This window comes from Ochlerotatus camptorhynchus, unplaced genomic scaffold (assembly GCF_037179485.1).
Source record: "Ochlerotatus camptorhynchus isolate MF236.1 unplaced genomic scaffold, CSIRO-AGI_Acam_v1.1 ptg000434l, whole genome shotgun sequence".
Taxonomy (NCBI): Eukaryota; Metazoa; Arthropoda; class Insecta; order Diptera; family Culicidae; genus Ochlerotatus; species Ochlerotatus camptorhynchus.
The window spans coordinates 1478164-1766521 of record NW_027040920.1 but is presented as its reverse complement, the minus strand read 5'-3'; the positions used below and the strand labels follow the sequence as shown (position 1 = coordinate 1766521).

At 39.6% G+C, this 288358-nt stretch overlaps 6 protein-coding genes, 1 non-coding gene and 1 pseudogene across 12 annotated transcripts in view; 5 read left to right on the top strand and 3 right to left on the bottom strand.

Moving 5' to 3' along the window:
* The window catches only part of LOC135711732 (cytochrome c oxidase subunit 6B1-like), a 19305-nt gene extending 17029 nt beyond the window's left edge, over positions 1 to 2276 (bottom strand). Inside the window, exon 1 of the mRNA XM_065234700.1 lies at positions 2138 to 2276. The gene's annotated coding sequence lies outside the window, so the exon portion shown is untranslated. The remainder of the gene's footprint in view (positions 1 to 2137) is intronic.
* Positions 2277 to 2395: 119 nt separating this feature from the next.
* On the top strand, positions 2396 to 3154 carry Alr (Evr1_Alr domain-containing protein Alr). The gene is made up of 2 exons (XM_065234406.1): positions 2396 to 2854; positions 2930 to 3154. Exons 1-2 carry the CDS (start codon positions 2487 to 2489, stop codon positions 3090 to 3092), a joined length of 531 nt encoding a protein of 176 aa, XP_065090478.1. The 5' UTR covers positions 2396 to 2486; the 3' UTR covers positions 3093 to 3154.
* Positions 3155 to 8786: 5632 nt separating this feature from the next.
* cmet (CENP-meta) lies at positions 8787 to 78351 on the top strand. 2 transcript variants are annotated; one of them, XM_065234545.1, is made up of 9 exons: positions 8787 to 9056; positions 9119 to 9347; positions 9448 to 10936; positions 47413 to 47568; positions 72245 to 76067; positions 76238 to 76638; positions 76701 to 76981; positions 77040 to 77680; positions 77747 to 78351. In XM_065234545.1, the coding sequence occupies exons 2-9, from the start codon at positions 9209 to 9211 to the stop codon at positions 77849 to 77851; spliced, it is 7035 nt and encodes a 2344-aa protein (XP_065090617.1). In that variant the 5' UTR covers positions 8787 to 9056; positions 9119 to 9208; the 3' UTR covers positions 77852 to 78351. The 2 variants fall into 2 exon arrangements, with proteins under 2 accessions (XP_065090617.1, XP_065090616.1); XM_065234544.1 differs by having other exon boundaries at positions 8787 to 9347.
* Positions 17399 to 18191, top strand: LOC135711601 (protein quick-to-court-like; annotated as a pseudogene).
* On the bottom strand, positions 64577 to 69894 carry LOC135711600 (uncharacterized). Its single transcript, XM_065234475.1, has 8 exons — positions 69837 to 69894; positions 66983 to 67221; positions 66655 to 66800; positions 66512 to 66602; positions 65589 to 65774; positions 65365 to 65526; positions 65059 to 65304; positions 64577 to 64852 (listed from the first exon to the last, which is right to left on the bottom strand). The coding sequence occupies exons 1-8, from the start codon at positions 69892 to 69894 to the stop codon at positions 64577 to 64579; spliced, it is 1404 nt and encodes a 467-aa protein (XP_065090547.1).
* On the bottom strand, positions 76115 to 76186 carry TRNAP-UGG (transfer RNA proline (anticodon UGG)). Its single transcript has one exon. It is a non-coding gene; the product is annotated as a tRNA-Pro (tRNA).
* Positions 78352 to 84270: 5919 nt separating the features above from the next.
* On the top strand, positions 84271 to 114440 carry casp (Fas associated factor casp). Of its 2 annotated transcripts, XM_065234609.1 has the most exons (14): positions 84271 to 84426; positions 84519 to 84784; positions 95402 to 95470; positions 95547 to 95802; positions 95890 to 95928; positions 96091 to 96317; positions 96385 to 96488; positions 96555 to 96884; positions 112748 to 112872; positions 112942 to 113087; positions 113160 to 113314; positions 113387 to 113523; positions 113606 to 114081; positions 114151 to 114440. In XM_065234609.1, exons 2-14 carry the CDS (start codon positions 84746 to 84748, stop codon positions 114229 to 114231), a joined length of 2184 nt encoding a protein of 727 aa, XP_065090681.1. In that variant the 5' UTR covers positions 84271 to 84426; positions 84519 to 84745; the 3' UTR covers positions 114232 to 114440. The 2 variants fall into 2 exon arrangements, with proteins under 2 accessions (XP_065090681.1, XP_065090682.1); XM_065234610.1 differs by lacking the exon at positions 95890 to 95928 and having other exon boundaries at positions 84272 to 84426.
* Positions 114441 to 130525: 16085 nt separating this feature from the next.
* On the top strand, positions 130526 to 286845 carry RhoBTB (Rho-related BTB domain containing). 4 transcript variants are annotated; one of them, XM_065234602.1, is made up of 16 exons: positions 130526 to 131208; positions 185900 to 185916; positions 235274 to 235616; positions 246725 to 246828; positions 262930 to 263335; positions 263407 to 263588; positions 263673 to 263822; positions 263898 to 264015; positions 264074 to 264211; positions 267438 to 267461; positions 268143 to 268256; positions 268320 to 268490; positions 268559 to 268801; positions 268867 to 269131; positions 269716 to 269899; positions 285009 to 286845. In XM_065234602.1, exons 3-15 carry the CDS (start codon positions 235437 to 235439, stop codon positions 269874 to 269876), a joined length of 2256 nt encoding a protein of 751 aa, XP_065090674.1. In that variant the 5' UTR covers positions 130526 to 131208; positions 185900 to 185916; positions 235274 to 235436; the 3' UTR covers positions 269877 to 269899; positions 285009 to 286845. The 4 variants fall into 4 exon arrangements, with proteins under 4 accessions (XP_065090674.1, XP_065090673.1, XP_065090677.1 ...); XM_065234601.1 differs by having other exon boundaries at positions 269698 to 269899; XM_065234605.1 differs by lacking the exon at positions 267438 to 267461.
* The last annotated feature ends 1513 nt before the right edge of the window (positions 286846 to 288358 follow it).

The window sequence follows — 288358 nt, the reverse complement described above, 5'->3', positions numbered from 1 at the left end:
ACTCTGAACTCACACAATTATTAACTTGGAATTCTAATCAAAACTTTTTAAGAGTTCTTCCCAAAACTTCCTTGGAATTTTTCGCTGAAATACCTTCTTGTTATCCCTAGAATTTATTCTAAAATCTTAATAGTTCTTCAAAGTGACTGTATCCTGAAAATCAAAATTCACGGGCTTTTCCCGGTTTTTGCTGGTGATTTCTAATTCTTATAATAACTTGTAAACTAACGGAATTTTACACTGAGCACTAAAAGTTACATGCTTTGTTCAGGAAATATCGTGAAAAATTAGGTTGTCGCATCCAGAGCCTACGAACACCTACGAATTTTCAACAGCGTTTTTCTCAGCTTGCTGTTTTTTTTCCAGATGGAACTGATAAGCTTTTATGGGCAGTGAACTTCATATTAAAATTATTTATATTTCATCTGAAAATTCACATTTCCCCTGGAAGTCTTCATGTGTGTGCACTTTTGAAAGCCTTTAGTACTTAGAACTGGCTCTTGAAACATTCACAGCGCTTCTGAGCTATATAATCGCCTGGTTACTCCAAACTGTTCCTAGAATATTGAAGAATAGTGTCTCGTGACCCTCGTCTGCATTTTTCATTTTCTCGAAAGCTACTTTGGTGTCCAATAAACTATTTTGTTGCTATTAGATAGTATTTCCCCATTTTGATTAGATATGATGAGACGATCGTATTACTATAATGCAGTTATTGTTCGTTCACCGATCAAATCTTCGATCGTATCAAGCCGTAGATTGGCATAAGAAAAGACAAAAGGAAATGAAAACCTCCACAAACTAACCAAACCGATCAAATGTTTCTCCTAGCTAATACCGAAACTCATTCACTTCCTGAAAAACCCCCCCTAAACTGCCCAAACTTTCTTTTCGCACAGAACACTGCTATGAATCCAGAGAGCCATCGACTGGCATGGCATGTAACGTCCTAGGCAAAAAGATAAATATTTTCCAAAAATCATTCCCAGCACCGTAGGATCAAACTGTGAAACCGACACACACGAATAGTAAACCAAAGAGTAGAAAAGTGTAACTGTAAAACAACAACAAATAGGAAACTTTCGCTAGAACAGTGTGTAGTAGCAGTGATGAGAGTATATATATGAAAATAAGCATAAAATGGTACATTACTCTGAGTGGGACGGTTCTCCTGCGTTCTTCTGCGCTCAATCCGGATCCGAACCTTCTCGCAACTTCCGTGATAATACAGGCAACAGCAACAGCAACAGCAGCAGTAGTAGCAATCAGGTTCCTCGCCGGCTGCACTCCACTCCGCTGGCTTCTTGCGAGCGCTTGACTGAATCTGAGTTTTCTGTGTGAGTCTCTGTCTCTGTTTAGATCTCGGTATTTTCGATCCTGAAAAAATGTGCACTCCAACGTGAATTTTTCTTCGAATTATGCGAAACTTACGCGGAATATAATTACTTTCGTTTGGTTTTGGCTTGTGGTTATATGCATTCCCAGATTAAGCTTTTTTTTCTGGAAATGTGTTTGTTTTAAAGCCCGATTTTTGTTTTTCGGCAAAAAGCCATTTTGAAGGGGTTCTTGGTAATCCTCGGTAGAGTGGAGAGAGACAGTCCATTTTCTGAACGGCTCCAGTCCTGGAACAACTCTCGTGCTGGAACACTCCCTTTTCTTTGGTATCAAATAAACATTTGCGGGAAAGGATACTCTTTTCGTTGCGTTAGCAAGTGACAGACGACCGAAAGGCGAAACGCTTATATAACAACAAAGAAATGGAGTGTGATTCGATGGAAAAGTCTCTTGATGTTCCGTGCAAGTTTTTCCTTCCGAAAAGGTTGCCGCTTCCGGTGGAGCCGGACAGTTGGCAACCGAAAGGCAAAACTCACATCTCTATGAGAACAACTTCCAGACATTACATAATTTTCGGCTTCAGCAGCCCCAACCAATTTTCTTCGTTCGCACACGGCCCAGCCCGAGTAGAATCCCATCATCCCTTTTCTACCCTCTTTTTTCCATCTCGCGTGAAACGCTCCCATTTCCCCGTTACCCATGAAAAACCTATCGTTCGACGTAAAAAATGCATTTTCTTACAGCGGAGAACATTGCGAGGGATGTCTGGCATCCGCTCCGGGGTGGAAAATTGCAAAATTACCTGATTCGGGATACGAATTGAAAATTTTTCGCACGCACTTGACACACACTGCTCTTACGACTGTGACCTGGACGAGCTAAGATGGCTGCTTGCTACGATTTTTCTAACTTGCGAGGAAAAAAGAACCCAGAGCTGACAGCGCTGTCACCCCCGTCGGTATAGCAGAACAATGTCTTAACGCCCCGCATCACCCCTCGCCAGGTAAACAGTGAAACATTTCATCACAGCTGTTGCAAATTACATCACCCATCCCGGTCCCAATCGGTGTTTCTTTGTTGTGACCCAAACATTCCGCACGCCCGGCTTTTACTGTCCGCGAAATTAGTCAAAATTTTCCAAATTTATCAGCATGCCTGCAGCTGAGGGACACCAACCGGGACTCACGAAAGAATCGGCACCATGCCGGACGTGTACGGACTTCAAATCCTGGTCAAAACAACAACGCCAAGCTCTATCCACAAGTGCGAAACCACCCTCGTCGGAACTGACAACCACCCACAAACCTCCTGCTGCCGAACCGAAACCGAGTGATCCCCCAAAGCACTGCCCCCTGGATAAGGAACGGCTGGGGCGGCACACCTGGGGTCTACTGCACACCATAGCTGCCTACTTCCCGGATAATCCCACCACAGAAGAACAGAGCAATGTTCGCCTATTCTTCAATGCATTCTCCAAGGTGTACCCATGCGAGTACTGTGCGAAGGATTTCCAGCAAGAGTAGAGTATCCCCTGAACCCCAACCCCACCGCTTGTAACTTTAAAAGTGATTTCAAACTTCATATTCCATTGCAGATTGAAGGAATCGCCACCGGAAATCAAGTCCCAGTACACGCTGTCGCAGTGGCTCTGCCGGATGCACAATAAAGTGAACGTCAAACTGGGGAAGCCCGAATTCGACTGCTCGAAGGTGAACGAACGCTGGAGGGATGGACCGGCCGATGGGTCTTGTGATTGAGATAACATATAAATTTAATGTGAGAGAAAATTTTAACGATGGAAAAAAATATGTTCACTAATGCGATGCAGTCAATCCTGATGGTATTAAAAATACAAATCCTTTGATGGTTATTTTCACTGATAATTTATCAGTATGAAAAGAATTATTGACATTTATGACATATTTTTTAGATAAAGAAAATCTTCAACGTCTCCTTGGTGCTGTGTGCAATAGCATATTTTTAATCTAACTTTTAAACCAAATTCACACTTAAGGGATTCTATTCTTTGACCCCGTTCAACTATTACGTAACGCAAAAAATGCCATTTTCGCAATTAAAAATAAAACACTGCGCCTGCTTTAAACAGTATTTTCAACATGTCAACTGATCTTTAGTTAATGAGCTTAATTATTCAAATAACTATTTTATTAAGTGTTTATCATTGTTACGCGTAAGAATATTATAACAATTTGTAGCAAAAACTGAGCAACCCCTCTCTGCGTTACGTAATATTTGAATGGATCCCTTTATGGCTTGCAATGTATATTCGACAGTGAGCATGCATAAGGGCGTATACGCGATGATCGATTCTCTTAGTCGATTTTCTCTTTTGTTAATAACTCGCTAGATTTAACGTTTCTCTGTGCGTTTGCTGTTGTTTTTGATAGCCAATACAACCTGTTACAACTCTGCATTGAACAAAAATTCTAGAAAATTGTTTCACGCTTAGCTGTAGCAATGCAAAGAGAAAATCGTTGAAGAGAATTGGCGTCTTGCAGTGAAACCGAGGGGGACGACTATCTACGATGCAGAAAAGATTGTGTTTTACTGTGGCTAGCTGCACGCACGCTGAGTAGATAGAAGGAAGATTTATGTCGATTTTGAAGATTTCCTGTAAAAAGATGAAGCACGATGCAAGTAGATGGGAAAAATGAAAGATGATTTTTCGAAGATTGATTCGCTAGTATAAGAATTTTTGAGCATCTAGAATTGAGATTTAGATGTGTCGCCCCCCTCGAGTGAAACCACAGAGAACAGACATGGAGGCTCGAACAAAATTTCACTAAAAACTTGTGTAAAGATTCCTATTCGACTTAAGCGCCACTAACGGCGACTTCCCCACTTAAAAACCCTCTTTGACAACATGATGGCGCTGGCGTTGCACAAATTACACTAGACACTAAGTTCTAGTAGCGCCAAGTGGCAATTTTCAACAGAAAATGTATCAATACTAGCGTCAAATTGGTCGAAAGTGGAAAATTTATAGAGACAATCAGGAGATGCTAACACCACGTAACGGCGACGTTCCCACTTATTTTACACAAGTTTCTGACCGAGCTTGAACGTCTGTTCTCTGTGTTGCAGTGCAGTGATGCCTCCTATGCATAGTTTTGTGACATATTCAATTGCAAATAAAATTGAACTCTTTAGAAGAGTGGAGACGCTAATAAAAGTGCACTTAGACCACAGAGAACAGACGTTCAAGTTCGGTCAGAAACTTGTGTAAAATAAGTGGGAACGTCGCCGTTACGTGGTGTTAGCATCTCCTGTTTTTCTCCATAAATTTTCCACTTTCGACCAATTTGGCGCTAGTATCGATAAATTTTCTGTTGAAAATTTCCACTTGGCGCTACTAGCACTTAGTGTCTAGTGTAATTTATGCAACGCCAGCGCCATCATGTTGTCAAAGAGGGTTTTTAAGTGCGGAAGTCGCCGTTAGTGGCACTTAAGCCGAATAGGAATCTTTACACCAGTTTTTAGAGAAATTTTGTTCGAGCATCCATGTCTGTTCTCTGTGTTTCAATTGAAACGATAATAATCAATTAAAACACTAATTAACTCTTGCACTGTAACGTCACCAGGGCACCCGTGGCGGTGACGTCACCCGTGGCGGTGCTCAATACGAAACTAACGATTTTAAATTGGCTCACCATTTTAGTAGCCTATTGGTCCCAAGCAAACGATTAACGTACCCTATTCTTGTCGAAATTCTAGTACTACGCAATGTTTGTTTTGATTCACTATGAAAGTTTGACAGACAAAATGAGGGGTTATTGGTTTTTCCTATGTTTCGAGGGGTGAATCGATTAGCTTGGGACCGAAGAGAGTACCAGAGCTGAGCCAAAAAGTTGAGCTCGTTTCTTCGGGACCTTCTGGTCTTAGATTTACCTCTATGATTGTACCAACAATCAATACGAAACTAACGATTTTAAATTGGCTCACCACTTTAGTAGCCTATTGGTCCCAAGCAAACGATTAACGTACCCTATTCTAGTTGAAATTCTATTACTACACTATGTTTGTTTTGATTCGCTATGAAAGTTTGACAGATAACATCAGGGGTGTGTGGATTCATGCAGAACATGCAGGGGTGAGTGAAATAGCTTGGGACTGCTTGGGACCGTTGTTCTGGTACTGAGTGAGCCAAAAATAATAATGTGGTGTTAGAGTTACCTCTATGGTATTACCTCTATGGAATAAGTGCGTTGAAGACACAACAACAATTTGACGTAAAACCGCACTTTTATTAGTGTTTCCGCATTCATAATCTCATAAATGTGCCCAATGCGCAATTCTCGGCGCAATCATATAAAATAGCACATTGCGATTACAAGGTAGAGCTTACCATCATTAACTCTTGCACGACTGACATAGCCTCAAATGAAGGAAATTTTGGCATGCCCTGTGGGCAATGTTTATTTGTATGTAAAACAAATGCCCTGGTAACGTTACAGTACAAGAGTTAATTAGTGTTTTAATTGATTATTATAGTTTCAATTAAAACACAGAGAACAGACATGGAGGCTCGAACAAAATTTCTCTAAAAACTTGTGTAAAGATTCCTATTCGGCTTAAGCGCCACTAACGGCGACTTCCCCACTTAAGGTTCAATTTACTTTGTTGCATTTTTTAAAATTTCAAGAGCAGTTTTTTTCGACGCATTATTTTAGATTGCAAAAAGCTCGCGTCATTTTGTGTAAAAAATCAAAAGGAATCGAATAGTGCGAGCTTTTTGCAATCTGAAATATCGCGTCGGAAAAAAACTGCTTTTGAAATTTTCCAAAAAGCATCAAAGTAAATTGGAACATTGCCGCAAAAGCTCAACGCAGATGTCGCCACTGCATGATGATGATAATGTTGACAGACTGTATATAAAATTCGTGAAAATTAGCATTAAATCATAATTTTCATCAAGCCTGCGTGAAATCCTTCCAATATAACATTCGAATTGAAGAAGAAAACGTTTTTACGATCAGACTGATGCGCATCTTTGACTTTTCTAGGTGAACTTTTCAAGATATATTCATTTCATTTCACGGCTCCATCAATGCTGCATCGTAAATATGATGGTAAACAGAAGTAAATTGCTCAATTAATCAAAATAAAGAGTATTTGTCATCTTGTTATCACTTTGAAGACCATCTAGCACCATTTTATAGCATGGTGCGTGTTGAGTAAATCAAGTTCCGGTGCGTTTTCCGTCGAAAATTGTGAGTATCAATATGTTTGCTTAAAAAAGGCCAAAATGAACATTTATTGAATATTGGCGTCCTATACAACCAATTCTCTATTACCACCAGCATGATACAACCTTTCCTAAGTAAATTCACTTAATTTCCACTTTCATATTAGTGAAAATCACACATATTTACCATTTTCTGAAAAATGCAGCTGCGCAGGAGGTAACCTCTCCCTGTGGGTGCAAACTTGTTATGCATAATTTGTCATGAAAACATCTCCGATCCATACCGAAATAATAACAAATAGTTTTCAAACACGTTTTCTTACACGATTCAAGCAAAAGTTTCCACGGGAAATTATTAGTTTTTCTTTATGGACCGATTTGCCCCAAAAAGCGTCTGTTTTACTTGGAAAATTTGGAAACTATCCTCCTTCTAGTAGTTCTCACTTCGAAATGTAGGTGGCGAAAGCTTGGAAAAGGTTCACTGCAAGATGCCAATTGAACCTTAAAAACCCTCTTTGACAACATGATGTAGCGCCAAGTGGCAATTTTCAAAATTTATCGATACTAGCGCCAAATTGGTCGAAAGTGGAAAATTTATGGAGAAAATCAGGAGATGCTAACACCACGTAACGGCGACGTTCCCACTTATTTTACACAAGTTTCTGACCGAACTTGAACGTCTGTTCTCTGTGGTAGAAGTAATTTGTTTTTCCTCTGTTCGGGACATAACACCACTGCGACCAGTAATTTGATCTATTGAGAAATGATGAAGTATTCGGTTTTGATACAGTTGTCATTCTTGCCTTCATCGCAAGGAATCGATTCTAACTGAAAGGTTCCGCTATTTATACCCTTCGGAGTTGGAACACCCTCCAAAGGCGCGCCCCTTTGTCAGTCAAAATTGGATTCCTTCACAACAAAAACAAGCTATGACACCGATAATGACCATGCATCAGAACCCTAGTCTTAACCACTTCAAACTAGGGAACAACGATTAGAAGATTAGGAATCACATAGGGTAAATTATGGCTTCGGCACCCATTGACTGTTTTCGGCAACCGAAATTGAAACGTTTATTTCACTGTATTTTCCCATCAAAACTCTTCGCTGAATGTATTAAGCCGATTCCTTACCTTTTCAGTTTCAATCTGATTACATTTTTACGACTGTGAATTCCTGTTATACCATATTTTTCTTTAAATGAAATATACATACTACAAAATACGGCTGATTTCGAGTTGCCGATAATAGAACAGCTGGTTAACACGCATTTCAAATGGAAAGGGTGCCGAAGAAAAAGAGACTGCCGACAATAGTCACTCTCAATTGAGAAGTTTGGAGCGTTGTAAAAACATGTTCAACCCGTTTTGATCAATTCTGTAGATTGGAATTGGTAGCACAGCAAGCAGCAGATAAATGTCAACAAACAAACCTGTCATGTATGTGTGTGACGCTGAGAAATCGCTAATAGAAGTTCGGACGCTGCTTAGATTGACGAGAATACGTAAATTCCCCTAGGTGAAGACTAACTAACTCATGTTTTCCTTGTTTCAAGATCATCCTCGGTCCAGGCAACCCGAGGACTTATCACTATCAACAAGGCATAAAAAGTAACAAGGACTAAGATGTGTTCCTTTGATTACTGAAAAATCCTGTTCCCCTAGTTTGAAGGAGTTAGGACTAGGAATCGGTGGTAGATCTTACATCCCGTAACGTACCACAAAAAGGTGATCTACCCACGTTACGGGGTAGAAGTAATACTAAAACATATAGTCAAAGTGAATTTACATATAAATTTACCCTCGAATTTACCTGAAATATTTTAATTCCATGATAGATTTTTCTGCGTGATTACGGAAATTCAGTAGTTAAAATGGTAAAATAATACATGGCATCCGGTAAAAATGATATTTTTCCGAACAAATCCAGTAATCCAGCAAATTACCGAACAAGATTTAGGAAATTACGCTTGAAGGAATAAAGTGAAAAGAAACAAGGGACTCATTTAGCAGAGTGTCGGATTTCTTGTTAACGAAGCTGAAATATTTCCCAAGCTCCCCACTGGAATATTTCCCACTGACCGTTTATCCGTCACCATCCCGCGGTTGCTTTTGCGCATTCAAAAAGTTCTTTCCCTTTCGCTTTTATGCATCATCTTCGCCGATAAAAAAAACTGTCGCGCGAACTGAACGTTTTTCAGTTGCTCAGTTTAAAAATATCACACAAACTAGGCGGAGGTTATTGTTTTTCATGTTTCGTCGCGAGTTTTTTTTTTCAGTGAAAATATTATTAAAATACCAAAAATCGCATTATTTTCGTCGTAGTTTCCGTACGTTTGTTATATTGTTCGTAAACGTTTGTCGGCTGATGTGTGGAGATCGAAATTCAAATGCGTCGCGACGGTTTCGCTAGGATAGAAGTGCGAAAAATGTGCGTTACCGGCGGAAAACGGTGCATCAGAAGTAGTGTTCAGTTTGCATGAGACAACAAAGGCATATTCGTATTGTTCGAACAGGTGATTGTGCGTTGTGTTGAAAAGGAGTAATTCTTGATAAAACGAAGAATTATCCAATCTAGAACCAGTTAGCAAGTGTGGAAGGAAGTGATTTTTAGTAGTTATTCATTACCAAGCGAGAATTTCTGGGTGTTGGGAAAGGGACCAGGGCAATGAACGATAACATAACGGTGTCGTGCAAGGTCCGCCCTTTGATCAAAAGGGAAAAGGACAACAAGCAAACTTCACAATGGCGGATCCGGGACAACACGATCAGCACGGTCGAGGGAAATGGGGAACCGTTTGTTTTCGGTAAGTAACTAGCTACCCACCTATGAAGAGACGATATATACATTTTCTATTTATGGAATATTAAAACTATTTTTGGGTTGTTTTCTGTCGCTGTTCGTAGATCACATCTTTGACGAAACGGTGCCAACGCGAGAGCTGTTCGAGAAGGTGTGTCGTCCCATCGTGCTGTCGACGTTAAATGGAATCAACGGGTCGATCTTTGCCTACGGACAGACTTCGTCCGGTAAGACCTACACGATGATGGGTAACGATGATGAGCTGGGCGTTGTTCCTTTGGCGGCAAGGGAGATTTTTAAGGGAATTGAAAACAACAAAGACCGTCAGTTCCTGATCCGGGTTGGTTACATCGAAATCTACAACGAGAAGATTTACGATCTGCTTGATAAGAGCAATTCAATCTTGAAGATATTTGAAACAACGTGTGGAGATGTCTCGTTGAATTATAAAGAGTTTATTACGAACTGTCCGGATCAAATCATGCAGTATTTGGAAGAGGGGAACAAAATTAAGCGGATCGGCGACACGAATATGAATGAACGGTCCAGTCGATCGCACACGATCTTCCGTATAACGATCGAATCGAGCTTGATCGACCGGATGGAGGGAGCCGAGAATGATGCGGTGCAAAGTAGTACGCTCAATTTGGTGGATCTGGCTGGAAGCGAAAGAGCAGACCAAACGGGAGCAAGCGGATCGCGGCTGAAGGAAGGAGCCCACATTAACAAAAGTCTTCTCTCGCTAAGCTGCGTCATCCAGAAGCTGAGCGAGAATGCTGATAATTTCAAGTACATCAACTACAGGGACTCGAAGCTGACGCGAATACTGCAGGCTTCCCTGGGAGGCAACGCAGTAACGACCATGATCTGTAACATCACTCCAGCTGCGCTGGAAGAGAGCTACTACACTATGGGCTTTGCTATGCGAGCTAAAACCATCAAAAACAAGCCCAAGGTGAACGAGGTGCTCTCGGAAACGGCGATGATGAAGCGATTGGAACGCGAGATAAAACGGCTCCAGGAGGAGCTGAAATCCGAGCAGAACAAAAACAGCAAAATCAAAACCCTCGAAATCCAGAATGCCATCACGATGCGAGCGAATCAGATTATCAACTCCCAGACCTACATCAAGTTCGACAAAGGTCGTCGCCGAACGTGGTGCCCATCGGGAACGTCCGGAATTCCCAAACCCATTGCGTTCATCGAGGTCACCCAGGATGCTCGCCTGATGCCACCACCACCGCCCTTCCTCGCCAAACCGTCCACCCCCTATCTGGGCAACCAGTCCAGCTCTTCCACTGATACGGACGAGAGGTCTCCCACGTTGCGACCGGAACTGGCCAACCACACCAATGCGGACTTGCTCGCCCGCAAGGTCCGCTCGACAACGCCCAGACGCGGCAACTGCTTCTCGCTTGGTGCCCTCAGCAATAGTGACGAATTCATTCCCGGTGAGCTGGCCGACTTTGACGAACGGTCGCCGGAGAGTCTGGCTCGGGAAATCCACACTCCCAGTGCGCTCAAGGGCAAACGACGGTCCCGGCGGTCGTCTACCGGGGAAACGCCAACCGATTTCTTCGACCACGAGAAAAGGTAGGTGTATGGGATTCGATTTGCTGACAATATTAATAATATGGTTAAGTCACGAATGACCCAAGAGTGTTAAAGTGACAAAAAAAAAATATATATGGTCGAGTAGTTTTGGGACAAACAAGTACCAACGGTATTAAGAAACTGAAGCAATTAACTCCAGATTTTGCAAGCTGAGCATCAATTCAAGCTGATTTTTTTTTTCATCTTTATTAGGGAGACTTTCAGCCCTGGGCTGGTTCGTCTCCAAAGGCTGAGCATTGCATTAGGTCCCAAGTAACATTGTACCTCTTTGTACCTCCACGGCCATGTATAACCATGCTCAGGTATTTTCAGCACATAGATCGATAAAAAAAAAACTTTTATCTAGAATCCAATACGACAAACACAACAAGAAACTGTTATATATCATCATCAGCATCAGTCAGGCTAAGGCCTTGTTGTCCTCTGCTGTCCGAAGAAGTCGTCTCCACTCTACTCGATCCATGGCCACAGTTCGCCAGCCTCGTAGTCTGCGAAGGGTCCGCAGGTCACCTTCTACTTGGTCGATCCACCTTGCCCGCTGCGCGCCTTTTCTTCTTGTTCCTGTTGGGTCGCTTTCTAGAACCATTTTCACTGGGTCGTCGTGCGGCATTCTTACGACGTGCCCAGCCCACCGTAGTCGCCCAATTTTTGCAATGTGGACGATGGATGGTTCTCCCAGCAGCTGGTGCAATTCGTGGTTCATTCGCCTCCTCCACGTTCCGTCATCCATCTGCACTCTACCGTAGATGGTACGCAACACCTTCCGTTCGAAAACACCAAGGGCGCGTTGGTCCTCCACGAGCATAGTCGAGGTCTCGTGGGCGTAGAGGACCACCGGTCTAATCAGCGTCTTGTAGACAGTCAACTTCGTGCGGCGGCGAATTTTATTCGACCGGAGCGTCCTCCGGAGTCCAAAGTAGGCACGACATAATGCGTCTTTGAATTTCTCTGCTGGTATCATTTTCGGCGGTCACCAGTGAGCCCAAATACACGAACTCATCGACCACCTCGATTTCGTCACCATCAATCTGAACTCGGGGTTGGAGGCTAACATTGTCTTCCCTAGAACCTCTTCCTTTCATGTATTTTGTCTTTGATGCGTTGATGGCAAGTCCAATCCAAATAGCATCAGCCTTCAGTCTGATGTACGTTTCCGCCATCATCTCAAAGTTCCGTGCCATAATGTCAATGTCATCGGGGAAGCCAAGGAGCTGGATGGACTTCCTGAATATCGTGCCACTTGTGTCTATCCCAGCTCTTCTGATCACACCTTCTAACGCGATGTTGAACAGCAGACACGAAAGTCCATCACCTGGCCGTAACCCCCTTCGAGATTCAAAGGGACTCGAGAGTGTCCTTACTTACCTTACCAATCAGGCTAAGGCCTTGTTGTCCTCTGCTGTCCGAAGAAGTCGTCTCCACTCTACTCGATCCATGGCCACAGTTCGCCAGCCTCGTAGTCTGCGAAGGGTCCGCAGGTCGCCTTCTACTTGGTCGATCCACCTTGCCCGCTGCGCGCCTCTTCTTCTTGTTCCTGTTGGGTCGCTTTCTAGAACCATTTTCACTGGGTCGTCGTGCGGCATTCTTACGACGTGCCCAGCCCACCGTAGTCGCCCAATTTTTGCAATGTGGACGATGGATGGTTCTCCCAGCAGCTGGTGCAATTCGTGGTTCATTCGCCTCCTCCACGTTCCGTCATCCATCTGCACTCCACCGTAGATGGTACGCAACACCTTCCGTTCGAAAACACCAAGGGCGCGTTGGTCCTCCACGAGCATAGTCCAGGTCTCGTGGCCGTAAAGGACCACCGGTCTAATCAGCGTCTTGTAGACAGTCAACTTCGTGCGGCGGCGAATTTTATTCGACCGGAGCGTCCTCCGGAGTCCAAAGTAGGCACGATTCCCTGCCATAATGCGTCTTTGAATTTCTCTGCTGGTATCATTTTCGGCGGTCACCAGTGAGCCCAAATACACGAACTCATCGACCACCTCGATTTCGTCACCGTCAATCTGAACTCGGGGTGGGAGGCTAACATTGTCTTCCCTAGAACCTCTTGCTTTCATATATTTTGTCTTTGATGCGTTGATGGCAAGTCCAATCCGTCTAGCTTCAGCCTTCAGTCTGATGTACGTTTCCGCCATCATCTCAAAGTTCCGTGCCATAATGTCAATGTCATCGGTGAAACCAAGGAGCTGGATGGACTTCCTGAATATCGTGCCACTCGTGTCTATCCCAGCTCTTCTGATCACACCTTCTAACGCGATGTTGAACAGCAGACACGAAAGTCCATCACCCTGCCGTAACCCCCTTCGAGATTCAAAGGGACTCGAGAGTGTCCCCGATACTCGAACAACGCACGTCACTCGATCCATCGTCGCCTTGACCAATCGCGTCAGTTTATCCGGAAATCCGTACTCGTGCATAATCTGCCATAGCTGATCTCGATCGATTGTGTCGTATGCGGATTTGAAATCGATGAACAAATGATGTGTGGGCACGTTGTATTCGCGGCATTTCTGCAGAACCTGCCGAATCGCGAAAATTTGGTCCGTGGTAGCGCGGGCACCCATGAATCCCGCCTGGTATTGCCCCACGAACTCTCTTGCATATGGTGACAGACGGCGGCATAGAATTTGGGAGAGTACCTTGTAGGCGGTGCTCAGCAGTGTGATCGCGCGGTAGTTGCAGCAATCCAACTTGTCGCCCTTTTTGTAGATTGGGCATACGACACCTTCCATCCACTCCTCCGGTAATATCTCCTCCTCCCAAATCTTGGCAATTACCCAGTGCAGCGCTCTAGCCAGTGCTTCACCACCGTATTTCAATAGCTCACTTGGTAGTTGATCTACACCAGTTGCTTTGTTGTTCTTCAGCCGACCGATCTCCTCCTCAACTTCTTGAAGATCAGGGGCCGGTAGCCTGTCGTCTTCTGCGCGTGCTCCAAGGTCTGTTGCCGTGCCACCTTCGTTTTCTGCTGCTTCACCGTTGAGGTGCTCGTCATAGTACTGCTTCCACCTCTCAATCACCTCACACTCGTTCGTGAGAAGGTTACCGTCCAAGTCCTTGCACATATCGGCTTGCGGCACGTAGCCTTTGCGCGAACTATTTAGCTTCTCGTAGAACTTCCGTGTGTCATTTACGCGGTACAGATTTTCCATCGCCTCGCGATCTCGATCTTCCTGCTGACGCTTCTTCCTTCGGAAAACCGAGTTTTGTCTGTTCCGCGCTTGTCTGTATCGCTCCACATTCAATCTCGTGCGGTGTTGCAGCATTCTCGCCCGTGCTGCATTCTTCTCCTCTACTAACAGTTTGCATTCGCCGTCAAACCAGTCATTTCTTCGGTCCGGGATTGCAGTACCTAGTGCCGCTACAGCAGTACTACCTATGGCTGAACGGATGTCCCTCCAGCCATCTTCAAGAGAAGCTGCGCCAAGCTGCTCTTCCGTGGGTAGTGCAACTTCCAGCTGCTGCGCGTAGTCCTGGGCAACTCCGGTGTCCCGTAGTTGCTCAATGTTGGGTCGTGGCGTTCGACTTCGACGTGTGTTATGCACCGTCGAGAGTTTTGAGCGCATGCATACTGCAACTAGGTAGTGGTCCGAATCTATGTTCGCACTGCGGTACGTGCGGACGTTGATAATGTCGGAGAAGAATTTCCCGTCGATTAGAACGTGATCGATTTGGTTTTCTGTGTGTTGGTCAGGTGATCTCCAGGTTGCTTTGTGGATATCCTTGCGGGGGAAAAAGGTACTTCGAACTACCATACCCCAGGAGGCTGCAAAGTTCACGCATCGTTGGCCGTTGTCGTTCGATACGGCATGCAGGCTGTTTGGCCCGATTGCCGGTCTATACATTGCCTCCCGTCCTACCTGAGCGTTCATGTCGCCGATGACGATTTTGACGTCCCGTTGCGAACAGCCGTCGTACACCTGCTCCAGCTGCGCATAGAACGCTTCTTTCTCGTCGTCGGGTCTCCCTTCGTGTGGGCAGTGCACGTTGATGATGCTGTAGTTGAAGAAACGGCCCTTAATCCTCAACTTGCACATCCTCGCGTTGATCGGCTGCCAACCAATCACGCGTTGGCGCATCTTACCCAGCACTACAAAGCCGGTTCCCAGCTCGTTGGTGGTGCCACAGCTCTGGTAGAAAGTAGCCGCTCGATGCCCGCTTTTCCATACCTTTTGTCCCGTCCAGCAAAGTTCCTGCAGTGCTACGACTTCGAAGTTGCGTGGTTGAAGTTCGTCATAGATTAACCTATCGCAACCCGGGAAGCCGAGCGATTTGCAGTTCCATGTTCCGAGTTTCCAATCGTAGTCCTTATTTCGTCGCGTAGGTCTGTGCCGATTGTTCCGATCCGTATTTCTTTCTTCGGTATTTGCAACTTTGTTTTTTTCCAGGGCGGCTTGTTGGGCCTGCCCCAACCCCCTGTCTCGCCGGGGGACCATCGTGCACAGCTCTGTTTAGAGTCCCACGCTGGCACTAGGACGGTGATCAGCCGCTCCTAACATGGAGAACAGACGCCGTTTTGAGCCGCACCTCCATGGTGAGCAGACGCTCAGGTTTGGTGAAGGATTTCCTCTATCACCGTACTATGGTTACCGCGCCAGTGTTCGCGTCGCACCTCTTCACTTTGCTATTGCCGGACTGGCAACATTGCCCAGGCTACGCCAACCAGCTGTGTCCATGTTTCAGCTGGTAGTCTTTTGTTATCATATGACTCGAGGAGGCGTGAAGTAGGAACTTGTGAGGACCAGGGCTAGGTATTCCGCTCCTTCCAGGTTGTCAACTCACCATTTTGTAGCTCGAGAGTGTCCCCGATACTCGAACAACGCACATCACTCGATCCATCGTCGCCTTGACCAATCGCGTCAGTTTATCCGGAAGTCCGTACTCGTGCATAATCTGCCATAGCTGATCTCGATCGATTTTGTCGTATGCGGATTTGAAATCGATGAACAAATGATGTGTGGGCACGTTGTATTTGCGGCATTTCTGCAGAACCTGCCGAATCGCGAAAATTTGGTCCGTGGTAGCGAGGGCACCCATGAATCCCGCCTGCCCCCACGAACTCTCTTGCAAATGGTGACAGACGGCGCTCAAGTTATTAACGAAAGAGAAAGTCGACGAAGAGAATCGATTAGTGTTACTTAGAATGCAATGTTCAGCTTGAAATAAGACCCTATTTCCTCGAGGTTCTAGAAGAATAAATCAAACTGAACAATCTGCATTAGGTCCTAAGTAACATTGATCGATTCTCGTCGTCGACTTTCTCTCGTTAATAACTTGGGTACAGAACCGTTTCTTGTCGTATTAGAAGCTAGATAATGGCTTCTTTCATCGATATCTGTGCTGAAAATAGCTGGGAATGTCTTAACCTGTCATGGCCGTGAGGATGCAAAGAGCAAGTCGACGATGAGAAGCTGTCAATGTTACTTAGGACCTGTAACATTGTTCAGCATAAAATCTGTCGTCACTTTTCAAATAGACCAATCTACGTATATTTGTATATTTGTTATGTTTGCATCAACAGACTAGAAATATAGTCCCAATGATGTGTTGTAAAAAGAAGTACATGTTATACAGACTACATATACTACAGTTACAAACGAAAAGAACTAGGAAAGCATTGTCAAGTTATTTAAAATGTATAAGTCTTAAATTTTACACTTAGTTGTTGGCGCCTTCGGTAAGCAAAAAAGGCAGAGAATCTTCGGCGAAGCATATTCCGTGTCAAGTGGAAATCGAACATCGACGCTACTCGGTTGAACACTCGCTGCAAGCCGTAAATAGCGCTCTCAGCATAAGACTGTTGCATTGTGATCGAGGTTGAACATTAATGTTCACTTGTTGCAGAATTGCTTCGCAGTCGATTCTTCCTTGCGACGGTTAAGGCTCTGAAAACATCTCTTCGGATACGACATTCGACATTGATCAATTGGCAGCGATTCTCGTAGCTTGGAAGACGAAGTGGGTATCTCCAAGGCAGCTTACTATGAGATGGATAATAACTAGGTAGGTCATGACTTTTCATACACATTTCCTGACAGTTGGTGAAAGGTCATTTTGGATTCAAGCTGCTGCACGGGTAAGTTAAACATTGATTAGCTGCGTCGTGGGTGATTTGCCCATAAATTAATATCAGCGGATTTTCACATTTCTGGTGACCCTGCCAGGAGACGAACCTGAAATCTTGGAGACCCCCGATAGGTAATAAATGGCAAATCGCCCACTTGCAAGGAAAACTTAAAATTTGAACGTGACCGGGACGGCCGTTCTGACTGCGAGTGAGGACGGATTTACAAAAATCGTCTCCTCGCCGTGGCAAAGTCACAGGAGAGAACGCGACCGGGACGGCCGTTCTGAGAAAACGAATGAGGCCGGAATCGCAATAAAAAATATCGTCTCCTCGTGGTGGATCGGCCACAGGATAAGAACGCGACCGGGATGGCCGTTCTGAATGCGAGTGAGGACGAAATTGCAAAAAATCGTATCCTCGCAGTGGCAAGGCCACATAAATAGAACGCGACCATCCGTAAGATGAAATACGTAGTACATTGCCCGAGCCATACCTTACCTCGACACAGCGGGTTCAGCGCCAGATCAGACGACTGAAGGAGCTGCTCTCGCAGGCTCGCATAGACCTGAAACAGCGTGATACTGAAATTCTAAGACTTACCAAAGAGGTTGTTGAGCTGCGGCTCTTCAAGGCATCGCTCAGTTCCCCGGAGGAACGTTCAAACTCCAGTGACGCCGTAACGGTGCGGGAAAAAACCACCAACGATGCAAACACGCCCAGCAGGGCATTTCACCGATTGTGGATAAAACGGACAAGTGTAGCAAAGCCAGTCCCCGGCATTATCTGCACAATCATGGCATCCACCCGGTGCAGTTCATGGAAAAGATGTCCACCTCAGAGGTGCAGACCTCGTTTGCCGATTCGGGACATTTCGAGGACATTACGACCAAGTCGATCCATTCCAAGGATTCGTACGTACACACGCAGGATCGTGCTTGCGGAAGCGACGATGACATTGATGCCGAGAAGCAGCGGCTTGTCGAAATGTACGAAGCTCGCATTGAGGAGCTAGTTAAACAGCAACAGGTAGACGAACAGCAGAATCGCATGTCCAACAATGATCGCGTTGAGGCTTTGCTGCCGAAATTGTCCGAGTCGAACAGTGTGATCTGGTTCCAGACTACTGTGAAAATCACCAGTCGATTAACGTTGTCAAAGTGAGTTTTAATTCTAGACGCAGTCGATTGACACTGGTGGTTCAGCAAGATTCGGATCGCGAAGCGAAGACTCCAGACTGCAGATCAGTATTCCAACGTAGATCGTACGAGAGAGCAATTTCAAGCGATTTCAAGCAGTAAATGTCGGTGAAGTTCTTAGTAATACTGAAGAAAAAGTCAAGAGTTCTGGACGCTTTGTCGACGACATACGATATATGGTGTGAGTATGTCAGCTTTGAGTCTAGAAAAACGCCTAAGTCACGCAATGCACCCGTTCGATAGTCGGCCTAGTAGTTTGTAGTTGAAAATAATCGCTTGTTTCTTGCGTGAGAAAGTAATAACTGTACACTTAGCTGGGTTGACCACCAGTCGGTTTAGACTACACCAGTCAGCAAAAACGTTAATCTGATTTTGGAGAGAACGGCAGTCGGCGAGTGAGCGGATGCGCAGAACAACTTTCAGATCGTCTGCAAACGATAATCGTGGCCCTGTGATAACATGATGATAGTCGTCGAAGTAAAGGAGAAATACCAATGATCCCAGATGGCTACCCTGAGGTATACCGGACTTTGCGCAGAAGCTTGCTGAGTAACAAGTACCCAAACTTACTGTCAATTGGCGCTCCGTGAACGAAACCATCTCAAAAGATTTCCACCGATCCCTAGCGTATCAAGCTTAGCGATCGCAATTTCGTGGTTCAGCTTATCGAAGGCTGCCGTAAGATCTATGTGAATAACGTCCGTTTGGGTCCGAGCAATCAAACTGTCTGTGATGTAAGACGTTAGGTACAGTTGTAGTTGTGGAACGCCCAGTTATGAATCCGTGTGCTTGCAATTCGCATTTAGGAACTCTATGACAACCAATTCAAAAAGTTTCGATACAACACTCAGCGACGTGATTCCCCGGTAGTTGTTTACGTCGCGTTTGCTTCCCTTTTTATGAACAGGAATAATATCCGCAGTCTTCCAGCAAGACGGAAAGAGAGAGCTGGAATATGCGGCGTAGTGATGTTCTTTTTAAGAATAATCGACGGAACACCATCGGGTCCAGCCTGAAGTCTTAAGTTTAGATGCTGCTCTAGAAATCGTATCTGTAGTGGCTTCGACCATGCTGAGCGTTTGGTTGACCAAAGGAACATAACTGGCCGCGGAAGTAATGAGATTAGTGGAGAGTTGCTTGTCCTCAAACACACTAGCAAATTTGGCTGAGAACAGGTTGCAAATGTCTTCTTGATTGCCAGCAGTTTCACATTTAAAAATCATGGAAGAGGGTAAGCCAACGTCAATGCGTTGCTCATTTACGAAGTTCTAGAAGGATTTCGGGTGTGATTTTTGCCGCCGTTGAATCCTTCTTTGATAGCGTTGAAAACCGAGACGACTTAACCGCTTATTCTCGTGGTTGAGTCTGACATAGTAGCATTTCAGCGGCAGTGTGCGGAGTTTAGTAAATATTCTGAGAGCAGCCTTCTTAGTTCTTTTCAACGAGCGAAGATCTTTCGTCATCCACGGGACGCGAGAGTCGATATGGATGATGAGAAAAGGTTTGTGCAGCAATGTTGACGTCCACAGGATCTAGAATATGCTCCCAATCTAGGTTAGACAGCACATGGACAATACTGCGATGGTCAGCTCTACGGAATACATATATGGACAGTATTATTTTCGATCACGATAACTAAACCAGGGTGATGATGCACTTCCTTGACTAAAGGTTCGGGTGCCGCGGAGAGAAAAGGAGCTGTATCACGAGCACTCACAAAGCAGAGATCCATAGTGCGGTTGTTTTCATTCAACAGGCCATTGATTTGCGACAGAATTGCGGTACTATAACTGTCCAGGAGCTGAATGGTTCCTACGAGGAAAGATGAACGCTCGTGATCAGGACAAAAGAAACCACTATGGGTTGGAGTCCATGCAATGTCCGATAGGTTAAAATCGCCAAGAACAATAACTTCGTCAGAAGGGCCTGCTTTGTCTGAAGCGCGACCAAGACGGATCGACAATGTGCGTCAATAAGCTCCAAGTCACGGGTTCGATCTGGAGGGATGTACACTGAACAGAGAAGCAATTGCGAACACCAAGTTGAATAGCCACCCACACTTGTTCAACCGTGTTCCAAGAATCGTCCTCGATAACTTCTGCTTTCAGCTTGGAATTAACTGCGATAAGGACGCCTCCCCCAGTAGTTATCCTACTATTATGGTTTGAAATGGTTCGATAATTGAGCCATGTTTCGGTCAAATCTAAAATGTCGTAACAGTGATCCATGACGGCCAGATGATAATCTTCCACGAGGCCGTTCATACTGCCATCGTTCTGATAGTAAATCGTTATGTCCGACCTCCGCTGTTCGGGAACAATGGAAGGTTCAGCGTATAGTTGCATTTGGGAACTGGTAGATGTCTTGACGGAGGAAGGATGTTCGAGTAGGGCCGCTGGAAACCAAGATACGTTCAGGCGATAATATATTCGTCGGTTGATCATACTTCCCACTAACACGAATGTGGAAGACCCCTTCTCCCATCTCAAACGCAGGGCCGGGACGACTGCTGTTCGCTGGCAGGAGGGGCTCGACTGCGATGAGCGGAATAGAGGCTTCCTCAGGGCAAACGGCAATAATGCGTCCCGGAGAGTCCCGTTGTTCGATTATCTTCATCAACTCTCTCTCTTTCGCTAATAATTCGGCTGCATAAATATTTCGGGCTAATTTTTCTACATAGTCTGTTAAAAGAAAGCATTATTAAGCGTATTAGACGATAAGAACAGCTGAACATGTTTTTGGAGCTGAGTTATTAACGAAAGAAAGAGCTAATGAAGAGAATCGAGCAATGTAGAGATTGGTCTATTTGAAAAGCGACACGAGAAATATCAAAATTTTGTTCCACGGCAAAGTGGTAGGAAACGTCATTTTAAACTGCTCGAATCTTGACCAACAATTGAAATAGGCAGAACATTGATTGATTTCTTTAGTATAGACACTTTCAGCCATTCAGTACGCACACGCAAACCAATACAATTATCGGAAAGGGCAAAATTTCCCCCATCCGATGATGTTGTACTCAGTGCGTCCCTAACGCAGTGGCAGATTATGTGTTCGACTGAACAGTTGGTGCGGCAGAGCTCGCAAAATTTCCGGAACGGCCCGGGAAAAGTTATGCGAAACTCTAGTATGGCCTGTTCTGAGTCTTGTCAGGACAACCTGAGTTCGCTGGTCAAGGGGGAGGGGGGGGGGGGGTCTTCCCATATACGTGTGTCAGCCATCACTTTTCTAAGGAATATGCTTGTTGATTGATACCATGTATGTGACCATAAGTCCCAGATTTTGATGACAACCATTCTTTTTTCAGGTCTCCCGTTGGAACCTCCCTGGTAAAAAGTTGGGCTTGTCTTCCAGTAGCCGCTAGATGATCCACCTGTCGTATTGCTTGGAACGATAGGTGCTCGATAGAGTCTGAGTTGAGGGATAGAACTACACTTGCGGAGTCCGTATAACTATGACAATCGGCTTGTTTTAGGGAGTGGTAGCAGCGACCGCTTCTGCCGACAATATAGTGTACTGGTCTGGAAGTCGAATTGAATCATGCTCGGAGTCCGAGATGCAGGAAACTCCTCTATCGTAGAACTCGTTCAGGTGCATAGATTTCGAATTCAGCCAGGAGAGTCGATTTCGCTTATCAGCACTTTTGCTGCAAAAACTGCCTGGTTAATCTTCCACTTACGTTCAAGAATTTCAATACCCAGAAGTTGGCAACGATCTTCGTAGAGTGGACGGCTCGTTCGATCATTCCAAGGAAGGTAGCGAAGAGCGTAACGAACGAATTTTCTTTGAACAGATTCGATTCTCGCTATCCAAACAGTTGAACCAACAATCAATACGAAACTAACGATTTTAAATTGGCTCTCTATTTGACTAGCCTATTGGTTCCAAGCAAACGATTAACGTACCCCATTCTAGTCGAAATTCTACTACTACACAATGTTTGTTTTGATTCGCTATGAAAGTTTGACAGATAAAATGAGGGGTTAGTGGATTTCCGAGGGGTGAGCTGAGCCAAAAAGTTGAGCACGTTCTTTCGGGACCTTCTAGTCTTAGAGTTACCTCTATGCCAAAGGATAATCGAATAATGATTCTAGCAATGCTGTCGATGGAAGAGAAAAGGAATCCAATTCCAGAACTTTCTGGGAGGGCAGCTCCGACAAAATTGGTCAACAAAAACAAAGCAGCCGACTGAGAGGAGCGAAGTGAATGCGGTTTTCGAAGCATTGATGGGAATACACAGCATATTGTCAATGGCAGTCTTCTTCAGAAATAACGTTGAGGTGTGATCCGAATAGCATCAGTGCCAAACTGGGACTGCGAAAAACTGCTTACAGGAAACTTCAGAAGCTGTCCGTCAGCTGGAAATCGGCTGCCTTCCGAGCCATAGCAACGATTTCATTCGGCGAAAGGGTTAACTGTTCCTGGAAGCTTAATCGTTACCGAAAAGTTTTCCTTCTTCCGGATGATGCGATGAAGTTTATGTGCGCTTATCAAGGATGACACGCAAATTGTTGATCCAACGCTGGAATAGAACATCGTTGCAATGATCGCACAACAAAACTATCGAAACATAAACAAATTTTGACGTTTAACTTTTTCCAGGCAACTTTGCCACCATTAATGCCGTCATAAAATTGAACGGAATAGGATCAAGCAAAATGGCTTCAGATAAAAACAATTCAGTCTGCAAATTGTTTTCATAAAAGCCGCATTAAAATGTTTTGCATTTGTTAGCGATTTCATCAAAGCAAAACAGCTTTTTCACAAATGGCTTATGGAAAATTAATGTTTATGCTATCGCCATATTGTTATTATTGCATTTGCTTTTTTATAATCTTCGTTTTTCAAGATGTTTTTCCTTTAAAATAATGTTATTCTCATCAATGAAATAATAGAGATTACGAAAATCATCAATTTGTTTCGGCTGGGAGCAATGATTAACATAACATATAACTATATTTTATTTCCTAAATTAAAAAATAATTAGTCATATCATCGTTTTCCGAAGGCGGACTTATTTTTTTCGATCTTCCGAAGCACACCTGTCACCTAAAAATAGACTACAATATGAGTTTCGATAATTTTAGTAATTCTTTCACTTTAATGGTGAGGAAATTTATGAGGATTTTTGACAGATTCATTTTTGAACAATGAATTTGGCAAGATCGGACGATATTTATGTATCCCTTTTTATCTTGATTGATGCTTTATTTTTAGCGCGCTTAGCAAGCATCAAAGGTAAATGGCACAAGTTTTGATGCCAAATGGCTTTTATTGTACTTTTAATAAGGATTTCAAATGGCTCTCAATGCATTCGTCATATAACCTTTTTGCAGCAAGTCATTCTTGAAATGTCTCGATAATGCACTCTTTAGAACCTTCTTCAGGGTGGGCCAACTAGACAGATTCTAGCCTTAATAAGGTTTTGGTGGATGTAATATAGACAAAGCTATCATGACCAGGGTTTTATGAATGTTGTTTTATAGAAGCCTTGTAGTACTTCATAAAACGTTAAATGTTACTTGGGCATGATACTACTACACCAAATTCCAAGATCGATCGTACTACAGAACAGTATAGAGCTGTCCGCCGGGTAGAATCCCGAGACTCATAAGAGATCTTAAAGATGAATCCGAGTTCCCTGTTAGCTTTGGCTATGATATCCGTATAATGTATCTTAAATGTCAAAGCTGCATCAAGTGTAATTCCTAGATAACGAACGTTGTCCACACGCTGCAGAGATTGGTTAGCGATCGTATAATTGAATGCAATAGGTTTTAGCTAGCGATGGAAAGTGATGATATTGCATTTTTGAACACTCAACACACCACTCTTCGAAACTATCGATCAGGTGCTGCAACCGCAAGCAATCAGTGAAACATCGCACAACCACGTACATTTGACATCGTCTGCATGGAATGACCGGCAGCCAGTTGGAAGTATCAAACCGATTTCATTAATGAATATCGAGAATAGCAGCGGTCCCAAATTGCTGCCTTGAATTGTTTGAAAAATATTCCGATTGATCAGAGTCGATTTTCACACAATTGGTGAGATACGATTGGTAAGATACGAATCAAACCAACGAGTGAGTCGTTGAGATACACCGAGCTTCTCGAGTTTAGCAAGTAGAATGGCATGATCAACCCGGTCGAAAGCAGCCTCGACGTCCACCTGTACTCACGTGCCTCCATAATCCATAGGCATAGGGAAATGAAAGGAGCAAGGTTTGTTGAGACCAGAGTTGCGACCTATCACAATCACGATCGTCAAACAGCTGATAGTAGTAACGCTTTGTACATTCCAACCAATGTGCTCGTCGAAGCTCTCTCCATGACTTACTTACTTAAGGGTCCTGTGCACCACCAGCGGTGCAAAGGGCCAACGTGAAAGACTTCCATCCTGGGCGGCTGCTCGCTTTTGCCTTGACCTGGGCCCAGGTCAGATTCCTATCGACTTGCTGTTGTGCCAGTTTACCCTGCTGGGCTAACGTCAATACATTCCATGATCCAATTCGTGTCCGTTGTTTTGCGCTAAAAGTCGTTGCCGTTATATCAGTTCGATGTCTTTCTCTGTTGGTTTCTGTAACAATTGTAAAGGTTTCAGAGACAGTAGGTGGTTGGCCTAAGGTCTCCTATCCGCCGTGATGGGGCTGCCATCTTAGGTGTAGCTTCCGGGGAAGAGCATTTCTTATTCAGCCGATGGATGCCAGTCAGACGCTGTTTGAGCCGCACCTCCATGGTGAACAGACGCTCTTGTTGGCGAACCATTTCCTCTATCACCGTGCTATGGTTACCGCGCCAGTGTTCGCGTCGCACCTCCTCACTCTGCTATTGTCGGATTGACAACATTGCCCAGGCTACGCCAACCAGCTGTGTCCATGTTTCAGCTAGCAGTCTTTTGTGATCATATGACTCGTGGAGGCGTGAGGTAGGAACTTGTCAGGACCGGAGCTAGGTATATCGCTCCTTCCAGATTGTCACTCACCATTTTGTAGCCCCTCTCCATGACCATCCATCAAATTGTCGAAAGAAGTAAAAAGCAACTGGTGAATGTCGTCTTCGGTTGTGATCCATCACCGATCTGGTCGTTCCCGACAATCACGACACTCGTTTGTGGTTGTTTTGAAGCAGTTGCTGCTTTGCTTGCTTATGTGAGTGTGTTGGTGAGTGAGCCCAACAGCTTCCGTTTAAGTTGCCTACTTTGTTTGGAACTCACACAGTCGCGCCTGCCGAGACCAACTTGGAATGCGTAGGCATTGTATTCATTTTCTTCTGACGTTTCGCTTTTTCTCATGATCGTACTGCAGAAGTTTTCGTTGTTTTCGTTGTGCTTTTCATCATCAGCAGCGAGTGTAACGTTTTGCTTGTAAGCAGCGACCATTACTGGTGATTGTTGTTTGCCATGGCTCTACCTCTCACTACTTGACAAAACGTTCTGTCATCGAAAGTCGGTTGATGCGTAGACGAGTTTCACGTGAGTGTCATGATATTTTGCATCACTGGTTGAGACCGATCGTTTGAGGTGGAAACCATGTCGATCAGGAGAAATTTAGTTACTACAGATGGCAATCCCGAGTAAAGTCGGTTAACAAAATGAAAGCAAATCGATATTAAAAACTGAAAACTCATTTTGATTTCAATTGTCGCGACATAAGTCTGATATCATATTGTGTTCTGCTTTTAACGTCTTTTTTAAATTTAATTTAAGTTCATCTGGTGTTGAGCTAACCGTTTATGTCAGGCCCGTATTCAGTTAAACATGAATGCAAGATGAGTAATCAAATTGATTTAATTAAAAGCAGGATTAGTTTTCCGTTTGCTTCAACAGTGTAAAATTTTGCTCTCATTTTTGCTGTGTTAACCGTTAAGTCAACCATAATGAGATCAACTAGAGTATTCAAAAATAAGTTACATCATAACAGTAATGATTTCAATTTGATTTTCAGCTTTGCTCGGGTCGTTAATGATTCTCTCGAATACTTTCGAGCAGGCACAAAATGAAGTAATTCATTGGCAATTCTACACATTTCGCTTTTATCCTTTCTTGAAAATCGGGAACATGAACGCAGATTTCCAACGGGAAGAAAATACACCTTGTTGTAACGAAATACTGAACAAATTTGAAACTCTGTTGAGCATCTTTTGGGTATGCACGATAAAATGCCATCAGTCCCAACAGCGTTCGAGAATTTCAGCTTCTGGATGGCAGAATCGACGAGGCCCAAAGTAACCGCGAAAATATCAAACCTGAACGCCTCTCTGGGAGTATCTCTGATTCCTCCAGCAACTTACCTTAACGATGCCGATGAGTCGTTGAAAACACTTTTGAAATTGGCTTTTTATCGCTTACATGAATCTCAACCGGTAGCCCATCCTCTTTCCTTTTTGCCTTCACAAACGTCCAGAATAACTTAGGATTACGCCGGAGATTGCATACGTATTGAGTACTTCTTGCATAGAAAACGGTTGTACTTGCTAACGAAAATAATCGCTGTTATGCGTATTGAGGTCTGTAATATTTACACGCAATTTGCAAACCTTTCCTAAGTATAAGAAGGGTAAAACCTTCACCATAAACTTGGGAACGATAAAAACGTAAAACAATAACAAATCGTCTTCGGCCTTCGTCATTGAATCCGTTGAATCCACAGCGAACCAACATGTATTCAAATGTAATGTAAACATGCATAAGTCACATCAGTGACCACCAGAGTAACTTGGTCGGTTCTATAAATAATGGCTTTTGGGGCATCCATCCCGTATTTATCCATGTGGGCATGTCGATGTCCTACCCGGCAGGGTTTTAATTTTAGAACCAATCCCTCAATTCACGACCAGCAACAACAGATGTTTCCGGTTAGCAGGGCCATTTACAGCTGTCTTATGTCAACAAAATTAGAGCGCACTGTTTATCATAAACTCTCATCTTCTTATGTGTATGGAAAATGAATATGTACCGCAAAAGTACCTGCCAATGTGTGCTATTATGAGCTGAAGATGATCGTGATCGTGGCAGCTATTTTCCGCACGTAATCGACTTGTGTTCTGCCACTTCTCTTTTCTTCGAGTCACTTGATCGCGTTTTTCATTTCACACCATGAGCAACTCCCAATAAACAACAACCGGAGTGTTTGTGCTAAGTCCCTTTTAATCGACTGCGACGCAACTCTCTGAACTTACAAGGTTGTGTGCGAAGTGGAACCACAGATGGAGGAAGAAAAACTTCCGTTGCTGCCGAGTGAGACGATCCATCGGCGTCTGGATCAAGGGACGAACGAGTAGGATCGGATTGTGCTACGTTTCTTTTACCAAGTTCTAAGCGAAGTATTATGTTCTGTAAACTTGCAGATTTTCTCAATGTTGAAACGTAATGCGTGACCTAAGTTTGGTATCCAAGCTCACAAATACGGTAGAATCAATTTCACGAATTGTTAATAATTACTTTACTAAAATAGCACCAAGTTATTGATCCGAGCCGTCTTCACTGTTAGACGTTAAACGTTGGGAAGTACGTGATCTTTATAAGGTTTACGTGAAATTCTCAAGTAATTCACGTAAGATCCCTTAATCTTTTCGATAAATACAGTCAAAACCTTAAGTTAAATTTTGCTGAAAAAAATTCCAACTGTTGTAACTTATTTCGTACTGAACGGATTTTAGTAAAATTAGAGCGACATGAAAGATCTATATCGCCATGGGCTTCGCCGATTTGCCAATTTTGTTAAATAATCACTGGATGCGAATCCCGTTGACATGGTACAACCAACAATCAATACGAAACTAACGATTTTAAATTGGCTCACTACTTGACTAGCCTATTGGTCCCAAGCAAACGATTAACGTATCCCATTCTAGTCGAAATTCTAGTACTACGCAGTGTTTGTTTTGATTCGCTATGAAAGTTTGACAGATAAAATGAGGGATTAGTGGATTTTCCTATGTTTCGAGGGGTGAATCGATTAGCTTGGGTCCGAAGAGAGTACCAGAGCTGAGCCAAGAAGTTGAGCACGTTATTTCGGGACCTTCTAGTCTTAGAGTTCCCTCTATGGTACAACGTACTGGATTACGGAGGAGAATACGATCTCCATCATAATCATGATTTATGCCCTGACCCGGAGCAATTAATGTGCCATAATGCTGATGGAAAGGCAGTGGAGATACGGATGTTACTTGCGTACGTTCAATACGTACGAGTGTGAGATTTACCATCGGAGTTTCCAGATAATGATCTAACGTTGGTGCTGATGGTGATGGTCCCACCTCTTATCCCTCTCAGAGGTTTGAGCTGGACGATTTATCTTAAAGTTAATTAAATATGACATTTTAACCACATTAGCATATACAATCTCACTGGTTACAGTTACAGATATAAATTCCCTCTAGCGTTTACAGTTGCCTCACAGCTCTATAAATGTGAAAAAGCTTAGGAGTCCGCCTCATAGTTTGCCTTTTTATCCACCTAAAATATTCACGTATTACAAGCGATCAAGAGTTAATGAACAATCAACAACGCATCATAATCTAATCCAATACAAACGCAGTCATCCACTCCACTGCGTCCTAGCAAGAAGTACGGTCGACTTAGTTCGCGCTCCGCTATTTTGGAAGTTTTCTCGATATTCACTTGATTTAAATTATCAGTTTTTCTCGCTTAGTGTTTCCTGACATAGTTCCCAGTTAAACAATTAACTAAAAGTGAGTTTTTTTCTGAGAAGAAAGTGTGTTTTCGGCATCATCGGAAGGAAAATTGTTTTGGCGATTGCCAATTCGCCAACCATTTTGCGCACCATCGGTGCGTGGTAACGCATACCTGCACACGGATCATCGTCATCGAGTGTCAGCATCTGCCTCCGCATTTACACCGCTCATCTATCATCGTGTGTTCAGCTGAGTGCCGACCCTCATACAAGCACACACCAACGAAGACCGCCCGCACACGCTGATCGAAGATCATCCACGCTGCGCGTCGCTCCGCTGCTGCTGTTTAAACGCTCGGTGGTAGTAGTATAGGAGTATCAGATAAGTTTTTGTTCTTGTTTCTCTCTTTCGCCCATCTGTTAAATTTTAAGTTTGTGTTCTGTGTTTGTAGTTTTTTTTTGTGTATTGTGTCCGAGTGATTATCGTTTCAGTGGTAGAGCGTTTTTCGCTCCCACTAGTACGGCAAAATGGACATTTTGTCGCAAGACGAAATGGACGTTTTGTCGGAAGATGACACCACTTTGCCACGCGATGGCAAGAAGGGTCGAAAACGTACGTCATCTCAGAAGAAAGATGATGTCATCCCTGGTTCATCGTCTCAGTCTGGCAAAGGACAGGCTCAGATAAACCCCCGATCGCGAGCCTATCCAGATGACTCGACTGGCCCATGGGTTGTCTACTTTCAGCCCAGAAACAAACCTTTGAATGTAATGCAAATTTCGAATGATCTGACGAAGCGATACTCGGCCGTGACTGAAATCACGAAGGTTAGGCACAATAAACTTCGTGTCTCCGTCTCTAACCTGAAGCAGGCTAACGAGATTGCTGCCTCCCAGCTCTTCACGCTCGAGTATAGAGTTTACATCCCAGCTCGTGATGTGGAGATCGAAGGTGTGGTCACCGAAGCGAGTCTGACCCCCGAGATCTTGGAGAAGCAGGCGGTTGGCCGTTTCAAGAACCGTTTGCTTCCTCCGGTGAAGATACTGGATGTCCAAAAACTGGGCTCAGTATCTGTCAGCGAGGGTAAAAAGAGTTTTACCCCCACAGACTCGTTCCGTGTGACCTTTTCTGGTTCAGCCCTTCCTCACTACATCGAGCTGGGAAAACTTCGACTACCTGTGCGCTTGTTCGTTCCCCGGGTCATGAACTGCCAAAACTGTAAGCAGTTGGGACATACGGCGTCCCACTGTGGCAGCAAGGCACGCTGTTCCAAATGCGGGGAGAAGCACGAGGATGGCGCCTGCACAGTCACTGCACCAAAATGCGTGTACTGTAAGGGAACTCCTCATGGTATCTCGTCATGCCCGGTGTACAAACAACGCGGGGAGAAATTACAACGCTCACTTAAGGAACGTTCCCGGCAGTCTTTTGCAGAAATGCTTAAGACGGCCACGCCATCGACCAACGACAAAAATCCCTTTTCTCTTTTGTCAGATGACGAGACTGACTCTGACTTGGCTGAGGAGGGAACTTCTTTCCTTTTTTCAGCACGGAAACGAAAACGCATCCGTTCGCGGAAAGTTGAGAATGAAGAATGGTGGAAAAAAGGAAGTTTCTACTCCTCCTGGATTCAGAAGAACTGACTATACCCAGGATTTTCCACCTCTCCCGGGGACATCAAAAACCCCTGATGTCCCATTTTTAAGAACAGAAGCCCCTTCTTCATCTGGGTTGTTCTCATTTGATAAAATTGTGGACGATATCCTCAAGTACCTGAATATTTCTGATCCTCTGAAAAGCATTGTTCTGGCAATGCTTCCTACTGTGAAGACCCTCTTAAAGCAATTGACATTGAAATGGCCCCTCCTTGCAGCAATCATTTCCTTCGATGGATAATTTTCCAAACGAGGTCGGGGATTTGATCACTATTCTACAGTGGAATTGTCGAAGTCTTATTCCTAAATTAGACTCTTTTAAGTTTTTAGTTCACAATAATGATTGTGATGCATTTGCTCTTTGTGAAACTTGGCTCTCTTCAGATATTGATTTTCCTTTTTATGATTTTAACATTATTCGACTGGATCGTGAGGATTCGCGTGGAGGAGGGGTACTTTTGGGGATCAAAAAGTGCCATTCCTTCTATAGAGTGAATCTTCCACAATTTCCAGGTATTGAAGTTATCGCATGTCAGGCTATTTTTAAAGGTAAGAGCCTTTGTATTGCTTCTGTTTATATTCCTCCTAGAGCCGTTGTTAATCGAAAACAACTTTCAGATATATGTTCGGTACTTCCTGCTCCACGGTTGATCATGGGAGATTTCAATTCCCACGGTACAGGCTGGGGGGAACTGTATGATGACAACCGTTCTACTTTTATATATGACCTCTGTGATAACTTCAATATGACAATACTTAACAATGGAGAAGTAAAACGTTTGGCTGGACCATCCTCGAATGGAAGTAAATTAGACCTCACACTTTGCTCTAACTCATTATCGTTGGATTGCACGTGGAATGTGATCCAAGATCCCCACGGTAGTGATCACTTGCCGATCAAAATTTCGATTGCCAGTGGGTTCAATCCGTCGGAATCCGTTAACGTCGCGTACGACCTCACCCGTAATATCGATTGGACAACGTTCAAGACCGCGATAGAGGAAGCCGTGTCGTCGGTAGAAGGGCTTCCACCGTTGGAGGAATATAACTTCCTCTCCAATCTGATCTTGGACAGCGCGCTTCGAGCTCAAACTCGGTCGGTTCCTGGAACGTCTTTGCGTAGGAAACCTCCTTCCCCTTGGTGGGACCACCAATGCACAGAGGTTTATCGTAAAAAGTCCGACGCGTTTAAGCTTTTCCGGAAACGTGGAACACCCGTGTATTTCGAAGCGTACTCGACTCTTGAACGCGAACTCAAAAGCCTCATCAAAGCCAAGAAACGCGGATACTGGCGGCAATTCGTGGACGGATTATCGCGCGAAACGTCGATGAATACGCTGTGGAATGCGGCGCGAAGGATGCGTAACCGGTCTTCAAACAACGAGAGCGAGGAGTACTCAGATCGTTGGATTCTTAAGTTCGCACGAAAAGTATGTCCTGATTCCGTGCCGGCACGGATGATTCCTCGCGAAACGACGAATTCGGTAGACGAGATCAGCCAGCCTTTTTCAATGCTGGAGCTCTCACTCGCGCTCCTTTCGTGTGGCAATTCGGCTCCGGGGGCTGATAGAATCAAGTTCAACTTGTTGAAGAACCTCCCAGACGTCGCTAAGAGGCGCATGTTGAACTTGTTTTGTCAGTTCCTAGAGCTCAATATTGTTCCGGATGATTGGAGGCAAGTGAGAGTTATAGCCATTAAAAAGCCTGGAAAACCGGCTTCAGATCATAACTCGTATCGTCCCATCGCGATGTTATCGTGCATTCGAAAATTGTTGGAGAAAATGATCCTTTTTCGCTTGGACAAATGGGTTGAGACGAACCACCTACTCTCAGATACTCAATTTGGTTTCCGTAGGGGCAAGGGAACGAACGACTGTCTCGCGTTGCTTTCCACCGAAATTCAGTTGGCTTTTGCTAAAAAAGAGCAAATGGCTTCTGTGTTCTTGGATATTAAGGGGGCTTTTGATTCAGTATCGGTTGAGGTCCTTTCAGACAAACTCCACGCATGTGGCCTTTCTTCATTAATTAATAACTTTTTGTACAATTTGCTGTCAGAGAAACATATGAGCTTTTCTCATGGAAACTCTACAGCTTCTCGATTTAGTTACATGGGCCTCCCCCAGGGCTCATGTTTAAGCCCCCTTTTGTATAATTTCTACGTCAGAGAAATTGACAATTGTCTAAGTGACAACTGCACGCTGAGACAACTTGCAGATGACGGAGTTGTGTCTATGACAGGGCCCAGAGAGGCCGACCTGCAAGGACCCTTACAGGATACCTTAGACAATTTGTCTACTTGGGCTATTCAGCTAGGTATCGAATTCTCCACGGAGAAAACTGAGTTGGTCGTTTTTTCTAGGAAGCATAGCCCAGCACAACCGAAGCTTCAACTTTTGGGTAAGCCAATCACTCATTCCATGTCTTTCAAATATCTTGGGGTCTGGTTCGATTCCAAATGCACCTGGAGATCCCACATTGAGTATCTGAGACGAAAATGCCAACAAAGGATCAATTTTCTTCGAACAATTACCGGAATGTGGTGGGGAGCCCATCCGCAAGATCTTCTAACGTTGTACAGGACAACGATTTTATCGGTTTTAGAGTACGGTAGTTTTTGCTTCCAGTCGGCGGCTAAAACGCACATCATCAAACTGGAACGGATCCAGTATCGCTGTCTTCGTATCGCGTTAGGATGCATGCACTCGACTCATACGATGAGTCTCGAAGTGTTAGCGGGCATGTTGCCACTATCTGATCGGTTTTCGGAATTATCCCTCAGGCTCCTCACCCGTTGTGAAATTATGAACCCACTGGTGATTGCAAACTTTGAGAAGCTTCTTGAGCTAAACCCCCAAACTCGTTTTATGACATTGTACTACGTGTACATAACACAGGATGTCAGCCCTTCACAGCATAATCCTCATCGTGTATGCTTCTCTGACTTCGGCAATTCAGTTAGTTTTGATTTATCTATGACGCGGGAGATTCGTGGGATCCCAGAACATCATCGTTCCATGATTGTTCCGTCAATTTACGCTGCAAAGTTTGGCCAAGTTGATTCCGCAAGATCGTTCTTCACAGATGGATCACTAATAGAGTCGTCCGCTGGTTTTGGTATTTATAACGAATTTCATAGTGTCTCCCGAATGCTTCATGCTCCTTGTTCCGTATATGTTGCTGAACTGGCGGCAATACACTATACGCTAGAAACGATTGCCTCACTTGCACCAGATCACTATTTTATTTTTACGGATAGTCTCAGTTCTGTCGAGGCTATTCGATCCATGAGGCCGGTAAAGCACTCCTCGTATTTTCTCATGAAAATACGAGAGCTTTTAAGTGCTTTATCTTTAAGATCTTTTGTCATCACCTTTGCATGGGTCCCATCTCATTGCTCGATTCCGGGCAATGAGATGGCGGACTCACTTGCTAAGGTGGGCGCTATGGAAGGCGATATTTACGATCGACAAATCGCCTACAACGAATTTTTCTTCATTTATCGTCAACAGTCACTCGTCAGCTGGCAGAATAAGTGGAGTGAAGGGAGTTTGGGACGATGGCTATATTCGATCATCCCTAAGGTGTCGAAGAGTCCTTGGTTCAAGGGGTTGGATGTGGGTCGAGACTTCATTCGTATGATGTCTCGCCTCATGTCCAATCACTATTCGTTAAACGCTCACTTGTTCCGTGTTGGGCTGGGAGACAGCAATCTCTGTGAATGTGGACAAGGTTACCAAGACGCCGATCACATCCTTTGGTCTTGTGCTGAGCATCGTGGAGTCAGATCTGAGCTGTGCGATTCCCTTCGGGCTCGAGGTAGACAACCTAATGTTCCAGTTCGGGATATTTTGGCTAGACGTGATCTGGAGTTTATGAAACTCATATATGTTTACTTTAAGAATACTAACCTTAGATTGTAAGTTTTATTAACCTTGTGTTTAGTTTGTGTATTGTGCGTGTAGTTTTTTTTAATGTTTGTTTTCAAGATGAATAGAAATTAGTTCATGTTTTAGGATTAATTAAATATTTGTATCGAAAACCACATTTCAAACCTCCCTCTCCCTTTTCCCATCCAAAAAAAATTGTAAATCTCCACTAACCTCGAGACAACCGCGAGTATCCGGTCCAGCTCCTTTAACTTATATATAATATAAGACATCAATAATGTATAACGAAAATGATAATTCGGCTCTGTAAAGTTTATTCGATTGAGCCTGTACAAATAAAGTAATTAATAAAAAAAAACAAACGCAGTCAGTACGAGAAAGCATCCTGGGAAATTATTATGTTAGATAACGCCTAATCATTTTTCTTGTCAACAGTGGTGTTTGCAGCATATCTGAGATATGACACAAACATCAAAACGGCCAGGCTTACTGCGTTGCATTTGCCGCAAAGATGATTCTGTGAATTAATTTGAGTTTAAATAAATATAATCAAACAACGATGTATTTCGTGAATCTACACAAAGATGAATACTAAGATGAAACTGTCGGAAGAAAAACTTTCTATTTTAGTGTCCTCTTTCACGGTCCCTTTCATCCAATGAATACCCCCCGTATGCAAGGTAATTTTGTGGTTTTGCTGCCCCCTCGGTAGAGATGAAATTTTGCGCACTTTTTTATCAAAACAATCACACCAAAATCAGAGATGTCCCATTTTTTAAATACTCGATTAACAACCCTAATAAACAAATACCATAAACGAACTGCATCCCAGATGGGTAAACTATCCCACAAATGGTTTGGATAATACCCCGAACACGTCGTTAAGCTCTCTTTTATGGTTATTTTTATTAAGGAACTAATAGAGATCTCCAAGCGCAATCTCACGAACACTAAAATCCAACATCCATACATAAAAATAAAGAAGAAGAAGAAACAAAAAGGTATCGCGATATCACAACTACTTAAAAAGGTAGCGCGCGGTCTCACGCACACTTGTGTGCATCTGGAGAACTCTATAGATTATTTTTTGTTCGCTGTGCTGCCATTTCTCCACCAATGAGAGTGCAACACATGTTTGAAACGATCGGTGATGATCCTCTGGAGAAGCTAATGCTTATATCGGCATGATATAACCGATTACAAATATTTTACTTTTCGGTTCGTTAATCGATTATTCGAATGAAAATCGGCCATCACTAGATGAATGTGAAACGTCATTTCAAATATAAGGACCGTACATAAATAATGATACATTTTGAAAGGGACCGGGGCTAATCACAAATTACGTCCCCACGGTAACTGAAATAAACACGAGTGTTCACCGGTTGATCTACAGGGCTATTATCATCCTAGACGCTTAAACGGCCTCAAAACAGAAATTCAATCCGGATTAACCTTGGAACTTAGGGAAAATAGCACTTCCAGCAAGGGGTAAGTCACTCAGCACATTGTGCCGAAATTAGATTCGACACAGGTTTTGCACATCTTCGGTACAACCTCGTAGGCATTGGATTGTTGTAAATAAAATGCGAGCACTGCTGGATAACTGTCATTGAAGTTGTTCACAACATTACGTGATGTTTGGCTGTATATTCAGGAACATGCTCTAATTGAATATACCAGAGGAACTCAGACCAGCAGTTCCCTTATAGATCTAAACACGAAATGTAGTTTCTAGAGTGAGCTCAAGAGGAAACAAACTGAAGAAGTCTATTCATCATCCTCTATAGTCGGTCTCCAACAATGCTTCACTCTAACGCAGGGTACGCACTCGTGGATGACTTTCCGGACAAGATTCCGGAAGCTTGTTGGCCAGAATCGTTCTCGAATAGACGAAATCATGAGGTGCTGTCCACCATGCAGCATCTTACGATGGTAGTGGACGAAGACGATGTGTGTGAACGGATCATGTTGGTCGTGAATGTACGGGTGTTTGCGACGGGTCGCAATCGATGCGTGGCAAAGCCGGCCGCCAACGGAGATTATTCCGTCTTGCAGTTGCGGGTTCAGAGACAGAATCTTCAATGATTCGCGAACTTCTCTACCATTCTTCAGATCTTTAAGCTCCTGGGAGAATCTTTCTCGTACCAATACCTTCAGAGCTTCATAAAGTTCGAGCGTTGTGAGGAATCCAAGACGTCGAATGTTGCGATTCGTTGGTTGTTTATTGTAGCGCTGAATATGTCTCTTGGAGCTGTCACTGGAAGTGTTGCCTTTGGCTTCGAGATCCGCGGGATCGAATTCCTTTTCACGGATTTGTGGGACTGAAGGCCAGTCGACGACACAGTCTGTACTTAGCCAAAACGGACCGTTAAACCAAAGCGATTCGTATTGCAGCTTAGCTGTAATCATCCCACGGGAAATTATGTCTACAGGATTGTCCCAGCCTGCTACTTGGTTCCAAGCACCATTCTTGGTAATTTGCTGAATCTCCGAAATCCTATTCGCAAAAAACTGCTTCCATCTGAACGGCGACGAAGAAATCCAACTTTTGACGATGGTTGAATCTGTCCAAAAGAAACATTTCAATTCGATGCCAATACTGTGCATGACCTTTTCGAACAGGTGAGCTAACAACAAGGCTGACGACAGTTCTAGGCGTGGAGTGGAGAGCTGCTGTTAACAAACCCACAAACACAAAACACCAGAAATACCGGGTTGCCGGGATGGGTATTTTACAAACATACGCAGCTTGCTCTATGACCGGCACAATCGGCACAGTTGCAGGACACTGACAAAAAAGATGACCCAAGATTGGTGTGCGGAGTGACCTACCTCTTGACTTCCAGACTGAATGGATCCATCACCATGATTTCCGTGTAGTTTCTATGAACCTGAACCATCTTGATACTCTCGGCACACTTGCCAGGTGCACATTTCCCCGTTTTCCGACGATCTTACCAATAATTTATTATCCTGTCATTATTATGCTGTATGATGGATGCTCGAGTCAAGCACAAAACTGATATTTGTCCTCTGTCGCACGATGATGAGATTGGTCAAGATGGCCAGTAAAGGGTGTCCCACATCAAATTGCATCACGGAAAAACGCTGTGGAAAATTACCCATTGGGTATTTTCTCTTGAAAATTTGAGCAGAAGTAGTTTAGAGTGTATTGTTTACACTGTATTTTTTATCGCTGTCAGTTTTTCGAAAGTTGGGAAAAAATGGCGTCACCTGAAAAGCAACGTCCCGAATTGCCGTCGGAAAATAACTCGGAATCGCGCAGTCAACTGAGTCGTATGATATTAAACGTTGCTACGAAACTCTGAGCATCGAACGGAAGGAGAAATGCCGTCAGAATGGATGTTCTATTAGTGATCAATCAGGATCACAAGCGTGTCGTGAAAGCGTTTTAGCGGAATCCCAATGCTTGCTCGAAAAGTTGAATCTGTCCAAGTCTTTCGTTCAGAGAGCCAAGGACCGGGACGGACTGCATACGTACAAAGTGCAGAAGGCTCCAAATCGTGACGAACGGCAAAATACGGTGGGAAAGTCACGGGCCGGGAAACTGTACACCCAGATGCTGACGAAGCCTCATTGTATCATCATGGATGATGAGACTTACGTCAAGGCGGACTTCCGGCAGCTTCCGGGGCTACTGTTCTTCACCGCTCAGCACAAGTTTGATGTTCCGGAGGAAGTGAGGAAGCAGAAACTTTCAAAGTTTGCCAAGAAATACATGATTTGGCAAGCGATTGCTCATGTGGCAAACGGAGTGTGCCATTCGTGACTACCGGGACTGTAAACGGGGAGATCTAACTCAAGGAGTGTCTACAGAAGCGTCTGCTTCCTCTGTTGAATCAACACGAGGGCCCCACGATCTACTGACCGGATCTAGCTTCGTGCCACTATTCAAATGTTGTCCTGGGGTGGTCGAAGCCAACGGGGTCACTTTCGTAACCAAGGACGCACAGGAACTAAAGCCCATCGAAAAATACTGGGCTATTATGAAGCAGACACTACGGAAGCATCCCAAAGAGGTCAAATCTGAGGAAGACATGAAGAAAAAGTGGGTTTCCGTACAGAAGAAGCTGCAACCAGATGTTGTACAGAACCTAATGAGTGGAGTTAAGTGTAAGGTGCGAGCGCACGGTTATGGTATTGAAGTTGAATGAAATAAATATGCCAAAAGCTTACTAATGTGTTATATTTTATTGTCTGAAAGTTTGAAAAGGATCGGTCTACTAGGTTATTTTCTACAGCGTTTTCTTTTCGTGATGCAATTTGATGTGGGACACCCTTTAATTAAAAGGAAGCGGCCAAATACTAACTGGAGCAGACTTTAGAAGACAATTGTGATACAGAAGATAGCGCTGGTGGTGTTGGATGGTGATGCTGACCATAAGGATGAGGATGGCGATGGTGGTGGTGCTGCTGCTGACGACCGGGGGATGTAACGACCGGAAGGGACACTTCAGCACGATCTGTCCAGTAGCACGGGGGGCGCCACCGAGCAAAAGTAATCGTCAGAGGCGGCAGCAGCAGCAACAACAACAGCGAGGAAATCGTGCTTGGGAAACGAACCACCTTCGCCGTGGTGATGTCAGCATCTTCCGTTGCTCCGGTTGCGGACCATGCCAGTAAGAGTAAGTTGAAGGCTACAGCGAAATTGTATGTTGCGGATACCAACAATTGTTTGGGGCAGTCGCAGAAATACTGCAGTGATGCCAGTTACATTAGAGATCATAAATATGTACCATGGGTGCCAAACAGTGCCAATGCGTGTGCTCAGGTGTTCCCATATTTGTTTTTGGCACACTGTGTTGAGTGACCTACCCCTTGGCCAAATGTAACAAATATATAAAATGTTTGTATCCTCTTATAAACAGAAAATCCAAACTTATCCAACCCAATTTAAACAAGTTTTTAGACCGGCCATGCTTTATGCTGTGCCAATTTGGTCTAGCTGTTGTACTACCAAGAAAAAAGCACTCCATGGCACAGTACTACCAAGGTGCATAGAATTTCGAATGTTGAGACTTTAGAACAAATGTCCAACAACATAATTAATAATTTCAGGCAAAATTTACATTTAGATAAGATTTAGTTTTAGTTTTTAGTTTTAAGATGGCAATTGTTATACTGATATGCAGGTTTAGAAAACCTGTTTAAAATATCTGAATTGCCAAAGCAGGAACAAAGTAAAAAAAACACTTAGATATATCATAAAAATTAAGGCTGGTATGTTACTGTAGTAGCTGGAGCACCTTGGTTAAAATGAAATGTGATTTAATTTAAATTTGGAACAAACCAAGAGTTAAAAAAAGGATATCGGGAACGTTATTCTTGTGAAACTGCGTTGAATTTAGTGTTAGCAAAGTGGAAAGATTACTTGGAGCGTAAAGATGCGATTGTTGCGGTTTTTTTTTATCTGAAACGCGCTTTTGAAACAATTTCTAGGCCCTTATTGTTAAGTACAATCAAGCGTTTTGGAATTACGAGTACTGCATAAATATGAAAGCTACTTATCTGACAGAACTCTATTTCCAGTCCCGGGGAAAAAAACACTGGAGTGCCCCACAGAAGTGTATTGGGGCCCCTTTTATTTATTATGTATATTAATGACATGCGACGTGTTTTACGATTTTGCGACATGAATCTTTTTGTAAATGATACTTAAATGGAGATTTGCATTCTCTAAATAGATGGTTGAAGAATAAGCAATTGAGATTGAATATAAGTAAAACCAAATTCATGTTAACTTTGCGGCATGGAGTAAATGAGAACAAGCAGACATAACACTAGCAAGTTGTTCATCGAACACCGTTAAATCAATTTAAATGTTTTTAAGTTGACATTGCCAGGGCTGTTACAACAGGCGCGGATTTCGCGATTTACGCGGATTTCGCGATTTTCGCGGATTTGTCGCAGATTTAAACTTCCAGTCGCGAAAATCGCGGAAACATTAAATGATGTCGCGAAAATCGCGAAGGGATTATTTTGCTGTCATCAATTTTGTTGTTCATTTGGCTCTCAATTTTTTACCGGTGCAAACCAAACACTCCCTATGTCCAAACAGATTCAAAGTGTCTATGTGGATCGTGCCCGACCTATTGCTACGTATACAAGATCTTATAGGTTCTGAAATCATTCTGGAGATCAGATTATTTTTCTACTAGATCACTCAAGACTAATTCAATATCTGTAGTATCGAAATATGCCCAAACAAATTTGCAGTGTCTATGTGAATCATGCCAACCTATCTCCGTGTATGCCAAATGTTCTAGGATCTCCAAATTGATATTTCGATGCTACCAATATTATCCCAGTCTTTGTTGATCTAGTAAAACAAATCATCTGAACTGCAGGACGATTTGGAGAACCTAGATCGTCTGGTATACGCGGAAATAATTAAACATTATCCATATAGACACTATGAATCTGTTTGGACATATTTCGATACTACAGACTTTATCCCAGTCATGGTTGATCTAGTAGAATAAATCATCTGAACTCCAGAACGATTTGGAGAACTTAAAACATCTGGTATACATGGCAATAGTTCATGCATGATCCACATAGACACTGTGCATCTGTCAGGAAATATTTCGATACTAAAGACATTGTCCCAATCTCGGTAGTAGATCAAATTATCTGAACTCCAGGATGATTTGAAGATCCTTGAACATCTGGATCACTCGGAAATAGATCTTGTATGATCCACAGACTACTCGATACTACAGACATTATTGCAGTCTTGGTTGATCTAGTAGAACAAATAACTAATGTTCGGGACGATTTGGAAAACCTATAATTTCCGGCATACATAGTTATAAGTCGTGCATGAGCTACAAAGTCACATATATACGATTCGGTTATGATTTGACAACGAAAAGTGCTAGGTTCATATTAGAAATAAAAAAATCATGAAAATGTCTCACCATTGACCAGACCCCAAGGAATATCCGTCTAAATACACAACCGCGACGTGACCAACAAGTGTGACTTATGAAACTCGATTGTAATTTCTCGATTATATGCAGGGTGTTTGGTTTGAATCGGTAAAAAATTGAGAAAACTAGAGTCAAATTAACATTTTGAACAGCAAAATACGTCAGAGACGCAAAGGTTAATTTTCAAGAAAATATGTATTCAAAAGAATATCATAATGTATATATGTTGTATGTATTATGTTCACTAATTACTCAGAATTTATACTATACATAAATAACTGAAGATGAAACATTGTATGTCATTCAGAATCATGAGATCAAAGCGAATTTAACATGGAATAGATATTTTGGAATTTTGTGGCCATATCCTGGTTCACCGGATAATCTGGATTGACCGATGAAACTGGCTTTCGTGAAAATGAACCCCACATGTGAAAAAGGCATACAAAATTTGTGTAAACAACCCTTTCCCATACAAATTATAAAGCTCTCCCGCAAATCTAGATCGTAACCAAATTCGTTCAAATTTGACACAGTTGTTGGGGACCTCGATGCGAATCGAAAGAGCTGTGTGGAGATCAGTCCGCATCGTGCTCTCTTGCCGTGCGGATCTATTTGCTTTTTGCTTAAGGAAGTGTTACTACTACCTAAAGCTACAACAAATTTAAACAGCACTTTTCAGTGCTCAACCTGTAAAAATTTTCTACCTTGTTCAACTCCTCTTATTCCTCTTCGATCCTTGTTTGGACCCTACCCGAGGTAATACTTCTTGGATATCGATTTGGAAAATTCCTCTTCGATCCTTCAGATTCTTATAGTAATCTGCTTGGAAGTCGATTAGGATAAAAAATTTACTGCCGCCATGGCGCCCAAACGCAAAAGAAAGGGGCAAACTCTTGACCCCCCTTCTGAAGAAATTAATTTGAGTATTCAATTTGATTTGCTCACGGATGATGAGAATGATCCATCATCCAAGAAAAATTCTAGTAAACTTTCCCGGCTTAATGCCAAGAAGGAAAAGATTCCCCCTATTGTGGTAACCACTACCGATTTCCATGCTCTTCGCATGGAACTTTTGAATTTCGTGAAAGTTAAGTTTTCACTACAAATTGGACGTCGGGGTGAATGCCGTGTATTGGCTGAAACCTTGGACGGATTTAAATGTCTTCTCAAGTATCTTACTGAGAAGAAGCACAAATTTTTTACTTACGACACCAAAACTGAACGTGTGTTCAAGGTTGTCATGAAAGGACTGTCCAGTGGTAAATCTCTGGATCAGATCAAAGATGAACTGGCAAAATTACTTGGAGTTGTGCCACTCCAAGTAATCAAAATGAAAATGAAATCCCGTCCTGGCGATTCGCGCAACGGGATTTCTAATGATTTTTATTTAGTTCACTTCAAGTCTAGTGAACTAAACAACCTTAAGGCCTTAGAAAAAGCTAGCCTTATGCTCCATGTCCGAGTGAAGTGGGAACACTTCAGGAAGACTGGAGGAAATTTCCAAAACCTCACTCAGTGCCGTAAGTGCCAGGGATGGGGTCACGGAACTAAAAATTGCTACATGCCAGCTAAATGCATGAATTGTGGTGATTCCTCTCACGCAAAGGACGACTGTCCTGTGAAGGAAGATCCTAAGAAATTTAAATGTTCAAATTGTGGTGAAAACCACAAATCCAATTTTTGGGAATGTAAGACTCGCAAAGCGATCCTACAATCTCGTTCTAACCGACAGGTAGGAAACGCTCCACGTTTCCGACCAGGTACAAATTCCTCTGCTGTTAACAACGGTCAGCGAGGAACAAATTCTACATTCGTACCCGTAGGTACAAATATCTCCCCTGCTTCAAATGTTTCATCTGTACCTACTCCCCTCGCTGCTAACAATGTTCAGCGAGTTAATGGAGCTACCTATGCTGCTATTGCAGCGGGTAGAAATCAAAATACTAACCAACGTTCTAACGGAAATTTTGACAATTTTGACTTAGGAAGCATTACTGCTCCTAAAATGGAATTTTTACAGAATTCATTAATTGACATGATTTCTGATATGCTTAAATCTAACTCCATGTTTGATGCTATTCAAACTGGAGTAAAATTTGCTAATAATATTGTCATGACTTTAAAATTCAGTAATGGATTTTAAAGCATTAAACATTTTAAATTGGAATGCTCGATCTCTTAAAGATAATGAAGACGAGCTATTTAATTTTTTGAGAGTTCATAACGTGCATATTGCCGTTATAACTGAAACGTTCCTTAAACCTGACCATAAGGTTAAGAAGGACGCAAATTACTTGATTTATAGAAATGATCGTCTTGATGGACCCTGTGGTGGCGTTGCCATCATTATTCATAGACGAATCAAGCATAAAATTCTTTCTTCATTTGAAACCAAAGTTTTTGAAACTTTGGGAGTTTCTGTTGAAACAAAATTTGGACAACTTACGTTTATAGCTGCCTATTTGCCATTCCAATGCGTAGGCCAGCAAAAGAATTTTCTCAAGGGTGACCTTCAGAAACTTACCCGTCATAGGTCTAAATTCTTCATTATTGGTGATTTTAATGCAAAACACCGCTCATGGAATAATGCTCAAAGCAATTCCAATGGTAATATTCTGTTTGATGATTGTTCTGCAGGTTATTACACTATTCAATATCCAAACAGCCCAACATGCTTTTCTTCTGCAAGAAATCCCTCAACTATTGATTTGGTCTTAACTGATTCATGTCATCTTTGTAGCCAATTGGTTACCCATGCTGACTTCGGTTCTGATCACCTTCCAGTAACTTTTGAAATATCCCAAGAAATAATTTCTAATCCCAACAGCTTTACTTTCAATTACCATAGGGCTGATTGGGAGCAATATCGAACATTTATGGAATATAACTTCGATCCAAACATTCCTTTGCAAACCAAAGATGAAATTAATTATGCTCTAGAATCTCTGACTACTTCTATAGTTGAAGCAAGAGCTGCCTCAGTACCAAAATGCGAGGTTAAATTCGATTCAATTATAATAGACGATGATCTTCAGCTCTTGATCCGTCTTAAAAATGTCCGTAGGAGACAATTTCAAAGAACACGCGATCCTGCCATGAAAGTTATCTGGCGGGATTTGCAAAAACAAATTAAAAAGCGATTCTCTGCCCTGAGGAACAAAACTTTTGAAAATAATGTTTCTAAATTAGACCCGAGTTCCAAACCCTTTTGGAAACTCACAAAAATTTTGAAAAAACCTCAAAAGCCAATTCCAGCGCTTAAAGAAGGTGGTAAAATTTTGATCACAAATTTGGAAAAAGCTCAGAAACTTGCTAAGCAATTCGAGAGTTCCCATAATTTCAGTTTGGGTCTTACTAGTCCTATTGAGAATCAGGTTGCTCGGGATTTTCGGAATATTTTCTCTCGGGAAAATATTTTTGTAGATTCCTGGGGGACTGATTTGGACGAAGTAAGGTCTATAACTAAAAAATTTCAAAATATGAAAGCTCCAGGTGATGATGGAATTTTCTATATCCTCATCAAAAAACTCCCAGAGAGTACCTTGTCTTTCCTGGTAAAATTATTTAACAGATGTTTCCATTTGGCATACTTTCCTGATAAATGGAAAAATGCAAAAGTTGTTCCAATTTTGAAGCCGGATAAAAATCCAGCTGAAGCTTCTAGCTACCGTCCAATAAGTTTGCTTTCTTCAATAAGTAAACTTTTTGAAAAGATAATTTAGAATAGAATGATGCTTCACATCAATACGAACTCAATTTTTGCAGATAAGCAGTTTGGATTTCGCCATGGGCATTCTACTACTCATCAACTCTTAAGAGTTACCAATTTAATTCGTTCAAACAAATCTGAAGGCCACTCAACTGGAGTTGCTCTTCTAGACATAGAAAAAGCATTCGACAGTGTTTGGCATGAAGGTTTGATAGCTAAATTGAAAAAGTTTAATTTTCCACTTTACATTATGAAATTAGTTCAAAATTATTTAACTGACAGAACTCTGCAGGTAAATTATCAAAATTCCAAATCTAATCGACTACCTGTTAGAGCAGGAGTTCCTCAGGGTAGTATTCTTGGGCCTATATTGTATAACATTTTCACTTCGGACCTCCCTGATTTGCCTCAGGGTTGCCACAAATCTTTGTTCGCTGATGACACAGGCATTTCCGCTAAAGGAAGAAGTCTTCGTGTTATTTGCAGCAGACTGCAGAAAAGTTTAGATATTTTCTCTTCTTATTTACAAAAATGGAAGATTTCTCCCAACGCTTCCAAAACTCAACTTATAATATTTCCACATAAGCCCAGGGCTTCCTTTTTGAAACCTAGTAGTAGTCACATAGTCACTATGAACGGAGTTCCAATTTCCTGGTCAAACCAAGTGAAATATCTTGGATTAATACTTGACCATAAATTAACTTTTAAAGATCACATTGAGGGCATTCAAGTCAAATGTAACAAATATATAAAATGTTTGTATCCTCTTATAAACAGGAAATCCAAACTTTGCCTGACGAATAAACTTCTAATATTTAAACAAGTTTTTAGACCGGCCATGCTTTACGCTGTGCCAATATGGTCTAGTTGTTGCACTACCAGGAAAAAAGCACTTCAAAGGATTCAGAACAAAATTCTGAAGATGATTTTGAAGTTACCTCCCTGGTACAGTACTACCGAAGTACATAGAATTTCGAATGTTGAGACTTTAGCACAAATGTCCAACAAAATAATTAATAATTTCCGGCAAAAATCGTTACAATCCTCAATTGCAACGATTAATTCCCTTTATACTTAGATAAGATTTAGTTTTAGTTATTTAGTTTTAAGCTATCAATTGTTATACTGACATGCAGGTTTAAAAAACCTGTTTAAAATACTGAATTGTCAAGACACGAACAATGTAAAACACTTAGATATATATCATAACAATTAAGGCTGGTAAGTTACTGTAGTAACTGGAGCACCTAGGTTAAAAATGAAATGTAATTTATTTTGAATTTGGAACAAATAAAGAGTTAAAAAAACAAAAAAAAAAAAAAAAAGCTGTGTGGAGCAGGTAGTTGTAAAATTGACCCACCCTAATCGACATACATATTCAGCTCATTATTTTGGGATTTTGTGTAATCTAGATGTAATTCTCTCGTTCAATTTAGGAAGCCACTTTTCGTTGTTGTTTTGTTAACCATAAGTTTATGTTTGTTAAAATCATCATTCCCTTGAACATCAACCTCTACCCCAAAAGGTAGTTTTGAAACATCGATTGCCTTTACTTCTCCCATAAACGACAACTGCTGGAGTACTAGGTGATCCTATCAGCAGTTTTTGTTTATTTTTGCATTTCTTTGCATTTCATTCACCTACACTCTTGACTGGCGTCGTCGTCGTCGTCGTCGTCGTCGTCGATCGACGTCTCCAACTCTCGATTATTATTTTCAATGGGACGTATCTGCTTTTGTAAACAAAGATTCAAACGTCAATTTGTCGAAATTCTAAGCACTCCCACGCAAACAACAACACCATCTAATTGGGAAAACATTACCCTTTCTGAAGGTGTTGTTTGCTTGCGTGGGACGAGCTTAGAGTTTCAACCAATTGACGTTTGAATCTTTGTTTACAAAAGCAGATACGTCCTTTTTGAAAAAGTATTCGAGAACAAACTGTTGTCGAGGCACCACACAGCTGAGAACCAAACCGAATACTAACAGCTGAGTGTGCGCCACAGAGAAGACATGCAAGTGTTGAGTTGCGCATTTTGCCCTGCTGTGGTGTACGAAATTCTGCGCCATGATCCATGAAAGGTATGGGATGTGTAGAGCGCGGCGGCAGCACAGTCGCACTTGGTCTTTCGTTCATATCACTAGGGCCATTGCGTGCACCCGCCGATTCACTACGATCTACGTTCGTTTGCATTGCACCGGTTTGTAAGTCGCGTTTCTGCATCGTTTTCTCTCCGCTCTCTTGCCTATTTTCGTTACATCGATCTATTTTAAGTCCGTTCCTAAGTCACCGTAACATGCTGTAATGTTCTTTTTATATCTCGTTCCCTTTCACAGATGCAGGGAACTGGAACAGGAGCTGCTTGAACTGCAGGAGTTCACCAATCTGGAAAAGAATCTGGACTTGGCCGTCATAAAGCGGAAACTGCATTCCGGTGAAGATATTCGGGGCGAACTGCGCTACAGAGAGGAACGGGACAGCTTCGAAGAAAGGTAAGTTGGGCCTCACTTTGTTTAGATATACCTGCGTGGATAATGGCTATACTAGTTATCTTTCCGGAATTGTGTGGGTGGGAAAAATATTTTACCGGTTCACGGCTATCACGCTGCTTGGGTCGTCGAGAGAGAAAAAGACCCACCAAGAAGCAGCAGCGGTAAATAAATCAGTCAGATAAGGAAACATTAGCTTGTGAGCCACTCGAGCAACAAATGCAAGGTGTAATATAATTGATTGAAATTTGATGGCAATTGTGTCGGATGTCGGAGTGGATTGAATGCGAAATTGGAGCCCCCCAGTAAGTTGGGGTGAGAGGTGCTATTAAACTATCTGTCCAATGAATGCATTGGAAATCGTTTTCTACCTACTACTGGACTGGTGGCGGCAGTGTGTGTGTGTGTGTTTGATCAGTCATTAAAGCAGTGTTAATTGATTATGAAGAAACGGTAGCTGATTGATGTGGTCGTATTTAATAGGTAGTGGGATCATGTGTGAATGGAACTCCTTTCCTCGGATGACCGTTTTGCAACCTTACACACTACTTTCAACTAGTAGTTTCATGTTACATCCGAGGTGTTGAGCAGATTTACGATGATGTTTCGAATGTAGATCATCCCATTTTCAATTCATAGTTAGAATAAGGAGCGTAAGATTGGGATATATGAAACATGAGACACGATCAAGTGGCTTCAGCGTAGGTTCTTGAAAAGCAACGAATCTTAACGACGTGCAGTAGCATTGAAAATAATCACTTAATTTCTCTTGATCATTGTTTCTGCTTCCCGAAGCATAACGGAGCAATTGTTTGCCGAGGAAATCTGGCCAGGTTTCTCGTTACTTGCCTGTTCTTTTTGTTGATCAAGATGTTGTATTCACGAGGGTTAGGCATGTAAGACTTGCTTGGAGTGATAAATATCTTGACATTTGCTATGTTTCAGTGCATTTTGTTTCAAATTTTGCCATGGTACTTACAATGCTGCTGTAGTGGAGTAGTCTGGCTGATCAACAACATTATGAAAAATGTTGCTCTTCCAACTTATCAATGTTATTTACTATTACATTGGTGGTTGAAATCTGGGTTTTGATGTTTCAATGGAAATGTCTTCTTCTTCTTCGCATTTCAAGCTTATTGCATATCGCATATTAGCTTATTGCGTGCTCTCAACTTAGTGTTCTAGATGCACTTCCACAGTTATTAATTGAGAGCTTTCGATGCCTGTACCATTTTTGCATTGGTATAATTGTGTGGCAAGTCCAATCATACTTCTATGTCCAGGGAAGTAGAGAAATTTTCCTACCCGAAAAATTCCTAGACCGGACCGGGAATCGAACCCAGCCACCTCCAGCATGGTCTTGCTTTGTAGCTGCGCCTTTACCGACTGAGCTAAGGGAGACCCCCAATGGAAATGTGTTTGATGTATTTATTAACTCTTTCAGCACCAGACCAAAATCATATTTTTTACTCTTTTTACAAGGTGTCAATTTCTTGGAAAAACCTGGTCAATCGGGGAATCTCAGGGAATTCTATTTATGACCTGGAAATTCAATCCCGTAGCATGTTGATCAACAATGTAACACTTAAGAAACGAAGAGAAATTGCTATGACCTCTTTTGTTAATGATGTAATCTCACAGCGCGTAAATTTAGAAATTAGCATGTTTTAATTGTGAAAATTCAGAATTTATTCCAAGTATCACCTCATATAACAACTTATGGAAAAAGTGGACCAATCAATAGAATGATGAATGTCTATAATAAAAACTGTGAATTTTATCTCGTGGAGCTTTGCTGTTTTACATATTTATCAATTATTAGGGAATTAGGCATAACGACATATTGAAGGATGTTTTTTAGCAATGTTATGTCACAGCCATAATATTATTGGTTTGGTTTATAAGGTTTTCCAAAATTTCTAGACATCAGATGTATGAACTCATGATTTTCGCCTTAGAGGTATGGATTCAGATCTTTATGTTTTACAGACTAACCTCGGTATTCAAAGATGTCCTAATCTTGGTACCTGTAATTTGCATGCCAAGCCTGATCGGGCATGCAAGGAGTTTGAGATAGCATAAATCCTCTATCTTCAAGTAGCTTCGTAACAGGATATGTCTCGCTCAGCCTTATACTAGAACTACTTCACTCGGAAAACTGTAGCAAAAGAATTCAATCACTTTTCTTCCAAGGACACCAAATCAAATTCTAAAAAATTACTCTGTAAGCTATCGTAATAGGAACAACAACAAAATCGCTGCTTGTCACGGGCGCGAACGGAATGCGAGTGAGAGAAAAGAATAGAGATTTTGTAATTTTTTTACACTTTACCTCATAATATGAAAGTTGTAAGCATATATTGCATATATATGTAAACAAGAGAATATAATAGTGTATGTTATATAAAGTTGATTGATTCTAAGAATCATTGCAAGTTTAAAGGTTTAAAGGATTCTTCAAGACCAAATTATGGCCTACAAAACTATGATACAATCAAAATTGTTACTTGGGATGAGTATATATGATCCCTCTGATTGAGGTCACTTTTGGCTCAATTTCAGACTCCAACCTCTCCGATTTGAATAAAACTTTGCATAATTGTTTGTTATGGTCAATTATTCATATTTAAACGAAACTTCGTTCATTTTGTGTCTCGAAAAATTCTTCAAAATGACGTATTAGAAATTGTTCAGCAAATCATAACTCGAAACAGTCACTTCCCTACGAACTGACGCCTGAGACAAAGTTGTGGGAAAAAATATTTGATTTTCTAGAAAAAATATAACACTTTGAAAAATTTCAAGCAATTTTGGGTAATCATCATCGCTCATAGTAGAGCGTTGGAGACGGTTGGTTTAGGTCCGGCATCGTTGACTCATGCCGTGGCAAAATAGCGTCATGAGCATGCGATGAGGATTACTGAGCTTCCCCTCTCTGATGAACCATTGCACGAGAGAACCAAAGTTCTAGCCTGAAGTGATAGTAGGGGAAATGTACGTAATGTCGGCCTAAGTGTCCCTAATTTGGGTCCATACATAAGTTCAGCAATCGACTAAATTTTCAATAGCAACCAGGCATATCCATTATTACCGTCCCAATGACGCGTTCATCTAGATAAAATTGATAAATAGTAGATTTTTAGTGATGGGCCCAGTCTTAGATCCATGGGCCAACAGAGCCGCGTTGTAGAACGCTTACGTGTAGGCACTGACGTTGGGTTTATCGCAAATCACTGTTATTTTATTTATTTTTACACAGATAGATTTATTTGGGTTTACACGGGAATTGTACTATTGAAATATTTCAGAAAACGCCCAACAATGCTCCTTCTATTTGCGTGACAAGCTTTCATTGTTGTTTTCATTGAAGTAGGGTTAACTACCCCATTTCCGGCCTATTAAGCACAATCCGCACTTAGTCTTTCTTAATCTACACGCTTATTCAGATCAACTCAAAATTGAGTCGAATGTGCTCATATCAGCTGCAGGTATGGCTACTCAAAAGTGAGTAGCCTTATGTTGACTCACTTTTGAGTAAACGGTGATTACACGGAGATCTGAGTTACATTTACTCACTGTCAAATGAATGAGCTTTTGAGTCAGTTTTACTCAATTTTATCAATGTGATTAAATTAGTGCAGCATGATTTTAAATACTTTCAATTAATGTTATAGAGAAAACAAAATATCTTAAGTTATTTATTTATTCATGTTATAGCATAAATGACATGTGTTCATAACAAGTATGTAATCTAGTTAATCTAGTTCAGCTTGTATTGCCTCGGCAATGAATCCGCACACGTCATTAACTGCTTTTCGACCGCTATGTTCCATGGTTTTGTAAACCAGGATGTTAAACACATCGTGCAACATCTGAATTCGGGTTGGCACCTTGATCCCAAACACACTGAAGCATTTGAGATACAGATCAAAAATGCGACGAATTGACGGATCCTTTACAATTTCCACTCCTTCGAAAGCAATTGTATACGAACCACATTTGAATCCTTCTGCCTCACAAATAATGGACGGTAGGCAATCATCTTCACCAGTACGTGCGATATTCTCTAAGATATTCTGAAAACAATATGAATGATGTTGAAAAATAACTAACTTTAAATTAAATATTACAATGTATACCGTTGACCACTGCATCAATGGGGCTGCCAGTACATGCTCAGCATTGGAAAAACCATTGCCTTGAGGTGCGTATCGGCTACCTGTTCCTTTTCGGTGCAATCTTGCGAAGATCCTCAAAATTCCTCGAAGATGAACTACAATTAAAGAACATTTTATAATCAGAACAAGTGAAACATATAGTAATATAAGAGGTCTTGACGTAGGAATCAATTAATATTGGTATATTGGTTTAAGCTCTACTGCTCCAAATCCAATTCTGTGTGCTTTTAAGATTCAAGTTGCGTATGCTATTAAAGCAGTAGAGCTAAAATCTGACACATCAACTATACTAATAAGAAATACATCGAATTCAATAACGTACTATCTTCCACTCCATTGAAAAGGTGTGAGGTGAGCAGCAGCCCTTTGGAGATCACCGGAGTGAAATCGAGATTTTGTCCTACATTAGGGTTGAGACGATAGAACGCTTGATGAATCTAAAAATTGAGAAGAAAAAGTTTTGTGATAAGTCTTGTCACTGAACTTGATTTAAAGTATACAATTACCATTTCACCTCCATAAGATCGAAGATGTGGCAGTGTTTCTAGAATTCCGATGACGCAAGTGCTTTCCTTATGGAGCAGCGCGAGGATTGGGTGGCACTCAAGCATAACTCGCTCAATTCTTACTTTGTTAGCCAGATCTGGAATAAGATCAATCACGCTTTGGGATAACTCAATGAGCGATGTTTGGATTGAACTGGCGGGCTTTCTTGTAATTGGAGGGCGAATAAATTTTTTTTTGTCTTTCGGCAACGATTTGATAACATTTCTAACTCGGTGATAGATGTATCCGGAATGTTTTCCAGTATCATAACCACTGTGCAGCCAGAAAAATGCAGACTGAAATTTAAAAAAAATCTATAAGAACTTATTGGCTATAGAATTATTTTTTATGGTGTTAGTATACCTCTACAGGTGCCTGATTATTTATACGGGTTTGTTGAAGTTGGGGAAATGTGTGAACCACTGATTTAGCCAGATTCCATTGTTTGGCTGTAGTAGGATATCTAGGATAAATAAATAAATATAAATAAAGATAAATAAATAAATTCTAATAAAAATCATACATATTGCAGCGTTGACAACGTGTAGCACATCACAATGCGTAGTATTTAGTATAGGGTAACGATTTCTATTTTTTTAAAGAAAAAAGCACTTACCCGCGTCCATTGTAGATCATGTCTTCAAACTGTTTACAAATTATGCGTACCATACCACGGAGGTCGTTTTCCTTTGGGATATGCCCACGATCCAGAACATCATAGACTATCTGTCGAAATTTTGAATCCTGGATAAGCATGGTTCGTACATTCTAAAAATTAGAGGCATTTACAATGGTGTTTATAATGGATCTGTTTTAGCTACTCACGTCTTGCGAATTCAGCTGGGCACTTTCATTCAAACTTCCTTCGGCTTGACGTTCGTTCTCGTTAGTACGCATTTTTTCTGCAACTGATAGAATAATCTTTCTCGGCCCTTTTGCGGTGATACCCATCTCTTCGAGATCAGCGTCGTCCAACAATAACAACGAATCGTTGTTGATTTTTTGAGCTTTAATTAAACAAATATATTTTTACAAATTGCAGTGATAATTGTATTAATGCATGTATTATATACTATTTTATGCAATATTATGAACAGTTTAGTTATATGTAAATTAGAAGATGAGTTTTTTCTGTAATTGGTGCGATAGTCATGCAGTTCTTTGAACATTATTAGTTACGTTTAAACATTCAAGATTTGTTTATAGAAATGAGGAGATATGATTATTTAAATTTAACGCAATTTCTACCACTGGTTATGGCAGCACCTTCTAAGATTCCATCAAAAATGTGTAGAAATTTAAAAAAATAAGCTATTGATAACATTTGTAGAAAAAAACCTGGCCAATCATTGGAAGGGGTTTAATATTTAATAATTTTTTATAATTAAAAAAAATTAAAGAAATCCAAGAGTTGAAACTTCGCATTATGGTTCGCTAGGGACCAATTTTGTGCCAAAATTCGGCCGGTAGAATTTTTGAACTTTTTTTTTCACGAAATATGTATATGATCTGTGCACTGGAAACGATATTCCGGATTAAATAATATGATTTCGGCATTAAAGTTATTTGTGGATAAAAAGTTCAAAATGTTTACTAAAAGCTGATTTTGACCGATTTTTAAGTGTCTATTTCAGAAAATCATAAATTAAGAATTTGGAAAATATGTTTTTGTTGTTGAATTTTCTAATATTTGTTTTGAGGAATTTTGGTACAAACTTAGTTCATTGTCCCTAGAGAACAATTTTGCGGTTTCAAGGAGAGAAGAGGAAAAAATAAAATATATTCGTCAGTTGGGGTCGAAATGCTGATATTTGTTTGTAAATTTACAAAAACACACAAATTATATTCAACATTTAACGAGCGTTTATGGCCGCCACAATCTGACTGAGTTTCTAATAGGGAACATATAAGTTGACGTTTGGCTTGTCATTTCAGTGTCAACATTTCAAACGGGCGTAATTGCATTTGAAAACAATGGCTTTAGCCATCGATTTCTCGCGAATAAAAGCATACTCATGAAGATTAATGACACCAGCAGGTAGAATAATGTTTCCTTCACCAGCTAGCATTGTTAATTTGAAGGGATGGGCTTTTATTTGCGAGAAATCGATAGCTCAAGCCATTATTTACAAAAGCAATTACGCTCCTTTGAAATGTTGGCACTGATTTGACGAGTAACTCAGAAACTCAGCCAGATTGTAACACACCTAAGGGCTCGTAAAATGCTGGATAAAAATCCAAACGAAATTCAATGCTTTTTTAACAGTGGTGCTGATAATTCAAGTCTTTTTACACCCATAAAGTTTCATTAAAATCTAACAAGGTGATGTCAACCTCATGGGAGCATTGAGACAAAATTCAACGTTTAATGAATGTGGCTTATTAAGTTTCATGCTATATTAGGTTCAGTCTAAATGGAGTTTAAATGTCTGTTCATGTTGAAAATTATTGAAATATTTGATTAGATGAGTATTAGTGCTTTAAAACAATTATTGTCAGTACTAACCGTTAAATTTTCAGGAAATCCGATGCGTTAAAAACTATTATGATCGTACTTATATAGGCAAGGAAATTACTGTTGTTTAAACAATTTTCTTCGTATTTTTGATGATAATTCTAGTGATGATGATTATGATTATTTATCCTTAATTATTCTAGTTGGTTTATCGTTAATCATACACCGATTCTAATGGTCTGTAAATTTTAAACTTATATAGTAAAATGGATCATCAATATCATAGTACTTCCATAGATTGTATGTTTTTCTGGTACATATTTTTTTACTACAGACTCTAACAAAATCATTTGTGTGTTGCACTTGGAAGCTGTTAGAATTATAATTGTACCTCAACATCTTAAGTTTGTTAATGAGGAACACAAATTTTTCATCCTGTGCTACAATCAACTCGATAACTCCATAGTGCATTTCATCACATGTCTCGTACTTAACTACAATAGAGGATTTAAACTTAGTTCCATTTATGCTTAAAGTGTCCACAATAGTCACTTGTTCCGGAAAATCAAATAACAATAATGAAAGATCCAAACATGTTTTTGGTACTTCTCTGTAGGATTCTGCAATATGTACATTGAGAGCATATTCATGATTGACTATGGAGTTAATCTGCTTGAAATTTGATCTCTTGGCTATGCTATAGGTAATAGTTTTAAAGTTGTGGCATGTCTTAGCTTGTCCCTTGCTTTCTTTGAATTTAGCTTCAAAAATAAAACAACTAGTAATAGGACCATTTGAACGTAGGATTTCTGGATAATGAGCCAGATGGTGAACCTTGTTTATAGCATTTATGTCTGGGAAGCAAATTGTATATAATTCATGAAAACTTCTTACGGCTGATTCCAACTCGTCGATTTGAGAATAAGAAATTTTGCTTGAGAAACAGAAAAAGTTAATTTGCAATAGAGCTCCTATGATGCGATCAAAATCCTGTTTATACTGCGACAAATGACCAAACATAAAAGGGAAAGCCCGTAGAAGAAGCCAGCATTGCGATGCAGATTGACTAATAGATTTCTTAGAAGACTTTAACGTGGTCAAGCTAAAGTTAGCTGATGGTTTATTCTCGGACTCCTCCCTACCATATTTAAAAGTTTCGATGATTTCATTCAACTTCGCGCAAGTTATAAGTCTTCTTTCTATTACTAAATTCCGCAGAATCAATTTCATGACCATCATATTAACTCCTTCACAAAGATCATGCATCGGATCCATATACCAGTTATTCCCATAGTTGAAAACCCTTAGCTCGTGGAAACAACATTCTCCAACAAGTCCACAAAGAGTCGGTGTTGTTTTTTTACTGCGAACCGCCTGAAGATCTGCTGCAATAGTCCCAGAGGACCTATGGTGGTACATATTTCCAAACTGTCCAGCATGAAGATCGCTACGTGCTATGTAGCATATCCGGCAGAATAATGTTGATTGTGGCCCCATGATCTCGAAAACTTCATGCAGTGCTGCTGTATCTCCTACTACGTTAACTAATACTGCACGAAGGATTTGTGTTGGATCCATTTTAACAGAATATCCATCATCAGATTCCAACACCTTTAGCTCTTCAATGAGAGGCTGCAGCACTTTCTTATAACCATACTTTTTTAGTACTTTAGTTTCTATAACCAGCGCCAAAAAAAACGCGGCTTAGTGATGAGTTTATTATAGAGTCAAAATTTTGCACTTTAAAGCTTATGATTGTAAGTTTTTTGTTTCCCTTCCTCGATCCTAATGGATTGAGATACTCTACCTCATCCAAGTGGATTATCAACCGAAGTGCGAAGGGATACTTACAAAAATACTCGCTGTTCTTGAATACAGTTCCGTCCTTGAACGTTTGGAGCACGTCATCGTTTCTCGATTTTTCTGCGTACACACTAGTATGAGCTTCGGGATTTCTCATAAGCATTTCAAGGGTCCGTGTAACAGAAATGTACTGGCTAACATCATTTGTGGTTTTCGTTCGTTTCTGTATTTCTAGACGTTTTCTTACCTTCCTCCCCGATGGAAGATGTGTTTTAGTGACAATTTGGCGCTGGCCTAGTACTATCTGTTGTGGAATCGAAACAGAACCACTAGCTTTCTGAGTCAAATAGGAAATATTTTCTTGTGAACTCTTGACGTCCTTAAAAGGATCTCCTATTTCCATAGAATTAATAAATTTAGAACAATCGGTATCGTTCGCACAAATCCCTTTGGCATCCATAAAGAGTTTAAAATTGCCAATGACAAATCGTTGGTAAAGTTGTAGCAACTCGGTGGAGTAGGACATGAACCTCCCAACTTTTATTTCCGGAAGAGATAAATCGGCCCGGAGAAGGGTAACTGCTTCACACATTTTATCCCTTAGTTTTTCCAATGAGACGAGAGGAGCAAAAAACAGCGGATTGAATATGTCCTCTTCATTTAACGAGCCTGCATCACCAGTTTTCGATGGATCTACCTCAAGGTCAACGGAATTCTCACTAGCATCACCCTTGACATTGGGGGGAGTAACCTCAATAAGTTTATTAACTGCATGAAAACTGATCGCATGCCGAATAAAATGCTTGTAGAAAAAAAATGTCACCGAACAACTCCCACATGCAATAGGAGTTGCATTCCGACCAGCGGTCAAAACATGATGGACCGATTGGACGTGCTGTTTATATGCATTTGTACTTCCCGGAACAAATTCTGAACAACCGGGAATGCAGCAGTTGATACCTAACGTAGAACGTACATGGAAATAGCGATGGAAAAGAAAATTCTACGAATGAAAACTTACCTGCCAGTTTGTCATACGTTTCTCCGTCCACAAAATTTCGGATCTGCTCCATGATGCTGTTTATCGTCACACTCCGTAATAATTTTATTTAAAAAACACGTAATCACGACCGAAAACATTCACAAATGTCTTTTTATTATTGTTTTTCTTTTTGTTTTTGTGCTTGCCATCACTCTGAGTAACTCCTACTCACTTCAACGTTTCTCATTTACTCAATTTTTGACAACTCCATACATGAGAAAAAAATGAGTAGAATCGACTCACTCAGTGAGTACTTCAAAAATAGCGTGTAGCGCAGTTTAGCACCAAACGAAATGTTATTATTACTGATGGCTTTCAAATTTATTTACTTTTCCGTACGTATCGTAAGATTTGATAAAGAGAAACCAATCGTTGAGATATTGTCAAAAGTCTAACCAGTGTTGGAAAAGTTCGCGATATTTCACGAAGTTCACCAAGGGAAAAGTTCGCGAGTCATAGGGAACTTTGATGAACTTTTCCATCACTGAGTCTAACACTGCTTCTTGACGACAAACTCGGCCTACGGATTCTAAGCTCGGCCTAACGCATTGAAACGCAATTGAAACGCCAATGAATTCACTTCGGCCTATCGGATGAAGATAAAAATTGATTCGGTCGGAGCGCTTCTTTTGTTTCTGGGAGTTATGGGTGCAAACGTTCATATGACGCGTTCTCATAGACTTCGTTCGGTAGCTTATTAACTAAAGTATCGTACCAAACGCATAATTGACTTGTTAACTCTAAAATCATGGATTTATTTGAAGTTTTCTGCTCGATGGGCCCAAAATGGGCGATTAGGCCGAAGTAGTTCTCTACCCTAGGTATTACTCAGGGAACAATGTTAAACACCATTTTTGTACATGGTATTGTAACTAATCTTATACGTGCTTCATTTTGATTTGGGATACATGTTCGAACTATGGCTCGAAATTACAACTGTGGCGTGCTTCTATTGTGACATATCCATACGTAATCTTGTGGGACGACATAGTGGAAACGTGTGAGCGTAGTTGAAGCATATACCCTATATAATTTAAAAATCAGTTAGGAAATTATCTTTAAAGTGAAGCATTTTAGTCACTTGAAGGTGTCACCTGGGTCGAACTAAGATATAATAAATAGGTATAGGTCAAAATCAAAAGTAGTTCTTGAAACACGTTTTATTTTAGATTACAAGCACAATTGCAGGTACTTAATAAAGCATGGGGCTTGGGAGGCAACTAGCCTTTAAATTTGTAGAATAAATCTTCCTATTAAGCTCAATAAGAAAACGCAAGCAGACCAATAGCATTACTCAGCTTAAAAGGAGCGGAATAGTTTAGGAAATAAGTAAAATTAGAGGTATGTGACAATTAATAACTATTAATCTTTTGTAGGTATTGTTTTCCCCTGAGTTTATTGTATTCGATTACTATATTATTCTCTCAATACGCGAAATCTCTGATATATGCGGTTTAAGTATTTGAGTTTACTTATTTCTTAGTCATTCAAAGTGTTTTTATGTTACTTCATACGCGAAGTCAGCGATTTTCAGAGTTGGTTGGAAATGCTAACATGAAGCTTTAGTGTGATAATTTATTAGCTATAGAATGATCTGTTTCAGAAGAGAGTAGGTGGATAGTTCCGTTAGAGTACGGCAGTATGAAAATTGAATAGAAGTTGAAAATGAGCGAAGGGCCATTAATGCGACAGTTTTTTAAAGATAGACGCACATCTTTTGCCTAACCCGTACGATGTACGCGGAGACTTGAAGTATGTCTCCAAGTCTACAGGCAAAAAATGTGCGTCCCTCTTTTGCTCATAAACTGACTGCGGCTGAGGAATAGTTCTAGCGACGTTTTCATCACTACCTAAAGCCGTAAAAACACTTTGAATGTAACAACTCAAGGCGGGAGTAGCCGTCAACAATGCTGATGATGGTACAGCACGCAACAACCACCCTACTGCTTTCTCTCTGAGATGATCACGTTGGTCATGACGAGAGGAGCAACACAATAGTTGGGTAAAGAAGAATTGCATTATAACACACCATCGACTGGAAATGCTCTCGCAACGTGGGGCTTTAGATAGTGATGAAAACGTCGCTAGAACTATTCCTCAGCCGCAGTCAGTTTATGAGCAAAAGAGGGACGCACATTTTTTGCCTGTAGACTTGGAGACTTCAAGTCTCCGCGTACATCGTACCGGTTAGGCAAAGGATGTGCGTCTATCTTTAAAAAACTGTCGCATTAATGGCCCTTCGCTCATTTTCAACTTCTATTCAATTTTCATACTGCCGTACTCTAACGGAACTATCCACCTACTCTCTTCTGAAACAGATCATTCTATAGCTAATAAATTATCCCACTAAAGCTTCATGTTAGCATTTCCAACCAACTCTTATTTCTTAGTGTTCAGGTACTTACATTTGTAAACAGCAGTCAATGTTAATCTATGAGCTAAACCCTACGTGGCTGTAAAACCGATCTTTCCTTATGTGGTATTGATGCATGTTTAACTTTTCGCGGCTGTCGGAATCAACTTGCCTACGTCAACGGAGCTTACGCAGAAGTGATTCGCAATTCGGTAGAGCTTACCAAAAGTTTTTTGAGCTTATGTTGTTTAGAATTTGTTCGATACAGACCCGAAATTTTGAAATGATTAATACGTGCGGTAAAATAACTAAATTGAAACAAAGCTCAATAGCAAAATAAGTAGAATATCTAGTAAGGAAACCAAAATTAATCAACTTGTCAACATAGGCTATCACATTTATTTTGGTGGCACTCTTTAAATAATAATAAGCCCTTTTTGTCTCGCTTCGGTTGTCTCGCACGGCTTTCGGAATTCGCGTGGTTTTCGGAACTTACATAATTTAGATATTTCGTTCGAATCGGATTTACTTATTCAATCGGTTTACTACGCGGATGTATCTACGCGCACACGTCACAGCATTTTTTCCATAACTATCTTGAAACAATACACACAGAATCCAGTGTTCTGATTCAAAGCAGAGCAGAACTCTCAGTAACGAATTCTAAATAACTCGTTCAAATTTAAAACTATTTCTAGCTTACACATTCCATATCATTTTGTAGCATCGTGCCCAATTAACATTTTAAGTTTTATAAAATACTACAAAGCAACTATAAAACAACATTCATAAAACCCTGGTCAAGGCTATTTTATCATTAATGCATCCACCAAAACCTCATTATGACTAGAATATGTCTAGTTGGCCCACCCTGGAGAAGGTTCTGAAGGGTGTATTCTCGAAGCTCTTCAAGATTGATTTACTGCAAAAGGTTGTATGACGAACGCATTGAGAACCATTTTAAAGCTACAGTAAAAGCTATTTAGCAACAATAAAAACCCTTTCCGAGCCTTTTTCCCCTAGCCGCAAGCTGAATTCACTAGGAAAGCATCAATCAAGATAGAAAAGGATTTATGAATCCGATCTTATCAAAATAATTAAAATAGAAACTGATGGTATAAAAATCTTGTAGAATATCCAAATTTATTACAAAAGTTCCCATTAAGTGGCCTAGTTTTAAGTGCCATATTAAATTTTATGTGAAATGTACGTGAAAACATCGAAAAAATTAAGTCCACCCTCGTAGAACGTCGATTTGACTAATTATTTAACATTGAAAAAAAAAGATATATTCTTCAGATCGAGCTTGACCGAGATTTTTTTTATTATGTTTTCATTTAAATGTTTGCTCATTGCTAAATTTACCAAAATATAGTTATATCTAAGGATATATTGATTGAAAATCGAAGATTGTAAAAAACAAGCAAACTTATTGTAACATGGCGGTGGCATAAAAGTTGATTTTCATGGGTCATTTGTGAAAAAGTTGTTTTGCTTTCAAGAATTCATTAACAAATTAATAAGGTTTTAAAATGGCTTTTATGAACAAAACTTGCAGGCTGAATCGTACTTATCTAAAGCCATTTTGCGTGATCCTAACCCGTTAAGATTTATGGCAGCATTTATGGAGGCAAAGTTTGCCGGCAAAAAGTTAAACGTCAAAGTTTGTTTATCTTTCGATAGTTGCGCTGTGAGATCCAGGATTCTTCCAGGCGGTTTTCTCCCGATGGAGATGTTATGGAGCAGTTACTCAGATAGTTTGCGATACTGTTCTACAACATTTCGAATTGCGAACAGCTGGAAGCGCAATCGTTCCCAGAAAAGATCCCCTTCTTCTGGATGGTTACAGAAGTGCACCATCCAATGATGCAGAGATGTACGGTTGAATGAAATTTTCGAAGAGTCTTTCGCCGAATAAAATCGCTGCTTTGGATCGGAAACCAGCTAATCTCCGCTAACTAACAGTTTCAGTGGTTTGCTGTCGGTTGTTAGTTCGATTATCATCGCAAGATCTGGAGAAGGCTGGTATGTTTTTCAACTTTAGACAATGTTTTATGAGTTCCAGGGCCCCGCTCACTTTACTCTTCTCCGACAGATGGTCAGTCGTTGGTGGTTGGCTGGTTCTTCTAAGGAGTAAATTTATCTGAAATTGACTTGATTTTTCATCCTACTAGGAAATAACCAACACACTCAAAGCTCTTCATAAAGGGATTCCATTAAGAGGTTCGACAAATTTAAAATATTAAAAGATAAAAAAGTTATTTTTTTTATCTTAGTGTAACCCCCCCCCCCCCCCTTAATCAAATATTTTCACTACTCAACTAAAGCACACAAAAAATGAAGAAAAAAACATTCTAAAAGACATCAAAATGCTACACTCAATAGTTTCGTCGCAAATAACCATATCCCATTATTTTTAATTTCGTCCCACTGTGCGTCTACGATAATAGGTAAAGGTATTGCCCAATCCAGCAGTTCCCTAATTGATTGAAATAGTATCGCTTGTTTTTACAACCAATATTTCGTTTAGATTTGCACGCCGTTTTGGCAAATCATTACACAACACTAAATTTGTCACACGAAAACATTTCCACAGCAATTTTGCTATCTGAAATCATCTGAGTCATATTACTGTGTACTTGAAAGCTCTTCTGACTGCTGATAACTGCCACTTCATTCTGTAGTACTCTGATCGTACGTTTGTTGTTTGTTTTATCCCAGTATCCAAACCATTTCCTGATTCGGGTTGTTGGAAGTACCCAATACTCCCATTTGTTAGTTAATTATTTTACTTACAATCAGGGGCGTTTTCTTAGACTCAATCTACATGTGCACCAACTCTCAAAACATAAACAACTATCAACATATTGTTTGCAATGGATAGATATTGAGTAAACTAGAAGATTAATATGAATATGGCATTAAATCTGGTTTTATAAGTTGGTGCACATGTAAAAAGCGAGGTTAAGAGACGTCACTGCTTACAATTTCTACACGGCACCAACTTTGATTAACAGGTTCATATGAATGTAACATGGATGCTATCCGAACTAAATTCTATGTCTGGATTATGGAATTTTCTCGACAATTTCATATTTCCTGCAATTATCCTGGATATATTATTGAAACTCTCATTAGAACTTTTTGGAAATACTTCTTACACACTAAGATATTTCACAAGACTTCTGTGAAATTTTCCTGAAATCTCAACAGCTGAACGTTCGGTTAATAGTTCGGTGATATTCTGTGAAAAATTATGGGAAAACTGTGAAAAACCCCCGAACTATTTACCGAACGTTACGCTGTTGAGATTTCGGTAAAACTTCACAGAAATTTGTTAAATAATCTTAGTGTGTAGAATGCTTTTGAAATTACTTTGTTCAGGACGCTAGAAAAAGCAAAATTAAAAATTGGGTGCACAATTATGTAACCTATTTTTTAAGAAATTTTGAACATTTTCCCTCCAATCAATTTCTTTCGATTGAGTCCAAAAAATATACTATATATATAGGGCTGGTAGCGATCACTGCTGTCAAAATAGTGATTTTGGTGACCATGTTGAAGAAATAAGTGACCAAATAGTGTCTTATAGTTGTAAAAAAGTGACTCAAAAGTGACCTAAGAAAAGAAAAGTAGTCGTTATGATGTCACACCAAATAAATGTACGATATGAACCTTTAAAGCGAAAGATCCAATAGAAAGTTTATGGTCAGGGTGTCTGGACATACAGGATTAAATTACCATGGAGAGTTGTAGCGTCCAACATCTCGTGCAAATGATAAAATTGTTTTATCAAAGTAAATGTTCTTTGCGACCAACGTTCCGAGCGTTTCGCCCATTTTACGGTCGCAATAATCGTCCTACCGAGAAGACTATTCGCAATGTGGTGAAAAAATTCGAGGAAACTGTTTCGGTGAACGCTCAACCACCACCCATACGTCAACGGAACGCAAGGTCTGCCGAGAATATCGCCGCTGTACGCGAAAGTGTGCAGGAGAACCCGCGGCAGTCGATTCCGCGCCGCGAACAAGAACTGGGCATCTCGCAGGCTTCAACTTGACGAATTTGGCGTCGTGACTTGGGCCTGCACCCATACAAGATCCAATTGACCCAGGAGCTCAATCCAAGTAACATTGCAGGTTTTATTGCGGTTTTATAGCATTCTACAAGTCTAAATCATGATAGACAGCGTCGTGTGTTCGCTGATTGGGTTTTGGAGCAGTTGAAAACAGACCCCGATTTTGCCCGAAAAATCTTCTTCTTCAAGCAGAATTGTCGAATTTTGCACACTTAGATTTTTTTGCCGAATCTCGGTTTTATTTTGCCGAGATCCGCACAGCCGAGTGCTCGGCAATGAGCTCGGCAAACAAACTGTTGCCGTTAATCTCGGTTTAGAAAAAAAATGACAGCTTGTGCGGTTTACCGAAAATCTCGGTTTAAGAAAACTGATTGCTCGGCACAGTAAAACTGAAATCTCAGCAAAAAATGTAAACAATCTCATATAAATTCTACCGAGATTTCAGCAAATCTTAATAAATTCAAATAAATTTGAAAACTTAACTGCATTTTTCAATCAACCATCATTTATTTCTCTGTTCTTGCTGATTTCACATCAAAAATAAAATTAAAATCAATTAATTTAGTTGGCTTACAAACTTATTGCCAGTGGTACTCAATGCTTCGATTTTGAAACAGTATGCATAAAAAAAAGAATAAAAAATCTTGTCCGATGGGCAGCATTTTACATTAAATACTGTAAAAACTTGCAACAGTAGAGTGAAGGCGCCCAGTAGATTGTTTCCGACAGGAATTGAGATGTCCTTCCAAATAATGTTGCAGTCACCATCTTCAAATAATGTTGCTGACACGATGATAAGCGGATCTTCTGTGTTAGGTAATTCCATCTCCGGCTAAAAAAAAAAATTTGAGAAAAAAAAATATAAAGTCAATGAATAGGAAGAGTTTGTTTTATTTGATTTTATATTCAAACAAGCATTTCCATTTGAGGAATTTAATTTAATCATTAATCCAAAAGTTAAATGTATATTTTCCATGCCCCTCGGCTTCTTTCCGATATTATTATATGTTTTGTAAAACAGCGTAAGAAATTACTCACATCAATCCAGTCGATGATACCATGCAACGGATTAAACTTTCGTGCTTCTTTTTCTTTGTCCGGTCGTGGTCGTTTTGCTCCTCTGGTTGGATTTTTTTCACGAACTACGGCTAACGCCTTGATCATATCGTTTTTGATATATCTGTACACATCTCGGTATTGATCCAGAATTTTTGGTTGGATAACATTCCATACATCCTCGAACCGTGCCGCATTTGGCCTCATTGACTCAAAGTCAAATGAAATCTGAAACATAAAGACAATAAATTAATAAATTCAGAAGTCCTTCCATATTCCCATATATACCAATGCTCCTCCAAACGCTGTAGCTACCGGAAAGTCTTTCATGAACTGCAAAAATGTTACTTCCTCACGAATGTTGTTACGGAATCTCAACGTTTGTTTCCATAAATCCATAATTCTTGATTTTGATTGTTCCGTGGGTACAGCAAATTGCAGTTCTAGTACCTGTGAGAAACAGATTCATTATAACAATAAATTCGAGAAATATTTTTCATTGTTTGTTTTACCAGATCATCGATGGTTGCTTCGTCTTGATCGTATTCTGATACTTCTGAAGCTCGCAATGTTTGGCAGTCATCGGAGAGTCTGTGGAATACCCGTTTGTCTGATTTCTTGGCAAGGAACTCCATCCGGTAGTGAATTTTTCCTGAATGGCGCCCACTACCGCGACCGTTTTTGTAAAACCACAGTGCCTGCAATAGTACAAATACAAAAGCACGTTTTCGTTCATTCACAGCAGATATTTTTGACACACAGTTCGATGAAAAAAAATATATATGATCCAGCATCCAATACGAAAAATACGTGAGGAAACTATTTTGTAGTCAAGTTATTAACGAAAGCCAAATCGCAGAAGAGAATTCAAGCTGAACAATGAATTAAATCTTTAGGAACATTGACAGATTCTCTTCGTCGACTTTCTCTTTCCATCTCCCCGTGTATAAATATTCACAACTATTTTCATGGGGGAGGGGGGACGTGATGTCCAATCAGCCTACTGCTCATTTTTGTATGAAATTGGTTCCAAACGTAAACAAGCCCTGTAGGTTTCTTATGGCTTGTTTACGTTTGGAACCAGCTATTTGAGGTAGGCGACGATTGTTCGTATTTGACAGTCACCTCCCACCCCTTGCTATTTTCAACTCACAGATCGATGAAAGAAGCTATTTTATAGTTCCTAATACGACAAACACGACAACAAATGGTTCTGTACCCAAGTTATTAACGAAAGAGAAAGTCGATGAAGAGAATCGATCAATGTTACTTAGGACCTAATGCAATGTTCAGCTTGAGATACACCGACTGGGCTTCTTTATGTTTACGTCAGTTTCACAGAAAACAATACCATAAAACTTGTTTGTTATCTTGTAGATTTCTATGATAATACGAAAAGTGATAATGTACATATAGTGAAATACCAGCAACTTACGTGAGGAATGTCAGATGCAGTTGAAGCTAGTACTGGATACGTCTTGACCAAGGATCGAGCTAGCATTTCCTTATAGAACGTAGATGGCCTCCTGAAGCATTGGATGATAATGAAAAGAACTTTGGATTTCTCATCATACTTACTCGCCGTAAGCAGATACCAGGTAGTCGCAGAGGATGTGGGTGATCTGTTTGGACACCTTCTCAGTTGGTTTGTAACCTTCCACCAAAAACTCTTGAATCTCTCGTCCTGTTTGGGTTTTTGTGAATATTTGATCGACGTTGATTTCCTTGAAACAAGAGTGATATTTTGTTTATCTATTCGCATATTCGCATAACGCAAACGAAACTTTAACTAAGTGAAAATTTAACACAGGTGCTATGAAAAGTATGATGTATATGATGTAATTACTATGGAATTTACTATAACAATAATGATTGAAATAAATTAATAGTGCAAACAACACGTTACTTGCTCAAGATTGAACGAACGATCATCATTTTCGGCGTTCGAGTTTGTTCCAACGTCATCTGCATGAGTTTCGATTATGTCTTCAATATGGTCTTCCAGTTCTTCAACTACCAAATCATTTTCCAACAGTTTTTGAAGTTTTTGAATGGTTTTTACCATTTTCGTAGAAAGTTTGAGCCGTGTGAAATCATCGTTGTCAAGTAGTGAAAATGTTTCCAGGTCCGTTATCTCCTCTCGAACTGTAACAAAAATATTATCAATTAGAAATTACTTACGCAGCAATGTTTAAAGGTGATATTACTTTTCGTCAATAATCACGGCAATAGTTTCTTCTGGATATAAATTTAAGATTACTTCCATAAGGACTCCAGAAAAAGAATGTTGTATGCGAATGAATTTGGTCCATGGAAAACAGTTTTTCGCTTGATTCTAATACTACTTCGTATGCCTCCAAGAATCTGTTATACGTTATAGTGTTGCATAATTTCAACAATAAATGTATACTGCTATCAACCACAACAATTTCAGCAATGATTCCATATGATGGGTAGTATTCGTTGTCGTAGTTTCTGATGCACACTATCAGATTCGATCGGAATTCTATTCCATTAACTGTGACTCTCTTAGGCACAAACACATGCGGAATAGTATCATGTAGGAACGGCTCACTACGGCAATGACCCCGCTGAACAATTTTACCTCCACTGAATGAGATTTTATCCCTGAATGGATTGTCAAGGATATCAATGACCATTTTGAAATTCTGGCGTTTAGCGAGGCTTTTGCAAATATTTTTGAAATTCCTGCACGTTGCCGACTGATTTTTGGTAGGCTTATTCTTCTGCTCAAATACCAGGCAATTGAATTGTTTCATGTTGCCGCTTTTTTTAATGCATAGTATGTAATGGTCAAGGTGATGATTTTTATTTATCCGTCGATTGAATTTCGCGTAAAACAACTCTTCGTATAGCCGTATATGCTCTTCTAGTGATGCCAACATGTGATCCGATACTATTGTGGACATTAATATTCGTGTTATGTTGATCAAATGTCCAATCATGTGCATATATTCGCAGTCATCGGAAATTTTGTGACCAAATAGAAAAGGAAACGCCCTTAATAACAAAATATTTTGCGCAGCTGTTTGTTTCAGTTTGTGGGATGTGGGTTTAGAAAGCATCTCGTTTGTGAAATTTGCTGAAGGTCGATTTTTTTTGTCGATATATCCATAGGCAAAAGAATGTATACGATGATTAATAAATTCTACATTCATTCCGAGTTCTTTATTTTTATAATAGTAGCTCAATACTAGCTGCACAGTTGTAGGTACCAAACCTTCTGCTATATCATGCATTGTGTCAAGGGCAAAATTTTCAGTTATGTGGAAATTATTCAATTCATTCAACACGCATCCATTCCGTTTCAAACCACAATCCGATGGGCTTATTTCTCCAGACACAACTTTACTCAAGTTCTGTTCATACCACTCCTTTGTTCGTAGGGGGAAATGTTCAAACGGGTTCTGGTGAAAAGCTGGTCTTTGTATTGTGCAAAGTCTGCAAAAATATGTCGCCATAGGTCCGAGAAGACCAAAAACCTCATGCACAGCCAACGTATCGCCACAAAATATGGTTACTACTGCACGGAGTGTGAATTTTTCCGTTCCGTAGCAAACTGTCACTCCTTCTTCCAGCTTTTTGAGGTCACTTATCAGAGGTTTGAGGATTTTGTTATATCCGTGCTTCTTAGCATCTATAGAGGTACAATACATAAGTGGAAAAACGGTTTTCGGAGAACTATTCCATTTGTCGGGGAAATTTTGAATTTTGAAATCAATAACAGACACTTTGTTTATTCCAGCTCTTGAACTTAACGCATTTCCCAACTCTACGTCGTCTTGGTACAGACTCAGACGTACAGTATCAGGGAATTTTTTGAAATATTTACTGTTTTTGTATGTCTCCCCAGATCGAAAGCTTGTATACTCTTTGATCGTTGCGTTTTCTGGTTCAGCGTCGTTTAAAAGATCTCTGTTTTGAGGGTTTCTGAAAATCAGTCTCAATGTTTCAATAATTGGTGTATACATGAAAGTCTCATTGACTTTAACTTTTTTGGAAGTGCCATCAGTATGCCGGATGTCATCTCGTGTTTGAAGCATCTTTTCTGACGGGTTTGGAATGCCTTCAGCTAAAACATTCAAAAACTTGGTTTGCTTTGATAGGGTTGACACGTCAGTGAACAAATCCGGCAAATGAAACTGATTAAGAAATGAAATAGTTTCTGGAGAATCCAGGTTAATGTCGCGGCCGTTCAAAAATTTTTTTGATTTTTCTTGAAAATAGTCTCCAAGCATTTGAACCAAAGTTTCGCATAGCTTGATCATTTCTGCAATTTTTGATTGTGGTAACGAAACATCTGATGTTAACCGACAAATACCAAGTGCAATAGCTTTTTTGATTTGCTCCAAGGAAAGAGTATCATTTGAGATTATTTCATCAATTTCATCCGGTTGGATAGGGCTACTATCAATTTTTTGGCATTTTGAGGTTAGGTTCCCGCAACTCATTCAAATTAATTTCTCCTTCCAGTGATTGAAGGAAAGGTGAACAAGGATGTTGCTGCATAATATGCCTTTTTAATGACTTAAAATGATCATATCTGGACCTACATTTAGGAACCAGACAATCATAAAACACTGCATCCGGGGCAAATTGTTTGTTCCGGATATGATTATTAATATGCCGCTGAAGCTCATCGACATAACCCACAACTTTTTCATAGCAGAAAAAGCAGGTTAAGCTAGATGTAATTGGCTGAAACGAAATATGCAAATATGTAATTAAATTATACTTACCGAAGATTTCGAACAGTCTTACATCTTCCTGCTGGAGTACTCCAAGGATCGGTTCCATAATTCTAGGTTCTTCCTGTATACAACATACACTATACACAGTTTTTAACAAAGCTTCCAAACACTCAAATTTTTACTAGCGCTATGAAAATGGCGGATGAAAGCTGAAATGCCGAATGTCGGTAAACAAGCGCTGCCAAAACGAAATCTCGGCATATCACATTACCGAGATCAGTGAAATCATTGTTTACGTTTGCGCTCGGCATCCAGTGTTGCCGAATTTCGGAAAAATATGAAACAAGCCGAGATTTCAGTCTACAGTGGTGCTGAATCTCGGCTTAAACTGTTTTTTTTGCTGAATTCTCAGTTAATTATGATGATACCGTGTTGGCTCGGTAATATGTATTGCCGAGCTCGAGAATAATTTTTAAGTGTGTGGGACAAGGCCAATCCACACGAGGTTCACCAAATGGCAATACATCCCCAGAAAGTCACGGACGCGTCATCGGTCCGTACTTCTTCGAAAACGGCAACGGAGAGCGCTACAGGTCGATGATTACCGACTTCTTCTGGCCTAAAGTGGACGATATGGATGTGAACGATATGTGGTTCCAACAGGATGATGCAACGTGCCACAAGATCGTGTGATTTAACCTAGCTAGACTTTTTCTTGTGAGGTTATGTTAAGTCACCACAAGTCTATGCCAATAAGCCGCAAACAAACGATGCCCTCAAAGCCAACATTACTCAAGCCATCAACGAGATTCAACCCGTTTTGTGCGCCAGAGTCATGGAAAATTTGACCTCTCCATTTGAACGATGTCATATTCAATACATAATGGTATTGATAGGCTTTTCAATCGAAAAATAAATCTCGTCAATATCTCACACATGTATGACCAAGGAATCAAACATATCCCCAAATGACAAAATGACAAGCGATCAACGAACCGAATGATAACGCTATGTCAGAAGTGGAAAGCACTAATAATATCTCGATTACTTTTTCAAAGGGACGTATCAGCTTTTGTAAATAATGTATTTGATCATCGATTTGACGTAACTGGTAGCTCGACCACGTATGCTAACACTACCATCAGATAGGGGAAATTTTTCCCTACTTGATAGTGGTGATAGTATGCGTGGGCAAGCTACCAGTTACGCCAAACCGACGATAAAATGAATTGTTTACAAAAGCTGCTCAATAGCTCACTCGGGGCGGTAGAAAAAAAAACGTGCAAATAAGGCTGTCCACGAGACAGTTGCAATCAGCTGACTTTTTTGTTTACCAAGAACTTTTGACTGATCACAGTAGAACCAACAATCAATACGAAACTAACGATTTTAAATTGGCTCACTACTTGACTAGCCTATTCTACCCATAATCGCATAACAGTCCCATATGAATAGGAAATCAAGCAACGATGAGGCTGATATGCGATTATTGGCAGTATTGGTCCCAAGCAAATCGATTAACGTGCCCCATTATTGTTCGAAATTCTAGTACTACACTATGTTTGTTTTGATTTGCTATAAAAGTTTGACAGATAAAATGAGGGGTTCGTGGATTTTCCTATGTTTCGAGGGGTGAATCGATTAGCCTGGGATCGAAGATAGTACCAGAGCTGAGCCAAAAAGTTGAGCACGTTTCTTCGGGACCTTCTAGTCTTAGAGTTACCTCTATCGTAGAACTGGCAGTTTATTCTCATATGAATTTCTGCTTTGTTTATATTTACATTCAGCACCATTAGCACCAAATCACTCACACACTCTAGATTTCTAGCTGTCAGTTCCAGTGAGAAACGTCTCTTGGATCACCTTATTGTTGGCAAGCTGCTTCACGAAGTAAAGCCGAAGATGATGAATGGAATTTTTTTTGTTATGTCTTTTCTCGATTCAGATCAAGCTATGTCCTCATCCATGTATATTGCAACAAACCAGGCAAGCAATATATCATTATCCTTCTACCACTCCGATCGAACTATGTTACAGAGCGAGTTTGTCATGGTAGTTGTAGCAACCGTTTTGTCTGTATCGTTGGTTGCTTTATGTGTTTGGATTCGCTGTGTATGATACATAAAACTTGTCAATTTAGCTTTCAGAGGGTCACAATAGCGATTAGCTGTAACTATGAGCAATCGTGATGAGCGAGCAATCAGCGATCATAAAATCACTAGTTGTGACCTTCTGAAAGCAAAATTGACAAATTTTATGTCATACACAAATTTACTATATTTTCTGAGCAATGTGTGTGTCTTCATTCAAACTTAACCAAATTCAAATGAGGGCTTAAAGACCAAAACGGACTTAGTAACCATGCGGCCTGTTAACCCAGCCTACCATACCTCACCCATTTCCACCTAAATCCTGACTTCTAATGCCGTTCTTCATTTTCCTTTCGCGTCCTACAGATGTAATGATCTTATGGTCGATCTTCATCAAAAGCAGGAGCAAATCTTCGACATGGAAAAGGAACTGATAGTCGCCCGCAAGGAGCGGGAAGCGGCCGTCAAGGAGGCAGAACAATGCCGCAACATACAGAACAGCGTTCAAGTGGAATACGAGGTCTTTCAGCAACGGGCCAAGTCACGCGAGAAGGAACTAGTTGAGTCCCTTCATGAAGCGCGGACCAGCACCGCTACGAAAGGAGACGTCCACAGTCTACTGGAAACGACGGGAAAGGAGTTGAAGCAGCTGGAAGTGCACAACTACAAGTTGCAATCGCAGTTGGATCAGCAAGCGGCTGAGCTGGAGAAGCTTCGGAAATCTGAGCTGGAAACGGGAGATAAGCTTGCCAAGATGAAGGACGTATTGGGCAGGGATGTCGGAAGGAAAGATACAAAGAAGCTCTTCCGTCTTGTAACGAAATTGAGAGCGATCCTGGCGGACGAGGATACGCTTCTCATCAACACCAGTATCGACACGGATGAGTTTGCGGATAGTTTGGGAGACTCGAGCTTCAACAGTGACAGCTTGGATCGGATGTCCCCTACGAAGATTGTTCTGACAAATGACACGGGAAATAAGAATGTAATGTACAAGAACGGAAACAGTCAGATGCTAGACATGGATATCGAAAATGGAGAGTTGAAAAAGAAGATAAAGTTGTTGGAAGAGGAAAGCTTGACGTTGGATGCGTTGCTAAAGAAGTACGAGAGCGAGATCGAGAAGCTGAACGAGAACGAGAATCGTGTAAAGGAAGTAACAAAACAACTTGAACATGAACAAGCGAAGTCCAAGGATTTGAATGATTGTCTTCAGATCAAGAAGGCGGAATTCGATAAGCTAACAGCTGAGTACGATGAGTTGTCAACGCAGGTGATGGACAACATTCAAGACATTGACAACTACAAAGAACAGGTTGGGAACCTGGAGAAGAAATGGCTCGAGTCTACTGCAACAATCGATAGGCTAAATGAAGAACTTAAATCGTTAAAAAATGCTACAAGTGACCTGCAATTGTTACAAGAAAAGAACAAGGCAACTGAGAATCAGTTGAGTGAAGCTCATGTGCGGATTGTTCAACTACAGGAAGAAAATGAAACTCTGCAGATGTTCAAGATCAAGTGTGAAGGTGACAGGGAGCAGATCGAACGGCTCGAGTCAGTTTCCACCGAACTGGAACAACTCAAAGATCAGCATCGAGAGCTGCAAGCTAGGAGCGTTTCCTTGGCAGAAGCCAACAGGGAATTGGAAGAGAAACTGCAATGCATGGAACAGGCTCAGGAGAAGCACGGTCAGCTTCAAACGCACTGTGAAGAGCAGCAACTGAAGTTGAGGCAGTTGCAGGAGGAGAACCACGATCTTACCGTCGCCGTGCAGGAACTATCCGCGAAGATAGTTAGTCTTGAGGAACAGATGATACGAGATGACAGTGGTGCGCAGCTGGGCGTCGAGTCGGCTAACGAATCATTCAAAACGAAACTCGACGCCAGTCTCGAAATGATCAAAGAAGAAAGGCACCATCCCCTCGGCTTGGAAGAAATCGAAAACAAGGTAAAAGATTTGGAACAGGAGAGGGAGCATCTTTTGCAGCAGTTGGAAGAAGTACAAGCTGAGAGGAGTGCAATGGAAGGTAAATATTCCAGCTTGCAGACAGAACAAGAAGATAGCACGAAAAATCTGAAAAAGGAATTGGAAGAGTTGACCGATCGTCATGCAAAACTGCAGCATGAAAAGCTAAAACAAGAAGAGGAACTGCAACTATTGACCGACAACTTGGCTGCACTTGAGGAAGAGAAATCTGCAATGTTGGAGCAAATGAAACTCGTCCAAGAGGAACTCAAGCAAACGGTCGAGATGAAGGAATTGGATGCATCTCCGGATTTGGAGAAGAAGTTGCAGCAATCTTTGGAAGAACTTGCCGCCCTCAAGGAAGAGAAAGAAATTTTGATGCAGCAACTTGAGTGTAATAGAGCGGACCAACAAACCGTGGAGGAGAAGTGTGAAAGTCTCTGCAACGAATTGTCGCAGATGATCTCGGTCAAAGAACAAGCAAACGAAGTCGAAAAGCAAGGGTTGAAGAATGAAATAAACAATCTACACGGAGCGAAGCTGGAGTTGCAACAGGAAGCTGAGTCGTTGAGAAGCCGAATCGCGGCGTTGGAGACTGAGTTGACGGATGTGCATGAACAGAAAAGCAAACTACTTGCAAAGTTGCAAGCACTGGAAAGTGAAATGGAGGAATCGTCCAACATCCGGGAACATTTGGATCGAGAAGTTCGAGCATTGAAGACCGATTTGGGTAATCTGGAACAACAACTGACGGAGAACAACGAAAAATTGGAACGGTATCAGGAGGAGAATGAAGCTTTCCAGCGGGAGCTGAGAGATAAGACTGACGAGGTGGGGAAGCTCGAAGATAAGCTAACTGCTGCGCAGGAAGAAAGCATTGATCGTGTGAACAGAACCGAAGACGAATGGGTTAAAAAACTGCGAAATGCAGAGGCGCGCAACGACGAACAAAAGATTACGTTGGATGCTTTGGAAAAGGAGAAAATGAGCTTATTGGAAGAAGTTGGACAAGAGACGGCCGTGCGCGAATCTTTGCACGGAACAGTGAAGGAGAAGGATGCTCAATTGGAGAGTCTCAGTCATCAGGTTGCTTCGCTTGAAAATCAACTCGTCGATTTGAAGCTTAGGAACGAACAAATGGAGACGCTACGAGCAGATTTAGAGCAAAAGGTTGAGGAGCTAAGGAAATCACTGCACGAAAGGGAGGTTGAATGTACCGAAAAGGCAGTTGAGATTGAAAAAATTGAACAGAAGGTAGTTGCTGCACAACAGGAGAGCTTGGATCGTGTAAGCCGAACCGAGGAAGAATGGATTGAAAGGCAGAAAAATGCGGAAACTTGTAACGGAGAACAGAAGCTCAAACTGGACGCGTTGGAAAATGAGAAGAAAGTCCTGTTGGATCGAATTGAGAAGTTGATGACCGAGCAAGAATTTATGATTGGGACGATGAAGGAGAAGGATTCCCAGCTGGAGAGTATCAGTCGACAAGTCAAGTCTTTGGAAAATCAACTCGCTGATTTGAAACTGGAAAATGAGCAAACGGAGCTTGGAAGATCGGAAGTCGATAAACTCCGGGAAGATTTAGAGCAAGAGGGTGGAGAGCTGAAGAATCTGGTGGAAGAAAAAAAGGATCAAGTAAGGAAATTGGAGCAAACAGTAGCTGCATTGCAGGAGAAAGCTGACTGCCTGATAAAGCAACTTTCCGACAAGGAACAAAGACTGAGTGAGAAAGAGAAGAGTACATCCGAAATGGAGCGCGAATTGAAAAAGCAACTTTCGGAGCTAACGGATAGCCACGAAAGCAGTCTCAAAGCGGAGAAGGAACATTCCAATATGTTACGGCATCAAATAAACGAACTGGAACGCGTGAAGGATTCATTGGCATCTGATCTCAAAGTAGTGCAAGGGAAACATGATGCTTTGACGGGCAACCATGCAGATTTGTTGCAAGAGAAAGCCCAACTGGATAAGACAACTATCCAACTGGAGGCTCAGATGGTGAACCTCAGATCGGAACTATTGATTCGAGACGAAAAGTTGAACGCTGTTGAACGAAAGCTGACGGACAAAACGGCCGAACTTGAAGATTTGGGCGGAATGCTCAAGGGTAAATCAGTCGAAATGGAGCAAACGATCAAGGAGTTGGAAATCGAGAAAGTACAACTTAGCGGCGAGTTGGATAAGGAGAAATCGAAACGGCTCGATCTCTCCAACAACCAGGTAAGCTAACGAGCAAATCTCAGTATTTAAAACTAAATAAAAAGTAAGGGCTCAACCGGGATTTGAACCCGGGACCTCTCGCACCCAAAGCGAGAATCATACCCCTAGACCATTGAGCCACCTGATAAATGCTTCTGCAAAACATCTTCATACTAACCCGTTTATTGCAGATTCCGTCCCTGAAAAGCACAATTCATCAGCTCACCGAGCGTCAGGGCGTTTTGGAAAAGCAATTGGTGACGAGTGCGACCGAAGCTACCCGCAGTGCCGCGGAAATTGTACGGTTAGCACAGATTTGTCAGCAGGAAAAATTGAACGGCGAACGTTTGGAAAGGGAGTTGCTGGAAGCTAAGCACGTGTCGCTTCCGCTTCAGCCCGATGGTCGACCATCGCTTGGGGATGGAAAGGTTGCACATGCGCTGAGAAAGGAGAATGAAGATTTGTTAAGGCAGCTGAATGAGATGCAGAAAATGCATGTGTTTAAAACCAAACAACTCCAGGATAGGATCGATGAGCTCAAGCAGATGGAAGCGGAGTGCACCAGCCTACGGGAAGAAATTTCCACTATGCGGTAAGAATTATAGTTGTTTAGGAGAAGGACGGTTGAAATGACGTATTTCATTGTCTTTTTAGTCATGAAACCAGTTTCACAGAGAAGGAAACGCAAATCGTAGAGTTGAAGGAAAAGATCAACCATTATGAGTTGGTTTATGAGGAAACCAACAACCGACATCGGTCGTTGCAGCGGCAGAATGACGAGTTACGGGCGAAACATCAGAACCTGGTGATGGAGATGGACGATCTGCGTAGGATAGCCGATAAGGATCGTAAATCGCGACGACAGAGTAGTCACGACGATCGACGCGGTGGTCTATTCAATACGCGTGACAAAGCAATCATGACTGAGCCGAGCTGTGAGTTGTTTATTTAAATTTTCTCAATGAAATCAATTTTAAACTCTGACAATTTCAGCAACGGATTGTGGTTGCCTTCAGATGGACGCCCAGATAAAGGAATTACGCAAACAACTGACAATCAAGGACTGCCAACTGAACACTCAGAAGATGATGGCTGCGGCCAACCCTCTCAAGAACGACGTGGTCGAGCTTCGAAAACTGGTTAAGGATCGCGAGTCGGAGATAATCAAACTCAATGACGAAGTTCAATCCCTGTCGGTAGCTCTAGATCAAGAGCAGAAACGATCCGATAAGCGTTGTAACGCGTGCATTCGGCAACAGCGATTGAAATCGCTACGAAGCGATAAGGCCATCCTCACGGATAGGGACGATTCGGTTGATGATAATGCAGCAGCCAAAAGGCTAGAGGAAGCTCAAGAAGAGCTAAAGAAGCTGGGCGACAAGTATCAACAGATGAAGCGACTCTGTCGGATACGGAACGAAAAGATTGTTAGCTTGAACCAGGACATCGTGGAAAAGGAGAACGAAAGCTGCAATGCCAACAAGAGCGTCCAGCAAGAGGTCTCCGTTCTGAAGCGCCAGCTTAACGAAAGTGAGGACAAGTACTCGCAGATACAGAAGCTGTATCAGAGCAAGTGTGGACCTCTAAAACCCAAAACGGCGGAAAGGATGGTGCAGACCGAACTAGCTGCGATTGTAAGTCTTGACTAGACAGCTCAACATCAAAGTTATTTAACTTTATGTTTCTGCATTCCATTATAGAGCGAACTCGACATACTGCGAGCCAAGTACGAGAAGTACAAGACGATGGCCATAGCGCTGGTGGAACAGAACGAGGAACTGAAACGGAACCAAGCATCAACTTAAAACCAATCAGAGCTAACATTTAATTCTAGTCCGAAGCAGGTGTGCAACAGTGACTTCAGTTTCCAATCCGCCCAACCTTTGTATTGTACAGCACCTTCGTTAGGGACCTACCCATTTTTGTGATAATCTGCCTACATACCCACTAGAATATGTTGCTTTTGTTCCCTTGCCTGTAAATCAAGTTGTATGTGGACCTCGTGGAGCGTGTGTGATTTAAATTGTGTGGTTTGTGTGCCCAGGCAATCAATTCATCAATTGACTGAGTTTTGATTTATTCCCCATTTCCAAATGCGTGTCCGGATCGCGGAGTTGACGCGACGCGCGGTCCTCTATTATTAATGGAAATTTGTACTAACTAGTAACTACAACGCCGGTTCTTTACTACCTACCTACCTGTTATGCATTTAGGAATTCTCATGAAGAAATTATACTTACTGTATTTATTCGTATTACGTTTATACTCAAAAACTAATATTACTCAACAGTTATCAAGTATTAAAGTGTTTGCTTTCGAGATTCCTGTTCAATAATATCACTCTCCTTAAGAAGATGATAAACGATGCCCAACAAACATTGAAAGTTGAATAAGAGCTTATTCAGACAAAAACAAGTTTATTCAACTAAAAAAAAATAGCTTTTAATCAGCTCACATTATTTGTTAGATGCTGGTCCAAGCATGTGAGGTAAAGTGACTACCTATTCAACCACCCATATTATGCGAATAGCGGCAGTGCAGCTGAGGTCGATGCAATTGTCAACATAGTGGGGGTTATTCTGAGAGTCGAAGTGACTTTTGTCACTAGTAAAGTGAGAAAAGTCATGCCGTGGTGACGTGACGGTCTGTGCAAATCGAATGGAGAGTCACGTCACCACGACGTGATTTTTCTCACTTCACTAGTTACAAAAGTCACTTCGGCTCTCGAAATAATCCCCAGCACTGGATAAGAATGTTATCACTCCAAAAAATATGCACGTCCGATCTACCTGAAAACATAGGTAGCTTTCGTCCATACTACTTTTCACGTAACATTTACGTTAATAACAGGTAGCCAAAAATATTCCCATTCAGCGGTCAACGTGTTGTAAATATAACGTGATTTCCACTTAAGTTGGAAGCGGTTATCACGTAATGTTTATGTGATTTTGAAATGATATTTACTGGAAAATACTGCTTTGACTATATGTTTTAGTATTACTTCTACGTGAAGTCAACGATTTACATAGTTGAAGATGCTAATTTCAAATAACAGACTGTAAATTACCACTACAGTCTGTTATTTGAAATTAGCATCTTCAACTATGGAAAATACTGTTCATCTTACTGTTCCGTGGTTTCCACTATAATTGGAATGGATTTGCACGTAATGTTGACGTGATTTTGAAGTGATCTTTACCGGATCTAACAAATACTGTTTTCCATTTTTTCCAAGAAAATAATACTTAAACATTGTTAGCATTTTTTTATTAATGCGTCAAGTATGTCATTGAAACGTTAATATTAACCATTTCGCTTTTCCAACAGTTAATTATTCATGACGATTCAGATGCAATATCCGTTTGCACTGTTTACTGCTGAGTCAGGCTAAATTGACCTTTGCAAATAATCCCCGTAAATTGTATCTTGTAATCCAGCCTATGAAATCGAAATAAATTTAATTAGCAGTGTATGACGGATTTCAAATAAAGCGAAATAATATAAAAATACCTTCAAACAGTTGCAGTATGCTGAATCACTTCTTCCACTAATAAAATCGATGCCGCCATATTGTTTAACTTTTTCATACATGTAAATCACGTAAACTCATTTTACGTAACCACTCCACAATCACACAACCACACATGGAAGTTTGATGTGACAATGTTGTCACATTCATCATCAGGTCCAGTGAATTTGACATGATATATTTATCAATTTTACTACCATCATGTAAACATGAAAGTTGAAGCATTCGAATGAGCTACGTGATTTTTTACGTAGACTGGATGTGTATATGTTGTAGAGTGTACACGATTATCACTTACTTTTTACGTGAAATTTCCTTAGCATCAACGAACATGAAAATCACGTAAATTTTATCAAAATTTAATTTGACATTGACGTAAGCCACGTGCAAATGATCGAAGTGGGGTGTTGAAGAGGTTACGTGATTTTTCACGTAGCATTAACGTGAAGATTTTTTTGAGTGTAGGAAGATGCAAGCTAGGGGTAATCTGGTAATGGCTCAAATGTTGGCATATGGATCGAAAGATTGGGCCCAAAGATACAAATTTCCTGCTCTTCAATTGTCCAGAATGCCTACTACGTGTTATTTTTTTTTTACTTTTCAACTTAACGGATAGATCCACTTCAAAACGATAAGTACGATTGTAATACGATGAAACGAAGCTTTAATCGACAAACGTCGAACGCTATAAAGAATGGTGGTACAGCGAAAATGGAGTCACAGTGGTTCCCAAGGACATGAATCCGACCAATCCTCCGGAACTAAGGCCAATTGAGGAATAATGGTCAATGTTGATGATTGATGATGATGTTGATTAATGGTCTTCTTGATCGCGGATGACTGTGACTTTGGATAGAAGCACGGACTGATGAAATCTGTAGCAACAATTGCTGCCAACAACCCTAATAGAAATTGTATGGTTAATTTGCTTAACGACGTGTTCTGGGTATCATCCAAACCATTTGTGGAATAGTTCAATGATTTTGGTTATTGTTCGTTTATGGTTATTTTTTATTAGGGAAGCGCGAGTCATTGACAGCTCAACATCGTTTACTTGTAAGCAAATGTTAACCCGATGTGTTCACCCCTAAACATTTTGGCCTATGGTCTTTAATTATACAAAAGAAGTGCAGATAACAACTAAGGCTGTGAACCATTTGCCGAGTTAAATTTAACTCGTGGTTAAAAGTGACATTTCGAAAGTTATTCTCAATGTTCGAAAATCCCTGTGCTGTCGATCGATCGGTTTTCGAGAAGAACTCAACCACGATTGTCAAAATTTAACTTCTTGTCCGTCAGAAATAACCACACTCGGATTAACCCTGCTATCGATAACTTTCCATTTGTTAAATTTTAACCAAAAGTTAAAAAATCCACCAAATGGTTCAGAGCCTAAAACGACATAATGACATGCTGTTTGACAACAGGCTCTCCCTTTCAATTTTCGTTAGAGGAAAAGAGATAACAGGTGGTACCCCCTACTTACATATGAGTAGATAGTGTTGCCGTAAGGTACACTCGAAAATTTTAAATGTAAGTGCGTCAAATCAAATTTCGAGCCGCTCCGTCTGTCACTTCGTTTGTGCTTGTACATACCTCCGGTGGCAGAAACGTCATCCACTAAATTGTTGGTTCTTTGGCTCGATTATCTGTCTATCTAAGACAGCTGATGCAAACATTGAGAAATTATGCTCCGTCCACATAGATGTTTGATTTGTTGCACGGCAAAATAAACGTAATAAATGTTCAACAAGCGCATACATGTAGGAATTAAAGATTTATAATATTAATTTTTAAATTAAGCAAGCTAATCATGAAAACTACAAGTTTTATTAATGATTATTCACATAAGATTTTTTAACGCATACGTTTCGTCAATGCGCATATAAACCGAGGGGACGACTCTATCTACGATGCAGAAAATATTGTGTTTGCTGTGGCTAGCTGCGCGCACGCTGAGTTGATAGAAAGAAGATTGATGACGATTCTGAAGATTTCCTGCAAAAAGATGATGCTCGGTGCAAGTAGATGCGACAAATGATAGAAGATTTTTCGAAAATTGATTCGCTAGTGTGAGATTTGTTGAGCATCTTAACTTGAAATTTAGATGTGTCGTCCCCCTCGATATAAACATATAGCATAAAAATTGTAGACTACAGTGCTGACACCACCAATGGTGGTGGCTTCAGCAACCCTCCTTCTTGGCAGAGGATTGTTATTCATTCCATAAGACAAACCACATAGGTCCTATAAGAATGCATAAAAGGTATGTGTGACCGTTTCTACATTTCATTTGACACATGATAGCGTTAGCGTTGTTATGATATACTTCGTAGATTGGACTACTTTCAGGAATAATGCAGGGAAAGTTTGACAGATAAAATGAGGGGTTAGTGGATTTTCCTATGTTTCGAGGGGTGAATCGATTAGCTTGGGACCGAAGATAGTACCAGAGCTGAGCCAAAAAGTTGAGCACGTTTCTTCGGGATCTACTACCCTAATAAAAAATAACCATAAACGAACGATAACCAAAATCATCGAACTATTCAAAAAATGGTTTGGATGATACTCAGAACACGTCGTTAAGCAAATTAACCATACAATTTTTATTAGGGTAGTGTTAGAGTTACCTCTATGGTATTATCGTATTATTGATTATTCAAAAACGAGCAAGTAATATTAAATCTTTTGTATCGTATGCTAATGCCAATTGACCGTAACAAAAATAATATGCTAAAATAAAATAAAATTTTAATAAAATGAAATGCAAAATTTACTAGAAGAACCAGGAGAAGAACATTACTTTATTGGTGAGAAGTTTCTAATAAGCCCTCCCAGTTCCTCTGTATACAGAACAAATCTGATACTATAATCAGAATTGCTCAGTCTGCATGAAGCAGCCGATTTCATCAAGGAAGTTCTATCAACAACCAAGATCCATAGAGGTAACTCTAAGACTAGAAGGTCCCGAAATAACGTGCTCAACTTTTTGGCTCAGCTCTGGTATCATAGAGGTAACTCTAAGACCAGAAGGTCCCGAAGAAACGAGCTCAACTTTTTGGCTCAGCTGGTACTATCTTCGGTCCCAAGCTAATCGATTCACCCCTCGAAACCTAGGAAAATCCACTAACCCCTCATTTTATCTGTCAAACTTTCATAGCGAATCAAAACAAACATAGTGTAGTACTGGAATTTATACTAGAATGAGATACGTTAGTCGATTTGCTTGGGACCAATAGGCTAGTCATGTAGTGAGCCAATTTAAAATCGTTAGTTTCGTATTGATTGTTGGTTATAACATGTTATAGGGCTATCTTGATGATGGTTTCTATGTTGCAATTATTTGACAACCGTTATAACATGTTATAACTCTCCAGACTGTACAGCGTTTAATGTGCGTGGGCCTTAATACCCATTATCATACTGTACACTAATAAAAATTCAATGATTATTTCGAGGATTTTTTTATGTGTCCCACACATGAATTTTTGCAATGTGATGTGTAGATATAAAATTCATTTGTAACCACTAAAGAGCCTGAATTTACAAAGAGGCGACATCTTATCCATATGACAGGTCTTGGAATGACTTTTCCTATGACTTTGACAGATAATCGATTGTTCCAAAATTGACATGTCGTCTCTTTATAAATTCAGGCTCTTTAGTAACCACAAATACTATTCATGTGACTCATAAATTTCATGTGTACTTTTGAGTGGATTCTGTTTGTGTGGACACATGAAAATAATGTGGAATTTAGCATGGAAATTCGCCAATAAAAATGTGTCGAATTTTATGAGTGTACAGTGCGATAAAAAGCGTGGCACGTACTCCTGGACGATTTGACCGAAGCGTTCACTTTTCTTGTTATGTATTTATTATTTTCAATACTGCTTCTATTAAAAATCATTGGGCATCCCTAATCTTGAAACATCGCTTCGATTCTAGTACCGCTCTGGTACATCAAAACAAAAATTCTACTCCTTCTAACACACCGTTGCAAATTTTATGAAAGAGTGTGCGTGTGCGTACACGCTTGTTTGTCACGGCGACCGTGTCAGTGTGTTTGATCGATTTTGCTACCAGCTGTCATAAGCTATACTAGTGTTGGTTTCGTTTGGTAACAAACTCTTTTTGTCATTCGCTGTTCTTTTTCAGCAGTAGTTTGTGTCGTGCCGTCCTTTTCCATTACAGTACTCTCCCATTAATCTGGCAGCTTTTTAGTCTGTTTTCATATAACGGATATCGATATAAGCAGTCAGATTGCATAATTGACCACTTTGTCAAGCAGTTTTGGCGTGACTTTCTACCAGCGATTTCACAAAACTGGACCAACTAATTTCTATTTTTTTATGAAACGCACAAATGTTGGCTACTTTTCTCGAGGTTCTAGAAGAAAAAATCTCAAAATAATGTTTCATTTCAAAGTTCGAGTGGTAGTAAACGTCATTTTATCTGCTCGAATGAAGTGGTTAATTATCTTGGATTAAAGAAAATTTCAAACAATTTTATTGATATTGTATTTTTCCTTTGTCGGAACAACATACAGCGATGTAAAACCGTTGAATGGAAACTGTGTAGTAATTCAAAAATGTCGTACCTAGCAGAGGTGTGCTGTACGTCATTCTGCTCGTCTGCTTTGTACAACCAGACAGACCCGAGTGCGAGTTTTAGTTGGAGCGAGGACCAGAAGAGATCGAGTGCGAATGAAATATTCCAATCCAACAACCGTCATCATCGTCGTCGTCAGAGAGGTCAGTTTGTGTGAAGAAGGAAGAGTGTGTTGTATCGTGGTGCAACAAAAGCAGCAGCGTAGTTCACTCGTTTTCGTTACCTGGGGAAGAAAATTGGGTAAGTGGCTCCGTTCTCCGGTGGACAGTGTGCGGTATTCGAGGTGGCCCATCGGAAAATTAAATCTGTGCTTCCGTGTCTTATTTTTTCAGGTAAAACACTACTCTGTGTGAGTGGAAAATTTCCGCAATAGACTGCCAGATTCGATGAGAACGTGAAATTGAAGGCAGAAAACTGCGAAGAAAGGAAAAACGACTGCTCTTCTGTCACAGAGAGCAGCAGTGAAGTAAAGTTTCTTTATCCGTCTTGGCAGCAGCAGGAGCAATACCGAAGAAAGAAGAGAGTTTGGATTAGCAGCAGCTTTTCAGTTTTGTTCAAAATGTCCGAGAATCGCGAGGAGATTCTAGCGAATTTTCAGGTAAGTCGCAGCCTTCATCGGCCGTTATGGTCATTTCATTTCGGGGTCATTGCGGGCTCGTCCCTCTAGATAGGAAGCCCCCCTTTCAAGTAGTTCGTGTGTAATGATTATTCGCATTTATTTTTAAAGGTTAGAATTCCTCCTCCACCCAATCACCCTCCCTGCTCTAGAGGGTGGTAGGTGCACTGAACGAAATTCATCGGCTGTATATGTTGCGGTTGTGTTGTTTTGATTTATTCTGATTAATTTCATTATCTTGATTTTTTTTATTCGATTGGAAAGATGTTCGACAAACTTTGCAAAAATCAAGTTCAATGATCATTGGAACAAATTCATTGATTTGTTTGGAGCCCACTTCATGTTTTGATTTATATAATCATGTTACGAAAATTGCGAATTTGACATGCCATACTGTTGTGCACGGGAACGTAATTGAACACGGGAAAACACTTTTTTTTTAAATTATTTCTCCTACGCACATGATGAAAAATAGGTTCTTTCTGTCACTCATATCAAAATGTATCATTCCGTGAAATATAATATTTACCTGTAGCACCACTAGGTGGATTCTATACCCGCAAATGATTTAATTGGAGAGAAATGCTTTTCAGGGTGTCTTTATACCTATTTCCGGACGTTTTTGATTCGATATCGACTGGCGAGTTGTGGAGAGTTGACTGATTACAAATTTATGACTCATGTAATAACAATGGAATAATCAGTGTTGGGAAAATAAAAAAATAAAATTAGATCAACAGTTGAGATAGGTGGAACAACCAAACGTATACAGTGACTTTAAACGCAAGTTTCTCGATATTCAAAACACATCCACGTAATCTATCACCAGCATCTGAGCAATCTTCCTTTATCGAATGGCATTGTTAGTTTACGTGGGTGTGTTTTGATTCTCGAAAAATTTGCGTTCAAAGCCATTGTTTACGTTTGGTTGTACCGCCTATTTCAATTGTGGGTCTAGAAATCTAGACTAACATTTTTGAATTATTTCTGAACTCTCATGCGATACGTTTTGGCTCATGCTAGCTTTAAGCCAGGGAGCACTCGGAACAATCCACGCCAGGGTCAATTCGACTATCAACGAACGAAACATCAGATTTTGGTCAATTTCGCGGAGCATGTGTGGCCAATACTACCCTGCACCCCTACCCAATAATGATTATAAAGGACTCAATATTGACTACAAAGTAAGCACCTTTTAGGGAAAGTGGGACTACCCATTAAATGATTACGCTCTGATGAGGCAACGAAACCCCAAGTTCCTCTCCTGATCCTATCCTTCGACAATGCACCCCTCTAACCTCGGGTAAGCCGCGAGTATTCGGCCCAACTCCTACAGGGTGTCAACTACCTGAAAAAAACCTGGAAAATCAGGGAATTTAATTCAAATTCAGGGAAATATCTCTTTATAACAAACTTATTAATAAGTATGACTGACTTTGCTAGTTTCAAGCTACTTAATTACTCGGTGAAGTTTGAGGATGGTTTTTCATTTCAAATTTGTTCAATGCTTAATGTTGCATTTGGGTATGTGCATCTTGTTACACCTAATTGCGTCGGACAAAATTTAACTTTTGAGTAAATGCAAGCATGATGAAGGGTTAAGCTGGGTTTAGACAAGGCATGTAATTGATCAATTCAGCTGAATTCAATTGGCTTGAAGAGTTTAGCCTGGTTAAACTTTTTTCAATTCAAGTGACTTGATCAATTCAGTTGAATGGCATGGTTTCAACTGAGTTGATCAATTGACTTGCCTTGTCTAACCTCCAGCTTTAAGAGAAAATGATGATTTTTGTGAATACTTCTATTTATTGTTCTTTATTTTGTTCTTAACAGTTTGAATAACTCAGAGAACTAACTACATGAGAATTTAGGATAATGGTCTTGGTTGGGAGGATTTTTTTTATTGCTTAGCGTAGCACTTTCATGATTGAATAATGATCCAAATATACGTAGACAAACATTGCCTTGACAGCATAGAGTATTGTAGGTCTTGATTAGAAGCACGTAAAATTAGCTTCTAAGTGAAGTATTTGTAAGGAGGTGAAAGCGCTGTTTTTTACGAATCCACCCGCGAATTAGTTTTTGGTTAAGCGTATTATCCGGAATAATTTTCTTGCAGAGCTGGGTCTCAAAATGTGCTCAAAACAAAACAAATATAATGGGATTAATATGTAAAATGCAGAGTGACCATTGAACCGGGAAAACCGGAAAAAAAGCTGGGGAAAAACCGAAAGATGACAAATCTGGAAAAATATACCTCGTCCTCTTTGACTGGACTAGATTTTCAGAATACAGTGACTTTGAAGAATTATTAACAAAATCTTTGAATCTGGGGGCAAGACAGCTATCGATTATGAGTAAAACCGGAGTTAAGGGTCACCCACATTAGATCCGTTTGCGTTGCGTTGACGTAAATTTGACAGTTAGACAATAGATTTAGCTGTCACTTTGCCGCAACGCGTCCAATCCGGATCTAATGTGCCTTTAATTTTGAGTAACTCACGTTGCTCAATATCTTATATACACATAGCAACCTGATTGTTATATTGAAAATAATGTTGAAACCGATGCTGTCAAGCAAAGTAAGCTGACGTGCTTTCTTTGAATTTCTGTGTAGGGACTTTTGGGGTGGTTCGATAGGTAGGGATTAGGCTAAATTAATTCAATTCTTAGAGCAATATAGTTCACGTTTATGTATTTTTTAAATTTCCAAAAACTCAATGAAAACGTAATTTATACAAATATATAAAAATAATAGAGTACATACATTTTCAGAAAGAAAACTATATAAGAACGTTTTTAGTTATGATTTGAGAACATTAATGGTTATGGTTATGGTAGTCAGTAAGGTCCATTAATGGTTTTGTATAATCGCTCAACTTTACGTGGAATATATCGTGAATTGGTAATCAGAAAATTACAGGCAACCAATTCGCGATATATTCCACATAAAGTTGATCGATGTTACAAAACCATTCGTGGACCTTACTGACTACCATAACCATTACCATTAAAGTTCTCAAACCATAAGTTAAAAGGTTCTAATATAGTTCTCTTTCCGAAAATGTATGGAGAAAACAAGAATTTGGAACGGTAATGGTTCTTAACAACCCATTATTTGTAAGGTCCAGTTCCAAAAAACCATAATACATAAGGTTGAAACTTTATCATTAAACGTTCATGTAAAGTTCCATAATCATTTCAGTTAAAGTTTAGCAGGGATTATAAACAATTTTTAACCATTTTGGGTAAGGTCAATTTATGGTTCGCGTTTATGCGGGCCGTAAAACCGTCGTGCTGTCAAACCACCACAGGAGCATTTCGTTTGTCCACAATTCGATTTGTTAAACTAGCGATTCGATCTGTCAAATGGGCGAACAGATGCTTCAAACGAAATATGCTGTCAGACGATATTTTCTTTGATCAGAAAATCGAGACTACTTTGATCATTTTTGAGTAAATATGAGTAACTCAAATTTACTCGCTGCAAATATATTTACTCTGAGTACAGCTGTCTTGCCCCCAGCTTTGAATTTTGTTTTCAAAAACCAATTTGAGCAAATTTTAGAATGAATTCTAGAGATAACACCAAGGTATATCAGAGAATATTTTCTAGGGAGCTTATAAGGCTGACTAAAAGTAATTTGGTACGCCCCTTGCGCACCGCTAGCATGCCTCTAGTGTTGGGAATCGAAAATCTTTGACAGTGGTTTGTTTACACTTCTATAGAGAACAACTGGTGCAAGTTTGATCAAAGTAGTCGATCGCGTTCAGAAATAACGTCAAATGGAACTCGAAAGAAGAAGAAATATTGTGCACAAACACCTGGAAAATCCGGAGTGGTCAGGTTCCAAGCTGACGAAAGTACTGAAGATGCCGAAAACAACAGTTTGTCGAGTGCTCAAAACCTATAAGGACACCCTGAGTGTGAAAAGGAATCAGTGGATCTACGAAAAAACTAGAACTAGGGATCGACAGCTGCGCAGCAAGGTGTTGAGGTGCGTTAAAGCCAACCCCGGTCTTTCAATCCGAGATGTGGCCAGAAGGTATAACGCCAACTTTCAAACGGTGCGGGACATCCTTGCCAGGGAAAGTTACAAGTCGTATAAAGCCAGTAAACATCCAAAGCGGCACATGATGCAGAATTCCGTGGCCAAAAAGCGTGCAAGGCTCTTGTACGACCGCGTTTTGACGAAACACAAGGGCTGCACTTTGATTGATGACGAAACATACGTCAAATTCGATTTTAAGCTGCTTCCCGGTCAAAAGTTTTACATCGCGACTGGACGTGGGGATGTGCCGGGAAGATTCAAGTTCGTGAAGAAGGCCATGATTTGGCAAGCGATTTGCAGTTGGGACCTGAAAACGGAACCATTCGAATGCAGGTCTTTTTGTGCGTACCAATTTATTTTTAGTCAGCAGACAGTTTTTATTAGAACTCCCAAGAGTGAAGAGGATTCCAGGATTCGTGAAAAATACCAAGGGAAGCGAATTTTGAGGGTACAATTTCAAACTAATTCTGCGAAGATTTATAAGAAAATTCCGAGGATAATTCCAAGGACATTTAGAATGGAATTTCTAGAGAATTTTAATGAGTATTCAATGCAATTTCCCGAAATATTTAGACGAGAACTCTAAGATAATTCCGAGGAAAATTGGAAGACAATTCTCGACGGGAGAATTTCCCCTGCTCGATGGTGTTGGCAGGGAAGGGGGATTACAAGTTTTGCTCATAAAAGCTAATAGGCCCTATTCTATTCTAGTTGATCGAGAATCTGAGGTGAATTGCATGGGAACTCCACGGAAAATTTCAAGCAAATAATAAAAATTGAAGCTCTAGTGAATTCTTAGAAAGAGTTTAAAATTCAAAGAGGATATAAGGACAAATTTTAAGATTTTTTTTGAGATAATTTCTGAACTGTTATTAAAGACATTAAACGTGTCGCAGTACCAAATTCAAGGTCCAGCAAAGGTCACCGACAAACCGACATGAAACTTAAACTTAACTCTTGATCGAGAATCCATAACGGCGGATTCACATGAGCAGCGATCCCATCTGTCAAAACCATAGAAATTTTAATCTAGATAAAAATAATTTGCCCGGAATCGATCAGACACGAACCAGCTCATACATTTTGTATGTGTTTTCATGGCTAGGATACACATTTTTCGCGAACACGGAAGATGTCAGTTTTGTGCTTTGATCAGAAATTTGATGATACTTTGTATAGTCATTCATGTCGGTGCGGCTGTCCTAGAAATTTCCCATTTAACCTTCGGCTCAATCGTATTCAATTTTATGCTTAATTCAAATATCGCTAAACCGGGAAAGTTTCCAAAACTCCGGGAGAAAAACGGGAAATTTGCTGGTCACCATGAAGATGGAGGAGATTTAGATAAATTTATGTCCTTGGGGTTGAGTTCGGAAGCAGTCAGAAAAGAACTTCTAAGCACAGACAAACAGACATAACTCTCGGAAGTTGTTCATCGAACAAGTATTTAAAGGGACAATTTAATAGTATCGTAGTTGGTAGTACCACCACCTGTGGCGCGCATAGTTAATTCCCTTGGGTTTGACGTTTACACACTACCGCCATCTGTTCAGTGTAGTGCCCACCACAGTGTACTCAACAGATGGCGGTAATGTTTTAGCGACGATGTTTTACCAACAATCAATTCGAAACTAACGATTTTAAATTGGCTCACTGCTTGACTAGCCTATTGGTCCCAAGCAAACGATTAACGTATCCCATTTTAGTCGAAATTCTAGTACAACAATATGTTTGTTTTGATTTGCTATGAAAGTTTGACAGATAAAATGAGGGGTTCATGGATTTTTTATGTTTTGAGGGGTGCATCGATTAGCTTGGGACCGAAGATAGTACCAGAGCTGAGGCAAAAAGTTGAGCACGTATCTTCGGGACCTATTGGTCTTAGAGTTACCTCTATGGTTTTACCGTGAGAAATATTCAATGAGTTATGTCTGTTTGTCTGTTTTCTAAGGGTGAGAAAATTACCATACAAAGGACCTCTTCTCGTATCAATGAGTAAATCGAGGTAGCGGATGATGAACTTGCTGAAAACTTTAAGCACAGAGAACATAAACAAATTTTTGTGTAAGAATTCAAATTAAAATACGTTAGAAACACTAGCAACTACGGAATGTTGCGACTCGAGTTATCACTTTTTGCGATTAATGAGTTAACTGAACTACATTTTCTTTTAGGATGTCCATATTACGATAAGTCGTGAGTTTAAATACATTCTGAGCGGATCAGCAATATTTTAGGTAAAAAAGGTGTTTTCAAAGGATGATTTTAACGCACTGTTCGGAATTTGAATCAATACGGTAAATCGCGCGATGATCAAGACGTTTCCGTCGGATTATGGAAACCGAAATGGCTCTTGATTTTGTTTTATGCCCTTATAGTATAAACCACCATCGCACTTCGTGAGTTGCCCCAATAGAACCCTTGCTTTTGGTTTGAATCAGTACAAATTCGTTCTATTATATAAAAAAAAGAAGTATACATATTCATTTTCTTCCGAACTAAATAAACCACCATCACACTTTGTGAGTGGCCCCAACAGTATCCTTGCTGTTGGTCTAAATCGGGTCAAATCGGTTCTAATAATTATTTTATATTCAATCAAGTAAACCACCATCACACTTTGTGAGTGGCCCCAACAGCATCCTTGCTGTTGGTTTAAATCGGTTCAAACCGCTTATAATTAATTATTTTGGTCATTGATAAAATAAAATAAACCATCATCACACTTTGTGAGTGGCCCCAACAGTATCCTTATTGTTGGTTTAAATCGGTATACACACATCTAATAATGATCTACATCTCTAGACAGCCGGCTGTTTAGCGCATAAATCGAAAACACTTATAAATAACTACACAAAACAAAAGATCGCATCACTTATCAAGGTGAATCCTGATCCAACGAACCTAACCCACTAACAAAACCTCCTTCCTGTGACTTTTGTGGGATGCAGAGGTAAACACGGTCCCAAAACAACAAAAGTCACACACTAACATTCCTTCCCTCTCCCACCTGATTGCAAGGACGTGGCCGGTGACGTTATTGATCTTTAAAGGTAGGAGTCACTGGAACATGTACACTGAGAATGGCAGGTTACTCCCAAGCCCCATTCAGTTGATTCTTTGTACAATTTCACTGGTTCAGATCAATCACGGAGTGCAACTATAACGATACGTGCAGTCAGACTAAGCTAAGCTAAGCTGAGCTTAATGAGTTAACTGAACTACAATTTGGGTTGCTCTCATTGACCGTGTATCAAAATGAACTGTCAAATCTGTTCAAAACAAACAAGACAAAACAACGGAAATCAATCGAGTTTCTGCGGAACCATTATTTTCGAATAAAGAACTAAGCTTTTACATTTTCCTGTAGATCTACAACCGTTTTTCGTTCCAATTTTAAATGGGCATAGTAGTCAGGAGCAAAACTGACTTTTTCTTAGTTCACTGGCGGCGTATCTTCAAATGATTCAGTGATGGTGTGAACTCTAATTAGCCCTCATTTAAATTCAGAAAAATGTGGTAAGATTTGAACACTGCATATCTGTTCATCCAGGAATTCGAAAAGCCTTCGGGGAAGTGGTCGGAACATAAATTTTTCGTTGCAAGTCCTTGGACTCCACGTGAGAAGAAAATCTCCAGTAGTTCGAGAAATTTAGCATCCTTAGGAAAATTGTGAAAAGATGTTTCGCACCTTGTTTATTTACGCACCAATGAAACTCGCACTTGAGACCCGTGGTTTGATCGGTTTTAAACAAGCAATGTTTTGCTCACATCAATTTTGACATTTATGTTAAGATGACGTCTGTCGGTCATCGACGTCGATGGGCAGCGACACTAGCGCCACCACGATATTGCTAGTTTCAAATGTCTATTCAAAATAGTAGTTAAATTTCTTACACACTTTAGGAATTTGACTTGGATGTCTGTTCTCTGTGCTTTGTACCTCATTCTAGTACTACACTATGTTAGTTTTGATTCGCTGTGAAAGTTTGACAGATAAAATGAGGGGCTCGTGGATTTTCCTATGTTTCGAGGGGTGCATCGATTAGCTTGGGACCGAAGATAGTACTAGAGCTGAGCCAAAAAGTTCGGCACGTTTCTTCGGGACCTGCTGGTCTTAGAGTTACCACACAGAAAAAAAAGTTGTTGAATATTACATCCAAACTGGCTGTGTAACATAACGTTGTACGATGTACATCGATTTTGCGAACAAAATTACATCCATTGATGTAATATTGTATCTGTGTTTTTGCTATTACATCAATATTTCATACATCAGCTTGAATTACATTGATCGATATTGCATTTTTTTTTTGCTGTGTAATATCCCGGTTACAGCTTGAACTGCATACATGGCGTTCACAACGTTTAAAATTTATGTATTTAAAGAAATGCGGTTCCTTCCCGTTTTTGGCAATTCGCAATTTCTATTTTTTGCATTCCATAAAATTTTTCGAACACTTGATTCAATTTGAAATTGTACTGGGTTAGTTAGAGGTACTAATGTATACAATATAAATCTGAGGAAAATAATAGCTGATGGGATTGTGTTGCCAAAAACGGGTAGGCACTGCACCTGGATTTCTTTTGAAAATTGTTGGAAAATCAGGGCATATCAGGGAATTTTGTTTTCTTCATTGAGTCAACACCCTGTCCTACTAGACATAGAAGTAAGTGAATTTAGTTGAATAATGCATTATCGGCTCCGTGAAGCTAACGCGATTGAGCCTTCCAAATAAACGAACTAGATAATAAAATATAAAAAAAACAGATACCTATTAAACGAGTAACAAAGTTACCCATTTATGAGTATTTTTTGCTCATAAATGAATACTTACTACTTTGTTTTTTGTAGTAGTAATTATTGCTCCAAAATGGGTAAAAATTTACTCATTTCATGGGTTATCTCAGTTTCCCTCGAAAAGACTTACTATGTAGTCATTATTGGGTATATTAGAAGACAACAAATCAAGAAGACTGGCAACTTTGCCATAATCCAAGCGACAGATACAATGGCGCTGCGCTTGAGTGAAGGTGGAAGCAACGCATAGAAAAATGAGCAAATACTCAAACCCTTCTTCTGAGGATGTAATATTTGCTATCAAATTCGATCGAAGCATTTACCTTAGAGCGGCAGATATTGCGATTGTACCTGTCTCATAGCGTTCATATGAGAAAATGGAAGAGTTGCCAGTCTTCTTGATTTGTTGTCTTTGGTATATTCCAGTTACCCTTTGGGGTTCTCAACAAACGTCTTATAGCTGTTAAGTTATAATGGTTAAATGGTTAAGTCTTCCTTACTGTTAAAATTGAAGCTCACTTTAAAATCTTCGGATTAGACTGCTATGTTATACCCCGTACAGACTATGGCTTATATAATGTAATATAGGCTGTCTTGCAATGAGCACTCATATATAGGATTTCCAGTGAAAACTAGATGTATGAGTGCTCATCATTGCAAGACAGCCTATATTACATTATATAAGCCATAGTCTGTCCGGGGTATTACACTTCAGAGGATTTACTGTTGAAAGTTGGTATCCTTGCTAGTTTACGGTGTTACCCGGACTGGTAGTGAGAAATCAAAACGAAATCTCGGGCAACACGAGAAAAGGGCCTATCATTGTTGATCGATTCTCTTCATCGATTTTCTTTTTCGCGAATAAGCCGACTGCAAATGAATTTCCAATTCAGTGTGTTGTTTCAGGCGCAAGCTAACATGATCTGTCGAACTGTGCTGCGAGCTTAGCAAGAAATTCGACAGTGAGCATGCAAAAGGGGTTAAGTGCTATGATCGGTTCTCTTCGCTAGATTTGACGTTTCTCGGTGCGTTTGCTGTTGCTTTTGATAGCCAATACAACTTGTTACAACTCTGCATTGAACAAATTCTAGAAAATTGTTTCGCTCAGCTGTAGCAATGCATAGAGAAAATCAATGAAGAGAATCGATCATCGCGTATACGCCCTTATGCATGCTCACTGTCGAATTCGTTTATGTATAGCCGTGGTAAACCAAAGAGAAAGTCAATGAAGAGAATCGATCAACAGTGATAGGCCATTTTCTCGTGTTGCGCGAGAAATTTGGAGTCAGAATGATTGATTTATTTCCAAAAACTTTGAGTTTACATAAACGTTCGATTAAAAATCTGGCATCATGATGTTTGAATGTTTCAATTAAACAGAATGAGATTCCCGAAGAAACCGTCCTTTACCCATATATAAAGCCAATGAAGCATTGGTTTCCACTTTTGTTTTGTTTAAATGCTTGTTTAAAACAAACCTTGTTCGATTTTCCTACGTCCGTATATGTAACTGATTGAAGGGCATTGCTTAACCCTTTCCCACCCAGATTGTTTTGGTATAATACATTTTAAAAACCAGTCTAAATAGGTTGTTATTTCATAAATTAATAGAACACAATTTCCAAAAAGGCATGGTGCTCCATGGGTGGGAAAGAGTTAACTTACAATCCGTAATTCCGTGAAAACTGCGGCCCATTTCTGTACTCCTACCAACACATAAAATGCAAAATTCCCATTCCCTTCCAGAGTATAACCGCAATCGAGGATGTTGCTGAGGCTATATACCACCTAGATGAGTGCAACTGGGATCTATTGGTATGTAATTTAGCTGACTTTGGCATAATTCCTGCACACAAATACTCACAATCCCAAATCTCACGATTCGTTACAGTCTGCGGTCCATCGGGTACTGCCACAGGATCCCCAAGACCAGCGATCAGCTGCAGGTGGCAGTGCTGGTGGTGGTGGTGGTGGCATCGGAGGCGGTGGTGGAGCTTTTGCTAGTTATTCAAATAATCTGAACAATCTGGAAGCCATGGCAAATGTCGAGGAACTGATGACGGCCCCGTCATCGCCAATCAAGAGCACACCCGGAGGAACCGCAGGTAGCAGCGGTGCTTCCAGTCACAGTCGAAATTTGGATATCGGTAAGTTGGTGGAGATGCTTGTCCTTTTTTAATAATTCCGATTTGCATCTAACTAATACGGAGTCGTTGCTTATTTTAATAATGCAGATTTTTTCTTCGACGATCCTTTCGGACTGATTGAACCAGGTACAGACGAAGTTGTTTTTCTGAAGCACTCATTGTACCTGTTTTTGTGTTTTCGTTGAAAAATCATTCATTGTCTCATGAAATCATCTTGTCATGTTTGCTTGTTTTCGCGGAAGTGTGTTTATGGGGGTAGTTTCCTAACGCTGCTTCCCCATGTTTCAGGAGCATCCACATCCCGGTCCAGCAGCAGCAACGACTTTCGCAGTGCGCTTAACTTTCTGGACGTAACGCCACATGACGTAGTTTTTAAGATTCACTTCAACAGCGAGGTGCACAAGATCACCGTCCCGAACACGGCAACGGTGGGTGAGCTGAAAGCCAAGATCTGCGAAAAGACAGCTGTCCCGGTGTGTCGGCAAGCGCTGAAGGGATGGGAATCGGGTAAACAGGTAGGGCGCCTTATTTTATTGCAGAATGAAAACACACTATGCAAATATCTTAATTTTTCAATTGCAGAAAGACTTACAGAATTCCTCGACGGTGCTCAAGTCGCTCAACATAGGCAAAGAGGTAAGCCTCATGCTGGCCGACATGACTGGAGAGGGTTTTTTGGGTGATACGTAAGTTCGGCATATTGCAAAGCATATTAGGTATCTGCTAAAATGACGATTCCCTCTTCCCGGCAGTGATCCAGTGTCACAAAACCGCCTAAACTACACGCTACACATCAACGTCGAACCGGAGGGAAACTTGTTGGAATTGAAATTCCCCGGTCATCAGAACATTCTGTCGATCAAAACCGACGTCTACACGATCACGGACATTCCGGTGCGGCATCAGGTATGGTTCGGCTGGCCGAACAATGTAACCAACAGCACGACGCTGGCCGAGTCCGGCGTGGAGCGGGACCACAATCTCATACTGAAGCGTGCCGACGAGGCGGCAAAGATTACGAACAATAACAACACGGCCAGCACCAGTACGAGCAGTAGCAGTAGGAATGTGTACAATAATAGGTGAGTGTTTGAATATTGTTCAACTTGGGGTTGAGCTATCTTCAATCTACTAGGTGTTTTTGATTGTTGGTACCTTTACCCCAGCTTGGTGCAGATTGTTGTGCGTAAGATTGATACAAGTTGTCTGAGTTATGTCTTTGCTCTTGTTCGGGGTCATACTTTAATGATTAAATTATTAAGGAAAAATTATCCTTCTCCTCCCCCCGTTCGTCACGTTTTTCCTATACTTAATGCGTTGCTTGTCATACCGCCCCCCTCTTTGAGCGTGACATACTATACTATATCGTTCCCTGCAATCCGCGCGTTTCCTGGAACCCAACAATTTAAAAATATTTGTTACCCCTTCCTCAATCGCTTGCACCCACGGGATTGGTTGATTGATTGGATTCACAGAACTTCAATACCTAGGTTTATTGTGCAGGCTGAGAAGCCTTTTGCGGTAGGTTTTTGGAATTTTGACCTTTATCGAAGACAACAAATCAAGAAGACTGGCAGCTTGTAACTTCTGAGGATGTAATCTTTGCTATCAAATTCGTTCGAAGCATTTACCTTTGAGCGGCAGATGACGCGATTGTACCTGTCTCATAGCGTTCGTATGAGAAAATGGAAGAGTTGCCATATTCTTGATTTGTTGTCTTCGCCTTTATCCTATGTACACAGAATATATGCATTGAAGTGAGTTCGAGAGCTGAAAATTCATCGTTGAAATGCTTTTGGTTGGAGATCGGGCCGTTTTCTGTCATTTCTGAATCAAGTGATTGCAAAGGGTGTGCAGTTTGTGTGTGTGTGTGCGTGTTTTTTGGCAAGTAGGAAACCTTCAAAAAGGCCTTCATGCCGCCGCTTGACGGTCGCGGTGACACGGTGTGTGGGATTCTTACACTAAAACTTCCTTGGACGCCTTGCCATTTTCCCCCGGAACCACTTGTCAGCTAACCCCCGGCGGTGGATTCAGCCTACTCTGACGGAGAGTTCTCCCGGCTTCGTCTTTCACTTCGCACTTGTGTGAGCACATTACTACTTTCAAGCTGGTCTTCTCGCCATTTTCGCGGCAGCGCTGACATGATCTGCCTTACTGCTCTGCTGACGGCGTTAAAGGTGCCCTCCGATCGACACATTTCTTCGATGACATTCTCCGCGCTAAGGGCGAGCATCTCTTCTCGCACAGCATCAAATTTAGAACATTCGAAGACCACTGGCTCTGGTGATTCTTCCACATTCCCACACTCCGGACAGAAGGGTGACGTTGTGTGTCCGAACCAGTGCAGGTACTTCCTGAAGCAGCCATGACCAGACAGGAACTGCGTCAAGTGGGAGTTGACTTCTCCATGCTTCCTGTTCACACAGGTCGGAAGAATCGGTATTAGCCTGTGAGTCCATCTACCGTTCCCCGCTGCATCCCACTCCTGCTGCCACTTAGCCATCGACACCGTTCTCACCATTTTTCGTACTCCTCTGGCTTCTCTCCTCATATAGCACTCGTAGTCCTCCGCCAAGGTGATGCCGATTGGGATCATACCGGCGATAATGCATACTACCTTCGTCGAAATGGTTCTGTACGCACTGTAAAGTCCGTACTGGACTTTAACTTCTTGACTGTGATATTTCACGGTCGTACGAAGCAATACGTTTTCTTTGCTGGTTAAAGCGGGAATGCATTTATTGTCTTCTCGAATTTATTACAAACTCCTAGCTGGAGAGACTTGAAGCACCGATATGAAAAATGCTATGTACACGATCACCAATCAGCGATCGTTGTCCATGCGGGAAAAGGAAAGATAGAAATCCATCGCTGTACACTCGATAACAGCATGGTTCAATAAATTAGTAATGCGACACTTCTGTTTGTCGCCATAAACGCTGACAGATATTTTACAGGCATTGAACTGAAGGTTCAATGCCGGGTAGAATTATCCTTCTCAGCATGTTCCCACTAGTGTGGTCTGCTGGAAGTGCATAATGGAAAAGCATGGGAAATGACATGTGGGATGCACATGTCACACCATTCCCCTACGGGCCAAAATGTTAACGGTAAAGATTCGGTTTAGCTTCAAATGCCTCTCACAATTTTGTTTGCTTTCACTGAATGTATTTATCTGCTTTTTTTTTTGTTAATTTGTTGGTATGTAAAATGTCTATTGATTTCACTACTTTCACCCCTTCCTAATAGCGGGGGATGATCATTGTATGTATGTATTTTGATAATTGTTACTTTTTTTTTCACTTTTTTTTTACTAACCTTGTTTTATGTACTTCTGCTCTTTTTCCATTTTGATTTATAATTATAGCATTTGATTCTTTTAGTTGTTCAATCTGATAGGGACCACTATAAATCGTTTGTAATTTATGCCTATTTTCAATTTGTAAATATACTGTATCACCTATTTGTAATTCTGTTGGTGTAATTGTTCTGTTCATACTATTTGTTCTTTTGTCCTTTCTGTTTAATATTGTTTGCATGACATTAGCGTGAGTGATTTGTAATCTGAATTTTAGTTCTTTTTGGTAAGAATCTAGATTATATAATGGGTCTACTTGCTGGTTTTCACAAAAATCAAAAGCGTTAATTTTTTTTCCAAAGATAATTTCAAAGGGAGTGAAGTTATGGTCTGTGCTTGGGGTTGTATTGTAAGCAAAACAATAAAATGGTAACCACTCGTCCCAATCGTCTGTGCGTTCGTTAGCGAACATTCTCAAATACTCGTTTAAGCATTTGTGATTGCGCTCTAACGCACCGATTGTTTGGGGGTGGTATGCCGTCGAACAGGTATGATTTAATTGTAGTAAATTGCATATTTCGTCGAATACTCCTTTGTATTCTGTTCCTTGGTCAGTTTTGATGCATTTCATGGGACCATATATCAGAATGCATTTTTCTACAACTGCTTTGGCAATTGAAACAGCTGTTTTATCTGGTACTGGAATTGCAATCACGTATTTGGAAAGATCACATTGCAGTGTTACTGCATAGCGGTTTCCTTTTTCAGTGAGTGTGAACGGTCCGATGGTGTCAATGGACACTACATCGAAGGTTTTGTTGGGTGTGGTAGTAACGATAACTGGTGTTTTCACCGGTATCGCGTGTTTATTTATTTTGCAAAGTTCGCATGATCTGACATAATCTGAAACTATTTGTTTCATATTAGGCCAGCTGTAAAGGGATTTGAGTTTCTTATATAGCCTATTTATACCAATATGACCTCCAACTGCAGAGTCATGGTATTGTTTTAATATATTAGTCATTTCTTCCTTTGCTTTGATTTTAACGGGTTTTTCGTAAATTATTATGGTAGCGTTCCTAAGAACAGCGTTACCGAAATTTTTAAATGAATTTAAATCAATATGTTTGAATAAAGTGTCGTTTGTTTGTATTGCTAGCTTCTTTGGAAATGTTCCTTCCATATTTGTATTATCGGCAGGCCTGCCATCGATTATTTCAAGCGCTTTTCCTAATTCTAATTTAAAATTTTCAGGATTTTCTAATGCGAGTGCTAGCGTTGGGGTTAGTCTCTTCCGAAATTTTTTATTATATATTATCAAATTTATAAATGTTTTATCTCTATTATATGAAAACGTTAATTTTGGCAAGTCAAATGCCTCCAAATTACTGACAGCTTCGTACACATGGAGTTGATCAGACTCCTGCGATGGAAGGTCAGGTATTTTGGTTAAATTTTTCCTCGTCATCGATCTTGTTACTATATACATTTGTTTCAGTGTTTCAGTGGTAATTTGTATCCTAGACAATGCATCTGATAGCACGTTGGATTTACCTTTGATATATTCCACTTCAAAATTATATTCTTCTAAATCCTATCGCATACGGGTTAGTTTAGAAGTTGGTTTCTTAAGTGAAAATAAATATATCAATGGGCGGTGGTCGGTACGTATGGTAAATTTCCGACCGTAAATGTATGGCCTGAAATAGTTTACCGCCCAGTGGATCGCAGTCAGCTCTTGTTCTATCGTTGACTTGTTCGATTCACCTTTCGTAAATGCTTTGCTAGCAAATGCGACTGGTAACTCGATACCATCGTAAAGCTGAGCTAGTACTGCTCCACAGGCTACTTTTGACGCATCTGTTATAATAATGAATTCTTTTTGATAATCAGGAAACTGCAAAATCTGGGGGGATAGCAATTTCATTTTCAAAGTTTCGAAAGATGATTGACATTTTTCATCCCAGTTGAAAACTGTCTCTTTGCGTAGTAATTTGTTCAGTGGGTAAGTTATATCGGCAAAATTTCTGATGAATCGACGATAATAATTGCAAAAAGCAACGAATCGTCGTACTTCATCTGCATTCTTTGGAACTGGATAGTTCACAATTGCCGAATATTTATTTTTATCGGGCTGTATACCATCCTTCGAGATATGATGTCCTAGGTAGGTTACCTCATTCTTGAAGAAATTGCATTTAGATGGATTCAATTTTAAGTTAAACTTTCGTAATTGTAAAAACACTTTACGTAAATTTTCGATGTGGTGCTTAACAGAACATCCTACACACTTAGATTTTTCTACCGAGATCGGCTGTGCAAATCTCGGCAAAAAAAGTTTTACTGAGATATCAGCAAACATTTCATTTATTTGCTGAGATTCAGCTAAGCATTATCCGAGACTCAGCAATCAAATGTCACTTTTGCTGAGATCTCAGTGAAACTTATTTTGCCGAGATTTGCACAGCCGAGCTCGGTAGAAAAAATTAAGTGTGTACAACGATAATGTCGGCGGTAAGCCACTTAACGCGATCGACATCATTCGTTGAAATGAGTTCGGGCTAATATTTAATCCGAACGGGAGTCTATTAAACTGAAAATGACCCTGTTCCGTGGAGAAGGCTGTGTATTGTTTTGAAACTTCATCTAAAGGAATTTGATGAAATCCTGACATGAGGTCGAGTGTTGTAAAGTACTTCGCTCGACCTAAGTGGTCTAAAATTTCATCAATTCGGGGAAGCGGAAATTTGTCGGGAATAATTTGTTTGTTGAGTTGCCTGAAATCAATTACCAAGCGCCATCTTTTCTCATCGCTAAAAGATTTCTTCGGCACTAGCAAAATTGGCGAATTAAATGGGGATATTGAGTGCTCAATGATACCTTCATTGAGCATTTTCTCGACTTGAGTGTTTATTTCTGTTTTTTGGGATTCGGGGGTTCGATAATTCTTGATATATACCGGTTTTTGTTGATTTAGTTGTATGTTCTGTTCATAAAAATTGTTATGAGTTAGAACATCGTTTTGTAACGAGAAAATGTCATTAAATTCTACACATAGAGATTCTATATGCTCTTTGATTTTTGGTTCTAAACTCTGCGTATTGATTTCTTCTTTTAATTTTTGTTCTCTTTCTGGGTTATACAATTTTCCGTTAATTGGTTGATAATCATACTTATTTAGTGGGTCATAATTTGGTTTGAAAGTTTTTGGTAATTTAAAATTATTGTCCGTTGTATTTATAAATTTAACAAAACAGTTGTCTTTTTTCACAATTGAATTTGCACAGAAAATTCCTGGTACCACTTCTTGTGAAAAAATAACACTGTCTTCGGTTAAATTTATATTTGTTATTTGTTTGACAATTTCACATCTGGCTGGAAGTATAATTGGTCTTTCGCCATTATTTATTATTGGTATCTCTAACGTTTCGAAATCTATAGTTACTTTGAGTAACCAAGACTCGTAATCAATTTTGCATCTGTAGTTAATCAAAAAGTCTCTACCGATGATTCCATCGGTAGGGATTGGGAAATTTTCATCTACGATGTGAAATTTATGTGGTATTTTAATACCATTCAGTAGTATGTTCGTGTACGTAGTTCCAATTGTACTAATATTACCTTGTCCTATCCCAATAATATTACATTTCTCCGAGGGGTAATGAATTTGTGAGCCTTTTATTTTATTGTCTTTTATGATCGATATGTCAGATCCACAGTCCACAATAAAAAGATTTGGCGTATCTGACATTTCGAGCATAAGTCGAACATAATTTGTGGCAGATACATTTATTGTGTATGCTGCCTGAGCGGTACCCCTAAAGGGTGGATATTTCCATTATTTGGTAAATTTTGAGTTTGCTGCACAAACTGTTGTTGTGGTTGTCCCTGCTGTGGGGGCATTTGATGGTTTATATTTTGTGGAGGATTTTGGTTTTGCACGTAATACGTATTATGGTTCATTCCTCTTCCTCGAGACCTCCCGTTTCCACGGTGGTGGTATGAGTGTTCGCGATTGTAATTTTGGTAATTACCGCGAGAATTGTGACCACGTCTATTATTTCCTCTTCCACGAGACTGATAATTTCCTCTGCCAGGTGTGTAACCGCCTCTTCTGGCGTACATGATTTGAGACGTGCTCGAGTTGCTTCCTGCCGATTAATTTTCTGTAATTTTTTCAACTGCAGCTGACAGTGTATTAAACTGTCCTGCTTTCAGTAATAATCGTGTTTCGCTGTTTTTTACCCCACCTGCTAGGGCTTTAACACCTGCCTTAACGGCCATACGTAATGCCGTATCGACTGGTATTTCCTCGCTTATATAAGCGCGTTCTAATTCCATAGTGAGCTTTTCAATTTGCTCAGTGAACTTGACGATATCGCCCGTCTGCTTGGTGGCGTTTAATTTCGCAACGACGGTTTCAGGTGCGATTGTTATTTTGCATTTTCGTTTTAAACTTTCAATGATTGCATCGACTGTCTGTGGGTTGTCTCCCACTGCCGATCTAGCTTTACCTTCAAGGCGCGAAAGCACTACTTGAATCGCTACGGCTCTGTTTGCGTTCGTAATAAGAGTGTTTAATGCCGCCAATGCGGATAATATCGACGGTAATTTATCACCTGACCCATCATATTGTGGGACCAGAGACGATACAATTTTAATTATTTTGGCAATGCTAGCCATTTTATTTTGTTTGTAAGTAAGTTTATGCTTTAATTTAATGTAGTAAAGTACTGCTAGAGCAGTACTTTTTAGACTAATCGGAGGATCCTTTGCATATACAAGTTTTTGCTCAATGTGTAGTGAAATAATTTCATATTTTTGACGTAGTCCCTTTATGTAAAACTCACTATCGGCGGGTCACTATCCTTAGCAACGGTATGCCTTTCGGTTTGACATCTAGGACTGGTTTCGCTGTTGCTCAATCTCACTGCATACAGCGGAGGCGCACTCCTCAACGCTGTTATTCTTATCGATACGCATAAAACTGATTACTGTTGCACTATCATTTTCGTTGCGGTGGTGGCACTGTAGTCTCGCACTCCGGCACTCCGAGATCGAATATTGACAAATTTCGACTGTTTTTGGACACAACACCTAACGGTAGCGATCACACTCTTTCGTAAAAGGTATTTGGATTCTGTGGTTAGTTCTTTTCATGTTATGAGTACACAACTTTTGCAACTGATGTCTTTGACTAGTCATTTAAACAGTGTCTAATTGATTTAGGGATTTTGCTAATTGTAGCGTTTTACGCTTGATCCTCTTTTGAAGGATCTTGTACCCTAGGTACATCACCTGAATGCTCACTAAACACAATATAAGCCAGAGTTTTAGTTCATGTGCAACTCTTGTGTGTTTATTATCACCGTATCCTTATCCCCTTTAATTTCTGCACTTGGGGTAGATTTTTTATTCCCCATTTTTTACTTCTCACTCTGTACAGTTTTACACAACACTATAGAGCACTATCTTTTCGTTGGCAAAATTTTGTCTTTTCCGAGACTAAAGTTTTACTTCGCATCCAACACTATGCATATCGCGGGACACTTAAACACTTTTCCGAGTCAGCGTATGCAGGTGCCGGCCACTTGGCGCGGTCAGCCATGTAAAGTCCGTACTGGACTTTAACTTCTTGACTGTGATATTTCACGGTCGTACGAAGCAATACGTTTTCTTTGCTGGTTAAAGCGGGAATGCATTTATTGTCTTCTCGAATTTATTACAAACTCCTAGCTGGAGAGACTTGAAGCACCGATATGAAAAATGCTATGTACACGATCACCAATCAGCGATCGTTGTCCATGCGGGAAAAGGAAAGATAGAAATCCATCGCTGTACACTCGATAACAGCATGGTTCAATAAATTAGTAATGCGACACTTCTGTTTGTCGCCATAAACGCTGACAGATATTTTACAGGCATTGAACTGAAGGTTCAATGCCGGGTAGAATTATCCTTCTCAGCATGTTCCCACTAGTGTGGTCTGCTGGAAGTGCATAATGGAAAAGCATGGGAAATGACATGTGGGATGCACATGTCACAGCACTCACGACTCGCAAGGCCATGAGCCGGAACGTACTGCTCAATTTTCTTTGGTTCCGTTTCGTTTCCAGCGCTTCAATCCAAGCTGGACCTCCGTACCTTAAAGAGTGTACGGTTTAAAATTGCTTAGGCATAGTTTAATGTGTATTGTTTACACTCTATGAGTTGTTTTCATCAGGTGCGCAAAAGTTATCAAAATGGCGACGAAAGAACAGTGCATTCGCGGAAAAGTTTTGCACGAGTACGTTGAGAATAAGGATTTGTCGCAACGTGTCATCGGAAAAAAAAGTTGGGAATCGCGAATTCCACGGTGTCTGGTATCATAAAACGGTTCGAAGAACGTCTGACTGTTGATCGAAAGCGAAGATCCGGAATAAAAAGCCGTCAGGTCAACGAGAACGATCACAAACGCGTGGTTGGGGCCTATAAACGAAAACCGAACGCCTCAGTTCGAGATGTGGCTAAAAAGTTGCATGTGAGCAAGACTTTCGTGCAGAATACCAAAATTCGAGCTGGAATACGTACGTTTAAGGTTCTGAAGTCCCCAAACCGTGACGAGAAACAGAATACGGTCGCAAAAAGTTGTACGACTAAAAGTTAACGAAAACACACTGCTGCGTAATGGATGACGAGACATATGTGAAGGCGGACTTCAACCAGATTCCAGGAAACCTGTATGTGACTGCCAAGGATAAGTCGGATGTTCCAGAGAACCTCCGGACACAGAAGATGTCGAAGTTCGCCAAGAAGTTCTTAATTTGGCATACGATTTGTACTTGCGGAATGCGGAGTACACCTTTCGTTACCGCAAGCACCATGAATGGATAGGTGTATTTGGAAGAGTGTTTCTAGAAGCGGCTTCTCCCTCTTCTGAAGGCTCACGACGGTCCGACGATCTTATGGCCGGATTTGGCATCATGCAACTACACGGAGGACATGCAAGAGTGGTATACGGCGAATGATGTCTATTTCGTGCCGAAAGATCTGAACCCCCAAACACTCCGGAACTGCGCCCAATAGAAAAATACTGGGCCATTATGAAGGAGCACCTTCTAAAACGACCTAAAGTGGGGAAGAATGTAAAAGAAATGAAGAAAGCATGGGTTAATATGCAAACAACTGTCGATCCTGAGGTCGTGCAGAATCTTATGGCTGTGGTTAAGGTCGAGGTTCGCGCATTGGGATGTAAAGGCGAAATAAATTAAATGAATGATGCCAACACTAACTTTAATTGTTTCTTTTTACTCTCTGAAAATTTGGTAATAATCGGATAAAAACTCGAATTTTTAGAATGAATTTAGTGTGTGCGGATTTTAAACGGTACACCCTTTAGTATCGATGAGGATACACTAGCCAGAAGACGCCTCTTGCTGCTGTTTGGACCAGACTTGTTCGGCGTTATTCTGGCTCTTGCGTTGATGGCCTTCGCCGCCTTGTCGCACGCATATTCGATGTAGCTGTTAAAGTTCAGCCGGTCGTCGATCATCACTCTCAGATACTTCAGCACGTGCTTCGAAACATTGGCGTGCTCTCCAACGGTGATTTCTGCCCGCTGCACTGCTTTACAGTTACTGACCAACATCACTTCTGTTTTGTGGTTGGCAATCTGCAGCTTCGCTCCTTGTATCCAGTTACCAATCGTATCTATCGCCTTGGCCGCCAGCATTTCTACTTCTTCCAGGGTCTCACCTGTTACAGTCAAGACGACATCGTCCACAAAGCCAACGATCTCAACTCCTTTGAGCAGCTTGAGCGTCAGAATGCCATTGTACCAACCGGTTGATTTAAAATTGACTCACTACTTGATAAGCCTATTGGTCCCACGTACATCGATTAACGTACCCCATTCTAGTTGAAATTCTAGTACTACACTATGTTTGTTTTGATTCACTATGAAAGTTTGACAGATAAAATGAAGGGTTCGTGCATTTTCCTATGTTTCGAGGGGTGCATCGATTAGCTTGGGACCGAAGAGAGTACCAGAGCTGAGCCAAAAAGTTGAGCACGTTTCTTCGGGACCTTCTGATCTTAGAGTGACCTCTATGATTGTACATTCCGTTTCACAGCGTGGAACCTAGAATGGAGCCTTGTGGAACGGCCAGACCCGGTGTATGTGTGTGTGTGTGTGTGTCAATTACAATATCACAAAACCTTCTTAAAACGTGATAGATCTTATTTTATACTTATCCACACGCGAAAACTAATATTTTTTTTATTTGGTTGTACCAAAATAAAAAATATGCGGAAAACAAATGAAATCAGCGCCAGCGAAAACAAAAACGACCGTTCGCGGGCAGAGCCTGCGTTTTTTCACTGCAAAGGGTGTGCAGCTTGGGCTCAAAATGTGTGGTTTCGCCCCATTGCATATTTATCATAGATGGATGGGTGAGTTTGTTCCAATTCAAACACATTTTTATAAATTTTTAATCATTGTTCTCGATTTCCGTTTGTTACCCGGCGGAATGATCTCGATCACGCGTAATCTATTGTTCGGTGAGTTTAGCTTTCCCTAGTTTAAGGATTCGGAGTAGGCCTTTGTAGCCTTTGCTCCATGTTATATAAAATGTACATGTTGTACATAATTTAATAGGTTTACATTTTTTAGGACACGAAGGGTTCGTCCGAGCTTTACTTTCCTTAATCTGAGGACTCACAGTCGATCATTTCGTCCGTGATTTCCCAACGAGCTTGAAGTGTGCGCGTTTGTTCGTGGTGGTTGTTAAAGTGTGTAGTAGAAACTAAAGTGTGCGCGTAGGAATTGCGATCAGGAGATAGGCTATCGAATTATAGGTAACTTGATGTGCTCAAATGTGCTGTCCATGTCCGTGCTCGTGCTTGTGCTCACTGTTCTGGTGTAGCCGAGTTCTATTAATCGTTCGCAGCAAATTTGCCGTACCCAAGCGCAGCAACTTCTCCCCGACGGACGGAATTTTCCCGGCAATCGCCAACCGGTCGGAAGCGGACGGATCCGTCTCTAAATCGGTCCGAGGAGACTCACCGGCACGGCAGAGTAACCGTCAAATTACCGGCACGGCAGAGTAACCGCCATCGCATCGACGTGTGAAACGCCATTGTCAGCGAACTGCATTCATCGGATCACCATCGACGATCACTAACGAGTGCGTCGAACCCGTCGATAGGTCATCGACTGTGACCATCGCGTAAGCCAACGATCATCTGGTGAGTCAAGCCCTTTTCATTTTGGAGTGTGGCGTCCGCCGAGGGCGCCACGGAGTGATTTTTTTGCCAGTCTAAGACTGAGGAGCGAGTAGCGCCGATTTTCCGTGACACGCTTTTCCGGAACTCGTGATGTGGCATTCCCGCCTGTAAACCTTTTCAACGCCAACCAGAAGCGCAGACTCGTTTGGAGCTAAGTTGCCCGTAGAGTGACGTCACACACATGACACGTAATAGCACAGCACTTAGTTAGGGAGAGAGAAATCGCACACACATAGGAAAGAGAAGTACAAGAAGTCGATAGAGAGAACATGTAAATAAATACATAGAATAATAATGTTGAAACCACAGACAAACAGACGTAACTCTTTGAAAAAAGTTATCCTTGAAAACATAGTATCTCAAAACATAGAACCTCAGTAACGACATCTCTCGGGCTTCTCGCGGAAAACAAGCTTGCTCGCCAACTCACAAACAATATTGCATTAAAATTCTATAGAATGTATAGAAACGTCAAAGTGATCCGATGCCAGCGCTGCGGCGAGTAGTTCGCGGAACTCATAATATTCAAATCAACCGTTAAATGCGAGCACGAAGATACACAATGAAGAGTTACGTCTGTTTGTCTGTGTTGAAACAATCGTTTAGAAAATACATATAGCCTGGATGGTTCGTCGAAATAAATGTTCCCGTAATACGACCATCTCCCAGTTTTGATTGATTGAATGCATGCGACATCACTTCGCGTTCTCCGTTGTAGTTCCGTGTCCCATCCTCTTTTTGAGAGTTTCAATGTTGGGGAGAGTAGTCCACTTCCAGATCGGAGCGACGTCTAGTGGCAAGTGACGAGACTGCCGATGAGGATAACTTCTCTTTCGTAGAGATCTTTTTGGTATGGGTGAGCTCTCACTGACTCTCTGAGTGACTATCGTGTTTGTAATGTCATGAGGATAATAGGGCTTCCCTGTTTGGACGTTTAGTTGGAAGCCGGCTTGCCTGATCCTTGCCTAGGAAATTTTATGGACTCGCCCTTAGCAGAGTCTCAACCGAGCAAATTTACATTGGGCGTGTTGTCTCCCTTCTGGAGTCACACGTTTTAGAGACGGATCGCCCAGGCCGGCTACACCCTACTGACGGTCGGTTGGCTTTTTAAGAGCTGACATGATTATTTTTTTCTATTTTTTCCGAGATTTACAAGACATTAACCTTGGCGTGCCTAACGTCTAAATTTGCATATATTACAAAATTCAATTAGCTCTAAAAACAGAATTTCTCAACCTTTTTCTTCACAACAAGTTGCATTTTGTCGGGATTGTAATGAAGTTTTTGAATCCATCTGAAAACATTTGGATCAATACATGGTTCCGGAGTTATTCTGGTTCCCGTTGGAGTAACTTTTGGTCGGCATTCGGCTTTACTGTTCTGTAATAAGTATACACACGATGAACATCATGTTTTTTTTGTCTCAAATGATGTAATTGGACCAGTGGCAGCTATACCGAAGGTCCACGATCACAATGGGCATCCCGGAAATGTTCCGGTGCCCCCGAAAAGAACCAAAACCTATCGTGCGACATATCAAACTTCATGATTTTACAAATCTTGGCCGGTAATGGCCTTATTGAGAGTCCATGGCCACATTAGCCCTCTCGGGCATGTTCTGGTGCACCGGGGAAGTGGCCAATTCTCAACAAGAATTAAAACCCATCGTGCGACATATCAAACTTCATGGTTTTAATGGATTTAATGAGGGGCAGTGGAACATGCCTGAAAGGGCCAATTAAATGAGACTGTCTAACACCATTACTGACCGTGCAAAATCATGAAGTTTGATATGTCGCACGATGGATTTTGGTTCTTGTCGAGAATTGAAAATATACCCGGGGACACCGGAACATGCCCGGGAGGGCCAATGGGATCGTGGGCTCTCAAAAAGGCCACTACTGGCCAAGTTCAGCAAAATCATAAAATTTGATAAGTCGCATGACGTGCTTTGGTTCTTGTGGAGAATAGGCCGCTTACCCGGGGACACCGGAACATGCCCGGGAAGGCCAATGTGATCGTGAACTCTCTATAAGACCAGTACCATAATAAAATGTTATATGATACACAAGGTTCTAATCGGAAATTGTCCACTTCCTCGGAGCACCGGAATATGCGCAAGAGCCTCAATGTGATCGTGAACTCTCAATAAAGCATAAACTGACAGAGCTACGTTAAATCGTAAATTGGTTCAAGAATTAATAATTTCCTTGGGGGCACTGGTACATTATTGGGATGGCCAATATGACCGTGAACTCTCAATTAGGCCATTACTGGCCGAGTTCTGAAAAACCATGAAGTTTGATACGCGAACGACGGGTTTTGGTTCTTGTCGAAAATTGACTACTTCTTCGGGGCACCGGAACATGCCCGAGGGAGCTATCGTGACCGTTGAATGTCAATAAGGCCATTATCATCCGAACTGTACTGTGTCGCACGAGCAGTTTCAATTCTTGTTGAAAATTGACCACTTCCCCGAGGGTACCGGAGGTGGCCAATGTGAACATGTCATCTCAATAAATCCATTACCCGCCGAGTTAAGAAAAACCATGAAGTTTGATATGTCGTACGACGTGTGATCGTGAACCGTCGGTATAGCTGCCACTGGTCCAATTAATCATGTTTTGTTGTTTTTGACATCATCCACATCCAGAGGGCCAGTCACTTCGAATGTATGGGAATGGTAGGAAACCATTTGGAAATGCATGAAAATTTTCAGTTTTTATTCATTATCATCTTTATGGGTAGTTTTAGATGCACAAAAATTGCACGAGTACATTACTATTGTGATAAGGTAAACACTCGTTTATTTGTTTCCTTCTGTGAAAGCATGTTTAGTCACAAATCGTGGATTTTCTGATATTCTCCATACTGCAAAAATGATTTTCCTACCACTGAAGGGGCGACATCTCTCGGATCTTCAGTATAGCTACTACTCAAATCATATAATTAATTACATCATTTGAAAGAGAAAACATGATGTTCATCGTGTGTAGACTTATTACAGAACAGTAAAGCCGAATGCCGACCAAAAGTTACCCCAACGGGAACCGGAATAACTCCTGAACCATGTATTGACCCAACTGTTTTCAGATGGATTCAAAAACTTCAATAGATTCCCGACAAAATGCAACTTGTTGTGAAGAAAAAGATTGATAAATTATGTTTTAAGAACTAATTGAATTTTGAAATCTATGCAAATTTAGACGTTAGGGCACGCCAAGGTTAATAGTGACTCCGGAATGGACAATGAACTATTTTTGGTGTATAGATTTAGTCGTTTGTTGCTTGTTTGGAAGAGGAAGTGAAGTTTTTTTTTGTGTTGGTGGGGAGGAGTGTTGGAAGATCGGTCAGCATTGAATTTCTCAGCCCCCATCAAAGCGAGTGTCACGTCAACACATTCCTTCCCATTCCTTTCTTGACCTGCATTCGGGCACGGCCGGCGCTGGTATTGCCTAGTTTGGGACCACCAGTTTTTACACATTGAGGATGATTGCTAGCCTAAAGCATTTGGCTATTGGTTCTCTGTGTAATTACAGCTGATCTGGCAATAACAGAGTAGCAACCGTGGGCGGTCAATCATGCTCATGCGCTAATTTGAAGCATAATTTAGAATTCCGGACAGCGTCATTTCTAGATCAAATGAAAGTATACAATTTTAATTAATTCTAGCAGGATGGCCAGCGAACCGGGAAATTCCGGGTGATAATTGGGAATTTGAAAAGTAACCGGAAAAAACGGGAAAACCCGGGAATTCTACGGAAGAACCGGGAGTAAAGCAATAATCCTTAAAATACAACAGGGGAGTTTGATAAAGGAGATGATCAACCCGATTCGTTCCTTCCTCAAAATTGACCTTTGCTCGCTTTCTACTCTCTATATACAATTTTCAACTATCAACTCTATACATTCATCTCCACATCTATCGTATAAATTGACCACTTTAAGTCTGATATCTAACGTTAAGCATCTCCAACTATGTTCCCGATACTCAAGCAATGCTTATCACTCGATCTATCGTAGCCTTGACCAAATGGCGCCAGTTTATTCGGAAACCGTCATTCGGGCCTCAACATATCTGTCATAGCTCGTTTCGATCGATAGTGTTGTATGCTGATTTGAAAGCGATGAACAAATTATCTGTAAGCACGTTGTATTCGGATCATTTCTACAGAACTTATCGAAAATTTGATCCGTGATGGAAGCGCGGCATCCTTGAATTCAACCTGGTATTGGTCCACGAACTCGGTGATAGTATTTGGGACAGAACCTTTTAGGCGGTGCTCAGCGCACCGTACACAAAGCTCGTATTTTCAAAAAGTGTACATACTCATTTTAATCCCTAATTACGATCACTTTTGATCTTTTTTCATTGCCTTCCAGTGATGCCAGCATGCCCATCATTATCGATTCGGAAAGCAGCGAAGAGTTTGAGGATGCATCGGACTTCAACAACGATGATGATATCTTCACAGAAACGCCTATCAACAGCCACTTGAAGCATTTGAGTAAGTTTAAATGAAATGATTAAAATCCTCTCAAGGTATTGACTAAGCAGGATTCCTTTTTTCTCCCAGTTCCTGACAATGTAGACGACGAAGCCATCGGTAGCATACAGTTCGTGGAGAACTTTGTCGAACGCTATGGACCCCAGCATCCGATGTTCTTCCAGGGTAGCCTAGAGGATGCACTGAAGGAAGCTTGCCGTCCATCAGCTCGGGATGTAAGTGCTGCACTCATCAAGCTAGTTCAGCAAGAGTTTCTTATATTAATGAAAATCATTTTTTTGGAACAGCGTAAACTGTTGGCGATCTACCTTCACCACGACGGCAGTGTTCTGACGAACGTCTTCTGCGGTCAACTGTTGGCGTGTGAGAGTATTATCCAGATGTTGTTGGATCACTTCGTTCTGTACGGGTGGGATCTGACGTTTGAAAGCAATAAAAATATGTAAGTGGCAGTTGACATGTACTAATTAGAGTTGCTCAAATCTATAACGATATGCCTTCCAAATCACCGCAGGTTTCTGTCCTCCATATCGGCTTGCGTTGGAATGACCGCTTCGATAACGGTTCGAAACATTCCGACCGATCGGTTGCCAGCCATTCTTGTGATAGCGAAAAATCGTAGCCAGTGCGAAGTTTTTCAGGTGATCTATGGTAAGTGGCCATGGATTATTTATTAGTGGCACAAACAAAGTGGCCCGTGCACGAATTGAGGGTTCAACGCGTTTCTCTGCAGGTAATGTCAGTGTGGATGATTTGCTGTCGCAGCTGATGGAAGCGTCAGACATGTACGGTGAGCAGCTCAAGATCGAACTACGAGAGGAGAACGAACGGTTAGCTCGGGAGCAGGTGAAACTCGAGCAGGACACTGCCTATCGTGAAAGTTTGGAAGCCGACCGAGCCAAGCAGGAAGCCAAACGGCAAAAGGAGCTGATGGTGCAAAGCGAGCGTCGCCGGCTGGAATCCGAGCGGGCCGATGCCGAAGCAAAGCGAGAGATGATCCGGGCACAAGCACGAATTACCGTTCCTCCCGAACCGGAGCAGACCATCGGGGAGAACATAACCAAAATTAGGGTAAGGGCACCGACCGGGTCGATGCTGGAACGACGCTTCTTTACAGACACTCCACTGCGCATTCTACTGAACTATATCATCGGCGAAGGGTTCCTAGTCGACGAGTTCAAGGTGATCTCCAGCTGGCCGCGAAGAGACGTAAGTGATCTGTCTTTGTTTCGATCTTTTCTTGCAAAATTCTTATATCCTATATCTAATTCCATCCAGCTAACGGCGCTAGACTATGATAATACGTTGAAGGATCTGAAGCTCTACCCCCAGGAGACCCTGATACTGGAGGAGCGATGATTCGGTTGTGCTGCCGAGTGGTGCCTCATTGCAACGCTAGATCGTACATTTCACTACAAAACAACAATTGAGGCGCAAAATGTTGGTAATTTATGTCCCCCTCATCCCCCAAACCCGCCAGTCGTATGCGCTGCTCGACGCATTGAGTTTCCTTTCGCTTCGAATATGAAGGAGGAAGTAAGCGAATCTTATAAATTTCGTCCTTTTCTCGCCTTCCCCGTTTTACTGAGTACGTGTATTTCTGTGGACTATTTTTCTTTTATTTATTTGGTTCGATTAATGAAAGAAGATATCTTAAAATTTGAAATTTTCGGTAGTAGTCCGCTTCCCCAAGAAGGAAAAGGAGGAGGAGGAGGATGCTTTGTTTAAAAAATAAATAAAAAATGATTTGGCTAACTTTACAATCGTACTAGACGAACAATGTTCGCGATTGGAGCGAACGTAATGTAGTAGTAGTATACCCGTATTACGGGTGTCACTTCACGGTGAAAACGAAGTAGTGACCAGGGGGCTTATTACAGATGTCACTTCACGGTGAAAAGTTGTCACTTGTCGTCACGGTGAAGTGATTCCCATTTGATTTGTACGGTAATCACGGCTCTTATTCTGAGTATCACTTCCTTATCACCGTGTAGTGACACCCGTAATAAGGCCCCAGGGCCCTTATCACCAATGTCACTTCACGGTGTAGTGACGGGCCTTATTACGGGCGTCACTACACAGTGATACTCATAATAAGAGCCTTGATTGCCGTACAAATCAAATGGGAATCACTTCAACGTGACGACAAGTGACAAGTTTTCACCGTGAAGTGACATCCGTAATAAGCCTCGACATCTTATCACTCACGGTGAAGTGATTACAGTGGCCCTTATTACCGATGTCACTTCACTACACGGCAATCACTTCACCGTGAGTGTCAACTGGTCACTTCACTTCGTTTTCACCGTGAAGTGACACTCGTAACAAGGCCCAAGGGCCGTAGTAGCAGTTTTTGTTTGATGTAAATCATCCTACCCGATTACCCAATCCTTTAAAACCTAATCTAAACCCGAGGCGACCGCAGGTAATTGGTTCCCAACACTAAACATAATCCCCCTTATTCTGCGAGTCACGTGACTCTCTGTCACCGGTGAGGTGACAATAGTCACCTCGTGTGAGGTGACAATAGTCACCTCGTGTGAGGTGACTCTCTATGTAAATCAAATGGAGAGTCACCTCACACGAGGTGACTATTGTCACCTCACCGGTGAGAAAGAGTCACGTGACTCGCAGAATAGGGGGGAATTTGTGTCAAGACCCTGCAAACAAGCTTTGATCATTTCCTTACGCTGCCGCTGGCTTGGCACGAGCATGCAAGCAGCAGCACCGACCGAGCGACAACCGACCGACTGCAAACCAACAAGCGAGCAGCGAGCACTGATTGGTTTGTGTATGAAAGGGGAAAGGTAGGAAAGGAGAAGACAGCCAAACATATTTAAGGCAACGCAGTTCACAAGCTTTGTAAAGAGTACACCGAATTATAGCGCCGTTGAAAATATTAAACCGTCTTTATTTTCTTTTGGACAAACCGGAAACTTGGAATTTTCAGTTGAGTTTTCCTGTGTGTTCCTGTTGGCATTCCCACAGAAGGAATTGACCAAATCTGCTGGAATCCTCCGAGCCGAGGAATGCCACATCCCCCCTTATTCTACGAGTCACGTGACTCTCTGTCACCGGTGAGGTGACAATTGTCACCTCGTGTGAGGTGACTCTCCGTGTAAATCAAATGGAGAGTCACCTCACACGAGGTGACTATTGTCACCTCACCGGTGACAGAGAGTCACGTGACTCGCAGAATAGGGCTGATCATCTCCAGTGTCCATTTTTCCTGAAATCCTAGATAGTTATGAACAACTCTATTCATAGTCTGACTCATTCAGATCATAATCATCCTCCTCAGGACGAGGAATGTTGATATCCGGAATATCTCCTGTCTTGCCCGAGACTTTCATGTTCTTGGCAATCTTGATAACCGTGTCATGTCCAGCATCAGCCGTAATGTCTTGGAGGTTTGGACGAGAGTACAGTTTCATATCATCATAGTCCTTTCCAATATTCTTGCTCAATTCTGCCGTCCAGATTTCATTTCCAATCTGCTTTTGAGGACATGAAGCCAGTATTACGGCCAGGTTTCGGTTATTCTTCGGAGCAAGTCCTCGGTTGTAACCATCAGAAATGATTCTTGCCCACGGTGCTGAAGCCACTACAACTCCTTTTCTGCAACAAGCTGCAAGATAACGAGAAATTGCTTTCCATGCCTTCAAGGTTTGGGTGATGAGAGTTGCATTCATAATGTCCTGCCATTCCCACTCTGGCTTCCATTGCGTGAGTCTTCAATAGGGTCATCATTCCCATTCAATTCCTAGCAGTAATGAGTTAAAACGGTAGCATCGAACAAGGACTTGTAGACGATGGTCTCCGGAGATCATTCTATATCGGCGACTGCAACATGCACAATCAGAGCAAATATATTCCGAATGACAAGATTGGCATTCCCAAAGGACAATACAACCTTCTTCACATACTCCTTGCTCGGTGGATGACAAGGAAGACTGACATCATATGTGATCAAATTAGCCAGATTTTGCCTGAATTGCGTTTTAGCGTAAGCATTACGAATGGACGTGCTGTCTTTGCAAATGGATCTGAGAGAAACGAGAGTCAGAGATGAGATGAGGGTGGAAGAGATTCGAAACCCCTTTGTCTTTGGATCCAATGAGATCATCTTGATGGCGTATTTCTTGTACGCATCTACATCATCGGACTCATGTAGTCCCGGATCTCCTCTTCTATCTTGATGGATTCAGGAGCAACCGGCGACACATAGGCTTCTGTCATGAATTCCTCTGTCAGCCCGTGCTCTGAGGTATTTGCAAGATGCCAGTCTTCAGCTTCTGCACTTCCTCCTGAGAATATATACTTGTTTCCGCACTTTAAAAGAAAGATTGGATCAAGAACTGTAGCGATGACTGTGTCATTTGTTCTTACATTTCTACTCAGATACATTATTTTATCATTCCAATACCCAGCATCTGCAGGAGTATTCGCGCTATAAGCGTTGCCTTAAAAATGTTTGGCTGTCTTCTTCTTTCCTACCTTTCCCCTTTCATACACAAACCAATCAGCGCTCGCTGCTCGCTCGTTGGTTTGCAGTCGGTCGGTCGTCGCTCGGCCAAGCCAGCGGCAGCGTAAGGAAATAATGATCAAAGCTTGTTAGTGTTGGGAAACGATTATTCGCGGTCGCTTCGGAGTTAGTAGAGGTTTTAAATGATTGTGTAATCGGGTAGGGCGATTTACATGAAACAAAAACTACTACTACTACATTACATTCGCTCCAATCGCGAACAAACAAAGAGCTATGATTTTATGATAAAAGGAAGTAGGAGAAAGCTTGCAGCAAGTTAATTGAAATTGTGGTAGGAAGAGACAACTGAAATGTGAATAGAAGAAACGTGGAGAAGGAAGCTGAGTAAGAAGATGAAGAAGTAATAAGAAATAAACAACATAATCCTCAATCAAAATGCCTACCTCAATAATGATCCGAACGAAGCTGTAAAGCCCTTATCGTTGCCTTATTTCCCGGTGATAACGGATGGTAGCCAAATTAGCGAACCAGATATGAGGGGGTTAGAAGAAAAGGGGTGTAAGTGACTTTGATTGATTCTCTTCATTGACTTTCTGTTAGAACCCCTTTCCTTATAACCCCCTCATATGTTCCCTTTGTTTACCCAGCTTAAAGCTGTTGATGATTAAAATTAAAAAAAAAAAAAACGATAAGATGATTGATGATCTAGAGTCGAGAGCTGAGAAAACGAATCAATCTGGACAAGGAAGAGTCACGGTACCTGGCGCTGAATATTGATTGTCTGGCTGTCTCGAATTTATTACTCCGCTCAACAATGCCCGCAAGTGCATGTGGGACTAGATTTGATATTCGATAAATCAAACAACCGCTTGTTTATCTAACAATTATCAGGGTGAAAGAAAAGCTTTCATTATTTCAATGAAAATGGAGTTGGGACATAAATGTACTGCGACTAGTAAGTTGATGTAGTTCATCCCGTATCCTTAGTTTTTATTGCATGTCGTATTACCAACCGATGGAAACTAACGATTTGAAATTGGCTCACTACTTGACTAGCCTATTGGTCTCAAGCAAATCGACGTATTTTAGTATAAATTCCAGTAGTACACTATGTTTGTTTTGATTCGCTTTGAAAGTTTGACAGATAAAATGAGGGGTTAGTGGATTTTCCTATGTTTCGAGGGGTGAATCGATAAGCTTGGGACCGAAGATAGTACCAGAGCTGAGCCAAAAAGTTGAGCTCGTTTCTTCGGGACCTTCTGGTCTTAGAGTTACCTCTATGGTACCAGAGCTGAGCCAAAAAGTTGAGCACGTTATTTTGGGACCTTCTAGTCTTAGAGTTACCTCTATGGTTGTACACACCAACTGCTCATTTGTTAATAACTTTTCACTCAGATGTTGAAATTTATTTTTCTTTAAAGTAATTGATAGATTAGGCTCATAGTTTACTAAAGATATGCGAAGATTAGGTAAAGCTTACGATTTGAATCAACACTAATCAATTCAACACTTTAATTCCGAGATTTTTAGTGAGTATTTCTCACCTCATTTTTACAACGCTAAAATAAATACAGTTTACTACTAGCATTTAAATCTACATTTTTACATATCTATAACAAGCTTACACTCTATTCTATCTACTGTGACACGAATGTCACAGAAGTGATAAAGTATCACTAATAAATAATAATAATAATAATTCTATCTTCAAAAAGAACTATGTTCCGTCAATTGGGTTGTTTAACTTCGAAAAATAAACCGATTTTTATATATCATCTGATAGAGCTTTGTTTTCTGACCACAACGATATTTTTATCGATCCTGTAGACATTCATCTCGATTTTTAAATAAAGATTTAAATTTTTGATCGTTGACACTAAATCTATTCGTTGACAACTCGCTCCCATACAAAGTCCCACCAAGGGGCGCTAAGATGGTGATTTTTGCTAATGTAATCGTACTTATTTAAAATAGTTCCAGTGTACCAAAATTGATGAAATTTTGGATTTCGGTTCCATTTTTAATGCAGATAACGAATATGTATTTATCTCAATACCCCTAAACAACCCAATTGTGTGCAAAGTTATTAGCAAATGAGTAGTTTGTGACCAAAACTGTGCATGCCAAGCATGCCAACAGGATCTAACTAAGCTGTGCCGCACGGCGGACCACGGACTGTACGCCGATATTCAATAAGCTCAGTTTGAAGACTTACGTTAACCCTTTATATGAAATAAATCAGTTTTAACAGTCTGGCAGCAAGTTTCACCATTTAGATGTCTTCAGGTGCGCTTTCGGATAGGATCACCTTTTCGGGCTGTAAGATCTACCACCGATCCCTAGTGCTGACTAGGTTATAAAAGAGAACAAGATTTTAGTAGTAGTTTGTTGTTTGTTTCAAAATGCTTTTGTGCCGTTATCAAATGTTATGCCTGATATTTAACCTTCCGGAAAAGATGCTGTGATGCAAACCCTCTGACTACTGGTATAGGCATGGATGGTGCCTAAAGACAACTTTTATGAGAAATAGATTCCCAAACAAGCAGCTCGAAGTACATTCTCAAAAAACCCCAAGTAAGTAAGAGCTGGGTTATTGAACAAAGCTGCTATGTCACTTATCTCTTCTTCAGTGATACGGTTATCAATATTTTTGTTAAAAACAGAAAACGTTCTCTCGCTGCATCGAACTGATAACGATAGAATTTCTTTTATATCCTCTGAAGTCTTCGTGAAGCTTTGGAGAATCCACCAGGGGTTGAATGAAACGGTGCGCACTGCATCGAATGTGTGTGGATCTAGCTAGGCTAGGCTAGCTAATAACAGAAAATATTTTCATTATACTGACTACTTTGCATTTAATAAAGGGTGATACGGTCAAAATTTGGTCAAGGGAAAACGCGTGTAAATCGGTGAAATCGTTTATTTAAAAAATCAAATTAAATTTCTTTTTCAAGTTCAATTAGTATAAAATTCAGGAAAAATATTCAGTTAGGCTTCCGCTTTTCCAAATCCGAATTGCCGGGCCTTACGCTTGGATCAGATTTTGTACAGCCACCTTGTCCACCTTCTTCGCCGCAGAAAGCCAGTTTGCCTTGAACTGCTGCTCGCCCTTAGCAGTTTTTTTGGTCTTCTTTAGGTTCCGCTTGACAATAGCCCAGTATTTCTCAATTGGGCGGAGCTCTGGCGTGTTGGGAGGGTTCTTGTCCTTGGGAACCACCTGCACGTTGTTGGCGGCGTACCACTCCATGGCCTTTTTACCGTAATGGCAAGATGCCAAATCCGGCCAAAACAGTACGGAACAACCGTGTTTCTTCAGGAAAGGCAGCAGATGTTTATTCAAACACTCTTTCACGTAAATTTCTTGGTTGACAGTCCCGGAAGCTATGAAAATGCTGCTTTTCAAGCCACAGGTACAGATGGCTTGCCAAACCAGATATTTCTTTGTGAACTTTGACAGTTTCATGTGCTTGAAAACATCTGCTACCTTTCCCCTTCCTTTTGCCGTATAAAACTCCTGTCCCGGAAGCTGCTTGTAGTCGGCTTTGACGTAGGTTTCGTCGTCCATTACCACGCAGTCAAACTTCGTCAGCATCGTCGTGTACAGCCTCCGGGATCGCGCTTTGGCCGTCGTATTTTGTTTATCATCGCGATTTGGAGTCACTACCTTCTTGTAAGTCGATAGTCCGGCTCGTTTTTTGGCTCGATGCACGGTTGTAGACGATACACCCAGCTTATTTGCGGCATCTCGGAGAGAGAGGTTAGGGTTTCGCTTGAAACTACCGGCAACTCTCTTTGTCGTCTCAGCGGCTTCCGGGTTTCGATTTCCCCCCGATCCAGACTTCCTGGCTGTCGACAAACGTTCCCCAAACACTTTAATTACATTTGTAACGGTTGATTTGGCAACTTTTAGCGATTTTGCCAACTTTGCGTGCGAGTAGCTCGGATTTTCGCGATGCGCGAGCAAAATTTTGATACGCTGCTCTTCTTGCTTGGACGGCATTTTGACAACTGAAGAGTGAATTCCAAAATCAAAATAGGAGCAACATTCTACACACACACACCTTCAAAATGAGGGGTGTTCAGGTTTTTTTAAATGCAAAATTGAAAGAAAAACGTCAAGTTGATATTGACCAAATTTTGACCGTATCACCCTTTATCAGCCAAATCAGCATAAAGCAGATAAACTATTAACAACAATCAATACGAAACTAACGATTTTAAATTGGCTCACTACTTGACTAGCCTATTGGTCCCAAGCAAACGATTAACTTACCCCATTCTAGTCGAAATTCTACTATTACACAATGTTTCTATGCTATTAATGATATTGCACAAGTAACCAATAAGTTGGTCCAGGAAATTTGAAGCAAGCGAGCCATCATGACGGCCATTTGTATACTCTGATTAGTATGCCCTTAAAATCCTCCAGACCAATGCTGCAAAATCTCGACAATACACGGTGAAATTCAAAATTCTGCTTTGGTCACTCATTTGAGCTAACAGTCATCGTCAAGGCAAACCATATCAATTGTCAGTGACAAAGCTGTCATTGACGAACACGTGCAGATTTTTTTATTAGCTAAATTTGTAACGAAATTAAATGACTTGAGCAAAGCAATTACATGGAGCCGTTAAAGTGAACATGCATCTACGTCCTGAACTGCTTGGATAACAATAAAGTGACACGAAATTAAACTTTTTGTTACCAGCCGAATCTTTGTCATTGACGAAAAAATGAATGCGATTTTGACAAAGGTTTTTTTGAGGATCAAGTCTATCAGTGACTATGTGAAAAACAATTTTGTTAATATCGTGCGAAAGTCTGTCTATGACAGTGACAAATCTCAACACTGCTCCAGACAACCAGAATGCACGTATATTCAACGTTGTTTATGTGATATACATACATATTTACAAACAAACAAACTGTATAGAATGAGAAAAATGGCTGCAAATTTTAATTTCTTTTTAAACGAGTAGAATTGACATCACATAAGTTTTAATCTGTAATATAAAATTCCATTGGCATAGCTAACGGGGGTGCCAAGGAGGGCCAAGGCCTCCTCCAGAATTATCTAGCACCCCCAGGAATTTTAAGTATTTAAAAAAAAACGGTATTTTTTTCAAGCAGTTTCGACAGTTTCGAGGTTACTTTTATTTTGATTGATTTTTATGAACTATTTAATGACAGGGTGGTCAGTGATTTTTCATTTTAAAATTCCCGATTTTTTCCCGGTTCTCCTGGTTCAAATCTTTAAAAATTCCCGGTTGTTAATATTCAACATAAAACGAAATTGAACGCATTTTTAAAAAGGTGACCAACTGTACATTTTCGGTAGTTATTTGTGGAAAAAATAAAAGCAAAATTACAGAAAGTATTTTTAAAGCTGAAAGTAAAAATTGAGCTCTATGAGTCACTTAATGTATTCCAAACAAATCATTGATCTTTCGATATACTTTGAAAACACTTTCTACTCTCTATATACAATTTTCACACTGCCGTACTCTAACGGAACTATTAACTCTGTATTTTCATATCCTCATCTATCTATCTAGTCTGTTATTTGAAATTAGCATCTTCAACTATGTAAATCGTTAACTTCACGCAGAAGTAATATAAAACAAATAGTTAAAGTAAATTCTAGGGCTTTGAAATCATAAGATGTATCAAGCTTAAAAAAAGTGTGAGTTTTCAAAGTATATCGAAAGATCAATGATTTGTTATTTGAAATTAGCCCCTAGAATTTATTGAGTTGCAGAGATTAAAGTCACTAGGCCAAATGCTATCTAGATGAATAGGTTATAAGAGAAAATTGTGAAGAATAAAATATTTAATTAAAAAAATGTATCAGAAAAAAAATAAACTTGATACATATGAGAATTAAAAGAAACTGTTAGGGATATCGGATAAAGAAAATGTGTCTTCACTCCGTTGTCTTTACTAACATAAATATTAACCTTTCTGTACTCGGACTGATGTACAAAGTTAAACTCGAAAAAAATAATATGTAACAGCTACTGACGTTGGAACTCGCTCAACGTGAAACTTAACATGGTTCATGAAATTTAATACCCACATCCAATAGACCAATGCTTGAAGAATATTACTGAAGAATAAAAAAGGCGATTTACGAAGATTCCCAAGATTCTGGTGCTTTGGTGTAGAGTCTGAAACTAGAACTTTTCTTCAAAATATTCGTGATGCAATATTTAGAGAAAAAATAATTAACGATTTTGAAGAATTTACAAGATCACAGATTTGAAAAAAAAAACATACTGGAGTCATAATTGTCAAGGCTCTGAGACTAGCAAGCATTTGAAAGGTTATAACAAATAAAAAAAAACAATCGATATAATCTTGCGGACAACCCCTGGCATTTTTTGAAAAATTTAAAAGCAGTCAAAGTGTTGATTTCAAACAAATATTGAGGAGGAATCCCACATAATTTTCGAAGGAGAAGTTCTGAGCAGAATTTCAGAACTATTCCTTAGAAATTGGTAGATGAATTTGGAGCGATTTCTGTGGAGAAGGATGCTCTAAAAGGTTCTAATTTGAATTCTTAGATAATTTTGGAATATTACAAAAGAAGTTGTGAAAAGAAAAGTTTAAGGAAACTTCCTTCGTGATTCTGAGGAGATTTTTATGGGTGTCGTGAGGAACATGACAGATGAATTTTAAGATGAATTTCAATAGAATTATGATGATAATTCAACAATGAACAGAGTTTTAGGAGTGTTCTGATGATAATTTCAACCCTAGTGCGAAAGATTCATCACAGAGCTCCAAGCAAATTCTTACAAGGGGAAGAAGAATTCCAAGCAAATTCTTACAACGGTTTCAAGAAAATTCAAAAAAGAATTCAACGGTAATTATTAAGCGGAGAGTTTTCTTCTGGTTAATTTCAGAAAAGTTTTATGATATTTCAAAACAGAATTCCATGTTAATTCTGGACTTCCTATCATGAGAATTTTGAATAAAATTGCATGGTTATTTTGATTTCGAATTGAAAACGAAAAATTAAAACCTTAGAAAAGAATAGTTCAGATTCAGTTTTTACAAATATTTGTTTCCAAAGTCGAGCATCTTCAATATTTTCTTTTAATGCCTAAATCAATTTGAAATATTGCTGAGTGATTAAATTCTAATAACAATAAGACGGGAAACTGAAGAAAATTATGCAGCAAATAGAGCTATACATTCATTTGGTAAAAAATCACTCTGTTTTAATGGTTTATTCTGAAATTCTGGCATACAAATTTGTTCCCGGTTCGCTGGCTACCCTGTTAATGTTCTAGACTAGAAGAAACCTTTATGGCGGTAAGCTCCAACTCGGATTAACTTTTAATACCGTCCCTGTTTGTATGCTCTGAAAAAATGTTTGCTCAGAGTTATGTTGATTAACTCTGATGTCAACATCAAACCAGCCGGACATTCTTGATCGGGATTTAATCCGAGGATAATACCGGTTGGAGCTTACAATGGAGCTTCATTAAAGACATTTAATCGATAGCCTAATGAAACGTTTTTTTTTTTGGGCCTCCCTTAGCTCAGTCGGTAAAGGCGCAGCTACACAGCAAGACCATACTGGAGGTGGCTGGGTTCAATCATAGAGGTAACTCTAAGACCAGAAGGTCCCGAAGAAACGAGCTCAACTTTTTGGCTCAGCTCTGGTACTATCTTCGGTCCCAAGCTAATCGATTCACCCCTCTAAACATAGGAAAATCCACTAACCCCTCATTTTATCTGTCAAACTTTCATAGCGAATCAAAACAAACATTGTGTAGTAGTAGAATTTCGACTAGAATGGGATACGTTAATCGTTTGCTTGGGACCAATAGGCTAGTCAAGTAGTGTGCCAATTTGAAATCGTTAGTTTCGTATTGATTGTTGCTATAAGCTAATATGCGATATACAATAAGCTTGAAATGCAAAGAAGAAGAAGAATAATGAACCGTTTTCAGGCTCTCTAGTGTTCAGGGATCTTTCTTTAACCTCAAGGAACTTCGTAAAACTTCAAAGACTTCTAAGAAGTTCAGGGAATATCGTTAAAATTAACGAAATTTATTACAAATTATGGGAACTTCAGATAAAATCGTCGAATCTCAGGGAACTTTGGAAAAGTTCAGAACACAGCGTAGAAGTGGTAACTCTATTAAAGTTTTGGGATCTTTGTATTAGTTAAACATTATTTCAGGGAACCTCATTATTGTTCGGCGATCGTCATATAATTTTAGGATACTTTTTTGAAGTCTCGTGAGCTTTAAATAGTTCAGGGAATTATGTACAAGTTCAAGAACTTCCATACGTGGAACTTCGCGGAAAATCAACGAGAAACGTAGAAGTGCAGCAAACTTTGTAGAAGTTTTGGGAGTTTCGTAGCATTTTGAGAAGGTGTATAAAATTTCATATAAGTGCATGGAATTTTGTAGATGATATAAAAATAGTTCAGCATTTTTCTAAGATCGTCAGCGATCCTCGCTTCAGTTAAGGGAACTTTGTTGCAGTTTGTCATAGATCTTACCTCAAAAAGCTCAATAAACTTTATTGGCGCGTTTATCGTGACCAACTGGGTTGGAAGTGGACTGTATTTCTTTTGGATTGAAAGATTCAACACACTGATATCACCTTAAAGTAGTTATTCTAACTAGTACACTAATTCTCTACAGATTGCTTTCTAACTTCACTGGTCGGATGTAACTTGGATGGCGGTCGGAATAATACTCAAACGCCGTAGTATCATAGAGGTAACTCTAAGACTAGAAGGTCCCAAAATAACGTGCTCAACTTTTTGGCTCAGCTCTGGTACTCTCTTCGGTCCCAAGCTAATCGATTCACCCCTCGAAACATAGGAAACACCAATAACCCCTCATTTTATCTGTCAAAATTTCATAGCGAATCAAAACAAACATTGCGTAGTACTAGAATTTAGACTAGAATGGGGTACGTTAATCGTTTGCTTGGGACCAATAGGCTAGTCAAGTAGTGAGCCAATTTAAAATCGTTAGTTTCGTATTGATTGTTGGTAGTATTACGAGCAAAACTACGTTTATTTCTTTTAATTATGATTTTACATTGTTTTAACATATTAATTGATAAGCCTATCAGGCTCTTCATCTTTGTTTAATTTGTTATTTTAATTTGCGTGTTCACGTTTTTCAACTAGTCTACAGAATACCCCTTTGGGGTTCATTTTTGGTTGAATTGAATTTTTTTGATAACCTACCTAACTTTGAATAATTTATCCTAATACGCAAGATCGCGTATGATATCGTGATTAGATCTTAGACAGGCGTCTCTGAACCTTTCGAGGATGAGCGTACTCCGCTCCTTCAGTGTCTGAAGACCAGCCAGGTGGTGTATCGCAGAATTTTGAGTCCACGGGGGACTCTTGAGGATCATCCTAAGGATCTTGTTCTGGACCCTTTGGAGTTTGAATTGATGGCACTTAGCACAGCTCTCCTATATTGGCGTTCCGTACTCAATGCCGGGGTGGATGATTTGCTTGTGGACGGCAAGCTTGTTTTTAATAGAAAAGGGTGGACTTTCTGTTGATAAGTGGATAGAGCGACCTAATCAATATGTTGCACTTGGTGGATGATTTGTCCACATGGGAACGGAACAGCAACTTGCTATCAAGGGTAAGACCAAGGTAGATGACTTCACTTGACCATTCAATGGGAGTATTATCAAGGTGGACTTTTAAGTTACCAGGTGGGACAAGCCGAGGTGAATTGGAGTGCGGAAATAGTATGGTTTATGTTTTAGCTGCATTGACACAAATCTTCCAGCTTTTGAAATAGTCAGACAGAACATCCAGGCCTGATTGGAGTTTTCTCGTCAGAACCTTTAAGAAGACCTGGAATGATCTGCCCGACAAGTAGTTTTTGTTGATCTTGACAAGGAAGATCGGGAAGTTGTATCGATGCAGTTGTTGTGTTGTCATTCCTGAAAAAACCGACGATCCAAGTAATTGTTTACGTTTCGAGTTAGACCCTTCTGACATGTTTCCCCTGAAATGTGCTGTCTTACTTAAGGGTTCTGTACACCACCAGAGGTGCAAAAGGGCCAACGTGAAAGACGTCCATCCTGGGTGGCTGCTCGGTTTTGCCTTGACTTGGGTTCAGGTCAGAGTCCTATCGACTTGCTTAATTTCCTTGTTAAGGCTCCGCCGCCATGAGCCCCTGGGTCTACCTCTGCTGCGATGTCCTGCCGGATTCCAATCCAGTACTTGCTTGGATTTCGTTTCCGTCCCACCGAAGTGTGTGGTCGACCAACCTCCACTTTCGCTCTCGGATTTCTGTTGCTATCGGCTTCTGATGATATCGACGATGGAGCTCGGCATTCGAGATCCAGGGGTGAGGCCACCAGGCACGAATTATAACACCACAGATTTCACGTTCAAGTTGAAAATTCGGATTCTCCATACGTTTCGTAAACTCGCAAAGGCAGCCTTAGCTATTTGGCTGCCAAGATATTTGCGAGAAATCGACGGCTAGTCATTGTTTACAAATGCAATTACGCCCCTTTGAAATGTTGGCATCTATATAGCTTCTCCTAGAGTCGGTGTATAATGAGTCACGCCAAGAGTGAAGCCAAGTCTACCTATTGAACTGTCAAACCGGCTACCTATCGTGCAATGTAAATAAACATTACGATGCTATGAAAGGTCCACGAAAGGTATTGCAATAATATATAAAATATAATCGAAGAAATGAGCATAAACACGCAGTGAGCGTTAAATTGTTATGGGATACGCTCGGTAATGATTAGTTATGAGAATTTCTACTATTTTTTGTTAAGATAATTTGACAAAATCACTGATATAATGATTTACTACAGCCGCAATATTTTTTCTCTCGCTAGAAGTCATTTGAAGTTGTTGTAGAAGTCCTCTGTTGCCAAGTGAAAAGAATGGGAATGTTTCGAAAACCGCGATGCGAGTTCAACTGTTTTTCTCTTGGCGTGACTCCGAGGGGGGCGACACATCTAAATCTCGATTCTAGATGCTCAAAAAATCTCACACTAGCGAATAAATCTTCTTTCATTTCTCGCATCTACTTGCATCGCGCATCATTTTTTTGCAGGAAATCTTCAAAATCGTGATAAACCTTCTTGCTATCTACTCAGCGTACGTGCAGCTAGCCACAGCAAAACACAATATTTTCTGCATCGTAGATAGAGTCGCCCCCTCGGCGTGACTCATTATACACCGACTCTAGCTTCTCTCTTCTCGTACGGTGTTCTCCAATTCGTCTACCTGGAGTGCGTTGTTGCCACGATGGGTGGTTTGGGTGACGATCGTTTACGTTGTGTTTTGGAAGCTACTATGGCTTGTTTCATACGAAACTAACTTCATGGAAGTTTTAGGAACTTCGTTAAATTTTAAAAAACTTTCCAGATGTTCAAGACTATTGGTAGATGATAAGGGTCTTTCCAGAAGTTCAAAGATGTTCAGATATCTTCGTAGAGTTACATGTAGATGGTAGAATTAAAAGGGATGCGAAAAAATGGAATTTGGAATAAATTCATGGAACTTCGTAGAAGTTAAAGACATTTTTGTAAAACTTAAGAGAGTGTTGTAGATGTTCAGGGAAAAGGTTACAGGATATTCTTTCAGACATCCATCCTAGACAGCAGGTAATATTCAAAAAATCTCCAGATAGACGAAGATATTAGTAAAGTTCTTTGGATATTTTTTCAAGACTTCAGGTTGGTCAAGTTCTGAAGATCTCCGTACAGTTATAAAGTACAAATGACGTCCCCCTCCAGTTAAATTTTCAAGCTACGCCAATATTAAATTTAATTTGAATAGTCTTACGATGTAATCCGATTTAATTTGTAATTTGAAACATAGCATATAAGCGAAGACTACAAATCAAGAAGACTGGCAACTCTTCCATTTTCTCATACGAACGCTATGAGACAGGTACAATCGCGTCATCTGCCGCTCAAAGGTAAATGCTTCGAACGAATTTGATAGAAAAGATTACATCCTCCGAAGAAAGGTTTGTGTATTTGCTCATTTTTCTAAGCGTTGCTTCCACCTCAGGCCAGTGACAAGGCCTTTACCAACAGCAGCGTTTGACAGTAGGCAGCATGTCCCGGGTTCAAATAATTTATTTTGCTGTGCTGGGCCCGCTGTCACTGTATAACATGTTGCCTACGCGCCTGCCACTGGGCTGTTCCACCTTCACTCAATGATATGCTGTCTTCGATGTAAGTCATTAATTTTCACTCTGTACGATTTAACTTAAACATAATGCGGTGTATGACATTCTTTTGCTGCGGAAACACTTGCATGACAATCTATGTACATGAGCATTATTCGTATAATAAATTATGAGCAAATGCAATAACTATACAAGTGTGATCATGGATGTGCTCATAATTTGTTATACAAATAATGCTCATGCTCATAGTTGGTCATACAAGTGTATGAACGGCATTTCAGTTACTAAAGCCACTATCATGTAGGGGAAGATTTTCCCTATCTGATGGTTGTGTTAGCATGCGTGGGCGAGCTACCAGTTACGCCAAATCGACGATCAAATGCGTTGTTTACAAAAGCTGATACGTCCCTTCGAAAAAGTAATCGAGATTTGCACCCCTATTCTGTATTTCATTTCAAACGAAATTCTCATACAAAAAAATATTTTTTTGTATGAGAATTTCGTTCGAAACGAAATACACAATAGGGGTGTTGATATTTTTCCTGATCGATAGGCCAAAAATAGGCACTTAGTCCGAAGTACCCTATTTCCCTATTTTGTCCCTGAATGCACATAAAAGCTGACAAAAAAGGTGCTTACAACCCATAATCGCTATCCCCACCCTTGAGTGCACTGAAACTCAAAACATGCGTTCATCGACCGATGAACCGATCCATGTCCCCCTGTCGCAGCGGATGATACTCACGTTTATGCTGGCAAGAGCCGCCCACCCACTCGGTGCAGTCGATCACAACAATCTAGTACTACCTCCCTTCACGTCAAAAATCGTGAGAAACGTCACCTTCGGGTCATTGTTTTGATTATCTCACCCTTGGACGCTCTCTCACCAACGTGCGCTCTCGCTCTCTTTTTTCTCCGTTTTGGTTTGCGAGTGCGACGAAAGCACCGAAAAGAGAGTTCGCCCGCCGCAGCTCAAGTTTGTCATTCGCAGTTTACCTCTCGCAGAGGACAGTCTGCGCCAGTTTGTTTACATTGTTTGCGGTGTGAGTGCGGATACAGAAGAAAACAGGAAAAGAACATATTTTTTTTTTTACATTTGAGAAAAAGTTAAAACTGTTCTTCAAAATCGAAGAACGGAAAATTTCGGATAATTCCGTCGTTCAGAAAGTAGTGAAATTGATAACGCTATTGTCGTTTCAAAGTGACGTCGTACGAGCCAAGGAGTTGGAGTGCTTGTTGGATGCGGTTCATTGTTCTCCTTCCCCTAAAATAAATTGGGTGGAAATTGAAGAGGAGTGTTTATGAATTCGATGAGCGTTGTTTATCAGAATAATTTGTGCTGATCAAAGGTGCAAAAGTAAAGAGTGTAGTTTGTTTTTTTTTTGTGCCAATTGCAAATACACACATACCCACACGCACACTACTTTTGCGAAACGAAGAAAAGAATATGTAAATTTAATCAATTTGCACAGTGCCACCACACAACAAGTGCATACGAAAGTGTATGAAAGAGTTCGTTTTTATTGATCGAAAGTAAGCCGGAGTCCACCACGGTGTGTACCTCTATTTTTTTTTTGTTTGTGCTGCGGCTGCTGCTGCTACTGCTGTTGTTTGGCTGTTTGTTCCCGTCCTGCGGATTGCTGCTACACAGCTGAGCTGCTCTCCCTGCTACGAACCAGGTTTGTGATTCGTCATTTTTGTTTTTATGATATCCTACCCACTTTTTGGTGGTCCTCAATCCTCTCTCCGTTTGGATTATGCTCTGCTGCTATCGCAGGGAAAAATCGAATTTCCATGTTTTCATGTTATTTTGGTGCCTTTATTGAGAGGTGGTGAAAGGCGAGTTGGTGAGTTGGATTTTTTGTTTGTTTTTGGGAGATGCAAACTTTGTGCAAAATCATTGACCTGGTAAAATTGTTAGTTTCCAATTTGGGTTGTTTATTTAAGATCCTAAAACAATATTGATACTGCGGCTGCGGAGAATCAAAAAGTATTAACACGCATTTTTATTAGCAATCCTCTGGTTTCAGAACTAACGTTCTTATTGAGTATCTGCTGCTATTCTTATTGAGTGTCTAGACATGTCTAGCCATGGCATTTCCAAGCATGAGGGATGGGTTCAATCCCCAGTCCATTCTAAAAAATCTCGGGCTCTCTCTGGGCACAGCGTATTATTGTGATTGGCATAGAAAGGTCTCAATTAACAACAAAGCGAACCAGCAAAAGGCTGTGCAAGCCTCTTTAATAAAGAAAACTTAACTAAACTCAATTAACAACTGTGGAAGAGCATTAAAGAAGTTGAGACCAGACAAAAGCACGTGTAAGAGCGTCAAAGTCAGGAAGAATAACAAGCTATGCTGTTATAAGTGCCTTTCCAATGCAGGTTTGGGTCGATTCGGTATTTTAAAAGTGTAAATTGATATGATTAGATTTGCAAATTTAGATAGATTTTTATCACCTTTTGTTATAGCAATCCTCAACGTGACAACGACTGGACTGCAAGCGCAGTAGTTCCCATTTATCATAGCTACGTTAAAAATGCATGGATTCTCATAATCAGAGCAAATTTATAATATTAAAATTGGGACACTTTGAAATGTTTTTTTTTATTATTTGAAGCTATTAGTTTTCACTTTCTATTCTTGATTCTGAAAATTATATTTTAGACTTATATGATGGTACAAAATTTAATTTCTACAAGCTCGGAATTCTTAACTTTCTCCATCTTCAATATGTTTAATTTATTTTGTATTCTAGTAACTTTAACATGCCCCGTAACGTGGGTAGATCACCGTTTCGTGGTACGTTACGGGATGTAAGATCTACCACCGATTCCTAGTCCTGACTATTTCAAACTAGGAGAACAGGATTTTTCAGTAATCCAAGGAACACATCTTAGTCCTTGTTACTTTTTATGCCTTATGTAGTGACAAGGCTCGGCTTTGTCTACCAAGGATGATCTTGAAACAAGGAAAAAATGAGTTTGTTGTCTTCATCTATGTGATTCCTAATCTTCTATTCGTTGTTCCCTAGTTTGAAGTGGTTAAGGCTAGGGTTCTGATGCATGGTCATTATCGGTGTCATACCTTAATTTTGTTGCTACGGAATCCAATTTTGACTGACAAAGGGGCGTGCCTTTGGAGGGTGTTTCAACACTCCGAAGGGTATAAATAGAGGGACATTTCAATTAGAGTAGGATCCTTGCGATAAATGCAAGAGTGGCAACTGTAAAAAAATCGAATACTTCATCATTTCTCAATAGTGATGGAGTAATACGACATGTACTAAAATAAGGACACGGGATATACTACAATAGACCAATTTACTTACTGGTCGCAGTAGTGTTAGGTCCCGAACAGAGGAAAAAAAAACTAACATATTTTCGTTAATTCGTGAGATTTGAACTCTGGGATATTAATATTTTTTCACATACAAATTTGAGATCTCACTGCTACACTTTTCAGAAATTTCTAGCCCCATAATCATCAACAGTTTGCTTCGGCCAGGATCTTGATATTTATTCTCAATCGAAGTCTCATTATCTTGAAATATTGAATTGAAAACAATGCCTGAATTTTTTTCTTCTTTGCAGTGTGTCTCCGGATGTAACTTTAGGAACGATTATTCTAAAATTTAAGTTACAATTCTTACATCTTACAATTCTCTACGGTATTTGCTTCTCAATAACAGTCAGGGACGTAGTCAGGGGGTGGCGAAAACGTCCCTCGCCAAGGGCGACAAAAGCAAAGGAGCGCATTTCAAAAGTTTATGTCTAGGGGCAAAACGGTTGTACTCAGATTTAATATTTTCACAGTGAGCAAATTTGAGTAACTCATATTTACTCAAAAGTAATCAAAGTAGTCTCACATTCGTCAAGAAATTAAAAATTAAATCAGCATAAACATACATACAGGGTAATCCTATCCGTATTTTATTTTTTGTATTCTTGCATCAAATGCTCATTAATCCGCGTGTTCTTCTTTTCAGTATGAATTCTTCTTTTTTCTTCTTCTTTCCTTTATTTAACGTCGGTCTCTATTCCGCAATCTAGTGCCAATCACCGACGGACATCGATTGCCATCCATTGACGGCAATCGAATGTGCAGGAAGGCAGCTTCCACACCTGCGTAGGATATCGCACCCATTCACAACACATATGGGCCGGGACCAACAGCTTTACTTCCCTTCCGAAGGAAGACGTGACCAGAGATTTTTATGCCTTAGGATGAATTACGTGGGCAATAAAGTTGACAAATCAGGAAAAGATATTTCCGATATGATCCCGAGAAATGATCCCGTTATTTGGCGTGCTTTATTACGAATTTCCAAGGGTGTGTTCTTTCGATGGTTAATTTAGCATTCTATTAGCAGTTTTGGTATTGACTCTTATAATGATCATGCATTGGAAAGTGTTGATTAGACCTATTTTTAGTTTTAAGCCTGTTCAAGATTTGACCAAAAGCAAAATTGGTGAAGATCAAGAATCTTAACCGCTTCAAATGTATCTAGAGTAACATTTGAAATAGGCCTATGTCCAAAACGTAAACAAATCGGGTTTTGATACCATTCTTTAGCACCGCTTGATAGCTACTAATCGTGTAGGAAAGTTCCGCATAATCGAGAAAAATCATTAGAAATAACTCGATTTTCGAAACGGCCGATCAACGAAATTTTTCGATTCATTAATAGGCCTGCACGCTGAAACGGCCAACCATTCATTTATTTCATTTCATTGATAAGCCTAGTGACGTAGAAGGGCCGATGATTGAAAAATTTCTAACCAAAGCTAGGCCCTACTGCTTGATTTGTTTTGAATTTATTTGACGTTGCGAAAAGGCTTAGCAAAGGGCCTACCAGGGCATGACAAGCACAACGGCTTAACAAAAAGGACCTATCCATTGAAAAATTCACAAAAAAGGCTTATCAATTTATGAAATTATATTGTTATCGATTTTCATATATTTTTGAAAGCTTTTCGTATATTTTGGATGTTGTATACTGAGATACAGTTACTATTGTTATTGTGAACAATATAAATGCCTAAAATACTTCAATTTTCTTAAATATGAATTGAATAGTGGCGGTCAAAATTTAAAATTCGTTTTCTGGTTTGTTTACGTTTTGGACATAGGCCCATTTCAAATGTTACTCCAGGTATGATTTAATTTCAGCATCTTATATAAATAAGTTAACACGAGTTGCGAATTCTAGTTTGAATTGTTCTGATAGAGCAGTATTTTTTTTATATTAGAACTAGTCAATGATCTTTCCAATAATCTTGGTTTAAACTTTGTGATACTGTAACTCCTAAATGATTATTTCTCTCCAAAGTCGCAAGTGCAAAAGGAAGAGAAAAACTACTTCATTTTTCATTTGTGAGCAATACAGTCCTGGATTCATTAAGCCGTAGTCTTTGAAACCTCTGCCAAAATGTGCATCATCAATACGTTAAATTATGTCAACTCCATATTCACTTGAAAATCCCATTATTATCATCGTAAAACAATGATAAGCATACACAGATTTTGCAGGCTGCAACATGGATTTTGTGGATGGCAATCCGGTATGTAATGTTGTTAAATGATGAACGTATATTTTCCTCGTCAAACGTCTTTGCTTGACAATCGTGGAATGCAGTTTTCATGTAGTTGCCATTGGAAATGCACATGATTTTCATCCATAATCAAATTCAATGGAATTCATCTGAATTTCACATAAAATTTATGCTATCACATTAACTTTATGTGATTTTTCACATGAATTTCATCGGCCTCATAATATTCATGTGATTTTGTGATGGGATTTGCTGCTAAGTGATCATAGGAAAGCTATGTGAAATTCACATGGATTTCATCCATAAGATATGTGATAATTTTTTTGAGTGTGGTTTGACGGCACGGCGGTTTTATGAGGCTTGTTGTTCGTATGTGGCTTGGATGCCTTTCAGGCGCCTTCCCTCGTTGGTGAGGATTGGCATCCCAACAAACAATTTTAGCTGCAGATCAGCTTATACAGACAAAAATTAGTTGCATAAGGCAATCTTCGGCTGTATAAGCTAGTCTGCAGCTAAAATTGTTAGTTGGGATGGCCTAGGACGATACAGGAGTGATGAGAGTGACCCGTTCCAAAAGGGGAATGCTCCTTTTCGGTTACCTGAGGTACAACCTGAGATTTAAACTTCCTTCGTGGTCAATAGAATTGTTCCTTGATTGCTGATTGTGGTATATTATGTAGCTGCTGATTTTAGGCCAGATTAGGTCAGCTCTGACCAGCTTCGTGGAGTTTGTTAAGGTTCAACAATTAAATTTGTATTCTTAGAACAAGTAAACAAATTATTTACCCTTTGTGGAACCTTAACATTAATAATCATGCCATGGTTAACAACCATAAACAGTGCCGTACCGTTTTTGGAAACACGGGCCCATATGTTTATCTCCTCAATTTTGTGCCCAGAGCACAACATTTCATGAAATATCAAGCGTCTAATCCCTAAAGAATGATCGAGTAATGTTATAAATCGAATGGAGCTTTCGTTGAATTTATAGACAGCATAACATGCAAAAATCATTTGTTACCAATAATGGGAAGGCACTGTATTCTTATCTTTTTGAAAGTCGCGCAGCCTGTATGTACTCTATTATTTTTTATATATTTGTGTAAATTACGTTTTCATTGAGTTTCTGAAAGTTTTAAAAAAATATAAGAATTGAATTTATTGAGTTAATTTAGCTTAATCCGAACCTATTGAACCGCCTCAAAAGTCCCTACACAGAAATTCAAAGAAAGCACGTCAGCTTACTTTGCTTGACAGCATCGGTTTCAACATTATTTTCAATATAACAACCAGGTTGCTATGTGTATATAAGATATTGAGCAACGTGAGTAACTCAGAGTTACTCAAAATTAACTCAGGTTTTACTCATGATCGAAAGCTGTCTTGCCCCCAGGTCTCACCCCTAGGTTTATGTCTAGCAGCTTTTTCACGAAATTAATTTCATTGACACTAAACTAATGGACGTAATTTCACGGGCATTCTGCAGACAACTTTTAGGGAATTTCTGAAAGTATTCTTAAGGACATTCATGGAGAATTTCAAGCTTATTTATTTTCCAGAAGTATTTCAAAAGAAATTCTGGGCATAATTTCATAGGAATTCTCGAACAATAGAAATGACAATTTTAGGGCATTTCTGACTAAATTCCCAGAAAATTCAGAAAATATATCCAATATATTATCCAATAGAATTACAAGGTAAATGAGATCATAATTCTTAGGAACTCCTGAACTATATACCATGGGGAAATTTATTATAGTATGCTGCGGAGAATAGTAGCAATGGACCATGCACTTATTACGTAAGATTTTCTTTGTAAGAAATTACAAGGGAGGAAAAGAATACCTGGAATACCTTTCGTAAAATTATGAAGAATACAGAATATGTTAATGTTTGTAAGATTTTACTAAGGGGAAGCTGTAATTCCCAAGAAAAATCTTACGTAATTAGTGCATGGTCCCTAATAGTATTTACAGAAAGATTCCGAAGATAGTTCCAACTCAGAACTTCTGAAGCGAATTCCACGGAGGATGTTGGGACGATTTCGAAAACACTTTGCAGCACGCAAGGTTTTATTTGTATAATGAGCTCAAAGCTAGATTTATTAGCATGAGCATGAGCATGATTGACCGCCCACGGTTGCTACTCTGTTATTGCCAGACCAGCTGTAATTACACAGAGAACCAATAGACGATGCTTGGGACTAACAATCATCATCAATGTGTAAATACTGGTGATCTAAAACTAGGCAATACCAGCGCCGGCCGCGCCCGAACACAGGTCAAGAAAGGAAGGGGTAGGAATGTGTTGACGTGACACTCGCTTTGACGGAAGCCGAGAACACCTCTGCACTTCCACGAAGAATCACTGGGATATTGGGTAATAGGGTTGGGTTTGCAGCAGGGTTCGTTTTGGTAAACGGTAAGCTGAATTGATGTCCTAAAAATCATATAACGCGAAGGAGCTTAGGATTGAACCCACGGTCTTCTGCTCAGTAAGCAAAAACGTTTGCCACTAGGCAGACGAGCTCCTTTTTAATCATCGAGTTGCTGTTATTACCATGTAGTCATGTTAACTAATAAAACGATTGACGAATCTTGAATGTGGATGGGCTTGAGATTAGGCTCATGATGTTCTGCTCAGTAAGCAAAACCGGTTGCTCTAAGGCCACCGAGCCCCTCATATCACATTATAGCGTTACTCAAGTTTTTATAACTATTCAAACCCGGCACCGACGACAACGAAAAGTTTTACAAAATACACGATAAACAAGTGATCTTACCATAAATTTTTAATATGAAAGGACCTAGGACCGCGTTTTTCTACTCAGTAAGCAATCCACTGCAACCGACGATCTTTGAAATTCTAAAACTAAAAGCTACGAAAGAGTACTTAGGCCTTCATTAAGATCCACTTTCACGCGACGTTCAATGTTCCGATTTTCTCTTTACGCATGGTTCAGGCAATCATAACAAGCTATGACCGACGTGACGATTGTTTAAGACCTGGTTAAACAAGCTATTCAAAAGAAATTACGTTCTCGAATTTCACTTGGCATGCAATGAACAACAGAAATACGCGATAATTCATATGTTCAGCGGTTGATGGTTAATTTTAAATATACTAACGGTACTGCCTACGACTACGACGGCGCCTACGACAACGACAACAGCGAATTTGTAACTTACCATTTGTCTAGGATAAACATCTTTGCCCCGAACCTCCAATGGTTCTTCATGTCCGCTATCTGTCACTGTTTGCAAAATATCTAATAGCAATTACCTTTGTTGTAATACTTCCTGTATTGCCATGGCCATCTGGGAGGAGGGTCGCATTTAGTGCTTTCCCCAGGCACCGTTCACAGCCACCAGCTCCCGCCCGTCCAGACTTGGGCATATCCAGCGAGACATCCTTCAGCTTACTCACAATCTCCGACACTCAATACAAATCGCAGGCACACTTACGCTAGTTATAAAAAAAAAACACCCGTGCAAAGAAACTGATCCAATAAACGTAACTCTTGCGAAAGCACACCCGTCGTCGTCGAACGGCAAAGGAATCGGTGGGCAATTTTGTGATACGGATTTCGACAATCAACCGGGAATGCACGAATTTCACCACACCCAACTGCGAAACACGTTCAGAAGCACTTTTGGTAGACTTTCGTTCGAAAACACTCAATTTTTTTTTTCAAAAATAGTTGCGAGTGAATCAACATCATCACCGCGTAAATAAACTAAAATTAAAATTATCACTCGCGATGCCACCTGAGCTCAAAGCTAGATTTATTAAAGGAGACATTAATAGTTTATAGATTTATGACAGTATATAATGCTTACAATAGGTCTCCTAGTTTAGTAATTCAGCAAAGCACAACAGGATGACAATATTTCACTTATTTTTATTTAACTAGCTCTAACGTTTTAGATCTCCCTCTATTGGGATTAGCAGAGAATGTGTTTGAGAGGAGTGACTCGATGAAATTATAGTGACAGCTCACTGTCAATGGTTGTCAAAGGGTCTGACAAGAAGTGATGCTGTTCCGATGTGCAGGATTGGATGAAGTCGGATGACAGTGGCGTAGTTCGCCCCCAACATGCTCGACGTTACTCCTCAGCTCCGTTCTTGACTGGTGTCTGGATATCTAGAACGGCGACCTTCGTCATCGGTCGGTGTAGAACTCTTCCTGTCGTCTTCACTAGGACTTGCCTGGCCCGTCCATCGCGTCCTTTTACAACTGAGACAATCCGTCCTCGTAGCCACCCGTTCCGGATCGATTCGTCAAAGATAAGACTGGGTCTCCGTCCTTCGGTTCCTTTGCTTCCTCGAATTATTTGGTGCGCTTGCAGATCGTCGGGAGATATTCCCGTACCCAACGATGCTAATACTGGTCAACCAGGCTTCCCGTTAGCTTCCAGTTAGTTTTAAGGCACTCTGGATATTCTAGCATGGGTTGTGGAGAGCTCAGAAGCAGAAAATGATTTGGCGTCAAGGCTTCTTGGGCTTCTGACTCAACCGGGACAAACGTCAAAGGACGCGAATTGACGATACCTTCTGCCTCGATCATCAGTGTGACAAGAGTTTCGTCGTCGGAGTTCCTGCTTGTGTTTAATGAGGCAAAGGTGACCTTAACCGATCTAACTAGTCGCTCCCACGATCCTCCCATGAGCGGAGCGGATGGTGGTTTGAAGATCCACTTGGTAACGGCGTTGGTAAAAATCGATGATAGCTGCTGGTTCATTTCCGCTATCTGTTGCTGCAGCTCACGGCTAGCTCCGAGGAAGTTAGTACCGTTATCGCTCCTTATCTTCAAAGGTGATCCACGCCGTACCAGGAACCGACTCCAGACGGACTGCTCGAATGGTAAGGCACGTAAACAGTGCCATCCATCGTTTGACTAGCGAATTTGACCATGATAGGGCCGAAATAGTCAAGACCGACGAACGTTAATGGTCGGATGAAGGGACTGAGTCTTGCCTGCGGGAGCGGTGCTTCGCGTGGACATGATGGTTTGGCATTTGACACTTTGCACCAATATGGATATCTTGAAGTTCCATAGACTCAACGATGTCTTGTATGATGAACCGAATTGAATCTTTTAATTCTAATCGCTTCATGGAGCTCCATAACATTATGTGATGGATAAAGTTGTTTCATCAAAATAACAGGGATCCGGAAATTGAAATCAAGCGGGAAAAACCTGGAAATAACTGGGAATTTGATTGGAACTATAATATAAAAAAATATTGTAAATACAATTTACAAGCCCGATATCACTTATAATCTTGCATCTAACCCGATAATTATGAACAGTTTTCTAATACCAGGATCTTGCAATTTTTTTCTCAGCCGAATTCTCTGAATAGCCCAATTTCGTAAATATACCCTATTTTCCATAAAGGCTAGGAATTCTGCGCAAAACACTTTAGGAATTTCTTCCAAAAAAAAAACTCTTGAAATTCACTCCACATTTATGGTTAGTGTTCTTAAACATTTCCGCAAGAATTTGATTTGATATTTCTTCAATTTACTTGAAATATTCCTGGATATCTTTTGGTAGGCCTTGGGGTCTGTCTCTTGGGGGTCAATTTGACCCCAAATTCAAATTGTCATATCTCAGCGAAGGTTCAGCGGATGTTTGAACTTTCAAATAATTTGTAAAGTAAATTTAGTGGAAATTATCAGACTGTTTTGGAGGGGCGGATCTCTCGGGGGAAGGGTCATTGTAAAAATATACCCATAAAGTGACATATTTTGATGTTAAAGATATGTATATCACGAGATCCCAACCATAAAGGATGTTGTTTCCTTCTGCAAAGATATTTAAGAATGGAAGGTCTTCAAAACTATGGATTGTTTATTGCATAATATTGTCACTAGAAAATGATCAAGCTGCGCCTTCTAAATACATACACATACACATTAGAGTGATGCAAAATTTGAAATTTTCGCTCCACAATACTTAAACGATTCCAAATCGGATCCTGACTAACCCTCAAAATTTGAACCCATTTGGTGAGAAACTGAGATGACACAAACCATTTGAAGTTTGTATGGGAATTACTATAGTAAAACCAAGATTTTTGTTCATGTCTATCTAACAATTTACCATATCGGTTCTGCTTCAAAAGCTTTCAACTGTACTTGTAGGAAATTTTTCCAGCTACAACTTTGCTGGAGACCACTTTTTGATTAATGCAAGGATCGAAAGTTATCAATACTTCAATGCGATGATGTAGCAGGCAACATTGGTGTTTCTGGGGCGTTGAATAGGATACAAAAACCATGGCTACTATGTCACACTGCAAAATACAGTGTTGCCTACAGAGCAGCTGCTTGATCATGTCATAAGTTTATCAATCTCTTAAATAATTAATAACTTTTTCCTGCCTCATTTTACATAGAAATGAGCTTGAGCAAAGTTGTAGCTGAGAAAATTTTCTATAATAATGGTTATCGAACTGTGTCGCAGCTTAGTATGGAAAAAGACTAGAAGGCAATGAACAAAAAGTTGAGATTTCCCATAGTAATTTACATGTAAACTCCAAAAGGCTTGTGCGAAGCCCGTTTCTAACCAAATGAGTTGTAACTTTGGGAGGCTAATCAGGACCCGATTTGAAAACATTTAAGCACTGTGGAGCTAAAAAGTCAAATTTTGCATCAGTCTAATACACATACACTAACGATATCTAATGATATGGATAAAATTATTATCCATATCAAAGGGAATCTAATTAGCGGCGCCGGTGGTGTAGTGGTAAGCGTGATTACCTCTCACCCCAGCAGGCCTGGGTTCAATCCCAGTCGGCGCCGCCGGGATGTTCTGAGGCAAAACATCTCTGATCACGCCTTCCTTCGGAAGGGAAGTAAAGCCATTGGTCCCCGGTTCATGAGTTGATGAGTCGATAGGTAGGGTCCAGGTGTGGGAGCTGCCTCCCTGGCGTCGGTAGCATTGGTGCTCAGCACGGAAAACAAATCAGAGGAACAAAAAAAGAGGAATCTTATTCTTAACGCTTCGTCTGTACCTTTGGGTCAATTTGACCTCAGGCCACTTTGTAAGGCAGTAACTTATCTATTTTTCGATGGATTTTACTCATTTTTCCGTAACTAGGTGCATTCACCGGAGCTCTGTAATAGTAGATAAAATCTGCTCCAAAAATCTTGAAAAAAAAAATTGGAAGAATTTTATTGAAATACTTACGTTGACCCTAAATTAAAATTGCCATATCTTAACGAAATTTCAATGGATATCTAAAATTTCAAATGATTTGTTAAGTAAATTCAGTGGACTTTCTATTTAAATTATCATAATTTGAGGGGGGGGGAGCGTTAAGTTCGATACCCGATTCGGTCGAAGAATGTTTCGAGTTGCACATTTTTCTAGACTCTGCAGCATTGCCTCTAGCCACATAATAAAGGAACGCACTCTCAATTAACAACTGGGCAAGCTTATTGATTATGCAAACCAAAGGCAGCAGCAATTCGGGGCTGTCATAGTGATAACAGCAAAATCACACATCAATGGGGCTCCAATATATCTAGATCTCCAGCTCCAGTTCGATCGAGCTGGCATTTTGCACCTCTGCAGCAATCATCATCGTGAGCGTTCTTCTTGCATTCACCATTCACCAATCACCATCATGCATGTCTTTTCACACCCCGACCTTTGACGATGATTGGCAATCGGCTAAAAATAGCAGACACTGATAAAAGCATTGCATTAGCAGGAAACCCAAATCAATCAGTTTGGATAGTTGATTTTGACGTTCGTGTTAATTCTATACCCTAACGTGCTAATGCTGCCCGAAACCCAGTTAGGTTGCAGTTCAAGTGCCGCTAGATCCAGATACGGCTGAGAATTTTTCAATATCACATTTTTTCACAGCGAAGTCAGTTTTTAACACTGCAATATCATATGTCGCTAATCAAAAAACCCATCTTAATGGATAATGTGTGTCGATTTTTGTCGGCAGTTGGATATGCTACTCCTACACGCAGCAGCAGCAGCAGCCGTTTTCTTTTCGTTCCCGCAAATATCCTAGAAGGAGAATATCGTTGGCTCCAAACTAGCTGCCACGTGTCCTTGGATATAATGTAGACGTCGTTTGTGAGTCTGGATGTGAATGTGTGTGTGTGTGTGTGTGTGTGTGTGTGTGTGTGTGTGTGTGTGCGTGCTACTTTTCTATGTTTTTCGGCAGCCAGATTCAGCCAAAATATTCCGGGGGGCTGCTATAAGAAGAAGGTGCTACGATTGTTGTTCCACATCCTGATTTCTTGCTCTTCCGGGGTACCGTAATATGGGGTATTTTTTATGGAAGAGGTATTCGTTTAAAGTCTCGGCATGGTTAAACATATTCTATTTTATGGACTTTTTAAATTTTTCATGTTCACGATCTTTTTTTCAGTCCGCGGCATCTGGCATCTGGCAATAACGGTGTAGTATCTACGGGTGGTCAATAGAGTGATGCAAAATTTGAAATTTTTTCTCCACAATACTTAAACGATTCCAAATCGGATCCTGACTAACCTCTCAAAATTTGAACCCATTTGGTGAGAAACTGAGATCGCACAAACCATTTGAAGTTTGTATGAGAATTACTATGGTAAAACCAAGATTTTTGTTCATGTCTATCTAATAATTTACCATATCGGTCTGCTTCAAAAGCTTTCAATTGTACTTGTAGGAAATTTTTCCAGCTACAACTTTGCTGAAGATCACTTTTTGATTAAATGCAAGGATCGAAAGTTATCAATGCGCTGATGTCTTATAATCATGTCCAATCAACTGCTCAGCAGGCAACATTGGTGTTTCTGAGGCGTTGAATAGGACACAAAAATTCTATAAGAATGGCTTTTGAACTGTTTCGCAGCTCATTATGGAAAAAGACTAGAAGGCAATGAACAAAAAGTTGAGATTTCCCATAGTAATTTACATGCAAACTTCAAATGACTTGTGCGAAGTCTGTTTCTAACCAAATGAGTTGTAACTTTGGGAGGTTAATCAGGACCCAATTTGAAACCATTTAAGCACTGTGGAGCGAAGAAGTCAAATTTTGCATCAGTCTAGTGGTCAATCATGCTCATGCTCATGCGGATATGAATGAACACAGAATTTAAAATGTCCTGGATTCATTTTTTTAAAATTATGTGTATTCAAAATTAAACGCATGAGCATGATTGACCGCCCGTGGTTACTACTCCGTTATTGCCAGATCAGCTGTAATTACACAGATAATCGACGGATGATGCTTGGTACCAGGGTTGTTAATGGTGTTAACGTGTTCAATACAGATTCCCATTGAAGATATTAACCATATTAGGATTGGGTTTGCAGCAGGGTATGTTTTGGAAAACGGTACGTTGAATTAAAGTGATGTGTTCAGGTTAATAAAGCAAGTGACTAACGAATCTTGAATGTGAAAGGGCCTGAGATTAAACTTATGGTGTTCTGCTCAGTAAGCAAAAACGGTCGCTCTAAAGCCACCGACGGGCCACGAAACATTCCTCTCATGCGTGGATACTGGCTCCTTAGGATAACCACCAACAAACCAACATGAATGACTTCTCCAGCCAATTTTAATATCCGCATACAATTTAAAATGTTTAACTTCACAGCAAAAAAATAATTTTAATAATACATCCAAGAGGATGCACTTCAATCGTGTCGAAAATTTCATGTAATTTTTATGGCCACAAAAATAAACAAATGCAGTAAAAGCAGCGTAATGTCAGTTCATGCACTGTATTAATGATAATTTTGTCCTTTTTTGCTAGTTATATTACACCATATTTTTGACACGATTGAAGTGCATCCATTTTGATGTGATATCAAAATTATTTTTTTGCTGTGTTCTCTTCCATCGCCAATTCCGGCCATTCACTCAAGTCAACCAAACACTACATGAACGTGGAACGTGTTTGTGATATCTGTTCATTCGCAAGCTCTTACAGTCATTTCAAATAAGGTTGTAGTTGGGACTGTGCTCGCATTTTGTCTTGCTGGCGCCACTGAACCGTTCAGCTAGTAAACACCTTTCGAACCCAAGCAGTGATGCCAGTTATTTTTCGGGTCAATTTCGTAGATGTAATAACTATTAACAAAGATGCGAGGCCAAGGCATGTGGGGACACTAAACTAATCTGACATATGGGTCATTCCAGCTCAAGTAGGTACAGAATAAAAAAAAATAGAATGGATTTTTTACTTATTTATTGCCCACCGTCTTCGACTACGTCGGACAGATTGATTACTTAAAACTAAAACTTGTTTAATCTAAACGTCTTATTATATTACTAAACACATTTTTGGACATGGTAAAATCAAACTCATTACAAACATTAAAGGAACGAAAACATGAATTAAAACAGATATTGCATCCAAAGTTAGTTCTGTGGAATGGAATTGCCAGTAATGGGGAGTTACGAAATCTACGATGAGGAATGTTCCATGGAATCCGTTCCAGGAGTTCGGGACAGTTCACATTGCCGGTGATTAGGTCGAAGATGAACAGTCGTTGCAATTGGATACGCCTTGCTGAGAGAGATTCCAAATCAATCAGCATGTATCGGTTTGGATAACTGGGAAGAATGACTGGATCATTCCATGGGATCTGACGTAAAGCAAACCTCATGAAACTTAATCCGTTCAATCGTAAGAATATGCGTAGTGTAAAATGGAGACCACACTGGGGAAGCATATTCTAAGATACTAGCATTAGCGAGCAGAATAGTGTCTTGAGGCAATAAACGTCGGTGAAACCAGAAACATGACGACGAATGAAACCAAGCACAGTGTATGCTTTGGCAGTTACGATGCTTATGTGTTCGCAAAACGTTAACCTGTAATCGATCGTAACGCCTAGATCGCAGATTGAGTTTACACGTTCTAGGGAATCCGGTCCCATGCAGTATGGATGAGGGGTAACTCTATTGCTGCGGGTAAAGGATATCGCTTTGCATTTTCTGCTGTTGACTCGCATGCCGTGTAACGCACGCCTCGCAGCCTGCGAGATCTCGACCACCGAATACGCTACGGACCACTCGTCAAGGTTTGATTTGCCCGGCAAGAAACCCAACCTCAGGGCGGGTTTATGAATGGAAGAGACCGAAATTTAGTTTAAGAGCGATTCAGCAGACTGAAATTCCATGAGGGATTGAGATCCTCACAAACCGAGGCCGCTTCCAACGGTCTTAAGCGAAAGTTGACCGTCGTTCTACCGTAACACAAAAACCCCACTCACATTTATCATCACTGGAGGAACTTTCCCTTTCAGATTTCCTCCCCCGTGAGTGCGGAGACTGTTTTCCCAGGCAGTCCAACCTAGAGTTAATTCAACTACAGCAAAAGAATACTACAAAAAAAATAACGCAAATTAGAACGACCAAAACGTGAAGAATCTAACCAACAAAAATTAACATTACGGAGAAAGCTTTTACTTTACGAAAACAACATTTATTTCATGGCTAAATAACGGAAATCATTTATGTTTTATTCGTATTCCTAACCTAGGTTTATTCATGACTCTTGTTCCTTTCCCATTTTTGTTCGTTTGTTTGCTAGCTCTCCCTAAACGTGTGTCTGATCTGTTTCTAGCGATTGCTAGCCTAACTTGCTAATTTTCTTCGAGCTCATGTGTCTGTGGGTGTGTGGAGATTCGCATGCGGTTATTTACTCACGGTAGTCATTGTCGTCGCTGCTTCATCCGTGTCGGCACAGCAGCATCCCTTTGTCGGACTGAGGTCGGCAAAGTAGCAGCCTATTCAAACGGTGGTGGTGTTGCACATTGCACCCCGGACTGATACGGTGCGGAAATTCCCAATCGAACCCTCGAATTGGTACTGAACTAGCGCCGACTGCCGGTGGCGCAAATGTCAACGAGGGGATCGTCGAAGACGAATAATGTACGTGGGTTCACGTGGTTGACATTGGCGGATTTGGCCAACGGTCTGCCGGAGAACAGTTGAACTCTCCCTTCCGAATTCTCCCCCGAACCGGGAACCTTGAAGTTGAAGCGTGGGGTCTAGAGAGCGCGATTTATTTCCTCAATTGCGGTGTGCCGAGCCAAGCCATCTATCGCTAGACGCAATGCGGTGCAAACTCCAATCCGCACAAACGATCCTAAACAAAAAGCCGTCGAACGGCTGTTCGACACATTTCAGTTACCTCTCCACACAAAAGACACTTCTCACCTTACCTTTCTATAAACTTTGCCCACACAATAAATGGACTGCACGGAACTTTTTAAATATAGTTTGCACTCTACAGGCTAACGGAAACGAACAAAGATGTAACATTAAAATCGGTCTTTTAGACTCCTCACATTTTTAACTTCACATACCACGAAAAACACACCGCAACACTAAGTACTAATTACTCGCATTCCTGCCTCTTCCACGGTTCAAGTCAAAGTGAACGAGTAGAAGTTCCAGATACCCTCAGATAGACGTGATTTCAACGGTCATCGTGGCCGGAAGTACGTCAAATTACCGAAGTAATTCAACGACCTTTCAAACGACAATTTTCATCATATTTCTCTCAAGAACATTCAACGCTACATCTCTTTCCTTGTCATGCAATTTCAGTATACTATCTTGCTCCAATCTATTTTCGGTTATTCTTTTATAAGAGAGAACGGTTCGGATTCGAACCCCGGACTTTAACGAACAGGTAGCGTATTCGGGTCAAATGGAGTGAATTAGTTGAACGTATCGGGAACTTGTTGGTTTTTGTATGACAAGTGTAACTTTATGTATATATATGGACGTACGTTCCTTGGCGGTGAATACATTTATGAATTTAATTGTAAAAACGAACATTCATGCAATGTGAAAATGTATAAAAGGAATTCTGTGCAAATAAATAACTAAATAATTAAATGGAAAAGCGTACTTGTCACCGCACCAGACTAGCAAACGATTTATATCTTCTTGTACTGCAACACAGTCAGCAGGAGAAACAATTACACGAACAAATTTTAGGTCATCAGCATAAGACAGTTTGGACGATGAGAGCAGCTCACACAAGTCATTCACATAGATGATAAAAATAAGAGGACCGAGAACACTGCCTTGTGGTACACCAGATGGAGTGTCGAAGGTCCTGGAGCGTACGGAATTCACCATGACGAAAGCATTTCGGTCAGACAGGTATGAGTTGAGCCATTCCGTGATCCAGTTGGGGAATCAAATATGATTCATTTTGCTAATGATGAGGTTGTGCGGAACTGTTACGAAAACTTTCACAAAATCGACGTAAACCGAATCCACTTGCTGTTTTGATGCTATATCACGTGATATCGCTGACACGTAACACATTAGGTTTGATGTCGTTGAGCGGTGATTCATAAAACCGTCCTGGCTGTTGGAGATGATCGGGGCTGTAATTCTGCAGAGAGCTGTGTGGATCAGTTTCTCCAACATCGCAAGCGTAGCGGCACAGTTTTTCAACAACACAGGAGGCAGGCTGTCCGTTCCGGGTCCTTTCGTTGAATCGAGATTTTCGAGGGCTTTCTGTACCTCGTCTGGAGAAAACTGGATGCATTGTAGATTTATGTTATGAGACGGAATCTGCTCGAAGCCTGCTTGACGTTTAACAGGTGATGCTTTACTAAATACGCTCTCAAAGAAATCAGCAATGAAATTAGCTGTCTCCGAGCATGAGCGAGAAGTGGTTCCTTCGAAGTTGACCGATCCAGGGATGCCGTAGTCAGGTTTGCGTTTCTTAATGAAATTCCAAAAGCGCGAAACATTTTCCTTGACGGTTGTCTGTATCCTAAATATCCAAATAGTTTTCGTGGCTTTGTTACTACAAAGGGTGGCTTTGTACTCCAACTCAAACTCAACGAGTCTATCGGACTCATTTTTCGTTTGGAAAAACCTGTTGCGCAGCTTACGAAGCTTGTGGCGAAGCGTACGTAACTCTGCAGTCCACCACGGTTTGTTGAAAGCAGAAATCGGTGCTTGTCTCTTTCGAAGTACATGATGATTTATAACTTCAGAGAGAGATTCGTAGAAAGCTGATAACATCTGGTCTACTGAAGCATAACTTGATAATTGTTCCCACTCAATATTCGTAAAAATAGAATTCAACAAGTCAAAGTCGCATGCCAAATAGTCAAATTTGAAACATTTGTCCTGATCGTCAAGTACGGATGGTACTAGATGATTGATGTGTGATTAACAACAGTTAACAGCGATGCAGGTGCGGCAATCAGGTCAAGATACCCCGGGAAATTGGTGAACGCCAGGTCAAGGAGTCTTTCGTTCGTGTTGACAATGTTATTAATCTGCCTCAAGCCATTGGAAAACATAGCTTCTGTAAAGTTTCTCTCATTCATTATCAGTAAAGGCGTTTGAAGGAATAAAGCCATTAATGTCCTCGTCAAGATGTCATCGCAGATTAGGAAGATTAAAATCACCGATCGATAGGATTATGTCAGTCTCCGATAAACGATCTGCCATTTGTTGAACGGCCCTTGCATGAGTAATATATAGCCCGGCACTCGAGTTAGGTGGAAAATAGTTAGCCACTACATAAAGCGAATGAGATTGCAGTTTTATGCAAACTGTAATTTGCTCAAGATTTTCACAGTTAGCTATCGAAATAGATTCACATTCCAGGTAGTTTTTGGCTGCAATCAGTACTCCACCGCCCCGCAAATGAGGGCTGGTTAACTCATTGAGATCACAGCGGAAGAATTTTCCACCAGAAAAGCTCAAAATTACCACTCACTCATCTGATCATATTTCAAAAACTATTTGCTCAAATCATTTGCTCTTGAAAACACATCAAGTAGAAGAGTTTTTCAATGTGTGTTGAAAACTTGAGCTCAAAATATTAAGAAATAAAAAATCCCGCCCATGTGGAAAATAGGCCATTTTTTGATAAATGGGATACCTGCCGGTAATCAGCCTATTTACTGTAGTTACTATAAAAAAAAAACGAAATATGGGTACACCTATAAGAATCTACATTGAAAAACCTTCAAATTGACGTTCTAAGATCACGAGAGGGATCTAGACACTTCAGAGCAAAATCAAAAAAGGCATTTGTTCAGAATGCCAAAATAAGCGACATAAGGGAGTCTTCTTCTTCTTCTTCTTCTTCTTCTAATTCTTCGAATTTCAAGTTTGTTGCTTATCGCATATTAGCTTATTGCGTGCTCTCAACTTAGTGTTCAAGATGTACTTCCACAGTTATTATTTGAGAGCTTTCGATGCCTGCACCATTTCTGCATTAGTATAATTGTGTGGCAAGTACAGTCATACTCTATGCTCAGGGAAGTCGAGAAATGTTCCAACCCGAAAAACTCCTAGACCGGAACGGGAATCGAAGCCAGTCACCTCCAGTGTTTTACCTTGGAACTGGTTGTTCCTTCCAGGATTGGTTTCTTGGTTGAAATTAGATTGGGCGCAGAAATGTCTTCCTTATGCGGTGAGTAATGGGATCCAATTTAGCACACAACACAATTACAGTTTATTTTTAATCCTTTTAATTTGTCGAACCTCTTAACGGAATCCCTTTATGAGGAGCTTTGAGTGGGTTGGTTTATTTCCTTTAAATTCCGTTATAATTGCTTATCTTTTGACAGATACGCGTATTTCGTCTACTACTTGCATACTTCATCAGTGCCAAGCAGGCTTGCTTGCACTCACTTGCTATAAAAGGATGATTTTCTGAATTTTGGAATCATTAGATGTTCTAATGATGTTTTGTACTTGTTGAATACAGGAGGAGGTTGAAAGGCGGGTGTTTGACACATGGAACCTGTCAAATTCGCTTTCAGATAGTCGCAGTAGGCGATTTTACGACTCGCGAGTGCTCACTCTGAGTGAACGCTCACGAGTCGTAAAATCGCTGATTGTGGCACTCTGGAAGCGAGGTTGACAGGTTTTGTGTGTCAGATATTTGCCTTTAAGCATCTTCTTGTATCTAATAGGTGCAAAATATCATTGTTAACGTCTAATGATTTCAAAATTCAGAAAATATTTTTTTATAGCAAGTGAGTGGAAGCAACCCTGGAGCCAAGTACTCAACAACATTTTTGTTACATTAATAGTCTGTACATTTAAACACTTTATTTAAAATCACTACACTAAACATCGAACATTTATTACAACTAACTACATCTATTACAAAATTAAAAACTGGTCCGGTGACCGTCTGCTCATTGAGCTGGCCCTTTTGTTTCTAATAATTAAAAATGAAACCTAATTCTATGTCTTCTCGGTTCTTGACCTATCACAAAAAGTGCATATGCAATTAATTTTACATGGTCTTCTCTTAGTCTTTTGTAGTGGTGGAATCGTGTTTACACTTCAATCCTCCAGACGGTGACACGGCAACACGTTCCACAGTCCCATGCAAAATTTGGTTGTGGAATTTGATGTTGTGATTAATTTCAACATTCTAACCCCTCCTGAAATTCCAAATTTCTGAAATGAAAAGAAAAAAAATACTACCTCTTCGAACTCATGATAGCATGATGATCAACTCTGTAGGCCAGTTTCAGCTAGCTGACGCGATGCTGGCAAAGGGCAAATCTTTTCAACATGCCGCTTCAGGAATCCAGTGGTGGTCTTCAACGTTACGACTCGTACTACGCCGTCTGTTCCTGAATGGATATCATGAATACGAGGCATTTTCCAACATAGTGGTGGTGTGTTTTCCTCTTTGATGATCACCAGTTTTCCTATGGATATCGGTACAGGAGGTTTCCAACGTTTGAACGGGCCTTGCAATTGAGCTAAATACTCCATTCTCCAACGTTTCGAAAACAGTTGCAGTTTCTGTTGAATTAGCTGCCAGTAATGTAACCTGTTCATGGGAATATCTGTAAAGTCCAGATCTGGTAATTGTTGCAACGGTGTCCGGGAGTCAAGGGTTCTAAATCATTCGGATCATCTGACATGGGTGTTAGAGATCTCGAGTTCAGGCATGATTCGACCTGCACTAGTAACGTGCTAAGATCCTCGAATGACGCAGGTTTCGCCTAAAACCTTCAGCAAATGAATCTTTGCAGATCTGACGGCCGCTTCCCAGAGGCCACCGAAATGTGGCGCACTAGGTGGATTGAAATACCAGGTAATCCCTTCCAAGTTACATGCCTTCACTATTTCGTTCTTATGATCCTTGCTCTTGAGAAGTTCGAACAAATGTTGAAGTTGGTTACGGACCAAATCGGTGATATCGACCACAGGGGGTGTACCCACTTGAGCTGAAATGACCCTTATATAGAAAACTGCAAGCAATCGCTGTGTTGGAATCTGGCAGGACATCGCAGCAGAGGAGTACAGAACCAGGGGCTTATGTCGGCAGATACTCATCAAGTTAATCAAACAAGTCGATAGGATTTCGACCTGGGCCCAGTTTAAAGCAAATGCGAGCTGCCGCCCAGGATGGAAGTTTTTCACGTTGGCCCTTTGCACCACTGAAGGCACCCTTGCGCCTTAAAGTGTTCCACAGATTCTTGTGATTAAGTGGGTCGAAAGCTTTTTGCTTGTTCAATGGATACCAAAAAAAAGGGAAATGCAGGTAATGTCGGCCTAAGTGTCCCTAATTTGGGCCCATACATAAATTCAGCAATTGACTAAATTTTCAATAGCAACCAAAAATATCCATTAGTAACTTCCCAATGACACGTTCATCTAGATAAAACTGATAAATAGCAGATTTTTAGCGATGGGCCCAATCTTAGATCCATAGGCCAACATAAGAGACATTTCCCTTACAATGACTTGCTTCGATGATATACAGTGTGGCACTAATGTTCGCCCAAGATCTTCCGGTAGGCTACCACCGGATAGCCGCGTAGATCTTCATCTGTATCTGGAATAACTTTGCAGAACACTTTGAGAACAATGCAGAGCACCATTACCAACCTATTCGACTTTTTTTTTTCTGATCGCACGATTTGGCTAATCCTTATCGGGTGTTCCTGGTATCGAGCATCGGTGTGAACAGTAGTCGTGTCAAGAAGCACAAAGTTATCCCCGTATACGGTATGCCTTCCTTTTCTTCTGCGAAAATGCGTCGTCGTTCCGGGAATATGCACCGAAGTGCACTCGCACTTTTGGCTTCTCTGTCGTCGTTCATTTCTTCTTGAATGCCGCCACTGCCACCCTCGCTCCCTTTCTGGGTACGGATACAACAAAGTACGAGGACAGATGTTAGGAATGGTTTGCCATTTCTCATACTTGTTTTTTCTCTTCCTCGCATTCAAATACGTACGTATGGGTTCGAAGCTGGATGTGTTTGGGAAGAATCTTGGAACGCTTTCTGCCAGCACGGAAATCGAATACAAAGGGTAGTTTAGATTCGCTTCAACGAAACGTGATTCGGTATTAAACTATAATATGTATAATGGAAGATGTCGTACGGCTGGCGGCTGACTGGAAGTGTTTTGTGAATCTGCAGCAGAAACGGGATGCAGGAAAGAACGAACGAACGAACGAGAGATAGGTTTCAAAAATAACCTGCGGAGCCAGGAGCGTTGAGTCTGTTCTGGTGCTGTTGAGCAGTTTTAAGAATATTGGTTTCGATGGCGACGTCGAAGTAATTAAGACAGTCTTTGTTTCGGTACACAGTAGAGGGAGAGTACTAACTTATATTGAAAAGATTAAAAACTCATCAGGAATTTAAAAATGATTCACTATGCGGTGTGATCAAAGTCTTCTTTCAGATATTGAAATATGAAATAACATTGTGATTAGTTTGGAGAGTAATATTTATCAAGCCATTATTGCTCATTTGATAATTTCATCTGAAGTCAGTACATAATCCGATTCGGCAACGTGTCTATTCTTGTCAAGATAAGCAAATGTATGTTCTTTTTCTAATTATTTTTTTTTCCAAAATTTCCTTCTATATTCCTTTTTGCAGAGTTTCTTTGAAATATTATCTTGAATTTCATTAGAATTATTCTACATATAATTTACTCATAGAATCCATGTCTTTCCTTGAATAATATAGGGATTCTCTCTGGCACTGTAGTTTTTTTACTCTCCAATTTTCTCTCTAGTCAACTATTGGAATTTAATCTACTTTTATCTTCGAATCCCTTATAACTCTCACATAAATTAAATTTCATTCCATAATTATTTTTAAATTTCATTTGGAAAATTCCTCAGGAGTCTCTTGACATAACCTTCAGAATTGCATTGTAGTTCTGCTCAACAATATAATGGAAATGTTCTCAAAAAAATTATGGAAATTCTCCTTGAATTCTGCTAAGTAATCTTTTGAAATATTTCCAGATATTCATTGAAATTGTCTTCAGCATTTCTTTGAATTTCTCCTGTGAATTCCTTTGGAACTCCGCTCAGAATTACCTTGAAACCATCATTAGAATTCAATTTCATTGACATTTTTTCTCTCATGAACTCGCTTTGCACTTCAAGCCGAACAATGCATTAGGTCCTATGTAACATTAATCGATTATCATCATCGACTTTCTCTTTCGTTAATAACTTGGCTATAAAATCGTTTCTTGACGTGTTGGTCGTATTACATACTATATAATAGTTTCTTCCATCAAACTGTGTGTTGAAAATAGCTGGAAATGGCTATGCGAATGCAAAGAGAAAATCCTCTTCGTCGATTCATCAATCTGTCAATGTTACGGTTAAGAAATACCTTTATTTCTGGAAATAAAAAAGTATTTTGTTTTATTTCAATGATAATAAGAACCACCCTAGTATTAATTGACATCAACATGAGGGCTTAACTGTAAGAAAAAACTTTGTAGAAGAAACTGTTTTTCTAAAGCACCTTTCCTGCTAAGTTCTCGTTTTGGACCACTTAGTACTGATTAAAACTCTTACCCCAGGTGCTCATTCATATAATATCTTAATAAAACAAACAGTAATATTCGATGCAAATTCATTTTTCCCCATTTATGTGAAATGGCCATTGTACCAAACGGCAGTTGTGCTCAACGATCATCATCATCAATAGAAAAAAAAGCTGGCCTCATCTCGTTCCAAATGGTGCCAACATTCGCACTTGCTGTAATAGTCCTGGAACATTAAGGACACATCTAGTGTATTTCGACTACAAAACCAGAGAAAATCTGGTTAATGTTCTAATTTTACGTCATATACCTCATAATCCGACGGGCGTGCTTTGCTCCGGATGCTATGGCATGGAGTTGCGGCTGCAGAAAGCATAATTTCTGATGACTAGTGTGAGATATCCCAAAGAAATGAAATACCCATAATGGTTCAAACTAAAGGGTGTCCCACATCAAATTGCATCACAGAAAAAACGCTGTTGAAAATTACCTAGTTGACCGATCCTTTTCAAACTTTCAGACAATAAAATATAACCCATTAGTAAGCTTTTGGCAAATTTGTTTCATTCAACTTCAATACCATAACCGTACTCTCGTACCTTACACTTAACTCCACTCATTAGGTTCTGTACAACATCTGGCTGCAGCTTCTTTTGTACGGAAACCCACTTTTTATTTATGTCTTCCTCAGATTTGACCTCCTTGGGATGCTTCCGTAGTGCCTGCTTCATAATAGCAGCGCTGGTAGCAGGTCACTTTTTAGTGATTTTGTCACTATTTTGAAGCAAGTCACTAAAAAGTAACTTTTTACACCAAAAAGTCACTAAAGTCACTATTTCGCTAAAAATAGTCACTAAAGCCACTTTTTCACTACTAAAATATTGAGTACTAGACACTAAGAAAATCTACAATAGTTTTAACAAAATATACGTATCTGTTAAAAAAGTTTAAAATTTTAACCAGGGTGACAGTGAACCGCAAAACTTTAGAACACCAGGAAAAGTATTGGGAAATGCCTTCAATTTCGATTAAAAATCTGGGAAATTATAGCTCTACTTTCCAAAGGTATTTGTATATGATAGATTTTTTACAGTCTTTCAAGGATGATTAAGAACTCTTAAAAATCCAAAGTAAATTTTAAGATAATTTTAAAGGATTCTAGGGATGACACCAAGCCATATTAGAGAAGAATACCAAAGTAGAGACGACGAAAGTCTAATGTAAAATAAAGTGCTCTGAAGACCGATTTCTTCATCTCCGCTTAAATCGTGAACCAGGTTTACCTATATAGTTAAACTTGGCTTAACACATACGAGCGTCGCTTTTGATTATTGATTAAATTGTTAGAGACGCTAAATTCAGCTTCGAAACAATTTCGGAAATAATTCTTATATCATGGAGAGTGCATTTTAACAAGAGTTTTAAGAAGAATTCTATGATGATTGGATGAGGATTCTAGGTCCAATTCTAATAAGTTCTGAAAGAACTCTGATGAAAACTCCTTGAACTCCAAAGATGGTCTCTGCGGATAGTTCTAAAAGAATTCTGGGGTGATTTCTGAAGATACTTCTAAGAGAATTCTAAAGATTTCGAAATAAATTCCGAGAAGAATTCCAATGGAATCGAATTTATTTTTTATTATTTTATTTACTAGGAAATTTATTTATTTATTGAGGAAATACTATGGGAATTCTAAGGAGAATGCGAATTGAATTTACAATTGAATGCAGGGGAGAAGTCCAAGATTATTCTAAACAGAAATTTATCAAATCTCTTAAGTTAATTGCATGGAAATTCTAAGGAGAATTCAAATAAATTTAAAATGGGTTTATGGAAAGAGCCTTCAGGCAGTTCCTAAAAGAATCAATAAAAAATCGAAAATAATCTGATTTAACTAATCATGTGTTATTACTTCATGCGTGAAATTAACGATTTACACATTCGAAGATGCTTAACGTCAAATATCAGACTTAAAGTGGAGGTTTTATACGATAGATGAAGAGATTAAATTATAGAGTTGATAGTTCCGTGAAAATTGTATATAGAAAGTAGAAAGCGAGCAAAAGACATTTTTGAGGAAGGTACGAATCGGGTTGCTGTTTACGTCAGATGGTGACTTGAGTGTAAAACAATCGATAGAACTGTTTCCGCTCAACGGCGGTACATGAGCAAATCGGTCATCATCCCTTTTGCCAGTGGTGGCAGGGGGAAACACCCCTCATCATCCTTCATTAACGGATGAGCTTGGCAAAGGAGACGCTCTACCCGATTCGCACCTCCCTCAAAATTGTCCTTTGTTCCCTTTTAACTTTCAAAATTCAAAATTTTAAAGATTTCAAACGCAGAATCAAATTTAAGATCATAAAAAATGGGAATTACTATTTGCTAGTCACCATGTGTTATACATAAGTAAATTATTCAAATCACTTCAAATGCTCTTCACAGGAGATTCCGTTTTGAGATTCGATTAAATTAGAGGAATATATGAAATTTTATTTAAAGTTCCATGACATAAATAGTTTATTTCAATATCAAACCGTATTTGAATTTCTATGTTACCATATAAATGGTTACTTATTTAGTATTTACAAGTCAGTATTTGGTCACTATTTCCTTAATTTTAGTCACTCAGCACTACCAGCCCTGTAATAGCCCAGTATTTTTCGATGGGCTTTAGTTCCGGTGCGTTGGGGGAGGTCCTTGGATACGAAAGTGACCCCGTTGGCTTCGTACTACTCCAGGACAACTCGTGTTGCTTTAACAGAGAAAGCAGACGCTTCTCTAGACACTCCTTGAGGTAGATCTCCCCGTTTCAGTCCCGGTAGTCACGAACGGCGAATTCCGTTTGCCACATGAGCATATCGCTTGCCAAATCATGTATTTCTTGGAAAACTTTGAAAGTTTCTGCTTCCTTACTTCCTCCGGAACATTAAACTTGTGCTGGATGTTGAAGAACAGCAGCCCTGGAAGCTGCCGGAAGTCCGCCTTGACGTAAGTCTCATCATCCATGATGAGACAATGAGGCTTCGTCAACATCTGGGTGAACAGTTTCCGGGCTCATGACTTTCCCACCGTATTTTACCGTTCGTCACGATTTGGAGCCTTCTGCACATTGTTCGTATGCAGTCCCTCCCGGTCCTTGGCTCTCTGAACGAAATACTTGGACAGATTCAACTTTTCGAGCGAAGCATTGTGATTCCGCTTAAACGCTTTCACGACACACTTGTGATCCTAATCACTAATAGAACATCCATTCTGACCGCATTTCTCCTTCCGTTCGATGCTCAGAGTTTCCCAGTAACGTTTAATCACACGACTCACCGTTGACTGCACGATTCCGAGTTGTTTTCCGATTTCCCGATGAGAGAATGGGGGACGCCACTTTCGAAAAACTGACAGCGATAAAAATACAATCCTGATGAATGTGGGCGTCTTAGTGGAATACCTGTATAATGAGAGAGAGAAGGATTAGTATTTTCCATTTAATTCCACTACTTTATTTGCTTATCCTTGACAGATACGCGTATTTCGTCTACAATGTGCAGACTTCTTCAGTGTCTTGTACTAATACTCGATACAGTCGAGTATTAGTACAAGACACTGAAGAAGTCTGCACATTGTAGACGAAATACGCGTATCTGTCAAGGATAAGCAAATAAAGTAGTGGAATTAAATGGAAAATACTAATCCTTCTCTCTCTCATGATAAGAATACAGTCTAAACAATACACTCTAAACTACTTCTACCCATTTTTCAAGAAGAAATACCCAATAGGTAATTTTCTCCATCGTTTTTTTTTTTTCGTGATGCAATTTGATGTGGGACACCCTTTAGGCCTAGCGACCCATTCCCAGTCAATGCCAGCACGTGTTCAACAAACTGTCCAACATGCTGCGAATTACATTCACTTACACTTCAGTTTGAAAGCCAACATTTCCTTTTCACATCTATGTCACCTCACAGCAAGCGCTGCAGTTGTCACTTTGTTATTAGACGAGAAAATGTGGACATGTGCTAGTTGAGAGGAAATGAATAGTGCCCATCATAATAGAGAATAGAGAGGGGACTTTGGCGGAGGCCTAGCCAGCATTCACCGATGATGGTTGTTATTGCCTTGTGGCAATTTTCACCTCTTCTCTTATGCTACATCCCGCACAAACCTGTAAACTGGTTCAGGGATATAATCGGGAAAGCGTAATCCTTTTGAAGCTTTTGATGACAAAATGAAACATCTTCTGCTAGAAAACTTCGTGGGAAACGATGGACCCGAGGGCTAGTTATGTACCACCATCATCTTGCAGCGTTAATTCGTGTGAGAGTAGGCTGCACGCGAACATGAGCTTACTAAAATTGATGGATCAGGAAGTGTTCCACTGCTTGTACTGTACCTAGTAGTTGAATGGCTGACAGGTTCACTCAATTGTGACGCCAAAGCCCGATGTAGATGACTCGATGGCGGGCCGCCACGAGTAATTTGTAGGTCCCGTGGCTATGCACACCACAAATCGATGGTAGAGATATGGCATAATAATGGAATATGTGGTATTTTTTTTCGAGTACCAAAACGTAGAACATGCAGCACGCAACCTGCTATCCAGAGCAAACGATGACTGCCGGCTTTGTGGTGGTCGATAGAAGCAATAAAGGTAATGGATTTGGAGGCTCTCTTCCACAGCTAGGATACATTACTCTTACGTTTCGGGCAACATTCGAATCCTTGATGATGACAGCGGTACGTTAAACATAAACAACCATCGTGAACAGACGTCTCACTGGGATTGTCTTAAAATTAGAACGTGCTGCAAATTTCAGGTTCAGCACTGAATAAACAGGTTTTTCAATCCAACCATCACTGGATGAAACAGGTGATTGATAAGAACAATTATATGATTAACTTTTGTTGTTTTCCTCCAATCATCGAATCGCTGTTTTGTTTTGGATCGAACACAACTTGATGGCGCGTCCATGAATTTCGACGAACAAAACAACTCATTTACTGCAAAATATTAGAGAACAACTGAATGAATCATTTAAGGGAGCCACTACTAAATTGACGTGATGTTTTGTGTAAATATAGTTTCTGGAAAGGCACCGAAAATAGTACAACCCTTATCAATACTATATGCAGGAATCGCAAACAACAGAAGGTTATTTAGACTAAGTAGGAAACGACATTTATTGATAAGACCGAGTTGCCACGTTAGAAGTAGTTTACACTTATAAAATTTTTAAGCGATAAGTGGTTTATCGCTCAAAAATGTACAGCTAATGAAATACCTTCCGTATCATTACGGAAAGGCTATTGAACTGGGAAACGAAGTCCCAAGTGAAATAGACTGAGGTGTGACGATTTAACGTCGTCGGAATTGTGATGATGCTATGTATAAAATTATGCAGTTGAAATAATCATTATGATAATATGGCAGACAAAAATTCTGAATTTTACTAGTGATTTTACACTTCATTGAATATCTCAAGACATGTCTCATAAATTTATGCGATCTATGATGTAAACTTGTATGATATATGATGCTCCATTTATGTGCATTATATAGGGTGTCCCAGAATGTCTAAGCAGGACTTTGGAACACCCCTGCTTGGTTCAGATGACGTTTAAACAGCTTATTATCACGCTGAATCTTTTCGACTAAAAGTTTCGTGTATCGCAAGTGTCGGGTCTTTACATTTCCGTGACAATGTGAAGGCTTTCTCCGGAAAAGCGCAAACGCGATTCGAAATTATGGTGATGAAGCAACTTTCCAGGACTAACAAAAATCTTAACGTAAACCGAACCCTGTTGACCGAAATCTGGACCGAAAAATCGTGCAAGCTTTCACTCGCAAGAAAAGAGCTTCGGTTCGAGATGTGGCTAAAAAAGTGGGATCCTCGAAGAGTAGCGTCCAGTGGGACAAGGCAAAAATGGGTCTAAAGACGTATAAGAAGTCGAAGAAGTCAAAGCGCAGTGAAAAACAAGCCGCATCCGTCAAACCGAGGGCTCGGAAGTTATACGACCAATTGCTGTGCGGAAAATTGGTGTGCGTGATTATGGACGATGAACCATATGTTAAATTTGATTACAAAACTCTTCCTGGTGATCTGTCTGGTCGATTTTTACAGAATAATTCGGTAAAAGGGTTATGGTTTGGCAAGCCATTTGTGAGTGTGGTATGCTTTTCAAACCGTTTGTGACAACGAAGACAATGACAACTGATGCTTACGACGCCTCAGTACTGTTTTGGCCGGATTAGGCGTCGGTACATTACTCCAAGGATACAGTAGCCTGGTCTAAAGCGAACAAGGTCCTATTCGTACCCAAGGAGATGAATACGCCCCAGGCCAGGCCAATCGAAACTTTTTTGACGAAAATCCGCTCTTTGACTTACGACTGATCGGATCTCGGATTTTCTACATTTAACTACAAGAGAATACTTTAGAGAACATGAATACGAAATAGAAATCGAATTTTCTGTAAACAGAGTTACGTTATCGTTTTTTTTTTTTTAAATTGTGCTTAGACATTCTGGGACACCCTATAGTAACAGAAATTTTCACTGCTTTTTCGAACTGTGTAGATGGAAAAACCCAAGGCTGAAAGCCTCCCTAATAAAGATAAATAATAATAATAATAATAATAGATGGAAAAAACAACGTTTTTTTATCCCATAATAATTCCCATAAGAACATCAAAGTGCCATTTTCGGGTTGCAGCAAAATGAGCTCAAATTCGGGAGGATGATAAATGATTCGGAATAGATTGCGCTTTGTTGAGCCAAATCGATAATTTGAACCCCTCTGGTGGGCCTTAGCTCCTTAAGTGAGTACCGGATTTTATTAAGTAGTTTTTAATAGCCTTTTGTAAAGCTTTGCCTAGCAAGTTGTGCAGGTTTACCACTCTAATTGTACAATTCTGTTGAAGTGATGAAAAATGCTGCTTTCGACTGTTTCTCCAAATCCTATTATCACAATCAGAATGTCTTTTGGTGAATTGCACTTATTGCACTTAATTTTGAGTTGATAATTCTGAATCCGAAATCAGAACTCCCTGAAATGAACGTTTTCGTAACATTTTTATGCGGAAGACTAATATAAAATATGTGCTGTAAACTATTAATTTCCTTCGGCATTTCAAATGCTTCGACAAAATAAGAAACATTTAGTTTGATTAGACAACGTTAGGATTAAAAAGCTTTGTGTCGTGTTGCCGAAAACGAGATCAGACTATAATAACCAATAGGTCCAATCTTTAGATCCATAGGCCAACAGTAGGGCCATTTCGTAGCTTCTTTTTGAGTGACAGCTGCCGTCATTGAGCGATAACAGCAACTCGATCATAAGTCTTGAGTTGTGTTGTTATATGAGGGGATCACTGCCCTGGCAGTGACCGTTATTGCTTACACAGCATATTATAGAACCCTTCACATTTTAAATTCGTTAGTGTCTTTTTTTAACATTGTACACATAACTTCAATTCAGTGTATGTGTACCAAATCCAGACACAGTGGTCGGAGATGGCAAAATCACAACAAATTGTCTTAAGAGGAATTGTTCACATAAATATTGCCCACGATTCTACAATAAAAAAAAATCATACCCAATGTTCAATACCACATGTTCTATAACATTTTATATAACCTTTGTAGTTTTGGTTGTATATCAGTATACTCAACACAATTCTATGAATTTGTGTTACTTGGGTAGGCTACTATAAAAAATAAAAACCCTATTTTTCCTCCTAAACAGATACAACTTTCTTCGGTAAAGTTGTAGAACTACTCAAATGTTTTCTTATGCCCCTTTAAATTTTGTTTTTAATTATTAACTCTAAAACAAATATTTTTTTAAACTTATATCGTTCTAGACAAACTTTTGTAAACAAAGTAGAACTACATTTTTGCAAACAAAGTAAAACAACATGTTTTTGCTGAAGACAGTTTGTCGTTATGTGCATTACTTGCAAAGTTATAGCACTTTTTAACTTAATTTTACCATATTTTTGACTACATATAGGGGAGAAGGTGGCCAACTGGGACAAAATATCTACTACTACTTTAAATGATTAGGCTTTTTAACTACAAAGAAGTGAAGGTTTGATAAGCGTCAACCCATAAATGAGTAAATTGGGTCATTTTGAATGTTTCTATACAAAAACCAGCCAAACTGCTAATATTTTAAATGTGGCTTGTGGAATTGAGTAGCAGTTAGTCCGTTTCGATGTCAATCATACAAGGTCTAGCCCAACTGGCATCGAGTCCGTTTGGTTAGTTTTTGTATAGAAAATGGCAAAACACGCGAACATTCAATGTTACCCATGCAGTTTTGCTTTGTTCACATTTGTCTAGAGTAATATCTGCTTGAAAAATAAATACTTAAAAAGTTAAAAATTAAAACTAAATATAAAGGGGTAACAACAGAAAACGGTCCAAATCTCCAAAACTATTAGATATAGAAAGTTGATATCTTGAACAAAGTTTCATATTTCGAGTAGTACTACAACTTTACCCAAGACACTATCCTTTTATCTCTTTAGGGGAAAAAATAGGTGTTTCATTTTGTTTTCATAGTAGCTCATGATACATTTTAGAAATTGTAGAATTGTGGGCAATACTTTTGTGAACAATTCTTCCTCTGACACTTTTTTTATTAGGTTAATAGTTTTTACCCAATTCAATTAAGTTCGTGATTTTCCCATCACCGACCACTGTGGCAGGGTGGCAAGTGAACCAGAAAAATCTGGAAAATCAGGAAATAGGGGAAATGGCTCTAATGTTGTCCTATGGATCTAAGATCGCTAAAAATCTGCTATTTATCAATTTTATCAAGATGAACGCGTCATTGGGATGGTTCTAATGGATATTTTCGAGCGCTATTGAAATTTTAGTCGTTTGTCGAATTTATGTATGGGCCCAAATTAGGGGTATTTAGGCCAACATTACATCCATTTTCCCTAGTAGAGATTTTATTTTCACCAGGAACAACCTGGAACAACCTGGAAATTTTAAAAATCCATCAGGAAAATAATCTTATTTCTATGATGTCAGTAGCTTCCAAATTTCACATACATAGGTGATAATGACACAATTTTAAACAAATCGGTTATCCCCGTTTGTTTAAATAATGAGGTTAAAATTTATTATTTGCTTCAAACTAATAATTCAAAAACAACTAAAAACCATTTGGCATAATGCCATTTGATATAATGGTCGTTTGGCATAACTACCGTTTGACATAATGGTCGTTTGGTATATATGCCATTTGGCATAATTGTGGTAAACCGCTACTTCTACCGATAAACAGTTATATTGCGCCTCTAGGTACTATAATTATTATTCAGTATAAATAGCAGTTTCCGCATTTATGTCAAATGGCCTCGATGCCAAGCGACCTTTATACCGATCGTTTACGTAAATATTAACGTTATTTGACAAATTGTTGTTTTCGAAATTCAAATGTTATGATTAACTGATATTTGTCAAATAATATCGCATGCATTGAATAATTACGTATTTATAGCTATTTTCATAAATTTTCAAGAATCAAATTCATGCATGATTCGCTGACGATAACTTCATACTTCATTGATCGCAGAATTTATGGAAAATGGACAGATGAACATTCCGTAGCTAATTGCTAAGACCTTTTCAAGTACATACATTTATTTGTAACAGGTGAAAGCGGTCGCTTAGTAAAGCGAATTCAATCATTTACTTCCTATCAAACTATGTTAAGCAGATAAAATTTATCCAAATGGATACAATCCGAGTCAAAAACTATGCCTGGTAGATTTCAGATCTATATAATTTATTCTTTAAACTATCATTTTCGAGTTAGCACTCGGTGAGAACGTTTTTCATATTCTTTCAGTTTCTCGCCTGATTCGTTGTTCTGCTGTCAGTTCTGAGTGTATGTGCAGTCATCTGCTTGTTAGAATTAACACGCGTTCGGCACTATTTTACCATCCAAGCATCGCTAATTTGCTGCTCGCCTTCATACGGTTATTTTAATAATCTCTGATTCAGCTGACACTTTGAAGAAAGAGGGGAAATGGCTCTAATGTTGGCCTATGGATCTAAGATCGGGCTCATCGCTAAAAATCTGCTATTTTATCTAGATGAATGCGTCATTGGGAAGGTACTAATGGATATTTAGGTCGCTATTGAAAATTAAGTCGATTGCTAAATTTATGTATGGGCCCAAATAAGGGGCATTTAGGCCGGCATTACATCCATTTCCCCTATGTGAGGGATTATTTGATTGAATAGTTGATCAGTAGAAGGTCTTCGGAATAATTGATCAATCTTGTAAAAATATCCAAGGGGCTTTGAAATTCTTCAAAGTCCAGTGACCGTCTCTGAATTTGCATTAACTTCAAAAAAAAAATTGGGAGAACTTTGAAGAAGTGCCATGGACCGTGGGGAAATATAGAGAGCTCCCTAATAACATTGTTATGGTTATTTTGCTTAACGAACCCGGAACACGTATCATACAAACCATTTGTAGGATAGTTCTATCATTTGGGTTATCATTCGTCCAATTATGAATATTAGGAAAACTTCGAGAGCTTGAGGAAAATTCCATGAATTTTAGGGACGTCCAGAGAACTCTAATTTATTGAGAAGTTTAAAGAACTTTGGGGAGTAAGGATATCTTTAGAAAATTCACGAATATCGGGAAAGTTGAAAGATCTTCAAGAGAATATTCAGACAACTTCGTACATTTCTGGAAAATGTTAAAAAGTTCATCGAAGATCAAGAGTAGTTTTAGGAGAACTTCAGAGTAGTTCTGACGAGAACTTAGTTCTAAAGAGAACTTCAGAGTAGTTCTCAGGAGAACTTCAGAGAAGTTTTGAGGAGAAGTTCAAAGTAATTCTGAAGAGAGCTTCAGAATAGTTCTGAGGAGAGTTATAGAGAAGTTCTGAGGAGAACTTAAGAGTAGTTCTGAGGAGACCTTCAGAGTAGTTCTGAAGAGAATTTCAGAGAATTTCTGAGAACTTCAGAGAAGTTCCATTGGCCTCAGGAAAATTTCGGGAAATTTATGAAACGCCCCGGGAGCACCCGGGACATGTCTAGCCAGCGTGGTCCTCAGTACTTGAGGATGTAGGGTCAAGTTTCACTTTTCCGGGGGTATCCGGAACATGTCCGGATCTGGCCAACGTGGTCTCCAGTACTTAATGTGGACAAAAATGGTAATATTTTTGAATTCTCATGAAATCAAGTGTCGCATGAAGGTGTTGGTTCTAGAAAAATCCAACCACTTCTCCAGGGGTAACCGGAACATTCCCGGATGCGATCAATTCCGTACTGAGTACTTAATATGGCCACCAATGATCTTGTTTTTCTAGTTCTGATGTTGTTTGATGTATCGCATGAAGGTGTTGGTTCAAGAAGAAACTCATCACTTCCTCCGGGGTACCCAGAACCTGTCCGGATGTGGCCAACTGTTTTTCTGACTACTTACTTACTACCTTGGATGATTATTTCGTTCTCGTCTTGAAGTTTCTGGTTAATTCAAAATTACAAAAAATACATCTGAAAACATTGAGCACTTCTCAGGTTACCGCTCAACTGCACCGCGTTTTTCCAAAATGTTGAAAAAAAAAATTTTGTACAATGCCGCTTTTGCCGTAACGCACTCATTGTGGGTTGTCAAACGAATTTCAGTGTTTTGGAAAATATTCGCTTGCCGCTACGTCGCTATGCCGCTATCATTGTGATAATCCCTTCAGATTCTACTTAAGTGCCATTAGGGGTTCATAAGTGCCCTCAATGATACGATGATGATGATGTGGAACTACCACTCACTGAAGCAAGACAACTGTCAGTAGACTGTGAACTGTCCTTGCTGTTCAACTTGATCAAGTTTAAAAACCTCTTATTGTAATCAATAGGTAGATCCGTGGGCACCATCACCCACGTGCATCCATGGGATAGTTAAAAATCTCCTTCCAATAACAGGATCATACAATCGGTCAAAAAACAAGCCATCCAACAGGAGGAGGCCCCAATGAGTGGATAGAAGAGCCCGCTCTCTATTCACGAAATGTTGAAGATAGGGTGTTGGCATTTCCACTCTACCCATTCATTTCGCTTCAATTGGGTGCCCTGGTGGACCCTCCCGTATCCAGTATTTATTTTATGGTTCATATAATAATGGAATGAAAGTTAAGTCCGCATCGTGCTCTCTTGCCGTGCGGATCTATTTGCTTTTTGCTGAATAGTGTGTTACTACTACCTAAAGCTACAACAAATTTAAACAGCACTTTTCAGTGCTCAACCTGTAAAATTTCTACCTTGTTCAACTCTTATTCCTCTTCGATCCTTGCTTGGATCCTACCCGAGGTAATCCTTCTTGGATATCGATTTGGAAAATTCCTCTTCGATCCTTCAGATTCTTACAGTAATCGTCGATTATACAGTAATAAGTCGATTTGGATAAAAAGCGCAAAAGAATAGGGCGAACTCTTGATCCCCCTTCTGATGAAATTAATTTGAGCAATCAGTTTGATTTGTTCACGGATGATGAGAATGATCCATCATACAAGAAAAATTCTAGTAAACTTTCCCGGCTTAATGCCAAGAAGGAAAAGATTCCCCCTATTGTGATACCAACTTCCAATTTCCATGCTCTTCGCATGGAACTTTTGAACTTCGTGAAAGTTAAGTTTTCACTACAAATTGGACGTTGGGGTGAATGCCGTGTAATGGCTGAAACCTTGGACGGATTTAAATGTCTTCTCAAGTATCTTACTGAGAAGAAGCACAAATTTTTTACTTACGACACCAAAACTGAACGTGTGTTCAAGGTTGTCATGAAAGGACTGCCCAGTGGTGAATCCCTGGATCAGATCAAAGATGAACTGGCAAAATTACTTGGAGTTGTGCCACTCCAAGTAATCAAAATGAAAATGAAATCCCGTCCTGGCGATTCGCGCAACGGGATTTCTAATGATTTTTATTTAGTTCACTTCAAGTCTAGTGAACTAAACAACCTTAAGGCCTTAGAAAAAGCTAGCTAGTTACTATTGAGAAATAAAAATAAATTTAGATGAAAAATACAACTATAAAGCAAACATGTGAAAAAGGCGATCTGATGATGCACAATGGTATTTTTGGTCATAAGGAATGTTTCAGCCAAATAAAAAATAAAAACAAAAATAAATCGATTTGGAACGGATCCGCTCAACTAATTTGGCATTGCATCTTCTTCTTCTTCTTCTTCTTCTTCTTCTTCTTCTTCTTCTTCTTCTTCTTCTTCACATTTCAAGCTTATTGCTTATGGCATATTAGTTTGTGTTCTCAACTTAGTGTTCTAGATGCACTTCCACAGTTATTAATTGAGAGTTTTCGATGCCTGCTACCATTTTTGCATTAGTATAATTGTGTGGCAAGTACAATCATACTCTATGCCCAGGGAGTCGAGAAATTTTCCAACCCGAAAAATTCCTAGACCGGACCGGGAATCGAACCCAGTCTTGATTTGTAGCTGCGCCTTTACCGACTGAGCTAAGGGAGGCCCAACTGTATGTTATTATGTGGTTTAAAAAAAGTCGACAATTCTTTGGGTCTGTAGGACATCTTAAATCTGAACTCCAGGGTGATTTAAAGAATCAAAGATTTTGTTTTACATAATTTTAAATCTCACATGATGGTCCCAGAGATCTCTTTGGACTCGTACATTAGCCGAGACTTCGAGTAAGACTTCATTGAGCGTATAGAACTTGGAAATCTATTCTCCAGGACGATGTGGAGAATTTAGTATGGCTCATATATGCGTTTCGCTGCTGTATGAGCAGTTTTGAATACGTATAAATCAAAGATTCAAATTAAAATGTTACCTGAGTCCAGAAATTAAAAGACAAAACTTAAAATAACTAAGAAACAAATTTACTAGTTTTGAAGTATTCTTAGTCAGAATGTGGGTGACTAGTTTTCAATACATTAAGTCCATGCTCTGTTAAACTTTCTAAATCCGCATTGTAAAGCGGAGAAGTTTAACCAGATCCAAGATTATTAATTATTTTAATATTTTTAAAACTTCCGCATATAATTCTAATCCATGGTTTCTCACTCAAGACTCAATATCACGCTCACTCTTAAGTAAATTTGTGAGTTTTTGTTGCGAGTGCCTCACAATTCGGACATTGCAGTTTCAAGACGAAGTACACCCCTAAAGCGTTCTGATTCACCCATGATATAAACATTTAGCGGATCAGTTTACTTCGCAGTATTCTCCTGATCTCGACGAGGAACCAATTGTGTAACGTAAATAACCCCCTTTTCTAGAAAACGACAAATCTACTGCATGCATATTGGTATTTGCGCTCTTGCCATTTGCCACACCAGGACACTTTCGTCAATAAAGGGACCGATCGTAACGAGCAGCGTAAACAAAAACATACGTGATGATAATTTAAATGATCGCGAAACGCGGTTCGGCGATACAAAAACAAACGGCTCCGGCCGGTCCGGGTCTGTCGTCGTTCGTATCGTCGTCGTGTTCTCTTCGTCTATGGTAGCGAGCTGTTGCAAAGACCTTCATCTGATTCAGAGATTTTTACGATTACCAGTTCTAACTTTGTTTTCATTATTGAGGCAGGAATATTGATTTGTTGAATGACAGGTTTTCACTAGCGCTTTGAATGCCAAGTGGCGGTAAATATTACTCAATTGAGCGTTGGCGCCCATCTCGAATAGAGCCACTTTGTCGTTTGTGTGAAATCATCCCAAACTGCAAAAACTCTCGATAAGGTATCAAAGCATTGATATAGCGGCACAATTCGCGTAATGGCCCTTCTAAACAGACGAAGCGTTCACTATGATGATGGCCCAGGTCCGCAGATCAGCTACAGTCGTAGAACGCCACCATCAGGAGAAGTAGCAGCAGCCGGGTCGGTTCGTGTTTTTCCTACTCCCTCGCTCTATTCTCGTGCTATGGCTAGCTATTAAATCGTAATCAAAACGAGATTTTTATTGCCATTGTGTGTCACCGCTTGGCTGGCTGGCTGGCTGGCTGGCAAACTGCTTATAACCAAACCCCCCAATAAGCGGATGAACCAGAGCAATAGCGTTCTGTTTTGCGAATCAATACTTTTCGTCTCGTCGTCGTTGTACATTCTGAGGAAAATGCTTCCGGTAATCGCTGGTGCTATTGGGGGTCCTAATCATAAATTACCTTTAGCATCGGCGCGATTGGCGTTATGGCGATTGTTACTACCAATCAACACTAACCGCCATTACCGAATGATTTTCCTGGAAATTTGTGGCAGATGCGATCTTTTTACTCAAGTGCTAATCGTGTGCACGAGAAAAGACGTGCTTGATCCAGGAAGTGCGCCTTACAGTTAAATGTCACGTACTTAACTCTTCTAGATCTGATTGTTTTAACCCATTCCGGTGGTGTAATGGTAAGCGTGATTGCCACTCACTCCAAAAGGGCCTGGGTTCAATCCCAGTCGGCGCCGCCGGGATTTTCTGAGGCCTAAAATATCTGATCACACCTTCCTTCAGAAAGGAAGTGTTAAACCGTCGGTCCCCGATTATCAGCACTAAAACATCGGAGAACAGAAATAATTCTATACATAGCTGGCAAAGGGCCTATGTTATTAAAAATTAAACAAAATATTTCATTTTTTTTTTAGAGATTTCAATATTTTTTGAACTTATTTGGAGATCCAAAAATCAATAACGGTGTTTAATTTATTACTTTCAATGCTGTTTATTTCATATAGATAATATCAATAACATCAAGGGCCATAATATTGAAATTTTAATTTCTAACATACACTGATAGGCAAAATAAAGTGCCCACCCCATCATTTTTGAAATTTCTCTCATTTATTTGGTTCAAATTCAAATAAACACACCGTAGTCTGTTTCGATGTCTTACCTTTATTATTCTTTTAAAGTTACACCTATGGAATACTGAAAATATAAAGTTTTACTTGAAGTAAAAGAAAATCAATTTGGATTGAAAAAGAAAACAGTGACAAAAAAAAGTGCCCACTTCAAAAATCGGTATGTTTTCGATAAGTTTCCATCGGAAAACCCCTCGATTGTTTTTGTTTTGAAAGTTTGACATGTATTGAAGCAAACGGGTGGAACTGGTGCATTTGTACACGTGATCGCATTTGAATCAGTTGAAAAAAATGGAGGACGTAGTGATTTCGAAAGCAATTCCCGTGTGTATCCGAAAATTGGTTGTTCGTGATGTGCAAAACGGTGAATCGCACCGGTCTGTCGCTAGGAAGTACAATATCAGCAAAACAGCGGTCGGGAAAATTCTGCAGAAAATGAAATCGTTCGGATCAGTGGTGGATCGCCCTGGCAGAGGCAGGATGCGCAAAACGGATGCGAGAACGGACACCAAGATCATGCGTGAAGTGAAGAAGAACCCGAAGGTAACTGTCCGCGAGATCCAGGAGGCTCTTCAGCTAACAGTTTCCAGTCGAACTGTTCGTCGCCGTCTCGTAGCACAGGGGTTGAACAGCAAAGTTGCTCGGAAGCGCCCATTTATCAGCAAGGCAAACAAAGTCAAACGGCTTAAGTTTGCTAAGGAGCATGCTGATAAGCCCCTAGAGTTCTGGAAAACGGTTCTCTGGACGGACGAATCAAAATTCGAACTGTTCAACCGGAAGCGACGGGTTCGTGTGTGGTGTAGATCGGGTGAGGAGCTTCAGGAGCGCCACATACAAGGCACGGTGAAGCATGGAGGAGGAAATGTGATGGTCTGGGGGTGCTTTTCGTGGGGTGGAGTGGGAAGCCTGGTGAAAATCGACGGGATAATGACGGCAGATTCCTACATCGACATCCTGCGGGAAAATCTGGAAGTTTCGCTGATCCAGACGGGCCTTGAGGAGAAATTCGTATTCCAGCAGGACAACGATCCGAAGCATACTGCCAAGAAGACTAAGTCTTTCTTCCGGTCATGTCGAATTAAACCACTGGAATGGCCTCCACAAAGCCCGGACCTCAACCCCATCGAGAATTTGTGGGCGATTCTCGATGCCAGGGTTGACAAAACTGGTGTTACCAATAAAAATAACTATTTTGAAGCCCTGGAGCGCGCCTGGGAAGAACTAGATCCACAGCACCTGAAGAATCTAGTGGAGAGCATGCCGAAGCGCCTGCAGCTGGTCCTGAAGGCCAAAGGAGGACACATTAACTATTAGGCTGGTATTCTTTTACTTTATTTTATGTTTTCTGGAGTTAAAATGCAGTGGGCACTTTTTTTTGTCACTGTTCTTTTTTACACCCATTTTGATTTTTTTTTCTTCGAGTCAGTCTCTTCTTTTTATCTGGTATTCTATAAGTGAAACTTAAAAAGAATATAAAGAATAAGATATAAAAAATACTACAGTGTATTTACTTTAATTTGAACCAAATAAATGAGAGAAATTCAAAAAATGATGGGGTGGGCACTTTATTTTGCCTATCAGTGTATGTCAAATACAGGTCACTCCGCACACCAATCTTGGATCATTTTTTTTGTCCGTGTGCCGCAAGTGTTCCGCAGGTGTGCCGATTGTGCCGGTCATAGAGCAAGTTGCGATTCTTTGTAAAATACCCATCCCGGCAAGCCGGTATTTCAGACACCTTGAATGTTTTGGCTTGAAATCGCAAGGATAAATCGGATTGAGGATGACGCGGGAAGTGACGGGTGTGCGAAATTTTGGTGTTTTGTGTTCATAGGCTAGTAAGAGTCCTGTGTGTTAGGGTGTTATAATGCCCTTAAAGGGAAACTAGAAACCTAGCCTTTGGTGATGTTAAATGCAACGACCGGAAAGAGTTGGAACTGGTGGGCAACATTGATGGAGGCTGACTATAGAGGATGACGAATATGATTTCTCTGGTTTGTTTTGCGTGAGTTGCAGCATTATTTGAATTAAGGGTACTAATGGGGTCTGATTCTGTGCTTCTTTATCTTGAGCCCACTCTAGAACCTACATTTCGTGTTTAAATCTATAAGTGAACCGAGAATTGAACTGATGTTCCTGAATGAATGCACAGCCGCCTTGTGGCGCAACGATGTTTTACAATTAAAAAAAAATTAATGTCTATTGGTATTTCCATCCCCTATTACCTTTTTTATGGTTGATTCGTCACATAGGTACATAATAACATTCCTGAAAACTGATCATAGATTCTAAAAATAAGCGTCGTGACATGAATCAAGCTTCATCGAGTATAAGAACTGTCAGAGTAGCACTAGAGCGCAAACGAAATTCAGCTTCAAATAACAGGCGTTACAGTCCTGTAAACATTGAGGTACATATCAAATTATCCTAATTTCCTCAAATAAACCAGCACATCGCAATCCTGTGCTAAACTACATTGATTGACGTTTGTGTGTTTTATTTATTATTATTTTCATACAGAATATGTATCACGACCCACCTGGCCATTATTGCTATTATGGCAATTACATATCAATAAAGGTGTGGAAGAACTCCCAATCAGGTTCCAACGTGTGAATGAATCAAATTAAAAATGGATAAGCCACCGTTAATGATTTGCTTCCGCATCGTGACAGCGGCAGCTAAATTCTCAAGAATTTCAAATTCTAATCAATTTAAACCACCGATCAAATTTGACTGTCCGTGGAATATCTCTTTGTCTCGCACGATTTGGAAGAAATATGGAAGAGCGCACTTCACATCATGATGTCACCGTCATCATCATCATCATCATCATCATCATCATCGTAAAGTGGAGACACAACAAACCACCACTGAAACCGCTATTGGAGACGCATGGATCTCCTGTGAAGGTCGAACTCTTTACGCCCTTTCCGTTAGTTGATCCTAATATTTCAGTTAACTTGGCGGGGAAAAGAGAATGCTCTAGCTAAATGCAAACAAATCGTCATCAACCGCGGTGGACCTTTAGCGCGCATTCAATGTGTGGCGGAGATGGAATTGCGTCTCAGAAAAATTCCCGCATCTTGATAGAGGCTTGAACGTGTTGTTCTATACTACCCAGCTGGCATGGTATCGTGTCAATTTGGTAGCAAACGAATGCATGCGGGGAAAGCGACATGGAGCGAGTGGACTGAGGGAGGCTTGTTTTGGTCGTGGTTCGTTTTGATGAATTCGCTCTGGGCTTTGATGTCTGAAGAAAGAGCTGATCAAAATACAAAACAAACCGGTTGTGGTTGAGCATATCTATCGGGTTGGTTTGTTTATTTTTGTCGCATCGCGTTATGCGTGTACTGTGACGTGCAGTCAGTTAAAAAAAATTAATGAATACTATAGGATTGATTAACAAAGGTGTGTCTGATACTCCCAGATGACGGCTCCCATTAACATTCACTAATAGCGAATTCACCAGCTCCAACCCAGTTCGAAACCGAACTTTTTGTCAGTGTGAACCTCAACCTGAGGTAGGTTTTAAAACAAACGAGCAAACTGACGTTTGTCAGAAAACTAGCAGACCCAATCTTGATACCCGATCCAGGTTGGAACTGAATAATAAACGAATTCGCTATAAGAAGCTTTACATAAATTCACCAACTTGAACAGAAATATAACTTTTATTGCTGGCCTATATACAAAATATATAACTCCTTTTGTACAATATTTTCGGAGAGACATGTTTTCATTTTAGTTTGAATTTTGTCACCAGGTTGCTCAACAGTGATCGTATACTGTATACGATATAGGAACATTTTCATCGATTTTCCGCATATTCGAACCAATAGTCTAGTCGCATATAGGAGTATTGAGCGAAAACCCAAAACTTGATATCTTTTAAAATAACTCATAAACAAAAAAACACATAGCTGATTTTTTTACATGTGGTGTAAAAAATACTAAATTTTCAAGGAAAAATATAAAAACATATTGTGCCTTTTGTATACAAACCATGAAAACCATAAAAAAAAACAAATACAATCAAAGCTTTTCTATACAAAATCCCTTTTTTTTATATCATTCTAATCTAATCTAATCTAATCTAATCTAATCTAATACAAACGCAGCCAGTACGAGAAAGCATCCTGGAAATGATTAGGTTAGATAAAACGCCTAATCATTTTTCTTGTCAACATTTATATTTACAGCATATCTGACACAAACATCAAAACGGCCAGGCCTACTGCGTTGCATTTGACGCAGATGATTTTGTGAAATTATTCAAGCTTAAGATGAATCGCTGTGACATCCTTATTCTCGGAACCACTTCGAAACTTTGTGCACAAATATCAGCTTCTACGATACGTGCAACATTCAAATTGCTACTCCACATTTGCTGCACTGCAGCAAACATAAAGTAGCAATTTTAGGTGAAATGGGGTACTGTTTTCCAAGATTTGTGTTATTGAAAATTCGAAGTGGAAGTGCATGTATAGCCTACGTGGAGGCAATTTGTTTACTCTACAAGGAATCACCTTAAATAAATATATTTAAACAATGATGCATTTCGTGAATCTACAGGGGTGGAACGATGCGTGGACATACCATACCATACAAGTTATGTAAGAGTGAATTTAACAATCATGTGTGATGTAATGAATGGTTTAAATAATACTAGCTGAGTGTTCCCGGTCTTGCGCAGGATTCAATATTAGCTTCAGTTTATGCGCCGATTCAAAAAAGCATGCTATATTTTTGTTTAATTTGTATGGGAGCCCTCCCCCCCCCCTTACAGAAGGGGAAGCGGTCTCGAAGCATGCTAAGAATCTTTCCCGGCCCAAAAAACCCCTGGATATCAATTTTCACGCCGATCGGTTCAGTAGTTTCCGGTTCTATAAGGGTCAGATAGACAGACAGAAATTCATTTGTATATAGGGAAAATGGCCCTAATGTTGACCTATGGATCTAAGATTGAGCCCATCGCTAAAAATCTGCTATTTATCACATTTATCTAGATGAACGCGTCATTGAAGAAAAACTAAATGTTTGGAGCAGCTCGTGTGTGTACATCATCAAGTCACTACGCATTACCGTCGAAAAAGTGAACACATCGTCGCTTGGTCACCAGATGATCCCCAGTCCTCGTTCGCTTCCGTCGTTCTTGCCGCTGTTCAGGAACACTCCTTCCTTGGTGATCGACTCTCCCATAGCTTCAAGAAACGTACACGCAAACCAAAAATCTATTACAATGAATGTTAGTTCCATTTCCTATCATCCTCTGTATATGAACATCGCAGCGAATGTTAGAAGTTGGCCTTGCAGGTGATGTAATGGTTTTTTGCCTTTTTTATTTCGTGTTCTGTCTGTGCTTTCACCTACACAAGCAAGCATTTGCCTTGATTTTTATGTATAACATGGTAGAACGACGCACACACTTGCCTCGAATTTCTCCAGCAGAAAAAGCATACGAAATCGAGTGTAAGAGGAAATGAGCGCTTCTTGTTTGCTTTTAGGCTATCCTTATTCAGAGGCATGGAGAGAGCAGTGGAGAAAGCACAGGTCTGATAACCGCAACGTTCGTTGTTCGAGTCCAGTCGGCAAACTTTTTCCTATTTTTTTCGACATAATTAATTTACCTCACTAATACACTCTACATTTTTCGGTCTCCAATTTTCTTGCATTGGACCGCAGCTAGGTATATCGCATCCTCGGTTCATGCGGTCTCCACTTACATCCTCTGATGATGAATCCTACATAATTGTAAGCGAATCTTACATCCACCGGTTGGGTGTAGTTGAGTTTGAAACCCAATTCCGAATTTCGAGCCCGGCTTGGCTATGAGTGTATCGGACTTGCTGTGCTCTTTCGATAGCTTCTTCCGTGGTATTCGTGCAGTCAAGGTAATCGCCCAACTCCTACTAGACATAGAATTAAGTGAATTTTGTTTCAAACAAAGAACAATTAATTATCGGCTCCGTAAAGCTAACGCGATTGAGCCTTACAAATAAACGAACTAGATAAAAAAAAGTAGCAAGTACCACACCTTCACGGAATTCGCTCTTGCAAGTTCGTTCGTTTTTATTAGGTAGGGTAGAGCACTACTTCGTCGTAATCGCCCATTTCCGTTCTATCGATCAAAAAAGATCAATAATATCAATGATTTCACCGTGCACAAATCCATAATAGGTTTGTTCCTATGCGTTAGTTCATTAGCTACATCATAAATCCTGTTAGAGCGCATTGTATGAATTTTTACGCTCATTGTTGTCAAAACAAAAGCTCCTAGCGAATCCCCTTTTCCTACGGGACGAAGAAAATCTTTCAATGCGTTAGGACGGAATTGAAACTCGTAGAACGAATTTAGAATCAAGAAGCAGTATTAGATTTTAAACAATATCTCAACAATTTATCACTCTTTATCAAATCCAAAGGTACGTATGGAAAGGTGAATAAATGTAGAAGCCATTTTTGACAGAAATATTCCATTTTTTGTTTAAACTCGTTCAGAAAACAGAGGTAAAGTGCGGGTTGTGCTTAGTAGGACGAAAATTAGATCGAAAACCCTATTCTTCGATTTTCTGCTTCACCTTCGTGTAGAGATCTGGGTCCTTTTTTTTGTTTTTTTTTTGTCTCTATATTTAGGAAATTTTCAGCCGCAGGCTGGTTTATCTCCGTGAAAAAGATCTGGGTCCTTCGAGAGACGTCGCTCCAGTCCCTGAAGACGTTTGTATGCCATACCATAACTGTCTTGCAAATTTAAGTCATCTGCCTTCCACAGAAGACCAGTTTCGTAACGGACGCCGACATTTACCTTAGTAGACTCCAGCAGTTGACGGGCTCTTTGATCCTCACCTGATTCGGGTAGCTTGCTAACCGTGGTCCGTGGTTCCTGACTCATAAAGAACTCCCGCATGTTTTCATACAATTCCTGGTTAGTATATCCACCATGGTAGCCTACAAATCCCGATTGTGGTCCACTTGCTCTCGGCCCGTAGATCGTCCAACCCGAATGTGATCGAGCAGCGATCGGCTCGTAAGCATTCCCCACTCTTGACTCTAATGGCGCGAAGAAAAAAGCATTGTTGAGCCCGATCAAGATTTTTGGTTCTTATCCGGTGTGATTTGCTGCATATAATCCACGCAAATGTTGATACCGATTGGTAATTTCCATGAAATCGGCTCGCTGTTTTGGCAGGTATAGTTTCTTGACCGTATACGCATCTTTTAGATCCAGACGATTACCCGCTTCGTTTGCTACCTGGAACGCTACACACTCTGACGATGATTCTCGGCGTACTTTATTGCCCGTCCACTGGAGCGTCAATGGTTGTGGGTTTCCACGTATTCCCAGCGCGCGTACAATAGTATCTTCAACTAAAGTCTTAGAGGATCCTTCGTCGAGATATGCTACTGTAGAGATTGATCGTTGCCCACTATGCAATGTTACAGGAACGATTCTGAAAATCACTAAAACGCCAACGGATGGTGTTGTTGACGACAATTTCTAATGTTTTTTTTTTTTTTTATATTAATTTATTTGTACAGGCTCAATCGAATAAACTTTACAGAGCCGAGTTATCATTTGCATTATACATGATTAATGTCTTAAATCTAGAGTTAAATGAATTGAAGTCGTCTCGAGGTTAGTGGAGATTTACAATTTTTTGGATGGGGAAAGGGAGAAGGAGGTTTGAAATATGATTTATTATACAAATATTTAATTAATCCTAAAACATGAACTTATTTCTATTCATCTTGAAAACAAACATTAAAAAAAAACTACACGCACAATACACAAACTAAACACAAGGTTAATCAAACTTACAATCTAAGGTTAGTATGCTTAAAGTAAACATATATGAGTTTCATAAACTCCAGATCACGTCTAGCCAAAATATCCCGAACTGGAACATTAGGTTGTCTACCTCGAGCCCGAAGGGAATCGCACAGCTCAGATCTGACTCCACGATGCTCAGCACAAGACCAAAGGATGTGATCGGCGTCTTGGTAACCTTGTCCACATTCACAGAGATTGCTGTCTCCCAGCCCAACACGAAACAAGTGAGCGTTTAACGAATAGTGATTGGACATGAGGCGAGACATCAGACGAATGAAGTCTCGACCCACATCCAACCCCTTGAACCAAGGACTCTTCGACACCTTAGGGATGATCGAGAATAGCCATCGTCCCAAACTCCCTTCACTCCATTTATTTTGCCAGCTGGCGAGCGACTGTTGACGATAAATGAAGAAAAATTCATTGTAGGCGATTTGTCGATCGTAAATATCGCCTTGCATAGCGCCCACCTTAGCAAGTGAGTCCGCCTTCTCATTGCCCGGAATCGAGCCATGAGATGGGACCCATGCAAAGGTGATGACAAAAGATCTTAAAGATAAAGCACTCAGAAGCTCTCATATTTTCATGAGAAAATACGAGGAGTGCTTTACCGGCCTCATGGAGCGAATAGCCTCGACAGAACTGAGACTATCCGAAAAAATAAAATAGTGATCTGGTGCAAGTGAGGCGATCGTTTCTAGCGTATAGTGTATTGCCGCCAGTTCAGCAACATATACGGAACAAGGAGCATGAAGCATTCGAGAGACACTATGAAATTCGTTATAAATACCAAAACCAGCGGACGCCTCTATTAGTGATCCATCTGTGAAGAACGATCTTGCGGAATCAACTTGGCCAAACTTCGCAGCATAAATTGACGGAACAATCATGGAACGATGATGTTCTGGGATTCCACGAATCTCCCGCGTCATAGATAAATCAAAACTAACTGAATTGCCGAAGTCGGAGAAGCATACACGATGGGGATTATGCTGTGAAGGGCTGACATCCTGAGTTATGTACACGTAGTACAATGACATAAAACGAGTTTGAGGGTTTATTTAGCTCAAGAAGCTTCTCAAAGTTTTCGATTACCAATGGGTTCATAACTTCACAACGGGTGAGGAGCCTGAGGGACAATTCCGAAAACCGATCCGATAGTGGCAACATGCCCGCCAACACTTCGAGACTCATCGTATGAGTCGAGTGCATGCATCCTAACGCGATACGAAGACAGCGATACTGGATCCGTTCCAGTTTGATGATGTGCGTTTTAGCCGCCGACTGGAAGCAAAAACTACCGTACTCTAAAACCGATAAAATCGTTGTCCGGTACAACGTTAGAAGATCTTGTGGATGAGCTCCCCACCACGTTCCGGTAATTATTCGGAGAAAATTGATCCTTTGTTGGCATTTAATTTCTAATGTTGCACGTGATATTAAAACGACACCAGCCCGAATGCTCATTCAAACATCGCTCGCATAGTTTCCATCGTTCCATCATTTTCACCCGCTCTTCCGGACTCAGTCGAAGAAACTCTTCACAATTTCTTATACGATGCCCAGCTGTTTTACAAATACGACACAGGCTTAGTGGCGGTGTTGGTGCCCTCGCAGACTCTCCACTATGCGCATGAATGAAACCCTTGTCCTTCATCTTCATCTTATCCGATTTAGTCGACCCTAGTAGGTCAACGACCGATGTCACATCACTCGCCTCAGACACGATGCATGACGCGAAATCTGCAAACGTTCGAAGCGTTACGTTTGGAACAGCGCGCTTGTAGTGAATTCATTCCCGTTGCGTTGCAGCCGGAAGCTTGTCAACCAGCTCGTTGATCAAAACGGGATTCACCAAATGATTGTGCAACTCAGCTGCCTCCAAGTGGTCGCATAACTGCTGTACTGTCATTCCGAAGGGTATGAACGATTCTAATTTTTGGGTCGGCCCCGATCCGTGGGAGCTTTGGTCGGCCCCGATCCGTGGGATGTAGAGGCTACAACAGTCCTGTTTATCGGCTTTTTTGGTAGCTTTGGATCTGGAACATCCGATCTCCGATTCCTCCTTCTCTTCACTATTTTTCAAATGTGGTATCTTGTCCGTCGGAAGTTTTCTTCCGTTTCGTCCGTACTGGGATCTTCGAATTTGGCATGCGTTTCGGCGTCTCTTGGAAAGAGGGAATTAATTGATCTTGCTGGTTACTAGTCGTTTGTGCACCGTTGGCATCAGTATTCACAACATGGTCATTGGAATGTATATCGCCTTTGAGCTTTTGGAATAGCGTCCTGCTGGATTATAAACTGCGCTTCTTCCGGTACATTTCGCGCTGCTGCTCCAACTTCTTCTTCCTTAATGCTCTTTCCTGTTTCAGTTTTCTTTCCTGCAATTTCGCCTCCCATTATAACCGCTTCTACTTTAGTGCCCTTTCATGTTCGAAATGCTTCTCTTTTCGCAACATTTCTTCCTCTAATCGTTGACATTTTGCTTGCCTTTGCGACTCACCAGGTTTATCGGTGCCATCGGTCGTACACGAACTTTTATTCACCTTTTTGCCGGTGCACTTGGGACAAATAAAGTTCCGGTCCGCCGCTCCCGGAGATTCTCCTACACATTCCAGATGGTACCAGCCCTCGCAATGATAACAATCGACCATGTCATCGTTGTCAGGCTGATCGCACTTTTCGCAACATTGATCCATCTCAAAAGTGGGGTTATAACCTTTTGAGAAATTTTCGGATCGTTTGGCACGAAGAAAACCTAAACTCGTGTGTGTACAAATCAAACTGTAATAATAGTCTTTATTAAAGGCAAAGAAAATTTTTTGGCATTGCTGCCGTGTGGCATTTTTTTCGCAACTTGTCATGGAAAAGGCCCTATGGGAGGAGTATTGAAACGAAACGCTTTAAAATTTGAGTATACGAAGGGAAAGGTAGGATCTGCAATGTTTAAAACTTGGTCTACGTGGTTTATGGGCGGCCCGCAGGTTGAACTGAATGTTGCACCCAGCTTGTAAGTTACTCATAGATTTCATTAGTCACAGCTGCTGTGACTCGATGGAGACGCTTTGTGAACTACCTTGCGTCTTCATCGTTTCCATGCACGTGTGGTGCATATATTGCGGAACAATAATTTTTTATTTTAAAAAAATTGTATCTCCAAAACTGCTTCTCCGACATCGCTAATTTTTGATATGTTATGTAAAATTAAATGATCTTTCAATTAAAAATACTAAAATAAGAAGTTGTTGAAGACCCTCGCAGTGAAAATCAAGAAAAAGCATTTGTAACATATTTTTTTCCTACAAAATCAAATATCTCTGAGTGTTTCATAATTTTTCTTAAAACTACATTAAAACATCTTTCATTTGAAGGGTCAATCGTAAGAGGTTCAGAAGTTATAAATTTTTGAAAAAAGACATTTAAAAAAAAAATGGTTTTTTGGACCACCCTAACACGGAAATGGTCACCCTAATGGCGCAATAAAAAAATACGAGTCTAATATTTTTTGATAAGGAAGAACTATACCAATTTTCATGAAATTCTGAGACCCACTATAACTTTTTTCTATGGAATTGCTGTATATAGATACATAGTATAATTGAAGGATCTCACCAAATATTCCCAAAATTCCTAATGTATAGATAAAAATGGAATGATCTCACCAAAACTGGTCTGCTTGGATGTGATCATCCACTTTCCGGACTTCTATATTCCACGATTTTCTTCAGTAGCCATTTAGCTGTCGCTTGCACGAACAATTATTTTTAATTACCTTTCATTTAATATTTTGATCTTTGAAATCAACCAAAAAGTTCAAAAGTTATGAATTTTTGAAAAAGTCCTTTTTGAAAAAAAAAAATATTGTTTTGGACCACTCTAACTTGGAAATGGTCTCCCAAATGACAGAATAAAAAAAAATCAGGTCAAACATTTTTCGATAAGGAACAAAACTACCAAATTTTAGTAAATTCTGAGAACCACTATATGGTTTTGGTATGGAATGGCTAATATACTTTTTGAAATATTTGAGTTTTTAACACGTTGTTGAAATTTTTACTCAAAATTTCTAAAAATATAATAATACCTTGTATATTTTTGCCAGAAAGACTTTATATTTCCCTACAACTTTGTCTCAGAGCGGTGCCGGTGGTGTAGTGGTAAGCGTGATTGCCTCTCACACCAAAAGGCCTCGGTTCAATCCCAGTCGGCGCCGCCGGGATTTTCAGAGGTATAAAATCTCTGATCACGCCTTCCTTCGGAAGGGAAATAAAGCCGTTGGTCCCCGGTCTCTGAGTTGTTGTTAGGTCGATAGGTAGGGTCCAGGTGTGGGAGCTGCCTCGCTGACGTCGGTAGCATTCTCAGTACGGAAAACAAGATCGACGGAAAACAAATCAAGGAAAGAAATGTCTCAGACGTCATTTAGATCAGAAGTACAATACAAAATGACTGAATTTTTTGTAAAAATAAGAATGATTGCCCATAATACACAATTATGTAAAGTTGTATTCAAATTGGACAGTTGGATCGAGTTTTTCCGATTCGTCATTTAGAGTTGAACTGCTCATATAGAAAAAAATATCAATATGCACTTGTGCTCAGTTAGCCTCCACTTACGGTAAACGAGCGTTCATCACCTGCCTAGTAACGTTTGCATTCGATCGTAAATAGAAGAGTGCCTTTGAAGATTGCGGAAAATATTTGAATTGATATAATCAGTATTTACTTTCATCTTGAGTTAAGAGAGCTTCCCTGTTTACTCGATGAAATCACGGTTCCAGTTAAATGCGTAACAGTCTGTGAGTGCATATATTTGGTCGCTACATCCAGAGCAGGAAAGAATCGACCAGCAGACCGCAATTGAGATGATATTGCTATGTAAATAATTGAACGATAATAGAAGAATGTTTATAGTTCAAGTGTTTATTTATAGACACAAATTGTTAGTAGCCGGCTCTGGTTCTCTCTGCTCTCTGCAACTTCCACGTAGATAACTGGGCTTGGGCACAGTGTATCGCTCCCTCGGGATGCGATAAAGTTGCTGCATTTCGACTTGGGTCACATTTATAGGCGCGGGGATGAGCCGAGCCCTGAGGGAATTTAAGCTCTTGTCTATCTTACTGCGGCCGGTGGTGAGATCATACCCGGAGGGGTTGTTTGATTATAGACGGAGAATGGTGATTGATTGCAATCAATCGACAATCGAAAGATGTCGTGTTCTTTGGAGCGTTTGAAGTAGGTACTTCCAGTAGTGATGAAATAGTTTCCTTTACACTTGAATCCGGGAAATGTCAATGGACACTTTAGAGTGGTTGTCTACTGCGAACTTTACTAGCTGATATTTAAATATCACTTTTTGACATTTGTCGTGCACTGGTGTTCGCAAAAAAAAAAAATATATAATGTCGGATAATGTCTACATACTTATAATAGATCAACAATGTTGCCCAACTATGTGATTTCTCCTCAAAGGTTGACATTCGTGGCGTCCCGCCAGACCTTGTGTTGTTGCTCAACTGTGTGACGAAGGCAGAGAAAGCTGAAAGCTCATGTCCGAGCTTTGGCAAAAGGGAATCCTGACGAGTGCATTTTAACACCGTGTATTGTTGTATCCTCAAATCATCACGTATAGGTAGGGTGTAGAACGGATTAGGCCCTTCAAGACCCTATTTCAAGCATGGGGTAAACAACATCATTCAACGCTCATTTTTTGTAAAATGATTTATCCATATTAGAGCATCGTTTGAATAGGTTCTTGTTTATTATGCTTAGCTTATAGACTTACGTGAACATATTCAATGGCGGAAAACATATGTTCACACTTAATATTCCAAGCATGTAAATAAACAAGTCGATACGCCACCCTGAAATGAATTGCCACTACTGAAAATTGTAGCACCGAAACCAACCAACCAACCAACACTAGCCCTATAAGAGAGAGACAAACGCGAAGATAAATAAAATAACTGGCAACATGATGATATTTTTTCACACGCACTAGCAACCCTAAACGTTGTTCACACTTTGCATGACTCGTCGCATTCGACTCAGACTTGAGGTCAAAAGTTATTTAAGATACATTTACGATGATCCGTAATTTTGTACAAGACAATGAAGAAGTCTGCACATTGTAGACGAAATTCACGTATCGGCCAAGGATGAGCAAATAAGATAGTGGAATTAAATCTCTCTCTCCCGTAATTTATTTGAATCTGTTTTAATTCAACTCGTTCAAGCGGCGCCGGTGGTGTAGTGGTAAGCGTGATTGCCACTCACCCCCAAAAGGCCTGGGTTCAATCCCGCCGGGATTTTCTGAGGCATAACATCTCATAACTTCGGAAGGGAAGTAAAGCCGTTGGTCCCCGGTCCATTAGTTGATGGGTCGATAGGTAGGGTCCAGGTGTGGGAGGTACGGAAAATAAATCAAGGACTTTCAGTTAAAAGACATTTAAGGCAGGCAAAGTCTTTCAGCTAGCGAAATGCTGAAAATGATGTGAATGTGCCAAAATTGCTGGGAGTCTAATCTGGGGTAAAATGCGTAATATTTTTTTTTGATTACATCTCTCGCACGCTAAGATCAGATAACGCAAATGTAGGTTTACTTTACCCAAATTAGGCGTAAACTGCACAAACTCAGATATAGGTAAATTTTTTAACCCAAATATGGGTAAATTTAAGTCAAATTTGCATAAAAATAAATCATTTATGGTTAATAAGAACCCATATTTGGGTTAAAAAAATTACCCATATGTGAGTTTGTGCAATTTACGGCCAATCTCGGTAATCTCTTTGTACCGTCTAGGTAAACTGATCTTAGCGTGCGGGTCTCGGAGGGGCGCCTAAGCCGTTCGCAACCCTACGTGGGGACATAAAAAAGCAATCACATCGCTTGGTGGCGGGCGTATATGAGCCATGGAGCCAAGAGTATTTGCGAACGAGCGTAACGAAGTGAAGGTACTAACTATATGTACACACAAAGGTGCCTATTGAGTCAATATAAACGTTAAATCAGCCGATATGGTTTGTTTTGCGCTCTTTAGTTTTTTTGTTCGTACGTTCCTGGCCCTGTGAGGGCGCTAAGACAATTTGTAATATATGTGCTGCTTAAAGCCGCGCGTGGTTGGTGTTACGTGCGAGTCCCTTTTGAGCATTACCCATAATGTCAATCACCAGTTACAGGATACTGGAAATATTTGTTTAGCTATCGTCTTTTGTTAATTTCTTCCTGTTATTTGAAATAATTATTGGGCTTCATATGAGCACACGAATTGAAGTACTTTCTGAATTTATCATCAATGTCGTCTGATCAATAAACCTAAAATCTTATTTTCTAATCTCTTTATTTTCAGAAATCAAATCCACCAAGGTAAAAGTTCTAGTCCAAGCTCGAACTCTCATCATGCGGATCCAGAGGCCCATACCATACCACTGAATCAAGCCTACTGTTGAAGGTTATGGAAGTTTTGCAAATCATAGTTAAATCAGCAAAATTAACCAAAATATGAACCTGTGCAAAAAATGGTAACGATTGATGAAGGTTTAGAGGGCGTGTTTGGTTTGATGGAGATTATGGTGAATTACTATGTGAAATTTTGACATCACGAAATCGAGAATGAGGCATGTAACGAATATGGGCAAGTTTTCAAACGCATATTTCTCAAAACCAGTACAGGTATACCTCGATATAACGTAACTGTCACTTTTGACTTCCATCGCCGATTTCTCGCAAACGATCATTCAAACAAGCAAAGTAATATCACCATCGGACAGATGAAATAATCCCCTATTTATTGGTAATATTAATTTGTATGCTTCAATTGTCTTTAGGGAGATATTGACGATGGAAGTCAAACGTGACAGTTACGTTATATTGAGGTATACCTGTTGTGGGAAAAATGTCATGCAATACGTCATTCAACGGAGCATTCATCCAGCTATGTTTTGGCGTATAGAACAAATAGTGAAAATAGTTAAGCAATTAAGAAACTTATCGCACAAAATAGGAACATTTCGTGAACTAGTGACACCGGTGGTGTAGTGGTAAGCGTGATTGCCTCTCACCCCAAAAAGCCTGTGTTCAATCCCTGTCGGTGCCACCGGGATTTTCTGAGGTATAAAATCTCTGATCACACTTTCCTTCGGAAGGGAAGTAAAGCCGTTGGTCTCCGATCCATGAAGTTGATGAATGGAATGAAAATTATATGCAAGTATCGGTATTCATATCAGATTATCGTGCAGATTAGGAATTTGCACAGATAGCATAGCATAGCGCAGGTTGCGCAATGTCGTAGGTGGTACGAGCTCCAAACGGTTGTTAAGAAGGAGACCCACCGTCATCCGTTGTTGTTAGATAATAATTTGTGATTAATTACTACCTCTTAGATAAAGGATGTGTCTCCCTCCAACAGACCAGAGCTGTCCTGGCCACGTCCTTGCATCTGGTGGGGAAAGGGGAGGAATGTTAGTCCGACACTTACTTAAGAGAGATGCAGAGAACTCTACGAACATAAGTGTCACGGGAAGGGTGGATTTTTGTTAGTAGGGAGGGTAAGTCATAGGATACGCCCAGCCGGTGTTGCTGACAATCGTTATATCAAGCATTTAATAAATAGAAGCTGTAAGTAGTTTATCTGTCCATTGTTGCTGCCCATTACCTTAACATATTATTCAAAACAGTCTTCAGATTTTGGAATTAAGAAACGTTATCAGCTCGATCCTGTTGCTCCTTTGCGCCTGAAAATGTTTGTTGATCCTTAACATATGCACAATTCTCATGTGTAAATGGTTATTAATAGTATGTGGAATCGTAGATCAGAATGAAGATTCGCCCTTGGCCTAACTCCCCCTGTCTGGCAGTGGCATTATGGATATAATCTGCCTGCAATCATTTCTTATGAATGCAAGAAGTTTGAACCCGGGAGTTAGAAGGTGACAGCTCTACCGCAGCTGCAATAGCCCATTTTAAGAACGCAAGCATTCCGAAGCTGTTTTCACACATGATAATCCCCGCTCCAATACATTATCTATGCAAATATACACCATTGATAATGGACTGAAACTTTCAATCAAGCAGTAGTGCAATACTTGAGTAAGTTTTGAAATGATCGTCTTGAATTAGATGGAAATTTCCTATCGAGAACAGAGGAACGAAAAGGTAAATAAACTAAGCTGAGCGTAACTACGCGTAAGTTAGAACAGTCGGCACCACATGCAATGGATAAGAATTTGAAAATTTTCACTTAATGCACTTTTCAACATCACTTCTGTACTTTCAAATTAACACTTTTTAAAAATGAGATTGTAAATTTATAACATTTTCACTAGAACAAAAACGACGCAGCAAAACAAAAACACGTCATTTTTGCAGCGCGGCCTACTTCGATCGGTCCATCATTTGTGACACAGGTGTTACAAAACTTCCATTGGATCTATTGATGTAAATTATTTGAGTTTATCAGAAATTCGATTATGAGACATCTTTAGATTCACTTTTTGCAGCCTTCGGTCAGGCTGAGGTTATTGATTTAATTTTGCAGCCCTTCGATGATGCAAAATCTTTTAATTTATATTTTAATGATTCATTTGTTCAGTCCTTGTTCAGGCTAGATCTATTGGATTCAATTATATAAGTTTATTTTCAGCCTTTCGATGGCGGAAAATCTTTAGATTCATCTTTTTTCAGCCTTCGTTCAGTTTGAGTTTATTTATTAAAATTTATTTTCAGCCCTCCGATAATAGAACTTCTTAGATTTCTATTATACACCCGTATTCTCGTTTTCGTTCGAGGCATGTTTTCCATACAATAAAAATAAATTATTTGCGTTTATCTCCTTAATTGCGATTTGAGGGGTTGGGGGTTTGAAATGTTTAATCGCGCTCATCTCCTTAATTTAAGCCTAAATCGCGATTTGAGGGGTGTTCTGTATTCAAAATCTTTAATCGAGCTTATCTCCTTAATTTAGGCCTAAATTGTGATTTTTAAGTCGAGTTGATGAAGGGTGGAAGTATTTGTGCGTTAATTTTGTTGGTATAGAAATAACAACAATAAGCTTTTTTTTTAATGTGTTTTATTTTAAACGGTGAACTTGGAAGAGCGATTGATCTTAAGCTTATGAAACATGGAGGGCAGCTAATTACAGATCATTCGGATCAGATCCTTTCCAGTTATTTGCTTAAATTTAATTCAATCGTTACCAAATAACGTTTCAAAAATTTAATCGAGGAGCTAGCTGCCACTTCTGTTTACTGACTAGCAGATGGTCTGTTTAAGACGTGTTGATCGGAAATCCATATCAGATCCTTCTCAAGAGCAGTTGTTGTCGTCGTCTCTGAGGTCGCCGCCGGGACCGAAAACTAGTAACAGCAAGTTGAACGGGAACTTGATCGTAATTTTGTAATGATACAAGGAGCTCGGTGACCTAGCGGCGATTGATTTTGTTTACTGAGCAGAAAATCATGGGTTCAATCCCAAGCTCCTTATTGTAGAGTTATACTTTAAATCGGGTGTTTTTCATAATGTAAAGCGTAAAGAAACTCGGTTGGAGGGCCGGGTACGTAAAAGAAATAATATTTGAGTTTCAGAAAAGACGTGTTGATCGGACATCTATATCAAACCCTTCTCTAGAGCAGTTGTTCTCGTGGTCGATGAGGTCGCCGCCGGGATCAAAATCTTTTAACAACAAGTTGAACGGAAACTTGATCGTAATTGTTTTGTGATATAAGGAGCTCGGCGGCATAGTAGTGACCAATTTTGCTTACTGAGCAGAAGACCGTTTATCGTTTACCAAAACGAATCATGCTGCGATCCCAACCCTTTTATCCAGCATCCCAATAATTTCTCGTGGAAGTGCAGAGGTGTTCTCGGCTTTCATTAAAACGAGTTTTACGTCAACATATTCCTACCCATTCCTTTCTTGACCAGCATTCGGACGTGGCCGGCGCTGGTATTGCCTAGTTTTAGATCATCAGCATTTACACATTGAAGATGGTTACTAGCCCCAAGTCTATCAGTTCTCTGTGTAATTACAGCTGGTCTGGCAGTAACGGAGTTGCATTCACGGGCGGTCATTTATGCTGTATGCTGTATACATTTTGAACAACTAAAAGAACCAACCACATAAACATTTGTACCGACCAATCGCGGTCCTACGTCAACCTTCCGTTCGTGTCCCTAGGTAGACTCTTCTACTTTTTGTTGAGCTTGTCATAATTTACTAAGTATTATTTATCCTGAGAATTTCCTTTGAATTCTCCTTTCAATCTCCATGAAGTTCTCCTCAAAATTACTATGTAATTAAACTCATAACTTCTTGGCCTCCCTTCGCTCAGTCGGTAAAGGCGCAGTTACAAAGCAAGACCATGCTGGAGGTGGCTGGGTTCGATTCCCGGTCCGGTCTAGGAATTTTTCGGGTTGGAAAATTTCTTGACTTCCTTGGGCATAGAGTATGATTGTACTTGTTACACAATAATACTAATGCAAAAATGGTACAGGCATCGAAAGCTCTCAATTAATAACTGTGGAAGTGCATCTAGAACACTAAGTTGAGAGCACGCAATAAGCTAAAATGCAATAAGCATTAAGCTTGAAATACGAAGAAGAAGAAGAAGAATTTATTTGCAATTATTCATAGAATTCAACTGAAGTTCTCCTCACAAAGTTTATGGAGTTCTCTTCAGTATCGATTCCCATAAGAGCAGAATTCCCTTGGAGCTCCCTCTTCAGCATTCCGTTGGAATTTAGAGAAATCCCATCAAGATTCTCTTCACAATTAATTGTCCAGGGCCCAAAACCATGATTCTCATTTCAAATATTGTGCAATTTTGTCTAAGTTCGATATCTTGAACTTAATCTTGAACATATTTCTATTTCTGGAGGGAACCTTAGAGAAAATTTATTTCAATCTTGGAGTATACATTTTTCAAGATTCTTTAACTCGATAACATTCTGAAAATTTATTGTGTTACAGAACTGGAAGGGAACGGGCATCCACTTTTCCTCCCTATCCACATCTGGCTGGTGTTGCCGATGTCATGGATTAATTGGCAGTGGAATAAATTGCGTGTAGAAGTTGCTAAGTACACACTTATTCTGGTTTTAGTTAGGTACCAGAATTTATTAGCTTCTAACCGTTTAGTCATTACGTATTGAACCGAAGTTGCGCTCGGAAGAGTACTTATTTTGTTTTCAGTTTCTCGCTTGTTTCGTTTCTGCATTTGTCAATTGCTGCATGCAGTGCTGCTGGGAAAAAAAATCATCACTTCTGCAGGGTGGCCAGCGAACTGAGAAAACCAGAAAATAACCGGGAATTTGAAAGGAAGTCGGGAAAACCAGGAAAAAGCCGGTAATTTGACGGGAGAACTGGGATAAATCAATTAACATAACCAACAAAAAATAAAAGTTCAATAACAGCTTGAGCTTAATTAAGGAAACATGTGTTTCTTCAGCTCAAAAATTTAAAAGTTTATTCTGCTAAATTATCTTAAATCTTTGAAATTATTTGGCTTTTCGCAAAACTCTCCTCTGAAATCCTTTGGAATTGTGCTGAATGTTCGTGAATCTTTCTTAAGAATTTATTTTTCGGCATTTTTCGCGGATCTTGCTTAAAGTTGTCTTGTGAATCTTCCTCAGTATTCATTTGAAGTTATTATCAGAAATCCCTTTAAATTCTGTTTATATTTCTTTTAAAATTCTCCTTAAAATTTACCTGCTATTCTCCTCACAATCTGCATACAATGCTCTTCAGAATCACCTAGAAATTCTCCTCGAAGTTCTCTCCACCACTTCATTGCAATGCTTCTAAGAGTTCGTCAGGAATTAATCCTAATGCCAGAGCTCCGTTGAATTTGTCTTCAAGTTCTTCCCAGAAATTTAAAAATTCTATAAAAATATTGTTATTTGTAGAACCCTGAACATTTTTCCAAAACCGTACAATTTTTCAGCGACTTTTTTTTTCTCCAAATTTGGAAATAATTTCAAAATCCCCCCCTTTCGGCCTTTTTTTTCAATTTCATATTGTTGGAAAAAATCCAATCCTGTTATCTTTTAAATCTAGGATAGATTTTACTAAGTCACAAAACTCTAAAAAATGGCATATTCTAAGACTCTAAACACATGTCAAAGGCTCAGAATCATAGAAATTAAATTTTTTAAAGATATCATTTGTTTTTAAGATTTATATTAGTACAGATCACGACACTTTAAAAAATGTCTTGCTCCGTGTCAAGTTAAAGAATTTTAAAACCATTTCTTAATATAATCTCTCCATTTAAAATACAGTATTATGACTTATTAAGCCCGATGTCGTTGGGCTATGCTGGCGCTTTACAATCATAAGAAGGACTCGAGTCTAAAACAAATATATATTAACGTGATATTGCAATCATTATTTTTACTAAATATTAAAAACCGGGAATATATTGAGATTTGAACCGGGAAAAAAACGGGAATTTTTAAATTAAAGTTCACTGGCCACCCTGCTTCTGAAATCTGTTGGCAACCAAGGATGGCTATTTCGTGGCTGTGGTGTTCGCTTAAGAGAATGAACTCTTCCATGGTAGGTCAAGGTTTTGATAACTATTTTCAGTACAAGAGATCAAAGTGAGTGATATAATCTTGAAAACGATCTGCGTTCTGCGTTATTGATCTTTAGCAGTGTCTGTTTTTATCATTTACCTTAACAAGCAAGGAGTAGCGCTTCAACTCAGTGTAGATGAATTGCGTTTGTTTTGAAAATCCTTGCTGTTACGTACGAGAAAAATGAACAACACGCATGCTAACACTACCATCAGATAGGGGAAATTTTCCCCTACCTGATAGTGGTGTTAGTAAGCGTGTGCGAGCTATCAGTTACGCCAAATCGACGATCAAATGCATTGTTTACAAAAGCTGATACGTCCCTTTGAAAAAGTTATCGAGAAATGTTGACTTCGATAGGGTTTTTGATCTAATTTTCGTCCTACTAAGTACAACCCGCGTTTTACCTCCCTTTGCTGAACGAGTTTAAACAAAAAATGTAATATTTCTGTCAAATATGACTTGCAAATTTATTCACCTTTCCATACGTACCGTTGGATTTAATAAAGAGTCACAAATTGTTGAGATATTGTCTAAAATCTAACACTGCTTCTTGATTCTAAATTCGTTCTACGAGTTTCAATTCCGTCTTAACGCATTGAAACGCCATTAGATTTTCTTCGTCCTACGGATAAACGTAGAAAAAGGGGATTCGCTAGGAGCGCTTCTTTTGTTTTGAGAACAATGAGCGTAAATATTCATGCAATGCGCTCTAACAGGATTTATGTTGTAGCTAATGAGCTAGCGCATCGGAACAAACCTATAATTGATCTGTGCACGTAGAAATCATTGATATTATTGATCTTTTCTGATCGATAGAACGGAAATGGGCGATTACGACGAAGTAGCGCTCTACCCTACTCAGAGGTTCCCTTGATCAAGAGAATGCTGTTATGCCAAAATTAAATTTCATGCAGGTAGTTGGTCTATCTGTAAAGGTTGTCTTCATTTTCAGCTAAGTAGAGTGTAGAAGAAATGAATTTGATCAGCACTGATCTTTAGAATCCAGAGAATTCTCATTTTAATTAATAAATCATGGGCATGAAATCTCAGTCAATCTCCATTCGTAAAACCACGGCGTGCTCCAATACACAAACTCAAATGCAGCGTTATTTTTAGAACGATCAAACGATATAACTGAATAATCGAACGATTATGGGATTTACCCGGCACCGCTTGCTTTCGTTTGATACGAAATCGTCAAAGTCCCCTCATTCATTCGTTCGTGACCTGTTCCTCAAGTTCATTTGCGTTTGTTGTGTAGCCTGTTGTCCTATCAATATTTTGTGTGACTTGTAACTTCTGACAATCAACGATGTGGGCTTGATTTTTTCATTGACTTCTAACGCAATTTATTTCCCAATGCAAAGGCGATGGAAGTGGGTGGATTATGGGCCAGGGATGTGTATTTGATCATCACGATGAACCTTCCGGCAGACCAATCGACCGACCAACGAACGGCAGGCGTCGAACGTTCAAAACAACATCCTAAATTATGCAAGCTGTGTTGATAGCGGGCCATCAGTAGTATGAAAAACTCCGGGGAAAATTGAATAAATAGCAGAGGAAATGAATTAAACAACAGCGCACCCCGAACGGAGGCGTATTAATGAGTGTACAATAAATAACGCCACTTTCGGAACTGTACACACCTATTTGGTATTGATTTTCGTCCCGATTGGGGTACCTATTTTTGGCCTACGTGTTGAAAGCTTTTGTTTTGACACCTTCTCCCCGAAACGCGAAGGGTTTTACATAATGCTCTAGAGATTGGTTAATTGGTCTGATCCAATCGAAAAAATAAAATAAAAAAAGGTTACTCCACAAAGCGGACATGTGATTAATGGGAAGAAATGTAGTTCAATTAGAATGATTAAACAAGCTACAAATTGAGTTCAGAAGGTAACTCCCCGATACGATAACCGTTAGGTGTAGCGTTTAATGTTGTACCACTAAGTTGATCCTTTCGGGGAAGCAAGCACTCGGCTCATCCAACCCTTGGAACCCATCGAACCGTACTGCTAGTGATTTTATTACATACCTACATCCAAAAGTACGTGCCATAGACCGCACACTACGGACTTGCATTTATTGCAGCACGATTTGATGTTATTAAATTAGATGAAAGAAGAGAGTGAGCTGTATGTGCCGTCCAGTCCATTTCAATTGCATCGACATAATGCAATCGTTGAGTGGAAACAGCAGCTAGGAACTACAGAACGAGTACATGGTCAAGTAAATTTTATGACCCAGCAACTAGAGTAGAAAACTCATATGGAACTTAGTTAGCTGCTACGAATATCTGTGCTTTTATCTTTGCATCTAAAGCTGTCAGTAGCGATGATTCATGGGAAATTAAATGGTGCCCCTTCTTCGGTGGCGGGTTGTATAGACGGTTTTCATCGTATCGATTGTGTTTTTGTTTTGAGTTGCAGTATGCCTCAAACCCGAGAAGGTTCAGTGAACTGAGATAAAATGCACGACTTTGCAAAAGTAGAATTATATTATTTATTGTTCAACTGAGAGCTCGTAAAAATATGGGTTCAAGCTGATTGAATAGATTGGAAATTCCCGTTCATTACCCGTCATATTCCATCACATCGTTCATCCACTGCCTTGAATCGAAAACAACATACTAAGAAGAATGGCAACTCTTAAGCGTTCTTATTCAAACGCCAAAAGACCAATACAATCTTACAATGCTCCGACCGAATTTGATCGCGAAGATGCCAGCCGCCCAACATACAATTTGAGCTGATTACAAGCTGAATAAGCTATTTTTTTTTACATTCAAAGTGTTTTTATGTTACTTCATACGCGAAGTTTGCGATTTTCAGAGTTGGTTGGAAATGCTATCTAACATGAAGCTTAAGTGTGATACTTTATTAGCAAGAGAATGGTCTTAGAAGAGGGAAGGTAGATAGTTCCGTTAGAGTACGGCAGTATGGAAATGGAATAGAAGTTGAAAATGAGCGAAGGGCCATTAACGCGACAGTACAAAGTCAAACGCACACTTCTTTGCCTAACCCGTACGATGTACGCGGAGATTTGAAGTATGTTTTCAAATCTACAGGCAAAAAAGTGCGCGCTTGACTTTGCTCAAATACTGTCTGCGGCTGTGAAATAGTTCTAGCGACGTTTCATCACTAGTTAAAGCCCCACGTTGCCGAAAGCATTTCCAGTCGATGGTGTGTTATAATGCAATTCTTCTTTACCCAACTATTGTGTTGCTCGTCTCGCAAAGGAATGTTATTCTGAAGATAGTTTTGTTTGAGCTCTAAGTAAATCATAATTGCAAATGAAGATTCCTGGGTAATAGTAGTAGTAGCAATGAGTAAAAGTCCAAAGTATTTATGACTCAGAACTTCTGAGGAGAGTTTTATGAAAACCTCCGTGAGAATTGCAACAACATTTTTATGAAAATATCAACAGAAGTTTGAGAAAAACTCCACCGAAATTTTAAGGATAACGTAGCTTTTTGCAGAATTTAAAGGAATTCTGTAAATAATTTTAATATAATCCCAAAGAAATTCCACTGAGTAGGAACAAGGGTATTTTGAAGGAATACGGACGAATGACTGAGAGAATAGTTGAAGCATTACTTAGATAATTCTAAGGGGAGCTCAACGTTTTGCAGAAATTTGGGATGATTCAAAGGGAATTCCTGAGAAAACTGTGAAGAGTTCCATCAAAAATATTCTTTGACTGAAGCCTTTGAGATCTCAAATTTGGGAAAAAAAACCCATTTAGTAACCATAAGAAGAAGAAATTCTCATAATTGTAGATTTAAAATTTATAGGCCCGGCAATTATTTAGAAAAATCATTAGTTATAAGATCTTGGGCACTTCGCATTCTAGGTCATCATTTTTTTTTTTCGAGAAATCTGAATACGATAAAAATTAATATCAGTGGCGACGCCTCAACCTCAATCTACCTGTGCACCAACTCTAAAATCGGAATCTCAGGCTTGATTGAATACTGAATATAAAAATGCGCTTGATCTAATCAATTAGAAAAGGGGCGTTTTTTCTTCGGTTTACCAAAGAGGTATGCAAACCACACTGACCCTGCAGAGAACGTTCTTCACATTCTTTCAATTTCTCTCCTGTTTCGTTCTACTGCTATCAGGTCCTGCTCGGCAGAATTTGTTGCATTTGAAATTATCTTTTAAGCTCTCTCAAGTGTTGCAAATAAATGCGCTCAAAAACGACCCGGAAAGAAGAATCACGGATTTCTTTTCTTTACTACATTCAGAATCAGGCACAGTACGCCCAGCAATCGTATTCCGGTCCGCTCTTCGTTCAACGAAGGACTTTGATGAAAATTAAAACTAACAAAATCACGGTAACTCGTCCCTCGTTTCTGATGCCGTATGCGTAAAATTTAATGTCCTTGCCTAGTAACATTTTGAAGATGCAATTATTAAATCAATTTGGAAGATTTCGAGCTTCGAAAACTTTTGATAATTTTGAAAAGAATTGCATACTTTAATTCTTGAATAGTTTTCCCGTTCGCAAATGTTGGAAACATTTAACGTATCGGACAAAACCAAATAAGTAAATCCTTAGGTTTAACTACCCAAGTAACCAAAAGTTCCGTTTTATACCCACTTTCAAGTTCCATAAAGTGCATATAAAGTTCCAACACAACTTTCTGGCTACGTTAGAAACTATAGAAAGCACACGAGGAACTTCAGGCTCCAAAAAGTTCCGATGCGTACTCCTAGCAACTTGAAGTTCAAAAAAGTTCCTAAAAGCATCCCTAAGCACTTTTTAGCGGAACTTCTTAGCAACTTTAAAGTATCGTAAAAGTTCCCTGCGGAACTTCTCGACCAACTTCCCGTTTGTTAACAGGCAAATTGTTCACTGAGATCCAGCAAAATAGATTGCCGGGCTGCTCGGTGGTGCCCATCTCGGCCAAAAAAATCCAAGTGTGCATCATTTGCACGAGCCCTGTTCCCACTTGTTTGGCTGCCAAACTCCATTTCCGCTTGAAATACTTCAGATCAATTGCAGTTCCACCCATGTTCTTCAGTATGTGCATCACAATTGACCAGTATTCCAGAGTTTTATCCGGATTCATCTCCTTGGGAACCACTGGGACGCCATTTTCGCTGTACCACTGATTGGTGGGATTTGAGTAGTGGCAGCTTGCCAAGTCCGGCCAGAATAGGCAATCCACCTCATGCTGCTCCAGAAAAGGCAGTAGTCTCTTCCGTAGGCACTCCTCCTGGTAAATTTACTGGTTCATGCTCCCAGAAGTAACGAAAGTTTCACTTTTCAGTCCAAAACTGCAGATTGCTTGCCAGACAAGGAGCTTTTTGGGGAATTCTATACACGCTTAGCTTTATGTTGTAAAATTTTGAAAAAAAAATAGTCAAAAAATGCCTTAACGTTTCTAATGTGTCCGGATTTTTTCGTGTTCAACCTTTAGTTTAAATTCAGATTTGGGTTTGATAATCTCAGCATGAATGCTTACGTTTTTTGATTTGAGTGTATCGAATTGCGTTTCGCACACAGTCGTCGGGAACGACACAAAATTGAGTAATTTTTTTCTCACTAATTTAAAAGCTAGATTTTCTCAAACATTTCTAAATTTTGAACTACGTTTACTAAAGTTTGAGCTACGTTTATTCAATTTGAGTATCTGATTTGCTCATTTTTTCAATTTCGAAGAGATGAACTACTTTTCCTATTTACTATTTTAAATTTCAAGCATATTGATTCCCTCACACCCAGATATGCTTTGCTAACCCAACCTTTCTAAAGTTGTTTTTTTTTTTAATGGCTGTAAATATGTTCGATGAACATGTTCCAATCTACATTTTGTTTATTTCTCATTCATTCTGGGATAAAATTCATAATGATGAATATAATTGAACTAGAATGATATCATGGCTTAGATCCAGTGACCACGTTGGGCAGCGCTGCTTTGGAAGCCTACAGGTAGTTGATATTTAATGTTTTATATACACTGTTCCAAATCATCATCCTCTATTTGTATGAATCCTTCGACCATTCATATCGAAACATTGAAATCGATTTTGCGAATGATAGTCCAAAGACGGTTCTTTTGAAATCAGATTTTGTTCCTTTTGCCTATAGGATACTCGCTGCAAGAATGATTGTCATCCCAAATTGAAATGCATATGGTATTGGTTTAACCCCTTTAAGTAAATGTGTGTGTGGATACAATCCATCTCCCACTATTTGTTGATAAAATTGTTTTCACCGATAGATGCAAACATTTTTAGCCCTGGAGATGAAAGCTCTACTGTAAATCCAATGACCCATTTCAAGTATGCCAGTGGATACACGTACATTCTAAGGTCATCTTCATGTACAGTAAGCCCCGCATGAACACATTCACATATCAAATGGACATCTGAAGTGTATTTACACTTACAGAATATTTAGTCATTAAGTTATAGTTGCAATGTATATGGATAAACAGAAATAATTATATATGGCGTTCCAAAGCGTTAGTTAGAACAAACGGCACCTCATACCACGGAACAGCAAGGATTTGATTCTACATTCAGCTCGTATCACTGATCACTGCTACAAACACTAGGGACACGTGGGATTTGAAAATTATCACTTGAAACACTTTTAAATACCACTTCTGTGCTTTCAATTTAATCTTTTCTAGATCAAAGTTGTAATTATTTTAATTTTTGCAAGAGCGAAAACGACGCAGCAAAACAAAAACACGTCATTTTTGCAGTGCGGCCTTCTTCGATGGTTTAACCCCTTTAAGTAAATCATTCAAAATGATGTTGCAAATAATTCAACCATACGTCATTTTCAAATAAATAATAAATAATCTAAGCTGGCGCACGAGGTGAAAATCATCGCTATCAGAACTGGCGCCAACATGACAAAAGGGGGGAAAACCAAAGGTTAACAATTACGTTCTAGAGGAAGTTCCCTCTACTAATGTATGTTTTTTTGTAATATCCATGATAACATCCTGGTTAAAAATTATCATAAGTAAACCATAAAAAAGACATATTGTATCCTCTATTGTTTGAAAAGAGGTTCAAAATTATATTTATATAATAAGAGACAACAACCGGTTGCGTTTAAAATATATCTAATGGTTGCAAAAGGTAGTAAGGGTCCGATTTTGCCAACATAATATTTTTTACTTTACTGTTTTCGGCAACCAAAATTGCAATGACTGGATTTTCTTATTTAAAATAAAAAAGACCGTTGATAACGTTACTGCTACTCCATTTCTGAACAAGTGGGATTGCACAGAAAATCACATAAATGAGGCTTGGAGCTTATCAATCTTGAAATGTGTAAGTTCACTAATTCAAGCTATTTTTACATACAGATCATTACCGGTGCCGACCACGTTCTTCTTCTTCTTTTAGCTAACTGCGTGCTCTCAACTTAGTGTTCTACTAGATGCACTTCCACAGTTATTAATTGAGAGCTTTCGATGCCTGTACCATTTTTGCAATAGTATAATTGTGTGGCAAGTACGAACACACTCTATATGCTCAGGGAAGTCGAGAAAAATTCCTAGACCGGACTGGGAATCGATCCCAGCCACCTCCAGCATGGTCTTACTTTGTTGTTGCGTCTTTACCGACTGAGCCAAGGAAGATGCCGGCCACGTCCTCCACACGGTCTTTTTGGTAGGGGAAGGATGATTGTTATTTGAAGGAAAGTTGTGTTAGTGTGGGTCAGGTTATTTTTGATCTAGATTAGCTGTGTTAAGTAATGCGATCGGTAAAGCAGATTTGTTTATTTAAATTTAATGGAGATATATAATAAGACATAGTGACAAATAACAAGGAAAGAGACGGGTCTGGGATTGGACTCCCGATCTTCTGCTCAGTAAGCAGAAACGGTAACCACTAAGAGCACCACCATTGGAGTCTCCATACGGGTCCCTATCTCTATTTCTGAGCCCCATATAGCAACTAATGCCCGCACCTGTAATAGCTAACCGGGGTTGGGAAATGAGAACGCAACAAAAAATAAATCATGAGTTTTCATATTTGGAGCCCCACTAAAACTCTGCTCTGGGACGCCATTTTGTTTGCTTGTGACACTACTGCTTTGGTTCACACTTTTTCGGTTTACATTTTGTGGTTCAGTTTACGTTTTGTGGTTCAGTGCAGTTCATTGCGTTTTGTGAGGATGAATACCAATGTAAGAGGTGAAAGCTGGTCATCCGAAAAAGATGCGGTGCGTTGTCTTGCGTGGTTGGATGTGTCCCAGAACCGCATCACAGCAGCAGTCTAAGGATCATAGCATTCCAGGAAATCCAGGAATCTTTCCAACAAGCTACAACCTCTCCACATCGTCAGGTGTCGGATAGCGTAGGTACTTGGGGCCGTAAATCCGATAAGTGGTTTCACAAAACTCAGATTTCAGCGCTGTTGTTTCTGTCATCCTGATGTATTCATGCATGTCATACGCCAGGTAATCCTAGTTTAAAAGCCATATCAGGCTTTTGCACGCAGTAAGGATTCGCGGTTTCTATTTCTGCAACAATCTTTGTAAACAAGTTGGATTTCCTCACTAAAACACTTCATAGGTTGTATGCAAAGGAGTCTTTCAACTTCAATCTGCCTACATTCGTTCATTCTATTGTAGGTGGTTGTTTTGGTGCAGTGTAGAGATCTCTGAATGCTTAAGTAGGAATGCTATAAAGCAGATAGCTCCACGCTCAAAGTGAATCTGAAAGGAAGCTTCAGCTTGAAATTTCAAGAGCACACAAACTGGATCTCCACGTTTGTTGTAGCGCTGCAAAAAGGGAGTTCCAGTTTCATTATTGTATGCTGTGTGGGAGCTGACATGTGTTCTCTAGAAATTTCAACATAAGGCTTCCTTTCTGATTTCCTTTAAGCATTCAAAAATCCCCTGAATATGATAGTAAATACAGTAAACACATTTTTTTTACTTTAAATTCTTAGTCTAGAATAACTTTAAAATTTACATCATCCAATCGAATATTTCATGTTCAGATTTGATTGTTTGTTTAAAGTTTTTTTAAGCATTCCAAAAATAAGTGTTTCTGATATCTTTCTCAAGTTACTCGTATCGACACGACTTTTTTTTTGTGAACCATTGATATGTATATATGTATATGAAAAATCTTCAACGGTACTTTTTTACGACAGTAATCATTAACCGCATATCAATATCAAGCTCGAATCACGACTTTATGCTAATTGAGCTATGTCACTGGGAGGCTCAGTATCGCCTGACGATCTCACAGGAGACACTGACCTATGGTAACAAATGAAAACAAAAGCCTCTGGACAGCGCGCCTGGCTTCCAGTTAACACATAGTTACCTAGTTATCACGCGGCCTGTATGTCAATGATGTTTCCATTGAACTCAATCACTGATGTCCACGCTGCGTTCGTTGTGCGGTTGCGTGAAAAAGCAACAACTGTCGCCTCAATACACCCGTATGCAGCAATAATCGTACCGCACACGTCAGGAAGCTCCTGTCAGTCTCCATCAATGCACAACTGGAAACCGCAAAGCTGCACTTGGCTTTCACTGCTAGCTCTGCTGTTATGGTACTTACAGTACTACGTATGACGTTATTGCTACATATCAGTTGCAGCAACCGGCTTCTCCAGGGAAGAGAGCGAATCATATGGCGATGCAACTATACCATGTGGAACAGCATGGAATATAAAGACGAAGATCTGAACTAGCAATGGAGAGTATGTCAACAATAACAAAGTCGTAATCATCAATCAGCGTTATCGCACATACACCGACAGACAGCTAGAGATGCAACCGAACAAGGAACGACCAACGCTAATGATCTTGTCGCGACTGATGTCCACTGCGACGCGAAAAAAGGCAGACGAACTACCTTCACCACACTCGGAAAGACAGTCACTTCTATCGACAATTGTTGATGTTTACAATTTTCAATTGAGATCGACGAAAAATACGATAGTAATTGATTCAATACAGCTGACGGTTTTCAAGTCTTCCAAAGTCTCGAAAAAGCGTAAAATCAGCTGACCAACCTACGGTGATTATTAGAAACTGGTCGAAACCAGTTATGACAGGCCCTAACACCCAGAAACTTGAACAGCGATGACGGCAACGCAGTAACTGCGATGAGATAACCTATAGGCTCACCTTTTGTTGTGGTTGTTTGTGATATTAGATGGGACTTTTAATTAAGATTGTTTTTCTGTTTTGAACCATGAATGTATTTTTAATTATAGCTCCATTGTCGGTACTTTTCCGAGAGAGCATTAGAGCCAAGTTTGTTCACGTATTAGGGAGGTATCAAATTGAATTAAAATGATTGTAAAAGAATCCCTCTAAGTGGTTCCCTCCATTCGCCGCTTTCTCTCGGCTGTCCTTCAACCAATCAAGCTGATTTTCTGCAGGTGACTAGTTTATGGTTGACACTAATCGCATACAAAAAATCAGTTCAAATACAAAACATAGCTTTCGGGTGATTTGTGTATCAGTCTTTCTATAGATGACTCGGAAGATTTTGAGGTCGTCGGTAAATAGCAGTCTCCCAGATGATATTTGTAAGCACAATTCATTAACGAAAAGGACCTCCTGCGAAACTCCAGATTGAATGTCGAATGTCCTCGATCGTCCAGAGTTCACCTGAACGAATGCTTTCCTACCCGTCAAGTATGACATTAGCCAGTCGAATATCCAATCAGGAAAACCCAAATGTTTCAGCTTCTCCACCGCAAAGAAGTGCGGAACAGTGTCGAACGCTTTCGAAAAATCGGTGTATACAGAGTCTACTTGAGTCGGCGCCGGTGGTGTAGTGGTAAGCGTGACTGCTGGGTGTGGGTTCAATCCCAGCCGAGGTCGGTGGGATTTTTCTGAGGCATACTAATCTCTGGTCACGTCTTCCTTCGGAAGGGAAGTAAAGCCGTTGGTTCCGGCCCATGTGTGTTGTTGAATGGGTGCGATATCCTACGCAGGTGTAGAAGCTGCCTTCATGCATATTCGATTGCCGTCAATGGATGGCAAACGATGTCCGTCGGTGATTGGCACTAGATTGTGGAATAGAGACCGGCGTTAAATAAAGGAAAGGAACGAGTCTACTTGATTCTGGCGTTCCATCTCTCGGAACAACACGTTGGTAGCATAATATATTGGTTGTTGCAGAGCGATGCGAAACGAATTCATGCTGGTATTCTGATATTATCGGTTTTGCTGTAGACAGTAAGATCTCGTGGATCAAAGATTCAAGGAGGCTGCCTAGGGAACAAAGAATCGATATCCCGCGGAAATTTTCGACGAGGCGCAAGCTACCTGTCTTGTGGATAGGAATCATTTTTGCAGTTTTCGATAAACTCGGGAATGTTTTTTCATCCAACGAACGATTGAACAGTATAGTCTATAGATTCAGCGCAATTCTTCAGTTGAATAGGAGTTAATCCATCAACTCCAGCTCCTCCTTTCGACCCATCTAGTTTAGTCAGTGCTCTCAACACTTCGTCACGAGAAAAATTGAAGAATGGAAGACGGATATCATGAGATTGCACGTGTTGTAAACACCCAGGGCGATCCTGTATTAAAGAAGCATGAGAAGAGTACTTGATATCGTCCGGCACACGATTACTTGCCCGTTGCTCCTCAACGAACTTCCAGAACGCTGAAGGGTTTTGTTGCAAATTCGATTGCAGTCTCAGCCAGTAACCTTGATAGCTAGTTGCAAGCTCTTTATAGTGATTCTCGGCTTTCGTTTGTCTTGTTGACGAAGAACCGTTTACGTGCATTTGTTGCGCATGTTTCTCAAATCATTAGTTCACCAAGGCTTCCTGATGGCTCCACTGATAGCACGGTGACGGCGAGAAACCTTCAAGTGAAGTATTTCGAACAGCTTGTCGTAAAACAGAAGTACAGCGGTGTCAACCGTTTGACCCTGAAGAAGCTGTTCCCAGTCAACCGTTGAAAATTCAGCATTTAGAGAGTCGAAGTAGTAGCGCTTGAAATCCAGATCAAGAGAATCCGTTTGAGCGTCGGTTGGAGCATGCAACTTGAAGTTCAAACGGTGGATGGTGAGAATCAGTAGGTAAGAGCGGTAATATGGGAAATTTCAAAATCATCCGAATAATTCGTAAAAGCCAGATCGAGTAGTCTGCCATTCGTGTTTGAAATTGCGTTAAATTGCACCAGACCACATGTACAGATGGATTCAGTAAGTACGGGTTGTTATTCGCTGGAAGCATTCGCAGGCAAGTATCCATCGACATCTTGATCGAAGCTCCACTGCAGCTGTGGAAGATTGTAATCGCTTAGGTAAAACGGCGTCGCTGGCTGACGATCGTTCAAATATAGACTGAACAGCGGTAGAATGGGTCCAATATAACGCTGGATCAGAGTTCAGACGGAGGTAAATGCCGAAGATGTACAGAGACCGGTTCGGAAGTTTCACACATACAGCAACTTGGTCAAGCTGACTACATTCGGTTAAAGAAACCTGCAGCGTGGATTTTACTGAAATAAGCACACCCCGCCTCTCGTAAAGATACTCGTCGATTCACTGCGATCACATCGAAACAGCGAGTAATCCGATGTTAGCTTCGCATCGCTTATATCGGACCGAAGCCACGTTTCGGTGAGAACTACCACATCATAATCGCAGTTTGACAATCCTAATCAGGCTTGCCAAAAGCTCTATCAAGAGTCCTCAATAAGCGGAGCTCTAGGTCTAGCATATTTTGATGATGATATATTTTGCTCTCACGGAGCTATAAGTGATGCTCAAGCTGGGCTTTTGCCAACCCGCATCGCTGAGAGGGATGCGGAGCTCGTTCTCGGATGTACATCGAATCTGCCTACCGAGCAGAAATTTTAACTTCGTGATGTGCTCTTGGAGCTGCGAGGCAGCGTTGCCAGATTGTTTTCATGATTATCGGTATCAAATGATTAAAAAATCGGTATTTATCGGTATTCACTATTTTAATTAATTGTATTTTTTTCAAACTTTTGGACTAAAATCGAAAGATGTACTTTCCATGTAAGTTGGAAGAAACTTCTGGGAAATATTTGAATTAGTCTTTTAATGGTACCGACAAAACTTCCAGAGGAAGAATAAAGAAGATCTTGCTGAGAAAGTTTGAAGGAAGTTATAAAAAATATCTAAAATACATCCGATGGGGATCTTCCAAGACAAATATTTAGAAACTTCTGGCTAAAATTTTTACAAACTTTCGGAGAAAATCCAGAAGCCAGAAAAGTTTGGAAATCGGAAGCCAATACCAGAGGAGCCATTTCCAGGGGAAGTTAGGAGAAGCTCGGAAAAGCATTCCAATGAGTCGGAAAAACCTACGGAGAAACTTCCAGAGGAAGACGAAAGAAACTTCTGGGAGAACTCGATAGATACATCCTTTAGAACTTTAATTGAACTTCTTGGAGAAGAGAGAAGGTAAATTTGAAGAAACTTCTGAAAAAAGTCAGATGCTAGAGGGCTTACGGAACAGTCGAAAGATACTTCAGGGAGAAGATGGGAAAATATCTGGAAGAAATAGATTTCTGGGGAATGTTAGCACAATATTCCCTGAAGTTCGTCACATGCTCTATTGATCCAGCAATTTTCCAGATATTTATAAAACATCCCTGTAATGCCTACAATGTTCATGCAGTTTTTGGAACATTCCTGAATTGCACTTCGGAATATCCCATAATTCTTTGGAACTCCTTGAAAGTTCTTGCAATTTTCCTAAAGTTACTGGGGCTGTTTTGAAGTTCTCTGATCATCCTTAAAGTACTCGTAACTTCCCTAATTATTATGGAACTACCGGAAAATCTCATAGCTTCTTTAAAAAACCTAGATATTCTTTAGTTTTTTTCTTTAAATTAATGAACATCAGCATTAAAGTTCTCGGAACTTCCCAATTATCAATTTTTTTAAGTTCTCGAAACTGCCGATAAAACACACATAACTTCCCTTAAAATGTTTTCACAATTTTCTAATGTGCATGTAACTTCCCTTACGTTTCCAAAATTTTCATGAACCTCTCGGATCTTAACTGATGTTTTCGGAAATTCCCTGAATTTCTCGGAACTCATTTAAAGGTTCAGAAATTTCCTTAAATTTATAAGTCCTAATGCTTCCCTAAAGTTATCTCAATTCTTCTGAAACAAATGGAACTATCCTGAAAATCATTAAATTTCTTTGAAGTTCTTTGAGCTTGTGAAGTTTCCAAAATATTTCAGTTTACTTAAGTTCATTGGAGTTCTCTGGGCTTTCCTCAAATTTCCGGGTTCTCAGATTTGAACAGAAGTTATTAAAACAGTCTTTAATTGATCGGAACCTACCCAAAAAGTCCAAACTATTCTTAAGTTTCAGAACTTCTGAAGAGTTCCTGAAGTTTGCCTGAAACTAATGGAACCGCAATCTAATGGAAACTCTGGAAGCATTTCTGAAGTTACGGGGAAGTTGAGAAAACTGACGGGAGGAGACGGAAGAACCTTTCGAGCGAAGCCAGAAGAAGATTCCAAGGGAAGTCGAAACAGCTTTCCGGAAGGAATCGGAAAATAACTTACAGGGTAAGGTAAACGGAAATTCCTAGGGAAAGTTGCACTTCGAAGGGAAAATTAAAGAAATTTCAGGAAGTTCAAAAAATTAACTTTTTTATGGATCTATTTATCCACTGAATAAAAGTATTTCCCGATTTCCAGAATTTACCATCAGCTGTTTCTCGACTCCTTGGTAACCAAAAACGGCGAGGAAATGGAAGCATTAGTCGAAAGAGTATCAAGCATAAGACATTTTTGAAGATTATTATTTTTTAGCGCAGGCTCAAACATTTTAATTTTCAAAAAGATAAAAGTCTCTCACAATAGTTTCCTCTGACAATTCAATGCGGGCAGGCAGTGATCATTTTGATTAATAATAAAAAATCGGTATAAATCGGTATTATAACTCAAAAATCGGTATTCTGAGAAACCTTATCTGTATATCGGTATCAAGTTTGAAAATCGGTATAAATACCGATAAATCGGTATATCTGGCAACGCTGCTTCGAGGTTCGTGATGTATTCGTAGAAAGCTTGGCTCTTGATGGCTTCTCCCAGTGCGCATGAATGAGTGATTTTGTATTGTTTATAACACGCACACTTGCGTAATCCTATTTCCAAGGGCGAAGTTTGTTATTCTCACTTTCGCTTCAGCCAAAAAAAATGGTTTGTTATTGTTATCCTCACTTTCGGACCATCAATTCTCGTGCACATAGAATGGACTACACTCATAAAATAAATTACATAACCAGTGAAAAATATCCATGTGAATTTCACATAACTTTCATGTGATCTCATAATTGGAAATTGCACCGCTAAATCACATGAACGTTATGTGTCCAATGAAATCTATATGATTTCTCATATAGAATTTCTAATGCTATGTGATATTCAGGTAAAAATCATTGTTTTTGTTTTTGGAAAAATACTATGTGCGTTCCTAATAGAAACTAAGTGAAAACTTTTTTCAGTGTATGCATATTTTCCGTAACTCCAAAGTTGCAATTGTATTTGTAGGGTAACTGTCTATACTCTCAGCAAAAGCCCCTATTTTAGCCAAAGCAGAATAGCTCACGTGTTTGTAAACTGAACCACGATTTCGGCATTTCAACTGTCTCGTCATCGTATAGCGGATCATCTCTTGTGTCGAAAACTAAAATCGCAGTTGAGATTCAAGAGATATTGGGCTATGGCGGGAATACATACATAGAGTCGGAGATAGAAACTTCTACGCTGTCTATCATGTATGAGTTGCACATAGAGCAAACTTTATCGAATGGCAATTTTAATTTACGTGGTAGTGTTTTGATTCTCGAGAATTTTGTGTTTAAAGCCATTGCTTACGTTGGGTTGTTTCGCCTATTTCAATTGTTGGTCCAGAAAGATTTCAGAACTACCGTGTGTTCATCGAGGGTAGTGAATTGAATGAATGGACATGTTAAAAGGCAACAGGAGAATACGAAAACATTACCAAGGGATAATCCATAAACGGATTAATTAGTGCTTTTACTAGTTTTTCCCTCGTCCTAAGTCAGAAATATATTTTCGTTTATCAACACATAAATCACTTAGCGGAAAAAATTATCAAAGATTTTTGTGAATGAAACATCAATCTCTCAAAATGTTACGTTCTCTGGGAATGGTCCTATAGTCCATTGAATGTATTGTTGTTGTATCATAATCAGTGTTGGACAAATATCACAAAATCAAATCTCACCAATGCCCAAGATCACGCTTGATTTTCGTAGATAAAAATCAACAAGCAAATATCTCCGGTTGATTTTGCAAGCTGTGATATCGCAGCTCGGATTATCAAACTGACAAAACTCACCAACTGCAAATCTCACCAAACTGTGATGAGATTGAGTTTAATGATTTTTGCTTAAAACCCGACTGGAATCGAATCTTCCATAACGACTAGCAGCAGTCATTTCGTGTCTGCCTTCGGTGAAGATTAAAAAGAGATAGCAAACTATACTTTCTCTTTCTAAGAAAACGATGTGGAACGGAATCATTTTTGTGTCGAGTCAGCTCTCAGCTTGATTTTTGCGCGTTGTGTATAGTCTCGCAATATCAAAGGAGCTTGTAAAATCAATATCAAGCATGATATTTTGTTCCAATATCACGCGTGATATTGAGAGCGTATGAGAGCGGAAAAATATTATTTGATTGATGATTTTGTCAACACTGATCATAATATTGAATGGAAGAACTATGCATGCATCAATCAAAGGCCGTGCGTGCGGGTATTTACGGTTTCACCGAGTCCATCCTGAAGTTCAAAATGTCGTTTGGTGAACAGAGCCGATGTAAATCACGCATCACTCAAGAACGATCGTGATGCGTGTGTGTGGAAGTCCAGCTTGAGCATCAATCTGAGCTCGAGTTCTTTTGCGCTCTTTGGATTTGACATCATTGCTCTTTATATGTGAGGGATGAACTAGCTCACGATGAATGAGCATCTATACGGCAAAATCTGAGTTCGAGGAGTTTAGGCAAGCATGATCCTAACTTAAGGTCAGAAGTTTTCGTGCGCAGGCCTCTGACGTTCTGATGGGACACAGTTCCTATCAACACATTCGACAAACGAAGATGAGGAGCGGTGCGGAGCAAACGGTCTGATAAGCTTGAGTACTTGCCGGTGTTCACGGTTTGGAAGACCCCTTCTCCATCCCCAACAATTGGACCGAGAATCTGATGACAGGATACAATGCTGTTACGTGAAGAAAACTAGACCTTGTCGGGAGAATCAGGGGGCTTCCACGATGTATAAGGTGCGTCTCAGTGTCTAAGAAAATCTGGTGTGTAACGATGTAGTAGTTGATACAGTATTAGCAGTCTCGGTAGAAATACCAGCGGCACTTTCAGCATTGCAGTTTGAATATTTGAAAATCGTAGAGACGGGTTGGCTGCCATCGATGTGGAGGGACGAGGAAGTTGAAATCGACTGTGTAGCTATCGACAGTATGACTGTCGACGGACTGATGCTTACCATACTACTCGAACTCTTGAATCATGATACCTTCCTTTTCTACATTATATGAACACTAGGGTGGGTCAAATTTACAACCCCATGCTCCCCACTGATATTTCGATTGATATTCAGGTCAACTGTGCCAAATTTGAACGAATTTGGTTAAGATCTGGATTTGCGAAAGAACTTTAAAGTTTGTATGGAAAACTGTATAGGAAACGGAGCGAAACTACTCATTTCATAGTCAAAAACAAAAATCCTAACATGACAATAAGATTGCCAAACAACTTTGTCGAAGACTGCAATTCGATTAGACTCCTGTGCAAAAATTTATTTTTTTTTTTCTTTACACCAAGTACACCACGCATTCCTACAAGTTTAGCACTAGACCAACAGTAACAAAATAATAACTTTTTGCACAGAAGTCAAATAGATTTGCAATCTTCGAAGAAGTTGTTCAGCGTAGGTTTTCCAAGTCTAGTATGGGAAAAATTTAGAAACTTTCGAATTTTTACAAGCAAATCAATAGTTTTCCTCCGTTTCGTATACATTTTCCCATACAAACTTTAAAATTATTCCGCCAATCCAGATCCTATCTATATTCGCTCAAATTTGTCACAGTTATTGGGGACCTCAACACAAATCGAAAGAGCAGTGGCAAGCAGAGGATTGTGATCTACCATACAAACTTGAACCACCCTAATGAACACTGCAAAGAGCTTGTAAGCACTTTGGCAGGACAGCTGTCGAATATTTTCACAAACACAGACATAACCCAAGTAACAATGTTGATTTTATGAGGGTTCTTTGATAAAGATAATGATGGCTTATCTAATTTCCAGAACAACTGTCACTATCATCTATACTGCCGATAATCGCACATTAGTGCTTAATTTTCTATTAATATGTAAGAGCGATGCGATTATGAGTGTGCCTAGGGAGCGCAGACACTATAATTGTTGTCCCAAACTAACCCGGTGCGAGTCTCAGACAACTTTCATAACATACAGAAATCTGCTCTCGTAAGCACTACGTCTCAAGATTCAATGCATTGATCTGAAATATTCCCTGGTGGTGGACACACGGACAACTTCTAATTCAATTATTTCCACTTTCCGTTCCATGTTTGCTGCGTCTCCATGTTATTGTTGTTACAGTCGCATTTGTGGTTGACCGGGCATCGAATGAAACGTACTTGAATGCTGCTTTCCGTTCAATTATTGGCGATTATAAAGATTAAGCCTATTTTTAGAACATGTACACAGAACCAAATGAAGCGAAGCAGAGCATCAGGGCAGCTCCGAAAGTGCTGGTCTCTTTTCCTTTAGCAATTGAACGATCCGGGCCATACATACATACACACACACACACAGAGCAGCTGGAGCAAACCTCCATCAATGTCATAACGCAAACAACAACCCGCAAACTAACCCTTTCCTGCTTTCCGATCGGAAAGTTGTCTCATCAGCAATGTCCTTTCAATTTCCCCCTTCGGATAGTTGCGGTTTTATTCATGTCGGTGGCCCCAACTGCTCTCTTTGGTGCCATACGACGAACCGTAACGTTGTTGTCCAAAAATAAATTGGGACACCGGTCGAACCGATTCGGCCGGACAATCTCGCTTATAATAATAAATACGATAATGAATATTAAAGATTCTGCAGAGCATGATTTGCCATCTCCGGCCCGGTCTGGCCCATCTTCCATGGTGGTCGTCCGTCAGTCGTCTAGGTTCTACCGTACAAGTGCTGTAGTGACACTCGTGCTTATTGGTACTATTATTGCCGCCGCACCGGCACAACTCAGAACACTTTAGTCCAAGCAGGGCACTAAATTGAATTACGCGAAGCTTATAGTCGCATTAAATTTTCAAACATCAGCACAAAAATAAACAACAACCGCACCGCAGCTGATTGAATACGCTCTGTAATGGAAATTGGTCGTGCAATTTGGTGTCGTGTGACGCTGATTAGCTCGCACTCTTCCCGAATTTAAATTAGCTTGGATCACAACAGAAAAATAAAGCAATGTCAAATATTTACACCTGCATACGTACAAATTGCGCAGGGATGCGGGACGTCTTTAGTCTTTAGCGAAAGCTACTCTGTAAAGCACATCGACTCCCACCGCTTCCACCATTCCATAAATAACAGTTGGCTCGCTTTTAGCATCCCGAGCGTGGCTACGGGTGCCATAAATCTCCGACACATTTTCTCGAGAGATGTCTTTTCTGAGTAGATCCAGATTGAGGCGGCACACGTGATTTGGCTTCCGTGGAATGACGTAAAAGGGGGCGATATGGGATTTTGTTCATTACGTCTATTTGAGAGGTGCACACTAAATTGGCTCCCACTAAGTGCAACCTGTTATCTCGGTTGACATAGATAGAAGGGAGTTTCATTTTCGGTTTGAAGTGTAATTGTTTTTATTATGACCATACGGTTGATGCAAACAACAGAGACTAATAAAGCCTTAAGTACTTGAAAGGGTAACTCCAGCATAAACGTTGGGGAGTAATTTTGAATTCGTTCTGAATTGATGAAATATTCATCAGATCAGATCAGATCAGATAGCTATGATCCCCATGGACATCAATTTAACATTTTTTTGTTAATATGAGGTACAGAGCACCTTCTGGTTGAAAATTTGGTCGAAGCTATTGAGCAAGTCTCCTGTTTTGAGTTGGCAAGGAAACAATAAAACACTATTGTTATTATTTATAGTTTGCAGTATGGTTCAATCCGATATGTAACTAAACTAAATATGTAGGTCCCAAATCACTGGGTGATATTCGCGAGCAGGACTCAACAAAGTCACTTTCAATCGAAAATCATCAAGCGACGACGAAGCTGTCACGACGAAGCTGTCACCACTTTCAATTGAAAGTCATTTTGTTGTCTCTTCGAGCAGATCCCATTCAACATCAACAGAACCACTTTCGATCAGTTTTCGTTCTATTTGTGTTGGCTTGGCTCGTGTTCATTTCGTCTTTCATTGTCAAATGGACTTACTTTCGCATGGAAGCGAAGCTGTTCGAACCAAATTCGCCAAGTTTTTCTGACTTTTGTTGATTGTTCACTCTGTTAATTTTATTCGCATGCGCATAGTTTGTTTACCCATCCATATTGGTATTTTGGTAATCGGGGTGACGTCTAGAGGCCGCAAATCGATATCCGACGATATTTTGAAATCCATGATGGAGGCTTCCGGTTTAAGAAAAAGTGGGAAATTCTATCAAATACCCATACATATTGTTTTTTTTTTAGAATCAAGTGAATATGTCTTCTGGTGAATATGTCATGTGGTATCAATGTGGGTATTTTAAAAATCCCAGTAACGTCTAGAGACCAGAAACCGATGTTTGACGCCATTTTAAAATCTAAGATGGCGGCTTTGGTTCAGAAAAAGTGTGAAATACTGTCAAATATCGATAAATGGGGGTATTTTTAAAATCGGGATGACATCTAGAGGCCAGAAATCGATATCCGATGCCAATGAAATTCTAGATAGTGTCGAATATCGATTTTCAGCATCCACACGTCGTCTTCATTCCGAAAATACCCAGATCTTAGGGTATTTGACACTTTCTCTGAAATTCGATGACCACCATATTGGATTGCAAATTGGCGTTGGATATCGTTTTTCAGCATCTACGCGTTGTCTCCGTTCGATACATACTTATATTGTAGGATATTTGAAACTTTTTATGAAACCCGATCGCTGCCATCTTGGATTCCAAAATGGCGTCGGGTATATATAGTAGGGTATTTGACACTTTCTCTGCAACCCGATAGCCGCCATCTTGGATTCCAAAATGGCATCGAATATCGATAAGATGATTGATAAGATAAGATGCCGATATCTACGCGTCGTCCACGTTCCGAAAATACCCATATCTTAGGTTATTTGACACTCTCTGAGCCCAATGTCCGCCATATTGGATTCCAAAATGGCGACGGACATCGATTTTCGGCACCTTTGCGTCGTCTTCATTCCGAAAATACCAATATTGTAGGACATTTGAGACTTTTCCGGACTTAATTTAATTTTTGTTTAATATAAAATAACATGCATGATGACGCGTAGCTTCACACGTCGAATGAGCCCCGAATTGAAGTGAAAGTGAAAAAAACGAAGGAAGTAGTTTTTGAGTCATTAATTGCGTCAATTGAAAAAAGTCTTTGCTTCGAATGAAATGAACTGATGCACTTGACGAATGAAACAAGTGATAGTCAAGTCATATTTGACAGGAGGAATGTTCATCTTGACTTGATAACAAGAAACACAATGACTTACACGAAAATTGTATTGCTCGAAGTGAAGCGATTCTGCAGAGAGTTCATTTTCTTTTCTTTGTTTCGAAAATGCAGAACCCTGTTCGCGACGGACCCTGAATTGCAGACGGGCCCAGTGCCTCTCACGCTAAAGATCACGAGTTCTAATCTCATCACTGGACAAGCCACGAATGACCTGTAATGTGTTAAAGTGGCTTTAATACAAAAAAAAACTGAAAATTTGCTCATTGAAACCCAAATTACAGACATTATGACATTTAGATGAGAGGAAATAAATTTAGTCACAAATCGTAAATAAAATTTCAAGGTAGAGCCATTGTAGATTATTAGTCAGACTTTTCATAAATAGTTTACAGTACTAATTGATAAAATTCAAACAGTACACAATAAATTGTTTTCCAAAATCGTGGAGCAAAGTGCGCAGTTTGAATACGTTTGATGCAAGAACACATCCATGATTCACCGATGTTTTTGTTTTCCAAACTTGAAGATTAACATTCGCGTCTGAAGATGATGTTTTCCACACCACTGAACACCTTCTTCTTCTTCTTGTTTTGCTTATTATGGGGACTATAGGCTGGCTCTAAATTTAGTATTCTTTGAGCACTTCCACAGTTGTTAATTGAAAGCTTTCTAAGTCCGTACCATTTTTGCATTAGTGAATATTTCCAAGCCAAACAGCAAATCGATTGGACATGACTCTTTTCGATTTAAATGAAACTTTGCCCATATGTAGGTTGCTACCCAAGATGATATTTTCCCATTAAAAAATTGTCCATTGTTGGGAATTAATTTTTTATAAGGGCCTATGTAAAAATGGGTTGCCCCATAGCTTGGGTAGATCACCTTTTCGTGGTACGTTACGGGATGTAAGATCTCCCACATAGAACTCTGGCCCGAAGCTCTTCTTGTTGACGGTTATGAACCTTGGTTTTGAGATTGGATACAAGAAAAGGTTGGGACCAGGCTTCCGATGCATGGTCGACTATCAGATTCATGGTTTGTTTTTCTCACTAAGAAGACTTATTTTGATTGCCGGGATTGTGTGTTTCGATTTTTTCGCGTTGTGTTTTTGGGACTAACCAACCAGTAACGCTGGTAGATCACCTTTAGGTGGTGCATTACTGGTATAAGATCTACCTCCGAACTCTACTTCAACTTCAGTAGGAAAAAAATTTGGTCCTTGTTAACTTTTATGCCTTGTTAATAGTGACAAGACTCGGATAAGTAGTCACAGCGCCTGTTGAATTGTGAGGTTAATTTAAATCAAAATTAAAATTAAAATTAAAATTTCTTGAAAGAATTGATACTTTTGGATAAGCTTCACTATGTAAATTGCTCACTGCTTACAGATTATAGTGCAAGGTAAAAGTGGTTGTTGCTGATATTTCGGCAAGTTGCGGATTGCCTAAACGTATTTTATAAAATGCGCGTCCAGGAATAAAAAGAAAAGTTGTTTCATTAATTTGATGCTTGCAGATAATTTCGCTGTTTATACTGTGTTGCGATTCAAAGAGTTCAAAGGAGATTTTAAGGTAGTTGATTTTGTATTAGAAAGAGTACCATGTTCACTTTATATCTGTTTGTATGTGGCTTTGTATATTTTTTACGAAATTTTCCAAAATATGTTTTAGGTTGTTTTGGTGCTGCCATTGTGATTGCTGAGCTTATTCCAGTTAAAAACAATCCTTTTGATTCCTGCCGGGATAACCTCTAACGCGCGTGATCTATTTGCATTTTTAGTTAGAACATAAGAAAAGCATTACTACCGGTAAGGTGTGCACCCGAATGCAAGAACATAGTTGAGTCTTGTGGGAGAAAATACGTTACGATGTATCCCAGGTTACTATTGTAGAAACTAGTAAAGGGCCACCCACATTAGGTCCAAAGCTGAGACGTTGCGGTGGGGTGACAGCTAAATCTATTGTCTAGCTGTCAAATTTGCATCAGCGCAACGCAAACGGATCTAATGTGGGTGGCCCTTAACTGATAGATCTGATGTGGATAGATGCTTTCGAAAACGTAATTTCATTTAAATAGCTTATTTATTCAGAGCTTAAACAATCGTCACGTCGGTCATAGCTTGTTATGATAACCAGAACAAAGCGTAAAGAGCAAATCGAAACATTCAACGTCGTGTGAAAGTTGAACTTAATGTAGACCTTAGTACTTTTTTCGTAGCTTTCAGTTTTCGGATTAGAAAGATCGTCGGTTGCAGTGGCTTGCTTACTGAGCAGAAAAACGGTGCCAGATTTGAATGGTCACAACAGCTCGAGTAACGGTATGATGTGATATGAGGGGCTCGGTGGCCTTAGAGCGAAAATTTTTGCTTACTGAGCAGGACATCATGAGTCTAATCTCAGGCCCATCCACATTCAAGATGCGTGAATCGTTTTATTTGTTAATATGTTTACATGGTAATAGCAGCAACTCGATGATTAAAAAGGAGCTCGATTGCCTAGTGGCAAACGTTTTTGCTTGCTGAGCAGAAGACCGCGGTTTCAATCCCAAGCTACTGCGCGTTATATGATCGTTAGGACATCAATTCAGTTTATCGTTTACCAAAACAAACCCTGCTGCAAAACTAACCCTCTTACCCAACATCCCAATGATTCCTCGTGGTAGTGCAGAGGCTTCCATCAAAGCGAGTGTCACGTCAACACATTCCTACCTATTCCTTTTATGACCGCGTTGCCTAGTTTGTGATCACCAGTTTTTACACATTGAGGATGATTACTAGTCCCAAGCATCGTCTATTGGTTCTCTGTGTATTTACAGCTGATCTAGCAATAACAGAGTATCAACCGTGGGCGATCAATCATGCTCATGCGCAGAAGACCTATTTTGATTGCTGAGAAGGTGAATATTTGAAGAGATCCCAGAATTTTTCAAATGATGCGAAACATCACAATTGCACGAGGATTCATATAACACCTATTTTGATTGATGAGAGACGTGCCTTTAGAAAGGTCCTAGAACGCTTAGCATATTGCGGAACATCACAATTGAAAGAGCCTTCTTGTGAGAAGAGCAAACATGCATGATTTAACTGAATCGAAAACGAATACCTCATTTCTTTTCCATAGTAATGAGGTACTACGACATGCACTAAACACGGACTTATCACAACAGATCAATGTATTGGTCGCAGTGACGTCTGAGAAGAAGTTGTAGGTTTGAAATCCATCTTGGGTGAATTTGACAACATCAACTTGTTTTTCTTTTGCCGAGTCTAAAACAGAACGGGTGATTCGGACAGTCTCCGTGTCTGAGGATGATTTTATTGGTACATAATATGCAATCATGATAAATAAATTTTGCAGTCGGAGCTTGTTACTAACATTCGAAAACGGTCTACAATAATGGTAATATATAATTCCGTATTTTCAAAATTAAGTAATAACTTGAGAACAGATGAACGTAAGAATTTTTTTCATATGAACTATTTAATTTAAAATAGGGCAAAGAACTACTTCGGCCTAATCACCCATTTTGGGTCTATCAAGCAGAAAACATTATATAAACCCACAATTTCTGCGTAAACAAGTCAATTGTGCGTTTGGTACGATACTTTAGTTGAAAAGCTACCGAACGAAGTCAATAAGAACGTATGATATGAATGTTTGCACCCATTATTCTCAAAAAACAAAAGAAGAGCTCCGACCGAATCAATTTGTATCTTCATCCGACAGGCCGAAGTAAATTCAATGGCGCTTCAATGGCGTTTCAATGCATTAGACCGAGTTTATAAACCATAGGCCGAGTTTACCATTGGGCAAATGAGCTCCTTTTATTACAACACACCAATGATCGATTTGCTCTTATTCCAATGGATTCACATTAAAAAAAAAGCGATTAACGAATCTTGAATATGGAGGGGCTTGAGATTAATCTCATGATGTTCTACTCAGTAAGCAAAGATGGTCGCTCTAAGGTCACCAAGCCACATCACATCATACAAGCTACGATTGCGTTGTTGTTGCAACCATTCAAAACTGGCCCCGATGGTGACGTTGATGACGATGTTAAGTTTTACAAAACACACGATAATCAAGCAATGTTACTATAAGTCTCGTTAATATGATAGGACCTTGAATTTATTCAAACTCAAACTCGACGGCAGTGCCCTTTACACAAGAATAAGCTTCTACGACCGATGGAGAGCTACGAAAAAGCACTTATGCCTTCATTAAATTCTACTTTTACGCGACGTTAGTTGTTTTCATTTGGTCCTTACGTAAGACAGAATCCATACAAATTTCACATTTTTGGGCTATCGTGTCCCTTACATCACAAAGTAAACTACGACTGACGCCACGATTTTCAGCGTACAAATATTGCACATATTTTAAGCTATCTGGACCAAACTCTATTGCGTTTTAAAATGATTGTTTTCTCCTGCATATTTCACCGGACCGTCGGAATTATGCGTTAAACTACCGCATCAAAACCACCAAACCACACAATCAAGCACAACCCGCCGTTACTACCGTCAGTCTTCAACCACGGCCCTCATGAACGTGTTAAGGAAACACCTGACAACACATAAACCAATTAGTAAAGTGCCAAGCTTGCATGTTCGTGGATTTCAGGCAAATTGTATGAAACTTCGTAGGGGAAATGGCTCTAATGTTGGCCTATCGATCTAATATTGGGCCCATCGCTAAAAATCTGCTATTTATCAATTTTATCTGGATGAACGCGTCATTGGGACGGTACTAATGGATAGTTTTGGTCGCTATTGAAAATTTAGTCGATTGCATAATTTATGTATGGGCCCAAATTAGGGGCATTTAGGACGACATTACATCCATTTCCCCTATATCTCAGTTGTTTGAAAATTTTTGTTTCCTTTGATTTGTTTTCCGTCGATTTTGTTTTCCGTTTTGAGTACCAATCCTACCGACGCTAGCAAAGCAGCTCCCACACCTGAATCCTACCTAACGACCCATCAACTCATGAACCGGGGACCAACGGCTTTACTTCCCTTCCGAAGGAAGGAGTGATCAGAGATGTTATGCCTCAGAACATCCCGGCGGCGCCGACCCAAGCCTATTGGGGTGAGAGGTAATCACGCTTACAACTACACCACCGGCGCCGCTACCAGTTATATGAAGATGTACAGCTTTTATGTCTCTTCGGTTTTAATCGACATTGTTCAATCGATTACAAATCAGGTCTTGCTCGTTCTCCCAAAACATAAGCTCATTTGATTGTGATCTCATACGGTACTGGCCCTTTGAAGTTTGTATGTGAATTACTATGGTACTATTTTGTGATCTACTAATTAGCTTGATATCTGTACCACCCTAATACAGGTATTCCTAGATATAACGTAACTGACACTTTTCATTTGCTTCGTCAATTACTCGCAAACAACAAGTCAATCACCCAAATCGAGATTATACCAATAGATGTGAGATTGTCTCTTATGTCCGATGGTGTTGTTACTTTGCTTAATTGAATATCTAATAAGTTTATGACCGAAATCAATAAGCTTATCAATCATTTGACCAAATGTGCAATGTACAGTATCGTAAAATCGTAGGTAGCTACTGTAATGGACATTATAATCTCACGGAGTTCACGTTTCGGCTGTCCGTTTATTACTAATTCCGTAATCCGTATACATACCCATATAATGCTACTAGTTTTTTTTTGCTGTGAATTGATTGGTCATCATCAAGTGGTAAAATTCTCGCCTATTAAAAATCGCTAAAATAGATTGTCGATGGAATACTACCGCCCATAGGTGCTAGAATTAACATTTCAAATCCGTGACGGATCAACGGGGGGAGGGGGACGTGATCAGTCGCAAGCGTAAAGTGATTGATTACAGATAAACCAGGGCTTCATTCCCGGTCCTTTGTTCTCAGAAATATTCTTTACTTCTACATGCACCAGATTATTATTTATGTTCAATTAAAATATTGTATACTCACAGCTTACCATGTTTTTGTATTGGTTCAAAAATATTGTACGATTATTTCAACAATAAATCTCGTCGAATCAACAAACGGTTTGTTGCTTCTGCAACCATCTTGTTGATTCTACAAAAGTTAGTTGTTGAAATAATGGTACAATACTGTTGAATCATTAATAAAATTTGGTAACCTATATGTCAGATAGCCTGGTAGGTTAAGGCACGCTTTTTACCAAGCTAGAGGTTCGGCTTAGAAATATTTCGGGTAGAACCGTTTATCGACTTCCCTGGGCATAGATGTAGCATTGTGTTTACCACACACTGAATTCGTATCGGTCGGGCATAGAATGCTTTTAATAACTGTCGAAGTGCTTCAAAGAACACTACATTGAGAGTTGACAGAACGCTCGCATAAGAAGCGTAAAATCCAATAATTAAAAAAAGAAGCTATGAGTAAACAATTTTTTACTTGATTTAAAATTAATTTCTCTCCGTGTACGAGCATGGAAGGAACGTCATTGTGATTTTCATAACATTATATTTATGCCTACACTCTTAGAAAAATTGATGTAAATTTAGGCGCTCTGAGACTGACATATACGAGCGTCCATTTTGACATAAAATTGAGTCATAATACACGCGAAATTCAGCTCAATCAAACGTACTTTCGAACTTTTCAGTCTCGGAGCATTTAATTTTACATGACATGGATTTCGTCACGTGTAAGATTAGGTATTTCTAAGTGTGTAGGATAAGCTAAGATATAAGCTTCATTTGGAACGTAATAAACGTTTAAGCAGAAAAATACAAAATTTGCTGTGATCATGAGTTGACCGACCCCCTATGACAATACGTACGGGAATTTCTCATTCAGAACATGCAATTTCCACACTCAACATCAGTCATCTTACGATGAGTAATCGGTACTGATGCAACCTACATACATGATATAGCCGGCAAAGGTTCGCGAACTTGCGGACGTGATTTCTGACATGCCTACCGCTTCGTCATCGTTTGCTCAAGAGTCAAGTGGCAGATGCTTCGCTTTCAATACGTGGCTTTGCGTGTGGGCTTAACGAAACCGCAATTAACTCTCAAAACCGCATCACAACAACAGTTGTTACTGTCGGATCATAGTACGTATATTGATTACATCACTTTTATGTTTGTTTATTCTAGCTTATTTCTGAAAGATAGCTGGAAATATGCCTAAATAAATCAGGCAGCAACAGTAACATGAACATTCTGGGCGAGAAGGTCTAGATAATTCTGGAGGAGCCTGCCACCCCTCTTCTTTTTCTTTTTCTTTTTCGAATTCAAGCTTATTGCTTTTCGCATATTAGCTTATTGCGTGCTCTCAACTTAGTGTTCTAGATACACTTTTCCACAGTTATTAATTGAAAGCTTCCCGAGCTGGAATGAATGTCTCGATACCTCAAATTGGTATGGATGAGCATGACATAAGAGGTAAAATACCAAAAAATAATACCAAAAAAATGTTCCCACGATACCATTCCAATACCAAATTATGCAATTGCAATACCAAAACAATACCACCCAAGTATTCTTTTGGTATCCAAATAACGATTTTTGTTATTTACAAAGCAATTTGCATGCAGTTTTTTGGTATTTTACCTCTTATGTCATGCTGATCATTACCATGTTTTGGTATCAGATCAGAACTAGGTATTCATTAGTTATTTTCTCCTGCTCGGGTTTCTATGCCTTTACCATTTTTGCTTTAGTATAATTGTGTGGCAAAAGTACTCTATCCAAAGGGGAAAAATTCCTAGACCCGATCGGGAATCGAACCCAGCCACCTCCAGCAGGGTCTTTCTTTGTACCTGCGCCTTTACCGCTGAGCTAAATAAGGAAGCCTGCATTTCTAGTATGCCCCATTAGTTATGACAATAGCCATAACTGGTGAATATACCATAAATGGCTCACTTACCCTATGTTGTAACTTCAACTTAAACAACCTCCAAAACTAAAATAAACTGAAACTCGAAAGGATATTCCCCGAAATGTATAAATAGCTGTAGCCCTATTTTCATTAGATGGGATCCATTTATGGCATACTAATCTAATCTAATCTAATACAAACGCAGCCAGTACGAGAAAGCATCCTGGAAAATGGTTAGGTTAGATAACGCCTAATCATTTTTCTTGTCAACATTGATGTTTGCTGCATATCTGATATATGACACAAACATCAAAACGGCCAGGCCTACTGCGTTGCATTTGCCGCAAAGATGATTCGAGTTTAAATAAATATTTTTAAAAAGCGATGCATTTCGTTAATCTTCAGGGGCGGAATGAAGCGTGGAAATACCGTACCAAACGCTCCGAGTTATGTAAGAGTGAATTTAACAATCATATGTAATGTAATGAATGGTTTATATAATATATTATAATTGAAGGATCTCACCAAATGCCTCCAATGTTCATCAAATTCCTAATTTATATATAACAATGGAATGATCTTACCGAAACTGGTCTGCTTGACTGTGATCATCAACTTTTCCAGACATCTCTATTTCACGATTTTCTCCAGTAGCTTTAGCATTTTGCTTTTGTCTATTGTCCTCAGCCAAACGCTTCGTCTTCATCACACAGCTCGCAACGAACGCCGCACACGGATCTTCGTTCTCTTCTATTTTCTTCTTACCTTATTGTATTCCCATGATCTTCTAGGAGGAAACTCGCGTCCAATTTACTCTTCTTGAGCTCCACCGAGTACTCGGAATGTGCACTCCGTGCATCATTGGATTAATGTGAAGATTAGTATGTGATGGTGTTATATGGAAAGTGCAAAAAGAAAGAAAGACATAAAGAAATACGACAGAAATACGACCGGGATTAGTTTCAAGAAGTGATAAATTTCATTGGATTCCCCAACTGACCTTACTCGAGCAAATTAAGTATATATAAAGCTATATTACGAGTATATGGTCATTTGGGTACTCATAGGCCATCAGAATGGTTCATCGGTTGCGAAGTAAAGCATTTCTTAAAATGATGCGTTATACATATTTCTCAATGTTTTGACTTGATCCTATCGTTAACTCAAAATTGCTACTTTAGTATTGCAACTACGGGTAATCATCGAAAGTACTTGCATTTTGCTCAGGCACTTTTGAGCAAACTGCAATCACTCTCTCATACTCGCAATGTGTCACAACTGATTTGTCACAACGAAGCCCCTACGCTCTCTGATTAAAGCGCAGTGGGATCCATTTCTAGCATAAATGTCAAAAACAATGAAGGCAAACTGTCACATCTAACACTTATGCATAACATTTTTAATCACGAATTTAATTGCGAATTTAGAACTTTATAGTTGTGAAAAGACAAGAATCTTGAAATAGTGGTATTATTTGTCTTTGTCCGAAAAGACTTGAGCTGGAGGCGAAGAGTAGAAAGCATAAACACAAAGTAAGGCCGCGTCCTGACCGAACAATCTCTAATGGTGGTAAGTTCCAACTTGTATTTACTTTAGTCCCGCGGAGGCATTGTGTAGTTCTCCTCATTGTTATTCATCAGCAGTTCCTTTGGTCGATGCGTCGTCGACTTTGGGAAGCAAAGTCATGTTTCGTGATGAGTGTGTGAGTGATGACCACGTTTTGCGTCCAATGGAAGCGCTCTGCTCCTCGTTGGCGATACTGCCATACAATGAAACCACTGAAGGCGGCTCCCGTTCTGATGGAGGAGGTTTATTGCATAGCGAAATATAAAGCGTTTATTGTTTTGTACCTTTTGACTATAGTTTAAGATGTTTTTGTATGGTTAATATGAATCCTGCCTCTGTAAAGTTAATTCGATTGAGCTTTATCAAATTAATTAATGAACATCCAAAAATCTGATGTTGTCATCAAAGCAGGTGGATATTTTTTATCGGGATTTAATCCGAGGATAATACCGGTTGGAGCTTACCACCATAAGTGCCGGATCGAAACATTCCACTAAGTTTGGTACTAAGCTTGGCTAAGCCATACAATATTTCCATTTCTCAATTTCGTATTTCAAATCAGCAATCTTATATGTGTATTCAATCTAACTTGCACTGTCCGGCAGTGATATTATGCAGAAAAAAATCCGTTTTCTAAATATTTGTTAAAGTGATGATAGTTGCAAGCAGCTTTAGTTCGGTAGTTAGAAGGTGATAACTCTATTGCAGATCAAGTCATCATTTCAGAATGTCTGGAGAATCAAGCCCATTCCGAGGTCACTTTCACTTACAATAAGCCCCGCATGTAAACACTATCAATATCACATGGATAGCGGTACTGTAAACACAACTTCCAGATCTCGTAACAAGGAGTTTCTAAATTTGGCACGTATGGTAAATATTTTTTTGCAATTGATTTATAATTAGAAAGTGCTCACCAAACTCCAGCGTGTTTAGGCAAATATCTTGTTTTTCACTCGAAGTTATAAATAAGAACATCTCGTTTATAGCATTATCTCAACCGAAAACGCTGACACAACAAAATGCTGTGAAAATGCAAAACAAAACCGAGTTTCATTATATCGACAGTGAGCATGCGTAAGGGCGTAAACGCGATGATCCATTCTCTTCGTCGATTTTCTCTTTTGTTAATAACTCGCTAGAATTAACGTTTCTCGGTGCGTTTGCTGTTGCTTTTGATAGCCAACCCAATCCGTTACAACTCTGCATTGCACAAATTCTAGAAAATTGTTTCACTTAGCTGTAGCAATGTAAAGAGAAAATCGATGAAGAGAATCGATCATCGCGTATACGCCCTTATGCATGCTCACTGTCGATATGTGTAATAACAATATCTTTCACTGAATAAAAATCAAGTTCTCAGAACCAGTGCTGCATAATCTCGACGGTGATATAGGAAATTCTGCTTTGGTCACATATTTGAGCTAACAGTCATCGTCAAGGCAAACCATGTCAATTATAAGTGACAATGCTGTCAGTGACGAATATGTGCTGTTTTTTTATTAGCTAAATTTCAAACGAAATTAATTGACTTGAGCAAAACAATTACATGAAGCTGTTAAAGTGAACATCTTGAACTCCTTGGATAACAATAATGTGACACAGAATGCACGAAATTACACTTTTTGTTACCAGGCGAATCTTTGTCATTGACGAAAAATTTAACGAGATTTTGACAAAGGGTTTTTTGAGGATCAGTGACTATATGAAAAACAATTTTGTCAATATCGCGCGAAAGTCTGTCAATGACAATGAAAAATATCAGCACTACTCAGAACTGAAAACGAGACTCAAAACACCCGAGCGTAACCTGCAAAACTTTCATTCGTGGGTATTGTCCGAAAGGCAGAACGCTAGCAGCAAGAAACGAAAAAGACACGGCAAAACTCTTCTGGAAGCGGAGGCGGAGCACCGAAACAAAATGTGAGAAAAACTGACCGAAGCACAAGCGCTTTAGTAGAAGTCGAAAAGCACGCGAAAACACACAACATTCGCGGACAGCGAAAGCAAAAACAACCGTTCGCTGGCAGGGCCTACTGCGCACTCAGCACATTTCCAAAATTCCAACGATTTTTCATAGCTGATTTCTCCGTCTTTAAATCATGAGCAGTTCTTTCTTGTCTAAATATCTAATCATGTATTGTGGTCCCTCCGACCTTTTGTCCTATTTTTTTTCATGATTGCACCTTTTGTCCTTCGACCTTTTGTCATAAATTTATACCAGCATGATTTAATTCAGTAATTGATGCCACTGAAAAAAATACGGCTTCCAGGTAACCGAGAAGCATTGACACAGCACGTTATCAGCAGAAAATGTCAAAATGGCTAAATATACGGCTGCTTTACTGTTCGATCCCAGAAACTGATGGTGCTACGATCAGAAATTTGACGCGAATTCTATTTTCTGTAAGAATGCGAAGATAAATTAAGAGTGAATTTCAAGAGTTTTCTGGTAGGAGTTCTGCACATAATTCCGAGACAGTTATGGAGAAACTTTCTAGGAAATGACAGACAGATTCAGATTCATAAGATTACTAAGGGGAATCCTGGAAGTTAAAGTAATTCTGAAGACTTTTTGGAATGATCCTAAGAAAATCATAAACAAATTTGTAAAGATATCCGGAGATGAGTCCCCTAAGAAACAATTTAGTAAATTCAAACATTGAAAAATTTTCAAGGTTGAATGTCTGAAATTCAAGATCAAGGATTAACAAAAATTATTCAAATTCTGAGACTTTGATTGAGAACAAAGTTCAAGATCCTGGACTAAGAGAAATTGTGGAGATAGAATTTTTAGAAAAATGTAACAGTATGGTTGTGAGTAAAATCCTCTATGGACAAGCACTCCTTTGAATCCACGTCCATAGAGGATTTTTCTCACATTTCATATCGTAGAAATTTCCAAAACTTTGTGATGTGAAAAGATTTGTAAGGTTCTAAACTTACAAAAAATATTCAAAAGGCCAGACTTTGGGACATTGCTATTTTTATTTAGATCTCAGATTAATGTTTAGTATTCTGTACAACTGAACCATTGTGGTCACCAGTGTTCGGAAAAATTCAAAAACTCAAATCTCATGCATGAGTTTATGCGCCAATGAGTTTTGCCTTGCCAAATTCAACGTCACAAAAATCACCGATGAGTTTTCAAGTTCAAAAATTCATTGCTTTATATTTTGGCGTTATTCATTGTTATTACTATTGTTTGCGCATCAAGGTTTGGAAAACTAACACAACATGCATAGGCATGATATCAATTGACGTTTGAATGGTTTTTATGAGTTTAAAGCTGGAAAGATTTTTCGGCGTTGTGAGTGTGAGTGCGTGAATATGCATAAGAATCTCAAGCGTGAATTTTGTTTGCCGCATTCGCACGCGAGTTTATTCTCGCAGGGACACTCAATGAATGAGATTTGAGAATCATTTTCCGAACACTGGTGGTCACATTTGTCACTAGATCAAGAGATTGAATACATATTTTTTTTAGAAATCTTGAACTTGATACAAAGGATATTTAGGGCAAATCGATGGAGATATTGAAGTAAGGAAACGTTTGAACACTCTGTAGTCTGAACGAACCAATTTTTTTAAAAATGGGATCAACAAAAAATCCATGCAGGATTCGACATTTGTTAGGAGCGTATGAATTATTTTCGATATTTGTGCTTAAATCGTAGATTTAAAAAATAGGATTCTATTTTAAAAGTGGGATTGAGAAAAATACTCAAAATTTAGAACATTGAAAAATTAACAAGATTCCAGATAAAAAATCATGAATTCCGAGACGAACACCTATGAAATTTTTAAGCGAATTTAAAAGGAATAAAAAATTGTATTGAAGATAAACAACGAGGAGAATCACTACCAAAATTCTGATGTTGATAATATCTTATATTCGAGCTGATTTGTGAGGAAAATCGAGGACAATTTTACTCATCTACTGAGTAACCCCAAACTGAGGAAAAATCAAACAATGTTTTCATGGATATTATGGATTAGAACCAACCAAATGTTTTCAATCTGTCGGACACATAAATTCTATGTGTGAGCCACATACTTTTCATGCAGCTTATAAATGTCATCCATCACTGTGCTTTTTGTTTATGTGAGCCGAATGAATGTTATGGAAATTTACTATAAAGTAGGGGAAATGGATGTAATGTCGGCCTAAATGCCCCTAATTTGGGCCCATACATAAATTCAGCAATCCACTAAATTTTCAATAGCGACCAAGAATATCCATTAGTACCGTCCCAATGACGTGTTCATCTAGATAAAATTGATCAATAGTAGATTTTTAGTGATGGGCCCAATCTTAGAGCCATTTCCCCTATGTGCACTTTTTCCTGAGTGTACATTTTGCAATTTTGAGTAACTTCTTCGACTAAATTTTGAGCTACTTTCATCGGCCATGTATAAAATAACCGCTTACGAAAGCTGCCATCAATCCCTTCAAAGCAACCTATAGATTCCATTCATGAAATGTTGTTGCATCACAAAATGACAGCCAACCTTCAGACCTATATCGAAGAAAACAACAGTCAGATCCAAAGTTTACTTCTTTTCTACTGTAGCACAACTTATCGTCTTATTTTTCTGGTCCTTCTTCAGTGTTTGCAAGACGACCGGCGGTTTCGTAATGTTTCCCAATGACGTCCATCGCCGATCTCCTTTTCTTCGCATTCGCATTTTCTGCCCACGCCCACGCGAAGAGGGCGCGTCGTAGCTGTAGGTATCGGCAGATTTGCATGAAGTTTTTCCGAACCGTTAAATTTGAGCTTTTCTAATTTTAGCAGCCCGGCTCCCCTCGGTCCAAAACGTGCACGCGTAGCAAACAATGAACCGACTGTATAGGATGTATGAATCATACTGGGGGGGGGGGGGGGGTGGTGGTGGCTGGGTTATTGTTTAGCAAATCTGTCTAGCTATGAGCAGTTGGTGGGGCGCGGTTGATGGATAAGTTTTAATAATTTCAGCAGTAATGGCTTTATAACATTTATTCATCGGTCGTTAGCGAAAATGGGAATAATTACCCGGGACAACTGGTGGAATTTTGAAGTTCTGGGCTTATTTAGTTTTTTTTTTGGGTTAAGGGACAGACCCGATACTGTATTACTTAAATAATAGACACGGCATTTTGCTATTAGAAAAAGGAAATCAATTACTGGTTCGAAGCGCACACAATAATTTTGATTTAAAATTGTCACTTGCGCTCAAAACATGTTCGTGCTCTAATGATGGAGGCAGTATTTAATGTATACTTCACACATCATAATTAAATGACAAAGCATTCGGACATGAATGCCCCAAGGAACGCGTCGTCCAACGCTAGATGAAAGGAAACGATTGAAAATGACACATTTCAGCTTGAGTATTAGAGCCACGTTTTTGCAAAAAAAAAAGGTACCGGTTATTGCTAAGATATAGTTCGCTACATATCAATTAATCAGAAATCTATCAATCTTTTTGTGGCTATGGGATTTGGTTTGATGGTAAATAGAACCTGATGTGACACCACTGATGAGTGTTGAATATTCTATAGCTCCCTGGAGTGTAGAGTGGTTATATTCCAGTCTACAAGTTTGTCAGAATTCAAAACTTTTTGGACATGATGTCTGAAAAAATGTAACACAAGGATATGTTTATGAAAACAATCACACTCTTCTCAAGGCATTTAAAAACGCTCTGAAGGTTGTATAAATTTCAAACATATTTTGACTGTTTTCGAATTTTTTGATTCCATAACATATTTTGACTGTTTTCGAATTTTTTGATTCCATAAATCTTAACTTTTCTTCAATATGAAAATAGAAATTCAGTTGAATACCATAATTAACTTTATATCCTGGTCATTTCAAGCTGAACGTTGCATTAGGTCCTAAGTTACATTGACAGATTATCTTCGTCGACTTTCTCTTTGTATCCCCACGGCCATGTAAAGACATTCCCAGGTATTTTCAGCACACAGATCGACAAAAGAAGCTTTTATCTAGCAGGTAATTCGACAAATACAACAAGAAACAGTTATGTGCTCAAGTTATTAACGAAAGAGAAAGTTGACGAAGAGAATTGACCAATGTTACTTAGGACCTAATGCAATGTTCTGCTTGATTTGTTGTCAGGGTGGTAACTGAATTTCTCGGTTCTACTCTGCCGGTAATCGCAAGTCAGTTCCATCTGATTTTTTATAAATTTTGAGTTAGCATCATTATTAAGTTTATCTTTCTATGTTTTTTGAGATGTGCTACTCAGTGCTGTTCTTACGATACTCAGTTTGACCGCCAATGGATATGGCTTTGAATTCTCTTGTGATTTGATGTATCGCTTGATGGACTTTGATTAAAAAAAGAATTTACTACTCCCCCGGGGATACCCGGAACATGTCCGGGTGTGGCCAACATGGTGCTGGTCACTCATCGTGACTCTTATTGATCTTATTTTTGAATTCTCATGTGAATTGATTTATCGCAGTGTGGGTTTGGCACGTTTATGAAAAGCTTTGGTCTGATGAAGACCCGTACTCACCGGAATATGTTCCGGCCATTGGTCTGGAACCAGTGAAACAAATCCAGAAACGTTCTATGGGATCATGGTATCTTTCTACTGTTCAATACTGTGCTAAACTAATGCAGCATCGTCATGGAATTGTGACTGACTGACTGTCAGTCCCACTCAGATTTTGGTCATAAAATAAAAAAGTCACGATATTTTTTCAATATTTTATGGTAAACATAGATGCATTCTATCACATTGTACGTTAATTTTTAAATTTATCCCTCCAAAATAAGTGCCAAATCAGAAAACTAGTAACATCTTTGAACGCCGTTTTCTCATTTCCAGTTTTTTTCAGATGGGACTGACTTGCGATTATGGGCAACAGGTAACAGGTTATGAGTCATTAGGTTGAATATCACTATGCCGAATGCCATAAGGCCGAATGGGTCTAGGTCGATTTGGTAATTAGGCCGGAAATTATAATAATTGCTCTCATTTCATTATCTGGCATCTGTATTGTTACGGTTTATGAAAATAATTAGCATAAAATAAAGCAAAATAATGTTGCAGCATATTTGATTCAAGATTTCAAAAACTAAACCAGTTCAAAAGAACCACTCATGTTTCAAAGAAGGAAATATCCCATGTGTAAAATCGTCAACTAGACATATGTGTGGTTGATTTGTATCTCTACTTTGTAACTACTCATGTTTGGAAATTTCAAGAACTACGCATGTTTGAAATAAGGAGTGAACTCATTACGGGTTCAATTTTTTTTTCTTCTTTATTATAGAGATTTTTAGCCATATGGGTATTCGAAAACTGCTCTTATTTGAAAGAAGGAGTCAACTCCAAGAGAAAGACACATATTTTAACGGATCATATTAGTTGCTAAGTTTGCACAAATTGGTTTCCCTTTAATGTTTTACACTTTCAGCCTTTTTTCACTTTGACCTTTTGTCCCTTCGACCTTTTGCCCCTTCGACCTTTTGCCCCTTCGACTTTTGTTGCTTTGACCTTTTCTCCCTACGACCTTTTGTTCTATTGGTTTTTTATACTTGCAATACCCTTTTCGTGCGAATGGAAGCTTGCCTACACTGAGGCAAAAGAACGTAAGAATTTCATAATAACCACTGTTTGGGCGCACGTCGAACATATGTGCAACTACCCTAAACACTAAAGATGTATCCATCCACACACAGATGTCATTACTTGTATATACAGTGTCTATAGTCTTGTTCTGTACTGTTAAGTATTGTATTGTATGATAGACGATAACAAATAAATAGTCAATAGTACGTATATCTCTGCCATGGCAAGATGGCCAAAATAATCAGTCGTGTATATCTCCTTTTATCACACAACGTAAAAATCGGGTCCTATCCGTGCGCGATCAACCACTTATGACTTTTAGCTCCAAGAAATCGGTACAAGCAGGCAAAACTACGTAAGAATTCCATAAGAAACACTTGTGAATTTTAGCTATAAGAAATGAGTTTGAATTTCATTGAGTTACCTTATGAAAAACAATATTGTCAAAAACTTATAAATCGGAGCAGATTGCAACTGAAAAATGGACGCCGAGGTTAGAGGGCCCGTGTGCTGACCACTCGTCTTTCAACGCTTGGGAAAATGAAATGGTTAAAGGCGTATAAGAGCTATGTCATGTTACCCGAAAATCATTAATAAGTCACGCTTATGTTGTTCATAGGTCGAGCCTTATGAAATTCTTATGTCTATTTGCCTAAGTGTATGCTTTGCCTTATGAAAAATAATGTTGACATAAAAATAATAAAACGTGTCAGACTGGAATCGAATCATATATGATATTACGGGGCCCGTATGTTGACCACTCGTCTTGCAACGCATAGTGGGGATTTTTGCAACAAAAAGGCTTGAAATTGTCTGCCGCTGAAACCACACATTGTAGCATATGACTTTCTTTGGGAAAAATGTCAAGACATTTATTCTTCATATTACAATATAATCGGCGCACGCTGTGATAAGTTCATGTTTGGAGCCTATTTTGCCCTAAAGTCCCATATTTTCTGTAGTTTTTTTTTCCCATTATGATACTTCATTGATTCAAATTTTCAGTACCTCTTATCAGAAGTAGCCAATATGTCTTCTAGTAGTCAGCTTGTGCCTTTTAAAATTTTTTGAAAACATTTATAGGGGAGTATGAATCAAATAAACCAGATTTAAAAAAAATAAAAAATAAATAAATCGAATTTAAACTCAATATTAAAAATTTAAATATGAGATGCACCAAACACTCAGAAAGTGAATTACAATAGTCTAAGGGACAAAACTGATAAAGCAAGTAACAAGGGTACCGGTGCAAAACAAAGTTTATTCTTTAACTTGGTTAATTTTGGGCTTTTAGACTATTGCAACCTATTTACTGAGTATTTTGTAAAGCATACATATTTATTTTTTAATATGCCATCAAAATGAGCAAACTTGTATATTTGACACATGGCTTATTTGACGCCTCATTCTCCTCTGAATGTTACCAATAGTTAATCAAAGCTCACTTCCTGGTTTCTAAATGGTATATTTTGAAATTTTGAAAGATAGATATTGTCTATTTATGCCTATAAATCAGTTCAAATGCTTTCAATTGATAGAGGATTTTGGGGTAAATCAGGTTCTAAACATGTATTTATTTGTTCGTACACAGTATGCAAACAAGCACATTGGATGCTTAGATTCCATTCTACTTCAAGAAAACCTAAATCTCGTGTTAACATTTCAGCTGCAGAAATCTTTCAAATAAAGTGAATTGTTTTGATATGAGATACCGGGGAAAAATACGCTCAAAACATGCACTTGAATCAGTTTTGTCCTTTAATCCACTGAGTGTCTGAGTGTTTTGTGCTTCTCATATTTAATTTTTTAATATTGAGTTTAAATTTGGAAATCTTTTATATTTTATTAAACAATCTGGTTTATTTGACCCCATGCTCTCCTATATATGTTTTTAATAGTTTTTAAAAGGCATAAGCTGACTACTAGAAGATATATTGGCTACTTCTGATAAAAGGTACTGAAAATTTGAATCATTGAAGTATCATAATGGGGAAAAAAACTATAGAAAATATGGGATTTTAGGGCAAAATAGGCTCCAAACATGCACTTATCACAGCGATTCAAAATATGAAGAATAAATTTCTTGACATTTTTCCCAAAGAAAGTCATATGCTACAATGTGTGGTTTCAGCGGCAGACAATTTCAAGCCTTTTTGCTGCAAAAATCCCTACTGTGCAACGCTTGGAAAAGTGAAATGAATCCTGAAATGAATGTGGGCGTGGAATACCTGTATACAGAGAGAGAGAGAGAGAGAGAAGGATTAGTAATTTCCATTTAATTCTACTACCTTATTTGCTTATTCTTGAAAGACAGATACGCATATTTCGTCTATAATGTGCAAACTTCTTCAGTGTCTTGTACTAATAACGTTTGCATTTAAAAAAATGGACTTTTTTCGGATGGTGATAAAAAAAGCAAAGACAGATAATTTCTTTTGATAAATTCCCCATGGAAGGTCATTATTTAAGCTTACTTGCAAAAAAGTTCGACGCCCTTGCAAGCGGCCTTCCGGCAGTTAACCGGAACATTCGCCATGGCGGACGAAAACATGCGTGTAGGCATGTTTTTGAGTTCTTTCTTCGTTTTATTTATCAATTCCTCCTCAGTTTTCGCGACAAATTTGTTGGAGTAGATCTTACGCTTCAGGTTGACCCAGAATCTCTCGATGGGACGCAGCTATGGGACGTTGGGCGGGTTCGCCGACTTAGGTACCACATCGATATTCAGCCGCTCCATCTCCTCCAACGATCGCTTCGAGTAGTGGGCCGACGCCAAATCCGGCCAGAACACCGCGTCTTCGCCCTTATGGTATTTCTTGATGAACGACGCAACTTCCGGCAGGTATTTCGTACTATAAATTTCCCCGTTCACGGCCAGTCGAAAGTCGAAAGTCGAGCAAAAGAAGAGCGGAATGTCCAAACATTCCCTTCTCGCTGATTGTCAGTCACAGCTTGGGGAACTTGGTGTGTGAAATGAACTTCACCTCGGAGCTCACTTCCTTCGTGGGGGAAGTAAAAGACGAAGTGCCCTGCCAGTCGTTGCCATCCAGGGTGAGATAGGTCCCGTCGTCCATCACCACCGCCACGTCGCGATTCGCCGGGAAAAACGAGTTGACCATCTTATTCAGCCGCGGCCGCTGCCGCTGCCGCTGCCGCTGCGTCATTGCCTGCAGTTCCGAAACCAGTGGACGTGACTTCCGCTTCCTGACATGTATGTTCATGGTCGTCGGGTACTTTTTCACTGTTTGGCCGGTTGCACCGACCTCCCGGCCAAGCGCACGCAGCGATGTAGCCACCTCGGTCTTCCTCTTCAACATACTTTGGAGCTTCTTGTCGCTCAGGGTCGTCGGCCGTCCATAACCGGGCTTTCTTTTGATGCTCTGATTGTTGTCTAATAGTGCCAAGATGTTGTAGATGCCGGAACGGGCGTATCTGGCGTCCACAATGTCCGTTTTCGACGCGGCGGGGTGCGGGTAGGGAAAATTCGGTGTTCATAATCTGTACAATCTTTATGTGCCATCTATTTTATATAATATTGAATATGATGCAAATGTATTTATAACATTCAAAGTGTTTTATGTTATTTCATACGTAAAGTTTGCGATTTTCAGAGTTGGTTGGAAATGCTAACATGAAACTTTAGTGTGATAATTTATTAACTAGAGAATAATCTTTAGAAAAGGGTAGGTGGAGAGTTCCGTTAGAGTACGGCAGTATGAAAATTTAATAGAAGTTGAAAATGAGCGAAAGGCCATTAATGCGACAGTACAAAGTCAAACGCACACCTTTTGCCTAACCCGCACGATATACGCGGAGATTTGAAGTATGTCTTCAAATCTACAGGCAAAAGGTGTGCGTCCGCCTTTGCTCATTACTGACTGCGGCTGTGGAATAATTCTAGTGACGTTTCATCACTACCTAAAGCCCCACGTTGCGAGAGCATTTCCAGTCGATGGTGTGTTATAATGCAATTCTTCTTTACCCAACTATTGTGTTGCTTCTCTCGTCATGACCAACGTGGTGAACTATCCACCCACCCTCTTCTAAAGATCCTTCTCCAGCTAATAAATTATCACACTAAAGCTTCATGTTAGCATTTCCAACCAACTATGTATTTATGATTTGTTCTCATTTTCCTGACAATTAGCCCAAAAACTCCAAAATTACATCGTCCTGACTGAACATATATCCCTCATTAAGTGGTAAAGTTACCCAGGATCAAACAAACAGAAGTCATGTCCTGATTCCCACAATGCTAACCAACCAGATTATGTTCATTTGCCATTTATCATCATGCTACCGTACAACTTGCTGCTCCCCTGTGACCCCAATCAGCAGGAAATTGCTTTGTTCAGCTCTTTTTGGCGTATACTAATTAGTTGTTGTCACTTTTCTCCTATTTTTAGGGTTCCTAATCCAACGACTGTGGTAGTACGGTTATTGTGCTAATCATTCCAACCTACGGACTACTGAGCGAGCACATTCGAAGGTGAAGAGGATCCGCAAAGCAACAACCAACGTCGAACGTAGAGTCGTAGGTACCGAGGGATAGCCTGGCCTAATGGAAGCATGGACAACGAGCAGCCACACCAGGAGTTGGTAAAATGTGTCCTCGTAGGCGATACCGCCGTTGGCAAAACACGTCTGATCTGTGCACGGGCCTGCAACAAACATGTTTCACTTTCGCAGCTACTTAACACGCATGTGCCAACCGTGTGGGCCATTGACCAATATAGGATATACAAGGATGTAAGTATATATTTCAGACACGAGAGTGAGACGGACTGATGCACCCATGTAGCGAGGCAAGTGGTGCAATCCCTTTTTCCCTACGATTTTCCTCCTCCTCCCAATCAACAGCCCACAGTTCCCACCCCATCGATCGAGGAATGTGGGAAATTTATGTTCTCCATTGAATATTTGTTGAACTAGTCATTTTCGCAGTTTTTGCTTTCTCCATTTCTCGGTAATAGGTACCTACACCAGCTGGGCTGGCCCGTTGTTATAATGTAGTGACGTCAAATCACCGCCGCCGCCGTCGCCGTCGTTGTCTTCGTCGTTGGATGGCTTCGCTATATTGTTGTTGATGTGATGGTTTTTGCATCGCCATACGACGATTCATTGAGGAAAACAATTTTCCAGGATCTTCGGTGTCCGCCGTTCTTCCGTTGTTGGTTGTCTTCTGCTTTTTAGCGAACATTGCATTGCTTGGGGGCGGCTTCCTGCTGCGAATTAGCGTCTTAATATCGGTTGGGTGCAGCAACTGAAGCTTATTACATGTTGTGCTGTTGTGGGGGGAATGTAGGGTTGCTCAAATTATCGATGCAACATGATGGGTTTCGCGGACATTTGTTTACCCTTTGTGCAATCAATGCCATGTTTGCAGTGGGTAGGTTATTGTTTGTTATTTTCGAAAATATATGTCAGCACTAGCTTGACAACCCTATTTTTTCCCTTAGAATGTATATTTGAGGAAGCATTATGCTTCTAATTTTAGAAGTTCAATGAACTTCTGCCTGTGTTCGACTGAAGTTCGTTGAAATATTTTCAAGAATGAGGAGAATTTTGATGTAATCTCTCTGAGATGGTTTAAAAATGGCAAAAGAGTCAAAACAGATTGAGTTTGAATCTTCTTGAGAATACTCAAATTTCTTAAAACAAACTTCTGATCGATCATTGATTATCTAGTTAGCTACACGGAGATGAAAAACTACCCTAAATTAATAATTTTTCCCTCATTTTTAGGGTTCAGCCCAATAACCCAAATTTGAGTAAATCACACATAGTAGTCTCCATTTAACACCGTCAGCAACAAAAATACCTACTCTTTAGTATATTCTACCCAAAAATAATTTTAATTCACGTAAATTTGTGAATATGCAATTTACTCAAAAGTAACTTATTGGGCTGAACTATATCGTTGGGTCGAATCTCTCGTTCCTTTTTTTGACAACAATAACGAGTGCAAGTGAGAGGCTGAAGTCAATATTAAGTAAAAAGAACTCAAATTTTGGGTTGTATTTTTTCTCCGTGTAGGTTTTTAAATAGAGGGATTCACCCATCTTTCGATACCACAGAATATAAATTTTTGTTTGTTTTCAAATTCTATATCTCTTTTGTATTGTGAAAAATTCGTTTAGATCTATCTACATAATATGGTCAATATTACATAGGAAAAATCCTGTAAATTTCCATCATAATTGAAACTTTTCTCAAAATTCACGTTGAAATTATATTGGAATTCTGGAATTCAAAATTTCCTTGGAACTCCCCTCAGAAGCAGACTTTGGAATGGTCCTTAAAATTTCCTTGAAAATCTCCCCTGCAATTCTCCTCTACAAATCCTTTGAAACTAGGTTCAGAATTCGATTTCCTTGGAAGCCAATTCTGAACTCTCTAACTTATATACAACGCTACGAACTTCTGAGACTAGAGACGTTAAAATGACCGCGTTCAAGCTGTTTTTTTGTTGCGAAAATGCTGTACCGACTATCCTTGACGAAATCAGGAAAAACATGTCAGAAGGGTCTAACTCGAAACGTAAACAATGACTTGGATCGTCGGTTTGTTACGAATGACAACACATTTCTCTTTATAATTATCATTAAAATTAATTTCAAATACTCTTCAGAAATCTCTTGGTTTGTCGTTTTGATTTTAGAAAGTATTCTCCTAGAATTCGCTTGAAATTTGCTCTGAATTGCAAGGGAACTTTGCATTGAATTTTTTTGAAATTCTTAGCAAAGTCCTTTGATATTTTTTATTTCACCTCTTCTTCTTTTTCCTCATCGCATTTCACGCTTATTGCTTATCGCATATTAGCTGTGCTCTCAACTTAGTGTTCTAAGATGCACTTCCATAATTAATAATTGAGAGCCTTCGATGAATGTACCATTTTTGTATTAATCCCTATGTGTCGAACCCCACCACCTCCTACATGGCCTTGCTTTGTAGCTGCGCATTTATCGACTGAGCTAAGAGAGGTCCCAAATAATTCACTTGAAACTCTGCTTCCTCACAAATTTCTGCATAATATCCTAGTTCGCTCCTCTGAATATTTTTAGAAATATGCTCAAAACTCCCTGTGGATTCAGCTATATGAAACCCTCTCGGAAATTGTCTTTAAAATTTTTTGAATTCTCTTAGGAGTTACCATCTAACTAGCTTGAAATTATGCAAATATATTGCTATATTCAGAATAAGATTCCTCTGGAATTATTGTCTATGTTGGAGCTCTTCTCAAACTTCGTCCCTTTGAAATCTTTGATTAATCGATTAAATGATTGACATTTAATATATTTTCAGCCACAGCTACAGTCATAATTGTAGGGTTGGTGCCAATATTGTAGTCATACCATCATTAAGTTTGTCGTAGGTTTAATTCATTTAGAATTCTCTTCCGAATCCCCCTGAATTCCCTGAATTCAGAACTATCTTGGAGTTTTGAATTTCACCGAAAGTTCTTCTTAAAATTTTCTTGAATTACTTATCAAATTACCTGGAACTTCTAGCCAAATGCCTTTGCAATTCTCCTCAGTATTCCTTTATAATTCTCCTCAAACCTCATTTGACATTCTAATAAAAAAAATTTACACAATATTTCAAAGCGTTGAATTCCTAAAATATTGTCCAAATCCAACAGTAAAGATTGCTTTTAATCAGAGATCTTGAAAATTACGTCGTTTTTCAAATTTTATATTTTTCGAATTCCTACAATATTGTAAACAACTGACGTAGCCCCTTACAATTTTCTCATACTTAATCCGAGATTTGAAGTGCCATCCCGTTGATCTTACTGTTTTCTATAAGAATTTATAAGTGCAATCCATCAGTTAAACGTAGAACTTCTTCCTATTCGGTCTAATGACCCATTCGGCGTTGATCCTAGTGGGCTTTTCAACATATTTATCCGTTTATACCAAACCGAAACAATATATGTTTGGCATCCAGGAAAAATCGCGAATTATATTTCTTAAATTCAGTGGCCACCCTGAATAAATAAAAAACATAAAATTACATTCAAAGTGTTTTATGTTACTTCATACTGGAAGTTTGCGATTTTCAGAGTTGGTTGGAAATGCTATCTAACATGATGCTTTAGTGTGATAATTTATTAGCTAGAGAAGAGGGTAGGTAGATTGTTCCACGTACATCGTACGGGTTAGGCATAGAAGTGTGCGTTTGACTTTGTACTGTCGCATTGATGGCCCTTCGCTCATTTTTAACTTCTATTCAATTTCCATACAACGGAACTATCTACCTACCCTCTTCTAAGACCATTCTCTAGCTAATAAATTATCACACTCAGTGTTCGGAAAAACTCAAAAACTCAAATCTCATGCATGAGTTTATGCGCCTATGAGTTTTGCCTGCCAAAATTCAACGTCGCAAAAACCACCGCTGAGTTTTTAGGTTCAAAAATTCATTTCTGTATATGTCGGCGCTATTAGTTGTTATTACTCTTGTTTGTGCATCAGGGTTTGGAAAACTAATACAATATGCATAAGCATGCTATCAATTGACGTTTGAGTGTTTTTTTTTTTAGTTTAAAGCTGGAATGATTTTACGGTGTTGTGAGTGTGAGTGCGTGAATATACATGTGAATATCAAGCATGAATTTTGCTTGCCACATTCGCATGCGAGTTTATTCTCGCAGGGAGACTCAATAAATGAGATTTGAGAGAGATTTTCCGAACACTGATCACACTAAAGCTTCATGCTAGCATTTCCAACCAACTCTGATAAATATTTAATATTTCTCTACAACTTTTTCTCAGACCTCATTTCAATCAGAAATTCCGTTTTTGAGCTACAATTTTTGAAAATTTTTAAGAACGCCATTTTCATAATTTTACAAGATCCGAATCGGCCGAATTTGTGAATGATTGCCTATAACACACAATTTCACAACGTTTGATACAAATCGAAGAAGAGCAATTTGAATGTCGCTGTTTTCCCTGGAATCGCTCAACTGTGCAATTTTATTTAAAAATATACCATTAAACCAAAGACAGCATCTCAAGAAGACTGGCGTTTTCTTACGTCTTATGACAAATGACCGAATGGACGAATGGCCGAATAAACAAATGGACGAGACTTCAAGAATTACTTTTTTGAAATTAAAAAAAAACTACAGTTCTAGTTTTTTTATGATTGCACAATAGATGAAAAATTCATGCTGTCCTATTAAAGTGGAAGTCAAGTTGAAAAATTCCACTACATACAAGCTCATTTTTGCGAATATCTGTGTGTTTGAGAATCACTGCTGTAATCACTGAATCCAATCTGATTTGCACCTTAACCTTCTAATGCCCAAATTTTTGTTTTGATTCTACATACTTTCTTTAGGAATGCCTTGAAGGAAATATGGATTTCTGTACTATTATTTGATATTAATAATGCAATTTGAAAGATTTGCTCACGTTTAAAAGAAGGAATAATCTCTATTTAAAAATATAATGATGATCTTATTGCTGATTTCTGCACCATTTAAATCAAATGTAGGCGTATTGGCTCTAATGTTGGCCTATGGATCTAAAATTGGGCCCATCGCTAAAAATTTGCTATTTATCAATTTTATTTAGATGAACGCGTCATTGGGACGGTCGGTACTAATGGATATTTTTGGTCACTATTGAAAATTTAGTCGATTGCTGAATTTTTGTATGGCCCAAATTAGGGGCATTTAGGCCGACATTACAGGGTGCGTGACGAATTTTTGCAGTAAATTTCAAATAGTAATTTCTCATGCTTGCGGATCATGATTTAGATATATTTGGCAGCACTGAATTGCTCATACTGTTAGGTGTAAGATGTAAACAAACAGTGTTGAGTAAACGTAAAGATGCCGAAACAAAAGAGCAATCGGTCAGCCGCTGTCGCTTTGTTGCGCGCCGGAGTAAGCGTAATAGAAATAATTCGGTGGATAAATGTGTCTGAAAGAACAGTGTTTAATATAAAAAAGGCCTGGGAAAGTGATAAAATGGAGAACCAGCTCATACTGCTAATAAAACACAGAAATGGCTTGCGGAAAATATTTCGGAATTTTGGGAGAAAGAAATTTGGCCTCCAAGCAGTCCCGATATCAATCCGTTGGATTATTTTGTACGGGGCATCGTCGAACGGAATACCAATAGAACCCCTAACACCACACTTGTCCCTAAAAGCTAAAATTAAGGTAGTGATGACATCTATGGATTAAAACATTGTCAAACGTGCATATGGCAGTTTCCGGAAGCGTCTAGCTACAGTCGTCGGAAGGGAAGGCGAAATTTTTCAATAAAATTAGTTACAACTTCCATAATTTGCGAAAGAAAATAAATCACATAACATTCATTGCTAGAATAGCTAACTGGTGTAATTTTTCTCAAATATGTCATTTACTGCAAAAATTCGTCACGCACCCTGGACATCCATTTCCCCTATCTTCAGCAATTGCCATGTTGAATAAGGGGATTCATTTCATTAATCCATCGTTCCGATAAATTGAAATTAGTTCATTCGATCAGTCTCATCCATTCGGCCATTTGTCATCCGCCCATTTGTTCTGTTGGTCATTCGTCATTCGGCCATTTGTCCTGAGACCGTTTTCTTATACGATTGCTATGAGTCACCTCATAGCAATCAACCTCAGTAGAGAGGTTTGCGTATTTGCTCATTTTTCTATGCGTTGCCTCTACCTTCGCTCAAACGAAGCGCTACACGCGCTACAAACATCATGTTCATGTAAAGAGATTTGCTGTTGAATTTGCACTACTTGCTAAACATTGCAATTCGATATGCAAATCCCTTGGAAGAGATCATATCAAAGCACGATGAAATCAACAGCTTCATTTTAGATTGTATTGCACATCGTTGTTGATGGGCTGTGCTTTGAACTCGAAATGTCAAACATACTTATGTATAATAACAATCTATCACTTTACGTTTAAATAATTTATCCTTGGACTTTATTTTGGCTGAAAATGGGTTTTAATAAATATATAGCCTTATTCTTGCAGTATACAGCCTTGTTATATGTTATTCAGAATATGACCATACCATATTACAACCCAGATCACATGTTTCCAAGTGATATTGAACAACATCGCCAGGCTTTTAGTAGAAACAAGACAGGACATTTAGTAATACATTTGATATGTTTGACAATGTTTTGTAATCGAACTTATCTGAATAATTATTGCACAAGCAACAATTCGACAGTGAGCATGCATAGGGGCCTAGACGTGATGATCGATTCTCTTCATCGATTTTCTCTTTGCATTGCTACAGCTAAGCGAATCAATTTTCTAGAATTTGTTCAATGCAGAGTAGTAACAAGTTGTATTGGCTATCAAAAGCGACAGCAAACGCACCGAGAAACGTTAAATCTAGCGAGTTATTAACAAAAGAGAAAATCGACGAAGAGAATCGATCATCACGTCTAGGCCCCTATGCATGCTCACTGTCAAATTTCGTATTACTCACGCTCTAGAACGTAAATCATTTCGGGTGGAGATGGAGAATTATCGCTTCTCTCGCTTGACTTTAATTCTCGATGAACATTTCAAATGGTCCTATCTGCTTTGATCGATTCTCTTCATCGACTTTCTCTTTTCATAACCACTGCTATGCAAACAGATTTCGCGCTAATTCTACCACATAGTTTGATAAAGAAGGTTCTTATCTAGCGTCCAAAACGTCAATTACAACAGGGAAAGGTTTTGCAGCTGAGTTATTGACGAAAGAGAAAGTCGATGAAGAGAATCGATCAATGCAGATAGGACCTTTTGAAATGTTTATCTAGAATTGTTGTTGACTTGCCATCTGCGCGAGCAATGTTTGTCATGTGCGTTTTTGACATTTGCTTCCAAAAGCAAAACTAATCAAATTCAATGGATGAAAACAGTGGTGCCAATTCAAATGATAATCATTTTGATTTAAATGTGTTATACAGTACATATTTTTCAACAACAAATCCCTTTGTTTCAAAACGTAAATAACTTGAAAATCAATGATAAATCACTTCGATTCGTAGTGCCGCATAACAGACTGATTCAAGTGCAAGACATTTCGATTAGTTGTGACAACTTTTTACCGTGTACTGTACTTGTCTCCTCAATACCAATTGTTGGTATTGAGGAGACAAGTACAGCACACGGTAAAAAGTTGTCACAACTAATCGAAAGGCCTCAACTCAGTTTTGTAAACAAACCTTGTAAGGCCATTTTCTCGCGAACCGAAATCTACAGTCGCCATCCTAAAACACAATCTGGTAGAGGAGAATTTCCCCTATTTGTTAATTTTATTTGTTTGCGTTGGTGGACTTCGGTTCGCGACAGAATGGCCTTACAAGGTTTGTTTACAAAATGGAATTGAGGCCTTTTCAATTGTTGATCTAGTCTTGATGGATTCGACGTCTCCGATAAACCCCTACGGTGGTTTCAACTTGTGCAGATTGTTGCAAATTTGGGAACCATTTTGCTCAAACCCTTCCATTCGAAGTCTTTGCCAATCATTGTCTTCTTCGATGAGCATCCCCACAAATTCCGGCGAGGAGACAGAAATCTTCGTCTTTGCTACCGATGCGATGCTCGCCACTGAGCAACAACAAAAGCGAGGAGCTTTTTCGAGCTTCACATCGCAGAGCGAACGGGAAAAACTTGCGATGGTGTGCCGTTGATTGCCTTGACGAAAGACGACCAATGAAAACGACGAACGAACGGGGGGATGCGAAGAAAACGAGCAGACACGGGAGCTATGTCTATTTTTAGAACGCAATCGAATTTTCATGTTTTTCACTTTGGTGCGCCTTTTCCATTCATTACTTTTACGATCCAGTCCTTCGCGTCCGCCACCCACATCCACTCGCCCCCCCGGATGGTGTCGGAGAACGCTACAAACGGCAAACTTTTCCATCCTGCTCGTCTGGTTGTTTCACACGGCCGATGGGAGTAACCCAACATTGAGTCGAACTCGACTCAAAAGGGCAAAAAGTTGGGTCGCTCAGTGGCTAAAATTCAGGAAAAATTTCTTGAATATGAGGAATATCTAGAGATATTTCATATCGGTCTATTACACTTGCCCAGTAACGTGGGTAGATCACCTTTTCATGGTACTTTACGGGATTTAAGATCCATCACCGATTCCTAGTCCTGACTACTTCAAACTAGAGAGGGTCTAGTCAAAGCCAGAGCCAATCGAGCTGCGCCTATCTTGATTGCCTTGGTAGTGTTGCTAGAAACCGCTTAGGTATAGTAATCTTCTATTCGTTGTTCCCTAGTTTGAAGTAGTTAAGACTAGGGTTCTAATGCATGGTCATTATCGACGGTCATTCCTTAATTTTGTTGCTAAGGAATCCAATTTTGACTGATAAAGGGGCGCGCCTTTGGAGGGTGTTTCAACATTGTGAAGGGTATTAATAGCGGGACCTTTCAATTTGAGTCGGATCCTTGCGATAAATGCAAGAATGACAACTGTAAAAAAAATCGAATACTTCATCATTTCTAAATAGTAATGATGGAGTAATACAACATGCACCAAACTAAGGACATGGGCAAGGGGTAGGTCACTCTGCACACCAATCTTGGGTCATCGATTGTGCCGGACATAGAGCAAGCTGCAATTGTTTGTAAAATACCCATCCCGGCAATCCGGTATTTCTGACACCTTGAATGTTTTGGTTTGAAATCGCAAGGATAAATCGGATTGAGGATGACGTGGGAAGTGGCGGGTGAGCGAAATTTTGGTGTTTTGTTTTCATATGATAATAAAAGTCCTGTGTTTTAGAGTTTTATAATGCCCTCAAATTCAGACCAGAAAGCAACGGTCTATCAGCGGCCGGAAAGAGTTGGAACCGGTGGGGAATATTGTTGGAGACCGACTATAGAGGATGATGAATAGACTTCTGTTGCTTGTTTTGTGTGAGTTGCAGTATTATTTGAATTAAGGATAATAATGGGGTCTAATGAACTGCCTCTTTCTCTTGAGCCCACATTTCGTATTTAGATCTATAAGTGAACTGCTGGTCTAAGTTCCTATGGTATATTCAATAAGAGGATGTTCCTGAATATACAGTTAAACTGCACGTAATGATGTGAAAAACTTCACTGTGCTTTCATTTTATTTACAACAATCCAATGCCTATGAGATTGTGCCGAATGTATGCCCAAGTTGCGCCGAATCGAATTTCGGCACATTGTGCTGAGTGATTTACCCCTTGGACATGGGATATACTACAATAGATAAAATTATTGGTCACAGTGGTGTTAGGTCCCGAACAGAGGAAAAAAATACACGACCTATGAGATCGACTTAAAATGGAGTGGTTTTTTACTCAAAGTCACAAAATCGAAGGCTGCTCAAAGAGTGAGTAAAATTTTCCTCGCTTTCTTCAAAAATCTGCTCGAATATGAGGAAAATCGAAGAAACTTGATTCAGTGAATGGAACATTTATTTACGTTGGTTAAATTAGCCGTGTAGTAAAATTGTCAATTTTCCTTATATTCAAGCACATTGAAAACGAATCTTACTCTGTGAGTGAGTTAGTTTTACTCACTCGTATGGAGAAATTTCTAAAAGCGTAGGCTAGTGACATACGCTTTTAGAAATTTCTCCATACGAATGAGTAAAAATGACTCACAATTAAGTAAAAGTGACTCACTCTCTGAGTTACTTTCGTTTCAGCCCATTTTTTTCTGAACAAGCGAGGAAAATTTCACTCATTCACTGAGCAAGCCCACTCTTCGCAATTTTGGAGTCGATTTCGACTCAGTCGCTGAGTTATTCCCATTCGCCGTGCAGCCCACTCCGAGGATGTTAGGTATGTGTCTTGGTACACGAGTGGAGTGCATCCAAGTGTGGCCATAGGTGCATCCCTCCAGCTACATTCATGCTCGATTCAACTTCTGTGCGGTTGAGATTTTTCTTTGTTTTCGGAACACACGACTGAAATAAAAGGTGTGCAGTTCTATGTCTGCCAGAGGTTGTTACCGGATTATCCAACCCGAAGGCACATACGATGATGAGAGGGAAACCATAAAACACCTCCGACGACGACGGCGGCGGCGGCGGCAACGACAGCGACCGACGTGTTATTTTACTCTTTGTGACTGTTAGTGCATCTGATCTAACCTGTATGTACCTCCATTATTCCCGGCGAAGATGCAGCACAATATGTCCCAAACGAGAAAATATCGTCGGCGGTGAGATCCCAGTGGAGAACGATTCAGCTTAATTATGTTACTTGAAAGTTTTTGCACGAGCCCGGACGGGGGACGGTGGTGGAGACGCTCGGTCTCATTTACGATTTAGACGTTGCTTATTGCAAAGTTTCTCCCGTGCTGTTTGTGCTGATTCATGGACGGTGGAGGAGGGGTATATTCAACTTTTGACCTATTCTGAGCTGAGTTTCGAGCACGTTTCGCAAAAGTTGTTTGTTTGGCTTTGTTGTCTAACAAGATCTAAAGATTCCTTTTTAAGCTACCGTGCGTTTCCATCAAACTTCTTGTCGTGAAAATGTATTTTTGATTTTCCGTCGCGTCGTTTACTCCATCGAACGTTAAACGGTCTAATTTTTATCGCATACAAATTGCACCAGTTTAAGCTTTCATTAGGTTACTATCGGACAGGAATAATAATTTTATTTATTTACGGCATCAGGGGTCATAAATCTCGGTCTTGCTTTTTTCTTCCCCCTCACCCTATCGCCACTCACCCTTGCTTCGGCTTGCCCGCTCGAGATAATTTATAACTTTTTAGCACATTCTAAATGAGTTTTGTTTTCGTGTTATTTTCCTTTCTCTTCCGTGGTGGCTGGCGTGCATTTGGCTTGTGGCCTATCAATTGGCGTCGTCTGCCGCCGGACTGGGCTGATGCAGGTGCTGGAGCGTTCGTGGGAAATCGTAGACAGCGTCAACGTCTCGCTGCGACTCTGGGATACCTTCGGTGATCACGATAAGGATCGGCGCTTCGCGTACGGAAGGTAAGTGCGATGATGGAAATGGGCAGTCTTCGATTCAATCTATTTCGGTAGTCGATTCGTATTCATATCAGATCGATTCATATTCGTCTGGCGTTCGAAGAGATTAAAGTGTTATGGTATAGGGTAGTTTGCCAATTGTTGCACAGCTTTTTTATTCCTTTAGAAACCTTTGAATGTGATTCATGAATCACTTTCAGAGCTCATCAGCAATTTATATTGGTAGAAACTATTCTATCCATTCCAATCGACAGAATTGTCAAAAATGGTTTGAAAACGTTTTTACAACGCTCAAAACTTTTTAGGTGACTATTTTTGGAAGCCCCTTTTTCTTCTGCAAACTTTTCATTTGAACTGCTTGTTAACCAGCTAGTTTACAGCATATTTGAACTTTGTACGCTGATGGTCATTTCCTATGTAAAATCATGCGCTGAATCCAAAAATGTAGTCCAAAAAATCTCAGTAGGATAGTTTTCGAGACATAGCTAAAAAACTTAAAACAAATTTGTTTACTAAAATACAAATATCTCCTATTGTAATGAAGTTATATTAATTATTTTAACGTCAAAGTAAAGGTGATTATTTGACCACCATTTCAGTGAGATTAGTGGTACAATCATTACAAACATTTTTATTCACACTGCTTAAAAACTTAGCAGAAATTCCATTTTTTTTTCTGGGAAAAATGCAAAATATCAAAATATATAATAAATAAACTATTAATTAACAACAATGCCACTAATTTCACTGACAATTGATGTTCAGTTTAACGAAAATTTTCTTACATTTAATTTGGCGTTAAAATAATTGATATAGTCTCATTACAATCGGAGATATTTGTATTTTAGTAAACAAACTTTTTAAAAGTAAATTTCCATTTTTTAGCTGTATCTCGATTAACGGCGCCGGTGGTGTAGTGGTAAGCGTGATTACCTCTCACCCCAGCAGGCCTGGGTTCAATCGCAGTCGGCGCCGCCGGAATGTTCTGAGGCATAACATCTCTGATCACGCCTTCCTTCGGATGGGAAGTAAAGCCGTTGGTCCCCGGTTCATGAGTTGATGGGTCGATAGGTAGGGTCCAGGTGTGGGAGTTGCCTTCCTGGCACGCCGGTAGCATTGGTGCTCAGCACGGAAAACAAGATCGACGGAAAAAACAAACCAAAGGAAAAAAAAAAGCTGTATCTCGAATACTATCCTACTGAGATTTTTTTTACTACGTTTTTGGATTCAGCGCACGATTTTACAGAAGTTTACATTACTTTTATTTGTAAACTAGTGTTATCGGCAACTTGAAATCAGTCGTATCTTGTAGTGCGAAAGTTTCATTTGAAGAAAAACCTGGCATAACCAGTTTGTTCAGTCGTAAAAATGTAATCAGATTGAAGCTGAAATACTAAGGATAAGAAATACATTCAGTGAAGTGTTTTGATGGGAAAATACAGTGAAATTAACGTGTAAATTTTGGTTACCGAATACAGTCAATGAGTGCCGAAGTCGACATTTCCCCTAATAAAATTTAATAAACTCCATAAAATATGGCTAAATGCATCTTGGTATGATATTTTCCAGCAAGAATAATCATTCAGTTAGTTAGATTCACTGTTAGATGATTAAACGTAACTTTTCGGTATATTGTACTTACGACATCAGTTAGTTTATTGATTTGATTGAGCTGGTCAATAATCGAAGCAAAATATACGCAGCACAGCAGTTCCATTTCAAATGACGATTTTTTTTTAATTTTTTGATCGACCTTCTATGATTATGCTGAAAATTTGCACAGTTGTTTGTTATTGTCCAACATGCCATTTTACATATTTGGTTCCCTAGTTTTGTACACGACTAACACCTGAAAAGGGCTTATGCAAAAATGATACGCATCAATAGAAAAACATATATCTCGCGAACGATTTGTTTGATCGAGATGCTTTCTTGGGCGAAGTTGCGGGCAAGTATTGTATCTTTCAAGAAAAAATATACACTGTAAAAAATTATTTTGTTATTTACAAAAAAAAAATTAAATGACTCAAATTGCATATTTTTTTTTTTTTTTTATATTTATATTGTAGTTTAGATAAAGTGCTACTTATTGACAATGTGCGTTTGCTAGGCAACTCATAAACAAAAAAGTTATGAATAATTGAAAAAAGTACTATTTTCCAAAATACTACTTACAGTTATCGAATATCTTTAAAATGGTGTTATTTAAATTAAATTTACAACAAAAAAGCTCATAATGCTTGAATTGCCCAAAGTTGTTATTTTCGAGATACTCGTAGGTTAAAATTCACTTATCGCATAATTTGAGCAATTATCACCCTTTTGAGATGTTGTTCGTGAGTGTTTAATCTTGAAAATATTTTTAACAAAAAGCCCAATCAATTTCCCTTAACTTTGCACTTCAAAGTTGTTTCAATCAGACGCATGAGTTAAGATATACTTAATTATGAGTAAGATACCGCATGGGAAAAATGTATTTTCCTACTTGGCCCCTTATACGGCTAGCTAGTTTCGAAGACCACGGTGGAATAGAAAACATCCATAAGAAGTGTTTGACAGCCTTTTCGGGTCATTGCTAGTGCCGTAGCTACACAATAGGAACGGGCAAAGCGGACAGGCCCCCCTCCAGAATTGTCCAAGATGACCCCCCACCTCAGATTTTTTTAGTTTTTTGCTCATATTGCGATTCGTAGCATAACTAGGGTAACCAACTGATTTTGGACCCCTAGAGGAAGTGAGATCACGTTTATGTCAAAATAATATTATTTGTTTATTATTATTATGCAATTTACATGCGGTTGTTTTCGAAAGCTACTCATCTTGGATGTAAAATGTCACTAGATATTTTATTTATTTATATATACTCGAAAAATAATTCTTTTCACATCATGATATTCACATATTTTGGACCCTTCCACTCGATTTTGGACAGTGTCCATAATATATTTTGGACACACTGAATGGGAACGAATATATTTTGGACATGCTGAAGTTCTTTCAACCTATGAGCCTAAAATTAATTACGACGGTCACTTCTTCCTATCTCGCATTTGTTAGGTCCGTCTAGGTGGGAAAATTTTCAAAGAAGGTGCCGTAAAATGGGGTGAAATTGATCAGCGGGGTGAATTTGATCGCTGAGTATACCCAATATTGTACTTATGCATAATATTTTTACAATGTATACAAAGATACATTCGTACGCTTAGTAACGAAAAACATGTTACACATGAAAAAATATCACGAGAAATTTCAGCGATCAATTTTGCCCCGCTGATCAATTACGGTATGCATAAAAGTTAACCCCCCCCGTTACTCGCGCTGTTGTACTTTGTACAACACATATGAGTTTTCCATTGCCATTTTGTTGCTGCCAATCGATCTGAAACCAACTTGTATTCCTCAAAAAACTTGTTTTGAACTAAAAAAGCTAAACTTTGATTACAATTAACCCCCAAAATGCGGATAATAGAGAAAATGTAAATGGAAACCGCTTAAACGGTGTCCATACTACGTGGGATTGACTTAATTGGTTACAACATGGAATATCTCGAGATCCTGACCAGATAGAAAGTTACTGTGTTCGGCAAAGTTGTTCAGGAGGTCAAAGCCTATTTCTTAGTGTACAATAGTTCAGAATTATCTCACTTCGTGGTGCTAGTATACATGTGAAATTCTCGTGTATAAAATATCTCTAGATCCTGACCAGATAGAAAGTAAATGCCTTCAGCAAAGTTGTTCAGGAAGTCAAGCTCTTTTCGTTGGTGGAGTAGTTCAGAAATTTCACACTACGAGGCGCTAGTATATACGTGTAATTCTCGCATATACAATAGCTCGAGTTCTTGACGAGCTAGAAAGTTACTGTATTGGGAAAACTTGTTCAGGAGGTCAAGACTTTTTGACTGGTAGACAGTAGTTCAGAATTTTCTCACCACGTGGCGTTTGTATACATATACACTTCTCGCATATGATATATCTCGAGATCCTGACCAAATAGAAAGTAACTGTCTTTGAAAAAGTTGTTCAGGAGGTCAAAGCCTATTGCTTGCTGTAGAATAATTCAGAATTTTCTAACTATGTAGTTCTAGTATACACGTTAAATTCTCTCATATAAAATATCTAGAGAGCATGACAAGATAGAATGTTACTGTCTTGGGCAAAGTTGTTCAGGGGATCAAGGTCTTTTGGCTAGTGGACGGTAGTTCAGAATATTTCACTTCTTGGTACTAGTATCTACGTGCAATTCTCGCATATCATATATCTCAAGACCTGCTAAAAATGTACTGTAATCGGCAAAGTTGTCCAGGAGATCAAACCCTATCGTTGGTGGAAAGTACATAATTTTCTTACTAGGTGACGTTCAAAGACACGTGAAATCCTTGCATATAAAATATCTCTGAATGACCCGCATACTAGTGCCACGTAAAGGGAAAATTCTGAATTACTGTACACCAACGAAAACATCCTAACATCCTGAACAACTTTGCCGAAGACAGTAACTTTCTGTCTGGTCAGGATCTAGAGATATTTTATATGCGAGAATTCCTCATGTATACTAGCGTTGCAAAGTGAGAAAACTCTGAACTTAAGTCCACCAGCAAAAAGGCCTTGACTTCCTGAACAACTTTGCCGAAGACAGTAACTTTTTATATGATCAGGATTTCGAGATATTTTATATGAGAATTTCACGTTTATACTAGCACCATATAGTAAAAAAATTCTGAACTATAGGCTTTGAACTGCTGAACAACTTTTTCGAAGACAGTAACTTTCTATCTGGTCAGGATTTCGAGATATATCACATGCGAGAACTTCACATGTATACTAGCGCTATGTAGTGAGTAAATTTTGAACTACTGTCCACCAGCAAAAAGGTTATGATCTCTAGAACTACTTTGGCAAAGACAGTAACTTTCTATCTGGTCAGGATCTCGAGATATTCCATGTTGTAACCAATTAAATCAGAACCCTCGTAGTATGGACACCATTTACGCGGTTTCCATTTACATTTTCTCTATTATCCGCATATTTTGGGGGTTAACTGTAATAGATATTTAGCTTGTTTAGTTAAAAGCAAGTTTTTTGAGGAATACTCGTTGATTTCAGATCGATTGGTAGCTCGGCTGCAAAATGGAAATGGAAAACTCACACTGTTGTACAAAGTACAACGCGTGAGTACTCGTGTTACAAAAGTTGGCGCGAGTAACGGAGGAAATATAATATAACATAAGGAAACAACTGATCATACCATAAAAAAAAATCATTCAGAAGTATATCTAAATACGGAGACCTGACTCTATGCTTGCAGTCCATATTATTTTTTGTATGGGCTGTTCATAAACTACGTAGACGGTTTTTGAGAGATTTCAACCCCCCCCCCCCTTTCCGTAGAAGACAGTCTCAAACACAAAATTAAAAAAAATGTATGGACCGTAGACATCTGCCAAGCGCTCCCGCCCCCCTAAAGCGTCTACGTAGTTTATGAACAGCCCCTTAGTTAAATGCGTTTGGGAGATAGGAAAACTTTTGTGGAAAACTAGGAACGTGTTTTGCCGTTTTTCCCATTTTGAATCGCCTGATAAACAAGAAATATATTTAAAAACAATGAATTCATATAATTTTTATTGATTTACTTACCAATTTAATTAGAAATCTGAGAATTATCTCAGATCGACCAACCGGAATTTTTTTGTCGCTCTTTTGATGATTCTCATTTGATAAGTGTCCAAAATAAGTTGGTAACATTTTTTTACGATCTTTTTTTGACACTTTTTATTTAATACTTTTTAAGTAAAATCTTAAGGTGAAATCTTTATAAACACGTGAAATACATCTTCCAAAGTCAGATAAACTGATTTGATAAAAAAATATCATTGAATTGTATATTTTAGACCAAATTTAAAACAAGTACACTAACGCCGATTCCTCTTGACAAACGTTGAAACATGAAACTTTTTCGATAACATTTTCTAAAACTGCATAAATTGAGCAATTGTAAGCAATTTGAGGTGAACTAATGATCTTGAGACATAGCAAGTAATTGAAAGAATGTAATTACAACATCAACCCAGATGAATTTGAAGAAACTAGACAGTAAGCGAGGAAAATATATGAAAAGGGTCCAAAATATGTAGGGGTCCAATTCAAGTTGGTTACCCTAGTTTTGACAATAAACCTTATTTTTCAATACGTCGCAACAACCCCACCTGGGTTACTTTTTCAAAAGACTTATCTGCTTTTGTAAACAATGCGTTCGATTGTCGAATTGACGTAACTGGGAGCTCGTCCACGCATACTAACACCACTATCAGATAGGGGAAACCTTCCCCAACTTAATAGTGGTGTTAGTGTGCATGGGTGAGTTCCCAGTTGCGTCAAATCGAGTATCAAGGAAATGTAATGAAATAAAATAGCGTTATTAGGTATTTATTTAGTTCACATTATATAATTACATTAATACTTAATACGTCTATTTAAACAAATTAAAAACCTTTGCATCATGATCTAAACAGTTTGAGAACAATTTTGCTTTAATTTTATTTTCAGATATAGGAATAAATGAGTGAAATTTTTGCGTTCCTTGAATTGTTCTTGCTTCACAATATTGTTCATTAAGCTCTGCCGCCATAGTTTATGGATGGATAGTAGCTTGTTGTACATTCCAATGATGAGATTGCACTTCATCCTGCAGTACAAAGGAGTAATTTTCAGAAAAAAATCACAAATTAATAAAAATTCCCCTACTTGCAAATTGTTTTTCGTTGTTCTTAAGAATTTAGATTGTTCTGTTTTAATGAAATCGTGCGGTATCAATTTGAGTAATTTTTCACAAAAATATGAAACAAAATCTTCAGGCTCTTTAACAATAGTTTGTATATCACATCTATCAGTAGTTACCCACTGTTCGAATGACAGTTGATCTATCATTTTTTCTTCTAATTGCTGTGTTAAAAAAATCCCCAATTGACGAAATGTCTGGACAATCTTCACAACATCTAAGATAACAATATGCTGTTTTTCTTTCACAAATTAAACTATCATTCAAGGACTTTAAGTCATACAAAATATTGTACTTTTTTAAACTATGTTTTATAAGATAAAAAATTCATGATTTGTACAAACGCAAACATTGTGCGATCCTGAACTGGTTAAAAGTTTCAGTATTTAGGACGAAGTTTCGCGAATGAAGAAATTCCTATTTTACCTCACTATTAATTTCCTTAAATCTTTTGTATGCTTCTTCAAGTGTCGTCATCAATAACCTTTTCTGTATTGCTTTCCGTTTTCCATCGTTTTTCACTGACACGTAGTCTCTCCGACTTGTTTCATCGTCCTCAAAAAATTGAACAACAAGTTCCTTCGTTGCATCATTTAAGCCATGGCCCGATCTTCTGTGAACTGCTGAATGTGCTCCATCAGTTTCAAATAATTCTTTAGCTGCTGTTGCGAAGTACCTTGTGGTGTTAAAGTCATCCATTATTCTTTGTATTGTCCATGCCTTGGGCAACACAGTTAAAATCTGTAGTTTTTCACTCCTTGTGGTATCGCCAAATTTTTCCTTCAATTGAAGAATTATTTCTTCAAAATCCTGTGTTGCACTTGATTGGTCTTCCTGCGGTCCTCGTTGGAAAAGATGCTTCCTCACTCCTTGGTTGATTTCCTTAATTTTATGTTCAGTATAGTAAACGTTGTTTGACTTCTTTGCATCAATCGGTGAAACTTGAATCCCAGCAATTCCTCGGTTGAATATTTCGATGTTAACAGATCGCGAAAATTCATCATCAGTTGTTGCAGTTGTGGCCACTGATATTGTTGATGGTATCGTTGACAGGCTGTGTGCTTCAGGCAAAACCCTTCCAACAACAGTTTCTAGCCCGTCTTTCAACTTCTCGACGGCAAGATCTGCAGATGCGTAAATTGGAATTTATTGTATCTTCGGAATATGCCCAGCAAACGCACATTTTCAATAAGTAGCACTTTATCGAAACAACAATATAAATATGAAAAAAAAAAAATAAAAAAAAAATATGCAATTTGAGTAATTTAATTTTTTTTTATAATTTTGATTTTTCTTGTAAATAACAAAATATTTTTTTACAGTGTATATTTCTTCTTGAAAGGCACAATACTTGTCCGCAACTTCGCGGCAGACACCATCTCGATCAAACAAATCGTTCGCGAGATATATTTTTATCCATTGATGCGTATCATTTTTGCATAAGCCCTTTTCAAGTCTTAGTCGTGTACAAAACTAGGGAACCAAATATGTAAAATGACATTTTGGACAGTAATAAACAACTGTGTAAAATAACAAGTAATTTTATAAACATCGATCCGAAACGATTTGCGAATCTGTGTGGAACATTGCATACCTTTAGGCGTTATCCTTATAACGATAAATCCCATTGTGGTCCCATTATTGAACAATGAATTTTTCTGTAAATTTAGCATGGTTGGTAAATGTATTGCACTTGATCGATAGACAAAATAATAACCCACATTTTCCTGCAATGATTACTTAATTTGATTGAGTTTTGAGCTAGTTATAGCTTATTTTACAACTGAAGTAACATGAGTTGGAAAATTAAGAAATCGCCTTAAATCATATGAACAATGCCAACAATATTTCAAACAAGTTTAATCACAACATTTCTAATACAATCAGTATCTAAAACACATGTTTCATCAATCAACATTTGATCACTTTTTTTTTTTTTTTTTAACTCTTTATTTGTTCCAAATTCATAATAAATTACATTTCATTTTTAACCTAGGTGCTCCAGTTACTGCAGTAACGTACCAGCCTTAATTGTTATGATATATATCTAAGTGTTTTTACATTGTTCATGTCTTGGCAATTAAGTATTTTAAACAGGTTTTTTAACCTGCATGTCAGTATAACAATTGATATCTTAAAACTAAAAACTATTATTATTATTTAGCTTTATTTAGGAGGCTTTCAGCCTTAGGCTGGTTCGCCTCCAATTAACTAAAAACTAAAACTAAATCTTATCTAAGTATAAAGGGAATTAATCGTTGCAATTGAGGATTGCAACGATTTTTGCCTGAAATTATTAATTATTTTGTTGGACATTTGTTCTAAAGTCTCAACATTCGAAATTCTATGTACTTCGGTAGTACTGTACCAGGGAGGCAACTTCAAAATCATTTTCAGAACTTTGTTCTCAATCCTTTGAAGTGCTTTTTTCCTGGTAGTGCAACAACTAGACCATATTGGCACAGCGTAAAGCATGGCCGGTCTAAAAACTTGTTTAAATATTAGAAGTTTATTCGTCAGGCAAAGTTTGGATTTCCTGTTTATAAGAGGATACAAACATTTAATATATTTGTTACATTTAGCTTGAATGCCCTCAATGTGATCTTTAAAAGTTAATTTTTGGTCAAGTATTAATCCAAGATATTTCACTTGGTTTGACCAGGAAATTGGAACTCCGTTCATAGTGACTATGTGACTACTACTAGGTTTCAAAAACGAAGCTCTAGGCTTGTGTGGAAATATTATAAGTTGAGTTTTGGAAGCGTTGGGAGAAATCTTCCATTTTTGTAAATAAGAAGAGAAAATATCTAAACTTTTCTGCAGTCTGCTGCAAATAACACGAAGACTTCTTCCTTTAGCGGAAATGCCTGTGTCATCAGCGAACAAAGATTTGTGGCAACCCTGAGGCAAATCAGGGAGGTCCGAAGTGAAAATGTTATACAATATAGGCCCAATAATGCTACCCTGAGGAACTCCTGCTTTAACAGGTAGTCGATTAGATTTGGAATTTTGATCATTTACCTGCAGAGTTCTGTCAGTTAAATAATTTTGAACTAATTTCATAATATAAAGTGGAAAATTAAACTTTTTCAATTTAGCAATCAAACCTTCATGCCAAACACTGTCGAATGCTTTTTCTATGTCTAGAAGAGCAACTCCAGTTGAGTGGCCTTCAGATTTGTTTGAACGAATTAAATTGGTAACTCTTAAGAGTTGATGAGTAGTTGAATGCCCATTGCGAAATCCAAACTGCTCATCTGCAAAAATTGAGTTCGTATTGATGTGAAGCATCATTCTATTCAAAATTATCTTTTCAAAAAGTTTACTTATTGAAGAAAGCAAACTTATTGGGCGGTAGCTAGAAGCTTCAGCTGGATTTTTATCCGGCTTCAAAATTGGAACAACTTTTGCATTTTTCCATTTATCAGGAAAGTATGCCAAATGGAAACATCTGTTAAATAATTTTACCAAGAAAGACAAGGAACTCTCTGGGAGTTTTTTGATGAGGATATAGAAAATTCCATCATCACCTGGAGCTTTCATATTTTGAAACTTTTTAGTTATAGACCTTACTTCGTCCAAATCAGTCCCCCAGGAATCATCAAAAATATTTTCCCGAGAGAAAATATTCAGAAAATCCCGAGCAACCTGATTCTCAATAGGACTAGTAAGACCTAAACTGAAATTATGGGAACTCTCGAATTGCTTAGCAAGTTTCTGAGCTTTTTCCAAATTTGTGATCAAAATTTTACCACCTTCTTTAAGCGCTGGAATAGGCTTTTGAGGTTTTTTCAAAATTTTTGTGAGTTTCCAAAAGGGTTTGGAACTCGGGTCTAATTTAGAAATATTATTTTCAAAAGTTTTGTTCCTCAGGGCAGAGAATCGCTTTTTAATTTGTTTTTGCAAATCCCGCCAGATAACCTTCATGGCAGGATCGCGTGTTCTTTGATATTGTCTCCTACGGACATTTTTAAGACGGATCAAGAGCTGAAGATCGTCGTCTATTATAATTGAATCGAATTTAACCTCGCATTTTGGTACTGAGGCAGCTCTTGCTGCAACTATAGAAGTAGTCAGAGATTCAAGAGCATAATTAATTTCATCTTTGGTTTGCAAAGGAATGTTTGGATCGAAGTTATATTCCGTAAATGTTCGATACTGCTCCCAATGGTAATTGAAAGTAGAGCTGTTGGGATTAGAAATTATTTCTTGGGATATTTCAAAAGTTACTGGAAGGTGATCAGAACCGAAGTCAGCATGGGTAACCAGTTGGCTACAAAGTTGACATGAATCAGTTAAGACCAAATCAATAGTGGAGGGATTTCTTGCAGAAGAAAAGCATGTTGGGCTATTTGGATATTGAATAGTGTAATAACCTGCAGAACAATCATCAAACAGAATATTACCATTGGAATTGCTTTGAGCATTATTCCATGAGCGGTGTTTTGCATTAAAATCACCAATAATGAAGAATTTAGACCTATGACGGGTAAGTTTCTGGAGGTCACCCTTGAGAAAATGCTTTTTCTGGCCTAAGCATTGGAATGGCAAATAGGCAGCTATAAACGTAAGTTGTCCAAATTTTGTTTCAACAGAAACTCCCAAAGTTTCAAAAACTTTGGTTTCAAATGAAGAAAGAATTTTATGTTTGATTCGTCTTTGAATAATGATGGCAACGCCACCACAGGGTCCATCAAGACGATCATTTCTATAAATCAAGTAATTTGCGTCCTTCTTAACCTTATGGTCAGGTTTAAGGAACGTTTCAGTTATAACGGCAATATGCACGTTATGAACTCTCAAAAAGTTAAATAGCTCGTCTTCATTATCTTTAAGAGATCGAGCATTCCAATTTACAATATTTAATGCTTTAAAATCCATTACTGAATTTTAAAGTCATGACAATATTATTTGCAAATTTTACTCCAGTTTGAATAGCATCAAACATGGAGTTAGATTTAAGCATATCAGAAATCATATCAATTAATGATTTCTGTAAAAATTCCATTTTAGGGGCAGTAATGCTTCCTAAGTCAAAATTTCCGTTAGAATTACTTTGGTTAGTATTTTGATTTCTACCCGCTGCAATAGCAGCATAGGTAGCTCCATTGTTAGCAGCGAGGGGAGTAGGTACAGATGAAAAATTTGAAGCAGGGGTCATTAATCATCATCATTATCCAAATCGACTTCCAAGCAGATTACAATAAGAATCTGAAGGATCGAAGAGGAATTTTCCAAATCGATATCCAAGAAGGATTACCTCGGGTAGGGTCCAAACAAGGATCGAAGAGGAATAAAGTTGAACAAGGTAGAAATTTTACAGGTTGAGCACTGAAAAGTGCTGTTTAAATTTGTTGTAGCTTTAGGTAGTAGTAACACTTCCTTCAGCAAAAAGCAAATAGATCCGCACGGCAAGAGAGCACGATGCGGACTGGAACATTTGATCACTGATTATCATGTCACCATGGGCGGTAAACGCCATGGTCATTGATAAATCAAGACCAACAATTTAAAAGGCCTCAACTTCATTTTGTAAACAAACCTTGTAAGGCAATTTTCTCGCAAACCGAAGTCCGCCAAGGGATACCAACATAATGAACTGGTAGGGGAGTTTCTCCTCTACCCGATTGTGGTTTGGGTTTGCGAATGTAGGTTTCGGTTTGCGAGGAAATGGCCTTACAAGGTTTGTTTACAAAATTTAGTTGAGGCCATTTCAATTGTTGGTCTTGAAATGCTGAACTGCAAACAATGTAAAGTGTGCAACAATGGGCAAATTACCCTACATACATATTTAGGGTATAGCAATATAATCGATTGCAGTTGGAATTGTGGAATAATCGAATTTAGAAAACAGAAGCGGATTTTTTTTTTATTATCGGACAGGTTTGGGCCGAGGGGTCTCAGAATTTTATGACATTTTGCTCACAGGTAGAGTTTTTGATAGTAGGGGAAATGGCTCTAATGCTGGCGTATGGATCTAAGGTTGGGGCCCATCGCTAAAAATCTGCTATTTATCAATTTTACCTAGATGAACGCGTCATTGAGACGGTACTAATGAATATTTTTGGTGGTCGCTATTGAAAATGTAGTCGATTGTTGAATTTATGTATGGGACCAGATTAGGGGCATTTAGGCTGACATTACATCCATTTAGATTTGCTATTTACTACCATGACTGATGATTTCTGCGTATCAGAGTCACTTTCTCCTCTTTGGAAAAATGAAGTGTTCCAAACTGCTATTGAATACTACTTAATGATAATTGAAAAACTGCAATGGTGAATAATAATTTATCAGTAAGCATAATAATTTGTCAGTAAGGGAGACTATGGAGCTATCAAAAATAAATTAAACTGTATAGATTGGCAACTTGTAATCCGTAGTTATGATGCAGAACATGAAGTTGACGTATTCTATTTGATTATTTATTCTATTCTAGAACAGACAGTGCCCATAAAGCAAAAGAAAAAAGCCAATACAAAAGCACCAATATGGTACAATAGACAGATAATAAATCTTAGAAATCAGGGGAAACATGTCAGAAGGGTCTAACTCGAAACGTAAACAATGACTTGGATCGTCGGTTTCTTACGAATGATTACAAACCCACACAAACGAACTAAATAATCTGACAGAGAAAAGTTTGTTCTATGAGCTGGTGTAATCAGATTCCGTGGGTGTGTGGTCATTCAAGAGAAATCGTCGTTCAAAGTCATTGTTTACGTTTTGAGTTATACCCTTCTGACATGTTTCCCCTGAAATAGAAAGCAGAAAGCTCATAAAGTGTACAAGAGAAATAAAAATGATGAAAATGTTTCCTATTATGTTACCATATGTGACCAACTTAATTTAGAAATTGAAAATGCATATGAAGAGCACAATGGAAAGATTAAAACTAACATTAAGTCAGACCCAAAATCCTTTTTTAACTTAAGGTTGACTAATAGTAAATTGGTACGGCCCTCGCGTGCCTCTAGTGTTGGGAATTGAAAATCTATGACAGTGGTTTATTTACACCAAGTAGTCGATCGCGTTAGAAATAACGTCAACTTATTGAATCACGAATTGCTGGTCTTTTTGTGCGTAAAAATTTACTTTCAGTCAGCCTTTATGTTAAAGAAATTCGAAAATCCAAGAGCTTTCCATCAAAAATGCAATTAGACAGTAGGATCGGCAATACTCCTAGCCAGATTAGTAGCTTATTTGCTGACTTGTTTCAGGACGTTTATACAATTCACGATGAGAATGAGCGATATTGTAAGTATCTCCCCGAGCCAATGAAGAACATTGCAGTTGATAATTTAATTCTCAAGGAAATTCTCTATGCTCTTGAAACCTTGGATACTTCAAAGGGTGCTGGACCGTGGTTTACCACCTATTTTTTTAAAGTCAGTTTCGAAGCAGCCAGGAAAACCTTTATTCTGGCTGTTTAATTTATCCTTGGAGTCGAGTGTGCTTCCTCCGATTTGGAAGGAATCAAATTTTATTAATTAAATTAATTCAAATTTTTAAAAGTGTTAAACAGTCTGATATAAAAAATTACCGTAGAGTTGCATTCCTAAATTATTCGAATCCATCATTAATGACAATGTATTCTTACAGATTAGAACTGTAACCACTACCTGGCAGCACGCAAATTTACACCGCCATCAGAGAGGGTAAAGTTTTCCCAACAATATGCTGGTGCTAGTTTGCGTGGGCGAGCTAAGAATTTTGACAAATTGTCGTTTGAATGTTTGTTTACAAAAGTAGATGTGGCTATTTGAAAATTTACTCTTGAAAAGGTCGAATGACAAAAGGTTGAATGACAATAAATCGAAGGATGAAAGGCCGAATAAGAAAAAAGTCGAAGGATAAATAGTCGAATGAAAGATAGTTGGAGAAAAGGTCGAATTAAATTAAAGGGGACAGATGGTCTAATGGACAAAACATCGAATGATCAACCTTTTTCCATTCTTTGTTTTTGTTCATTGCTCATGTGCGGATTTCACGCAAGTGTCTCTGTTGACGGGTTCAATCAACCATTTTCAACTAACAATTTTATGGATATTGTGAATTCAGAACAGCAGTCCAGCTTGATCTTGCTATTGAGTGGAGTCGCATACAAGACAAGATCTTCGAAGTTACGGTGGCTACCGGCGCCATGAAGACAGCTCCCACACCTGGACCCTTTCTATCGACCCATCAACTCATGGACCGGGGACCAAGGGCTTTACTTCACTTCCAAAGAAAGGCGTAATCACAGATTATATGCCTCAGAAAATCCCGACGGCGCCGACTGGGATTGAACCCAGGCCCTTTGGAGTGAGAGGCAGTCACGCTTACCACTTTACAACCGGCGCCGCTACCATAAAGTTTCTTGAACTTATACTCAGTTCCAGGAACTCAAACGAGGCTCCATGAATTTCTTTCCAATCGCTTTAGCTTGTCCGAAGTTTTCTTAACTGAACTTGTGGATTTTTCCGTGAATTTCTGGAAAGTTGCGTTAACTTATAAGAAGTTCCCTAAACTTCTACTTTTTTTCATGGCTTAAAATGGCGCTGAATTTCAACCAAGTTTGCTAAACTTATTCAAATTTCCCTGAACCGCCAAGAAATTCACTTAAGTTCGGAGCAATTCCACACCAAATGACGAATTGATCTGACAGGACCACATTTGAGGTTAAATTCAGTCATTTTGAATCCTGCAAAAAATGTCAAATGGTGGATTCAATAATTTTCGAAAAAATCATAAAACGAAAACGTTTCTTTCAATAAAAACGGCGTCTTATTAAAATTGTTGGAAAAAAAAGTACGTGCCAGGAAAAAAATAAACACGAAATTTTTTTATTACTAATTTTGGGTAAAATGGGTAAAATATTGGTTAAAACTTAAATAAAAAATAAATTGCACATTTTGATTCTTATTTTTTTTCCAAATTTTCGATTGGAAAGCTTATGAACAATACATTTTTTTTTTAAATTTTCAGGCTTAAATTAACTTAAATCGTAGAACAAATCAGAGTGTTATGCCTCACAGAATATCCCGGCGGCGCCGACTGGGATTGAACCCAGGCCTGCTGTGGTGATAGGTAATCACGCTTACCACTACACCACCGGCGCTGCTATCAATTCAGTCTTGTAGAATTAGATAAAATGTAGCATCAACAAATAAATGTAGTGAAATTAAAACAATCTATAGATGCATAAATTGAACTAATTTGATCATATCTCTGGAACCAAAAGATAGGCATAGAAACTATCCAACCAAGTCTCATAGATTTAGAGGATAAGTTTTACTGAGTGTAACCAAGACTTGCGATTTGATATGTGTGATTCTTTTTTCTTTCAGATCCGACGTGGTGCTGCTATGCTTCTCGATAGCGAATCCGGTATCGCTGCGCAACTGCCGCGCCATGTGGTACCCGGAGATACGTAAATTCTGTCCAGATACTCCTGTGATTCTAGTCGGTTGCAAGAACGACCTCCGGTACATGTACCGGGATGAGACCTATCTGTCCTACTTTGGCGACCGGAGTCCATTTGTACGGGCGGCCCGCAAAAGCGACCTGGTGATGCCGGACGAGGCGCGTGCCGTGGCCAAAGAGCTTGGCGTCGCTTACTACGAGACGAGTGTGTTTACGTACTTTGGCGTAAACGAGGTGTTCGAGAATGCAATCCGTGCCGCCCTGATAGCCCGTCGAGAGCATCGCTTTTGGATGACCAACCTGAAGCGGGTGCAGCGGCCGATATTACAAGTATGTCTATCGGGAATAATTTGTGACCTTCAACGGATACAATGATCGATCGTTGCTTCCTTTTGTTGCAGGCCCCATTCCGACCGCCCAAACCTCCGCCACCGGAAGTGACGGTCATTACCGGCACTCATACTAAAGATATGCTAAACATGTTCAATTCGCAGTGCTATACAGATTTAGTATTAATTGTCGGTACTATACGTTTTTCCGTACATAGATTTATGTTAGCTAGTAGTTCTAATGCATTTCATAGGTTAGCATTGACAATTCATCCGTCTAGCCGGAAACGGACGAACCAGTTGCAATACTAAGTACTCTATTCCCATCTAAATGGCAGGTTACTGATGATGGACATCTCTGATATGGGTGCCCGAAGTAGCAGCGAGTCCAGTATGGTTAGTTCAACGTTCGGCGAGTCGACGACTGCCGACTTCAACGAGGACACCGAATGTCTGATTCGGGCCGAACAGAACAAAGCTCCCAATAGGTTTGTATTATAATATGCATAATATTACACATCCTGGGCAACTGTGAAGCAAATCTAACGACGCTTTCTGTATAGAATGTGGGAACAACTAAAGCGGCGCTCTAGTTACCAGGCCCTGCCTACGGTGGAGCCAAAGAAGGATCTCTATCGCGAGTTGCACCATCCAGTGTTTCAGAGTATTAGGATTTTCCAGGTAATAACCATGCGCCTCCATCGAAATGGCCGTTGTTAAAATGTATGTTTTGTTTTAGATCGAAAATGGAAAACACACCTACACCCAAACGCAAACAATAGTCTCAGTGAGTAAGCTTATCACGCCGCAAGCCATGCAGCAATGCTTGAAGTTCATCTATACCGGAGCAATCGATCGGGAGTGTCTCGATTTGCAAGTAAGTTCAGAATGCATTTCAATCGATCATTCCCACCTTAACAAATCGCTTTCACCAGTGTTCAATTGTCTCTATGCCCACTCCTTCAATTCATCTACTTATTCGCTGAGCGTTCTCCTTTCCATCTCATCGCCGCAAAGATAAATCTCATCTCAACACCCAGTTCCATTTTGCTAATTTTTGTACGTCTCTAGAGTGTCATATTTCTTGGTTTTCTTTTTTGGTCTTTCCGTCTGCGTCTTTCTTGCTTTTCTTTTTCTAATCTCTGAAAAAAACCATATTTATTCCTGTCTATCCTCACACGATTAGAAGATTTATTATCTCTTCCAACCGAAACAGAACAAGAAACCAGAATCGAAATTGATGCAAAACTTGGGCAAAACATAATTGGCTCGTCTCGATTTCTTGTGGCATGTCTTCTCCGGCACCGAACTTTCCCTCTCACGAGCCACTTGAGTTTATCTTTTGTTTAATTTTTTTTTCCTACCAATAATGCCTCACTTTATATGAATTATAAGCTAGGGTAAGTGTACCAGTTTTTGGTCCTAGTGGTCCTCTAATTGACCTTATCTTAAATTTCACATTTTACAGCGATAAACAATTATTTCAAATTGGATGTCGGCCAAAAATTGACACACTTACCCTGGATGGATTTTTGGTTGTTTGTTTTCTATCGTGTTTCATTTACGATTGATTTTTGTGCCATTTTTTTTTCTTTCTTCCGTCATTTATCAAACTTCGTTCTATTTGTTTTCTCTGTGTCGTCCTTGTGTTCTTTGAGACAAAACCACTTGTGTTGTTCAGTTTCATGTTTAGAGAGTAGATTGAACCATTTTCATGCATTATCTGACCACATTCAGCTCGATAGTCGTTAAGGAATAACTGTAATGTTGTCCTGTGTCCCTGTATTAGTCATTACGTGCGGGTTGGACAGTGAAAGACCTATATAACGATTTTTTTTCCTTTCGAATACTTGTGAAATGATTGATGCGTGTGGCAATTTGGATACAATTTAAATTTATTTACCTACAGTGAATCTCAAAATAGATAGCTGGACTGGAATGAGACTTTACAGCTTTTGTAAACAATCACTTCTCTCGATGATTTTTAGGAATTCAAGGCACGCTCACGCAAACTAACATTTGGTTGAGTAATACTGAGCTATTAGGGTGTTAAACACAGATGAGGCTGGTGAGCTGTATGTTGTTTGGAATGAGAGTGACGCGCTTGGCATAGATAGCTACTGATTCCGATCAATAGCGGTGCGGCTTCTTCCTCCTTCTATGGATGCTCATGTGGGCTGCAGCTCGCTGCTTGCAGGCAGCCTTTCATGGTGTACTGGAGAACACCACCACTCACCATGCGGTGATTGAATAAACACCGTTTGGTGAGACTGGATGGAATTCAACTTTGAAATCTGTGTTAGGGAATTCGCTTTTCGCAGGCAATCGGTGATCATTTTAATTATCAAAGCAACAGTTGCACATTCGTGCAATTTACAATAGGACATTTTGAAAAAAATGATAAAGTCTTAAATTTAAGAGATGCGTAGAAATATATCTGATCATACATACACACATACTTCAAGTCTCCGCGTACATCGTACGGGTTAGGCAAAAGATGTGCGTTCGTCTTTATACTGTCGCATTAATGGCCCTTCGCTCATTTTCATCTTCTATTCAATTTTCATACTGCCGTACTCCAACGGAACTATCCACCTACCCTCTTCTAAAGATCATATCTAGCTAATAAATTATCACACTAAAGCTTCATGTTAGCATTTCCAACCAACTCTGATATCTGATCGATTGGTGATAAAATTATTGAAATTGGTCCAGGGGCAGCGGGATCAAGTGAGTCTTTCAGCTCTCGGACCCGTCCAGCTCATCGCATCCCTTTCCATTTGAAAAGTGGAGCCACGCTGTAAGCCACGGGTTTAATGGTCACATTTTGATGTAGTTTTAACCTTGGTTTTGGGTAACCAAAAGCACAGATTTCTTTTCCGATTTTTCACCTTTGAGTGTATGAGTTAATTCCAAAATGAACTGAAGAGCTGTTCAATAGAATCGGCTCACCTTAGTGAGTTGAATTGTCAGATCCGCTCAGCAAGTTGATTCGTTTTACCCACATCTAGATCGTAGTTGCCACACAATTATACTAATGGAAAAATTGTACAGGCTAAGAATGCTCTCAATTATCAACTATGGAAATGCATGTAGAACACTGAGTTGAAAGCTGGCGTAAAATCAAAGCCCAATAAGAAGAAGAACGTCGCGTCATATGTATTTATTTATTTTCAATTGACAATTGTTTTCTTGTTGAACTTAAATAGTCCATAGCATTAAAGAAAAAAAAGTGTACGACATGAGCAAAAAAGTGCAAACGTGAGTGAGAAAAATGAGGCTTTGTATCAAACTTGCAGTTTCTAATGCACACTAGCGCCGCGTTATGATAGTAATCTGAACTTAAGTACCTATCATCCGAATGGTCTTGATTGCTTATAATCCCATATCAGTCCCATATCGAAAAAGTAGGCATTGAGAAAATGGCAGTCGATGTTACGAAGTGCAATTCCCATGTAAATATTTGATAAATAAAAGTCAATTAATTGATAATTTTTTCAAGTTAAAATCTGTTGCAATGAAGCTTGCATGTTTTGTTATATCAGCGAAAAATATGGCAATTCAAAAAGCAGACCTTTAACTTGAACTATGGGCTATTGAATTTCAGGATGGGACTGACATGCGATTATTTTGCTTGATGGGACGAACTGACCTGATGTTGTTTTCACATGATCAATGTCCATAGTTTTATCACATAATATGAAAGTAGATGCCAATTGATAGTGGATAGCGTTGATATCTCAAAATTGATGAAAATTCTTATGGGACTGATATGCGATTATATGCAGTTGACCTCCTGAAAGACTTTGCCCAATTTGCAATTTTCTAGAATTGATGAGGCCGTCGAGAACAAGCAAATTTGGAAAGAATGAGGGGTTAACTTTCGATCGTCAATAAAATGGATTTTTATTTTAGTAGTGCTGCTGCTAGTCATTTTCACAAGTATTTGGTAGTACCCAAATAAATAACTGACCATAAACCATATCTGGTTGTAACCAAAAACGCAACAATCGATACTTACACCGTTTCTTTCATATCTGTTTGGTTTCCCTTCTATTCTTACGAACGTGTATCTTTTCCAACTTTTTTTCATTTCCTCACAGACGGCTACAATAGGATTAATACTGGTAAATAAATAAACTGACCGTTCATAGGGTTCTTTACTTAAGTGCAGTTCTTGTAGCGTTGAATACGTTTGACTTCTAGTGATAACATTAAGGCAAATGACGCAGAATGTTAGACAATGATCATAGAATACTAAGAGCAAAAATGAATCAAATTTGTTAGTTAACTTGTAATTTTAAAGATGATTTCTGTACTGTAAAATTCGAATTAAGTCATGGTTTATTGTTTTTAAATGCTTTTATTTGGTTGGCTGCTCTCTAGTTTTGATTTAAAAACCTTATTCTAGATTTGGTTGTTTAATTTCTTTCAATGAATTTATCCAGAAACTGCACCTTAGTTTGTTTTGAAATTGAACTTCTCAACTCTTCTTACAAGTGGTTCAGATCGTCGGTTTGGTTTAACACTTTTGTTATCTACTTACTCCTTCTCTCGGTTGACTTTAATTTTGAACACCATTTTTTTCTACGATTCAATTAGCCAGTTTAATCCTAAGCTAAATAAATCTTTTTAATATTAATCGATAAGTGAAACTAATACATTTTTCTAGCAATGGCACTTATGATAGTCTTCTTAACACAAGTTTTGCTAATCTAGACTGTAAGCTTAGTTAAAAAATCTCGCAAATACGAATTTATTTTTGGACACAACCTAATCAGTCAATTTCATTAAAACTTGTTTTGTAGGAAATACGCCAAGCTTCTGAATTTTTAGAACTTCCTCAATTGATGGTACTTTTGTCCAATACGCAAGCAAACCAGAGCTTCATGAACGATGAAACCATTCAGCATTATTCGACGGTAAGTTGTTTTGGCTTTTCCAATGAATAAACCAATCAAACTTATGGTAATGCTTTCTTTCAGTGCATGAAACAAAATCTAGAGAAATATTGTGTTCAGGATGGCATCTTTGGTGATATCACGTTCGAGTTGGACGACGGCCACATGAAGGCCCATCGAGCCATGTTGGTAGCCCGGTGTGACGTAATGAAGGCCATGCTCAACGGGGACTTCCGCGAGGCACATGCTAATTTGGTAACCGATCATCCAGAATTTCTCCCGCTTGAAGCAAACCTAACACAACCCTGCCCTGTTTTGCTTAGATTGTACTTCCAGGTGTAACTGAATACACATTCCACAAGCTGCTGTGCTATCTCTACACGGACGAAATTCCGCCCATTTCGGCTGACAAATGTCTGAACCTGTTGGAACTGGCGAACCGTCTGTGTTTGCCACGGCTACTCAACCTGGTCGAATGCCGGGTGATCGAAGATCTCACGAGAATGTCGCAGAACGAAACCAGTGAAGCGGTCGAACACTGCTTGAGATTGCTGGAGTCAGTTAAGGTACGTGAACCGCACATGTTATGGGTAAAAGCTCAAATTGAATTTTGATTTCCATTCGATTTTAGCTGCACAATGCGCACCAACTGGCCGAGTGGTGTATGTCGTATCTGTGCGTTAACTACAACAGCATCTGCAAGGTTTCGCCCCGAAGTCTGAAGAGTTTACATCCGGATAATCAGGACTACTTGCGGGAGCACCGGTGGCCTCCGGTGTGGTACCTGAAGGATTACGACTACTATCAACGTTGTATGAACGAGCTCAACCGAGAGCTAAACAATGGGAAGAAAGACTGCACAGCAGACGACAAGGGTTGTCTCTGCTTCTCCGGAGGTAAGTGTTCTCCGGAAACCTATCAAAATTATCGACAGTTACAGACTTCAACGGAACGTTGAGATTTGGAACAGATCTAGAATACTGTTTATTGGCATTTGCTTGTGACTTTCTCAAACAAGAAAAGTTCATACGACTTCCAATCGTTCAGATCCTTCACGTCCTCGATATCATACCATTGTTGAAAGATGATTTTGCTTTCTTCCATACTTACACGAACTTTTCAAGCATGATTTTGCTGTAAGCAATCAACTTAGATAAATGCCTGCGTCATCACAAGTCAATGAACAATAAACAATTGTTTCATGCTTTCTACAATTTTATAGCTATATAGATTTTACTTTCAATAGTGTTAGTTTTATCTGCACCGTGCTAGTTGAGTTAATTTTCGTTTTACTTTTTGCATCCCCGGTTTCTTTCTTCCCATGTTTTTTTTTTACTCCATCATGTATTTGCCTGCACTTTTCCACCCTCGATAAATCACGTCACCACCACCATCATTACCATCATCCATTCCGTCAACCCCAACATCCATACCCACACTCGCAAAAACCTACTGGGAAAAGTGTTTTTCTGGCTAATAGGGAAATCAAAACGATCGGCTGCGGCGGCTAAGTCGACACTGCAGACCGCCATCACCGCCAGCTCGGAGCACCAATCGGACATGGTCAGTACCAGTCTGTTCCAGTCGAATGCCAACTCGGTGAACCAGCTCGATCCGGAACACGACGGAGCGGATCTCTGACATTTGGCCGACGGACCGTGGAGGTGAGTTTCTAGGTTTTTATAACGAAAATGTCGAATCTCTCTGTTTATACTTATTCTATCAACCCAACCCTCATTTTTATCTATTCTATTTCGACTGAACTGATATAAAATCAAAATATAAAATTAACAAACTGTTGCACATCTCTACTGCCGGTGGACACATAACTGTCTTGTGACTTTTCGACAAATTTTGAGGTGATTGGATTGTTTGTAGTAGCACAGCAAACAAGGAGTAGCAATTTCAAATTTGTATGTTTTGTGGAAGCTGACATTTGTGCCTTTAAAGTTTCACGCTAAGGCTTTCTTAGAGTATCACCTTAGAGTATCACCAGATTAACGCCGTAATTTGATACATACGTTTGGAATATTATATAAAACACAAGCTGTTTATTCTAGAAAAATTCTAAAAATATGTCTAGTTGATTTCTCCCTCTTGAATACGCATATTTGCCGCAGCGGCAGTCTAGCAAATCTTGGTAAATCTACAAACAATTTCAGCTGCATAAAATACGTTTGTTGGTCTTCGGTTCTAAAACTTTGTATAACTAATAGCAGTGTTCAACTCAAACTAATAATGAAAAGACAAATTACTCACAAAAAAACATTGGATTTTTTTTATGAAAAAAGTGCACAGTACAAGAATGCCTAATGCCTAATTTTAATAATGAAAATGGGTTCGTTAAATTGTGTCTACCTTTAACCGTCATGAGACAAATTAAGTTCTGGAGTGTTTTTTATATGAGCTTCAGGGCATTTTTTGGGTAAAGGTAAAGTAGACCGCTCAAGGAGTCTACCGGTGTACCAGGATATGGCCACTATATCCCAAAATACCTATTCCATGTTAAATACGCTTTGATCTCATGATTCTAAACGACATAGAAAAAAACCGCAAGCATCTAAGACAATTGTTATAATGTGGGCACTTTATCGGTCAATTTGGATTATCCGGAGAACTCGAGTATTGCCACTTTACCCCAAAATATAATTTCCATGTTAAATGCGCTTTCATCTCGTGATTCTAAACAATTTAGAAAAATCGCAAGGTTCTAGGACAATGTTTATAATCTGGTCACTATATCGGTCGTTCGGGATCCTTCTTCCAGTGTTCCAGTAGAGGTTTCCTGAGGACGTATATGGTGTCGTTACACCATATATACTAAGTACTATCAATTTAGAGTAATATACTTAAAGTAAGATGTAAAACTATGTCGATAGATAGTAACATTTCCTACTTTACCGGGAACTCGGGTTGATTCAAAAATATTGTTGTTTATAATTTAATGTAGGGCCAACTATGTCTTCGTTCACTTTTCCCTTCTACAGAATATAGGTAATGAAGGTTCGCGTTTGGCTGCTTGTGCATGAGGCAAAACATAAGAGGAAGAGGAGACAATACGGGGGCGAAAACGAACCACTTTTCTGTCAAACGCGAACCAGCTCGTGATTAGCCGTGTAAGTGTGTAAGATAGAGATAGAGATAGAGATAGGGATAGATATAGGGGCTTATTACGGATGTCAATTCACGGTGAAAACTTGTCACTTGTCGTCACGGTGAAGTGATTCCTATTTGATTTGTACGGCAATTACGGCTCTTATTATGAGTATTACTTCCTTATCACCGTGTAGTGACACCCTTAATAAGGTCCATAGATAGAGATAGAGATAAAAGTGTAAGAAGTTGTCTCCTCTTCCTCTTAGCATCAACGGTATACTGCCCATAATGACATATCAGTCCCACCTTTACTTGATTTCATATCCATATGGGACTGCTATGCGATTATGGGCAGTATAACGGTACCATCAAGCGGTAATCAACTCTGCACACTGTGCCACGGCACACTGCTCGGCACGCACAAATTGACAAGACTGACACAGAATATATTATAAAACGGCATCATGGTTTTTTGCTGATGATTTTCCAATAGTTGCTAAGGTTTCGCACTTTGTTGACAGTCATTCTTCGCTTCAAGATGAATTTAATAAATCCATCGGACTAGACGATCGTAGCCCGGATTAGAAGTCAAACCTATAGGACTTTACTCAATCTTTCCTGCAGCCGTACTTCGTCTAATTCCCTGCAAGAATTGTTAAAGTGTGGTGATAAATAGCAACGCCGAGATCATAACCAGCAACACCAATAACTCAGATCACGCTCAGGGTCATCCTCTTTTGCAACCAACGTGATTACAACAAATGCTTGTCGTTTCCGGTAGCGACAGTATCGGAACTCACGGTTTACATGGGTCCATTCTACATGCACGGTGGTCAAATACATAGCGTCATACAAATCATCCTCCTCGGATGAGCGATCTTCATAGCCATCGGTAGCTCCTCCTGTTTATGATACCCTATTGTGCAGTATTTGACATATTAGATAGGTTTTTTCCAAAAATTGTGTTATGTTTTGTTCGTCTAACCATACAGGTATACCTCAATATAAAGTACCTGTTACTTTTGACTTCCATCGTCGATATCTCACAAATAACAGTTCAATTCTTTTGTGCAATCAATGTAAATATTTACCTTTTTTGGCAAAACCCAGGAGATCATGACGTTTGATTATTGAAAACAATATGAATGAAGAAAAAAGACCAACTGCTGTCATGATTACCTGAGATGTATTTACATCGATTGCATCGAAAAATTATTCAAATTTGATTGAACAATAGATGGAGGATTGTCTTATATCTTTGATGGTGTTATTACATTGCTTAAGGTTGTTAGCTAGAAGTCAGCGATGGAAGTCAAAAGTGACAGTTACGTTACATCAAGGTATACCTGAATATATTTCAACAACCTAAACCCGGTGATTAACCCCTTAGAATCACCCCCTTGACATACAACAGAAACACATTCGACAGCTCAAAGTTGTTCACCTCGAGGAAGTCGATAAACTTTTTTTTTTCAAAATCCCCACTAATCTTTATGTAGCCGTCCTCCGCTTGCAGACGATTGGACAGTTCCACCTCCACTTCGCAGTTGTTATCGTTGTTGTATTGTTCCACAGTCAACACCACGGATGAAGAACCACATCCGACGGAGTATAGCTAAGGAACCGGCATGCACCAGGGCTACAATCAGTCTTCTTTGAACCGATTTGGTTTGGTTTGCTTATTCTGGTGAAATTTCCATGCTGCAGTAGTTATTTTAGGCTGCATACATAAATTTATTTGTATCACGCTACGTTTTCTTGCCCAATCACAAATAAAAAATCCCAAAAGTCATTAAGTCTTCAGGGTTGCCAAACTCATGGGATACTTGATTAACACGCTTCGGCACAGCGAAAACTATCGGCACAGATTGAGGTGTGCAGAGTTGATTTCCCCTTGGGTAAGGTAGAGCGCTACTTCGTCGTAATCGGCCATTTCCGTTCTATCGATCAGAAACGATCAATAATATCAATGATTTCACCGTGCACAAATCAATAATAGGTTTGTTCCTATGCGTTAATTCATTAGCTACAACATAAATCCTGTTAGAGCGCATTGTATGAATTTTTACGCTCATTGTTGTCAAAACAAAAGAAGTGCTCCTAGCGAATCCCCTTTTTCTACGTTTATCCGTAGGACGAAGAAAATCTTTCAATGCGTTAGGACGGAATTGAAACTCGTAGAACGAATTTAGAATCAAGGAGCAGTATTAGATTTTAAACAATATCTCAACAATTTGTGACTCTTTATCAAATCCAACGGTACGTATGGAAAGATGAATCAATTTAGAAGTCATCTTTGACAGACATATTCCATTTTTTGTTCAAACTCGTTCAGAATACAGAGGTAAAGCGTGGGTTGTGCTGAGTAGGACGGAAATTAGATAAAAAACCATACCATAGTTTTTAGTCGTTTGTCAACTCCAAACGGAAGGAATCCGGTTTGCCTTGTTCCAGTAGTAGTAAAATTATGTTTATTTTTGTTCATTATCATTGATGATTCATTTAACATTTCTGGATCAACAATAGAAAAGGGCCCATCAGCATTTGTAAACAAACCGTTCCAAAGCCCATTCCTCACAAATCGAAGGCCCCCCACACAAATCAACAACATCATCGTTTAGGTAGAAGTTTCCCCTATCCGATGATGGTGTTGGTTTGCGTGGGTGGCCTTCGCTTTGTGAGTAAAGGGCTTTGAAACGGTTTGTTTACAAATTCTGATGGGCGCTTTTCTATTGTTGATCCAGATTTTAATTGATTAGCATACCTGGCTCTTCATCTTTGTTTAATTTGATATTCTAATTCAACATTTGCGTGTTGACGTAGGACTACGTCTTTAATTTCTATACTGGGGGTCACATTAAAAAAAAAACAAAATTCAGACATGTAACGAAAAATCCCAAACATGGACGCAACGATAGAGCGCAAATCGAACACACGACACATTCCGCTTTCTCACATGAGCGAGCTCAATGCTCGGTTAACCGCTCTCAATTTCACCAATGAAAGGAAGGGAGGAGAAAACCAGCGGTAATAAAAACGCTTGCTATATCGTTTTCTTCGTCATTTGCTTTCGAGCAATGGACAGATAAGCATGGGACACGACGTCCGAGTGGAACAGCACGCATCGCACGAAGACGACGACGATGACGAAAACACCCACATTGATCGGAGGAAAGGCTTCCCGCAATAGGAAGCATGACTAGGCCACCGTCATTCGGTCGGCATTGACTATTGCACTGATGTGGCACCATTTGAAAAACAACCGGCCATTTTCAGGGCCACCAATTCAAAAACGGAAAGAGTTAAGAACTAAATGATCAACATATTTGTTCCGTCCACTAGCGGTCCTACGTCAAGCTTCCGTTCGTGCCTCTAGACACGGACTCTTCTGCTTTTTTCAACTAGTTTACAGAATACCCCTTTGGAGGTGAGTTTTGTTTGAATTGAAAAAAAGTGAAAACCTACCTAACTACGAGTATAACTTTTTTTTTTTTTTTTTTTTTTAACTCTTTATTTGTTCCAAATTCAAAATAAATTACATTTCATTTTAACCTAGGTGCTCCAGTTACTGCAGTAACTTACCAGCCTTAATTGTTATGATATATATCTAAGTGTTTTTACATTGTTCATGTTTTGGCAATTCAGTATTTTAAACAGGTTTTTTAACCTGCATGTCAGTATAACAATTGATATCTTAAAACTAAACACTAAAACTAAATCTTATCTAAGTATAAAGGGAATTAATCGTTGCAATTGAGGATTGCAACGATTTTTGCCTGAAATTATTAATTATTTTGTTGGACATTTGTGCTAAAGTCTCAACATTCGAAATTCTATGTACTTCGGTAGTACTGTACCAGGGAGGCAACTTCAAAATCATTTTCAGAATTTTGTTCTGAATCCTTTGAAGTGCTTTTTTCCTGGTAGTGCAGCAACTAGACCATATTGGCACAGCGTAAAGCATGGCCGGTCTAAAAACTTGTTTAAATATTAGAAGTTTATTCGTCAGGCAAAGTTTGGATTTCCTGTTTATAAGAGGATACAAACATTTAATATATTTGTTACATTTGGCTTGAATGCCCTCAATGTGATCTTTAAAAGTTAATTTTTGGTCAAGTATTAATCCAAGATATTTCACTTGGTTTGACCAGGAAATTGGAACTCCGTTCATAGTGACTATGTGACTACTACTAGGTTTCAAAAACGAAGCTCTAGGCTTATGTGGAAATATTATAAGTTGAGTTTTGGAAGCGTTGGGAGAAATCTTCCATTTTTGTAAATAAGAAGAGAAAATATCTAAACTTTTCTGCAGTCTGCTGCAAATAACACGAAGACTTCTTCCTTTAGCGGAAATGCCTGTGTCATCAGCGAACAAAGATTTGTGGCAACCCTGAGGCAAATCAGGGAGGTCCGAAGTGAAAATGTTATACAATATAGGCCCAAGAATGCTACCCTGAGGAACTCCTGCCCTAACAGGTAGTCGATTAGATTTGGAATTTTGATAATTTACTTGAAGAGTTCTGTCAGTTAAATAATTTTGAACTAATTTCATAATATAAAGTGGAAAATTAAACTTTTTCAATTTAGCAATCAAACCTTCATGCCAAACACTGTCGAATGCTTTTTCTATGTCTAGAAGAGCAACTCCAGTTAAGTGGCCTTCAGATTTGTTTGAACGAATTAAATTGTTAACTCTTAAGAGTTGATGAGTAGTTGAATGCCCATGGCGAAATCCAAACTGCTCATCTGCAAAAATTGAGTTCGTATTGATGTGAAGCATCATTCTATTCAAAATTATCTTTTCAAAAAGTTTACTTATTGAAGAAAGCAAACTTATTGGACGGTAGCTAGAAGCTGCAGCTGGATTTTTATCCGGCTTCAAAATTGGAACAACTTTTGCATTTTTTTATTTATCAGGAAAGTATGCCAAATGGAAACATCTGTTAAATAATTTTACCAAGAAAGACAAGGTACTCTCTGGAAGTTTTTTTTTATGAGGATATAGAAAATTCCATCATCACCTGGAGCTTTCATATTTTGAAACTTTTTAGTTATAGACCTTACTTCGTCCAAATCAGTCCCCAAGGAATCATCAAAAATATTTTCCCGAGAGAAAATATTCAGAAAATCCCGAGCTACCTGATTCTCAATAGGACTAGTAAGACCCAAACTGAAATTATGGGAACTCTCGAATTGCTTAGCAAGTTTCTGAGCTTTTTCCAAATTTGTGATCAAAATTTTACCACCTTCTTTAAGCGCTGGAATAGGCTTTTGAGGTTTTTTCAAAATTTTTGTGAGTTTCCAAAAGGGTTTGGAACTCGGGTCTAATTTAGAAATATTATTTTCAAAAGTTTTGTTCCTCAGGGCAGAGAATCGTTTTTTAATTTGTTTTTGTAAATCCCGCCAGATAACTTTCATGGCAGGATCACGTGTTCTTTGATATTGTCTCCTACGGACATTTTTAAGACGGATCAATAGCTGAAGATCATCGTCTATTATAATTGAATCGAATTTAACCTCGCATTTTGGTACTGAGGCTGCTCTTGCTGCAACTATAGAAGTAGTCAGAGATTCAAGAGCATAATTAATTTCATCTTTGGTTTGCAAAGGAATGTTTGGATCGAAGTTATATTCCATAAATGTTCGATACTGCTCCCAATCAGCTCTATGGTAATTGAAAGTAGAGCGGTTGGGATTACAAATTATTTCATGGGATATTTCAAAAGTTACTGGAAGGTGATCAGAACCGAAGTCAGCATGGTTAACCAGTTGGCTACAAAGTTGACATGATTCAGTTAAGACCAAATCAATAGTGGAGGGATTCCTTGCAGAAGAAAAGCATGTTGGGCTGTTTGGATATTGAATAGTGTAATAACCTGCAGAACAATCATCAAACAGAATATTACCATTGGAATTGCTTTGAGCATTATTCCATGAGCGGTGTTTTGCATTAAAATCACCAATAATGAAGAATTTAGACCTATGACGGGTAAGTTTCTGGAGGTCACCCTTGAGAAAATTCTTTTGCTGGCCTACGCATTGGAATGGCAAATAGGCAGCTATAAACGTAAGTTGTCCAAATTTTGTTTCAACAGAAACCCCCAAAGTTTCAAAAACTTTGGTTTCAAATGAAGAAAGAATTTTATGTTTGATTCGTCTATGAATAATGATGGCAACGCCACCACAGGGTCCATCAAGACGATCATTTCTATAAATCAAGTAATTTGCGTCCTTCTTAACCTTATGGGCAGGTTTAAGGAACGTTTCAGTTATAACGGCAATATGCACGTTATGAACTCTTAAAAAGTTAAATAGCTCGTCTTCATTATCTTTAAGAGATCGAGCATTCCAATTTACAATATTTAATGCTTTAAAATCCATTACTGAATTTTAAAGTCATGACAATATTATTTGCAAATTTTACTCCAGTTTGAATAGCATCAAACATGGAGTTAGATTTAAGCATATCAGAAATCATGTCAATTAATGAATTCTGTAAAAATTCCATTTTGGGGGCAGTAATGCTTCCTAAGTCAAAATTGTCAAAATTTCCATTAGAACGTTGGTTAGTATTTTGATTTGTACATGCTGCAATAGCAGCATAGGTAGCTCCATTAACTCGCTGAACATTGTTAGCAGCGAGGGGAGTAGGTACAGATGAAACATTTGAAGCAGGGGTGATATTTGTACCTACGGGTACGAATGTAGAATTTGTTCCTCGCTGACCGTTGTTAACAGCAGAGGAATTTGTACCTGGTCGAAAACGTGGAGCGTTTCCTACCTGTCGGTTAGAACGAGATTGTAGGATCGCTTTGCGAGTCTTACATTCCCAAAAATTGGATTTGTGGTTTTCACCACAATTTGAACATTTAAATTTCTTAGGATCTTCCTTCACAGGACAGTCGTCCTTTGCGTGAGAGGAATCACCACAATTCATGCATTTAGCTGGCATGTAGCAATTTTTAGTTCCGTGACCCCATCCCTGGCACTTACGGCACTGGGTGAGGTTTTGGAAATTTCCTCCAGTCTTCCTGAAGTGTTCCCACTTCACTCGGACATGGAGCATAAGGCTAGCTTTTTCTAAGGCCTTAAGGTTGCTTAGTTCACTAGACTTGAAGTGAACTAAATAAAAATTCTTAGAAATCCCGTTGCGTGAATCGCCAGGACGGGATTTCATTTTCATTTTGATTACTTGGAGTGGCACAACTCCAAGTAATTTTGCCAGTTCATCTTTGATCTGATCCAGGGATTCACCACTGGGCAGTCCTTTCATGACAACCTTGAACACACGTTCAGTTTTGGTGTCGTAAGTAAAAAATTTGTGCTTCTTCTCAGTAAGATACTTGAGAAGACATTTAAATCCGTCCAAGGTTTCAGCCAATACACGGCATTCACCCCGACGTCCAATTTGTAGTGAAAACTTAACTTTCACGAAATTCAAAAGTTCCATGCGAAGAGCATGGAAATCGGTAGTGGTTATCACAATAGGGGGAATCTTTTCCTTCTTGGCATTAAGCCGGGAAAGTTTACTAGAATTTTTCTTGGATGATGGATCATTCTCATCATCCGTGAGCAAATCAAATTGATTACTCAAATTAATTTCTTCAGAAGGGGGGTCAAGAGTTTGCCCCTTTCTTTTGCGTTTAGGCGCCATGGCGGCAGTAAATGTTTTATCCAAATCGACTTCCAAGCAGATTACTATAAGAATCTGAAGGATCGAAGAGGAATTTTCCAAATCGATATCCAAGAAGGATTACCTCGGGTAGGGTCCAAACAAGGATCGAAGAGGAATAAGAGGAGTTGAACAAGGTAGAAATTTTTTACAGGTTGAGCACTGAAAAGTGCGATTATGCGATTATCCAAATCGACTTCCAAGCAGATTACTATAAGAATCTGAAGGATCGAAGAGGAATTTTCCAAATCGATATCCAAGAAGGATTACCTCGGGTAGGGTCCAAACAAGGATCGAAGAGGAATAAGAGGAGTTGAACAAGGTAGAAAATTTTTACAGGTTGAGCACTGAAAAGTGCTGTTTAAATTTGTTGTAGCTTTAGGTAGTAGTAACACTTCCTTAAGCAAAAAGCAAATAGATCCGCACGGCAAGAGAGCACGATGCGGACTGAACGAGTATAACTTAACTTAACGTGCTAGATCACGTATGATCTGATGATTCACGGCGAATGAGAAGGACTCAAATTTGAGTTTAGTTCACTCATAATCTCCAAAAGTGCAGGAACTCAGCGATGAGTAAATTTGCCTCATGTATTCCCAGGTTTTTCCAGGATTTTCCAGGGAAACATTCCAGAATTTGAGAAAAGTAAAGATTGGATTCACTCCGGGGCTGAATAAAATTTTCGTCAATTTCCTCATTTTCCGGCAGATTTTTTAGGTTTTCCACAGGAAACCATGAGACAAATTTTACTCATCGCTGAGCTCCTACACTTTTGGCAATTATGAGTGAACTAAACTCAAATTTGAGTCGTTCTCATTCGCCGTGTTTGATCTCAGACAGGTGTCTCTGAACCTTTCCAGGATGAATACTCTCCGTTCTTCTAATGTCTGAATTCCAGCCAGTAGGTGGATCTCAGAATTTCTAGTCCGCGGGGGACTCTTGAGGATCATCCTAAGGATCTTGTTCTGGATACTTTGGAGTTTAAGGTGATGGCATTTGGCGCAACTCTCCCAGATTGGCATCCCGTATTCTATAACGGGAAGGATGATTTGTTTGTAGTCAGCAAGCTTATTTTTCAGGGACAGAGTAGACCTCCTGTTGATGAGTGGATACAGTGATCTTATCAAGATGTTACACTTGGTTTTGGTTTTGTCAACGTGCTCCCTGAAAATCAGCTTGCTGTCTAGTGTTAAGCCGAGGTAGACTACCTCTTTCGACCATTCCACCACTGTGCCGTTCAGACAGATCTTATTATTCATCGACGGAACAAGTCTGGGAGATTTACAGTGTGGAAAGATGATGACCTGGGTCCTAGCCGCGTTGATACGGATCTTCCAGCTGTTGAAATATTCAGACAGGACGTCCAGGCCTCTCTGAAGTTTGATAGTCAGAGCTCCAATGACCCTACCCTTGTAGACGATGGATGTGTCATCTGCGAACAGAAACAACGATCCACCATCAGGGAGAGCCGGCATATCGGAGGTGAACAGGTTGAATAGAATGGGGCCAAGGATGCTTCCTTGTGGAACCCCAGCACCTGTTCGATAGATAGTTGTTAATTATCTTCACTAGGAAGATTAGAAGACCGTAGTGCTGCAATTTGAACACCAGGCCATCATGCCAGCCATTGTCGAACGGTTTTTCAACGTCCAACAACGCCATGGCAGTTGGTGGACGGTCGATCGACCTTTGCAAAAACCAAACTGCTCCTCGAGTAAGATTTTGTTTTCTTCGGCAGATGTTAGGAGCCGGTGGTAGACTGCTCTTTCGAATAGTTTTGATAACGCTGAGAGAAGGCTGATTGGTCGATAACTTGAAAGAGAGAACGGATCCTTCCCAGGTTCCCGGATAGGTATGACTTAAGCTGACTTACAGCACGGGGGAAGTAGCCAAGTCGGAGGCTGTAACCCGACAGCCTTACGAGTTTCCCGTTTTTAGTAAAAATGACTTAAGTGCCACTCCCGAGGGATACCATCTACCGAGACTAGGGTTGCCCGAGCGTATGAGACCTTTCAGGGAAGGTTCTGTTTTTCCCAAATGAATGGGCGGGAAGCAAGTTGGCTGTCGATCGATTACGGTAAGGACGGGAATGCCCATGACCTATTGTCGTGAAAGAATCAATAAAAAGAATGAACGAAAACGATTTCTGCCACCGATGAATTGCTCTCGCGGATTTTATCATCACGGGCAGGCTTGACATAACACTTCAAACGGATCCCGTTCGAATAGAGAGATATCCTGGTTGGTTTCGGGGCCAACTTCCCCAGTAAAACTCTGCACAAACTTTAAAAGAAATCGACCGGAAACGTGAAAAAGCCTTACATTCGCTTTTCTAGATCACTTTGGGAAATAATGTACAACAACTTTTTTATCTGTAGTGTGTTGGTTTATTGAAAACGCATCCTATTCAGATTCAAACTACCTCTTGTTCATCATGGTTTATTTTCGTACTCCTACTTTATCGACAATTTATTATTCTAGGCCTATCTCAAATTCATTCCCTCTAGCTACACGGCGCGATAACTGAAACTCGGACCACTCTCGCCTCTTCCACAAACCAGAACAAAGTGAAAGAATCAAGTCGCCGGAAATTACGTGAAATCAACGAAGTTGATTTTCACGAATTTTAAAAAATCGCCTTCACGCATACTAGTTAAAAAAAAAAAATACGAAGGAAAGCATTCTCGTTATACCAATTCGCTTCCCACCCGAAGTGCATGAAAGGATGGGACGGGTCAACAAATCCTGAAAGCAGAATTGTGCAGGTCGATGTCCGTGCGTTTACGCGTGGTTTGCTTAGACTCTTCGTTTGGCTATCGAATTACGCTTTGGCGCCCGAAATGGTACAGAGAACTCATTTACCATCTAATGAACATTTCGGTGAGTGAACTATTTGCGAACGCTTCATGCGTCAAGGGGTAATTCGATGGTGTTTGAAACATTTCAATTCATGTACAACTTTTTACATTTTGATTTTTATAATATGGCACCTGCCACAACAGATTAAAAATCAGTGCCAGATGGTTGTCGAAACCTGGGGCCTTCATGTTTTTAGATGATTTGGTATAGACCAACAGTTCGTCAGCCATAATCTCGGATCCGCTCGATCCTGTTAGCAAAGTTCTGATTTCTGAGGTCCACCATCCTTGGGTTGCTTGGATTGCCTTGTTCCATGTTTCTCGGGAATGACTCGGTTAATAGCGAAAGAGAAAAAGGCGACTTGTTTGCTCGTCATTTCAAGCAAGAGTTCCGCGATTTCTCCACTTCGCCGACACAAGTGCTGGATGCTACTGTTGGGATGCCACGTGATGTGTTTAGTTTCGATATTCCGCGCATTTCAGAAGACATTGTGATAGCCGCAACACGCAAACTGAAGCTCTCGTTTGCCGCCGGACCTGACGGCATTCCGTCATCAGTTCTAAAACGTTTTGTAGCCAATCTCTGCCTTGCACTTGCGAGGCTATTCAATCTCTCGGCACAGCAATGTGAGTTCCCCTGCCGCTGGAAACTGTCTTAACTGTTCCCAGTCTACAAAAAAGGAGATAAACGGAATGTCGCAAATTATCGTGGAATCACCTCCCTGTGTGCCTGCTCAAAACTGTTCGAGATTATGATAAATGATGCTATTATATCGATACAGATCAACACGGCTTTTACCCGAAGCGCTCCGTGTTCACGAACCTGGTGCAGTTTACTTCTAACTGTTTGCGATGCATGGCTTCAGGATGGCAAGTCGATGTTGCGTAAAGCTGCATTTGACACGGTGGACCATAATATCTTGCTTGGCGTCTCGTCAAGGGCTGTGGATTGGTTCAGATCTTACTTGGTGAGCAGCTCGGAAGTTCCGCAAGGCAGTAACCTAGGACCGCAACTGTTTTCGATCTTTTTAAACGACGTCGCCTTTCTGATACCATCAGGGTTCTATGCAGACGATACGAAAATCTACAAAATTATTAAAAGTCTCTTGGACTGTTGGGATCTCCAGAATATGTTAGGTATTTTTGCTGACTGGTGCTCAAGAAATTTGATGAGTCTGCGCATCGAAAAATGTAACATTATTTCCTATCACCGAAAAATTTAATAAATTTCTGACTATGTTCTCTACGGACGCTGTCTTGCCTCGTGTATTTTTTATCTAGCTTGTTTATTTGGAAGGCTCAATCGCGTTAGCTTTACGGAGCCAATAATTCATTGTTTTTAACAAAATTCACTTATATCAATGTCTAGTAGGAGTTGGGCCGAAATCTCGCGGCTTACTCGAGGTTAGATAGGTACATTGTTGAAGGATAGGATCAGGGGACAAGCTAGGGGTAGGGTTTCGTTGTCTCATCAGAGCGTTGTCGCCAGTATGAACGGTAGTGCGGTTCTAGCTTCGTCTGCAGTTCGAACGGCTATCTCTTGCTCGTGCAGAGCACATAAAGGATCTTGGCGTTACCTTTGACTGCAGACTCACTTTCAGAATCCACTACAATAAGATCATCTCCAGAGCTAATCGACAATGGGGTTTTATTTTCAAAATTGCCGACGAGTTCCGTGACCCGCTATGCCTCAGGTCACTCTACTGCTCGCTTGTGCTATCCTTATTGGAGTCAAGTTTAGTTGTTTGGTGCCCTTTCCATGCTAGCTGGATCACTAGAATTGAATCCGTTCAACGCAAGTTTGTGAGATATGCTCTTCGTTTCCTCAACTGGCGTGACCCAACGAACTTGCCACCGTACGAGGAGCGTTGCCGTCTCCTGGGAATCGAACCATTAGAGGTGAGACGGACGGTCGTTCAAGCTATGTTCGCTGGAAAGCTGCTTACGGGTGACATTAACTATCCAGCACTGCTGTCTCAGCTAAATATGTATGCCCTTGAGAGACCTCTTCGTCAACGAAACTTTCTGTTTTTGGAACCACGGCGCCGAAATTATACACAACGCGAGCCAATTCGAGCAATCAGCCGGTAATTCAACAACCTCTTTTATATGTTCCACTTCAATGTATCAGCTGACGTGTTTCATCATCGGTTACTTGGCCTTTTCCGTTCCGTTGACCGTGACTATTTAGTTTAAGTTTTATTCATTTAGACAATAATTGTCAGTTAAATTTTTCAATATACAAATAAATAAATAAACAAAGAGAAAGTTATTGAATATTTTTTTAGAATCGGTTAACTAGTTCCGGAGATATGGCCGAAACAAGATCCGAAAAACACGGATTTTGAGAACTTATTTGTGTTTCTCGGCAACCACTGATTTGAATAGGACGCATCAAACATCAAATGAAAGGTATTAAGCTCTCATAGAACGCTATTGAATAGTTTTGGAATCGACCATCCGGTTCCGGAAATATGGCCGGAACAAGATCCGAAAAACACGTATTTTGGGAACTAAGCCATGTTTCTCGGCAACTACTAAACCGTGGACGCAACAATCACCAAATGTCATAGAGTATTTTTGAAATTGGTCATCCGGCTTTGGAGATATGGCCGGAACAAATTCCAGTGTGTATGAACCGACCCATCATGCAGTACTTGTTTTCCCTTGATCTTGTTTTCCGTGCTAAGCACCAATACTACCGACGCCAGGGAGACAGCTCCAGCACCTGAACCCTACCTATGGACCCATCAACTCATGAACCGGGGACCAACGGCTTTACTTCCCGTGATCAGAGATGTTATGCTTATTTTTCAGCTTCCTGAAATTTCTTTAATCTTCCCCTTGAAGTTTCTTCCAACTTTCCCCTGGAATTTTCATCTATCTTACCCAATTCCTTTTGGAAAGCTGTTTCGACTCCCCTTGGAAGCTTCTTTTTTTCATGAAATACGTTCATGCATTATGCAGGATTGGCTTCGTACGTTGCCGGCGCAGATTTTTCTTCTGTCAAACATGAGCAGTTCTCTACACCGATTTTCGAGTTCGCATAAATCACTACCATTTCTATAACGATTCGGCATTCAACTGACCGCAAAGCTAGTTTATTACGCTTATCACTAACATTACCACGTTCCCTTATCTCAACAGATCGCTCCGCTTCATCGTGATTCTGCCAGTGTTGATCTGCTTCATCTGCACCATCCTGAGCATACTGATAATATTCCAGATCTACACCTAATATTTGCTGCAACGGTAGCCACCGCTGGATGGCTATTGACGACCGAACCGGAACAGGAATAACTCTGTGTCGAAGCACACAAGTCCCGAAAAGTTACACCAACCGACGATGAATGTGTTGCGTTCATCCATCGAACCAATTACCAACCAACTTTTCTTCTTTGAATCGTTCTGGAGAGACGATAGTATTGAGGTCCGTCAATAGCCCACCCAAGCGGTGGTTACTCGTTGGATGCAGAAACACTGAACCAATCCGAACCGATCAGAGGACACGTCAGCTAACAAACCCAATACCAGCCAGAATACTACTGATGATAGCAGATCTTCGATTAGTTCGTAAGACACGTACGCTGAGAGGTGAAGCATGTCACGTGTTTTTTGTTTGTTTGTGTGAGTGAAAGGTTATTAAGCTTAAAGTTTCGAGTTAAGCAAGTGAAACTGTATGTAAACGTAAGTAAGTATGGGCGAAACGGACAAAGTGCGATATTTGTCTCCAGGGTCTCTACTTTTAACAATGATAAAGTAATAAACAAATGAAACAAAATACAAACACACTCACATTACACACACACACACATGTCTAGAATGGGAAGAAGAAAAGTGAAGCTGTAGGTTCTAGATGTAAAATTTGAATGGGAGAAAAATCGAACCATGAAAACAAACACGCAAAAAAAAACTATGTGAAAAGTATTTTACTCTCAGATTTTAGAATGTTTCATTATTTTCTTCAAACTTTCTTACGAAAGAGGATGAGAAAAGCCACGGGAGAACAAGGATGGTGCTGGAAGTTTTCTATACTTTCTTTGAAATATGAGATTATATGCAACCATTTTTGTTTTACTTTGAATTGGGTTCGCATCCGATCCCCATCAATGTTAAGTCTGTAAGCATTTAACCAAGAGCCGGCGTTTAAGTTTCGCTCTTTCTTTACTAGCTACCGTGGGTTTATAGAACGATAGCCGTTAATCATTAGTAATTGATAGTCTTTATTTTCATCGTTAATTGCTACTTTAGGGATTTTCTTTCTGTTTATCCGATAGCATATACATCAAACTTATATTTACGTAATATTTAAACCGAAAGAAAATATATTATTTTCTTATATTTTAGCAACTGCTCGTTCCATATTTTATAAGGCTTGAATGCGAGAGGTTGAGAATGAACGAAACAGAAAACAGATCACACGAAGGGAGGATTATTTTTTTATATACTAAAAACTGCTTTGAAGATTTGATTTTTCTGTACATTTCAAATTGTAAAAGCGAATTAAGCTAACTCTAAAAACATTAATCACTCTTTGCTGATAGATTTTGAGCAAAACATAAAAAAAAATCCGTTTTATTTTATTTACCCCAGGACAACATTTCAAGTCTTTTGATCAATTCCAAAATCAGTAAAAAAAAAACAAACAAAATATTTGAAAACAGAAACATGAGGAAATATAAAGAAAACAAACTCAAGCCTAACAAGACCTTAAAAGATAACGAAACTATCACTGCGCTATTTTCAAGATTTATTCTAGTGGTAAACTAAGAGTGTAGAAGAACTATGTGAAGCAAATAAGAAGAAAATAAGGCAAACAAAATACTAAGGTACATGCATACAAACAAAACAAAACAAAAACAACAACAACAACAACAACAGTAGAGAACAAAAACCGAAACTAGCTTAGCTACTCTTTTTACGCAAGAAAATAATAATGAAAAAAGAACAAGTGGGGGCATTTGGACACATTGAGCAAGAATTAGCTATTGTGTTATTGATTTGGAAAGAAACTGTCCCTTTTTTAAATTGATTTGAATATTTTCGGAACAGGGACGACTTGTTAGTGCCCAGAAATAAATGATTGTTGCCATATTGGAATCTAATAAGGCAACTTCCGGTTTGTGAAAAAGTGCCAAATACGCTATAATATATGTGTTTTTGGGACTAAAGGGTGTCCCACATTCAATTGCATCACGGAAAAAAACGCTGTAGAAAATTACCTAGTTGGCCGATCCTTTTCAAACTTTCAGACAATAAAGTATAACCCATTAGTAAGCTTTTGACATATTTATTTTATTCAACTTCAATACCATAATCGAGCGCTCGCACCTTGCGCTTAACTCCACTCATTAGGGTTCTGTACAACATCTGGCTGCAGCTTATTCTGTACGGAAACCCACTTTTTCGTCATGTCTTCTTCAGATTTGACCTCCTTGGGATGCTCCCGTAGTGCCTGCTTCATAATAGCCCATTATTTTTCGATGGACCTTAGTTCCGGTGCGTTGGGGAGGGTTCATGTCCTTGGGTACGAAAGTGACCCCGTTGGCTTCGACCAGTCCAGGACAACATTTGAATAGTTGCACGAAGCTAGATCCGGCCTGAAGGTCGTAGGGCCCTCGTGTTGCTACAACAGAGGAGGCAGACGCTTCTGTAGACACTCCTTGATGTAGATCTCCCCGTTTACAGTCCCGGTAGTCACGGACGGCGCACTCCGTTTGCCACATGAGCAGATCGCTTGCCAAATCATGTAGGGGAAATGTTGGCTTCGGCAATACATTAACCTATTATTGTCAGGGGGTAAACAACGTCTTTGAGAGCTCAATTTTGGCATGTGGATTCATTGTGTTTCAGAGTATCTATTGGCCAAATTTGAGTGCTCTAGGACTTTGTTTACGATAATAGGTATTGCCGAACTCAACATTTCCCCTATTTCTTGGCAAACTTTGAAACTTTCTGCTTCCTTACTTCCTCTGGAACATCAAACTTGTGCTGGGCGGTGAAGAACAGTAGCCACGGAAGTCCGCCTTGACGTAAGTCTCATCATCTGTGATGAGACAATGAGGCTTCGTCAGCATCTGGGTGTACAGTTTCCTGGCCCGAGACTTACTCCTTTCCATTTGATCCTGCAACATAAATCGAACAAAAATCCTGATTAGTAATGAAATTTGGGTTAGAAATACGTATTCCGATTTTTTTTAAATAATTTTTTTCAAAAGTTGTGGCCTTAGGAAAAAAAATTCAATTTTTCACCCTAAAAATGCTTACAAAATCGTGGACTAAAAATCCATTGTTAACAAAATCGAAAATGTGGATACGTATTTCTAAGCAGAATTTAATTCTGAACAAGAAAACCTATGCGATATCCAAATTTGATGATACCTGGTTAGAGTTATTTCCCACACCAGTTTGAAAAACCCCGTTTCGAGATAAACGCGTTTAAAGATAAAAATGCTCTCTCAGCGCGCCGGTACATGTTTTAAGAAATCGCTTCGTAA

Coding starts and splice junctions, on each gene's coding strand:
- Alr (XM_065234406.1), top strand. CDS start 2,487: ATGCCTGCAGCTGAGGGACACCAACCGGGACTCACGAAAGAATCGGCA. Junction 2,855..2,929: donor GCGAAGGATTTCCAGCAAGA/GTAGAGTATCCC, acceptor ATTCCATTGCAG/ATTGAAGGAATCGCCACCGG.
- RhoBTB (XM_065234601.1), top strand. CDS start 235,437: ATGGACAACGAGCAGCCACACCAGGAGTTGGTAAAATGTGTCCTCGTA. Junction 263,823..263,897: donor CAGAACAAAGCTCCCAATAG/GTTTGTATTATA, acceptor CTTTCTGTATAG/AATGTGGGAACAACTAAAGC. Junction 269,132..269,697: donor TTGTCTCTGCTTCTCCGGAG/GTAAGTGTTCTC, acceptor TACTGGGAAAAG/TGTTTTTCTGGCTAATAGGG.
- cmet (XM_065234545.1), top strand. CDS start 9,209: ATGAACGATAACATAACGGTGTCGTGCAAGGTCCGCCCTTTGATCAAA. Junction 76,639..76,700: donor GAAGAAATTTCCACTATGCG/GTAAGAATTATA, acceptor TTGTCTTTTTAG/TCATGAAACCAGTTTCACAG. Junction 76,982..77,039: donor AATCATGACTGAGCCGAGCT/GTGAGTTGTTTA, acceptor TGACAATTTCAG/CAACGGATTGTGGTTGCCTT.
- casp (XM_065234609.1), top strand. CDS start 84,746: ATGTCCGAGAATCGCGAGGAGATTCTAGCGAATTTTCAG. Junction 95,803..95,889: donor CAGTCGAAATTTGGATATCG/GTAAGTTGGTGG, acceptor TTAATAATGCAG/ATTTTTTCTTCGACGATCCT. Junction 96,318..96,384: donor GATGGGAATCGGGTAAACAG/GTAGGGCGCCTT, acceptor TTTCAATTGCAG/AAAGACTTACAGAATTCCTC.
- LOC135711600 (XM_065234475.1), bottom strand. CDS start 69,894: ATGGAACCGATCCTTGGAGTACTCCAGCAGGAAGATGTAAGACTGTTC. Junction 67,222..69,836: donor AAGACTGTTCGAAATCTTCG/GTAAGTATAATT, acceptor TTTTTGTTACAG/TTCGAGAGGAGATAACGGAC. Junction 66,801..66,982: donor GTTCGTTCAATCTTGAGCAA/GTAACGTGTTGT, acceptor TCTTGTTTCAAG/GAAATCAACGTCGATCAAAT.